The sequence below is a fragment of the Pantherophis guttatus genome, chromosome 2 (assembly GCF_059756535.1).
Source record: "Pantherophis guttatus breed Tessera chromosome 2, ASM5975653v1, whole genome shotgun sequence".
In the NCBI taxonomy this organism is placed as follows: Eukaryota; Metazoa; Chordata; class Lepidosauria; order Squamata; family Colubridae; genus Pantherophis; species Pantherophis guttatus.
This window is the reverse complement of record NC_142064.1, coordinates 267,143,736-267,432,093: the sequence shown is the minus strand read 5'-3', so window position 1 is coordinate 267,432,093 and position 288,358 is coordinate 267,143,736. Positions and strand designations below refer to the sequence as shown.

Genomic DNA, 288,358 nt, shown 5'->3' with positions numbered 1-288,358 from the left:
TATAATGCATTAAGCAATAGCCTTCATACTTTTGTATATACCTGCTTAGTAGGGCTTTCGGGCCCCCCTAAGCGATGTTCTTTTTTATACAAAGTCAGCTTATTGCCCCCACAAACCGGGTCCTCATTTTACCTACCTCGAAAGGATGGAAGGCTGAGTCAACCTTGAGCCTGGTGATATTTGAACTTGTAGTAATTGCAGGCAGCTGGTGCTACTTAACAGTGCTTTAGTCTGCTGCGCCACCAAGGCTCTTGTACTGTTATAAATGCTTGGTATGATTCGTCTGTCGGGTTTCTGACATACTGGTATAACAAAAGTGAGTCCTTAACCGTCGGTTCCAACTCTACACAGGTGGTCCTCAACGTATGACCACAATTGAGACCCCTCCAGGAAGAGCAGGAATCTGGCTTTGCATGCACAACCTCCAAAATGTGCAATCCCCATCTTTAAATTTAAATCTAGCCAGGTTTTCAACACAGTGTGAGAATACCCATCCTGTGAAGACAAGTTTCCTTTGGCTAGAGCAGAGCTCTCCAATCTTTCTAGCCTTGCAGACAAGTGGTGGAGGGGTGGAGAGGGGGTATGATTCTACACGAGCGGCTGGCAAACACAGTGATGTGCACCCATACATATGGGCTCACCCACCGTTTCCGTGGCCTGGTTGCAAACACCTCCCAGCCCACCAGTGGGTCATGGCCCAGAGGTTGGGGACCCCTGGGCTTGAGCTTGTAGTCCTGGAGGATCAAAATGGGAAGTCTGATAACAGACTGTTAAAAATGTGCGCTACTCACAAGCTTTGCCAAAGCCCGGGATTGAACCAGGGACCTTTAGATCTTCAGTCTAACGCTCTCCCAACTGAGCTACTTTGGCTACCCTCTAAAATGTTTGTAGCCCATGTTAAAGTAGCATCATCCAACTTCAAAAGTAGAATTAGGATATAATGGATTAGACAAAATTTTGATGGGACCAGGGAAAAAAGCGTTGGCCAAGCTGTATAATTATTTATTAGATGAAGACAGAGATGAGGATATAATTAGAAACCAATTGAGAGCATGGGAGAGAAATATTGGACACAGTTTGAATTTTAATGAATGGGAAGAAGCCTGGAATAAAAATTATAAATTAACTAGAGCAGCCACATATAAGGAAAATCACTACAAAATGCTTCATAGGTGGCATTTAGCACCTGCAAGACTAGCAAAGATGTTCCCCAATGCACAGCCAAATTGTTGGAAATGTGGCCATGGTCATGGCACCTTCTTTCATACGTGGTGGACATGCCCCGAAGCAAAAAGGTACTGGAGCAAAATTCGGAGATGGTTGAAAGACATACTTAAAGAAGAAATTGATTTGAATCCAGAAATATTTCTCCTGGGAATGGTAAAGAAAGGGTATGGAAAGGAAAAGGTCCACCTCCTAATACACATAACTACAGCTGCCAGACTAGCATACGCTCAATACTGGAAAAAGAAAGACCTACCACCAGATGACCTTATAATTAACAAAATATTAGAGTGTGCAGAGATAAGTAAATTAACTCACGAGATAAATGACGATGAAAATTCTGATTATGATACTGTGTGGGGAAGATGGTACGAATGGATAAATGATAGAATTAAGGAAGGAACAAAAGGTGCAGAAATTAATTAGAAATGTATAGTACAAATGACACCAGACACTTATTCATGTATATATGTATAAACACTGTGAATCCGATGTTAAGCAGAATTGTTACTATATTTTATTTGTGTAAAAAAAAAAAATCAATAAAACTGTATTTTAAAAAAAAATTAAAAAAAATAAATAAAAAATAAAGTAGCATCATCCAACTTCGAAAGTAGCAGCACAAAATTCACTCCTGTTCAGTAAAAGTTTGGCTTTCCAAAGAGCTCTGACCAGCACAGCAGCCCAGAAAGCCACCACCAAAAGAGGTTTCTGTTTTGGTTAGTGACCTACTTTAAGTGTCTCTACCTGATTGTGTTCTGACTGGGCTTCCAAACACGACAAACCCTTTGTAGTTAAATAAATCTGAGGTCTGAGAACTGACTGTTAAAAACACACAGTACTCACAAGCTTTGCCAAAGCCCGAGATTGAACCAGGCACCTTTAGATCTTCAGTCTAACGCTCTCCCAAGTGAGCTACTTTGGCTGCCCTCTAAAAATGTTTGTAGTCCATGTTAAAGTGGCATCATCCAACTTTGAAAATAGCAGCACAAAATTCATTCTTGTTCAGTCAATCCATCAGAATAGAGCTGGAAGGGACCTTGGAGGTCTTCTAGTTCACCCCCGGCTCAAGCAGGGAACCCCCATGCCATTTCAGACAGGTTGGCTGTCCAGTCCCATCTTAAAAAAGCCTCCAGTGATGAAGCACCCACAACCCCTGAAGGCAAACTATTCAGGGGTGGGTTCTAAGTTTTTTTACTACCGGGTTCTGTGGGCGTGGCTTATTTTGTGGGCGTGGCTTGGCAGGGGTAATGTGACTGGGTGGGCATGGCCAACTTTTTTTTTTTTTTTTTACTTTTAAAAGCATTTTTTCTACAGCCTTAAGAGGTTGCAGAAAAAAATGCTTTGAAAAGCCTCTGCCGATCAGGCAACTCAGCTGGGATCGTCAGAGGTTTTTCAAAGCATTTTTTTTAACCACCTCTTCGGCCAAAGAGGTTGTAGAAAAAATGCTTTGAAAAGCCTCTGACGTTCCCAGCTGAGCCACGGGATCATCAGAGGCTTTTTTTTTTACTTTTAAAAGCATTTTTTCGGCCGAAGAGGTTGTAGAAAAAATGCTTTTAGAAGTTTTTTTTAAAAACCCTCTGATGAGGTGGGCGGGGTAAGCGAGCGGCAACCAGGCCGGGAATTGGTTCGGGGGCATGGCCAGCCAATGTTATTACCGGTTCTCGGAACTACTACAAATTTTTACTACCGGTTCTTGCGAACCGGTGCGAATCAGGAGCAACCCACCACTGAAGCCGTTCCAATGGTTTATTGCTCTCACTATTAGGAAAACTGTTAGGAAAACAGTGAGAATTTGATTTTCCAAAGAGCTCTGTCCAGCTCAGCAGCCCAGAAACCCATCCCCAAAAGGGATTTCCATTTTGGTTAGTGACCTGCTTTAAGTGTCTCTACCTGGTTGTGAATAGCAAATCGTTTGCATCAGTGGTGGGATTCAATTTTTTTTACTACCGATTCTGTGGGCGTAGCATGGCTTGGTGGGTGTGGCAGGGGAAGGATACTGTAAAATCTCCATTCCCTCCCCACTCCAGGGGAAGGTTACTGCAAAATCCCCATTTCCTCCTGATCAGCTGGGACTCGGGAGGCAGAGAATAGATGGGGGTGGAGCCAGTCAGAGGTGGTATTTACCGGTTCTCCGAACTACTCAAAAGTTCTGCTACCAGTTCTCCAGAACTGGTCAGAACCTGCTGAATACCACCTCTGCTTTGCATGTTCACGTGAAAGCAATAACCAGCGCAGGCAAAATATTTCTGGTCAAAGTACAGACAGCCCTCTACTTTCAACTGGTCTTTTAGGGATCCCAGTTCTGAGGTTCTGACACCTGCCCCATCCCACGTCATCCCTGATCTCCGTGCTTTCCGCCGTGCAGCGGTGGGTTCCTCCTGGTTCAGTCCGGTTCGGCTGAGCCGGTAGCGGTGACGATATAACATCACCGAACCGGTTCTCCCCTCCCCGCCCTCCCACCCATGTTATTCTTACCTTTTATTTGGTCCCACCCCCAATCTATTGCTGCCTCCTGAGTCCCAGCTGATGACTAGAGGGAAAAAAACTGTTTAAACTCTTGCCGTGGGGCTTCAAAGGGCCGCCCTACAGCTGATCAGTGTTAAAAGTAAACAAATGAGTCGGGTCGTAAGTGCGAGGACCTTCCAGAAATGACTCTGACCAGCTAGCCACGCCCACCTAGTCACATGACCTCCAAGCCACACCCACAAAATAAGCCACGCCCACAGAACCGGTAGTAAAAAAATTAGAACCCACCCCTGCCGCCGTGCCCTCAAAACCCTGATGTTCCAACATATGAACATGTGAATGTTTTTAAAATGTTATCTAATTTTAGGTTCTATTTAATTGGGCCAAACTATGTTATAATAATAATTTTAATTAGCAATTTTATGATGTTTGTGTATCTATATTTTTCTTGACTGTACACCGCCTTGTGTCCTACGGGAGAAAGGCGGTATAGAAATATAATAAATAAATAAATAAATAAATAAATAAATAAATAAATAAATAAATAAATAAATAAATAAATAAATAAATAAATAAATAAATGTGATCACCTGTGAGGCACTTGGCAATCAGCCTACATTTATGGCTGTTTGCCCCATCTCGGAGTCACGTGACTGTGTTTTAGGATAGTGTTGCCAAAACTTGGCATTTATTTCTGATTTCAGCAAAAGTCTATGGGTCATCTCAGTCATCCAGGTCTCATGGCTGTCCCAAAGGTGCTTTTTCAAGAGGCACTTGGATTTTCTGGTGTCTCTTTGAAAGGCATTTTGCTTCTCATCCAAGAAGCTTCTTCAGCTCTGACAGGATAGTGGGGAATGGAAGGAGGCTCAGTGGCTAAGACGCTGAGTTTGTCGATTCGGCAGTTCAGTGGTTCGAATCCCTAGTGCCGCGTAACGGGGTGAGCTCCAGTTACTTGTCCCAGCTTCTGCCAACCTAGCAATTGGAAAGCACGTAAAAAATGCAAGTAGAAAAATAGGGACCACCTTTGGTGGGAAGGGAACAGCGTTCCGTGCCCCTTTGGCGTTGAGTCATGCCCGCCACATGACCACGGAGACATACGTCTTCGGACGGTGCTGGCTCTTTGGCTTTGAAACGGAGATGAGCACCGCCCCCTAGAGTCAGGAACGACTAGCACATATGTGCGAGAGGAACCTTTACCTTTATACTCCTTGCAGATAGCTGGTCATTTGCAGCCTTTTACAGGGTCCTTGAAGCCACTTGGAGATTTATCTGTGTCCTCAGGGTCACCCGAGTAGTGCAAATGGGTGTGGAGCCTTTTTGGAACTGCTGAAAGGGTTCTGTAATTTACAGTTTTTCTGGAAATCTGTTCCTACTCCCGCACCATTTGAGTGTGTTCATCTCCACCAACCAGTCAGAGCTGAAGAAGCTTCTTGGATGAGAAGCGAAACGTCTTCAAGGAAAAACCAGAAAGTCCAGTTGCCTCTTGAAAGAAGCACCTTTGGGTTTCAGCAAAACTGGTCCATCGTAAATGATGGGGGTGCTTTACGACCAAAGTGGTTGCTTAATGACTGCCATAGGATTGGGTCGGTCATGTGGGTGGCCCACTTTACAACCATCGTGACTTATGACTGCGACAAGCAGGCCTACCCATCACAGTATTATAAATCATAAGGTGAGGGTTGCCAGTACACATAATGTAGGTAATGCTTTAAACATGTATCAAAGTAAAAAAAAAAAAAAAGAATAAATATTGACTTTTCCAAATCCCTAGAAATATTTTAAAGGCCCACCTGTGGACGATGCAGAAGAAAATAAATTTGCATTAGAAAAATGAAATAAAAATTAGAAAAATGATATTAGAAAAAAAAAAAGTTTGAATCTTTAGAAAAGAAACTTCCAGTGGTTGAGAGTATTACCTGGATGTCCATGTATGTCTTCTGGTTCTTCTTTAATACCCTGGTCTACTTACCAAAACATCTACTCATCAATAGTTTTACGATAGTTTTACATTTAAATTAACCATAGACTTCTGTAACTGAACAGTGAATTACTAATTTTCTGGGACATATTGAAATGGAAGAGATTCCTCTGGAACATAAAAACATATTTGTAATTATATGGGTAAGCTGCATTAGGTAGACCAGTCAAAGAAATCAGCACCCCCAGAAGGCCAAAACTGCTGTTTTTGAGATTGACTATAATAACAGATATTTGCAAGTCTGATTATGCTGTGACTCCTTTTCCTTCTTACATTTCAGTGAATGAGGAAATGTGAGATGAGCCCCTTTGGAATATTATCTGTTGTGGACTTAAAATTAAGTTTCACGACATTGCTCTTGCAATGGATCTTACTTTGCTCCATCAAGGTCATCTTTGTTATTCTCTAAATATTGACAAGGAAAAGTGATCATGGGGACGCTGTGTTCTGTGAAATTGAGAAAGCCCTGGATCAGATGGACCTGAATGATACAGAACTTTGATAGACCTAATAGAACAGAATATTTGTACTTCAAGGGTTGAATTGTGGGGTCCTTGGTGATGATCTCTGAGGCTGGTTGTTTTCTTGCAGGTGTTTCATTACCAAACTAGCTAACATAATCAGTGTTAGAAGATAGTTGGGTTTGCTTCCTGCTTATATACAAGTGGCTGTGTACTTCTACCACTGGTCTTTTTGTTGTTGTTGGGAGGTCTGTATGGAATCATTTCATCTCCATTTCCTTCATTATCTTCCTACAAGATATGCCGTGTATCAACCAATATATCTGCTTTATGTAGACATTATAGTAGTAACAGCAAAAGTAGCCAGGAGGCTACAGAGCATAATATCCCTGAAATGCACCCATCTCAATCGTGACTTTAAAAAGTAGACAAGCATCTGAGAACATTCTGATAACTGAATATGATTATGGAAGTAGCCGAAGATAATCAGAATCAGCATCCTAATTCTGTTGAATGCTGGAAAGCACTCCCAACAAAATAATCCAAAATGAATTTATGGACTGCTTTTTAAGATGTGGCTTCCTGTGATGTTTTGTCTATTGGATTGCAATTTGGTGTCTTCATTCTGTGGCTAGACTTATCACCCGTTCAATTGGTCTCATTAAACAACATCATGGCAGTCAATGACGATATGGCTTCCCTCCCCTAATTTTTAATTTAGTTCTCGATCCCTTGGCTTCATCTATTGTCAGCCCCCAAATATTAAAGATTTGGTGGCACACAACAAGGCATGCAAATTCCTCAAAGCCGACACTGCTTATTCTTGACAATAATGCAATGAGATTACCAAAGTTTATTGGTAATTTAGTTCCAGCTGGGGAATTCTGGGAATTGAAGTCCATATATTTTAATGTTACTGAGGTTTGAGAAACAGTGCCTTTTTTAAAAAAAGTTTTATATTTAGTTTTAATGTTTTTAACGTTTCATTTCTACACCAGAGTCTCTCTTTAAGAGAGATGGGCTGTTTCTAGATGTGATAAATTAATAAAAATAAGTAAGAATAATGGAGGCTTCAATCTATGGGAAGGACAAGATTAAGTCTTCCCTTCTCAGCTGCTTCCTGAATTCTTATTAATGAGATTTATATGGCTACTTATCTCCCCCACAGAGGGAGTCAGAGTGGCTTACAATAATTCTTCCCATGTTTTTCCATTGGACTTAATGAAAGTTTCTACTGCCACCAAAGGGAACTTTTAAAGCGGGGGGGGGGGTGTGTGTGTAAAACTCAAGGCCCACGGCCCGGATCTGGCCCACAGGGTGCTTACATCTGACCCACGGGCCGCCCTGGAAACAGCGAAGGACCAACCCGTGGTGCCTCTGCGAGCGAAAATGGAGCTTGGAAGGGGCTGCATGCCGGGCTCTGTTTTTACTGGCAGAGGGCTAGCAAAACAAACTAAAAATGAAACAAAAGGAGAAATGTTTCCCGTTTTGCATTTGAGCATCCAAGAAGGGACAGGAAAGGAGAAAAGGAAAGCGGAAAGACAAAGGAAAAGAAGGGGAGAGAGCAAGGAAGGAAAGAAAAAGGAGGGAAGAGGGGAAGGAAGAAGACAGGAGAATGAGGAGTGAGGGGGGGAAGATTATAATGAGGGAGGATGGGTCTGAGGGAAGTCCTGCCTTAGCACTTTGCCACCACAGGTGCCCCTGACATGTGATGTCAAGCTGTCCACACCCACCCCAGCCCCTCTAAGGTCAAACACAACCCTGATGCGGCCTTCAGTGAAATTGAGTTTGACACCCCTGTTCTAAAGGATGCATTCAAACCAGGATAGCAGAGAAGCCACAGGCTGCTCCAGGAAGCTGAGTTTTCCAAGAAATCACCATCTCCCCATATATGGGATAAGCTATGGACAGAAAATCATAAGATGACAATGTCAATCCCATACAAAGAAAACCTATATAAGATATTCTACAGATGGCACCTCCCACCGGCACATTTGGCTATACATCGCCAATGTGCTGGAAATGCAAGTTGCAAAAGGGGTCATACTACCATCTCTGGTGGTCTTGCAGAAAGGCACAACACTACTGGCAAGAAATTAAGAGAATGATTGAAGAAATAACCATGCAAAAAGCTGAAATGAAACCGGAATTTTTTCTATTTGGAATGACTACACCACAATATACTAAGGAGATAAAATACCTTATTATTCACATTTTGACAGCAGCACGCATACTGTATGCCCAAAATTGGAAATCTGAATTACGACCAACAGAAGCAAAAATAATTGCAAAAATAACCGAATGTGCAGAAATGGATAGACTCACTAAAGAGCTTCAAGAGAAGGAAGATACCGATTACTATATAGTTTGGCAAAGATGGTACTCATGGCTGGAGGCAAAGATAGGGCCAGTAAAATAAAATATCAGGAAAACTTAAGTAGGAGTACAGAAAGTGGCACCTGAGGAAAACAGTAGGATGGTAGTTATGAATACTTAGTACGAATTGCAGAGAACTACGCTGAGAAATGCACAAGTATGTTAAGGTACAAATAAGCAGAAATGCAAACTTTTAAATAAAGAAACAATAGGTAAATTAGAAAACAACCACCAATATGATAGCTTCATAGGATAGTTTTTTCTTTTTTCTTCGTGTGTGTATTGTATTGATGTATATGTATGTGTTTTTACATGTATTTATGTTGTACGTTTGTGTTCAAAAATAAAAAATTAAAAAAAGAAAAAAAGAAAAAGAAACACCCGTGGATAAATTAAAGATAATTTTAATGCATTTACAACTACAGAATCACAAACGTTCACGGGAAGCAAGCAGGGCTCGCCCCTCTCCGTGCCTCTCTGTGCGAATAAAGCAGGCATGCATACAGGTCGAGGGGCTACAGGCGGGCGCGAAAGGTGAAGTTTCATCTAAAAAGAAAGCCAGAGGACTGGAGAAAAGGCGGTGGAATCACGAGCATCTCTGAAGGAAACACTGGCTAATCTGGACTTGAAAGAAAGGCAGATTCCGAGACACAGCGGCTTAATCAGGACCATAATTGAACGTTGTTGTTGTTTTCAATCAAAGAAAGGGATTTTTCTTCTAGCTAGATACACACTAAAACAATTTGAATTCTGGGATGCAGGTGGGCTCGACTTGACTGTTCTTCAATCTGGACCACTCCAGCAGCATCAGATTATAACGCTCATCATTGGAGGACACCAGCCTGGCTGGGGATGGCGAGAGCTTCTGCCCAACCTTCTTGAGAGCACCAGGTTGGCAAAGCCCTTGTGTAACTTCTCCTGGACTGGCAAGACCCGTGTTCACATCTTTCCTGCCTCATGAAACAGAACCCCCACATCAGATGGGATGGGACTCAGAGCTATGTGTGTGAGATCTCCATTTTTCCTCCTTGTGAGGAGAGGACAAGCATTGGCGAAAGAACATCCTATGATTACAAGGGGACAGCATGCCTACGCAGTCGTTTATTTATTTAAATTTATTATAGCCACCCAACTAGGAATTTCAAGAGTTCCAAGCAAATACAGAGAATGTTTGCAGAACCTTCTCGCTCTGATATATCTCGAGTGCAAAACTGCCAGTTGAGACTAAAATATGCTCCCTATGAATGAGGCTCAACTCATGCTGGCTTAGTTTGAATGCAGAGTATTCGGACTGAACTTGGGCTCACAGGCCTATCACTGGTTGCGCATAATTTTGGGTCAAAACAATAAAAGAGACAAAGACGGACATCCCAAACCCAACCCATTCTTTTATTGGAATAGTTTACCCAATGATATCAAATCTCCTTCAAGATGGGCTCAGCTCCTGAGGACTTCATGGGCAGGTCTATGCAGTTTTTTTGAGAGGAGTACAGAAGCGCTTTCTGGTTGTTCTCTCAATCTGACGGCCTAGCACGATGGCTAACCTTTTTGCTGTCGCATGCCAAAAGTGGGGGGAGTGCAGGGGGGGTTGCGCGTGCGCGCACACACCCATAATTCAATGCGCCCCACCCCCTGCGTGCAACCCTATGGCATTCCCTCCACTTTTGGCACGTGATGGCATGGTGGGCCCAGTGGGCCCATTTTTTGCCCTCCCCAGGCTCCAGAGGGTTTCTTGGAGTCTGGGGAGGGCAAAACCGGCCTTTTCTCCCCCACCAGAGGCCAGAAACGGCCCATTTCCCGACTGCCAGTGGGACTGGAAGGTGCATTTTTCACCCTCCCCAGGCTCCAGAGGTTTTCTAGGAGCCTGGGGAGGGTGAAAACAGCCTTCCCCACTCCCCTGGAGGCCCTCCGGAGGCCGGAAACAGCCTGTTTGCCGACTTCTGGTGGTCTTGGAAGACCCGAAAATCAGCTGGTCGGCGCACAAATGTGCGCTGGAGCTGACCTAGGGCAATACTCGTGTGCCCGCAGATATGGCTCCGCATGCCATAGGTTCGTCATCACAGGCCTAGCATCTTCTAAAAGTTCCCATCCAAGACTGTTCACGGCTTAGTGGTTCTAAGAACTACCTAGGTTAGCTATGTGTTGTCTTCTATTAGTCAGTCTCCATACTGCCAGAAATCTTTCCTTTCTCAATCCATTTTTTGACCAGGAGAGAGTAACCTCATAGATCCTTAATGTGCCTTCTAGCCTAGCCTAGCCTAGCCGCAGGATTACTGTAAGACAAATTAAGATTCCGACTTCTCAACTCCTATTTAGGTGCCCCGAAATACTAAAATAGGTTACCATTTACGGAGTAGGCCAGTATCAATTTTACTCAGCTATGTTCTGCATGGAACCGTTTTAAGAGTCCATGTTCCCAATTTCTAAATGAACCCAAATCCTTGTAAGCCAGCAGGGAAAGACTGAGAGGAGCTCCAAACCAATGTTTGAATTCTGGGCGTTGAAGTCCACGCGTCTTAAAATTTGCCGAGTTTGATAAACATTGCCCTAAATGATAAAATTGGTGTTAATACAGATCGGAGAAGTGTTACTGAAAAACCTAAGCCAGAAAACCTACTCACTAACTTTCTAAATAGCTTGGTACATTCCTGGCTTTCAGACATTAGGGGCTAGGAAGGAAGAGATGCCAACCTCAACTTCTCTTTTTTCCAAGAATCCTCCGTTTTCAATCTCACTGACCCAAATAGTGGAAGAAACATTTTAGAGTTGCTTCCTCACCTTTGTACTCATTATCTGGAGAGCAAAGGGGGAAAAAGAAAGAACATTAAAAAGGGAACATATGTTATTGCAGCTCTTCTCTGGCTCAAGGCTTGTTTTATACCGTAACACGTAGAGTGGATATAAAAAAAAATCTACACACCCCTGCTAAAACGCCAGGTTTTGCGATATAAAAAAAAAAAGAACTGATCCCCCCCCAAAAAAATCGCTTCTGAATTTTTTCCACCTTTAATGTAACATGCAAGCTGCACAATTCAATTGAACGACTGAAATCTTCTAGAGGGAAAATTAACAATAAAAAATGTACAACATAGTTGCATAAAGATGCACACCCTTAAGCTCAGGGATGGGCTGCTGTGGGTTTACAGGGGTTTGTGAGAACCTCTAGTTAAGATTCTGTGCAGTTCGGAGAACCCCCAAATCCCACTCTTGGCCGGCCCTGCCCACCCCCTCCAAGGACTCCCCATGTGGCCCATTTTGGATGCAGGTAAGTGCAGGCCACGCACAGAGGCTTGGGAAGGGAGAAAAATAGGCCTACCGGAAGTTTGGGAAGGCTGGAAACGGGCCCTCCAGAAGGCCTCTGGAGCCTGAGGAGGCAGTTTTCACCCTCCTAAAGGCTCAAGGAAAACCTCTAGAGCAGTGATGGCTAACCTTTTTGCCATCGCGTGCCAAAAGCATGGGGAGCATGGGGAGGTTGTGCCTGCGTGTGCCCACACCCATAATTCAGTGCCCCCCCGCATCTCCACGCATGCACACGCGATCCTCCCCCCCCCTGCACTACCCCCGCTTTTGGCACATGATGGCAAAAAGGTTAATGGTGGGCCTGGTAGGCCCGTTTTTCGCCCTCCCCAGACTCCAGAGGCTTCCTTGGAGCCTGGGGAGGGTGAAAACAGCCTTCCTCAACCCCCAGAGGCCCTCCGGAGGCCGGAAATGGCCCATTTCCTGACTTCCAGTGGGCCCGGAAGGCCCAAAAATCAGCTGGCCGATGCACACATGCGTGCTGGAGCTGAGCTAGGGCAACACTCACGTGCCCACAGATATGGCTCCGCGTGCCACCTATGGCACCCGTGCCATAGGTTCGCCATCACTGCTCTAGAGCCTGGGGAGTGGTGGTGCAGGAGGCCAATTAGGCCACGCCCACCATGGCTACGTCCACCCAGCAACTGGGAAGAGAACCCCTTGCTAAAATGTTTGAAGCCCACCCCTGCTTAAGCTAATACTTTGTTGATGCACCTCTTGATTTTCTGACAGCATGCAGTCTTTTGGGGAAGGAACCTATCAGCATGGCACACCTTGCCTTGGGAATCTTTGCCCACTCTTCCTTGCAAAAGTGTTCCTACTCTGTTAGATTGTGAGGGCATCTCCTGTGGCCAGTCCTCTTCAAGTTACCCACCCCACATTTTCAATTGGATTCAGGTCTAGGCCATTCCAAAACTTGGATCTTCTAGTGAAGCCATTCTTTTATTGATTTGGAGGAATGCTTTGGATCATTGTGTTGGAAGGTAAAATTTGTCTTCCTCTTTAGTATTTTAGCAGAGGCCTGAAGGTTTTATGCCAAAATATACTGATATTTGGAACTGTACGTAAGAAATGCAGCCCCAAAGCCTAACGCTGCCACCATCATGCGCAGTGCTGTTTTTGCACCAAACTTATTTTTTTGCAATTAATGGCCAAAAGGCTCAACCTTGATCTCATCAGACCATAACACATTTTCCCCACATGATTTTGTCAGACTAATTGTAAGTTTTAGAAAAATATAGTCCAGCTTAGATGTGGGATTTTTTTTTTTATATAAGAAAAGGCTTCCATCTTGCCACCCTACCCAGGCATACGACGAATGCGAGAGATTGTCATGAATGAAAGCAAATACACGTGTCCCAGGATAATATTGGAGGATCCAATCTGAATCAGTCACCGGGACCAGTTTTGTTTTCCATCCAAGGCTTTTAGAGCCCATCTTCAGGGAACTTTTCTCTAGTAGTGTGTGTGCTTTGGACTGTTCTGTGTGTGGTATTTATATGGTGCCTGTTGTATTTGGCTTTTTAGATGTTGACTGGGGTGTTGATAACTGGGGATCGTTTTTCAAAAGTAATGGTTGTTTTCACAACCATGACTTGTCGGAAATTCCTTCAGCTCCTTTAAAGTTGCTGTAGGCCTTTTGGCAGCTTCTCAGATTAGTCTTCTCTTCTCACCAAATTTGAAACATCCAATTCTTGGTAATGACCCTGTTGTTGTACCGTATTTTCTCCACTGTTGATGACTGTCTTCACTGTGTTCCATGGTACGTCCAATGCCTTGAAAACATTTCTGTATTTGTTCCCTGACTGATACCTTCCCAAAAAAGATCCTTTTGATGCTTTGTAAGCTCTTTGCAGACCAAAGCTTTTGCTGTAAAAGGCAATTGAGTAAATGTCCGAAAAAATCCTATTAGAACAGCTTAATGGGCTTGATCAGAGTCCTTTTAATTGATGGCAGGTATGTACTGACTACTATCAGTTTGAATGATTGGTTACTTCCGAACACAGCCACATCCTTACTTATAAAAGGGTGTGAACACTTATACAGCCACATTATTCTAGGTTTTCCCCCCACCCCAAATAATTTTGGTTTGTTTTTCGAATGAATTGTACAGCTTACACGTTATATTAAAGGTAGACAAAAAATTATGAAATGATTTATCTTGGTCTGATTTTTTTTTACATCTCAAAAAGCTGGCATTTTAATAGGGGTGTGCAGAATTTCTATATCCAGTGCATTTTGCCCTTTCCATCATACCTATTTGATACTGACATAAACGCACCCCAGCTTCTTCCTTCCTATTTGTCTATAAGTTCCTTTCTTTCTAATGGATCCAGACCCCTCTCTTCCCTATTTTCTCACATGCATGGGTGAGGGGGACGATACCCCATTATCCAGAACATCAACAGAACACCCCCTGGAGCAGTTCAGACATGCAAACTACATGCTTGCTGGATGCAGGAAGCTTTAAATAAGGATTCCATATGGGTGAAATGGTTCATTTGAGACCAGATGTCATCACCTCGTATCTCATCCAAATCCCCATGTTTTGCAATGAGAATGTTGCTCAAGTCTGCAGCCCACGCATGTGTGAACTGCGTGAGAATGGTTTTTTTCTCTCTCCCCAAAACACAACATACTCCTAAAATTCTCTCTTGCACAAACTTTTTGGCAAGTCTCTCTCTCCTGATTCCCATTTTGTACAGGACTGCCCCATATATATAGGCATATATATATATGGAGAGATGATAAAAATAAAGAAAAGGGACTTTGCGAGTTCACACCATCTATTCCTGCATTCTGCTTCCCATCATCCATTAAACACAGCTTGATGGCATCTCAGTCCGTAAGACCCCAAACATTACAGGACTGTAATCCTGACATGTAAGAGCAGGGGTGGGCAACCCTTTATCAGCCGTGGACTTCAAATCCCAGAATTCCTGAGCCAGCCAGAAGTTCACTGGTCATAAAGGGGCCATAGTTTCCCAGCCCTGCATAAGAGATACAAGAGCAGCCAATTACAAGAGCCCAAGTATCGTAGGAGTATTCCTGATCTGGGCTGTTTACACAACAAACCTAGATTAGGCTACGGTGGGTCTACAAGTAGTCCTCAACATACAACCGGTTGCTTAGCAACCATTCAAAGTTAAGATGGACCTGTCTTGCAATTTATGACCTGAATTCGAAGTTTTGATGGCCGCCCCACTCCAGCAGTCACATGACCAAACCTTGGATGATTGGCAACAAGGCTGCATTTATGGCCATTCGCAGTGTCCCACAGTCATGTGACCGCATTTTACCACAGTTTTGCTGAAAACCATGCCCATAGTAAACTATTGGTTTGCTTAAAGTCCTCAGTGTTTGCTTAATTACCATGTTTGCTTTATTCAAAAAGGCCATAAAACTATTTTACAATTTTCACGATTTATGACGATGAAGGGCAGGCTCCATTATGGTTGTAAGTCAAGGACTACATGTAATCTCTCTTCGTCTTGGAGAGTTGAGTGAACTGGGCCATCTCATTAAGCTATAGTTACTTGTTTAGTGTGTTAGGTGAATAACGTTGAGCAATTGTGCTCTATCAACCTGAAGTTAGGATTTAGCTAACTTTACTTTCTCCATCTTGGCCACTTTTAAGTTGCGTGGACTTCAATTCCCAGAATTCTCCAGCCAGCATCGCCATTGCTAAGAATTCTGGGAGTTGAGGTCCACACACATTAAAGTTGCCAAGATTGAGAACATTGGTTTAGAGGAGGGGTATCAAACTCAAGGCCCGTGGGCCAGATCTGGCTCATGGGGTGCTTAGATCTGGCCTGTGGGGCCACCCTGGAAACAGCGAAGGACTGGCCCTTTTGCTGGGGTGCCTCTGCCAGCGAAAACGGAGCTCAGGACGGCCCTCCCGAGCTCTGTTTTCGCTGGCAGAGGGTTACAGGAGTCCGTCGCAGCTGAAAACTGAGATCGGGAGCCTGTTTTCTCTGGCAGAGCGTTCAGGCCACCATAGGCGCCCCCGACACGAGTGACATCGAGCTGGCCATGCCCACCCTGGCCATGCCCACTCCAGCCCCCCCCCCCCCGAGGTCAAACACAACCCTGATGCGGCCCTCAATGAAATTGAGTTTCACACCCCTGGTTTAGAGTGTTATGTAAACCCAGCCTTGAGGTATTTTCTGCATCTATTCAGGCCACATTTCACAATGGCAGAAAGGGGGAAATCACTGGAGAACGCTTTGCTCAGGGGTGTAAAATATACACAGGTTAAATATTTCCTACATCTTTTACAATTAGCAGCGACTACTCAGGGACCTTTTAGAATTCTCTCTGATAGGGAAAACAGGGAAAAATTCTCTTGATGGCAGGTAGGGAAAAAGACACAAGGTCTGGAAAAATCTCTTCGTTTTCTAATGATCTGTCAAATTTCCCCTCAGCTATTCTCTATCTCATGAATGGGCAACTATTGCTTCTTTACAGCCTGTGGACTTCAGCTCCCAGAATTCCTGAGCCAGCATGGCTGCCTCAGAATTCTGGGAGTTGAAGTCTTACGGGTCCTAAAAGGGCCATAGTTGCCCAACCCTGCTCTATCTTATAGCAAGGCTGGTTCACACTACGAGCTGCTGAGACTGGCAGAGCTGTCATGTGGGACACTGTGAGACAGACCTTTTTTGAGTCAATCCTTTGGCCCCACCGGCTTGGAAAGTATCGTGCATACTTGGCGTTTACATCCATGGACGATCCCTTCTGCCTCTTTCGGAAAGTTGAGAGCACTGTTCACAACCAAGCCAAGCCTGCATCTTTTACATGCTGATGTGCACAGAGATACGTAATGGCCAGAATGCATGTCAGCTGACCTTACCGAGAAAACCAGAAAGTAGATCTTGCAGGAACATCCCTGGGCTTATTTTTTTTTTTTAAAAAAAGAAGTTTTTTAAAACTAATAAACAAACAAAACTTTTCAATGGTACATCGAGGAAATGGAACGGCCTTCAGAGCTACAGATGCTACGCCATCCCGAAGATATAGGATTCCCCGCCAGAGTCACATGGAAGCCAGCCCGGGGCCACATCGGCAATGCTTTGCACTCTATGAACATTTCAAAGGTTCCTCTCCCGTATGGACCCTTTTATGGCTTAGAAGGTGGGAGCTGGAGATAAAGCATTTTCCGCACTCTAAGCATTCGTAGGGTTTCTCCCCTGTGTGGACCCGTTTATGGCTGACGAGACGAGAACTGGAAATGAAACTTTTCCCACACTCGGCGCATTCGAAGGGCTTCTCCCCCGTGTGAGTCCTCTTGTGTGTGATGAGGGAGGCCTTTTGCCTGAAGCTCTTGCCGCAACCTGAGCATATATATGGCTTCTCTCCTGTGTGGATCCGGCTGTGAGCCGTAAGGTTGGAACTCCGGCTGAAGTTCTTCCCGCAGTCGGGGCACTTGTATGGCTTCTCGCCCGTGTGCGTCCGCTTGTGATCCGTCAGGTGGGAGCTGCTGCCAAAACGCTTCCCGCACTCCAGGCACTCATAGGGCTTCTCTCCCGTGTGGACCCGGATGTGGTTGATGATCTGGGAGCAGGCGCTGAAGCTCTTCCCGCAGAGGGTGCACTCGTAGGGCTTCTCGCCCGTGTGTGTCCGCTTGTGCGTGATCAGGGAGGCCTTCTGGTTGAAGTTCTTCCCACAGTAGGAGCAACTGTAGGGCTTCTCCCCCGTGTGGACCCTCTTATGGGTGATGAGCTGGGAGCTGGTGCTGAAGCTCTTCCCGCACTCGGAGCACTCGTATGGCTTCTCCCCTGTGTGGGTCCTCTCGTGGGTGATGAGGGAAGCTTTCTGGTTGAAGCTTTTGCCACAGACGGCGCATTTGTGCGGCTTCTCGGGCATGTGGGTCTCCTCGTGCCGCATCAGCTCGGAGGGATGAGAGAACCACGTCTCGCAGACCGAACACTTGTAGGGCTTCTCTCCGGTGTGGATCCTCTCGTGGATGATGAGGTGAGTTCTCTCGTAGAAACTGGCCCCACAGAATGAGCACTTGTGGGGTTTCTCCATCGGCTGAATTTCCTGAGGGCCAAAACTTTTGCAGGAACTTTCCCCCGAGTCGACGTGCCGGGGAATCCCTTCCTGAAAGGAGCTTTCACGTGCACCCCTGCTGCTTTCCTCAAAGCGTTTGGTCACCTTTCCAGGATGGTTTTCGGAGGGACCTTCGGAGTTCTCGTCTGACTCGGAGCCTTGGAAACCCTTCCCTGTTGCTCTTTCCAGGGATAACCCACCACTAACTTCAGGATGGTTGGGCTGGAAAGATTCCTCCTCCTCTTCCTCTTCCTGCTCGTTCCCTGTGGTGACAAAAACAGATAAAAGTTAGGATAGGTCTCTCTATCTTCACCAAATCTGGAAAGCACAAAAGCTTTGCTCCCTCTTTGGCCTTCAGTAGTACAAGGAGTCCATGGAATCTGTTACGGTCAAGGAGGAACCTTTGACCATCTCTGGTGGACTTGCAACCAAAAAAAAAAAAAAAAATGGAGTAGGATTCACATCTTAATAAAAAGATTCTTAAAGTGAATATAAAGATAAAACCAGATACTTTTCTTTTAGGTTTAAAGGACAAAGATCTTGGGGAAAAAACAGGAACTTTTGTTATATATGCTGACAGCAGCAAATAATGCTCTAGGTATAAAAATGGAAATATATTTTAATTCCACAATGGATGACTGGCTGGAAAAATGGATGGTATTAGCAGAGATGGCTAAGTTAACTTCCCTAATAAAATAAAAAAAATATAGCTAACTGTTAATACTTGGAAACCTCTACTGGACTTTGTACTTGAGGTGGAAGAAAATGAAACTTTGACTTTGGGTTTTGCTGATATGTTTGTTATTATAGAAATGGCTAGGATATATAATTACATAAAAGTAAAAAGTTGAGGCTGTAATGTTATTATCTTAATCTACTGCACTAAAAGCCAGGGAAGGTCTACAGTCTGGCAGTTTGTGTCCTGCCAACATATGGCAGAGTGAGTTCCCATCACTTGCCTCAGCTCTTGTCAACCTACCGTATTTCCCTGAAAATAAGATCGGATCTTATATTCATTTTTGCTTCAAAAGATGCATTAGGGCTTATTTTCAGGTGATGTCTTATTTTTTTTCATGTACAACACTCTACATTTATTCATTTATTTATGTACAAAAATCTACATTTATTCAAATACAGTCATGTCATCTTCTTCTGGAACATCGTCATAACACTCCAAACCCCAAATTCCAGCCTGAATTTCTTGCAACTTCATTTCCTGTAGAACCATTGGCCCCAATCTCTCATGTCCAGCAATAGAGCTCTCCTTAAAGGAGCACTTCTTGTCCATGTAGCCTGCTCGTAGTGCATTGGCAACACAGCTGTCGGTGATTTTATCCCATGAATTCTTCACCCAAGTCACAATCTCTTGCAGGCTAGGCTTCACAAAGCTACCACACTGATTTCTCTCCATTCTATTTTCAATGTAGTCATTGATTTCCATGTGCAAATGGTCCTTGAATGGCTTGTTTATTGCAATATCAAGAGTCTGGAGATAGGTAGTCATTCCAGCGGGAATCATTATTTGATCTATTCTTCTCTCTGCAAGGAAGTTCTTCATGTCTTTAGTGCGGTGAGTGCTGGCTGAATCCCAGACTAGCAGAGCTCTTTGGCCACCTCGCAAAACAAGTGGCAGCATTAAATCGACCCACTTCCTTACAACTGCTTGCGTGCACCAGGCTTTTTCAGTTTCAAGAACATAAACGCCTGAAACATGTTCAATCTTCTCTTTCGTGCCCTTTGTGACGATTAGTGGTGGGGTTTTCTTTCCATCCAGACGAATTGCCAAAATACAGGTAACACGGGCGCTTTCGTAACCAGTGGAGGGAATGTAGATTGACGAGGCACCCCACTGATCAATTGTCATTTGAGATCCTTGGCCCATAAACACTGCAGTTTCATCCATAGCAATCATGTTGGAGAGTTGGTATTTAGAAAAGTCGATGCCATCAACAAAGGACTTGAATGCAAGCGCACGTTTAATAAGTTCAGTATCTTCCAGTTTGAACAGTGTTGTCGATCTTCTTAGAGACAGTTCATATCGCTGAAGGAAGCCGTCCAGCCAACGATTTGATGCTTTGAATTCTTCTGGGGGTATTTCTAGCTGTCGTGTCATTGTAAGGGCAAACGCTTGAATATCAGCCCTGCGTACAACCAAAGCTTTTGCTCTCCTGTCAGCAATCCATTCACAGATGATGTCTTCCAGCTCAGGAAATAATGGCTGCCGACCTGATCCACACTTGCGCTTCTTAGCATTTCCTTCATCCACCTGTTGACTGAGGTTATAGTACTCTGCTCGCCATTTTCGGACCATTCGGAGATCCAACTTCTTCTCTTTGCAGAAAGCCGTAAGATTCTTGCTCTGAGAGTCCTCCACGATTCCTTTCTTGAACTCGACGGAATAGCTCTTTCTTTTTGCACTCATCTTGTCTAGGGGTCAAAATATTATTCCCTTTAAATCTACCATTAAATCAAGTGTTAATTGAAGACTTACGAGACAGGAGTGGCAACAGAAATGATGACAGATAAGAATGATGGTCCACACAAAAGCGACAAAAAAATTGCGGGTATCAAAATTCAGAAAACATTTCTTTATTTCATACAAGTGCATTAAGTACGTCCGTTGTAAAACACGACGTATTGAATTATGAAACATGTCTGTTTGTTATCAAGTGCGCACGTTATTCGTGCATTGTGTCTATACTCTGATTGGCCATTCAGCATTAGTCTTGAGTTCACGTGTTTACATAGGCGTTTATCTCTCGTCCAAAGGTGCCCGCTTGGGTATTTACCAATACTTAATTATAATTTATATTATCATTTATTTTAAGTATTAATGTCAATAATATTTATTTATATATATTTAATTGTATATTAATATCACTATTTTATAATTCAATACATCGGTCGTGTGTTGCAATGGACATACTAAATGCATCCATCTGGCTGATGATCTTAACTGGGGCTTATTTTGGGAGTAGGGCTTATATTAGGAACATCCTGAAAAATATGCTAGGGTTTATTTTCCAGTTAGGTCTTATTTTGGGGGAAATACGATAGCAGTTCAACAGCATGTAAATGTGAGTAGATAAATAGGTACCATTTCAGTGTACGCTGTACACTTCGTGCTGCAGCATGTTGTCAAGCTGACCACATAACCTTGGAAATGTCTGGCTCAACGGCTTAAAGAAATGGAGATGAACACCATCCCCTAAAGTCAGCTACCATTCAGGGAGTAAAATTGCGCTAAAAGGAGTTGGAAGTCATCGCTTTTCTTTTCTTTTCTTCCCTTTTCCCTACCCCTTTTTGTCTTCCCCCTTTCCTCCGCTACTTTCCCACTATTCTCATTTTTCTTTATATTTTGATAAACTAATTTAAAAAAAAAAAACAGAACTTGGGAAGAACTCCTTGGAATCTTCCTGGGCAGATACTTGCTCAGCGTGATGATAGATGCTTTGTTTTGGAAAAGAAAAACTTTGAGGCAAAGCAGGACCACAAAGCAACCAGACCACTTTGATTCCATTGACAAAAGGGGCTTCTTTGTATAGGCTCAGGGACCTATTTTTGTTGAATTAAGTTGGCCGATCCCCACATTGATGCTTTACCGACCCAGAACAACATTCTTTGTTCCAGGAAAAGCGGCAAAGCTCTAAGAGGCTAAGCACCTTGCCAAGGCTGACTGTTGCTCATCCACTTGCTCCTTGCGTCTCTGAAATCCCTGCTACCCAGAATCAGAAGGGACCTTGAGAACTGTGGGTGCTTCAACACCGGAGGTTTTTAAGAAGAGATAGGACAACCAGTTGGTCTGAAACGTTACAGGGCAGTGATGACTAACCTTTTTGCCATTGCGTGCCAAAAGTGGGGGGGGAGCACAGGGGGGTTTGACTGTGCACGTGTCCACACCCATAATTCAATGTGCCCCGCCCCCGTGCATGCACGTGTGACCCCCCCCTGCGCTCCCCTTGCTTTTGGCACGGTGGGCCCGGTAGGCCTGTTTTTGCCCTCCCCAGGCTTCAGAGGCTTCCTAGGAACCTGGGGAGGGCGAAAATGGCCTTCCCTACCCTCCCGGAGGCCAGAAATGGCCCACTTCCCAATTTCTGGTGGGCCCGAAAGGCCTGAAAATCAGCTGGCTGGTGTATGCATGAACGCTGGAGCTAAGCTAGGGCAACGCTCACATGCCCACAGATATGGCTGGGCGTGCCACCTGTGGCACGTGTGCCATAGGTTTGCCATCACGGTTATAGGGTTCCCTGTTTGAGCAGGGGGTTGGACTAGAAGAACTCCGAGGTCCCTTCCAACTCCGTTGTTCTGTTATTAGAGTGTTTAAAGAGGAACGTCGTAAAACCAACCGAGGGAGCTTGCACTCCTGCCTGGGAACTCGGCAGGGACGGTGGAGGAAGGGGAAAAGAGACCACATAGAAACTACAGGCAGAACCCTAACCCTAACATTACCAACAAAACTAAGGGTTCAAGCTGACTTGCCTGACAACGTGGCCTCCCAATCATCCTCCTGCTTCTTTTCCAAAGGGAGCTGCACCTTCAGGACATGAGACGAAGAATGATCCGATTTGGGGGAGCTAAACCCCTGTTCTAAAGTTCCTGACACCTAAATGCAAATACAAAAAAACAAAAACAAAAATGCCTTTGAATATAGTTAGTATTGGAGAAACAGAATGGTCAGAGACCCGTTTGCCGGTCGGCCTCCTAATCAAAATTGTTGACCGTCTCAAAACATTTGGTCATAAAAGATAAACGGCTGCTCTTGGCTATGGAGGCTCTGTATGTTTTAAAACCGAACAAGTGAACGGTGGGGGCTACAGTTCAGGCTAATCTCTGCTGTAGCAACAGCAGAGCCTCCAGATTTTCTGTATCGCTCAGCAGGTATTTAAGCAGAACGACAGATTACAGGTAGTCCTCAATTTACGACCACAATTGAGCTCAACGTTTATGTGACAAATATGTTAAGTGAGTTTTGCCCCATTTTATGACTTTTCTTGCCACAGTTGTTAAGTGAATCATTAAATTAGAAATCATTCAATTAGAAACATGTTTGTTAAGTGAATCTGATTTCCCTATTAACTTTGCTTGTCAGAAGGTCGCAAAAAGTAAAATCACGGGACACTTCAACCGTCATAAATAAGAACCATTTCCCCGAGCACCTAAAAGTTGATCGCATGGCCATGGGGAATGCTACAATGCTACAATGGTCGTAAGGGTGAAAAACAGTCATAAGTCATTTTTTCAGCACTGTTGTAGCTTTGAATAATCAGTAAACAAATGGTTGTAAGCAGGGGTGAAAAGTACTTACCTTTCCTACCGGCTCGCTGATGTGCACACACTGTCTGTGCCATCATCTGCGCATGAGCAGATGGTCAAAACCGGGACGTGTCAAACGTCCCAGTTTGGGGAGGGGGAGCCTCCCACTACTGGCGCTACCAGCTCTCCGAAATACCCGCCGCCGGCGCTACCGGCTCCCGCGAGCCGGATAGAGCCGGCAGCATTTCACCCCTGGTTGTAAGTCAAGGACTACCTGTAATTAAGCAGGGCACACTTTTTAAAGGATCACAACTGCCAACTCCCAACGCCATCACCCTTCTCACCTTTTGCTCCGGCTCTTCGGAGTCTTGTAAGAAACGTTCGGCGAGGGCGACAGCCCGTGTGCAGGTCTCCGGCCCCTGTTCCCGTATCCAGCTTTGCATCTCGGGGGGTAGGACAGTCAGGAACTGCTCCAGGATAAGCAACTCTAGGATCTGCTCCTTCGTGTGGTTCTCTGGCCTGAGCCACTGATGACAGAGCTCCCAGAGCTGGTTACACACCTCCCGCGGCCCTTCGGCTTCCTCGTAGCAGAAAAGACGGAAACGTTGTCGCCGCGCCTCCACGTGGGCGGCATCTTCATCCAGCACCTCTTCCTTTACCTTCACGGGGGAATCCTGGCTACTCCCATAAGGTTTACTGTCACCCAATGTGCTTTCAGATACGCATTCTACTTTGGGCCACTGGTTGTCTTCTTTTCCTCTCTTGAAGGAGCTTGGACAATACTTGGGGTCTTCCCCTAGCATATAGTGAGGGGACCGGGGGTTCCTCCACCCCGAACGGGAAGGTTGCATGGTCTTCAGGAAGTCTTGTAATTGATTCTCCCAGCATTGGTCCTCCGGCTCCTGCTTAAACTGCTGGGGGGGCACAGCCCCCTCCAGCAACTCCCCGGCGGTCCCAATCTGAACCACATGAAGGTCTTGTGCTTTGCCTTCCAAACCCTCCTGTGATTCGGCTCCGGCAGCTTCCTGTTCCTCCATTTGGGTTTCTGAATCCAGCTCCTGCATTCAAAATGAAAAATCAGGTTACCTACGTTACCAAAACCAGACCTCACCTCAAAGCAAACTGCAAGGACAGCTCAAACTAAATTAAGCGTGCAAAAAAAAAAAAAAAGTCCTAGGGGTCCCGACTGGGCTTTTATTAAGTCTCACTTCTCCAGACACGTGAGACGGCAACGTCCAAATTTCCCAATTGGAATACAGTTCCAGGAACTTGCGGTTGCAATACCTCTGGGGAAGACAGAGGTTATCCAAGTTTGTAGACATTCAGGAATTGCAGGCAAGCTAGCAAGCTGAGCCGATGGCAAAATGAGGACAACTGACCCTAAGGTGCTTTTACAGGTAGTCCTCAACTTACGACCACCATTGAGCCCAAAATTTCTGGTCTGTGAAGTGAGACATCTGTTAAAGGGAGTTTTGCCCCATTTGCCCCCACGGTTGTTAAGTGAATCTGGTTTTCCCCCTTGACTTTGCTGGTCAGGAGGTGACAAAAGATGATCACAAGACCTCGGGACACAGCAAAGGTCATAAATATGAACCAGTTGCCAAGCCTCTGAATTTTGATCACATGATCGTGGGGAATGCTACAAAGGTTGTCACTGTGGGAAAAAATGGTCATAAGTCACTTTTTTTCATTGCGATTGTAACTTTGAATGGTCACCGAGTTTGACTTCTATCGTGGAAGCAAACCTTGAAGCGGCCTATGGTTGCCTTCTTCTGAGATGTAATTTTTCCAGCTGGTTTTTCCTGGTGGTCTCCCATCCAATAATTAACCACATCCAACTCTGCTTAGGTTTGGTTGGGAGTGGGATCAGCCAAGTACAGGTAGTCCTCGACTTATGACCCCAATTGAGCCCAACACTTCTGTTGCTGAGTGAGACAGTTGTTGACCCATTTTACAACCTTTCTTGTCACAGTTGTTAAGTGAATCACTACAGTTGTTAAGTCGTTAAGTGAATCTGGCTTCCCTTCTGACTCTGCTTGTCAGAAGGTCACAAAAGGTGATCACAAGACCTCGGGATACTGCAACCGTCATAAATATGAGTCAGTTGCCAAGAGTCTAACCACGCGAGAACAAGTGAGAGAGTTATTAAGTGAATTTTGCTCCATTTTACTACCTTTTTCCTACAGATGTTCAGTTAGTAACATGGTTGTTAAGCGAATCTAGCTTCCCCATTGACTTTGCTTCGCAAAGATGATCACATGATCCCGGGCCATTGCAACCGTTAGTTGTCAAGCGTCTGAATTTTGATCACTTGACCAGGCGGATGCTGCAGCGGTCATCAGTGTGAAAAATATTTGAGTCAGAAGTCACTTTTTTTCTACTGGAGTAGAAAATAAATTATTAGCCAAATTATACTCATACATGCTTGAATATGACAGGGAAGGAGAAATAGTTAAGGATCAGATGATTGCTTGGGGGGAAAATATCGGACACAATATAAATCTAGACGATTGGGAAGAAATCTGGAATAATAACCTCAAATTGACTAGAGCAGTAACATACAAGGAGAACCAGTACAAAATGCTGTATAGGTGGCACTTAGCGCCGGCCAGGATAGCGAAAATATACCCAAATGCAAACCCAATGTGCTGGAAATGTGGTTATCCCCCAAGGTACCTTCTACCATATGTGGTGGACGTGTCCGGAAGCAATGAAATTTTGGAGAACAATTCAAAAATGGATCCAAGAAGTAATAGACGAAAATATCATTTGGGAGCCAGAAATCTACCTCCCGAGAGTACTAAGAAGGGCATATGGGAAGAAGAAGAAATACTTAATAATACACCTCATTACTGCCACCAGATTAGTCTATGCGAAACAATGGAAAGAGAAAGGAGGCCCAACAGAAGAACAGATAATTAGTAAAATGTTAGAATGTGCTGAAATGTGTAGGCTAACTTATATATTAAATGAGAACGAGGATTCGGAATTTTATCCGGTGTGGGAAAGGTGGTATAGGTGGCTGGGAAATAAATGTAATGTTAATTTGAATTAAGAGAAACGGTATCAAACTATTTATGCAACATATATAGGTAAAGTAATAAGATCTACTATAACTGACAATGTAATAACGTATAAACACTGAATATTTAAATTTTAAATTATATAAACTTTATTCGATACCATTTACATAATGTATATAATATGATTGACAAACCGAAAACGTTGAATTGTTATAATCTTGCTTATTCAATAAAAACTCTTAAAAAAAAAAAGTCACTTTTTTTCAGTGCCGTTGTATCTTTGAACCAGAGGTGGTATTCAGCCAGTTCGCACTGGTTTCGGTGAACCGGTAACAGAAATTTTGAGTAGTTCAGAGAACTGGCAAATATCACCTTTGGCTGACCCCGCTCTCCCAGTCCTCCCGTTCCCCATCCTATATTCCCTTGTTTTTTTTACCTCAGCTGATTCGTAGCAGAGCAGATTGCCACACCTCAGCTGAGCTAAACAACAGCTCAGTTCACCAGCGCTGACACCGAGGGCGGTCTCTGAGTGCTGTGCGCAAGGCGCTCTCTCATAGAGCCGGTCGGAAAAGATTTGGAATCCCACCACTGCTTTGAACGGTCACTAAACAAACTGTTGTAAGTTTTTTTTTTTTTTTTATTTGATTTATATGCTGCCCTTCTCCGGAGACTCAGGGCGGCTTACAATGTGCTAAGCAATAGTCTTCATCCTTTTTGTATATTTATACAAAGTCAGCTTATTGCCCCCACAACTGGGTCCTCAATTTTATTTTATTTTTTATTTTTATTTTCAAACTTCTATACCGCCCTTCTCCTTTCGGACTCAGGGCGGTGAACAGCCAAGATAAAAATCATTTATACATAAAGCTAAAAATAGATTTAAAATAATTAAATAAATTTGGCCCGTAATTTAAAACTTATCAATTTAAAAATCCGTATCAAATTTTAAAACCAACCATAAAATCAGGACAGACTAGCTAACTGAAAAAAATAAGATTTTAGGGCCCGACGAAAAGTCCGGAGGTCGGAGATCACTCGTATCTCTGGGGGTAGATTGTTCCAAAGGGTAGGTGCCACCACAGAGAAGGCTCTCCTCCTGGGGGTTGCCAGCCAACATTGTCTGGCCGACGGCACTCTGAGGAGGCCCTCTCTGTGGGAGCAAACTGGCCGGTGGGAGGCTATTGGTGGCAGAAGGCGGTCCCATAAGTACCCCGGTCCTAAGCCATGGAGCGCTACCCTGCGTGGACTACTCTTGCTTTAAGCCCTTTTATCATGCTAGCAGTCTTCCAGTACATAATATGAATCCACTCTTCAAAAAGATGTCACAAAGGGTAGGGGGTGTGAATTAATCCTCCATTGTTCCATACAGGAGACCCTATACCAGGAGTCCCCAACCTGTGTGCCGCGGCCCACTACCGGGTCATGGGCTAATCGCCACTGGGCCCCACTTGCACGACTGTCACCACAAACGTCGCGCATGGACGCGCACACGGGCACATCCGCTTGCTCCCTCTTTCCCTCCTCCCTCCCCTTCGGGCCGCCAACCCATTCATTGCCAGCCATTCCGACGAGTAAACTCAAGGGGGAAATTGGTCGTAAGTCGAGGAACTACCAGTATTGAACTGGGGTTCCGTTATTTTCAGGTTTATGATCTGCTGCCTTTGAAAGACCTTCAGGGGCTACTGCTACAAAAGTGAGAACTTGAAGACCCAGACAAAAATCCCTGTGTGCCTCCCAAAAAGATCATTGTGGATGGAATTTGCTACCAGACTGATACCTATTCTTACGGTGAAGGTGACGCCTATACAATTCTCAGGGTAAGCCCCCTCCTCCCTCCCCAAACTCTTGGCAGAATTTCACTCTGGGAGTTGTTAGAAATGTCAATCATTTTTAGGCTGAGCCACTCCATCCCAAGAGCAAAGAGGTTTTTTTTTTAAAAAAAAATAAATGTATTTAATAAACAAAAGATGAAAATGAGTGAAAATAGGATTGTTTTTTTAAGGAAACATACACCGATTAAACGTTCTGAGGTAATCCCATGGCTGCTCTCTGAGGTGGCATTCCGTTTAGCCCTGAAAAGAGTGAAGAAGAAAAAGTGGATGGATGCTGCAGGGACACGGAGACGTGGCTGGTTAAACATGGGGTGATCACAGAGAAAGTGGATAATTGTTGAAAATGCTTTTTATTTAGGCTGTTAGGGATTAGGGATGTGCGGATCATTATAAATGTAGTTTGTTTTGATCTCCACATTAGAACATAGAATAACAGAGTTGGAAGGTACCTTGGAGGTCATCTAGTCCAACCCCCTGCTCAAGCAGGAGACCCTACCACTCCAGACAAGTGGCTGTCCAAGTCTCTTCTTAAAAGCCTCCGTTGATGAAGCAGCCACAACTTCTGAAGCCAAACGGTTCCACTGGTTAATTGCTGAAAGGAAATATCATGGCAAAGGACAAGTTTTCCAGTCAGCCAAGCTCAGATGGGAAACACCCAAACTACAGCTAAGCCTCAACTTACAATGGCTTGTTTAATGATTATTCGAAGTTACAATGGCACCGAAAAAAAGTGACTTATGACCGTTTTTTTAAGCTTACGACCATTGCAGCATCTCCACGGTCATAGGATCAAAATTTAGACGCTTGGCAATTGACTCACATTTATGTTGGTTGCAATCAGGGGTGAAATCCAGCAGGTTCTGACAGGTTCTTGAGAACCGGTAGAAGAAATTTTGAGCAGTTCGGAGAAGGAGAGGAGGCAAATTCTTTCTAGACCGGGACTCCTTACGCACGGTCACTCATGCCCTCGTCACCTCCCGTCTGGACTATTGTAACGCTCTCCACATGGGGCTCCCCCTGAGGTGCATTCGGAGGCTCCAACTGGCGCAGAGTGCGGCCGCACGGGTGGTGACGGGAGCGACGTGGCGCTCCCATGTAACACCTCTCCTGCACGAGCTGTACTGGCTCCCGGTGGCCTTCCGAGTGTGCTTCAAGGTTTTGGTTATCACCTTTAGAGCGCTCCATGGCTTAGGACCTGGTTATTTACGGGACCGCCTGCTACCACCAATAGCCTCCCACCGATCAGTACGCTCCCATAGAGAGGGGCTCCTCCGGGTGCCGTTGGCCAAACAATGTCGACTGGTGGCCCCCAGGGGGAGAGCCTTCTCTGTGGGGGCACCTACGATCTGGAACGAGCTCCCCCCGGAGATACAGAGGATCCCGGATCTGTGTACCTTCTGTCGCACGCTCAAGACTTTCCTATTTCATCAAGCTGGCCTGACCTAAGTCTTTCCCCTTTTTAAATGGAAATTTTAAATTTGGTTTTAAATTATTGGGGTTTTAAATTTGTTCAGCCAAATTATTTAATTCGTTTTATTCTATTTTAAATTTTGTATTTATATGTTTTATTCTATGGCTGTTCACCGCCCTGAGTCCTTCGGGAGTAGGGCGGTATACAAATTCAATAAAATAAATAAATAAATGCCACCTCTGGCTGGTCCCAGAGTGGGGGGGGAATGGAGATTTTGCAATATCCTTCACCCAGGAGTGGGGTGGGAATGGGGATTTGGCAGTATCCTTCCCCTGGAGTGGAGTGGGAATGGAGATTTTGCAGTATCCTTCCCCTGCCACGCCCACCAAGCCACCCCCACAGAACCGGTAGTAAAAAAAAATTGGATTTCACCACTGGTTGCAATGTCCTGGGGTCATGTGATCATCTTTGCCAAGCAAAGTCAATGGGAAGGTCAGATACACTTAACAACTATGTTTCTCACTATAACAAAAAGGTTGTAAAAATGGGGCAAAATTCACTTAATAACTGTCTCACTTAGCAACAGAAATTTTGGGCTCAAACGTGGTCATAAATCGAGGACTACCTATTTTGTTGAAACTCTCACCTGCCTAGCCCATTCTTTTTGTAATTACTTTTAAAATTCAGTATCTACACCAATCTTTTATATTTTTTTGTCAGGATTTTAAAATCTTAATTTATCTATGCCGGCAATTGCTGCTTCCAAATATTTTTTTAAAAAATAACAGTTGCTTTACTTTAATAAGAGTGGTCAACTCTGAAATTCTATTTTCTTTCAACAACCAGGCCTAAATTAAAACGAGGATTTTAAAGGACGTTAGTCAGATAACTTGTGCAGGATGATCCAAGTAAGTAAGTTTTTTTTTTTTTTTATTAAGCATCCTTAGCATTGCAGAATGTTGGTCTACTCTGTAATGAGTGCCCTGTGCAGATCCCTGGAACAAGCTGGCAGGGTCACATTGGAGCTTTCTCCAAAGAGGAATATTCTGCCAAAGAAGAGTTTGCTTTCTTGCCAAAACAACGCGTGTCATCAGAAATCACATGGACTTAAACTACAAATCTTTGTTTACATGAATCTACACACCCAGGAACTACAGACCGTCTATACGTCCCATTGTAGACCTTCAAAACCTGGCTATTTAATTTCCCCTCCATTGTTTTTTTTTTTTAATCTCTGCAACTGGCATTCGGCCAGGTTTAGAGCAGTGTTTCTCAACCTTGGCCACTTGATGGGACTTCAACTCCCAGAATTCCTCAGCCAGCTAAACATGGCTGGCTGAGGAATTCTGGGAGTCGAAGTCCCCCCATCTTGAAGTACCCCGAGGTTGAGAAATACTGTTTTAGATCCCCCTACGTTGCCTTTTCTGCTGCAAACTTTCGACGGGTCAACTATGCACCCCCAAAATTTAGCGAAATGTTCTGGGGACCCTTCCTTTAAATTCCCTCCCACCTTTGGATCCCTGTCCCGACTATCCTTTTCCTCATGTTGGAGTAAATGAAGAGACCCCCTTAGTCACGCTCCATCTTAAAAGACATCAGCAGGGGAAAGGAAGAACGACAGACCAGAGGCTTGCTTCTCCAGGGAAGTCTCTCCACCGTTACTCATCCCTTAACCTGGAGTCCCAAGGACACCACAACCAACCAACCGAGGCCTTGTGCCCTAGGAGTCCCTTTACAGGCAAAATCTGCGCAAGGAGCTGTGCGCCAAGCCTGAAAAGCGCACCCACCAGCTCAGCCGGTGTACCAGTGTCAGCCTGCAGTCCGGCATTCACAATTCCCAGACCAATGGCAGAGCTGGTTTGTTGCAGCAAAGCAACAGAGCACCTTAAGGACTAGTAGATTTATTACACCAACGTCCTCAATTTATTCCTGTGCCATCTAATGGGTACAGCTAAAGTTTGTCCATGGTCCTGGCACTCGCTTTCCTCCAGCCTCGGTTTCTCCATCTCTTCCCCCTTCCCTAGCACTTGGCTACCCCCTCCTCCATTGCAGGGGGCTTCCCCCCCCTATATATATATATATTTTACCTGCCCAAACTCACCCCCGCCTTGCAGCCTTTGTGTCTGCTGCAGCTCTTTGATGGCTCCCGGATTGGGGACCAAGAAGCGAAAGGCAGTTTCTCATGTCACCAGAGGCAAGAGGCGGGGCGGGAAGGGGAGGAGAAGGAGAGCCCGCCTGCCTGCCTGCCCACCCGCCTCCCTTCCCCGTTGTGAATCAAATCTCCATCGCTTTTCTAGGAAGACAGGACTTGCTCAACTTAACCCTTCAGCAGAGGAGAGGACTTTGCTCCCAGCGACCTCTTCAAGCGAGGTTAGAGACCCAGAAACGGGAGCCAAATTTGTCCATTCCCACTTTTTAAAAGCAGAACAGCCGTCTGGCAGAGGGGCAGGCTGGCCAGGGATGATGGATGTTGTAACCCAGCCTATCTCAGGGGAAGGCAGTGCAGGATGTAGCGAGGAGGGATGGTTAATTTATCTACATTTTCCCGAGCTTGCCCGTAGCTGTACAAGCGGCGAGCAGGCACACGTCGGTTGATGGATGAGACGCCAGAGCATAAAATGCTGTATTGATTCATTTATTCTGTGCCCATGAAATATATATGAGCGTTGAATTTGCCAGTCGAGCGAACCAGGAAAGATAACAAGCAAATCAAAGCACAATGAAAAACTTGATTAAAGACACTTTGATGCCGCTTGAATGTGAAATTTCTTTTTCTTTCTTTCTTTCTTTCTTTTTCTTTCTTCCTTCCTTTCTTTCTTTCTTTTTCTTTCTCTCCCTCTCTCTTTTCCCCTCCCCAACACACACTTTGATGCCCCTTGAATGTGAAATGATATATATTCTCCTTCTTTCTTTCTCTTTCTCTCCCTCTCTCTTTTCCCCTCCCCCAACACACAAAATGCACCATGTGCCCAAATACAAAGTGTAAGCAATTGGATCAGATTGGGAGAATCTACAATGTCTTACAGCCACATCTACCATTGTTGTTGTCATTATCCAAGCACTACCTTTATTTTGGACAACTGAAAAGTTTCCAGTTCCTATGGCCCCCACAAAAAAAACAACCTTGTGAGGTTTCCAAGAGCTTGATTTCAAACCTCAGGGAAGACTAAGCAGCATTTTATCCACACAAGCTCAATCAATCATCCATCCATATTTATTTATTTATTTCTGACCATAAAGATAAAGGTTCCCCTCGCACATATATGCTAGTGGTTCCTGACTCGAGGGCAGTGCTCATCTCTGTTTCAAAGTCGAAGAGCCAGCGCTGTCTGAAGACTCTCCGTGGTCACGTGGCCGACATGACTAAATGCCAAAGGTGCATGGAACGCTGTTACCTTCCCACCAAAGGTGGTCCCTATTTTTCTACTTGCATTTTTTACCTGCTTTCGAACTGCTAGGTTGGCAGAAGCTGGGACAGGTAACGGGAACTCACCCCATTATGCGGCACTACGGATTCGAACCGCTGAACTGCTGACCTTTCGATCGACAGGCTCAGCGTCTTAGCCACTGAGCCACTGCGTCCCTATTTTATGACAATAATTGAGCCCAAAATTTATGTTGCCAAGTGAGACATTTGTTAAGTAAGTTTTGCCCTATTTTATGACTCTTCTTGCCACACTTGTTAAGTGAATCATTGCAGTTGTTAAGTTAATAACCCGGTTGTTAAGTGAATCTGTCTTCTCCATTGACTTTGCTTGTCAGAAGGTCTCAAATGGTGTTCATATGATCCAGGGACACTGCAGCCATCATAAATACGAACCAGTTGCCAAGCATCCAAATCTTCGTCACGTGACTGTGAGGATGCTGCAATAAGTGTGAAAAAGATAGTCATAAGTCACTTTTTTCAGTGACGTCGTAACTTCTAACGGTTACTAAATGAACTGTTGTAAGTCAAGGACTACCTCTATCATTCCTATTGGTGGAGGACAGAGGGATGAATGCACATACATATAGGAAAGGGAAAGATACAAAAAAAAAAAAAAACCTTTACAGGGAGTCCTTGAATTACAACCATAGCAATTTCGAAGTTACAACGGTACTGAAAATAGTGACTTGCAATTGATCCTCACACTTACAACCATCACAGGGCTTGGCAACTGATATATTTACAACGGTTGCAGCATCTGGAGGTCGTGTGATTGCCATTTGCCATCTTCCCAGCCGGCTTCTTACAACCGAAGTGAATGGGGGAAGTCAGATTCGTTTAACGACCACACGGCTCACTTAACTGCAATCATTTGCTTAACCAGGAAAAAAGGAAAGCAATATAATTTGGGTGCCACTCAACAACTGCTGCCATGCTTAGCAATGGAAATTCTGGTCCTAATTCAGGGGTGAAATCCAGCAGGTTCTGACAGGTTCTGGAGAACTGGCAGCGGAAATTTTGAGTAGTTTGGAGAACTGGCAAACACCACTTCTGGCTGGCTCCAGAGTGGGGAGGGAATTTTGCAGTATCCTTCCCCTGGAATGGGATGGGAATGAAAATTTTGCAGTATCCTTCCCCTACCATGCCCACCAAGCCACACCCACCAAACTACGGCCAAAGAACTGGTAATAAAAAAAAATTGGATTTCACCACTGTTCTAATTGTCTTATTACCTGTAATGTTTTCATGTAATAAATGTGGGGAGGGGGGGAGAGAACAATGAGGACAATGCACAACCTGAATCTTCATGAAGGGATCGAGGAGGAGGCTGAAGAAATCTTCAGATCATCTTGCACAAAGGGTTTGTTTAGTCTTTGCTTGGAAATCTCTCATGACTCAGTCTGCAAGTCCCTTGTTTAATAGGGCTTGTGAACAAGGAATTCCCCCTTATTTTGAGTTTGCGTCTCCCCCTTTAAAGCTTCAACCTGTTTTGGGTAACACCCAGCCGGTATTTGCTTACGTGCTCTAATTTGCTGAAGTTTTATTTTTATGTCTTTTAGCTCACTGGATCCGTGTTCTACTTTTTTCCATTGTTTTAACTGTAACGGATTGTTTTAATTATGCAGTGAATTCCCTTGGAGGCTGGAAATAAACAATCCAAAGAAAGAAAGACTCTACCCCATTTCAACCTTAAGCCACCCCACAAATACATTCAAGGGAGGGGAAGATCCCCTGCAAAATCCCCATTCCCTCCCCACTCCTGAGGGAAGGATATTGCAAAATCCCCATTCCCTCCCCACTCCTGAGGGAAGGATATTGCAAAATCCCCATTCCCTCCCCACTCTGGGGCCAGTCAGAGATGACATTTGCCGGTTCTCCGAACTATTCAAAATTTCCGCTACTGGTTCTCCAGAACCTGTCAGAACCTGCTGGATTTCACCCCTGATCCAAATCTGTTTGTGCAAAAGCAAAACCCGATTCTCACACCCGGCTAAAAGCTAAGGCGGCTTAATTAGTAATGCATAAGCTGTCCCACAAGGTGCTTTTTTCAGGAGGCAACTGGACTTTCGTGTTTGTTTTTCTTTGAAGACGTTTCACTTCTCATCCAAGAAGCTTCTTCAGCTCTGATAGGATAGTGGGGAATGGAAGGATTTATATTCCTTGCAGACAGCTGGTCATTTGCATCCTTTTAAAGGGTCCTTTAGAGAAAAGCCTCCAAAGAAAAAAACAAGAAAATCCAATTGCCTCCTCAGGTGCCCAAAAAGCACCTTTGGGACAACCTTGACCTGGATGACTGAGAATCTCTACAGATTAATGCATAAAATGTTTTAAATTAGGTATGATTGGAGCGATATAAAAGCTGAGTGAAATACAGGTAGCCTTCTTCTGAGATGTAATTTGTCCGGCTTATTTTTCCTGGTGGTCTCCCATCCAATAATTAACTAATAATAATCCAACTCTGTTTAGGTTTGGGGGGAGGGGGAATCAACCAGGTACAGATAGTCCTTGACTTATGACCACAAATGAGCCCAACATTTCTGTTGCTGAGTGAGATAGTTGGTAAATGAGTCTTGCCCCATTTTACGACCTTTCTTGGCACACTTCCTAAGTGAATTACTGCAGTTGTTACGTTAGTAACACAACTGAGGGGTCCTTGGTGCTCTCTGAGCTTGCTTGTTTTCTTGCAGACGTTTCATTCAAAAGAGGGCTGTGAAAATATTTACAGACCCCTCACATCCTGGACATAAATTGTTTCAACTCCTACCCTCAAAATGACACTATAGAGCACTGCACACCAAAACAGCTAGACACAAGAACAGTTTTTCCCCGAACACCATCACTGCTAAACAACTAATTCCCTCAACACTGTCAAACTATTTACTAAGTCTGCACTACTATTAATCTTCTCATCGTTCCTATCACCCATCTCCTCCCACTTATGATTGTATGACTGCAACCTTGTTTCTGGTATCCTTACGATTTATATTGACTGTTTCCTAATATGATTTGATTGCTTATTTGTACCCTATGACTATCATTAAATGTTGTACCTTATGATTCTTGGCGAATGTACCTTTTCTTTTATTTACAGAGAACGTATGTACCAAGACAAATTCCTTGTGTGTCCAATCACACTTGGCCAATAAAGACTTGACTTCTCTTCTCTTCTCTTCTCTTCTCTTCTCTTCTCTTCTCTTCTCTTCTCTCTTCTCTTCTCTTCTCTTTTCTCCTCTCCTCTCTTCTCCTCTCCTCTCCTCTCCTTTCCCCTCCCCTCCCCTCCCCTCTCCGCCATTCCATTCCATTCCCCTAACTAGGTAACATCATCAGTGCTAGCATTACCTAGTTAGAGTAATAAAATGTCTGCTAGAAAACAAGTAAGTTCAGAGAGCACCAAGGACCCCTCACGTCAACCCTGAGCTACAAATATTCTCCTTTATTAGTAATACGATTGTAAAGTGAATCTAGCTTCCCCACTGACTTTGCTTGTCAGACGGTCGCAAAAGGGGACCACGCGACCCTGCAGCTATCATAAATACATGCCAGTTGCCAAGCATCCCTTATCACATGACCCTGGGATACTGCAACAGTCGTAAGTGTGTGAAAAACGGTCGTAAGTCACTTTTTTCAGTGCCGCTGTAACTTCGAACGGTCACTAAATGAATGGATGTAAGTCAAGGACCACTTGTAAAGAAATAAAAAGGTTTTTTTTCCAAATGCCCCATGGATTGCAAAATGTATTTTCAGTCCACCAGCCTCAAAATGATGTGTTCTGAAGCACACATAAAGAGTCGTCTTTCAGTATGTGGGTTACCTGTATTTACTGACCAGGTAGTTCTTGACTTACGACCATCCGCTTAGCAACTGTTTGAAGTGACAACAGCACTGAAGAAAGTGACTTAAGAACAGTTCTTGCACTTACAATCATTTTTTTTTAATTAGATTTATATGCTGCCCTTCTCCGGAGACTCAGGGCGGCTTACAATGCGTTAAGCAATAGCCTTCATACTTTTGTATATTTTATACAAAGTCAGCTTATTGCCCCCACAAACCGGGTCCTCAATTTACCCACCTTAGAAAGGATGGAAGGCTGAGTTGACCTTGAGCCTGGTGAGAATTGAACTCACAGTAATTGCAGGCAGCTGGATGTTAAATGCTGCCTTAGGAGGCATTAGCCTCCTACGCCACTCAGGCTCCTCATTGCGATATCCCCGCAGGCAGGTGATCAAAATTCAGGCACTTGGCAACCAGATTGCGTTTATGACGGATGAAACCGCCTGGAGTCACATGATCACCATTTGCGACCTTCCCAGCCGGTTTCTGACAGACAACGCCCACAGAAGCCAGCCTCGTTTTACAACCATGCAATCTGCTTAACAACTGAAGTGATTCACTTAACATCTTGTTTCTCAGCTTCTGGCATTTTGCTTTTTCTGCTCCTTTGCTGGATTTTCCCCAACCCCCCCCCCCCAACTGACTACATCCTGCCTCCTCCTTTTAACTCCAGTCCTTTGCTTTGCTTTGTCTCTTTGTTTTTTGCAGATTTTATTGCTTTATGATTGATTGCTTTAATCTGTTTATTCACCGTTGCTGGCTCCTTTGGTTGGCTGTATAAGAAAAGCCAGGCACAGGACCATTAAATGAGAGAAATAAATACAAGCTAGATTCCCTGCCCATTCGCTGGCCTCTTAGTCACCCACAACCAAATTACCATTCAGCTCGGACTCTTATTTTGTTTTTAACTTTTAATCACATTTGTCTGCTGGTTTCATGAGTGGGCAGCCCTGAAATTAGGTTTATGGCATTTCTGCCCATCACTCAAAAAATGCATCAAATGCTAACAGGAGAGAATGGTGGATCTTTTCCAAAAGCTGATTTTCCCTTCAGCTCAAATTTCATTAATTTACTTGGCAGTTTTTCTAGCCCAGAGACACTGGGCAGCTTAACAAAGTAAGAACATCAAGCAGCATTAAGAAAAACACACATACGCAAAGACACACATACACACACGGCCCAAAATGGAGACGACAAAAAAATTCAACTGGAAGCTCAGCACAATACAAGGGAGCACAGGAGAGAGGTCAAAAAAAGTCAAAATGGCCGCTGTACCAACACACTCCATACTCACCTGGTAATTTTGCTGACAATATTTCTCGATGGAAAGGCTTAAAAAAAAAGGCAATTTTCAGTTCTTGCCGGTTTATCAAGATGAGTTACCAGAAAGTTTAGAATTGTTTTCCATTGTAGAAGTTTAATAAAGATAGGCTATCTCTCTATAAGGATGTAAGCATTAATTAGCACTGATGCCTACGGCTATAATGTTTTCTCTTGGTTCTGGAGTCAATACAGTTTGACAGTCATAATCTATGTAGTTTTCATATTTTAATTATTTTTTTTTACTTATTTTATAACTTACCGTATAAGCCACCCAGAGTCACCTTATTAGGGATAAAAATGTAATAAATAAATCAATCAAAGTCGTATTATGGCAAGATACTGACAATGTCTTAGACAGGAACCTCTGCTGAAAAAGAAGGGAACAAGCCATGGAAAATTCACACTAAACCCCCCAATAAATATTTTCTATTAGAAATGCAGGGCAGCTTGGTACAAACCCCTCCATTATGTCCGATACAATTTTTTTTTAAAAAAAATCAATGCATCTATCCCAAATAGGAAAACAATGGAATATCTCAGCCTTGCCCAATTGACAGGCAGCTCTTCCCACTAGCTCTTATTGCTATGCGCAATGGAGCCCATGCTCCACAGCCAGCCAAGCGTAGACTGCCATCTCGCTACATCACTTGGCCAAGGTTTCTATGCAAAGTCTCCTTCCTCTCCCTCTTTCCTTTCAAAGGAGACTCCAGAATCCAATCATCCTTTTTTTTAAATCTGTCTGAACCTTCAAGATTGTCATTATTTCCTGAGGTTTTAGGCTGCCATATTACCTTTTATAGCAGTCAATCAGTTTCTCTTCACTGGCCATTTTAAACACACTGGCTATATGTCTATCTAGAATAAATCATAAATGCAGAGTCACGGTAAGAACCAATTCTGTTTATATCCTCAAGAGATATAGGAAATGATACGTATGACCCAACCCTCTCTATGGTGGGTCTAAGAAGAGACCCATTTGTTTCCCCCCCACTCCCAACCCCAAGAAATGCAACCGGGGAGATATTTGGATCATCCTAGATTCGTGTACATAAAAATCAAAAGCCATGTGGCTTCGTGCATTCATGTCTGCTGTCCTAATTCTTTATGGCTGTGCTTAACAAAGAGCTGGAGACAGCCTGCTTTTATTAATCTAATAAAAGGACCAACGGAGTAATTGCAATATACAGAGTGCTCTCCAATCAGGCACACTGCGCTCATCGGCCAAACCATCAAAAAGGCCGTCAGAGAACCAAAAGATTGTTTTTTTTAAAATGCTGCTTTCCTCCAGGAAAAAAAAAAATGCCAGAAGCTGTGGGTGCTTCATCCCTGGGGGTTTTTAAGAAGGGACTGGACAGCCACTAGTCTGATATGGTATAGGGCAGGGGTCCCCAACCTGTGGGCCACGGGCTAATCGCCACCGGGTCGTGTGAGTGGCTGGCTAGTGAATGCGCTTTTGCGCGCATGCACAACCCCTCACACACTAGTGTCAGCAGGCGCTCATGGCCCCACTCGCACATCACCGTGAATGTCACATGCACACTTGTGCTTGCCCCTCCCACGAAATCCTCCCCTCCAGGGGTGGGTTCTAATTTTTTTTTACTACCGGTTCTGTGGGTGTGGCTTATTTTGTGGGCATGGCTTGATGGTCATGTGACCATTATTTAGGATTTAGCTGAGGTACTGGTCTACCAGGCTTTTAACTGCTTGCAGAGCTGTACCGATCTACCCATTTATTTTTTGCAGGCACTGATCTACTCACGTATTTTTGCAGGCACTGGTCTACACATTTGGGGTTTTTTTTAGCTGTAGGGCGGCCCTTTGAAGCCATCAGCTGGGACTCAGGAGGCAGCAATAGATTGGGGGTGGGGCCAAATAAAAGGTAAGAATAACACTGGGGGTGGGGGGGCGTGGGGGGTGGGGAGCGGGGGAGCGGGCGGGCAGAACCAGTTCGGTGATGTCATATCGTCACCGCTACCGGCTCGGGAGAACCGGACCGAACCGGGAGGAACCCACCACTGATCCCCTCTTTCCCTCCTCCCCCCATTCCAGGCCACCAATCCGGAAAGGTTGGGGAACTCTGATATAGGGTCTCCTGCTTGAGGAGGAGGGGGTTGGACTAGAAGACTTCCAAGGTCCCCTCCATTCCCTTTTCTTCCCTTTCCTTCCCTCTACTCATGTATGAGCAAGTTTGATTATAGGGATCCTGTGGATTCTACTGGAATATATTGTATTTCCCCGAAAATAAGACCCTGCCTTATATTTTTTTGAACCCTGAAATAAGCGCTTGGCCTTATTTCGGGGAGGCCTTATTATTTTGGGGCATGTGGAGGAACCCAGAGGAAATGGCGGGGACTGATTGCACATGCATTTAAATATTTCATGGAGGGCTTATTTTCAGGGAAGGGCTTATTTTAGAGCATGTGCTCAAAAGCCCGATTGGGTTTATTATCAGGAGATGTCTTATTTTCAGGAAAACAGGGTACCATATTTTTCGGAGTATAAGACGCACATTTTTCCCCCCAAAAAAAGAGGGTGAAAATCTGGGTGCGTCTTATACTCCGAATGGAGCCCCGCCCAGCTTCTCAAACAGAGGTTTCAGAGGCTGAAAAAAGCATCAGAAACGAAGCTTCAGAAAAGAAGCCCCCCAAACAGAGTTTTAGAGGCTTTTTTTCTGAAGCTCTGTTTCGGAGGCTTTCAGAGGCAGAAAAAAAAAGCCAAAAAAAAGCAAGGCACAGAGCTCACAACCAAGGAACCTGTTGCTAAAATTCACCTCTGGGAACAGCTGATTGGGGGTATTCCGGGAGGCCGATCCACCTGCCAATCAGCTTTTTTCTTATTTTCCTCCCCAAAAACTAAGTTGCATCTTATACTCCAGTGCGTCTCCGAAAAATACGGTATCTCTGAATATCAGGCTGGAACAAATAATAAGTAAAAATATACAAGGCCTGAATCAAACTAACAAGTCAAATCCATCTCTCCAGAATTTTTACCTCAGTTAGTAGTGCCAAATTCTATAGGTAAAACAGACAGACTGCTCCTGAACTAGAGTCCTTTCAGGACTATAATATTTTCAGAATAACTCTGTGAGGCAGTTCAGTCTGGAGACATACAGGTAATCCCCGACTTAAAACATTTTCCTTAGTGACTGTTCAAAGTTCCAACGGCACTGAAAAAAGTGAGTGATGACCATTTGTCACCCTTACGACCGTTGCAACATCCCCGTGGTCACGTGATTGTTCATTCAGAAAGCTTCTCAACTGACTCACATTTATGACAATTGTAGTGTTTTGGGGTCACATGATCCTCTTTTGCAAACTTCCGACCAGCCTAGTCAATGGGGAAACCGAATTCACTTAACAACCGTGTTACTAACTGAATAGTTGCAGTGATTCATTTAACAACTATGGCAAGAAAAGTCGTAAAATGGGGCAAAACTCACTGAACCAATTTCTCACTTAGCAACAATGGAAAGTTTGGGCTCAATTGTGGTCGTAAATTGAGGATTACCTGTAGTGAGTTTTATACCTGAGGGAGGATTTGAATCTGGCTGTTGATATTTTTTTTGCAATCACAATGAGTCATTTGAGGGCACACTGCTGCCTGACCTTGCACTCTCCTTTTTTTGGCAGTGCCTTCTCTTCGCTCAAATCACAGTTGCTAAAACTCCAGGAACTGGCTGGGGCGGAGGGAGGAGGAATTGCCCTTTTGAACACCAAAACCCAGAGAGAAACCTAAAATAATTTCAAAAATATAAACAAGCTTTTTGCAAATTTCTCCTAGAATCCCTGGGAGGTAGGAGATATATACATTCCATAAACTATTAATACGAACTCCATTCGTCTATGGAGGTTCTCAGTCATCCAGGACGTGGTTGAAAGCATCTGGTTTAAAGCATCTCCTGGGGAATGGAGAGAACTGTAAAGAAAAAGCTTTGCAAACAGAGAGTTAACCGATCAAAAGTGCATCTAATTAATAACATCCCTGTCTGAAGGGATCTAATAAGAGCTGTAGAGGGTTTTTTGTTTTTGCTTTTCAATCAATCAATCAGAATAGAGCTGGAAGAGACTTTGAAGGTCTTGTTATCCAACCCCCTCCTCAAGCAGAAGACCCTATACCAGGGGTGCCTAGCTCGATTTCATTGAGGGCTGCATCAGGGTTGTATCCAGTGGTGGGATTCAAATTTTTTTACTACCGGTTCTGTGGGCGTGGCTTGGGGGGGGCATGGCATGGCTTGATGTGTCAGGGCGCTGATTAATCCCATTCTGCCTTTGGGATAATCGCACCTTGATTAAGAGGGGTGGATCAAGACCTTTCCTTGCCAGCATACTTTTAAGAAAACAAACCGGAAGATATATCTTCTAAGAAAACTCATATTTATTGTAAAGAAAATAAAACATCTAACTATCTAAAAATTAATTGTTACATTTTTATAAAGTTCGTGCCGGCCACCTCTCTGTGGTTGGACTTCTTGGCAAGAGAAGAAAGAAAAGTGTGAGAAGGAATGTGGGTGGAGGACATGCGCAGTTTAGCTTACTGATAACAAAAGTTGGCAAGCTACGGAAAGTCTGACAGTCCAGAAATGAGAGCTCAGCTGGTAAATAAAAAAACACAGTGACATGATGGGAGTGGCTTCATGGGCGTGGCAGGGGAAGGATACTATAAAATCTCCATTCCCTCCCCACTCCAGGGGAAGGTTACTGCAAAATCCCCATTTCCTCCCGATCAGCTGGGACTTGGGAGGCAGAGAATAGATGGGGCCAGTCAGAGGTGGTATTTGCCGGTGATCCAAACTACTCAAAATTTCCTCTACTGGTTCTCCAGAACTGGTCAGAACCTGCTGAAACCCACCTCTGGTTGTATCGGACCTCGGGGCGGCAGGGGGCGAGGCGGGGGGAGCGTGGCCAGCTTAACATGACTTGTGTCAGGGGTACCTGTGGTGGCCCAAGTGCTCTGCCAGCGAAAACGGGCTCCCAAACTCAGTTTTTGTCTGGGACGGCCTCCTGCAACCCTCTGCCAATAAAAACGGAGCTCAGAAAGGCTGAGTTTTCACTGCCACGGGCACTGCGGGCCAGTCCTTCGCTGTTTCCAGGGCAGCCCCGCGAGCCAGATCTAAGCACCCCGTGGGTGCTTTTCAGACAAGCACCCATTTCAGACAAGTGACTGTCCAGTCTCTTCTTAAAAACCTCCAGTGATGAAGCACCCACGTCTGGAGGCAAGCCATTCCGCTGGTTAATTGTCCTCACTGTCAGGAAGTTCCTCCTCAATTCCGGGTTGTTTCTCTTCTTGAGTAGTTTCCATCCATTGTTTCTTGTCTTGCCTTCTGACGCTTTGGAGAATAAATTGTCCCCCTCTTCTTCGTTTCTTTTCCTTGAAGATGTTTTTGCTTCTCATCCAAGAAGCTTCTTCAGAACTTCCAGAACTGAAGAAATTTCTTGGATGACAAACGAAACGTCTTCAAGGAAAAAAAAAAAAACAAGACTGGCAAAAATGTTTAAAGATAAATCAAACTAAATGTTGGAAATATCAACAGACACGGAGGTGGTATTATCATATGATGCTATTATTATTATTATTATTATTATTATTATTATTATTATTATTATTATTATTATTATTATTATTATTATTATTATTATTATTATTTAATTTATATACCGCCCTTCTCCTATTGGACTCAGGGCAATGCACAGCCAAGAATAAAAAACATACTAATACAAAATTTAAAATCAATTAAAAGAATTATACAGCTTTGGCCCACAATTTAAAACAATCCAATTAAAACCCAATTTACACTTTAAAAGCTAAAAGGCTAAAGAGCTAAAAAAGAGCTAAAAAGGGGGGGGGTTCACGCCAGCCCTGCTTGATGGAAAAGTTTTTAGGGCACGGCGAAAGGCCTGGAGATCTGGTATCCTTCGTATCTCCGGGGGCAAATTGTTCCAGAGGGCAGGAGCTGCCACAGAGAAGGCCCTCCCACTGGGGGTCGCCAGCCGACATTGCCTGGCTGACAGCACCCTGAGGAGTCCCTCTCTGTGGGAGTGTACTGGTCGGTGGGAGGCTATCGGTGGCAGAAGGCAGTCTCACAAATACCCAGGTCCAATGCCATGGAACGCTTTAAAGGTGGTGACCAACACCTTGAAGCGCACCCGGAAGACCACTGGAAGCCAATGCAGTTCGCGCAGGAGAGGCATCACATGGGAGCGCCCTCTTGCTCCCATAATCCCCCGCGCGGTTGCATTCTGCACCAGTTGGAGCCTCCGGGTGCTCAAGGGGAGCCCCATGTAGAGAGCATTGCAGTAGTCCAGGTGAGAAGTGATGAGCACCTGAGTGACTGTGCGTAAGGAGTCCCGATCCAGAAAGGGCCGCAACTGGCAAATGAGGTGGACCTGATAAAAAGCTGCCCTGGCCATATGTGGTGGACATGTGGGGGAAGCAAAAAGATACTAGGCAAAAATTTGTATGTGGCTGGAGAAGATGATGCAACAACATATTGATTTAAAACCGGAATTGTTCCTGTTGGAGATTTTACCGGGAATTTATAGTAAAGAAACTGTATATTTGATTATTCATGTAATAATTGCAAGCTAGAATTGTATTTGCACAAAATTGGAAAAGCGAAGAAATCCCTATAGATGAAAAAGTGATTAAGAAAATATTAGAATGTGCAGAAATGAACAGATTAACACTTGCAATTCAAGAAAAGGAAGAATCAGATTATTATAATATGAAAGCAATGTATTGCAAAATTAGATAAGGAAAGAAGAGAAATATTAGGTTTTTGTTATTTTATCAGTATTATTATTATTTAGTATTAATATAAGAATGAATGTAAGAAATGAATATGGTGGTGAGTTTAGTTGTTAAGACAGAAAAGAATTTTATATGCAGATGACACCCTGTTTAATGTAAGATGGAATGTGTGTATTAAAAGAAAATTTAAAAAATTATAATTTTTTTAAAAAAGCCCCTTTGGAATTAACCCCATTACCCATCACCCACTGCACATCAGTGCCCCATTTCTTGCAACCCTTGTAGCAGATTGTAAGCACCCATTTAAATGAGGCAAAAGCTCTTTTTGAATTCTAGGGCTTAACAGCAGAGACCCACACAACCACTGAAAATTCTACAGCTCTTATTAGATCTCTTCAGGCGGGGATGTTATTCATTAAATGTGCTTCTGATAGCTTAATTCTCTGTTTGCAAAGCTTTCTGTTTACAGTTCTCTCCACTCCCCGGGAGATGCTTTAAACCAGATGTTTTCAAACTTGTTCAGGCTGCCGAACCTGTTAGTTTAAAAAAAAAAAAATCTCGAAAAACTCCGCTTTAAAGCAGTGTTTTTCCACCTTGGGCAACTTTGAAAATGTGTGAATTTCAACTTGCAAAACTCCCCAGCCTGGCTAGGAAATTCTGAGAATTAAAATCCACACTGCTTAAAATTGCCAAGGTTGAAAAAAAACACTGCTTTAAAACCAAGAGAATCCCCTCCCTTGCAAATGTTCTGAAATAGTATTGTCTAAAAAAAAATATGCTACCCACATTCTATAAAAGTCCTTGTAAGTAACAATGGATTCACATGTTGTATGAAGTGTGAATGTGGTTTGTTCGGGCTTAATGAGCATGACTAGCACCCAGCGGTACCCACAGTGCCCAGAATCACTCTCCCAAATTTGATATATAAAATAAATTAGTCCATAAAAATCAAAAGCCTTTGCACGGCTGGTCAAGTCAGGTTTACCTTAATGAGGGGGGGGAGGCAATGAGACCTAGTGGATGGAACCTAAAAAAATAGGTTAATTCAGTCATGAGTTTCCAATGTGATTATTTCAGGAAACTGTGATGATGCAAACCCCAGCAAACCCAATCAATTGTATATTATTCAGTAAACCAACAAAAATAAGTTTTTAGTGTTAAGCAGGAACCCAACCTTTGTATACGTGTGTGTATGAGTGCAAGGCGTGCACACCCACCGATTTCTCTGAAATACATTTTTTTTTTCAGAAAAAAAATTTCTTTTTGCTTCCTTAAAAACTTTTGGTGATTATGATAGACCCCCTTCAAACTGAAGGCAAATATAATTTCACTATGACCACATCACGTGGGAATCTTGATAAACATGAAATTAACTTTTAATGACTATAATGTACTTAATTGCATAATACTTGAGCCACGGTGGTGCAGTAGTTAGAGTGCAGTACTGCAGGCTATTTCTGTTGACTGCTGGCTACCTGCAATTTGGCAGTTCATATCTCACCAGGCTCAAGGTTGACTCAGCCTTCCATCCTTCTGAGGTGGGTAAAAGAAGGACCCAAAAATTGTAAGGGGCAATAGACTGTCTCTGTAAACTGTTTAGAGACGGCTGTAAAGCACTGTGAAGCGGTATATAAGTCTAAGTGCTATTGCTATTTCCAACACTCTACTTGAGTTCAACAAGGCCCAAAGCGTTTTGCTGCTGAACTTCATTTGTACTGCCCCACACATCTCACTGCCATGTGTTCAACAATAATCAGCCAGCATAGATGGACACCAGTTGAGTGATGTGGTGGCCTAGAGATGGTGCTCTCGCCTCACAACCTGGAGGCTGTGAGTTCGATCCTAGGTAGTGGCAGATGTTTCTCTCTCTGGGTGCAATGAGTAATTATCTCAGGAAGGGCATCTGGTCTTTAAACGCTCGAGCTCTGATTGATGGATTTCAGTTGCCCTGATGCCATTTTTCCATTGTGGCAATGCCTTGGGGAAACCGTAAACCATGTTCTTCTCTGACTGCACCTAGATTTTCAAGAAAGAAGTCCAAGTGTGAATGTAGAAAATGAATCTTCGGTGACATCTTGCACATCATGATCATGTATGCTGTAAAAAGTTTGTCAACCAGCTGAATGTAGTTTGTTGCTTTGTAGTTGCCAAGAAAATTCTAAATAACATCCTTGATTGCTTTCCAGGCAATTTTCTCTGGCCCCACTAGCAGATCTTCAAACCGCTTGTCACTGATGACATATCTGGTCTGTGGACCAACAAAAATGCCTTCCTTAATCTTGGCATCAGTTATTCTTGGAAACATCTATTTCAAATAATGAAAACCTTCACCTTCACGAAACTTTCCATCAGTCTGAGTTTTATGTGAAGTAAAGGGAAGAATACCTTTGTCAGGTCAACTAGTGGTTCATATGCTGCTTTTTTCTGCCTGAAACCAAATTCTTTCAGAGTGGCCACTCTTTTGCACTGCTGTCCCATTTGCATGTGTATCAACAGTATTTGGTATATCTGAGCTGTATCCCAAGCAGCAAATCCACTACTTTTAGATCACCACAGGAGGTTTTTGAGAAGAGATTGGACAACCATTTGTCTGAAATGACATAGGTTTTCTTGCCCGAGCAGAGGGTTGGACTAAAACAGCGGTCACCAGTGGTCCGTGAGAAAATTTTGGTGGTCCGCAGAAAAATCTGGACATTATTTGCATTTTTTGTTTTATTATCATGTTTCTCTGCAATTTATTTTCTTTTAGGCTTAAAAATAAGCACTTGGCCTTATTTTTGGGGAGGTCTTATGTTTTTTGAGGTGCAGGAGGCAGTGAGCACGATCACCTCAAGGCTGCTCGGCCCCTCAACCGTGGCCCGTGGATCAGCTGAGCCAGTGAGGGCCAGGAATTCTTACTTCTACCATAAGCACATTCTTTCCACAATTGTCCTTTTCTCAAGCAGCAGCAGCCGGGGGGCGGGGGGCAGGGAGCTGATTCCAACGGGCCGCATGGCTTTCTGCCTCATCGTAGCAGCAGCCTGAGCAACACCCGAGCTCCAGGCCTGGCAGAGCACAAACTTGTGGCCGCCACCTGCTCCAGAGCCACGAAGTCAGCTGAGGAAGAGAGGGGCCCTCGGCTGCAAAGTTGCCTGGCGCTGTGGGCAGGGCTGGGGCTAGCAAGAGTGTGCCAAAAACATCTCCAGGCACCTGGAGAGACAGAACTCCCGGCCCTCGCTGGCTCAGCTGATCCGCGGTCCGCGGTTAAGGGGCCCAGCAGCCATGAGGTGACCGGAGAAGAGAAGGGTTGCCTCCTGTGCTGGCCACACCAACCCCCTTCACTAGGCCTATTATTTTAGTATTTATCTTTTTAAAAAATTCATATTAGTGGTCCGCGGGATTTAAAATTATGAATTTAGTGGTCCCTGAGGTCCGAAAGGTTAACAACCGCTGGACTAGAACTCCAAGCTCCTTTCCAACTCTATTATTCTGTTATTCCAGATGTACTTGATGTACTGCATGTGTTTCAACAACAGTTCCACGTTTCTATGTGTTTCTTTCATGTGCGCCGCTTATCTAACAGGAACAGAAGGCTGTACATTGCCATTATGTTACAAGACAGCTTAACACAGATGAATCAATAAAGAGACGCCATTCTAGGGGGCCGTGCTCACCATCCAAAGCTGTGAACAAACCATCAATGTCAGCACAGAAAACGAGGTTGTCAACCTGTGCGAAGAAATTTGCTAAATCATCTTGGTGGCTTTGGAAGACAGACGTTTTCATATCTTGCAATAGCAAAGCACCATCCTTGCAGACTAGAACCCAGTAGTTCCGTTTCTGATTTTGTCAAACCCAAGTCCTTGACCAGGCCATTTACGTCTGTTCTTTGAGATGAGGTTCACCAAACATACACAGTTAAAATCAGGAACTTTTGTCACTGTTCATGCCTGGCTGGTGCATTGCAGCATCTTCACCTGTTTCGCCTAAGCTCCTCTGCTGGTTACAGTACTGGCAGATCGTCATCATTCGGCATTGGTATCATGGCTGGAGGCAGGTTGGCGTATTTAATTGATTTCTTATTTTTAGCACAGAAACCAGTGACATTAGTTAAGACAGAAGCCATGTGTGAACATTCTGTTTTCGCCATATCATTGGGACAGCAACCAGAATTGACTTCTGGGTTCCTCTGAGCCAAACTCTAAGATTAACAAACACATCGTGCACAACAAATGCGAGCAGCCCAGGCCTTACCTTGATCCCCAACCTTACAATTAAAACGGAGTGCATGCACTTTCTTAACAATTCCAGTCATGGTGCGTCTTTGGGGCTTAAGCATGTACATGCCAGAATGTATAACATCTGTTCAGACATTGGGGAGACATTTCTGCTGTCCCCAATTGTCCTATAACAAATCTAGAACCAGTTTACCAGTTATGTAAATTACACGTACATAAGACAATGCTTTGCCGTGCATCAAAATACATCGAAATTGATATCAACAAAATGACAGCATCTGGGCATGTGAGCCTTTCCAGGCAGCATCCATCCAGCCTAAGCCTGCCTAGGCATGCCCAAAACTGTACCAGTTCCGCAAATGTTATGCAAATATGCCCCAGTGCATGCCTGAACATGCATGAGCTGCACAACGCATCTTACAACACAAGGGAAAATCAGTAAACTTTAAAAATATACGTAAGAAGAAATTACAAAACCAGAAGATTTATATAAAAAGTTAAGCGATAGGTTAAATTTCAGGTTAGTTTCAGGATTAACAGCCAAAAATCTATAATATACACATACACCCAAAAGTGTTCAGGAAGCAAAACCTTTTGTTATCCAGGGCATGAATCTAACCTCTTTACAGTACTCTCTCGTGGGTGTGTAGGTGTGCACCCCTTGGGTCTGTATTATACATATATACTTAGTCTATACTTATTCTACCGCATAGCTCCCTGCGACCGGTAAGATCCCACAGAGTTGGTTTCCTCCAGGTCCTGTCAACTAAACAATGACGGCTGGCGGGCCCGCGGGGGAGGGCCTTCTCTGTGGCTGCCCCAGCTCTCTGGAACCAGTTATCTCCTGAGATCCGGACTACCCCCACCCTATTGGCCTCCCGGAAAGCGGTGAAGACCTGGCTTTATCCGGCAGGCCTGGGGCCGTTGATCTCGCTATTGCGATCTTGTGAGATCTGGCCATGAATGGTGTGCATGGGCTTTTAATGTTTTTAAAATGTTTTTATAACGTGTTTTTTTTAATAATTTTCTATGATTCATTGTTCGCATTATTTTTGCTGTAAGCCGCCCAGAGTCCTTTGGGAGTTGGGCGGCATAGAAATGCGATAAATTAAATTAAATTAAATTAAATTAAATTAAATAATTAAATTAAATTAAATTAAATTAAATTAAATTAAATTAAATTAAATTTATTATTTATTTATTTATTTATTTTGTATTTATTTATTATTTAAATTTGTATACCGCCCTTCTCCCGAAGGACTCAGGGCGGTGAACAGCCAAAATTTAAAACACATACAGTATAAAAATTAAAAAGAATTAAAACAGAATTAAATCAGTTTGGCTTCCCTAAATTTTAAAACCCTTTCCCCATAAAATAACCCATTAAAATTTAATAAAATTATTAAAATTTAATAAAATTAAATTAGTCGTGTATGTATGTGTGGAAGGTGTGCACACCTACACCCACCGATTTTAAAATCACCAAAACAGCCCCCCGGCAGGCAACTTCGAAGGTAGCACAACCCACAACAAGTCTCCTAATATTTAAAGATAAGACCCCGAAGGTCCCTAGAGTCCATGACAGATTTGCAAGATCCCCACGATTTTTACGTTTCCACTGCCGGAGGTGGGAAAGGCTTGGGAAACCAGGAAAAATGGGACAATTTTTTTAAAAAAAAATCTGATAGGAAAAGCCATAGAAACCAACCAAAGTCAAAAAAACGTCGGATTGGAAATCTGATTTTTTTTTGGGGGGGTGGGGGGTAAATTGTTGCTTTTTGTAGCCACAATAAACACATCAGTAGGGAGGGGCGCCCCGGGCAGCCTTCCCTGCCCATTGCCAGAATCTGAGATTGCAATTTTCTTGCCTTGCTCTGTTGTTTTATTTCTACTCTGGCGTTTTCTACCCCGCTTTGCAATTTGGGGTCCCTCTGCACATAAACCCCACCTTCCTCTACTTCTCCCCCGCCCCCAAATCACCGCCTTTCCCCCCCACTTTCCTCTCCCGGCGCCAGGCACTCACCTGCCTTTGCTCGCTCGCCCGCCCGCAAAGCTTAATTCAAAACCTCACTTTTGCTAGAGAGAGAGAGAGAGAGACAGACAGGAAGTGCCGTATTTATTTATGGCATCCAATTCTCTCCCCTTATTCTCCCACCCCACCTCGAAATCTCCTGCCCGTCTAGCCGCGCCAGCTTCATGGTTTCCACCCTTTAGAGCAGGGGTCTCCAACCTTGGTCACTTTAAGATTTGTGGACTTCAACTCCCAGAGTTCCTCAGCCAGCTTTGCTGGCTGAGGAACTCTGGGAGTTGAAGTCCACAAATCTTAAAGTGACCAAGGTTGGAGACCCCTGCTTTAGAGGGCAAACCAGTGGCGAGTTCTGCTTTGGCCGGAGGAATCAATGGAAGAGGGTCTCCCGTTTGAAAGGGGGGCCCACAACGCCCTCTCTCCCCCCCCTACACGTCGCCTCTTAGGGGCCTCCTGAGGGGGGCTGCACCCCCCCAAAGTAGGGAAGCTCCGTTTGTTGAATTGGAATTTATGGCCACACAGATCATATATTCGACGGCTCGGATTCTTAATTCTTTTTTTCCCTAAAATTCAACTGTACTTCTCAACTGGAATCTGGGGTTCTATGTAACAGAATAACGGAATAACAAAAGTTGGAAGGGACCGTGGAGGTCTTCTAGTCCAACCCCCTGCTTAGGCAGGAAAAAACTATACCAGTTCAGACAAAGGGTTGTCCAATCTCTTCTTAAAGACCTCCAGTGATGGAGCATCCACAACTTCTGGAGGCAAGTCGTTCCATTGATTAATTGGTCTAACTGTTAGGAAATTTCTCCTTAGTTCTAGGTTGCTTCTCTCCTCCATTAGCTTCCATCCATTGCTTTTGGTCCTGCCTTCAGGTGCTCTGGAGAATAGGTTGACTCCCCTCTTCTTTGTGGCAGCCCCTTAGAAGACTGCTATCATGTCAGTCCTAGTCCTTCTTTTCACTAGACTAGACAGACCCAAGTCCAGCAACCAATTCCAGAATTCCGTTCTTCATACATTTTAGTCTTTAGTCCCCTAATCATCTTTATTGCTCTTCTCTGCACTTTTTCTAGAGTCTCAACGTATTTTTTTTGTATCGTGGTGACCAAAATTGGATGCAGTATTCTCAGTCTTAACAATTAATTAACACTTCAATTGTTAAAGTGGTATTAACAATTCATGTGATCTTGATTCTATCCCTCTGTTAATGCAGCCTAGAACTGTGTTGGCTTTTTTGGAAGCTGCAGCAAACTCTGGTCCTTATTTAACTGATTGTCCACTAGGACTCCAGATTGACTCTAGCTATTAGTACTATGTCAGGCTTCCAGGGGCCACATATGGAGAGTGGGGGGAGAGACTGAGAGGGTGCAACCGTTCAATTGGACTCATGTCTGTGAAAATTCCCTTCAGCAGAAGACCGGAGAGTATTTCTGCATCCTTTAATTCAATGTTTCGTAAATGAGGTATGTCTAGGGCTAGGCTATCAAAGAGAAGGGTTAAGGGGGACATGACAGCTCCTCTTCCAGTGCACTTGAGGATCTGTCACAAAGAGAGGACTGACTTATTCTCTAGGGCACCAGAGGGTAGGACAAGAAGTAATGGGTGGAAGCTTGTCAAAGAGAGATCCACCCTAGAATAAGGAGAAATTTTCTGATGGTGAGAAGAATTAATCAATGGAATATCTTGCCTCTTGGGAGTTGTGGGTGTTCCATCACTAGAGATTTTCAAAAATAGATTGGACAACCATTTGACAGATGGCATAAGGTTTCCTGCCTTGGGCAAGGAGTTAGACCAGAAAACCTTCTGGGTCCCACAATTCTATATTCTTAGCAATGTAAAGAAGTGGAGACTTCAACTGACAGAGTTCCCCAGTCAGCATAATTTACACTGATCGAGCATTTTTTGATTTCCTCTTCTGCAAAGCTTACATTTCCCAGGTCCTTTCCAGTCTCCAACTTTTCTTTTTTCCCCCTTTCAATTAATAGTTTCAGTAATACAGTTGCATGTAACTTAACTTCTAACCACCTCCCATATAAGAGTTTTATAGCACCCATTCCCAATGCAAGTTCAAAAATGTTACCCCCATCTTCAGATTTAAGACTGCCCCCTCTGACTTTGACTCTAAGCCATAAACCATGATTTTGAAAACATAATGGCTGGGATCACTGCATGCAACATTAAGCTATGATTAAACCATCTTAAGACTGGTATACCTAACTTAAAACAAACTAGCCTTTGTTAAGCTGTCAAAAATGTTTGTTACAGCTAAACTATCAAGCGGAGACACCTCCCTAGAAAATAGGTGAGTATAGAGAAATAGGAGTGGAGTTTTAAGAAGCTATCTTTTGGCTAGCATCAGGTTTTCCTTTGTAATCAGCAAACCAGCTGTTTCATTATTTCCCCCAAAATCAACATGTTGGGATAGACTTTCGGTGAACATGGGAAGTTCTCAATATAGGCAATCCTTGATTTACAACCACAATTGAGCCCAACATTTCCACTGCAGAGCAAACCGATTTGTTTTAAAGAGCTGCAATCTGACCATTTGAGTTTTTGGAAAACTAGGGCTGGCAGACAAGTGAAATCCAAGGCTGGACGTCCTCCGATTTTCTTTTAGGACGACCCCACAACTCTGTCTCAAGAGACCCGGGGAGAATCTATAAAACCTTAGTAAGACCACACCTAGAATACTGCATCCAGTTTTGGTCACCACACTATAAAAAAGACAACGAGACTCTAGAAAGAGTGCAGAGAACAGCAACAAGGATGATTAGGGGACTGGAGACTGGTGACCGGTTGGTGGAATTGGGCATGGGTAGTCTAGTGAAGAGAAGGACCAGAGGAGACATGATAGCTGTGTCCCAATATTTGAAGGGCTGTCACAGAGAGGAGGGGTTCAAGCTATTTGCAAAAGCACCTGAAGGCCAGACAAGGAATAATGGATGGAAACTGATCAAGGAGAGATTCAACCTAGAAATAAGGAGAAATTTTCTGTTTCTGAGTGAGAACAATCAACCAATGGAACAATTTGCCTTCCGATGTTGTGGATGCTTCATCAATGGAGGCTTTCAAGAAGAGACTGGACTGCCATCCGTCAGAAATGATGTAGGGTCTCCTGCTTGGGCACGGGATGGGGGGGAGGGGTTAGACTAACTGACCTCGAAGGTCCCTTCCAACTCTTGTTATTCTGTTAATCCGAGGCTTTGGTGAACATGACAATAGAGTCACGATTCATCGAAAGAAGAGACGTCGCTTGCAACTCAATAGCCCCGATGCTCTTTTTGTCATTTTGTCCCCCACCCCACCCGTGACGCCTCCGCGCCCTCCTTTTATGCCTTTCCCCGCACCTGGATTGCGGAGCTGGGTGCTATGCTTGAACATGGAGGTTCAATTTTCTATAGGAAGGGAGAGCTCCGCAAGGACCAACTGTTGTATCCTCTCCTTTACCAGGAGAGCGTTAAATAGGTGCAGTTTTTTTTTTTTAAAAAAAGAAATTATTTACTCAAGGATAATTTCCCTTTAACCTCCCCCCCCCACTCCCCCTTCCTGGATTTCTTATTTTCTAATTTGATCTTTTTTTGAAAATTTCAAATTTAACTTACCCTTTCCGAACTGTTGAGATTCGCCCAGCAAAATTAAACAACACCACTAAACTAAAAGTTTTATCCAAAGGAGCTGCAGGAAAAGGAAATCAGTAAGAGGACTCTACATTTCTGGATCTACTCTAGCTGCTGAACTTTGTGTTTTTAACCCGTTCATCTTCTTGGAAATTTCTACCAACATGATTGTAAAATGATCTCCCAACCAACCCTGCTTCCTTCTGCAGAATTCATTTTACAGCCCAGATTTAAAGCAACACGAAACAAAAAATGTATTTGCAATCACGATTCCATTTTGGAACAAGGTCTCTTTAGTTAGCCTTTGTTATAACTGTAAACCCAAAAGAGTCTTCAGAACTGGTCCTAAACTGGTTTTGAGAACGTCTGTTAAACTAGATCCAGGTGCAAAGGACTTTCCCAGCAGCATGCATGACAATAAATACAGGTAGACCTCGATTCACAACAGTTCGTTTAATGACCATTCAAAGTTACAATGGCAGTGAAAAAAGTGACTTATGACCGTTTTTTAGCATTGCAGCCTCCCCACGGTCATGTGATCAAAATTCAGATGCTTGGCAACTGACTCAGATTTATGACTGTTGCTGTGTCCAGGGATCCTCTCTTGCAACCTTCTGACAAGCAAAATCAATGGGAAAGCCAGATTCCCTTTACAACCGTGTCACTAGCTTAACAACTGCTGTGATTCACTTAACAACTGAGGCAAGGAAGGTCATAATATGGGGTAAAACTTATTAACAAATGTCTCACTTAACAATGGCAATTTTGGACTCAATTGTGGTTGTAAGTCGAGAACTACCTGTAGGTGCACGTTGTTGATATAAAATTGCTAAACTAGACATGCTCAAATGTCCAGTGTGTTATGGATCCAGTGACTGTATGTAAGGAAACTTCTAAGCTTTTAGGGCAATAGACATGGTAGGCTGGGAATTCTGGGAGTTGAAGTCTACGCACCTTGAAGTGGCCAAATTTGAGAAACCCTGCTCTAAGCTGGCCACTTTGAGGTGGATTCAGGGGTGAAATGCTCCCAGTTCGGACCGGATCACCTGATCCGGTAGCGATGGAGGCGGATGGTTTGGAGAACCAGTAGCAAAAATCCCTGCCCTCCCCATTCCCAGCTGAGCCGCACAATCATCAGAAACTTTTGTTGTCACTTGTCACTTGACAATAGAAATTTTGGATTTAATTGTGATCATACGTCGAGGACTACCTGTATGGAATTTTTGCTGAAAGAAGAAAAAAAGTGTGATAATTTACAAGTTTGAGGATTTAAAAAAAGGTGGACTAAGTGAGGGTGTCAGCGTCCCAGCACTGACATATATAAAGAGAGGAGAAGCTTGAACTTTTGCCTACTAAATCCCTTTGAAGATTCTGTCTCCTCGGAGATGGGAGGGGGGTAGACATTCCTGTGATCTGACGAAGAAGGGATGAGGAAAGTGGCTTGGAAGATAGCCAATGAGAAGCAGAGAATTGGGGATCGGAAAGGGAGGGATTGGGGGGTAAAGGCAGTGGTGGGTTCCTCCCGGTTTGGTCCGGTTCGGCCGAGCCGGTAGTGGTGACGATATGACGTTACCGAACCGGTTCTCCCCCCCGCCCTCCAACCCACGTTATTCTTACCTTTTATTTGGTCCCACCCCCAATCTATTGCTGCCTCCTGAGTCCCAGCTGATGACTAGAGGGAAAAAACTGTTTAAACTCTTGCCGCGGGGCTTCAAAGGGCCGTCCTACAGCTGATCAGTGTTAAAAGCAAACAAATGAGTTGGGTCATAACTGCGAGGACTGGTCGTAAGTGTGAGGACCTTCCAGAAATGACTCTGACCAGCTAGCCACGCCCACCTAGTCACATGACCTCCAAGCCACACCCACAAAATAAGCCACGCCCACAGAACCGGTAGTAAAAAAATTTAGAACCCACCCCTGGGTAAAGGTCAGTACTGACTGCGAAAGAGCCAGGATCAGATCGCTATGCTCAATAAAGAGAAAATTTCCTCAAAGTTCGGCAGTTTGGAAATTCATTTATTTTGAGATAGCATCGAAACCTGACAGACGGGCTGAAGGGATGTCTATAACATTTACGAGGGAGACAGGGTTAAAAGGTTGTAATTATCTGTTGAAGAGAGGTTAGAATTCATTATATTTAATCACTTGGGTGTTCTTTTGCCTTTTATTTTTCTTTAAATTTTTCTTTTATTTTATATAAAATTCTCCATACAAAAAGTCATTGACTTATGACAATTATGGTCACAAGTCAGGGGTCCCCAATAACCAGGCTGCAGCCCATCTCAGGCCTTGAGCTGTTTGGAATCAGGTTATGGAAGTGGTGTGCATGCATACATGTGCACATTCCCACTTGTGTGATCAGCGAGCGAGCACATACTAGGAAGTTTCTCTTTAATTCCAAGTTCCTTCTCTCCTTGATTAGTTCCATCCATTGTTTCTTGTCTGGTCTTCTGGTGCTTTGGAAAGTAAGTTGACCCCCTCTTCATTGTGGCAACCCCTCAAATACTGGAATATTGCTATCATGTCACCGGTAGTCCTCCTTTTCTCTAGACTAGCCATACCCAACTCCTGCAACTGTTCTTCATATGTTTTAGTCTCCAGACCTTTAATCCACTTCATTGCTCTTCTTTGCACTTTTTCCGAAGTCTCAGTATTTGTTTTATAATGTGGTGACCAAGTTTATGCCATGTTGCATCTGGCACAACAGCTTTTGGATTAAAAAAATGTGTCATCATGAAATAGATATCCCAGAGAGGCATACAAGTGGTCCTCGCTTAACTCTGGTAATTGGGACTAGAATTTTCATCACTAAGCAATGCAGGAGTAAAGAGCAAGGGACACAATGACTCAGCAGTTAAAAGTGCTGAGTTTGCCAGCGGAAAGCTGACAGCCTGGGTTTGAGACCTGAGCGCTACGTGACAGGGTGAACTCCAGGGGTAAAATACACTTACCTTCGCTACCGGATCGGAAATGTGAGCGTCCGTGCCTCTTCTGCGCATGCACAGAGGGTCAGCACACAGGACGTGATGATGTCCGAGCGGGTGGGCGGGGTGTCCCACCACTGGCCCTACTGCATCATGTGAGCCGGATAGATCCGGCTGGATTTCACCACTGGTGAACTCCCGTTACTTGCTCCAGCTGCTATCTGTCAACCCTTAAGCTGGCCTGGCATGACAGTGGCCATTTTCTTTCTTGTTGCTTCAATGCTGACACAGCTTGGAGTTGAAAGGTATGGAGGGGGGTAGTAAAGATAGTTGGGGCTGCTGTAGTCAAAATTATTTCCCCTGGGAACCAAGGACATTTGGGCAGGTGTTTGGAAGGAGGAGATTGGGGTCATCTAACCACTGGACTGTGTGCTGATTGGGCCTTGTGACCGATGACTCTGGGGAAGGGACAAAACGTTTACTTTTAATTAGGTGAAAAACAGGACGTTTAGAGCTGGTTTTCACCAGGTTTGTGCCAATATGATATAGCCCAATAAATTGTTCTCTGAGGAAAATGCCTGCCTCAGAGTTCTCATTGTTGTGGATGTATTACTTGAAGTCCTGACACTGTCCACCTAAGAGTTCAAAAGCTTGCAAATGCGAGTAGATAAATAGGTACCACTTTGGTGGGAAAATAACAATGTTCGGTGCACCTCAGCATATAGTCATGTTGGTCACATAACCATGGAAGCACCTTCAGACGACATTGGCTCCCTCGGTTAAGAAACGGAGGTGAGCATCTTCCCCCAGCGTCAGAAATGCCTGAACAGAGGAAACCTTTACTTTTATCGCTAGTAAAGTGAAATACAAGTAGTTCTTGATTTACAACAGTTCGTTTAGTGACTGTTCAAAGTTACAACATCATTGAAAAAGTGACATACAACCGTTTTTCACCCTTACAACCATTACAGCATCCCCATGGTCATGTGATGAAATTCAGATCCTTGGCAACTGACTCATATTCATGACGGTTGGGGTGTCCTGGGGTCTTGTTATCACCTCTTTTAACCTTTTAACAAGCAAAGTCGATGGGGAAGCCAAATTCACTTAACAACCGTGTTACTAATTTAAGAGGTGCAGTAATTTAATTTTAATCAGGCTGTACACCGCCCTGAATCCTCCGGGAAAAGGGCGGTATAGAAATAAAATCAATCAATCAATCAATCAATCAATCAATCAATAATAATAACCTTAACAACTGTGGCAAGAAAAGTCGTAAAATGGGGCAAAACTCACTTAACAAAGTCTCAACAACACAAATGTTGGGTTCAATTGTGGTTGTAAATCGAGGATTACCTGTATCACACTTCGGCAGTTTCAGCACTCCCCGCTACTGTCATTAACTGAGGACTTCATTGCAATTTCTTGCTGGCTTCTAATAAGCAAAGGCAACAAGTAAGTATCAGGAAGTTAAAAGTCCTGGGGAAATTGGCAAACAGGCTGGCAAGTAAATAAGTAGCTACTGTTCTGCAAGCATGGCTGAGCCGGAGTGGTTGCCAATGACTATAGGAGTGTCCACCAGTGCCTGCTGTGGTACCTGCATCATGTGGCTAGGAAGGTAGATATACATTATGGAGTGAGGGCAGAGTGGTGCTGTGGATGCTCCTTAAGAGAGAATGTGAAGGTGTGAGTAACTTTTGACCTTTCCTGTTGGCTTCTTTATTGACCTTGCTTGTGGGAAGTCAGCAGGGAAGATTGCAAGTTGTGATTCCACAACCATGGGAGAAGGATGGGATGGGATGGGATGGGATAGAATTCTTTATTGGCCAAGTATGATTGAACACACAAGGAATTTATCTCTGGTACATAAGCTCTCCGTGTACAAACAAGTAACAAATAATAAATCATTATCATAATCATAAAATACAATTAACATAAATCATAAGATACAACTTTCAGTGATAGTCAATCAATCAGAATAGAGCTGGAAGGGCCTTTGGAAGTCTTCTAGTTCAACCCCCTGCTTAGGCAGGAAACCATTTCAGACAAGGTACAGTCCAGTCTATTCTTAAAACCTCCACTTTTTTAAGAAGCACCCACCCATGAAAACTTCTGAAGGCAAGCTGTTCCACTGATTAATTGTTCTCAGTGTTAGGAAGTTTCTCCTTAATTCCAGGTTGCTTCTCTCCTTGATTAGTTTCCATCCATTGTTTCTTGTCCTGCCCTCAGGTGCTTTGGAAAATAAGTTGACCCCCTCCTCTTTGTGTCAGCCTCTGGAATTCCAGTGAATACTGCTATCATGTCCCCCCACCCAACCCCCCAGTCCTTCTTTTCTCTAAACTAGCAAAACCCAAATCCTGCAACCATTCTTCATACTGTTAAGTTTTAGTCTTCAGGCCTGTAATCATCTTAGTTTAACAAGCAGTAACAAGCAGGCATTTCCAAGAAGAGGAGATCCCAGCAGGAGTTGCTAATAAACCTGGAGATCTTGTGATCAAAGCCACGATCCCTTTTCTCCTCAACTCAGTATTCCTACAGCTCTTCTCCACCAGGTTCATCTGCAAGGCAGAATAGCTTTTCATTTGAAATGTTACACCGCTTTTTTTCATTGGGCCTCGGGCCTACTCCCCACAAGCCCATCACCTATTTCACAGGTAAATTTTCAAGATCTCATGGAAGCAGCCATCATTTTCAGTGCACCCACAATTCCTTAAGGCTTTCTGCACAGTGTTAAGGTAGCGAAACAGAGCAGTTTCTCCCTCTCCTGCATGACAATGACCCAGAAGCAGCCGCCATTTTGGCCCTGAGGCAGTCGTGGCAAAATGGCAGCCACTTCCACAAATCCACTTCAGGGCCCAGGGATGAATCCCAGGCACAGTGAAAATAACGGCTGCTTCCATGAAATAGTCATACAGCCGAGAGATTTGCGTCCTACCCTCCTTCCCCAATATAAGGTTCAGCTGTCTTCAAAAGATAAAGAGGAGGACGCTATGAGGCCTGGTAGTGTTGGAATTCGACCTAAGGACTACAGGGACCCTGTTTTATGAAAGAGGCCTGGGGAGACTCTGGGAGGGAGGGAGATGCCTGGGGAGACCTAAGAGATGGGTTATGGGAGGCCTTTGGAAGGAAAGCCTGAGTCTGCAATTAAGCAAAGCAGTCTTGTTTAACAGCTGCTGCAAGGTGTAATCGTAATTGGTAGGCCCCGTGACAGAATGGCCTAAGGCCTGCAGGGAGCCAGTGGGAGTGGGAAAAGGCCTGGGGAGGGGGCTTCCCCCGAACCGGAGCAAACCGGTAGCATTTCACCCTGCCTTGGGGGAACCAGAGCAATAGGTGTCTTGGGGGGTGGGGGTGGAGGAGGCCTAGGGATGCCTGGGGGGAAGCAGGCAAGCCTGGGCCTGGACTAAGCCTCCGAGAGTTTTCCCGAACACTGAGGTAGCCAGTGTCCTATTTAGCAACTTGCACATTCATTTAATAGCTGCATAACAGACAGCATGGGATGGGGTTAGTTAACCAAAGCACTGTTGCCATTGCTAAATGAATCCATAATAGTTCTCATTACAGTTGTATCTCCAGGATTACTTGTATGCTGGCTGGGAAATTGTGAGGTTCAAAATCTGGAGTTCACCAACATAGAAGGCTGAAACTCCACATGTCGGAATTCCATAAACAAAAAACAAAAAACACCACCCAAAGGCCTGTTTGCAGAAATTCCACGACTTCTGCAAATGCAAACATCCAGAAAATACTGCTGATAATCAGAAACAGGTAGTTAGTCTTTATCAAACTAATATTTTCCATTTTTCTCTCTCCACCTACAGGTCTAATCCTGAGATCTCTTGACAATTTCTCATCTATACTCCAAATGGGAGATCAGAAATGAATTTCAAGCTTTCTCTAAACTGTTCAATATTTGCCTCATGTGCATTTTCTTGTGAGCAATCAGAGATGATTTACGCCTAAAGCATTGTTCACAAGCTGGACATTTGAAAGTTTTCTCTCCTGTGTGTAAAGATTAGACAAAATACTGAAATCTTTCCCACAATCCAGACACTTGTACGGGTTCTCTTCTATGTGAGTCCTCTGGTATATCACCAGGTAGGAATTGAGACTCAAACCTTTCCCACAATCAGGACATTAAAAGGGTTTCTCTCCTGTGTGAGTCCTCTGGTGTATCAGCAGGCTGGAATTCTGACTGAAACTTTTCCCACACTCAGGACATTCAAAGGGTTTCTCTCCTGTGTGAGTCCTCTGGTGTTGAATCAGGGTGGAATTGAGACTGAAACCTTTCCCACAATCAGGACATTCAAAGGGTTTCTCTCCTGTGTGAGTCCTCTGGTGTATCACTAGGTGGTAATTCCGACTGAAACTTTTCCCACATTCAGGACATTCAAAGGGTTTCTCTCCTGTGTGAATTCTCTGGTGTATCACCAGTTGGGAATTTGCAATGAAACTTTTCCCACAATCAGGACATTCAAAGGGTTTCTCGCCTGTATGAGTTCTCCGGTGTAACACCAGGCTGGAATTCCTACGGAAACTTTTCCCACAAACAGGACATTCAAAGGGTTTCTCTCCTGTGTGAGTCTTCTGGTGGATAATGAGGTGGGAACTCTGACTGAAATTTTTTCCACAATCAGAACATTCAAAGGGTTTCTCTCCTGTGTGAGTCCTTTGGTGTATCACTAGGTAGGAATTCTGACTGAAACTTTTCCCACAATCTGGACATTCATAGGGTTTCTCTCCTGTGTGAGTCCTCTGGTGTTTCATCAGGTTGGAATTATCACTAAAGCTTTTCCCACAGATAGGACATTCAAAGGGTTTCTCTCCTGTGTGAATTCTCTGGTGGTTCACAAGGTGAGAACAATAACTGAAACTTTTCCCACACTCTGGACATTCATACGGTTTCTCTTGTGTATGTGTTGCCTTGTGTATCATCAGGTTGAAATTCTCACTGAAACGTTTCCCACAATCAGGACATTCAAAGGGTTTCTCTCCTGTATGAGTCCTCTGGTGTATCACTAGGTGGGAATTCATACGGAAACTTTTCCTACAATCTGGACACTCATATGGTTTCTCTCCTGTGTGAGTCCTCTGGTGGCTCACCAGGTTAGAACGGTAACTAAAATTTTTCCCACAGTCTGGACACTCATATGGTTTCTCTCCTGTGTGAGTCCTTTGGTGGCTCACCAGGTTAGAACGGTAACTGAAACTTTTCTCACAATCTGGACACTTGTGTGGTTTCTCTCCTGTGTGAGTCTTTTGATGTTTCACCAGACTGGAACTGAGACTGAAGTTTTTCCCACAATCAGAACATTCAAAAGGTTTTTCTCCTGTGTGAGTCCTCTGGTGTGCCACCAAAGAGGATTTCTGACTGAAACATTTCACACACTCTGGACACTTGTACGGTTTGTCCCCTGTGTGAATCCTCTGGTGATTCACCAGGTTAAAATGGTAACGGAAATGTTTCCCACAATCTGGACACTCAAACGGTTTCTTTCCTATGTGAGTTCTCTGGTGGTTCTCCAGGCTGGAATTGAGACTGAAACTTTTTCCACAATGTGGACATTGAAAAGGTTTTTCAGTACATTGAAAAGGTTTTTTAGGACATTTAAAGGGTTTCTCTTCTCTGTGAGAGCTCTGTTGTATCACCAGGTGGGAATTTGCAATGAAACTTTCCCCACAATCAGGACATTCAATGGGTTTTTCGCCTGTGTGAGTTCTCTGGTGTAACACCAGGCTGGAATTCCTGTGGAAACTTTTCCCACAATCAGGACATTCAAAGGGTTTCTCTCCTGTGTGAGTCCTCTGGTGGATAATGAGGTGGGAATTCTGACTGAAACTTTTCCCACAATCAGGACATTCAAAGGGTTTCTCTCCTGTGTGAGTCCTCTGGTGTATCACTAGATGGGAATTCTGACTGAAACTTTTCCCACAATCAGGACATTCAAAGGGTTTCTCTCCTGTGTGAGTCCTCTGGTGTATCACTAGGTGGGAATTCATACAGAAACCTTTCCCACAATCAGGACATTCAAAGGGTTTCTCTCCTGTGTGAGTCCTCTGGTGTATCACTAGGTGGGAATTCTTACGGAAACTTTTCCCACAATCAGGACATTCAAAGGGTTTCTCTCCTGTGTGAGTCCTCTGGTGTATCACTAGGTGGGAATTCTGACTGAAACTTTTCCCACAATCAGGACATTCAAAGGGTTTCTCTCCTGTGTGAGTCCTCTGGTGTATTACCAGGTGGGAATTTGCTGTGAAACGTTTCCCACAGTCTGGACACTCATATGGTTTCTCCCTGGTATGAATCCTCTGATGTATCACAAAGTTGCCATGCTTGCAAAAGCATTTACCACATTGGGAGCAGTTGTAGGGCATCTCTACCCAGAGGATCCTTCTATGAATCGCAAGGGAGCTATTCTAAGTAAGGTTTTGCCACATTCTGAGTATTTATATGGCCTTTGTTCAGTGTGGATCCTCTTGTGATTTGAACTCTTTACTTTTCCCACAATAGGCACATCTATGGAGCTTTTCCATCACTGACCTTCTTGAGGAGGTCAAAAATATGTGTGATTCCTTATTTTGTTCGTGCCTGCATTTCTGGATTCCATATGTGACTATCCAATTGACATTTTCTTCCCCACTGGCTTCCAGATATTTCCCTCTTTTTCTGAACAGAAAAATGATCTCCTTTGACCTTTTCGAGTAACGTATTCTTAAATTCTATATAATCTACTTTTTCCAGCTGCAAATCTCTTCATGATTTTCTCTTTTCTGTCTCTTTCCTGCTGATGAAGTAGACGAATTCTGTGGTTTTCTGAAGCAAATTGAAAACATTTTTTTTTCTGCTTCAATTTGCTTTGCTTTTCAGTGTTGCTTGTTATTCTCAGTTGTCCAGTGTGCTTATATTGGCATCATCTTTGTCTGTAAGATTCAAAAGAAAGTGTAAGTTTTATTGTTTATGAAAGGGTTGCAGAAGATGTGAAAAAAAGAAGTACAGGTAATCCTTTAGGTACGACAGACCATTCAACGACTGTTTGAAGTTACAACACTCCCCCAAATTCTAAATACGTATCCGCTCCAAAGTTGAATTTTTGCAGCGCCTCCTACCCCGAGGTCCTTGACTCCTTCACTGCAGAGATGCTGCAGCATACCCACCCACCTATTTCCCTTCCATCTTGCCCAGTCAGTCCTCAGAGGCCCCAGACCCCAGTATGTTGGCCTGCTTTGCAATATACTATGCATTCCTCCCCAACCCCAGTCCCCCATCACCATTCACTTACAAAATTTCTGACGAGTTCAGGAAGTCAGCTGGGCCAAGTGGCATAATAAAGAAGAAGAAATATAAACACTTTTGTTTCCATGGCAATCCTTTCACTCCAGGCAGCATAAATCGTTAGTGATTTACCCTGGCTGAGGAGGAAAGGATTGCCATGGAAGCAAAAGAGATGAGATTTCTTCTTTGCTCTACCAGCACAACACTAATGTAAAGCTAGTGCTAGCAGGGCTAAGAAGAAATCATGCCTATTTTGCTTCCATTGCAATCCTTTTCTTTCCAGTCAGCATAAACTACTATGATTTCTTCTTAGCTACACCAGCACTAGTTTTATGCTGGTGAAGAGATCTAAGAAGATATTGTCGTGGTTTACTCTGTCTGGGGAGGAAAGGATTGTCATTGAAACAAGAGATCAGATGTATTCTTTGCTCTATCAGTGCTAGCTTTACACTAGTCTTACGCTGGTAGAGCAAAGAAGAAATCCCATCTCTTTTGTTTCCATGCCAATGATCCCAAGCTCAACAGCAAATCTACAACAGAATGGCTGAAAAAGAAAAGAATCAAGGTGTTGCAGTAGTAAAGTCCAGACTTCATCCCAATTGAAATGCTGTGGTGTGACCTCTAGAGAGCTGGGCATAAACAAATGGCCACAAACCTCAATGAACTGAAACAATGTTGTAAAGAAGAGTGGGCCAAAATTCCTCCGCAAAAATGCAAGAGGCTGTTTTTGGTCATACAGAAAACAATTCCTTGAAGTTATTGCTGCTAAAAGTGGCTCTATAAGATATTGAATCATAAGGTGTTAGTTTTCACACGTGGCTCCTCCATTTTGGCTTTCCTTTTGTAAAATACATGGTGACCAGTGGTGAGTTGCTACCGGTTCGGCCCAGTTCAGCTGAACCAGTAGTAGCGGTGGTGAGAGGCTCCGCCCACCCGCCCGGACATCATCAAATACACTCTGCGCATGCGCAGAAGTGGTGTGTATGCACGAACCATTAGCAAAGGTAAGTGAAACCCACCATTGATGGTGACGTGATGTAATATGTCATGTGTTGTTGTTCATCTGAAGTTGTATTTACCTACTTTTAAGAGTGTAAAGACCAGATGATTTTTAGTATGTCCTGATATATAAAACCATACCACTCAAAGAGGGTGTACTTTGTTTTTCACATGACTGCATATCTGGAAGCACTGGGGATAGATTATCCAACTGCAGAGAGAATTACATTTACACCTACAAATGTATATATGTGAAAAATCCATGTTTTCAGCCTGAAAAATGTCCCAAAATGGTTACAATTAAACCTTCTGAACCAAGCAACAGGGAGAAAGCAGAACTACTTAACTCATTTTTGCATCTGTCTTTACAGAAAAGGAAAAAACAGTCCAACCTATCAAAAACAGCACCACAAAACACAGATTAGGAACACAAGTTAAAATAGGAAAGAAAATGGTAAATGAACACCTGTCTACCCTAGACGAGTTCAAATCACCAGGACCAGATGGATTACACCCCAAGGTTCTGAAGGAACTGGCAGACGAGATCTCAGAACCACTGAACTATATCTTTCAAAGATCCTGGAGCACAGGGAAACTGCCAGAGGATTGGAAAAGAGCTGATATAGTTCCCATCTTCAAAAAAGAAAAAAAAAACAGATCCAGGAAACCACAGACCTATCAGCCTGACCTCAATACCAGGGAAGATTCTGGAAAAGATAATCAAGCAACGAATTACCAAACACCTAGAGGCAAACAAAGTAATAACCAAAAGCCAACATGGATTTATCAATAACAGATCATGTCAGACTAATCTTATTTCATTCTTTGACAAAGTGACAAAATTAGTGGACCAGAGGAATGATGTCAATATAATTTACTTGGACTTCAGTAAAGCATTTGATAAAGTAGACCATAACCTAATACTAGATAAAGTAGAAAAATGTGTGTTAGACAGCATCACCACCAGATGGATTTGTAACTGGCTGACCAATCACACTCAATGTGTAGTCCTCAATGGAACTGCATCTACATGGAGGGAAGTATGCAGTGGAGTACCCCAAGACTGTGTTTTAGGCCCAGTACTCTTCAACATCTTCATCAATGACTTGGGCGAGGGCATAGATGGAGAACTCATCAAATTTGCAGATGACACCAGGCTGGCAGGAATAGCCAACACTCCAGAAGATAGGCTCAAGATACAGAAGATCTTGACAGACTTGAACATTGGGCGCTATCTAACAAAATGAAATTCAACAGTGAAAGAACTAAGGTTCTACATTTAGGCAAGAAAAACAAAATGCACAGGTACCATACATGTGGTACCTTGCTCAATAGTAGTAACTGTGAGAGGGATCTTGGAGTCCTAATGGACAACCATTTAGATATGAACCAGCAGTGTGCAGCAGCTGCCAAAAAAGCCAACACAGTTCTGGGCTGCATAAACGGAGGGGTAGAATCAAGTTCACATGAAGTGTTAATACCACTTTATAATGCCTTCGTAAGGTCGCACTTGGAATATTGTACTCAGTTTTGGTTGCCGCGATGTAAAAAAGATGTTGAGACTCTAGAAAGAGTGCAGAGAAGAGCAACAAAGATGATCAGGGGACTGGAGGCTAAAACATATGAAGAACGGTTGCAGGAACTGAGTATGTCTAGTTTAATGAAGAGAAGGACTAAGGGAGACATGATAGCAGCGTTCCAATATCTCAGGGGTTGCCACAAAGAAGAAGGAGTCAAACTATTCTCCAAAGGACTGAGGGTAGAACAAGAAGCAATGGGTGGAAACAATCAAGGAGAGAAGCAACTTAGAACTAAAGAGAAATTTCCTGACAAGACAGAACATTTAATAAATGGAACAACTTGCCTGCAGAAGTTGTGAATGCTCCAACACTGGAAATTTTTAAGATGATGTTGGATAACCATTTGTCTGAATTCGTGTAGGGTTTCCTGCCTGGGCAGGGGGTTGCACTAGAAGATCTCCAAGCTCCCTTCCAACTCTGTTATTCTATTCTATTCTAAATATAGAGATGTGGGGGCTTTAACAGATGAAATGATGCCTAAAGCCTCTACAAAATTTGAAACACCAGTTATACCCATGGAAATCCTCAGCTCCATTTAAGGACAGAAAATACTGTCCTACTGTCCACGATCCCCATTCAAGTAGTCCTCACATTTGGGACTGGCATCTGTGTCACTAAGCAGCCCGATCATAAAGCATGATTGACTGCCAACTTACATCTGTTCCTCTGCAGTTGTTAAGCAAACCACTGTGGGTTGTTAAAGGCAATTTCACATGACTGTCACTTGCAATTTCCTGCCGGCATCCTCACTTATTTTGCCTATGAGAAACTAGCTGGGAAGGTCAAAAATGGGAATCATGATGGTGGGATGTTGCGACCATCATAAATGTGCCCCGGTTACAGATATGGTTAGAGGAAATGTTACATAAACCTATAGAATTAAAACCAGAGATTTTTCTATTGGGTATTTTGCCAGAAAGATATAGCAAAGAAGAAGCATACTTAATTATATATTTAATAACAGCAGCAAGAATTGTATTTGCACAAAATAGGAAGACAGAGAAAATTCCGTCAGAAGGTGAAGTAATAAAAACAATTTTAGATTGTGTGGATGTTAGGTTCCGGTGTATAAAGAAAACTCCACACACACAAATGAATGCAACAGCTCCCAGCTGTACTCGCTGTCCAGTCCATTCAGAAAGATTGCTGCCAGGCCAGGAGATGACAAAGAGGCAGGTAAGGAGGGATCTTCACATTGCTTGGTGGCCAGGAGGTGGCCACTGAAGAGCCAGTGTGCCATGGGAGCTGCCTCTCTGCCAGAACCTCCGCACCCATCGGAATGGCAACCCCGACACGCAGCTGTGCGTTGGGGCTGACAGCGGAAATGAACAGATTGACGCTAAGAATAAGAGATAAAGAGGAATTGGTATATTTCAAGACATGGGAAGGATTCTACATATGGATAGAAAGGAAATATGAATAAAAGTTGATAGATGAATGATATAGATAATATAAAGTTAAATGAGGGATAAGATAAAAAAGAAATAGAAATTCAGATGACACCAGAGTAAATGGAAAAGGGGGTTGGGGGAGGGGGAAGAAAGAAGATTATAAATATAAATCTACAATTCTGAAATGATAGATTGGGTAAAATGGGAAAGAAATTGAAAAGAAAGTATAGATTATTAGAAAACTGGAGTTGCTCGGACACCAAATAAGAGAAATATTGCACAACAAAGGAGAAAGAAAGGAAAGAGGAGGAGAGGGAGAGAGAGGAATGGAAGAAAGGGAACAAGAGCAGGAGAGAAGGTGAAAAAGGGGGAAAAGAGGGGAGGAGTGGGGGAGAGGAAAGGGAAGTAGGGGAGGAGAGGAGAGGAAGAGGAAGAAAGTAGAAGAGGAAAGGAGGGAGGGAGGGAGGAGAAAGAAAGGTTTGTTGTGAAAAGAGGGAAAAGAGAGGGTAGAAGAGCAACCACAAATGTGATCAAAATCTTATTTTTATGCTTTCATTAGAAAAAAATACGTATATATATGATCCATTATGGATAAGAGAATGTACATTTACAATATATGTATAAGGAATAAAAATAAAAAACTTTTTTCAAAAATAAATAAATGTGCATCGGTTGCCAGCATCCAAACCAAATAGCCCAACTTGCTTCTGGCCTCTCCTCCAACTTGCCCTCAACTCACCTTCCAGCTGATGCTTCAACTTTTGGAAGAGCCCAAAAGCCGCTCTGCAAGCCACCTTCCACCCATGCGTGATCCGGTACAGGAAGTTCCTCTGGGCTTCTCTTCTTCCTCCATCCTTTCTAGCAATACAGTATTTGATGGTTTTAACTCCTTTAAGGATCAACCACAGATGCAGCTACTGTATTGACGGCTTTGTAGGCGCAGAAGTGACCGCCATCTCCCGACAGGAGGTGAAAAAACACGCTTGTCCCGTCTCTGCCTAAGGTGTTTGCAAGATGTTGTCACTGATTATATGCTATCAAGTTGTTTTAGACTCCTAGCATCCTATCTTTGCAACCGAGCCAAGTAAAAGAGTGAATTGTGAAGCTACTTAAGCTTCTGAAGATGAGCTACATGCTGAGCCCTAAATGTTCATGAAGTTCGGAAGGGACCAACTCTCCAAGCAGGAGAACCGATATCATTCCAGTCAAATGGCTCTCCAGTCTCCTCTTAAAAGCCTCCACTGATGGAACAACCACAGGTTATGTAGGCAATTTGTTCCACCGATTAATTGTTCTCACTGACAATTTCTTCTTAATTGTAGGTTGGATTTTTTAAAAAAATAATTCTCCCTCTGTTACTTTTTGTCCTACATTCAGGCACCTTGGGGAATAGGTCGACCCCCTTTTCTGCGTCAGCCCCTCAACTATTGAAAGAATGCTCAGCGCTCCAAAAATAAATGTGTTAAGAAATGGTGATAAATTTTGAAGATGATGGCACAAAAATGTTATACCCAGATGTACATGGATTGATTAATTAGGTACAGGAATGTTAGAAGAGGTATAATTGTAAAGTAAACAAGAAATTTGAAATGAAGATGTATGTAAATAGAAATCGGGTCTGCTCGAATACCATCTCAGATTGAATTGAAAAAGGAAACAAGGGAGTGGAAAAGGGGTGAGGAGTAGAGAGGGGGAAGGAGGGGAGTTGGGAGGTGGGAAGAGAAGAAAAGAAGAACGGGAAAAGGAGAGGAACAAAGAAGGGGAAAAAAGAGTAGGAGAGAGGGTAAGAAAGGGAGGAAGAAGAGAGGAGAGGGAAAGAGGAGAGGAAGTAGAAAAGGGAAGGAGAGGAGGAATGAGGAAAGTAGAAAGAGACAGAGGAGAAAGAAGGGAAGAGAAAGAGGAAAGGTTGTATTAAAACAAAGGAACGAAATGGTAAAAGAGCAGATTAATTAACTAGCTAATGGAAGTTAAAAGAATAAGATAAATGAATAATGCATAAGGATGGATAAAAAACTGTACATTTAAATATGTTGATGAAAAACAAAAATAAAAAATATTTTCAAAAAAAAAAACCTATTGAAAGACTGCTATCATGTCACCCTTAGCCATTCTCTGCATTAAATTACACATACCCAGTTTCTGCACCCGCTCATCGGATATTTTAGCCTCCGCTCACCTCTACCTTTGTTGCTCTTTTCTGCGCACTTTTCCCCGTGTCTCAAAATCTTTTTTATATCACGGTGACTAAAACTGGATGCAATATTGCAAACGTGGCCTTACTAAGGTTTTATAAAGTGATACTAAAACTTCACGTGATCTTGATTCTATCCCTCTGTTACTGCAGCCCACCACTGCCTTGGCTCTATTGACAGCTGCCACACAACTGCTGGCTCACATTGAAGTGATTGTCCACTCGGATTCCAAGATCCCTCTTGCAATTACTGCTATTGAGAATATTGCTCTTCTATAGCTGTGCAGATGGTAGACACAGAACTGCGACAACACCAAGCCTGTGACTTACAGATAGTCCTCGTCTTACGACCAGCCATTTAGTCATTTATGACCCAGATTTGAACTTCTGAGGACTGGGGGGAGGGGCTCCACCCAGGGTCACAGGACATTTTGGGTGCTTGGCAACTAGCCCTGCAGTTGTGGCCTTTCATAGCATCCTGCAGTCACATGACCATGATGTACATTTTTGCCAGAAACCCATGCTTCTATCCCTAGTGAACAATGGGTTTGCTTAATGATTGTAGCATTCACTTAACAACTGCCGTGTTTGAATGAAATTGAATCAACTGGGTAGGGAATCTATGAGTCACCACAAAAAGGGGAATGCAGAAGTAAACTCAAGTGCCCCACTGACCACTCAGTAACAGTAACAGAGTTGGAAGGGACCCTGGAGGTCATCTAGTCCAACCCCCTGCTCATGCAGGAGATCTATACTAGGGATTTGAACCACCGAGCTGCCGACCTTTCTAATCGACAAGCTCAGTGTTTTAGCCACTGAGCCATCTAGTCAGGCTGTTTGTTTTACAATTGTTGCATGCGCTTAACAACTGCCACCAAATAGGTTGTAGAATTGGGCACATTGTGTGGTGACCCATTAATGACCATCATGATTACGATTGTAATTGCAGGCTAGATTACAGTTGTAAATCGAGGATTACCTGCATTTCCAATGTTGGTTTAATCCTGGTCATTGAAAAGCTACCCAAGTGTTAAGATCTTAACAGTATATCTGGAAAGGAACTAAACTAATACAGGCAGTCCTCCACTTACAAGTTCATTTACTGACTGTTCAAAGTTACGATGATGCTGAAAAAAGTGAGTTATGACCATTTTTCACACTTACAACCTTGGTAGCATCCCTATGAACAGTGATCAAAATCCAGATGCTTGACAACTGGTTCATACTTATGTCCGTTGCTGTTTCTCAAGGTCAGGTGATCCCCTTTTGCAACCATTTGACAAGCAAAATCAATGGGGAAGCCACATTCACTTAACAACTGTATTACTAATTATCAACTGCAATGATTCACTGTGGCAAGGAAGGTCATAAGATGGGGTATAACTCACTTAACAATGCAACTTTTGGGCTCAATTGTGGTCGTAAGTCAAGGACTACCTGAAATTTTGACTGGTGGAAAAAGACTGTGTTTTCCTACAGCAAGAGTCCCTTCTGACACACCTGACAAGGTTTGGGCATTGTGCATTTGCACATCCTTGGTTTAAGGATTGTTGTGTATCAGAACAACTGAGTTTGTCAGTTGGAAAGTTGTCAGCCTGGGTTTGAAACCCGAGCACCACGTGACAGGTTGAGCTCCCGTTACTTGCTCCAGCTCCTGTCCATCTTTTGAAGAGTTCAAAAGCTTGCAAATGCGAGTAGATAAATAGGTACCACTTTGGTGGGAAGGTAGTATTCCGTGCATAACAGCATATAGTCATATTGGCCACAAGGCCACGGAAGCATCTTCAGACAACATTGGCTCCCTCGGCTAAAATACAGAGATGAGCATCATCCCCCAGAGTCAGAAATGACTGAACAGGGGAAACCTTTATCTTTAGTAAAGTGCAATACAGGTAGTACTCAACTATATAATTACCACTACTTCTCTGTGTTGCCTATTCTAAGTTATCCTAAATTTAGGCACTACTTTCTCTCACTGTTAACAAAATATCAATCATAGTTGTGGGAAATTTGAAAATAACTTTCGCAATTGATTATACGTTTAAAACAGACAAAGCAATTCTAAAGTCTAAAGCAGAGAAAAGAAAACTAACTCTGTATTCTTTTAAAAAAAAACAACGTGATACGGTCTCCCCACCCCGACTCCCAAATCAGGTAATGGAAAAGCGAAGGTAACCCTGGGAGGAAATAACAATTTGAAAAGTTTGCTTAATTATAAGCTATTCAGGTATTTTGGAAGTTGAAAAAATATATCTGTGGTTAATTCCAAATTTTAAACGTGAACACGGTTCCTGTAGTCTGCAATTTTTCCTCTGGAAATCCATTCATACTGTTGCCCAATTCTCAAGTCTGTCAAGATCCTTTGAAAGTATTAGCTCTGGTGTCATCAGTAAATTTGATAATTCCCCTTCTATCCCTCATCTAGATCATTTATCAAGATGTTGAACATTATTGGGCCCAAGACTGAGCCTTGAGGTATCCCACTGCATGCTTCCCTTACCAAGAAGTAAATGGTGGTCATCTTGTTAAGGAATTCGCAGAGTAACCCTTGAATAGCAAGGGTGTACACATGAAAGCGATTGAGAGTAGTTACGAATAAACATAGTCAACACACAGATACACTGAGTTGTGTTTACTTTCAGGAAATAATAAGGCACTGTTCAATAAACAGTCCAGGTCATACACATATAAAGCAGGAGATAGCCAAAAAGACAGTCCAGGGATAATCCAATAACAAAGTCTTCTTACCAGTCGTCGTGGTCATTTACAATAAACAGTTCTTCTGGATTTGCAAACAGTAGCATACAGAGATATCAGAGAGCAAGAACAGCAAAGAGAACAAACCATGTTTTTAGCTCCCTCTTAAGGACATTGGCTACAGAGCTAACCAATCAGGACACAGTATGATGCAATACAGCAGTCTTAAAGCTACATTGATGGTTTATATATTGCCAATCCAACAGGTTAGGTAATAGTCATTTACTAACACAACTTTATCAAATGTCTTGCGCTAGGCCTCTTAAGACCTTCCCCCAACCCTAAGGTAGCCAATGTTCCGCTTAACAACTTACACATTCATTTAACGGCTGCTGATTATAATAAGAGGGAGTCAGCTTCTGAGGAAAATCCTACCTTAGTACTTGGCCACCAGCTGCCCTTCTGCCCTTTCGCTATCCCCTTGTCCCCTCCTCCTGACCTCTCCTGGTAATCTCCCTTCCTATTGCTGAGGATGCTTTAGTTATAAAGTTGGGGCTCCTCGCATGGAGAAGGAGTGGCCTTCCCTCTGACACACACACTTTGCCCTCCTGCATACACCATGAGCAACATGCCCAAGGACAGCGAGCATAGCAGCAGCCTTGAGGAGGAGGTAAGCGCAGCCGGGCACCCACTGGGGGAAGCAGGGCTTGGCTGTGGGGTCCCAGTGCAATGGGAGCTTGAGGGCCAGGCTGGGCGCTTACGCTCCAAGGGCTCTGGGCAGCCTGTGCTGTTGCCCGGGGGTCCTTTGTGTGGCCTGAGAGGGATGGAGAGAACAAGGTTTTTGGCACTTACCATTGTCTCGCCTTCCTCTGCTGGAGACAATGGATCTCCCCAGACCTGCCTGGGCCACCACAGGCGCCCCATGACACAAAAGATGTCGAGCTGGCCATGTGACATCACCCCACCACGCCCACCCACAAGATCAACCACAATCCTGATGCGCCCCTCAATCAAATAGTTTGACTCTGCTGGTCTGGACACTCATATGGTTTCTCTCCTGTGTGAGTCCTCTGGTGGATAATGAGGTGGGAATTCTGCCTGAAACGTTTCCCACAATCAGGACATTCAAAAGGCTTTTCTCCTGTGTGAGTCCTCTGGTGGATAATGAGGTGGGAATTCTGACTGAAACTTCTCCCACAATCAGGACATTCAAAGCGTTTTTCTCCTGTGTGAGTCCTCTGGTGGCCAATGAGGTGGGAATCCTGACTGAATCTTTTCCCACAATCAGGACATTCAAAGGGTTTTTCTCCTGTGTGAGTCCTCTGGTGTTTCACCAGGTAGGAATTCTGACTGAAACTTTTCCCACACTCAGGACATTCAAAGGGTTTTTCTCCTGTGTGAGTCCTCTGGTGGCTCACTAGATTGCTGTTCTGACTGAAACTTTTCCCACAATCTGTACACTTGTATGGTTTCCCTCTTGTGTGTGTCCTCTGGTGTATCAGCAGGCTGGAATTGAGAGTGAAGTTTTTCCCACAATCAGGACATTCAAAAGGTTTTTCTCCTGTGTGAATCCTCTGGTGGCCCACCAGGTGGGAATTCCGACTGAAACGTCTCCCACAATCAGGACATTCAAAAGGTTTTTCTCCTGTGTGAATCCTCTGGTGGCTCACCAGGTGGGAATTGTGACTGAAACATTTCCCACACTCAGGACATTCAAAGGGTTTCTCTCCTGTGTGAGTCCTCTGGTGGCTCACCAGGCTGGAATTGTGACTGAAACTTTTCCCACACTCAGGACATTCAAAGGGTTTCTCTCCTGTGTGAATCCTCTGGTGGCTCATCAGGTTAAAACGGTAACTGAAACTTTTCCCACATTCTGGACACTTGTGTGGTTTGTCTCCTGTGTGAATCTTTTGGTGTTTCAGCAGACGGGAATTGAGACTGAAGTTTTTCCCACAATCAGGACATTCAAAGGCTTTCTCTCCTGTGTGAGTCCTCTGGTGTATCACCAGGCTGGAATTCCAACTGAAACTTTTCCCACAATCAGGACATTCAAAGGGTTTCCCTCCTGTGTGAGTCCTCTGGTGTATCACCAGGCTGGAATTGTTTCTGAATCTTTTCCCACAATCAGGACATTCAAAGGGTTTCTCTCCTGTGTGAGTCTTCTGGTGTATCACCAGGCTGGAATTGTTTCTGAATCTTTTCCCACAATCAGGACATTCAAAGGGTTTCTCTCCTGTGTGAGTCTTCTGGTGTTTCACCAGGCTGGAATTGTGACTGAAACTTTTCCCACAATCAGGACATTCAAAGGGTTTCTCTCCTGTGTGAGTCTTCTGGTGTTTCACCAGGCTGGAATTGTGACTGAAACTTTTCCCACAATCAGGACATTCAAAGGGCTTCTCTCCTGTGTGAATCCTCTGGTGTCTTACCAGATGGAAATTTTGACTGAAACTTTTCCCACACTCAGAACATTCAAAGGGTTTCTCTCCTGTGTGAGTCTTCTGGTGTTTCACCAGGCTGCAATTGTGACTGAAACTTTTCCCACACTCAGGACATTCAAAGGGTTTCTCCCCTGTGTGAGTCCTCTGGTGGCTCACCAGGCTGGAATTCTCACTGAAACCTTTCCCACATTCAGGACATTCAAAGGGTTTCTCCCCTGTGTGAGTCCTCTGGTGGCTCACCAGGCTGGAATTCTCACTGAAACCTTTCCCACAATCAGGACATTCAAAGGGTTTCTCCCCTGTGTGAGTCTTCTGGTGGTTCACCAGGTTGGATTTATGACTGAAACTTTTCCCACACTCAGGACATTCAAAGGGTTTCTCTCCTGTGTGAGTCCTCTGGTGTATCACCAGGTGGGAATTTCCTCTGAAATGTTTCCCACAATCTGGACACTCATATGGTTTCTCCCTGGTGTGAGTCCTCTGGTGGATAATGAGGTGGGAATTCTGTCTGAAACTTCTCCCATAATCAGGACATTCAAAGGGTTTCCCTCCTGTGTGAGTCCTCTGGTGTTTCACCAGGTGGGAATTTGCTGTGAAAATTTTCCCACAATCTGGACACTCATATGGTTTCTCTCTGGTGTGAGTCCTCTGATGTATCACAAAGTTGCCATGCTTGCAAAAGCATTTACTACATTGGGAGCAGTTGTAGGGCATCTCTACTATGAGGATCCTTCTATGAATTGCAAGGGAGCTATTCTGACTAAAGTTTTGCCACATTCAGAGTATTTATATGGCTTTTGTTCAGTGTAGTTCCTCTTGTGATTTGAACTCTTTACTTTTCCCACAATAGGCACATCTATGGAGCTTTTCCATCACTGACATTCTTAAGGAGATCAAAAATATGTGTGATTCCTTATTTTGTTGGTGCCTGCTTTTCTGGCTGCCATATGTGACTATCCAATTGATATTTTCTTCCCCACTGGCTTCCAGATATTTCCCTCTTTTTCTGAACGGAAAAATGATCTCCTATAATCCTTTCGAGTAACGTATTTTTAAATTCTATATAATCTACTTTTTCCAGCTGCAAATCTCTTCATGATTTTCTCTTTTCTGTCTCTTACCAGCTGATGAAGTAGCTGAATTCTGCAGCTTTCTGAAGGAAATAGAAAATATTTATTTCTGGTTCAATTTACTTTGCTTTTCAGTGTTGCTTGTTATTCTCAGTTGTCCAGTGTTCTTATATTGGCATCATCTTTGTCTGTAAGATTAAAAAGAAAGTGTAAGTTTTATTCTTTATGAAACGGTTGCAGAAGATGTGAAAAAAAGAAGTACAGGTAATCCTTTAGGTACGACTGGCCATTCAACGACTGTTTAAGTTACAACACTCCCCCAAATGCTAAATACGAATCTGTTTCAAAGTTGAATTTTTGCAGCGCCTCCCACCCCGGGAGTCCTTCCCTTCCATCTTGCCCAGTCAGTCCTCACAATCCCCAGACCCCAGTATGTTGGCCTGCTTTGCAATATACTATGCATTCCTCCCCAACCCCACTCCCCCATCACCATTCACTTACTAAATTTCTGACGAGCTCAGGAAGTCAGCTGGGCCACGTGGCATAATCAAGAAGAAGAAATATAAACTCTTTTCTTTCCATGGCAATCCTTTCACTCCAGCCAGCATTAGTGATTTACCCTGGCTGAGGAGGAAAGGATTGCCATGGAATCAAAAGAGATGAGATTTCTTCTTTGCTCTACCAGCACAACACTAATGTACAGCTAGTGCTAGTGGGGCTAAGAAGAAATCAGGCCTATTTTGCTTCCGTTGCAATCCTTTTCTTTCCAGTTAGCATAAACTACTACGATTTCTTCTTAGCTACACCGGCACTAGTTTTATGCTGGTGAAGAGATCTAAGAAGATTTTGTCGTCATTTACACTGGCTGGGGAGGAAAGGATTGTCATTGAAACAAGAGATCAGATGTCTTCTTTGCTCTATCAGCGCTAGCTTTACGCTAGTCTTACGCTGGTAGAGCAAAGAAGAAATCCCATTTTTTTTGTTTCCATGCCAATGATCCCAAGCTCAACAGCCAGTCTACAACAGAATGGCTGAAAAAGAAAAGAATCAAGGTTTGCAATAGCAAAGTCCAGACTTCACCCGAATTGAAATGCTGTGGTGGGACCTCTCGAGAGGTGGGCATAAATAAATGCCCACAAACCTCAATGAACTGAAACAATGTTGTAAAGAAGAGTGGGCAAAAATTCCTCTGCAACAATGCAAGAGACCGTTTTTGGTCATACAGAAAATAATTAAATAGTATAGGATAGGTCAAAGCTTCTAGAGGTGATATCTAACAAGGTACTTTGGTATAATATTTTTTACTAAACTTCTCCCAACTCCGAATTAAAATATTCCTTATATAGTGCCGAGTGAACCATTTACTTTGGGGGGCATTGTCCTGCCGGAGTGCCGCATGCCAACCTTGTTGCAAATCGTGGCCTTCTATCCTAAGAAGACGCTTGTTGTTTAAAATAATCCATTCTTTAACCCAAACTAGTAAGGCGGCTAAATAATAATTCTCCCAGCATGGTAAACCAAGACCCTCTCTTTCTTTTGTCTCCTGCATCATTTTCTTTTTAATACGGGGTTTTTTCCCTTGCCATACAAATTTGGTTACTACCTGGTTTAGATCTGTAAAAAATTTATTTGATAGATTTGCTGGAGCTGTTTGAAAAAGAAAATTAAATGTTGGTAGAACATAAGATTTTATTGTTGCTACCCTTCCCAAGAGTGATAATTGAATTTTACCCCACTTATCAAGATCTTTCCTTACCTCAGTTAGTATTTTAGTATAATTATCCTCCTGGATGCTCGAGCATCTACATGTTAACCAAATTCCCAGGTACTTGACTTTACTAACTACTCTAAGTCCTTTGCTTCCTCTAGAACCTGCTTGCCTTTCTCTGAGATATTCTTAGTTAAAATATTCATCTTCTTTTTATTAACAGACCTGCTACAGCCCCAAATTCCTCAATTTTTTCCAGTAAGGTGTTGTGGCTCCATTACCTGAGCCTGTATCATCGGCAGGAGAGGACTCCGAGAGTGAAGAAGAGGAGTTGGCAAGGCCTCCCTCTCCAGGACCCTCCTCTCTGGCAATGCCTTCGGTGTCCGCCGAAGGGCAAGAGATAGGGCCGGCCCCAAGCATGTCCACGCAGACACAGATGGACAGTGATGAGGGTAATGAGTCTTTGCTGGATCCACGCCAGCGTCGCAGAGGTAAGCGTGTGCGACAGAAGAAAAGGTGTGCCCGAGATTAGGCTGAGTCACTGGACCACACCCCACAGGATATAAAAAGGAGTGTTGTGGCCAGTCAAACCTTGTGACGAACAAAGCTGAAAGCTTCCACGCCATTCTGCATTGCCGGACTTTTGCTATAAGATTTAGCTGGATTATCTCTGGACTTGATTACCTCCGTAATTATTGAGCTGTTTCTTTTGATGTATCAGAAGTGGGGAGAAGTTATCTCTCCTCTTCGTAAATAATAAACTCTTGGCAGGCAGCCACTAGGTTGTTGCCAAGTTCCGTTATCTTACGGAAAAGGATTTTGCCGGCTGGTTTGGTCTTTAACTCTTGAACGTCTGTTGGTGTGTGTGCATGTGCGTGTGATTGGGGACAGAACATAACGATATGCCTGATTTTAAAGGGTCTTCCAAGATAAAGGCCATATCATCTGCGAAGGCCTGGGTCTTCTATGTCTGATCTCTAATTTTAAGTGGTGCGTGTGCATGAACCGTTAGCAAACCCACCTTTGATGATGACGTGATGTAATATGTCATCTGAAGTTATATTTACCTACTTTTAAGAGTGTACAGACCAGATGATTTTTAGTATGTCCTGATACATAAAACTATACAACTCAAAGAGGGTGTACTCTGTTTTTCACATGACTGAATATCTAGAAGCACTGGGGATAGATTATCCAACTGCAGAGAGAATTACATTTACACCTACAAATGTATGTATGTGAAAAATCCATGTTTTCAGCCTGAAAAATGTCCCAAAATGGTTACAATTAAACCTTCTCAGCTAAATTTAGAGATGTGGGGGCTTTAACTGATGAAATGATGCCTAAAGCCTCTGCAAAATTTAAAACACCAGTTATACCGATGGAAGTCCTCAGCTCCAGATAAGAAAATACTGTCCTCCTGTCCACAATTCCTCCGGTGACATCCCCACATTTGGGACTGGCATCTGTGTCACTAAGCAGTCCGATCATAAAGCATGATGTCACATTAACTGTCAACTTACATCTGTTCCTGTGGAGTTGTAAAGAAAACCACTATGGGTTGTTAAAGGCAATTTCACATGACTGTCACTTGCAATTTCTTGCCGTCATCATCCTCACTAACTTTGCCTATGAGAAACAAGCTGGGAAGGTCAAAAATGGGGATCATGATGGTGGGATGTTGTGACCATCATAAATGTGCATCGGTTGGCAGCATCCAAACCAAATAGCCCAACTTGCTTCTGGCCTCTCCTCCAACTTGCCCTCAACTCACCTTCCAGCTGATGCTTCAACTTTTGGAAGAGCCCAAAAGCCGCTCTGCAAGCCACCTTCCACCCATGAGGGATCCGATACAGGAAGTTCCTCTGGGCTTCTCTTCTTCCTCATTCCTTTCTAGCAATACAGTACTTGATGGTTTTAACTCCTTTAAGGATCAACCACAGATGCAGCTACTGTATTGACGGCTTTGTAGGCGCAGAAGTGACCCCCATCTCCTGACCGGAGGCCAAAAAACACGCTTGTCCCGTCTCTGCCTAAGGCGTTTGCAAGATGTTGTCACTGATTATATGCTATCAAGTTGTTTTAGACTCCCAGCAACCTATCTTTGCAACCGAGCCAAGTAAAAGAGTGAAATGTGAAGCTACTTAAGCTTCTGGAGATTAGCTACATGCTGAGCCATAAATGTTCATGAAGTTCTTACAGAATTACAGAGTAAGAGTTGGAAGGGACCAACTCTCCAAGCAGGAGAACCTATATCATCCCAGTCAAATGGCTCTCCAGTCTCCTCTTAAAAGCCTCCACTGATGGAACAACCACAGGTTGAGAGGCAATTTGTTTCACTGATTAATTGTTGTCACTGACAATTTATTCCTAATTCTAGGTTGGATTTATATATATATATATATATGTGTGTGTATAATTCTCCCTTTTACTTTTTGTCCTACTTTCAGGCACTTTGAGGAATAGATTGACCCCCTTTTCTGCGTCAGCCCCTCAACTATTGAAGGGCTGCTATCATGTCACCCTTAGCCGTTCTCTGCATTAAATTACACATACCCAGTTCCTGCACCCGCTCATCGGATATTTTAGCCTCCTCTCACCTCTATCTTTGTTGCTCTTTTCTGCGCACTTTTTCCTGTGTCTCAAAATCTTTTTTATATCACGGTGACTAAAACTGGATGCAATATTGCAAATGTGGCCTTACTAAGATTTTATAAAGCAATACTAATGCTTCACGTGATCTTGATTCTATCCCTCTGTTACTGCAGCCCACCACTGCCTTGGCTCTATTGACAGCTGCCACACAACTGCTGGCTCACATTGAAGTGATTGTCCACTCGGATTCCAAGATCCCTCTTGCAATTACTGCTATTGAGAATATTGCTCTTCCATAGCTGTGCAGATGGTAGACACAGAACTACGACAACACCAAGTCTGTGACTTACAGATAGTCCTCGCCTTACGACATTTTGGGTGCTTGGCAACCAGCCCTGCAGTTGTGGCCTTTCATAGCATCCTGCAGTCACATGACCACGATTTACATTTTTGCCAGAAACCCATGCTTCTATCCCTAGTGAACAATGGGTTTGCTTAATGATTGTAGCATTCACTTAACAACTGCCGTGTTTGAATGAAATTGAATCAACTGGGTAGGGAATCTATGAGTCACCAGAAAAAGGGGAATGCAGAAGTAAACTCAAGTGCCCCACTGACCACTCAGTAACAGTAACAGAGTTGGAAGGGACCCTGGAGGTCATCTTTTTGCCTTCAGAAGTTGTGGGAGCTTCATCACTGGAAGCTTTCAAGGAGAGACTGGATTGCCATCCATCGGAAATGATACAGGCTCTCCTGTATGAGCAGGGGGTTGGACTAAGAGTAACAGAGTTGGAAGGGACCTTGGAGGTTATCTAGTCCAACCCCCTGCTCCGGCTAAATGACCAGATGACCTCCAAGGTCCCTTCCAACTCCTGTTATTCTGTTAATCCGAGGCTTTGGTGAACTTGACAATAGAGTCACGATTCATCGAAGGAAGAGACGCTGCTTGCAACTCAATAGCCCCGATGCTCTTTTTGTCATTTTGTCCCCCCCACCCATGACGCCTCCGCGCCGTCCTTTTATGCCTTTCCCCGCACCTGGATTGCGGAGCTGGGTGCTATGCTTGAACATGGAGGCTCAATTTTCTATAGGAAGGGAGAGCTCTGCAAGGACCAACTGTTGTATCCTCTCCTTTACCAGGAGAGCGTTAAAAGGTGCAGCTTTTTTTTAAAAAAAGAAATTATTTACTCAAGGAAAATTTCCCTTTAACCTCCCCCCCCTCCCCCTTCCTGGATTTCTTATTTTCTGATCTGATCTTTTTCTGAAAGTTTCAAATTTAACTTACTCTTTCCGAACTGTTGAGATTCGCCCAGCAAAATTCAAGAACGGCAACACCAAACTCAAAGTTTTATCCAAAGGAGCTACAGGAAAAGGAATTCAGTAAGAGGACTCTACATTTCTGGATCTACTCTAGCTGCTGAACTTTCTGCTTTTAACCCGTTCAGCTTCTTGGAAAGTTTGACCAACCTGATTGTGAAATGATCTCCCAACCAACCCTGCTTCCTTCTGCAGAATTCATTTTACAGCCCAGATTTAAAGCAACAGGGAAGAAAAAATGTGTTTGCAATCACGATTCCATTTTGGAACAAGTTCTCTTTAGTTAGCCTTTGTTATAACTGTAAACCCAAAAAAGTCTTCAGAACTGGTCCTAAACTGGTTTTGAGAACGTCTGTTAAACTGGGTCCAGGTGCAAAGGACTTTCCAGCAGTATGCATGACAATAAATACAGGTAGACCTCAACTTACAACAGCTCATTTAGTGACCATTGAAAGTTACAACAGCACTGGAAAAAGTGACTTATCACCGTTTTTCACCGTTAGGACCTTTGCAGCATCTCCATGGTCATGTGATTAAAATTCAGACCCTTGGCAACTGACTCGTATTTATGACTGTTGCTGTGTCCAGGGGTCATGTGATCCCCATTTTGCAACCTTCTGACAGGTAAAGTGAATGGAAAAGCCGAATTCAGTTAAGAACCACACCACAGCCTACAGTCACAAGTCCGTCCGAGGGCAATTGGCAAACAGGCTGGCAAGTAGATAAGTGGCTATTGTTCTGCAAGCATGGCAGAGCCGGAGTGATTGCTGTCGGCTGTAGGAGTGTCCACCAGCGTCTGCTGTGGTACCACCAGCACATGGCTAGGCAGGTAGATATGCAATATGCAGTGAGGGCAGAGCAGAGGGCAGATATCCCACCCCCAGTCCTTCTTTTCTCTAGACTAGCCAAACCCAAATCCTGCAACCATTCTTCACTCATACGTTTTAGTCTCCACAGGCCTTTAATCATCTTAGTTGCTCTTCTTTGCACTTTTTCCAAAGTCTCAACATCTTTTTTGTAACGTGGTGACCAAAACTGGATGCTGTATTGCAGGTTTGGCCTTAATTAGGCTTTATAAAGCGGTACTAATTCTTCATCTGATTGTGATTCTATGCCTCTGTATATACCACCAAGACTGTATTAGCTTTTTTGGCTGCTGCCGCACACTGCTGGCTCATATTAGGGTACTAAATAAGTAATCACCATAAATCATAAGAGGATGAACGGATTGCCATATGTTGGATTGCAATCAGGTGTTCAGGGGATTCTGGGATGGTTGGTTGGAACTTTGAGGACTGGTCATAAATTTCTTTCATTCAGTGCCACCAGGGGTCATTAACTAAGCACTACCTCCATGTACTGCCTATTCTAAGTTATCCTAAATTTAGGCACTACTTTCACATCATCACAGCCACAGAGTGGCCGGACTGATGTACGATTGAAAATTTATATTTACACTGAAGAGGGAAGGGAAGCTGAGGAAGACAGAATGGTATTTAGCGATGCGGAATGTACAAGAGACAGAGTACAAGTAGGTTGACAACTGGAGTGCTTTAAAAACCTACTATATGTGTGGAGACCTTACAAGTCAGCAACAGTTACCTTTTTATTATTAAATTTATTTATTAATAAACTTATTTGCTGCCCATCTAGCAATTTGAGGCGAGTAAGCATCTCGCCTTACCCTAATAACAATACCGACACTACCCATTTTTTCCTTGTCAAAATTATTCTTCTTACACAATGCATTTTTTTTAAAGATGAAACATTTTCCACTGTACATTTTTTTCTTACATTGCCACCACCAAGGGGGATGCAACAAATACGTCAGCAATATGGTGCTGCTATTGCCCAGCAGCCATCAAAGGCACCTCCAAGAAAAGGAGTTCACAGCAGGAGTTGCTAATAAGCCTGGAGATCTTGTGATCAAAGCCACGATCCCTTTTCTCCTCAACTCAATATTCCTACAGCTCTTCTCCATCAGGCTGACCTGCAATGTAGAACCGCCTTTCCATGGGAAATTTTACATTGCTTTTTTCCTTGGGACTACTACCCATAAGCCCTTCACCCATCACAGAGGGAGGCAGCCGCCATTTTCAGTGCACCCACAATTCATTAATGCGGTCTGCAGGGTTAGGGTGCAGTTTCTCCCTCTCCCACATAACAATGTCTCAGAAGCATCCGCCAATTTGTCCCTGAGGCAGTCCTGCCAAAATGGCAGCCACTTCCACAATTCCACCACATGGCCCAGGGATGAATAACAGGCAACTGCAAATAATGGCTGCTTCCATGACACAGTCATGCAGTCCTACCCTCCTTCCCCAACATAAGGTTCAGAGATTTTTAAACGACCCAGAGGAGGAGGCTATGATGCGTGGTGGGTCGGACTTAGACCTAAGGACTACAGGGACCCTGTTTTAGGAAGGAGAGGCCAAAGAGATGGGTAATGGGAGGCCTTTGGAAGGAAAGCCTGGGCCTGCGCTAGGCCTCTAAGACCTTCCCCCAACCCTGAGGTAGCCAGGGTTCCGCTTAACAACTTGCACCTTCATTTAACGGCTGCATCAGAGACAGTGGGGGGAAATTAAGCAAAGCAGTCTCGCTTAACGGCCTTTGCAAGGTGTAATTGGTAGGCCCCATGACAGTTATATCTTGAGAACTAATTGTACATTGGCTGGGAAATTCAGCAGGTTCTGACAGTTTCTGGAGAAACCGTAGCGGAAATTTTGAGTATTTCGGAGAACCGGCAAATACCACTTCCGGCTGGCCCCAGAGTGGGGTGGGAATGGAGATTTTGCAATATCTTTCCCCCAGAGTGGGGAGGGAATGGAGATTTTAATTTAATTTAATTTAATTAATCATATTTCTATGCCGCCCAACTCCCAAGGGACTCTGGGCAGCTTACAACAGAAATAATACAAACAGTGACATAAATTTTAAAAAAAAACATTATAAAAGCATTTTAAAAACATTAAAAACACATGCACACCATCCATGGCCGGATCTTGCAAGATTGAACAGCAAGAGTTCAAAACAGCAAGCATTTTGCAGTATCCTTCCCCTGGAGTGGGGTGGGAATGGAGATTTTGCAGTATCGTTTCCCTGCCACGCCCACCAAGCCACGCCCACCAAGCCACACCCGCAGAACTGGTAGTAAAAAAAATTGGATTTCACCACTGATCTGGAGTTCACCAAGATAGAAGGCTGAAACTCCACATGTGGGAATTCCATAATCAATATACAAAAAATACCACCTTGTTAGAAATGCATTACTGTTAATATGAGGGGAAATTAAGGAAAGATCTTATATGAAAATACCAGTCTGGCTCTCCACGATGGAGGCACTGATACATCCGAATGTGATTAACATGGAAAAAATTGTAAGGTATAAGGACATTTTAATTATAAAGGGGAACTTAAATCTAAACAAGAACTGACTAATCAAGGGATTGATTTAGCATGATGGCCACATGTGCAAATACAATCAAGATATGAGAAAGATGCAAGAAATGTATGGTTTCTATAAAGAGCCAGCAGAACTAAACCAGCTATTACTAGGAACAGGCGAAAAATCAATTTTAAAAATGTATAGCTACTTACTGAATATTAAAATGGATGAAGAGCAAGTGAAAGAAACAATGATAAGATGGGCTAAAACTTCGGTTATTCAATAGAATTAATTAAACGGCAGATATTGTGGGATAGAAATTGTAAACTAACAATGTTGTTGGAAGAAATGTCCATCTGGGTTCAGTTCCAAGTGGGAGAAAAACACTGAAAACATGGATGCTGTTTGGAAAGATGGTTTAATGGTGGACAGGACCACATGGTTTGAGGTCCTGGGCAATTGAGCACCTGGGTGAGAGAGAGAGAGAGATTTATACCCTCTCTTGGGTTTTGAACTTGCTTCCTTTTCCAGTGAAAGAAATGTATCCTATTGGTTGTCAGACTCCCTGAGGGTGGTGGGCTGTCTGTGTCCCAGGCTTGGTTGAATCTTGCTGGGTGATGATGTAATGAAGAGGATTGTGTTCTGAAAGGGTGTTGGGAAATTCCTATTACGGCTTAATGGCCTGGTTTGGATCTTGTGTGATGGCTACTACTATCACCCTGGAGGTGAAGGTCTTTTGTTTTGTAGATAAGCTGGCCCAGTCTTTGGTCTTGTAGAGAGGTTGGCTTGGCACCAAAATAACTGCTGGGAGGGCAGGGGGCTGAGGCTCTGAGTTTATGTCTTTAGAAACATGTTTCTCCTTTAGGGAAAATATAATATTCTGCCTTTTTAATATTTCATAGAATATTTCATTCTTTGAGGAGAAGGGTGGGTTCTAACTTACTAGAATGTCAACGGCCTATAAGGAAAACTCATACAAAATATTTTATAGGTGGCATTTACAACCAGAGAGGTTAGCAAAGATGTTTGAAAATTTATCAGCTAAATGTTGGAAGTGTAATCAGATACCAGGTTCATATTATCATATGTGGTGGACATGTCCAAAGACAAAAACATATTGGATTAAAATACATACTTGGTTAGAAAAAAAATGATAAAGCAACATATAGATTTGAAACCAGAAATATTCCTGCTGGGTATATTACCAGAACAGTATAATAAAGGGAATACGTACTTAATTTTGCATGTAGTAAAAGCAGCAAGTATAGTGTTTGCACAATAATGGAAAAATGATGAGGTCCCAACAAATGAAAGTGTAATAAAAAGAATATTAGAATGTGCTAAGATAGATAGCCTGACATTTAAGATAAAAGAAAAGGAAGAAACAGAATATTTTTTAACATGGGATTTATTTTACCAATGGTTAACTGACAGAAACAGGTTAGAAACTGAACAGATTTTTAAAAGATAATAAAAATTTGTATTGAAAATTTTGCAAGATGGATAAACTAATTGTATTATTATTCTGTGATTAATATTGATATGTTTAAGATTACTAGTATGATTGTGGTTATTGTTGTATCTTTACTTAAAATTGTGCCCAGACAACACGCTGTTAACCCAAGACGGACAGGTCATAGCCGAGAGCTCTGATAAAACGTGATCCACTGGAGAAGGAAATGGCAACCCACTCCAGTATCTCTGCCATGAAAACCCCATGGAGAGGACCAAAAGGCAAAAAGATATGACGCTGGAAGATGAGCCCCTTAGGTCGGAAGTTGTCCAATATGCTACTGGGGAAGAGCAGAGGGCGAGTACTAGAAGCACCAGAAAGAGTAAAGCAACTGGGCCAAAGCCGAAAGGATGTTCAGCTGTGGATGTATCTGGTGGTGAAAGGAAAGTCTGATGCTGTAAAGATGTATTCTCCATAGGAACCTGGAATGTAAAATCCATGAATCAAGGCAAGCTGGACGTGGTCAAACAAGAGATGACAAGACTGAACATCGACATCTTAGGAATCAGCGAACTATAATGGACAGGAATGGGTGAATTTAATTCAGATGACCATCAGGTATACTACAGCAGGCAAGAATCCCTCAGAAGAAATGGAGTAGCCTTCATAGTCAACTAGCTGATAACCTGATGTTGGCAGGGTATTTATTTATCCCAATCCTGTATTAGACGTGAAAAGCCATCACTCACTGTGGTGAGAATTAGAGACCTAATTGCCCTGGCAACAGCCTGGGAAAAGTTCTACAGGTGATTATATGTATTAGTAGGCACCTCCCCGGACAACTTGCCCTGTTTGCTTGAAGCTGAGGGCCTAGGGCAGTGGTTCTCAACCTTCCTAATGCCGCGACCCTTTAATACAGTTCCTCATGTTGTGGTGACCCCCAATCAGGAGTGGGTTCTAAATTTTTTTTACTACCGGTTTTGTGGGCGTGGCTTATTTTGTGGGTGTGGCTTGGAGGTCATGTGACTGGGTGGGCATGGCTAGCTGGTCATGTGACCAGGTGGCCATGGCTATGTGTATAGGGACTACTCAGAGGGCTGAAAAAAGTCATTTCTGACAGGTCCTCGCACTTTTGACTGGTCCTCACACTTATGACCATCCTCACATTTATGCCTGTGCAGCATTCTTAACAACCATGTCACTCATTTCACAACTGCTTTTCTTCAACATGGTATAATATAGGGCAAAAAACGTAAAATGTGAGGACAGTCGTAAATTCGAGGACTGGTCAAAAGTGCGAGGACCAGTCAAAAATAACTTTTTCAGCCCTCTGAGTAGTCCCTGTGCACAAAAGGACTACCCAGAGGGCTGAAAAATGTGATTTCTGACAGGTCCTCGCACTTTTGACCGGTCTTCGCAGTTATGACTGGTCATCATTTATGCCCATTGTACCATTCTTAACAACCGTGTCACTCATTTCACAACTGCTTCTCTTCACCATGGTGACAAGATAGGGCAAAAACATAAATTGTGAGGACAGTCGTAAGTTCGAGGACTGGTCAAAAGTGCGAGGACCAGTCAAAAATAACTTTTTCAGCCCTCTGAGTAGTCCATATGCATAAAAGGATACATAAAAGGATACAGCAATAGAGGAGGTGGTAGGTTTGAGGAGAAAGATTGCTGTACAATAAAAAAGATGAAAGGGAAGAAAGCCAACCCCAAACAAATATAAAGATATTAAGATAAAGAATGAATTGTTAAACTTTAAAGAATAAAAGAGAACAAATAGCAATAAATAGCAATAATTAGAAACACACATACAAACATACAACGTATTTTCTTTGAACAGAGTATTTGGCCGGTCCACAAATTTAAACAGTTGTAGGAGGTTAGCACCCACCCATTTCCTAGAAGAATGAAATATTTTGGGAAATATTAAAAAGGCAGAATATTATATTTCCCTGGATGAGAAATGGAGAAGCATATTTTACAGACAAAGCAGCTCCCACCTTCCTGCCCCCCACCCTTTGTTAATGGGCCAGAGGCAGAAAGTCAATCCACCAAATTTTGCCCATTTATTCTAGCCCTGCTCAACTCCTGCTTTTGCCTTATTTTGTCCCAGCAGGGGGAGAGCAAAAGGAGAGAGGGGAAGGTTGGCTTCAGTTCCACTAACCTGGCCACTTGCATCATAGCTGCCATCACTACCCCGATAACATCCCAACAGCCCCGCCAGATCATTGTGTTGCAGGGTAAGGACACTGGAGTGGATGTTTGTGATCTCTGCCAAGCAGTGGCCTGCCACCTGAGCCCTGCCCAAGTGTCTGGGGTGTGTGGGGTTGTCAAAGTGCACGGTTTCTTTCAACTCACTTGCCTAATTCAGATTTGATCATTCAGGTCCGCCCCTTTATATTACATATTCATGTCAGCCTTTGGGAGCGCGACCTGCTCAGTAAATTGGGGGCCACCCTCACTTTGGAGGATTGAGACTACTGCCCTCCCGTTGACTTGGCTGGTTAAAGAGCCGGTGTGGATTGATCAATGGCCCATGTCACACGACAAATTGACGGCTCTCCACCAGTTGGTAAAAGATCAGCTGTTTGCTGGTCATGTTGTGCCGTTCACTAGCCCCTGTGTTTGTGATAAAAAAGAAAAGTGGCAAGTGGCGTTCTTTGCATGATCTCCGTGCAGTTAATGCCTGTATTCAACCTATGGGCCCCTTGCAGTGCGGAATGCCCAATCCTAATTTGATTCCCCAAGACCATGAAGTGATGGTAATTGATTTAAAGGATTGTTTCTTTTCCATTCCTCTATGCCCCCCTAATCAGAAAAAGTTTGCATTTACCGTGCCTGCGGTGAATCATTCAGAACCTAATAAACGTTATCACTGGATAGTTTTACCACAGGGAATTTATTTATTTATTTATTGTTAAATTTGTATATCGCCCTTCTCCCTGAGGACTCAGGGCGGTGAACAGCCAAGTAAAAGCATAAATTACAAACATTAAAATACAATTAAAAAGATATATATAAATTTGGCCCCATGATTAAAAACAATAACAAACAATTAAAAACATTTTTAAAATTGTTAGGTCAGCCCGGCTTGCTGGAAAAAGGTTTTAAGGGCACGGCGGAAGGCACCGAGGTCTTGGATTCTCCTTATCTCTGGGGGCAGCTGATTCCAGAGGGTAGGTGCCCCCACAGAGAAGGCCCTCCCCCTGGGGGTCACCAGCCTACATTGTTTGGCTGATGGCACACCGAGGAGGCCCTCTCTGTGGGAGCGCACAGGTCGATGGGAGGCCATCGGTAGCAGCAGGCGGTCTCGAAGATAACTAGGTCCTATGCCATGGAGCGCTTTAAAGGTGATAACCAACAGCTTGAAGCGCACCCGGAAGACCACTGGGAGCCAGTGCAGCTCACACAGGAGAGGTGTTGTATGGGAGCGCCATGCGGCTCCCGTGACTACCCGCGCGGCCGCATTCTGGACCAGTTGGAGCCTCCGGGTGCTCTTCAAGGGGAGCCCCATGTAGAGAGTGTTGCAGTAGTCCAGGCGAGAGGTGACAAGGGCATGAGTGACTGTGCACAGGGAATCCTGATCAAGAAAGGGCCGCAACTGGCGAATCAGGCGAACCTGACAGAAGGTCCCCCTGGCTACAGCCGTCAGATGTTCCTCCAAGGACAGCTGCGTATCCAGGACTCTCAGATTGCGTGCCCTCTCCGTGGGGGCCATGTTGAATAGTCCCACATTATGTCAACTTCATGTTGCTGCGGCATTAGCCCCTTTTTGCAAACATCATCCATTGGTTTTGATATATCATTTTATGGATGACATATTAATTGGAGACCCAAAAATACAATCTAACTGGCTTTCCAAAATACAAAATGATTTATGTGTCTATGGATTGCAAATTGCCCTGGAAAAAATACAGCTGCACTCTCCTTATTTTTATTTAGGACATAAAATGTTGCAATCTTATTCTGCTCCGGCTTTTCCTCGCTTGAGCTTACCCAAAGTTATTTCCTTGGTTAATTTGCAACAATTGCTGGGCACCCTCAATTGGGTCTACCCATATTTTTCCCTGCCTACACATTTACTTAGTCCATAGACTTATTGACCAAAGGAAAACAGCCTGGAGACCTCATTATAATTCCACCTGCAGCACTTGCTACAGTCGAGCAACTTAATGACATCTTGAGTACTCAGTTTGTGGATCGTATTCCTCATAAAGATTGTCAGTTAGCTCTTTTGATATTCCCTACTAGTAAGCTGCCTACGGGAGTATTGGCACAAAAAATATATTGTATTGAATGGCTTTATTTACCCCATACACCATCCCAAAACGTTTTACCATTTATCCAAGCCATTGCTGAAATTATAACCTTGGGGCGCACTCAAGCTTGTCGTAGAAATGGGACCGATTTCATGAATGTTGTTCTTCCTATCTCGAAAACTGATTTTCACTTTTATTTTCAGAATATCTTATCTCTTCAGTGTGCTTTAACTATGTGGGTTGTATTGCATATCATTTGCCTAATGTTTAATGACTTCCTCCTTTCCTGTTCGCCCACGGCTTTCTCCCTTTCCATTGTCGCAAGTTCTTACTGTTTTTTCCGATGGAGGGCGAATGAGAGGAGCGATTGCTTATAAGGATCCTCATGATGATACCTGGAAAGTGTCCTACACTGCAGTGCAATCCTCGCCACAACACTCAGAATTGTCTGCTGTTATCTTGGCTTTCCACACTTTTTCCCAACAGCCTTTTAATTTGATCTCTGACTCGCAGTATGTGTGTCAACTTATTTTTAATCTTCCAGGTGCTTATATCACGCCCAGGATTGACCCCAATCTTATGGCCCTTTTTCTCACTTTGCAGCAACTGCTACAAGACCGGAAACATTTGTACTTTGTCTCTCACATACGCAGTCACTCTCCCCTTCCTGGCCCTCTTTCTGAAGGCAATAGTCACGCTGATGCTGCTGTTCATGTTTTACCTACTTTGTTCACAGATCCTTTTTCTAGTCATTCTTTTTTCCATCAAAATGCCAGGGGGCTGGCACAAGCTTGCCATATTCCACTCGATCAAGCCAAGCAAATTGTTTCATCCTGTCCCCAATGTTCTGGGGCATTCCCCTCGGGGGACATGGGAGTTAATCTCCTGGTTTCACCTCTAATCAACTATGGCAAATGGATGTTACCCATGTTCCCTCTTTGGCTCCCTGGAAATATATTCATTTATCTATTGATACCTATTCCGGAGCGCTTTGGGAGTGGGGGACGCGGGGGGGGGGCAGAACCATTTCTGTGACGTCATATCGTCACCGCTACCAGCTCGGGAGAACCGGGCCGAACCGAGAGGAACCCACCACTGGTGAGTGTGTGTTTATGTGTGTGGAGGGGGGTGGAGGTGGAGGTGTCTCACTCACTTGCACTCACTCACTTGCAGCCTACAAGCTCATTGTAGGCTGAAAGATAACAAAAGCTAAAAACCATGCTGAAGCAATGATGGGAGAGGGGTCAATATGGGAAGCCTTTGTTGGGAGCCTCTTGGCAGCTTAAAAAAAGAAAGGAAAGGAAAGCGGGAAGGGAGGGAGGGAGGAGGGAGTGGCAACTTTATTAGCAATCCAAGTTAACATTGGTATTCTTGAATTGTGAGCTCGCAGGAAAGTATCCCCTCCTTGTGTGTTGCAAACAGCCATTTCCAGTGGGGAAAACAGGAAAAAGCCGAGTGGGGAGAATATTTTCCTTTGTTATGTTTCCAGTCTGAATTAGACCATGGGAGGCTCCCTACAGGACAGCCCTTTTAAGGATTATGTATTAATAGAAAAGCAACTAATTTATCTCTGTTCCTAAAGGCTAAGGCTGTTGTACTGAAGGGAAACAGTAATGAGGATATAATAAATAATACTAGAATATGATATACTCAGTGGTGGGATTCAGCCAGTTTGCACCACTTCAGGAGAACAGGTTGTTAACTTTCTGAGCAGTTTGGCAAACTGGTTGTTGGAAGAAATCATTAGGGCAGAGAACCGGTTGTTAAATTACTTGAATCCCACCACTGGATATACTGGTATACGAGAATTAGTAGAAACTTGTTATTCTGTAACCATTAGGTTCCTGTAATACACATATGGCCTTTTGTATTTGTATAACACACATATATTGTACCTTTATATCTGTAACACAAATATGCCTTTGTATTTGTATCACATATATTATATGCCTTTATATTTGTATCTCCTGTAACAAACATATGCTGTTATTAGGCCTCTGTAAGGTATCTGGTATTTGTCAAACATATGTTCCTGCCATTTGACATGAACCCATATCAATCTTCTTCCTGTTTTTCTTATGCCATCTAAGAGCATGGTACTTATCTCAGTTGGAACTGCAGACATCATCCGAGGGATAATTTTACACTTCAGCTCTAACTTACACCTTTGATTATACAGATCAATTTATTCCTTGGATGATGCAGAACCAGGAGCCAAATGGCCAATTGAGAGAACAAAGGAATGCTCAAGGAAGAGATAACGCTAATTGGGAAACTTCTATTCCTTTGCAGGGCAACAAGGAATACACAAACCTGAACTAGGAGGCCAGAATTGGGTACTAAACTGATGTCTCTGGGGGTATAAAAAGGACGCCTTACCTTCCCCAAGGTGTGGCTATCTCCTCACATGCATTGTATCTGTATGTTCTGGATATAGTCCCACCCAGTATTTTGTTTTTGGCCATAAATAAAATCTGCCTCTTTTTGCAAGCCTCGTCTTGAGTCTCTCTTTTTGGCATTCTGGTGACTCAAGTACATTTTGGGACCTTACAGTACATAAAAAACAGAGGAGTTCTGATCAACTATCACAACCAACATTTTGACAAGTTTTGCTGTTGTCTGTGGACTCTCCCACTAGATGCAAGCACCGGATAAACTGAGCCTGGTTTGTTTTCAGTCTTTGGCCACAAAAGGAAGGAAGGAAGGAAGGAAGGAAGGAAGGAAGGAAGGAAGGAAGGAAGGAAGGAAGGAAGGAAGGAAGGAAGGAAGGAAGGAAGGAAGGAAGGAAGGAAGGAAGGAAGGAAGGATTGATTATAATAAGAGGGAATCAGATTCTGAGGAAAGTCCTACCTTAGTATTTGGCCACCAGCTGCCCTTCTGCCCTTTCGCTATCCCCTTGTCCCCTCCTCCTGACTCTCCTGGTAGTCTCCCATCCTATTGCTGAGGATGCTTTAGTTACAAAGTTGGGGCTCCTCGCATGGAGGAGTGGCCCTCCCTCTGACACACACACTTTGCCCTCCTGCATACACCATGAGCAACGTGCCCAAGGACAGCGAGCATAGCAGCAGCCTTGAGGAGGAGGTAAACACAGCCGGGGACCCACTGGGGGAAGCAGGGCTGGGCTGTGGGGTCCCAGTGCAACGGGAGCTTGAGGGCCAGGCTGGGCGCTATGAGGAGAACAAGGGTTTTGGCGCTTAACATTGTCTCACCTTCCTCTGCTGGAGACAATGGATCCCCCCAGACCTGCCTGAGCCACCACAGGCGCCCCACGACACAAGAGATGTCGAGCTGGCCATGTGACATCACCCCACCATGCCCACCCACAAGATCAACCACAATCCTGATGCGGCCCTCAATCAAATTGTTTGACTCTGCTGGTCTGGACACTCATATGGTTTCTCTCCTGTGTGAGTCTTCTGGTGGTTCACCAGGGAAGAACAGTAACTGAAACATTTCCCACAATCTGGACACTTGCGTGGTTTGTCTCCTGTGTGAGTCTTTTGATGTTTCACCAGACTGGAATTGAGACTGAAACCTCTCCCACACTCAGGACATTCAAAGGGTTTCTCTCCTGTGTGAGTCCTCTGGTGGATCACCAGGTCAGAACGGTAACTGAAACTTTTCCCACAATCTGCACACTTGTGTGGTTTGTCTCCTGTGTGAGTCTTTTGGTGTTTCACCAGAGAGGAACTGAGACTGAAGTTTTTCCCACAATCAGGACATTCAAAGGGTTTCTCTCCTGTGTGAGTCCTCTGGTGGATCACCAGGTCAGAACGGTAACTGAAACTTTTCCCACAATCTGCACACTTGTGTGGTTTGTCTCCTGTGTGAGTACTCTGGTGTTTCACCAGGCTGGAATTCTGACTGAAACTTTTCCCACAATCAGGACATTCAAAGGGTTTCTCCCCTGTGTGAGTCCTCTGGTGTTTCACCAGGCTGGAATTCTCACTGAAACTTTTCCCACAATCAGGACATTCAAAGGGTTTCTCCCCTGTGTGAGTCCTCTGGTGTTTCACCAGGCTGGAATTGTCACTGAAACCTTTCCCACAATCAGGACATTCAAAGGGTTTCTCCCCTGTGTGAGTCCTCTGGTGTTTCACCAGGCTGGAATTGTCACTGAAACCTTTCCCACAATCAGGACATTCAAAGGGTTTCTCCCCTGTGTGAGTCCTCTGGTGGTTCACCAGGCTGGAATTGTCACTGAAACCTTTCCCACAATCAGGACATTCAAAGGGTTTCTCCCCTGTGTGAGTCCTCTGGTGTCTCACCAAACTGGATTTATGACTGAAACTTTTCCCACACTCAGGACATTCAAAGGGTTTCTCTCCTGTGTGAATCCTCTGGTGTTTCACCAGGTAGGAATTCTGACTGAAACTTTTCCCACACTCAGGACATTCAAAGGGTTTCTCCCTGGTGTGAGTCCTCTGGTGTATAATGAGGTGGGAATTCTGTCTGAAACTTTTCCCATAATCAGGACATTCAAAGGGTTTTTCTCCTGTGTGAGTCCTCTGGTGTTTCACCAGGTAGGAATTCTGACTGAAACTTTTCCCACACTCAGGACATTCAAAGGGTTTCTCTCCTGTGTGAGTCCTCTGGTGTTTCACCAGGTGGGAATTCTGTCTGAAACTTTTCCCACACTCAGGACATTCAAAAAGTTTTTCTCCTGTGTGAATCCTCTGGTGGCTCACCAGGCTGGAATTCTCACTGAAACATTTCCCACAATCTGGACATTCATATGGTTTCTCTCCTGTGTGAGTCCTCTGGTGTATCAACAGGTTGGAATTGACAGCGAAGTTTTTCCCACAATCAGGACATTCGAAGGGTTTCTCTCCTGTGTGAATCCTCTGGTGGCTAAGCAGGCTGGAATTTTGACTGAAACTTTTCCCACACTCAGGACATTCAAAGGGTTTCTCTCCTGAGTGAGTCCTCTGGTGGCTCAGCAGACTGGAATTTGCTCTGAAACTTTTCCCACACTCAGGACATTCAAAGGGTTTCTCTCCTGTGTGAGTCCTCTGGTGGTTCTCCAGGCTGGAATTGAGACTGAAACTTTTCCCACAAAACTTTTCCAGGCTGGACATTGAAAAGATTTTTCAGGACATTGAAAATTTTTTTTAGGACATTCAAAGGGTTTCTCTTCTGTGTGAGTCCTCTGGTGTATCACCAGGTGGGAATTTGCTGTGAAACTTTTCCCACAATCTGGACACTCATATGGTTTCTCCCTGGTGTGAGTCCTCTGATGTATCACAAAGTTGCCATGCTTGCAAAAGCATTTACCACATTGGGAGCAGTTGTAGGTTATCTCTACTATGAGGATCCTTCTATGAATCGCAAGGGAGTTATTCTGACTAAAGTTTTCTTAAATTCTATATAATCTACTTTTTCCAGCTGCAAATCTCTTCATGATTTTCTCTTTTCTGTCTCTTATCTGCTGATGAAGTAGACGAATTCTGTGGTTTTCTGAAGGAAATAGAAAATATTTTTTATTTCTGCTTCAATTTGCTTTGCTTTTCAGTGTTGCTTGTTATTCTCAGTTGTCCAGTGTGCTTATGTTGGCATCCTCTTTGTCTGTAAGATTCAAAAGAAAGTGTAAGTTTTATAGTTTATGAAAGGGTTTATTTATTTATTTATTTTATTTATTTTATTGAATTTCTATACCGCCCTACTCCCGAAGGACTCAGGGCGGGGAACAGCCACGAAATAAAACACATACATATAAAAATTTAAAATCGAATAAAATGAATTAAATAAATTTGGCTGAATTAATACCCATAATTTAAAATACCCATATTTTAAAACACATTAAAATTTAAAATTTGCACTTAAAAGGAAGAAGATTTAGGCGAGGCCAGCTTGATGAAATAAAAGAGTCTTCAGCTCGTGGCGGAAGGTGCGCAGATCCGGGATCCTCCGTATCTCTGGGGGGAGCTCGTTCCAGATCGTCGGTGCCCCCACAGAGAAGGCTCTCCCCCTAGGGGCTGACAGCCGACATTGTTTGGCCGACGGCACCTGGAGGAGCCCCTCTCTGTGGGAGCATACTGGTTGGTGGGAGGCTATTGATGGTAGTAGGTGGTCCCGTAAATAACCAGGTCCTAAGCCATGGAGCGCTTTAAAGGTGGTAACAAGAACCTTGAAGCGCACCCGGAAGACCACCGGGAGCCAGTGCAGCTCGCGCAGGAGAGGTGTTACATGGGAGCTCCACGCCGCTCCCATAACCACCCGCGCGGCCGCACTCTGCGCCAGTCGGAGCCTCCGAGTGCACCTCAAGGGGAGCCCCATGTAGAGAGCGTTACAATAGTCCAGACGAGAGGTGACGAGGGCATGAGTGACTGTGCATAGTGAGTCCCGATCTAGAAAGGGACGCAACTGGCGAATCAAGCGAACCTGATGAAAAATCCTCCCGGTCACGGCCGTCAAGTGCTCTTCTAAAGACAGCCGTGAATCCAGGAGGACGCCCAAGTTATGAGCCCTTTCCGTGGGGGCCAATGATTCGCCCCCAATCGACAGCGATGGCGCCAGCTGACTATATCGGGACGTCGGAAACCACAGCCACTCGGTCTTGGATGGGTTGAGCCTGAGCCCGTTTCTCCCCATCCAGATCCATACGGCCTCCAGGCACTGGGACATCACTTCAAGGGCATTGTTGGGGTGGTCCGGGGTGGAGATGTACAGCTGGGTGTCGTCAGCGTACTGATGGTACTTCACTCCGAAACCAGGGATGATCTCGCCCAGCGGCTTTACATAAATGTTGAACAAAAGGGGCGAGAGAACCGATCCCTGCGGCACCCCACATATAAGGGGCCTCGGGGTCGCTCTCTGCCCCCCTGTCAACACAGACTGCGACCGGTCAGAGAGAAAGGAGGAGAACCACCATAAAACGGTGCTTCCCACCCGCAACCCTTCCAGCCGGTGCAGCATGATACCATGGTCGATGGTATCAAAAGCCGCTGAGAGATCTAACAGGACCAGGACAGAGGAACAACCCCTGTCCCGAGCCCTCCAGAGATCATCCACCAACGCAACCAATGCCGTTTCCGTGCTGTACCCAGGCCTGAAGCCCGACTGGAACGGATCCAGATACGATGCTTCATCCAGGTACTGGGGAAGCTGTCGCGCAACCACACTCTCAACAACCTTCGTAACGAAGCAAAGGTTGGAGACTGGACGATAATTAGCCAATGCTGCCGGGTCCAGGGAAAGCTTCTTGAGGAGGGGCCTTACCACCGCCTCTTTCAGGGCGGCGGGGAAGACACCCTCACCCAATGAAGCATTTATAATCCCCTGGAGCCAGCCTCGCGTCACCTCCCGGGAATCCAGCACTAACCAGGAGGGGCACGGGTCCAACAAACATGTGGTCGTGTTCAATCTACCCAGAATCCTGTCATCTGGGGTCACAGGATCAAACTCATCCCAGATAACAGTCTCAAGACCTGCCTCCGTCACCCTCGCTGGATCTATCCAGTCGGAGTCCAGACCTGCCCGAATCTGAGTGATTTTCTCATGCAGATACTGAACAAAATCCTCGGCTCTTCCCTCCAAGGGGTCCTCCCGCGCTTCCTGGTGGAGCAGGGAGCGGGTCACCCTAAACAGAGTGGCCGGGCGATTATCTGATGACGCAATAAGAGCAGCAAAATGAGTGCATTTTGCTGCTTTTATCGCCACTAGGTAACTCCTAATATGAGATCTTACCAGTGTTCGGTCGGATTCAGAAAGACTAGCCCTCCAACAGCTCTCTAGGCATCTTTTCCGGCGCTTCATGTCCCTCAGCTCCTCGGTAAACCAAGGAGCCAGGCGAGATCGGCGCCGGGTCAGAGGCCGCAAAGGCACGACTCGGTCCAGGGCTCCAGCAGCCGCCCTATCCCAGGCGGCCACTAGGTCTCCAGTCGAGGCGTGAGCCAGAACCTCCGGGATTGGCCCAAGCTCCATCTGTAACTTATCTGGTTCCATCAGGCGCCTGGAGCGGTACCATCTTATCAGTTCCGCCTCCCTGCAGCGGGGTGCCGCGGTTCGAAGGTCAAGGCGAAGGAGAGAGTGATCTGACCATGACAAGGGCTCGATGACTATATCCCCTATCTCAAGATCACTCAACCACTGTCCAGAGACAAAAACCAAGTCCAGTGTGTTTCCCCCAGTGTGCGTAGGGCCGTGAATTAGTTGGGTCAGGTCCATGGCCGTCATGGAAGCCATGAACTCCCGAGCCACCTCAGACGCCTCACCGGATGAAGGTTGGCAGGTTGAAATCCCCCATGACCATAAGTCTGGGGGTATCAACCGCCACCGCGGCGATAACGTTGAGTAGCTCGGGCAGGGCTGCCGCCACGTGGCAGGGAGCCAGGTACGTGATCAGCAAACCCATCTGAACCCCGTGGCCCCACTTCACAAGGAGGGACTCACAACTGGCCGTCTGAGGAACAGTGGTCTCCCTCGGCCTAAGGCCTTCTCTAATAATAACCGCTACTCCCCCGCCCCTCCCCTGTGACCTCGACTGATGGAAGGCGTGGAAACCCTGGTGGGTTGCAGAAGATGTGAAAAAAAGAAGTACAGGTAATCCTTTAGGTACGACAGGACATTCAACACTCTCCCAATTACTAAATACGAATCTGCTTCAAAGTTGAATTTTTGCAGCGCCTCCCACCCCGGGAGTCCTTGACTCCTTAACTGCAGACATGCTGCAGCATACCCACCCATCTATTTCCCTTCCATCTTGCCCAGTCAGTCCTCACAATCCCCAGACCCCAGTATGTTGGCCTGCTTTGCAATATACTGTGCATTCCTCCCCAACCGCACTCCCCCATTACCATTCACTTACTAAATTTCTGACGAGCTGAGGAAGTCAGCTGGGCCACATGGTGTAATCAAGAAGAAGAAAGATAAACTCTTTTGTTTCGATGGCAATCCTTTCACTCCAGCCAGCATTAGTGATTTACCCTGGCTGAGGAGGAAAGGATTGCCATGGAAGCAAAAGAGATGAGATTTTTTCTTTGCTCTACCAGCACAACACTAATGTAAAGGTAGTGCTAGTGGGGCTAAGAAGAAATCATGCCTTTTGCTTCCGTTGTAATCCTTTTCTTTCCAGTTAGCATAAACTACTACGATTTCTTCTTAGCTACTGGCTTTTCTTTTGTAAAATACATGGTGACCAGTGCTGGATTGGTACCGGTTCGGCCCGGTTCGGCTGAACCAGTATTAGCGGTGGCAGGAGGCTTCGCCCACCCGCCCGGACCTCATCAAATATGCTCTGTGCATGCGCAGAAGTGGTGCATGTGCATGAACCATTAGCAAAGGTAAGGGAAACACACCATTGATGATGATGTGATGTAATATGTCATGTGTTGTTTATTTTTATTTTTATTTTATTTTATTTTGAATTTGTATACTGCCCTTCTCCCTGAGGACTCAGGGCGGTGAACAGCCAAGTAAAAACATCAAGTACAAATATTAAAATACAATTAAAAGATATATATGAATTTGGCCCCATTAATTAAAAACGATAAACAAAACAATTAAAAACACGTAAAAAAATAGGCCAGCCCGGATTGCTGGAAAAAGAAGGTTTTATTGGCACGGCGGAAGGCATTGAGGTCTTGGATTCTCCTTATCTCTGGGGGCAACTGATTCCAGAGGGTAGGTGCCCCCACAGAGAAGGCCCTCCCCCTGGGGGTCACCAGCCTGAACTGTTTGGCTGATGGCACCCTGAGGAGGCCCTCTGTGTGGGAGCGCACGGGTCGATGGGAGGTCATCGGTGGCAGCAGGCGGTCTCGAAGATAGCTAGGCCCTATGCCATGGAGCGCTTTAAAGGTGATAACCAACATCTTGAAGCGCACCCGGAAGACCACTGGGAGCCAGTGCAGCTCATGCAGGAGCGGTGTTACATGGGAGCGCCATGCTGCTCCCGTCACTACCCGCGCTGCTGCGTTCTGGACCAGTTGGAGCCTCTGGGTGCTCTTCAAGGGGAGCCCCATATAGAGAGCGTTGCAGTAGTCAAGGAGAGAGGTGACGAGGGCATGAGTGACTGTGCACAGGGAATCCCGATCAAGAAAGGGCCGCAACTGGCGAATCAGGCGAACCTGACAAAAGGTCCCCCTGGTTACAGCCGTCAGATGTTCCTCCAAGGACAGCTGCGTATCCAGGAGGACTCCCAGATTGCGAGCCCACTCTGTGGGGGCCAACGACTCGCCCCCAATAGTCAGTGATGGGGTCAACTGACTATATCGGGATGCCGGGAGCCACAGCCACTCAGTCTTGGAAGGGTTGAGCTTGAGCCTGTTCCTCCCCATCCAGATCCGCACAGCCTCCAGGCACTGGGACATCACTTCAAGGGCATCGTTGGGGTGGCCTGGGGTGGAGATGTACAGCTGGGTGTCATCAGCGTACTGGTGGTATCTCACCCCGAAGCCACGGATGATCTTGCCCAGCGGCTTCACATAAATGTTGAACAGGAGGGGCGAGAGGACCGACCCCTGAGGCACTCCACATATAAGAGGCCTCGAGGTCGACCTCTGCCCCCCTGCCAACATGAACTGCGACCCGTCGGAGAGAAAGGAGAAGAACCACCGTAACACGGTGCCCCCCATCCCCAACTCTTCCAACCAGTGCAGCATGATACCATGGTCGATGGTATCAAAAGCCGCTGAGAGATCTAACAGGACCAGAACAGAGGAGCAACCCCTGTCCCGAGCTCTCCAGAGATCATCAACCAACGCGACCAATGCTGTTTCCGTGCTGTGCCCGGGCCTGAAACCCGACTGGAACAGATCTAGATAGGATGTTTCCTCCAGGAATTGCGGGAACTGTCGCGCGACCACACTCTCAACAACCTTCGCCAGTTATACCGATGGAAATCCTCAGCTCCAAATAAGAAAATACTGTCCTCCTGTCCACAATTCCTCTGGTGACATCCCCTTTCAAGGAGTCCTCACATTTGGGACTGGGATCTGTGTCACTAAGCAGCCCGATCATGAAACATGATGTCACATAACTGCCAACTTACATCTGTTCCTCTGGAGTTGTTAAGCAAACCACTGTGGGTTGTTAAAGGCAATTTCACATGACTGTCACTTGCAATTTCTTGCCATCCTCACTAACTTTGCCTATGAGAAACAAGCTGGGAAGGTCAAAAATGGGGATCATGATGGTGGGATGTTGTGACCATCATAAATGTGCATCGGTTGGCAGCATCCAAACCAAATAGCCCAACTTGCTTCTGGCCTCTCCTCCAACTTGCCCTCAACTCACCTTCCAGCTGATGCTTCAACTTTTGGAAGAGCACAAAAGCCGCTCTGCAAGCCACCTTCCACCCATGAGGGATCCGGTACAGGAAGTTCCTCTGTGCTTCTCTTCTTCCTCATTCCTTTCTAGCAATACAGTACTTGATGGTTTTAACTCCTTTAAGGATCAACCACAGATGCAGCTACTGTATTGACGGCTTTGTAGGCGCAGAAGTGACCGCCATCTCCCGACAGGAGGCGAAAAACACACTTGTCCCGTCTCTGCCTAAGGCGTTGGCAAGATATTGTCACTGATTATATGCTATCAAGTTGTTTTAAACTCCTAGCAACCTATCTTTGCAACAGAGCCAAGTAAAAGAGTGAAATGTGAAGCTACTTAAGCTTCTGAAGATGAGCTACATGCTGAGCCCTAAATGTTCATGAAGTTCTTACAGAATTACAGAGTAAGAGTTGGAAGGGACCAACTCTCCAAGCAGGAGAACCTATATCATCCCAGTCAAATGGCTCTCCAGTCTCCTCTTAAAAGCCTCCACTGATGGAACAACCACAGGTTGAGAGGCAATTTGTTCCACTGATTGTTGTCACTGACAATTTCTTCCTAATTCTATATAATTCTCCCTCTGTTACTTTTTGTCCTACTTTCAGGCACTTTGGGGAATAGGTTGACCCCCTTTTCTGCGTCAGCCCCTCAACTACTGAAAGACTGCTATAATGAGACTTCCGGTGGCTCCGCGAAACGCCGACGGAGCTCCTTTTAGGAGCTCCAGCCCCATGACTCCGTATAGCCGCTAGAACAGCGAAAATCAGCTGTCTAGTGGCTTTAAAACTCTCCTCCAGGGAAAAGGGGGAGAGAAGAGTAAAAGGGTCTGGGTAGAGCTCCCCTAGACCCCCAGGCTTTTTTTTTTTAAGCCTGGGGTTTCCATGGTGAGAGCTCCCTGAAAGCCCTTGAAAGCTCTGGAGCCGGGACGCGTCTGCTTAAAGCAGACTGAAGCGTCGCGACCACACCAGCAAGTAACTAAAAGGATTATAAAGAATTTGGATTTTGGATTTTGGATTTTGGATGCTGGCAGAGTTAATCCAGGAGACTAAAAATGCAAGTATTGTACGTTAACTCCGTTTAAAAAAAGATGGCGCCTTAGGGTTTGAAAATGAAACTTATAAGTGAAAATCCTTGTTAACATCAGTAACATTGTTAAAGCTATCGGGTTATTCAAGAAAAAGATTTAAAGTGGAAGTGGAATGGAAAAGACTGTGGTATTGATTTTAACTAACTTATATCTCTAATTTGCTTGGAAATAACTGGAGTTAATGACCTGATAGCCGAATTAATACAAACATAAAGAGACAATTGAAAAATGGCCGAAATTAAAGATGGATTATATGAGTCAGCAAATTTACAAGTAGTGACTGCGAAGGACTTAAAAGAGTTTTTAAAATCTTTTACTGCTGAGATAAGACAGATAATTAAAAGAACTATTCAAGATTTTAAATTGGGGAATAATAATGACTTGCTGGCTGGAAAAGAGGAAGAAATTAATCAGGACAATGCGCCTTTGGAGGATAGAAGAGACATTGCTGGGGCTAAAATGGAGGTTATTATATCGAAAACACAGGTTTCCATTCAATTAACTGAGTGTGGGAAGAGGCTTCCATTCAAATAACTGAGAAAAAGCAAGAAGACTCTTTACTGCAGGTTGATAAATATTTTGACAAGTTTTGGCTCTACAGACAGAATCAATATATAAGGAACAAACTGATGGATTACAAATGCAGGAAGAGTTGAAATGGGGGCTTCAAATTAAAGGAAACAATCCCAAGAAGAGAACGAATTCCTAAGACATACCAACTACAATTTCAAACCCAAAAATTTTTGAAAATAAAAGCAGGGGGAGGAGCAGTGCTGAAGAAGAAAGTATTATTGAAGAAGGACTGGAAAAAATATAGAAAGAAAGAAAGACTGGTCATATTTTGGAGATTGTCTCATGATGTTAAAAGATTTAATTAAAGTTGGATAACTTTTGAATTTTATGGTAGTTTTAAAGTATTGAAGTTTAAAGGTGGATAACTTAAAATTTAATGGATAATTTTTTGAAATTTTTGAAACTTATATTTTGGAGAATGTTCTGCTAATGTATTAAGAGATTTTAAAACATTTAAAATAAGATTATGGTTTTTGTTTTTTTTACAAATGTGAAATGTGATAAGAGAATTTATAAAAGGAAGGTTGAAGTATAATTTTTAAAAGGGGAGTTAACAAGTGTGAGAGAGTTTTGAATTCTGTAATAGTTAGCAAATTTTAGCTTATGTTTGTTAAATGCTATATCCTGTTTTTGCTCTGGGAAGTCGGGAGGGGGAATTGGGGAGTGGGGGTTGGGTGGGGATAAAATGATGTATGATAATGTTTGGTTGTTTGAATATAAAAAATAAAAAACTTTTGTTAAAAAAGAAAGAAAAAAGAAAGACTGCTATCATGTCACCCTTAGCCGTTCTCTGCATTAAATTACACATACCCAGTTCCTGCACCCGCTCATCGGATATTTTAGCCTCCGCTCACCTCTATCTTTCTTGCTCTTTTCTGTGCACGATGTCTCAAAATCTTTTTTATATCACGGTGACTAAAACTGGATGCAATATTGCAAATGTGGCCTTACTAAGGTTTTATAAAGCGATACTAATACTTCACGTGATCTTGATTCTATCCCTCTGTTACTGCAGCCCACCACTGCCTTGGCTCTATTGACAGCTGCCACACAACTGCTGGCTCACATTGAAGTGATTGTCCACTCGGATTCCAAGATCCCTCTTGCAATTACTGCTATTGAGAATATTGCTCTTCTATAGCTGTGCAGATGGTAGACACAGAACTACGACAACACCAAGCCTGTGACTTACAGATAGTCCTTGCCTTACAACCAGCCATTTAGCAACCATTCAAAAAACAACTTATGACCCAGATTTGAACTTCTGAGGACTGGGGGGGGGAAGGGCTCCACCCAGGGTCACATGACATTTCGGGTGCTTGGCAACCAGCCTGCAGTTGTGGCCTTTCATAGCATCCTGCAGTCACATGACCATGATTTACATTTTTGCCAGAAACCCATGCTTATATCCCTAGTGAACAATGGGTTTGCTTAATGATTGTAGCATTCACTTAACAACTGCCGTGTTTGAATGAAATTGAATCAACTGGGTAGGAAATCTATGAGTCACCAGAAAAAGGGGAATGCAGAAGTAAACTCAAGTGCCCCACTGACCACTCAGTAACAGTAACAGAGTTGGAAGGGACCCTGGAGGTCATCTGGACAGTTTCCCTTCAGAAGTTGTGGGAGCTTCATCACTGGAAGCTTTCAAGGAGAGACTGGATTGCCATCCATCGGAAATGATACAGGCTCTCCTGTATGAGCAGGGGGTTGGACTAAGAGTAACAGAGTTGGAAGGGACCTTGGAGGCTATCTAGTCCAACCCCCTGCTCCGGCTAAATGACCAGATGACCTCCAAGGTCCCTTCCAACTCCTGTTATTCTGTTAATCCGAGGCTTTGGTGAACATGACAAGAGAGTCACGATTCATCGAAGGAAGAGACGCCACTTGCAACTCAATAGCCCCGATGCTCTTTTTGTCATTTTGTTCTCCCCCGCCCGTGACGCCTCCACGCCCTCCTTTTATGCCTTTCCCCGCACCTGGATTGCGGAGCTGTGTGCTATGCTTGAACATGGAGGCTCAATTTTCTGTAGGAAGAGAGAGCTCTGCAAGGACCAACTGTTGTATCCTCTCCTTTACCAGGAGAGCGTTAAATAGGTGCAGTTTTTTTTAAAAGAAATTATTTACTCGAGGATAATTTCCCTTTAACCTCCCCCCCCCCACTCCCCCTTCCTGGATTTCTTATTTTCTGATCTGATCTTTTTCTGAAAGTTTCAAATTTAACTTACTCTTTCCGAACTGTTGAGATTCGCCCAGCAAAATTCAAGAACGGCAACACCAAACTCAAAGTTTTATCCAAAGGAGCTACAGGAAAAGGAATTCAGTAAGAGGACTCTACATTTCTGGATCTACTCTAGCTGCTGAACTTTCTGCTTTTAACCCGTTCAGCTTCTTGGAAAGTTTGACCAACCTGAGTGTAAAATGATCTCCCAACCAACCCTGCTTCCTTCTGCAGAATTCATTTTACAGCCCAGATTTAAAGCAACACGGAACAAAAAATGTATTTGCAATCACGATTCCATTTTGGAACAAGTTCTCTTTAGTAAGCCTTTGTTATAACTGTAAACCCAAAAAAGTCTTCAGAACTGGTCCTAAACTGGTTTTGAGGAAGTGTGTTTAAACTAGGTCCAGGTGCAAAGGACATTCCAGCAGTATGCATGACAATAAATACAGGTAGACCTCGATTTACAACAGTTCGTTTAATGACCATTCAAAGTTACAATGGCAGTGAAAAAAGTGACTTATGACCGTTTTTTAGCATTGCAGCCTCCCCACGGTCATGTGATCAAAATTCAGATGCTTGGCAACTGACTCAGATTTATGACTGTTGCTGTGTCCAGGGATCCTCTCTTGCAACCTTCTGACAAGCAAAATCAATGGGAAAGCCAGATTCCCTTTACAACCGTGTCACTAGCTTAACAACTGCTGTGATTCACTTAACAACTGAGGCAAGGAAGGTCATAATATGGGGTAAAACTTATTAACAAATGTCTCACTTAACAATGGCAATTTTGGACTCAATTGTGGTTCTAAGTTGAGAACTACCTGTAGGTGCACGTTGTTGATATAAAATTGCTAAACTAGACATGCTCAAATGTCCAGTGTGTTATGGATCCAGTGACTGTATGTAAGGAAACTTCTAAGCTTTTAGGGCAATAGACATGGTAGGCTGGGAATTCTGGGAGTTGAAGTCTACGCACCTTGAAGTGGCCAAATTTGAGAAACCCTGCTCTAAGCTGGCCACTTTGAGGTGGATTCAGGGGTGAAATGCTCCCAGTTCGGACCGGATCACCTGATCCGGTAGCGATGGAGGCGGATGGTTTGGAGAACCAGTAGCAAAAATCCCTGCCCTCCCCATGCCCAGCTGAGCCGCACAATCATCAGAAACTTTTGTTGTCACTTGTCACTTAACAATAGAAATTTTGGATTTAATTGTGATCATACGTCGAGGACTACCTGTATGGAATTTTTGCTGAAAGAAGAAAAAAAGTGTGATAATTTACAAGTTTGAGGATTTAAAAAAAGGTGGACTAAGTGAGGGTGTCAGCGTCCCAGCACTGACATATATGAAGAGAGGAGAAGCTTGAACTTTTGCCTACTAAATCCCTTTGAAGATTCTGTCTCCTCGGAGATGGGAGGGGGGTAGACATTCCTGTGATCTGATGAAGAAGGGATGAGGAAAGTGGCTTGGAAGATAGCCAATGAGAAGCAGAGAATTGGGGATCGGAAAGGGTGGGATTGGGGGGTAAAGGCAGTGATGGGTTCCTCCCGGTTTGGTCCGGTTCGGCCGAGCCGGTAGTGGTGACGATATGACGTTACCGAACCGGTTCTCCCCCCCGCCCTCCCACCCACGTTATTCTTACCTTTTATTTGGTCCCACCCCCAATCTATTGCTGCCTCCTGAGTCCCAGCTGATGACTAGAGGGAAAAAACTGTTTAAACTCTTGCCGCGGGGCTTCAAAGGGCCGTCCTACAGCTGATCAGTGTTAAAAGCAAACAAATGAGTCGGGTCATAACTGCGAGGAGTGGTCGTAAGTGTGAGGACCTTCCAGAAATGACTCTGACCAGCTAGCCACGCCCACCTAGTCACATGACCTCCAAGCCACACCCACAAAATAAGCCACACCCACAGAACCCGTAGTAAAAAAATTTAGAACCCACCCCTGGGTAAAGGTCAGTACTGACCGCGAAAGAGCCAGGATCAGATCGCTATGCTCAATAAAGAGAAAATTTCCTCAAAGATCGGCAGTTTGGAAATTCATTTATTTTGAGATAGCATCGAAACCTGACAGAGGGGCTGAAGGGATGTCTATAACATTTACGAGGGAGACAGGATTAAAAGGTTGTAATTATCTGTTGAAGAGAGGTTAGAATTCATTATATTTAATCACTTGGGTGTTCTTTTGCCTTTTATTTTTCTTTAAATTTTTCTTTTATTTTATATAAAATTCTCCATACAAAAAGTCATTGACTTATGACAATTATGGTCACAAGTCAGGGGTCCCCAATAATCAGGCTGCAGCCCATCTCAGGCCTTGAGCTGTTTGGAATCAGGTTATGGAAGTGGTGTGCATGCACACATGTGCACATCCCCACTTGTGTGAACAGCGAGCGAGCACATACTAGGAAGTTTCTCTTTAATTCCAAGTTCCTTCTCTCCTTGATTAGTTCCATCCATTGTTTCTTGTCTGGTCTTCTGGTGCTTTGGAAAGTAAGTTGACCCCCTCTTCATTGTGGCAACCCCTCAAATACTGGAATATTGCTATCATGTCACCGGTAGTCCTCCTTTTCTCTAGACTAGCCATACCCAACTCCTGCAACTGTTCTTCATATGTTTTAGTCTCCAGACCTTTAATCCACTTCATTGCTCTTCTTTGCACTTTTTCCGAAGTCTCAGTATTTGTTTTATAATGTGGTGACCAAGTTTGTGCCATGTTGCATCTGGCACAACAGCTTCTGGATTTAAAAATGTGTCATCATGAAATAGATATCCCAGAGAGGCATACAAGTGGTCCTCGCTTAACTGTGGTAATTGGGACTAGAATTTTCATCATTAAGCAATGCAGGAGTAAAGAGCAAGGGACACAATGACTCAGCAGTTAAAAGTGCTGAGTTTGCCAGCGGAAAGCTGACAGCCTGGGTTTGAGACCTGAGCGCTACGTGACAGGGTGAACTCCAGGGGTAAAATACACTTACCTTCGCTACCGGATCGGAAATGTGAGCGTCCGTGCCTCTTCTGCGCATGCACAGAGGGTCAGCACACAGGACGTGATGATGTCCGAGCGGGTGGGCGGGGTGTCCCACCACTGGCCCTACTGCATCATGTGAGCCGGATAGATCCAGCTGGATTTCACCACTGGTGAACTGCCGTTACTTGCTCCAGCTGCTATCTGTCAACCCTTAAGCTGGCCTGGCCTGGCGTGACTGTGGCCATTTTCTTTCTTGTTGCTTCAATGCTGACACAGCTTGGAGTTGAAAGGTATGGAGGGGGGTAGTAAAGATAGTTGGGGCTGCTGTAGTCAAAATTATTTCCCCTGGGAACCAAGGACATTTGGGCAGGTGTTTGGAAGGAGGAGATTGGGGTCATCTAACCACTGGACTGTGTGCTGATTGGGCCTTGTGACCGATGACTCTGGGGAAGGGACAAAACGTTTACTTTTAATTACGTGAAAAACAGGACGTTTAGAGCTGGTTTTCGCCAGGTTTGTGCCAATATGATATAGCCTAATAAATTGTTCTCTGAGGAAAACGCCTGCCTCAGAGTTCTCATTGTTGTGGATGTATTACTTGAAGTCCTGACACTGTCCACCTAAGAGTTCAAAAGCTTGCAAATGCGAGTAGATAAATAGGTACCACTTTGGTGGGAAAATAACAATGTTCGGTGCACCTCAGCATATAGTCATGTTGGTCACATAACCATGGAAGCACCTTCAGACGACATTGGCTCCCTCGGCTAAGAAACGGAGGTGAGCATCTTCCCCCAGAGTCAGAAATGCCTGAACAGAGGAAACCTTTACTTTTATCGCTAGTAAAGTGAAATACAAGTAGTTCTCGATTTACAACAGTTCGTTTAGTGACTGTTCAAAGTTACAACGTCATTGAAAAAGTGACATACAACCGTTTTTCACCCTTACAACCATTACAGCATCCCCATGGTCATGTGATGAAATTCAGATCCTTGGCAACTGACTCATATTCATGACGGTTGGAGTGTCCTGGGGTCTTGTTATCACCTCTTTTAACCTTTTAACAAGCAAAGTCAATGGGGAAGCCAAATTCACTTAACAACCGTGTTACTAATTTAAGAGGTGCAGTAATTTAATTTTAATCAGGCTGTACACCGCCCTGAATCCTCCGGGAAAAGGGCGGTATAGAAATAAAATAAACAAATAAATAAATAAATAAATAAATAAATAAATAATAATAAACTTAACAACTGTGGCAAGAAAAGTCGTAAAATGGGGCAAAACTCACTTAACAAAGTCTCAACAACACAAATGTTGGGTTTAATTGTGGTTGTAAATCGAGGATTACCTGTATCACACTTTGGCAGTTTCAGCACTCCCCGCTACTGTCATTAACTGAGGACTTCATTGCAATTTCTTGCTGGCTTCTAATAAGCAAAGGCAACAAGTAAGTATCAGGAAGTTAAAAGTCCTGGGGAAATTGGCAAACAGGCTGACAAGTAAATAAGTGGCTACTGTTCTGCAAGCATGGCTGAGCCGGAGTGGTTGCCAATGACTATAGGAGTGTCCACCAGTGCCTGCTGTGGTACCTGCATCATGTGGCTAGGAAGGTAGATATACATTATGGAGTGAGGGCAGAGTGGTGCTGTGGATGCTCCTTAAGAGAGAATGTGAAGGTGTGAGTAACTTTTGACCTTTCCTGTTGGCTTCTTTATTGACCTTGCTTGTGGGAAGTCAGCAGGGAAGATTGCAAGTTGTGATTCCACAACCATGGGAGAAGGATGGGATGGGATGGGATGGGATAGAATTCTTTATTGGCCACGTATGATTGAACACACAAGGAATTTATCTCTGGTACATAAGCTCTCCGTGTGCAAACAAGTAACAAATAATAAATCATTATCATAATCATAAAATACAATTAACATAAATCATAAGATACAACTTTCAGTGATAGTCAATCAATCAGAATAGAGCTGAAAGGGCCTTTGGAAGTCTTCTAGTGCAACCCCCTGCTCAGGCAGGAAACCATTTCAGACAAGGTACAGTCCAGTCTATTCTTAAAACCTCCAGTTTTTAAGAAGCACCCACCCATGAAGCACCCATGACTTCTGAAGGCAAGCTGTTCCACTGATTAATTGTTCTCAGTGTTAGGAAGCTTCTCCTTAATTCCAGGTTGCTTCTCTCCTTGATTAGTTTCCATCCATTGTTTCTTGTCCTGCCCTCAGGTGCTTTGGAAAATAAGTTGACCCCCCCCCCTCCTCTTTGTGTCAGCCTCTGGAATTCCAGTGAATACTGCTATCATGTCCCCCCACCCAACCCCCCAGTCCTTCTTTTCTCTAAACTAGCAAAACCCAAATCCTGCAACCATTCTTCATACTGTTACGTTTTAGTCTTCAAGCCTGTAATCATCTTAGTTGTTCTTCTTGGCCCTGAGGCAGCCGTGGCAAAATGGCAGCCGCTTCCAAAAATCCACCTCAGAGCCCAGGGATGAATCCCAGGCACAGTGAAAATGACGGCTGCTTCCATGAAATAGTCTAACAGCCGAGAGATTTGCGTCCTACCCTCCTTCCCCAATATAAGGTTCAGATGTCTTCAAAAGATACAGAGGAGGACGCTATGAGGTCTTGTAGGGTTGGACTTCGAATTAAGGACTACAGGGGACCCTGTTTTAGGAAGGAGAGGCCTGGAGAGACTCTGTGAGGGAAGGAAAGTCCTGGGGAGACCTAAGAGATGGGTTACAGGAAGCCTTGGGAAGGAAAGCCTAAGTCTGCAATTAAGCAAAGCAGTCTCGTTGGTGTAATCATAATTGGTAGGCCCCGTGACAAAATGGCCTAAAGCCTGCAGGGAGCCAGTGGGAGTGGGAAAGGGCCTGGGGGGGCGGGGGTTACTCTGTGGGAAGCCCTGGGGGGGGGGCTTCCCCCGAACCGGAGCAAATCGGTAGCATTTCACCCCTGCCTTGGGGGAACCATCGGTTGGGAACCAGAGCAATAGGTGTCTTGGGGGGGGGAGGTGGAGGAGGCCTAGGGATGCCTGGGGGGAAGCGGCCAAGCCTGGGCCTGGGCTAAGTCTCTGAGAGTTTTCCCGAACACTGAGGTAGCCAGTGTCCTATTTAGCAACTTGCACATTCATTTAATAGCTGCATAACAGACAGCATGGGATGGGGTTAGTTAACCAAAGCATTGTCGCCATTGCTAAATGCATCCATAATAGTTAGTTCTCATCACAGTTGTATCTCTAGGATTACTTGTATGCTCTCTGGGAAATTGTGAGGTTCAAAATCTGGAGTTCACCAAGACAGAAGGCTGAAACTCCACATGTCGGAATTCCATAATCAAAATACAAAAAACACCACCCAAAGGCCTGTTTGCGGAAATTCCACGACTTCTGCAAATGCAAACATCCAGAAAGTACTGCTGATAATCAGAAACAGGTAGTTAGTCTTTATCAAGCTAATATTTTCCATTTTTCTCTCTCCACCTACAGGTCTAATCCTGAGATCTCTTGACTAAAAAGAATCAGGCCAGAATTTAAATAATCAATTTCTCATCTATATTCTGAATGGAAGATCAGAAATGAATGTCAAGTTCTGTAAACTGTTCAATATTTGCCTCATGTGCATTTTCTTGTGAACAATCAGAGATTATTTACACCTAAAGCATTGTTCACAAGCTGGACAATTGAAAGGTTTCTCTCCTGTGTGTAAAGGTTAGACGAAATACTGAAATCTTTCCCACAATCCGGACACTCGTACGGCTTTTCTTCTGTGCGAGTCCTCTGGTGTATCAGCAGGCTGGAATTCTGACTGAAACCTTTCCCACAATCAGGACATTCAAAGGGTTTCTCGCCTGTGTGAGTCCTCTGGTGTATCAGCAGGCTGGAATTCTGACTGAAACCTTTCCCACAAACAGGACATTCAAAGGGTTTCTCTCCTGTGTGAGTCCTCTGGTGTATCACTAGGTGGGAATTCTGACTGAAACCTTTCCCACAATCAGGACATTCAAAGGGTTTCTCTCCTGTGTGAGTCCTCTGGTGTATCACTAGGTGGGAATTCATACAGAAACCTTTCCCACAATCAGGACATTCAAAGGGTTTCTCTCCTGTGTGAATTCTCTGGTGTAACACCAGGCTGGAATTCCTATGGAAACTTTTCCCACAAACAGCACATTCAAAGGGTTTCTCGCCTGTGTGAGTCCTCTGGTGTATCAGCAGGCTGGAATTCTGACTGAAACTTTTCCCACAATCAGGACATTCAAAGGGTTTCTCGCCTGTGTGAGTCCTCTGGTGTATCACTAGGTGGGAATTCTGACTGAAACTTTTCCCACAATCAGGACATTCAAAGGGTTTCTCTCCTGTGTGAGTCCTCTGGTGTAACACCAAGCTGGAATTCCTATGGAAACTTTTCCCACAAAGAGCACATTCAAAGGGTTTCTCGCCTGTGTGAATCCTCTGGTGTATCAGCAGGCTGGAATTCTGACTGAAACTTTTCCCACAATCAGGACATTCATACGGTTTCTCTTGTGTATGTGTTGCCTTGTGTATCATCAGGTTGTAATTCTCACTGAAACGTTTCCCACAATCAGAACATTCAAAGGGTTTCTCTCCTGTATGAGTCCTCTGGTGTATCACTAGGTGGGAATTCATACGGAAACTTTTCCCACAATCAGGACATTCATACGGTTTCTCTTGTGTATGTGTTGCCTTGTGTATCATCAGGTTGTAATTCTCACTGAAACGTTTCCCACAATCAGAACATTCAAAGGGTTTCTCTCCTGTATGAGTCCTCTGGTGGCTCACCAGGTTAGAACGGTAACAGAAATTTTTCCCACAATCTGGACACTCATTTGGTTTCTCTCCTGTATGAGTCCTCTGGTGGTTCACCAGGTTAGAACGGTAACTGAAACTTTTCTCACAATCTGGACACTCATTTGGTTTCTCTCCTGTGTGAGTCCTTTGGTGGTTCACCAGGTTAGAACGGTAACTGAAACTTTTCTCACAATCTGGACACTTGTGTGGTTTCTCTCCTGTGTGAGTCTTTTGATGTTTCACCAGACTGGAATTGAGACTGAAGTTTTTCCCACAATCAGGACATTCAAAAGGTTTTTCTCCTGTGTGAGTCCTCTGGTGTGCCACCAAAGAGGATTTCTGACTGAAACATTTCACACACTCTGGACACTTGCACGGTTTGTCCCGTGTGAATCCTCTAGTGATTCACCAGATTAAAATGGTAACGGAAATGTTTCCCACAATCTGGATACTCGAACAGTTTTTTTTATTGTGGGGGTCCTCTGATGGTTCTCTAGGCTGGAATTGAAACTGAAACTTTTCCCACTATGTGGACATTGAAAAGGTTTTTCAGGACATTTAAAGGATTTCCCTTCTGTTTGAGAGCTCTGGTGTATCACCAGGTGGGAATTTTGCAATGAAACTTTCCCCACAATCAGGACATTCAAAGGGTTTCTCTCCTGTGTGAGTCCTCTGGTGGATAATGAGGTGGGAATTCTAACTGAAATTTTTCCCACAATCAGGACATTCAAAGGGTTTCTCTCCTGTGTGAGTCCTCTGGTGTATCACTAGGTGGGAATTCTGACTGAAACTTTTCCCACAATCAGGACATTCAAAGGGTTTCTCTCCTGTGTGAGTCCTCTGGTGTATCACTAGGTGGGAATTCTGACTGAAACTTTTCCCACAATCAGGACATTCAAAGGGTTTCTCTCCTGTGTGAGTCCTCTGGTGTATCACTAGGTGGGAATTCATACAGAAACCTTTCCCACAATCAGGACATTCAAAGGGTTTCCCTCCTGTGTGAGTCCTCTGGTGTATCACTAGGTGGGAATTCATACAGAAACTTTTCCCACAATCAGGACATTCAAAGGGTTTCTCTCCTGTGTGAGTCCTCTGGTGTATCACCAGGTGGGAATTTGCTGTGAAACGTTTCCCACAGTCTGAACACTCATATGGTTTCTCCCTTGTATGAATCCTCTGATGTATCACAAAGTTGCCATGTTTGCAAAAGCATTTACCACATTGGGAGCAGTTTTAGGGCATCTCTACTATGAGGAACCTTCTATGAATCGCAAGGGAGCTATTCTGACTAAAGTTTTGCCACATTCAGAGTATTTATATGGCTTTTGTTCAGTGTGGATCCTCTTCTGATTTGAACTTTTTACTTTTCCCACAATAGGCACATCTATGGAGCTTTTCCATCACTGACATTCTTGAGGTCGTCAAAAATATATTTCCCTCTTTTTCTGAACGGAAAAATGATCTCCTTTGACCTTTTCCAGTAACGTATTCTTAAATTCTATATAATCTACTTTTTCCAGCTGCAAATCTCTTCATGATTTTCTCTTTTCTGTCTCTTAGCTGCTGATGAAGTAGAGGAATTCTGCAGCTTTCTGAAGGAAATAGAACATATTTTTATTTCTTATTCAATTTGCTTTGCTTTTCAGTGTTTCTTGTTATTCTCAGTTGTCCAGTGTGCTTATGTTGGCATCATCTTTGTCTGTAAGATTCAAAAGTAAGTGTAAGTTTTATTATTTATGAAAGGGTTGCAGAAGATGTGAAAAAAAGAAGTACAGGTAATCCTTTAGCTACAACAAAATTCAACGACTGTTTGAAGTTACAACACTCCCCCAAATGCTAAATACGAATCCGCTTCAGTTGAATTTTTGCAGCGCCTCCCACCCCGAGGTCCTTGACTCACTGCAGAGATGCTGCAGCATACCCACCCATCTATTTCCCTTCCATCTTGCCCAGTCAGTCCTCAGAGGCCCCAGACCCCAGTATGTTGGCCTGCTTTGAAATATACTATGCATTCCTCCCCAACCCCAGTCCCCCATCACCATTCACTTACTAAATTTCTGACGAGCTCAGGAAGTCAGCTGGGCCACGTGGCATAATCAAGAAGAAGAAATATAAACTCTTTTGTTTCCATGGCAATCCTTTCACTCCAGCCAGCATAAATCGTTAGTGATTTACCCTGGCTGAGGAGGAAAGGATTGCCATGGAAGCAAAAGAGATAAGATTTCTTCTTTGCTCTGATACCAACTAGATACTGTTGAAAAAGCGGAAGAATTTTATCAAAAATTTTTGAAAATGAACTTAACATCTTTAGGCACAATACAGGATAAGCAGAAGGAGTTGGAAATAAAGGGAAAACATCGAATTACAGAGGTTGTGGCAGACAAATTGCCTTTGGATTCTCTAGATACACCAGCTGGATTATCTACAACTATGAGAGAAGCGGCATCTGACTTCAACGTGATGATTCACCAAGTCAAAGACAAGTATGGAAATCAATTAGCTGACATACAATTGGCAAAAAAGAAATATGAGATACAAAAACAAAACCAACAAGATCAACTTATAAAGCAGAACGAAAACCGATCAGTTGATATACAACTTGTAGAAAGGAAAACAGGATGGAAATTAAACCCACAAAAAGAAAAGAAAAAAAGAAATAGGTCTCACAAAAACAGAAATTTCTAAATTAAGCAACAGTGAAGCCAGTGATTTTTTAAAAAAATGAATGAATATGTGAAAAGATAGTCGAGGCGAAGTATTGGTTAATATCATCCTGAGGACAGTGACAGACCTCTGCAATGCCGTAATTCTGGGATGTGAAAAGAGCCTTAAACTGTTGGATTTGAATTATCTACTTTGGATTTCTTTTTTGTATTGATAAATATATTATAACTATCCTGAGCTACAAGGCAAGAGAGTTACGTTGGGGCATGCAGAAGATCTGGTTGTTACCCATTAGGATGATGGGAATTTATAATCCTGATGAAAGCCACAATTACAACTATATGGAATATAATTATAATGTCACTCGGGTGGTTGTTTTTACTTTTATATATATATGAGGATATTCATTACTGATGGGGGCAGATGATGACTGAAGACTTTGAACAAACTGTTGCACCAGGATGCTATGTTACCCAATTATGGATGAGGGATTCAACAATCCAGTGGAAAGACATCAAAGAAGATATTATATGGATTATAAACTTAAAGTTATTGTCTTTTTTTTTAAATAACGGAATATATACATATACATATATATATATATACATATATATATATATATATACATATATATATATATATATACATATATATATATATACATATATATATATATATATATATATATATATATATATATATATATATATATATATATATATATATATATATATATATATTTAGCAGAGTGGGCAGTGGATTAAAGATATTAAGAATTGTTGTGTATGGCAATTTTGTAGGAAAGTGGGTGGAAACATGTTAGTTTACTGATTGATTAGTTTAAGAAAAGGGATGTTTAAGTGATATATTTAGGGGAGTGGAGGAAATGGATAGAGTTGAATAAATGTTAAATTAGGATTTATGGGGAAGGCTGCTTTGAAATGTTATATTAATATACATAAAGAATAAATGTTAAAGTAGGATTTATTATATAGTCTTAAAGTGGAAGGTTGTTTTGAAATGTTGTAATAATATATAGATATAAGTTTGGGGGAGGAGAAAAAGGGCAGATTATTGCTAAATTGGGAGTTATAATAATATTATGCTAAACTAGAAGTTATCATACAATGTTATAGTAGACTGCTTTTTTTTGAAATGTATGGTAAAAGGGGAAAGTAACAATATCAATAATATTTTTAGTAAGTAAGGGTCAGTATATAGAGGAGGGAGTAAGGAGATGGTAAAATATTATGTAATCTGTTATGAATTAGGTTTTTGTTGTGAAGAAGTCACATGGGGGGATGGGCGGCGAGGGGGGGCTAGGGAGGAGGGGGGAAAGAAAAAAGGGGGAAAATTTGTATTTGAAAACTTTTTCAATAAAAAAAAAAGATTTCTTCTTTGCTCTACCAGCACAACAAAATGTAAAGCTACTGCTAGCGGGGCTAAGAATAAATCATGCCTATTTTGCTTCCATTGCAATCCTTTTCTTTCCAGACAGCATAAACTACTATGATTTCTTCTTAGCTACACCGGCACTAGTTTCATGCTGGCGAAGAGATCTAAGAAGATATTGTTGTGGTTTACCCTGGCTGGGGAAGAAAGGATTGCCATGGAAACAAGAGATCAGATGTCTTCTTTGCTCTATCAGCACTAGCTTTACAGTAGTCTTACGCTGGTAGAGCAAAGAAGAAATCCCATCTCAAGGTTTGCAATAGCAAAGTCCAGACTTCACCCCAATTGAAATGCTGTGGTGGGACCTCTCGAGAGGTGGACATAAACAAATGCCCACAAACCTCAATGAACTGAAACAATGTTGTAAAGAAGGGTGGGCCAAAATTCCTCCACAAGAATGCAGGAAACTATTTTTGGTCATACAGAAAACAATTCAAGAGCCTTGATAGCACAGGGGTTTAGTGCACCCTGTAATTAACACAGCTGCCTGCAATTTCTGCTGGTTCGAATCTCTCCAAGGCTCAAGGTTGACTCAGCCTTCCATCCTTTCTAAGGTAGGTGAAATGAGGACCCAGTTTGTGGGGGCAATAAGCTGACTTTGTATAAAACATACAAAAGAATGAAGGCTATTGCTTAATGCATTGTAAGCCGCCCTGAGTCTCCGGAGAAGGGCGGCATATAAATCAAATTAAAAAAAAAAATTCCTTGAAGTTATTGCTGCTAAAGGTGGCTCTATAAGATATTGAATCATAAGGTGTTAGTTTTCACACGTGGCTCCTCCATTTTGGCTTTCCTTTTGTAAAATACATGGTGACCAGTGGTGGGTTGCTACCGGTTCAGCCTGGTTCGGGTGAATCGGTAGTAGCGGTGATGGGAGGCTCCGCCCACCCGCCCGGACATCATCAAATATGCTCTGTGCATGCGCAGAAGTGGTGCGCGTGTGCAAACCAGTAGCAAATATAAGTGAAACCCACCACTGATGGTTACGTGATGTAATATGTCATGTGTTGTTGTTCATCTGAAGTTGTATTTACCTACTTTTAAGAGTGTAAAGACCAGATGATTTTTACTATGTCCTGATATATAAAACCATACCACTCAAAGAGGGTGTACTTTGTTTTTCACATGACTGCATATCTGGAAGCACTGGGGATAGATTATCCAACTGCAGAGAGAATGACATTTACACCTACAAATGTATATATGTGAAAAATCCATGTTTTCAGCCTGAAAAATGTCCCAAAATGGTTACAGTTAAACCTTCTAAACCAAGCAAAGGGGGGGAAAGCAGAACTACTTAACTCATTAACTACTTAATAGATTTGAACACAAGTTAAAATAGGGAAGAAAATGGTAAATGAACACCTGTCTACTCTAGACGAATTCAAATCACCAGGACCAGATGGATTACACCCCAAGGTTCTGAAGGAACTGGCAGACAAGAACCACTGAACTATACAGCACAGGGGAACTGCCAGAGGACTGGAAAAGAGCTGATGTAGTTCCCATCTTTAAAAAGGAAAAAAAAAAACAGATCCAGGAAACAATAGACCTATCAGCCTGATCTCAATACCATGAAAGATTCTGGAAAAGATAATCAAGCAATGAATCATAGAACACCTAGAAGCAAACAAAGTAATAAAAGCCAACATGGATTTGTCAAAAACAGATCATGTCAGTCTAATCTTATTTCATTCTTTGACAAAGTGACAAAATTAGTGGACCAGAGGAATGCTGTCGATATAATTTTTTTGGACTTCAGTAAAGCATTTGATAAAGTAGACCATAACCTACTTCTAGATAAAGTAGAAAAATGTGTGTTAGACAGCATCACTACCAGATGGATTTATAACTGGCTGACCAATCACACTCAACGTGTAATCCTCAATGGAACTGCATCTACATGGAGGGAAGTATGCAGTGGAGTACCCCAAGACTCTGTTTTAGGCCCAGTACTCTTCAACATCTTCATCAATGACTTGGACGAGGGGATAGATGGGGAACTCATCCAATTTGCAGATGACACCAGGCTGGCAGGAATAGCCAACACTCCAGAAGATAGGCTCAAGATACAGAAGGATCTTGACAGACTTTAACATTGAGCGCTTTCTAACAAAATGAAATTCAACAGTGAAAGAAGTAAGGTTCTGCATTTAGGGAAGAAAAACAAAATGCACAGGTACCATACATGTGGTACCTTGCTCAATAGTAGTAACTGTGAGAGGGATCTTGCAGTCCTAGTGGACAACCATTTAGATATGAGCCAGCAGTGTGCAGCAGCTGCCAAAAGAGCCAACACAGTTGTGGGCTGCATAAACAGAGGATAGAATCAAGATCACATGAAGTGTTAACACCACTTTATAATGCCTTGGTAAGGCCACACTTGGAATACTGCATTCAGTCGCCACGATGTAAAAAAGATGTTGAGACTCTAGAAAGAGTGCAGAGAAGAGCAATAAAGATGATCAGGGGACTGGAGGCTAAAACATACGAAGAACGGTTGCAGGATCTGTTTATATCTAGTTTAATGAAAAGAAGGACTAGGGGAGACATGATAGCAGTGTTCCAATATCTCAGGGGTTGCCACAAAGAACAGGGAGTCAAACTATTCTCCAAAGCACCTGAGGGTAGGAGAAGAAGCAATGGATGGAAACTAATCAAGGAGAGAAGCAACTTAGAACTAATGAGAAATTTCCTGATAGTTAGAACAATTAATCAGTGGAACAACTTCCCTGCAGAAGTTGTGAATGCTCCAACACTGGAAATTTTTAAGATGATGTTGGATAACCATTTGTCTGAAGTGGTGTAGTGTTTCCTGACTGGGCAGGGGGTTGGACTTGAAGACCTCCAAGGTCCCTTCCAACTCTGTTATTCTATTCTAAATTTAGAGATGTGGGGGCTTCAACAGATGAAATGATGCCTAAAGCCTCTGCAAAATTTAAAACACCAGTTATACCCATGGAAGTTCCAAATAAGGACAGAAAAAACTATCCTACTCTCCACGATCCCTCTGGTGACATCCCCATTCAAGTAGTCCTCACATTTGGGACTGGCATTTGTGTCACTAAGCAGCCCGATCATAAAGCATGATGTCACATCACTGTCACTTGCAATTTCCTGCCGGCATCCTCACTTACTTTGCCTATGAGAAACTAGCTGGGAAGGTCAAAAATGGGGATCATGATGGTGGGATGTTGCGACCATCATAAATGTGCCCCCGTTACAAATATGGTTAGAGGAAATGTTACATAAACCTATAGAATTAAAACCAGAGATTTTTCTATTGGGTATTTTGCCAGAAAGATATAGCAAAGAAGCAGCATACTTAATTATATATTTAATAACAGCAGCAAGAATTGTATTTGCACAAAATTGGAGGACAGAGAAAATTCCGTCAGAAGGTGAAGTAATAAAAAAGATTTTAGACTGTGCGGAAATGAACAGATTGATGCTAAGAATAAAAGATAAAAAGGAATCGGTGTATTTCAAGACATGGGAAAGATTCTACGTATAGATAGAAAAGAAATATGAATAAAAGTTGATAGATAAATGATATAGATAATAAAAAGTTAAATGAGGGATAAGATAAAAAAGAAATAGAAACTCAGATGACACCAGAGTAAATGGAAAAGGGGGATGGGGGGAGAGAAAGAAGATTATAAATATAAACGTACAATTCTGAAATGATAGATTGGGTAAAATGGGAAAGAAATTGAAAAGAAAGTATAGATTATTAGAATATTGGAGTTGCTTGGATACCAAATAAGAGAAATATTGCACAACAAAGGAGAAAGAAAGGAAAGAGGAGGAGAGGGGGAGGAGGAGAGGGGGAGAGAGAGGAATGGAAGAAAGGGGAAGGAGAGGAAGAAAGGATAGGGAACAAGAGCAGGAGAGAAGGTGAGAAAGGGGGAAAAGAGGGGAGGAGTGGGGGAGAGGAAGGGGAAGTAGGGGAGGAGAGGAGAGGAAGAGGAAGAAAGTAGAAGAAGAGAGGAGGGAGGGAGGGGAAAGAAAGGTTTGTTGTGAAAAGAGGGAAAAGAGAGGGTAGAAGAGCAACCACAAATGTGATTAAAATCTTATTTTTATGCTTTCATTAGAAAAAAATACGTATATATATATATATATATGATCCATTATGGATAAGAGAATGTACATTTACAATATGTGTATAAGGAATAAAAATAAAAAACTTTTTTCAAAAAAAATAAATAAATGTGCATCGGTTGGCAGCATCCAAACCAAATAGCCCAACTTGCTTCTGGCCTCTCCTCCAACTTGCCCTCAACTCACCTTCCAGCTGATGCTTCAACTTTTAGAAGAGCCCAAAAGCTGCTCTGCAAGCCACCTTCCACCCATGAGGGATCCGGTACAGGAAGTTACTCTGGGCTTTTCTTCTTCCTCATTCCTGTCTAGCAATACAGTACTTGATGGTTTTAACTCCTTTAAGGATCAACCACAGATGCAGCTACTGTATTGACGGCTTTGTAGGCGCAGAAGTGACTGCCATCTCCCGACAGGAGGTGAAAAAACACACTTGTCCCGTCTCTGCCTAAGGCGTTTGCAAGATGTTGTCACCGATTATATGCTATCAAGTTGTTTTAGACTCCCAGCAACCTATCTTTGCAACAGAGCCAAGTAAAATAGTGAAATGTGAAGCTACTTAAGCTTCTGAAGATGAGCTACATGCTGAGCACTAAATGTTCATGAAGTTCTTACAGAATTACAGAGTAAGAGTTGGAAGGGACCAACGTGGTGCTCCCATGTGACCCCCATCCTGCGTGAGCTGCACTGGCTCCCGGAGGTCTTCCGGGTGCGCTTCAAGGTCTTGGTTACCACCTTTAGAGCTCTCCATGGCATCGGACCGGGGTATTTACGAGACCGCCTTCTGCTACCAATAGCCTCTCAGTGACCAGTACGCTCCCATAGAGAGGGGCTCCTCAGGGTGCCGTCGGCCAGTGTCAACTGGCGGCCCCCAGGGGAAGAGCCTTCTCTGTGGGGGCACCTACCATCTGGAACGAGCTCCCCCCAGAGATACGGAGGATCCCGGACCTGCGCACGTTTAGTCGTGCTCTCAAAACTTTTTTATTTCAGCAGGCTGGCCTGGTCTAACTCTCCTCTTTTAAATTTTTAATTCGTGATTTTATAAATTGGGTGTTTTAATCTGTGTTTCGGCCAAAATATTTAATAATTTTAAGGGATTTTTAATATTTGTATTATCTGTATTTTATCTTGGCTGTTCACCGCCCTGAGTCCTTCGGGAGTAGGGCGGTATAGAAATTTGATTAATAAATAAATAAATAAATAAATAATAACTCTCCAAGCAGGAGAACCTATATCATTCCAGTCAAATGGCTCTCCAGTCTCCTCTTAAAAGCCTCCACTGATGGAACAACCACAAGTTATGTAGGCAATTTGTTCCACTGATCAATTGTTCTCACTGACAATTTCTTCTTAATTCTAGGTTGGATTTTTTTAAAAAATAATTCTCCCTGTTACTTTTTGTTCTACTTTCAGGCACTTTGGGGAATAGGTCGACCCCCTTTTCTGCGTCAGCCCCTCAACTATTGAAAGAATGCTCAGCGCTCCAAAAATAAATGTGTTAAGAAATGGTGATAAATTTTGAAGATGATGGCACAAAAATGTTATACCCAGATGATACATGGATTGATTAATAAGGTACAGGAATGTTAGAAGAGGTATAATTGTAAAGTAAACAAGAAATTTGAAATGAAGATGTATGTAAATAGAAATCGGGTCTGCTCGAATACCATCTCAGATTGAATTGAAAAAGGAAACAAGGGAGTGGAAAAGGGGTGAGGAGTAGAGAGGGGGAAGGAGGGGAGTTGGGAGGTGGGAAGAGAAGAAAAGAAGAACGGGAAAAGGAGAGGAACAAAGAAGGGGAAAGAAGAGTAGGAGAGAGGGTAAGAAAGGGAGGAAGAAGAGAGGAGAGGGGAAAGAGGAGAGGAAGTAGAAAAGGGAAGGAGAGGATGAATGAGGAAAGTAGAAAGAGATAGAAGAGGAGAAAGAAGGGAAGAGAAAGAGGAAAGGTATTAAAACAAAGGAACGAAATGGTAAAAGAGCAGACCTGAACAATTAATTAACTAGCTAATGGAAGTTAAAAGAATAAGATAAATGAATAATGCATAAGGATGGATAAAAGACTGTACATTTAAATATGTTGATGAAAAACAAAAATAAAAAATCTTTTCAAAAAAAAAAAACCTATTGAAAGATTGCTATCATGTCACCCTTAGCCGTTCTCTGCATTAAATTACACATACCCAGTTTCTGCACCCGCTCATCGGATATTTTAGCCTCTGGTCCCCTCTATCTTTCTTGCTCTTTTCTGTGCACGATGTCTCAAAATCTTTTTTATATCACGGTGACTAAAACTGGATGCAATATTGCAAACGTGGCCTTACTAAGGTTTTATAAAGCGATACTAATACTTCACGTGATCTTGATTCTATCCCTCTGTTACTGCAGCCCACCACTGCCTTGGCTCTATTGACAGCTGCCACACAACTGCTGGCTCACATTGAAGTGATTGTCCATTCGGATTCCAAGATCCCTCTTGCAATTACTGATTATTGACAATATTGCTCTTCTATAGCTGTGCAGATGATAGACACAGAACTTCGACAAGACCAAGTCTGTGAATTACAGATAGTCCTTGTCTTACGACCAGCCATTTAGCAACCATTCAAAAAACAACTTATGACCCAGATTTGAACTTCTGAGGACTGGGGGGGAGGGGCTCCACCCAGGGTCACATGACATTTTGGGTGCTTGGCAACCAGCCTGCAGTTTTGGCCTTTCATAGCATCCTGCAGTCACATGACCATGATTTACATTTTTGCCAGAAACCCATGCTTATATCCCTAGTGAACAATGGGTTTGCTTAATGATTGTAGCATTCACTTAACAACTGCCGTGTTTGAATGAAATTGAATCAACTGGGTAGGGAATCTATGAGTCACCAGAAAAAGGGGGATGCAGAAGTAAACTCAAGTGCCCCACTGACCACTCAGTAACAGTAACAGAGTTGGAAGGGACCCTGGAGGTCATCTAGTCCAACCCCCTGCTCATGCAGGAGATCTATACTAGGGATTTGAACCACCGAGCTGCCGACCTTTCTAATCGACAAGCTCAGTGTTTTAGCCACTGAGCCATCTAGTCAGGCTGTTTGTTTTACAATTGTTGCATGCGCTTAACAACTGCCACCAAATAGGTTGTAGAATTGGGCACATTGTGTGGTGACCCATTAATGACCATCATGATTACGATTGTAATTGCAGGCTAGATTACAGTTGTAAATCGAGGATTACCTGCATTTCCAATGTTGGTTTAATCCTGGTCATTGAAAAGCTACCCAAGTGTTAAGATCTTAACAGTATATCTGGAAAGGAACTAAACTAATACAGGCAGTCCTCCACTTACAAGTTCATTTACTGACTGTTCAAAGTTACGATGATGCTGAAAAAAGTGAGTTATGACCATTTTTCACACTTACAACCTTGGTAGCATCCCTATGAACATTGATCAAAATCCAGATGCTTGACAACTGGTTCATACTTATGTCCGTTGCTGTTTCCCAAGGTCAGGTGATCCCCTTTTGCAACCATTTGACAAGCAAAATCAATGGGGAAGCCACATTCACTTAACAACTGTATTACTAATTATCAACTGCAATGATTCACTGTGGCAAGGAAGGTCATAAGATGGGGTATAACTCACTTAACAATGCAACTTTTGGGCTCAATTGTGGTCGTAAGTCAAGGACTACCTGAAATTTTGACTGGTGGAAAAAGACTGTGTTTTCCTACAGCAAGAGTCCCTTCTGACACACCTGACAAGGTTTGGGCATTGTGTATTTGCACATCCTTGGTTTAAGGATTGTTGTGTATCACAACAACTGAGTTTGTCAGTTGGAAAGTTGTCAGCCTGGGTTTGAAATCCAAGCACCACATGACAGGTTGAGCTCCTGTTACTTGCTCCAGCTCCTGTCCATCTTTTGAAGAGTTCAAAAGCTTGCAAATGTGAGTAGATAAATAGGTACCACTTTGGTGGGAAGGTAGTATTCCGTGCATAACAGCATATAGTCATACTGGCCACAAGGCCACGGAAGCATCTTCAGACAACATTGGCTCCCTCGGCTAAAATACAGAGATGAGCATCATCCCCCAGAGTCAGAAATGACTGAACAAGGGAAACCTTTATCTTTAGTAAAGTGCAATACAGGTAGTACTCAACTATATAATTACCACTACTTCTCTGTGTTGCCTATTCTAAGTTATCCTAAATTTAGGCACTACTTTCTCTCACTGTTAACAAAATATCAATCATAGTTGTGGGAAATTTGAAAATAACTTTCGCAATTGATTATACGTTTAAAACAGACAAAGCAATTCTAAAGTCTAAAGCAGAGAAAAGAAAACTAACTCTGTATTCTTTTAAAAAAAAACAACGTGATACGGTCTCCCCACCCCGACTCCCAAATCAGGTAATGGAAAAACGAAGGTAACCCTGGGAGGAAATAACAATTTGAAAAGTTTGCTTAATTATAAGCTATTCAGGTATTTTGGAAGTTGAAAAAATATATCTGTGGTTAATTCCAAATTTTAAACGTGAACACGGTTCCTGTAGTCTGCAATTTTTCCTCTGGAAATCCATTCATACTGTTGCCCAATTCTCAAGTCTGTCAAGATCCTTTGAAAGTATTAGCTCTGGTGTCATCAGTAAATTTGATAATTCCCCTTCTATCCCTCATCTAGATCATTTATCAAGATGTTGAACATTATTGGGCCCAAGACTGAGCCTTGAGGTATCCCACTGCATGCTTCCCTTACCAAGAAGTAAATGGTGGTCATCTTGTTAAGGAATTCGCAGAGTAACCCTTGAATAGCAAGGGTGTACACATGAAAGCGATTGAGAGTAGTTACGAATAAACATAGTCAACACACAGATACACTGAGTTGTGTTTACTTTCAGGAAATAATAAGGCACAGTTCAATAAACAGTCCAGGTCATACACATATAAAGCAGGAGATAGCCAAAAAGACAGTCCAGGGATAATCCAATAACAAAGTCTTCTTACCAGTCGTCGTGGTCATTTACAATAAACAGTTCTTCTGGATTTGCAAACAGTAGCATACAGAGATATCAGAGAGCAAGAACAGCAAAGAGAACAAACCATGTTTTTAGCTCCCTCTTAAGGACATTGGCTACAGAGCTAACCAATCAGGACACAGTATGATGCAATACAGCAGTCTTAAAGCTACATTGATGGTTTATATATTGCCAACCCAACAGGTTAGGTAATAGTCATTTCCTAACACAACTTTATCAAATATCCTGCGCTAGGCCTCTTAAGACCTTCCCCCAACCCTGAGGTAGCCAATGTTCCGCTTAACAACTTACACATTCATTTAACGGCTGCTGATTATAATAAGAGGGAGTCAGCTTCTGAGGAAAATCCTACCTTAGTACTTGGCCACCAGCTGCCCTTCTGCCCTTTCGCTATCCCCTTGTCCCCTCCTCCTGACCTCTCCTGGTAACCTCCCTTCCTATTGCTGAGGATGCTTTAGTTATAAAGTTGGGGCTCCTCGCATGGAGAAGGAGTGGCCTTCCCTCTGACACACACACTTTGCCCTCCTGCATACACCATGAGCAACATGCCCAAGGACAGCGAGCATAGCAGCAGCCTTGAGGAGGAGGTAAGCGCAGCCGGGCACCCACTGGGGGAAGCAGGGCTTGGCTGTGGGGTCCCAGTGCAATGGGAGCTTGAGGGCCAGGCTGGGCGCTTACGCTCCAAGGGCTCTGGGCAGCCTGTGCTGTTGCCCGGGGGTCCTTTGTGTGGCCTGAGAGGGATGGAGAGAACAAGGTTTTTGGCACTTACCATTGTCTCGCCTTCCTCTGCTGGAGACAATGGATCTCCCCAGACCTGCCTGGGCCACCACAGGCGCCCCATGACACAAAAGATGTCGAGCTGGCCATGTGACATCACCCCACCAGGCCCACCCACAAGATCAACCACAATCCTGATGCGCCCCTCAATCAAATAGTTTGACTCTGCTGGTCTGGACACTCATATGGTTTCTCTCCTGTGTGAGTCCTCTGGTGGATAATGAGGTGGGAATTCTGTCTGAAACTTTTCCCACACTCAGGACATTCAAAGGGTTTTTCTCCTGTGTGAGTCCTCTGGTGGATAATGAGGTGGGAATTCTGACTGAAACTTTTCCCACACTCAGGACATTCAAAGGGTTTTTCTCCTGTGTGAGTCCTCTGGTGGCTCACTAGATTGCTGTTCTGACTGAAACTTTTCCCACAATCTGTACACTTGTATGGTTTCCCTCTTGTGTGTGTCCTCTGGTGTATCAGCAGGTTGGAATTGAGAGTGAATTTTTTCCCACAATCAGGACATTCAAAAGGTTTTTCTCCTGTGTGAATCCTCTGGTGGCCCACCAGGTGGGAATTCCGACTGAAACGTCTCCCACAATCAGGACATTCAAAAGGTTTTTCTCCTGTGTGAATCCTCTGGTGGCTCACCAGGTGGGAATTGTGACTGAAACATTTCCCACACTCAGGACATTCAAAGGGTTTCTCTCCTGTGTGAGTCCTCTGGTGGCTCACCAGGCTGGAATTGTGACTGAAACTTTTCCCACACTCAGGACATTCAAAGGGTTTCTCTCCTGTGTGAATCCTCTGGTGGCTCATCAGGTTAAAACGGTAACTGAAACTTTTCCCACATTCTGGACACTTGTGTGGTTTGTCTCCTGTGTGAATCTTTTGGTGTTTCAGCAGACGGGAATTGAGACTGAAGTTTTTCCCACAATCAGGACATTCAAAGGCTTTCTCTCCTGTGTGAGTCCTCTGGTGTATCACCAGGCTGGAATTGCAACTGAAACTTTTCCCACAATCAGGACATTCAAAGGGTTTCTCTCCTATGTGAGTCCTCTGGTGTATCACCAGGCTGGAATTCCAACTGAATCTTTTCCCACAATCAGGACATTCAAAGGGTTTCTCTCCTGTGTGAGTCTTCTGGTGTATCACCAGGCTGGAACTGTTTCTGAATCTTTTCCCACAATCAGGACATTCAAAGGGTTTCTCTCCTGTGTGAGTCTTCTGGTGGTTCACCAGGCTGGAATTGTGACTGAAACTTTTCCCACAATCAGGACATTCAAAGGGTTTCTCTCCTGTGTGAGTCTTCTGGTGGTTCACCAGGTTGGATTTATGACTGAAACTTTTCCCACACTCAGGACATTCAAAGGGTTTCTCCCCTGTGTGAGTCCTCTGGTGTATCACCAGGCTGGAATTCTCACTGAAACCTTTCCCACAATCAGGACATTCAAAGGGTTTCTCCCCTGTGTGAGTCCTCTGGTGGTTCACCAGACTGGAATTAAGACTGAAACCTTTCCCACAATCAGGACATTCAAAGGGTTTCTCCCCTGTGTGAGTCTTCTGGTGGTTCACCAGGTTGGATTTATGACTGAAACTTTTCCCACACTCAGGACATTCAAAGGGTTTCTCTCCTGTGTGAGTCCTCTGGTGTATCACCAGGTGGGAATTTCCTCTGAAATGTTTCCCACAATCTGGACACTCATATGGTTTCTCCCTGGTGTGAGTCCTCTGGTGGATAATGAGGTGGGAATTCTGTCTGAAACTTCTCCCATAATCAGGACATTCAAAGGGTTTCTCTCCTGTGTGAGTCCTCTGGTGTTTCACCAGGTGGGAATCTGCTGTGAAACTTTTCCCACAATCTGGACACTCATATGGTTTCTCTCTGGTGTGAGTCCTCTGATGTATCACAAAGTTGCCATACTTGCAAAAGCATTTACCACATTGGGAGCAGTTGTAGGGCATCTCTACTATGAGGATCCTTCTATGAATTGCAAGGGAGCTATTCTGACTAAAGTTTTGCCATATTCAGAGTATTTATATGGCTTTTGTTCAGTGTGGATCCTCTTGTGATTTGAACTCTTTACTTTTCCCACAATAGGCACATCTATGGATCTTTTTCATCACTGACATTCTTGAGGAGGTCAAAAATATGTGTGATTCCTTATTTTGTTGGTGCCTGCATTACTGGCTGCCATATGTGACTATCCAATTGATATTTTCTTCCTCATTGGCTTCCAGATATTTCCCTCTTTTTCTGAACGGAAAAATGATCTCCTATAACCTTTTCGAGTAACGTATTCTTAAATTCTATATAATCTACTTTTTCCAGCTGCAAATCTTTTCATGATTTTCTCTTTTCTGTTTCTTACCAGCTGATGAAGTAGATGAATTCTGCAGCTTTCTGAAGGAAATAGAAAATATTTATTTCTGCTTCAATTTACTTTGCTTTTCAGTGTTGCTTGTTATTCTCAGTTGTCCAGTGTGCTTATATTGGCATCATCTTTGTCTGTAAGATTAAAAAGAAAGTGTAAGTTTTATTCTTTATGAAAAGGTTGCAGAAGATGTGAAAAAAAGAAGTACAGGTAATCCTTTAGGTACGACTGGCCATTCAACGAATTTCTGAAGTTACAACACTCCCCCAAATGCTAAATACGAATCTGCTCCAAAGTTTAATTATTGCAGCGCCTCCCACCCCGGGAGTCCTTGACTCCTTCACTGCAGAGATGCTGCAGCATACCCACCCATCTATTTCCCTTCCATCTTGCCCAGTCAGTCCTCACAATCCCCAGACCCCAGTATGTTGGCCTGCTTTGCAATATACTATGCATTCCTCCCCAACCCCACTCCCCCATCACCATTCACTTAGGAAATTTCTGACGAGCTCAGGAAGTCAGCTGGGCCACGTGGCACAATCAAGAAGAAGAAAGATAAACTCTTTTCTTTCCATGGCAATCCTTTCACTCCAGCCAGCATTAGTGATTTACCCTGGCTGAGGAGGAAAGGATTGCCATGGAAGCAAAAGAGATGAGATTTCTTCTTTGCTCTACCAGCACAACACTAATGTACAGCTAGTGCTAGTGGGGCTAAGAAGAAATCAGGCCTATTTTGCTTTCGTTGCAATCCTTTTCTTTCCAATCAGCATAAACTACTATGATTTCTTCTTAGCTACACCGGCACTAGTTTTATGCTGGTGAAGAGATCTAAGAAGATTTTGTCGTCATTTACACTGGCTGGGGACGAAAGGATTGTCATTGAAACAAGAGATCAGATGTCTTCTTTGCTCTATCAGCACTAGCTTTACGCTAGTCTTACGCTGGTAGAGCAAAGAAGAAATCCCATTTTTTTTGTTTCCATGCCAATGATCCCAAGCTCAACAGCCAGTCTACAACAGAATGGCTGAAAAAGAAAAGAATCAAGGTTTGCAATAGCAAAGTCCAGACTTCACCCCAATTGAAATGCTGTGGTGGGACCTCTCGAGAGGTGGGCATAAATAAATGCCCACAAACCTCAATGAACTGAAACAATGTTGTAAAGAAGAGTGGGCAAAAATTCCTCTGCAACAATGCAAGAGACCGTTTTTGGTCATACAGAAAATAATTAAATAGTATAGGATAGGTCAAAGCTTCTAGAGGTGATATCTAACAAGGTACTTTGGTATAATATTTTTTACTAAACTTCTCCCAACTCCGAATTAAAATATTCCTTATATAGTGCCGAGTGAACCATTTACTTTGGGGGGCATTGTCCTGCTGGAGTGCCGCATGCCAACCTTGTTGCAAATCGTGGCCTTCTATCCTAAGAAGACGCTTGTTGTTTAAAATAATCCATTCTTTAACCCAAACTAGTAAGGCGGCTAAATAATAATTCTCCCAGCATGGTAAACCAAGACCCTCTCTTTCTTTTGTCTCCTCATCATTTTCTTTTTAATACGGGGTTTTTTCCCTTGCCATACAAATTTGGTTACTACCTGGTTTAGATCTGTAAAAAATTTATTTGACAGATTCGCTGGAGCTGTTTGAAAAAGAAAATTAAATGTTGGTAGAACATAAGATTTTATTGTTGCTACCCTTCCCAAGAGTGATAATTGAATTTTACCCCACTTATCAAGATCTTTCCTTACCTGAGTTAGTATTTTAGTATAATTATCCTCCTGGATGCTCGAGCATCTACATGTTAACCAAATTCCCAGGTACTTGACTTTACTAACTACTCTAAGTCCTGTTGCTTCCTCTAGAACCTGCTTGCCTTTCTCTGAGATATTCTTAGTTAAAATATTCATCTTCTTTTTATTGATTAACAGACCTGCTACAGCCCCAAATTCCTCAATTTTTTCCAGTAAGGTGTTGTGGCTCCATTACCTGAGCCTGTATCATCGGCAGGAGAGGACTCCGAGAGTGAAGAAGAGGAGTTGGCAAGGCCTCCCTCTCCAGGACCCTCCTCTCTGGCAATGCCTTCGGTGTCCGCCGAAGGGCAAGAGATAGGGCCGGCCCCAAGCACGTCCACGCAGCCACAGATGGACAGTGATGAGGGTAATGAGTCTTTGCTGGATCCACGCCAGCGTCGCAGAGATAAGCGTGCGCGACAGAAGAAAAGGTGTGCCCGAGATTAGGCTGAGTCACTGGACCACACCCCACAGGATATAAAAAGGAGTGTTGTGGCCAGTCAAACCTTGTGACGAACAAAGCTGAAAGCTTCCACGCCATTCTGCATTGTCGGACTTTTGCTATAAGATTTAGCTGGATTATCTCTGGACTTGATTACCTCCGTAATTATTGAGCTGTTTCTTTTGATGTATCAGAAGTGGGGAGAAGTTATCTCTCCTCTTCGTAAATAATAAACTCTTGGCAGGCAGCCACTAGGTTGTTGCCAAGTTCCGTTATCTTACGGAAAAGGATTTTGCCGGCTGGTTTGGTCTTTAACTCTTGAACGTCTGTTGGTGTGTGTGCATGTGCGTGTGATTGGGGACAGAACATAAGGATATGCCTGATTTTAAAGGGTCTTCCAAGATAAAGGCCATATCATCTGCGAAGGCCTGGGTCTTCTATGTCTGATCTCTAATTTTAAGTGGTGCGTGTGCATGAACCGTTAGCAAACCCACCTTTGATGATGACGTGATGTAATATGTCATCTGAAGTTATATTTACCTACTTTTAAGAGTGTACAGACCAGATGATTTTTAGTATGTCCTGATACATAAAACCATACAACTCAAAGAGGGTGTACTCTGTTTTTCACATGACTGAATATCTAGAAGCACTGGGGATAGATTATCCAACTGCAGAGAGAATTACATTTACACCTACAAATGTATGTATGTGAAAAATCCATGTTTTCAGCCTGAAAAATGTCCCAAAATGGTTACAATTAAACCTTCTCAGCTAAATTTAGAGATGTGGGGGCTTTAACTGATGAAATGATGCCTAAAGCCTCTGCAAAATTTAAAACACCAGTTATACCGATGGAAGTCCTCAGCTCCAGATAAGAAAATACTGTCCTCCTGTCCACAATTCCTCGGGTGACATCCCCACATTTGGGACTGGCATCTGTGTCACTAAGCAGTCCGATCATAAAGCATGATGTCACATTAACTGCCAACTTACATCTGTTCCTGTGGAGTTGTAAAGAAAACCACTGTGGGTTGTTAAAGGCAATTTCACATGACTGTCACTTGCAATTTCTTGCCGTCATCATCCTCACTAACTTTGCCTATGAGAAACAAGCTGGGAAGGTCAAAAATGGGGATCATGATGGTGGGATGTTGTGACCATCATAAATGTGCATCGGTTGGCAGCATCCAAACCAAATAGCCCAACTTGCTTCTGGCCTCTCCTCCAACTTGCCCTCAACTCACCTTCCAGCTGATGCTTCAACTTTTGGAAGAGCCCAAAAGCCGCTCTGCAAGCCACCTTCCACCCATGAGGGATCCGGTACAGGAAGTTCCTCTGTGCTTCTCTTCTTCCTCATTCCTTTCTAGCAATACAGTACTTGATGGTTTTAACTCCTTTAAGGATCAAGCGCAGATGCAGCTACTGTATTGATGGCTTTGTAGGCGCAGAAGTGACCCCCATCTCCTGACCGGAGGCCAAAAAACACGCTTGTCCCGTCTCTGCCTAAGGCGTTGGCAAGATGTTGTCACTGATTATATGCTATCAAGTCGTTTTAGACTCCCAGCAACCTATCTTTGCAACAGAGCCAAGTAAAAGAGTGAAATGTGAAGCTACTTAAGCTTCTGGAGATTAGCTACATGCTGAGCCCTAAATGTTCATGAAGTTCTTACAGAATTACAGAGTAAGAGTTGGAAGGGACCAACTCTCCAAGCAGGAGAACCTATATCATCCCAGTCAAATGGCTCTCCAATCTCCTCTTAAAAGCCTCCACTGATGGAACAACCACAGGTTATGGAGGCAATTTGTTTCACTGATTAATTGTTGTCACTGACAATTTCTTCCTAATTCTAGGTTGGATTTATATATATATATATATATATATATATATCCAACCTAGAATCCGCTCATCGGATATTTTAGCCTCCGCTCACCTCTATCTTTGTTGCTCTTTTCTGTGCATCTTTCCCAGTGTCTCAAAATCTTTTTTATATCACGGTGACTAAAACTGGATGCAATATTGCAAATGTGGCCTTACTAAGATTTTATAAAGCGATACTAATGCTTCACGTGATCTTGATTCTATCCCTCTGTTACTGCAGCCCACCACTGCCTTGGCTCTATTGACAGCTGCCACACAACTGCTGGCTCACATTGAAGTGATTGTCCACTCGGATTCCAAGATCCCTCTTGCAATTACTGCTATTGAGAATATTGCTCTTCTATAGCTGTGCAGATGGTAGACACAGAACTGTGACAACACCAAGTCTGTGACTGACAGATAGTCCTCGTCTTACGACCAGCCATTTAGCCATTTATGACCCAGATTTGAACTTCTGAGGACTGGGGGGGGGAAGGGCTCCACCCAGGGTCACATGACATTTCTGGTGCTTGGCAACCAGCCTGCAGTTGTGGCCTTTCATAGCATCCTGCAGTCACATGACCATGATTTACATTTTTGCCAGAAACCCATGCTTCTATCCCTAGTGAACAATGGGTTTGCTTAATGATTGTAGCATTCACTTAACAACTGCCGTGTTTGAATGAAATTGAATCAACTGGGTAGGGAATCTATGAGTCACCAGAAAAAGGGGAATGCAGAAGTAAACTCAAGTGCCCCACTGACCACTCAGTAACAGTAACAGAGTTGGAAGGGACCCTGGAGGTCATCTGGACAGTTTGCCTTCAGAAGTTGAGGGAGCTTCATCACTGGAAGCTTTCAAGGAGAGACTGGATTGCCATCCATCGGAAATGATACAGGCTCTCCTGTATGAGCAGGGGGTTGGACTAAGAGTAACAGAGTTGGAAGGGACCTTGGAGGTTATCTAGTCCAACCCCCTGCTCCGGCTAAATGACCAGATGACCTCCAAGGTCTCTTCCAACTCCTGTTATTCTGTTAATCCGAGGCTTTGGTGAACATGACAAGAGAGTCACGATTCATCGAAGAAAGAGACGCCGCTTGCAACTCAATAGCCCCGATGCTCTTTTTGTCATTTTGTTCTCCCCACCCGTGACGCCTCCACGCCCTCCTTTTATGCCTTTCCCCGCACCTGGATTGCGGAGCTGTGTGCTCTGCTTGAACATGGAGGTTCAATTTTCTATAGGAAGAGAGAGCTCTGCAAGGACCAACTGTTGTGTCCTCTCCTTTACCAGGAGAGCGTTAAATAGGTGCAGATTTTTTTTAAAAAATAAATTATTTACTCAAGGATAATTTCCCTTTAACTCCCCCCCCCACTCCCCCTTCCTGGATTTCTTATTCTCTGATCTGATCATTTTCTGAAAGTTTCAAATTTAACTTACTCTTTCCGAACTGTTGAGATTCGCCCAGCAAAATTCAAGAACGGCAATACCAAACTCAAAGTTTTCTCCAAAGAAGCTCCAGGAAAAGGAATTCACTAAGAGGACTCTACATTTCTGGATCTACTCTAGCTGCTGAACTTTCTGCTTTTAACCCGTTCAGCTTCTTGGAAAGTTTGACCAACCTGATTGTGAAATGATCTCCCAACCAACCCTGCTTCCTTCTGCAGAATTCATTTTACAGCCCAGATTTAAAGCAACACGGAACAAAAAATGTATTTGCAATCACGATTCCATTTTGGAACAAGTTCTCTTTAGTTAGCCTTTGTTATAACTGTAAACCCAAAAAAGTCTTCAGAACTGGTCCTAAACTGGTTTTGAGAACGTCTGTTAAACTGGGTCCAGGTGCAAAGGACTTTCCAGCAGTATGCATGACAATAAATACAGGTAGACCTCGACTTACAACAGCTCATTTAGTGACCACTGAAAGTTACAACGGCACTGGAAAAAGTGACTTATGACCGTTTTTCACCGTTAGGACCTTTGCAGCATCTCCATGGTCATGTGATTAAAATTCAGACCCTTGGCAACTGACTCGTATTTATGACTGTTGCTGTGTCCAGGGGTCATGTGATCCCCATTTTGCAACCTTCTGACAGGTAAAGTGAATGGAAAAGCCGAATTCAGTTAAGAACCACACCTCAGCCTACAGTCATATTGGCCACCAGGCCACAGAAGCATTTTTGGACAACATTGGCTCCCTCGGCTAAGAAACGGAGATGCGCATCGTCCCCCAGAGTCAGAAATGACTGAACTGGGAAAACCTTTACCTTTATCATTAGTAAAGTGCAATTCAGGTAGTCCTCAACTTACAACAGTTCATTTAGTGAATGTTCGAAGTTACAACTGCACTGAAAAAGTGACTTACCACCGTTTTTCACCCTTACAACCATTACAGCATCCCCATGGTCATGTGATCGAAATTCAGATCTTGGCGACTGACTCATATTTATGATGGTTGCAGTGTCCTGGAGTCATGTGATCCCCTTTTGTACCCTTCTCAAAGGCAAAGTCACTTAGCAACAGAAATGTTGGACTCAGTTGTGGTCGTAAGTTGAGGACTAGCTGTATCACATGACTTAGGCAATTTCAATAGTCCTTGCTGCTGTCATTAAGCAAGGACTTCACTGCAACTCCCTGCTGGCTTCTAATAAGCAAAATGAACAAGTAAGTCTCAGGAAGTCACAAGTCCGACAAGGAGCAATTGGCAAACAGGCTGGCAAGTAGATAAGTGGCTATTGTTCTGCAAGCATGGCAGAGCCGGAGTGATTGCTGCCGGCTGTAGGAGTGTCCACCAGTGTCTGCTGTGGTACCACCAGCACATGGCTAGGCAGGTAGATATGCAATATGGAGTGAGGGCAGAGCAGAGGGCAGATATCCCACCCCCAGTCCTTCTTTTCTCTAGACGAGCCAAACCCAAATCCTGCAGCCATTCTTCACTCACACGTTTTAGTCTCCACAGGCCTTTAATCATCTTAGTTGCTCTTCTTTGCACTTTTTCCAAAGTCTCAACATCTTTTTTGTAATGTGGTGACCAAAACTGGATGCAGTATTCCAGGTGTGGCCTTAATTAGGCTTTATAAAGCGGTACTAATACTTCATCTGATTTTGATTCTATGCGTCTTTATATACCACCAAGGACTGTATTAGCTTTTTTGGCTGCTGCCGCACACTGCTGGCTTTTATTAGGGTACTAAATAAGCAATCAAGATAAATCATAACATACAAACAATAAAGTTCTAGTCATAAGATGCTAAGGGAATAGATGATAGGAAAGATGAGAAGAATAGTAATAAAGACCTTCTATGTGATTTGACATCTGAGGGCATAAGAGAGTGTTGTGGGAATGAATTGTTTACCAGAGTGATGGCATGGGGGAAATTCTGTCCTTGTGTCTAGTTGTTTTGTCGTATGAACGGACCGCCATATGTTGGATTGCAATGAGGTGTTCAGGGGATTCTGGGATGGTTGGAACTTTGAGGACTGATCATAAATCCCCCTCATTCAGTGCCACCAGGGGTCATTAACTAAGCACTACCTCTCTGTGCTGCCTATTCTAAATTATCCTAAATTTAGGCACTACTTTCTCCCACTATTAACAAAATATCAATTATAGTTGTGGAAAATTTGAACGTAACTTTCTCAGTTGATTATACTGTTAAAACAGAAAAAGCAATTTTAAAGACTAAAGCAGAAAAAAGAAAACTCTGTATTCTTTATTTAAAAATCATATTATGGTCTCCACCCACCCACCCCAAATCAGACAATGGAAAGTAACCCTGGGAGGATGTAACAAGTTGGAAAGTTGGAAAAGGTTCTTTTGTATATGCTTAAATATAAGCTATTCAGACATTTTGGAAGTTGAAAAAATGTATCTGTGGTTAATTCCAAACGTTAAAGGTGAACATGGTTCCTGTAGTCTGCAATTTTTCCTCTGGAATATCTATGAACATGAAATTTTACCTTTAGCCATTAATTCCTATACATTATCCCATAGTCCTTTTTTGATAAAATGTTGATGACACACCCTTGGAAAATAAGTAATGAGGATCAATGCTAATCTGGCTAATCTTTTGAGTCACCTATTTATATCATTAAAAAAAACCATTAAAATTAAAAAAAACAAAAGTTGGGATATTTCGGACATGTGATGCGACATCCAGAAAAAGAGGGCACATTTCATTTAATCCTCCAGGGAAGGATTGAAGGCAAACGAGCTCCAGGCAGAAGAAGAACATCATGGCTTCAGAATCTAAGGGACTGGTTTGGACAAAATTCAGCAGCACTTTTTCATGCGGCTATTGATAAAAATAGGATCGCCAACATGATCGCCAACGGCTTATGACAGATATGGCACAAGAAGAAGAAGATTTATATCATATCAAATGTTTCAAAAACTTCCCGTCCTTGTAATGGTAGTGAGAGTAGTTTGAAGCCATTTTTAAAAATGTATCTCTCCTTTCTGCAAGTCAGACAAGAAGAAAGAGCTGTAAAATGCCAGAACCAGTAAAGTTCTGAAAGGGAAACAATAATAAGGATATAATAAATAATACTAGAATATGATATACTGGTATACTAGATTCTGTAACCATTAGGTTCCTGTAATACATATATGCCTTTGCATTTGTATCATACATATTATTCCTTTCTATTTGTATCTCCTGTTACAAACATATTGTTATTAGGCCTCTGTAATGTATCTGGTATTTATCAAACATATGTCCCTGCCATTTGACCTGAAGTCATATCAATCTATCTAAAAGCATGGTAGTATCTCAGTTGAAACTACAGCCATCAACAAAGGGATAATTTATACCTCAGCCCTAATTTATGTTTGATCTGGATAAACTCCTGCTTTCCAGAGCCAGGGGGCCAAAGTGGCCAATTGAGTAAACAAAGAAATGCTCAAGGATGACTATTTGGGAAGTTTCTATTCCCCCTTGCAGGGCAACAAGGAATACACAAACCTAAATTAGGAGGCCAGAATTGGGTACTAAACTGACGTCTCTGAGGGTATAAAAGGACGCCATACCTTTCCCAAGGTGTGGCTATTTCCTCACATGCATTGTATCTGTATGTTCTGGATATAGTTCTACCCAGTATTTTGTTTTTGGCCATAAATAAAATCTGCTTTTTTGCAAGCCTCATCTTGAGTCTCTCTCTTTGGCATTCTGGTGACTCAAGTGTGTTTTGGGACCTTACATTTCTGGCGCCTGAAGTGGGACTTGAAGGCAAAGTTTCTTCAAGGTGGCCGCATTCAGCTTCCCACAAACTGAGCCGCTTTGAGGCTTGGTGGCCTTCATTAAAGGCAGACGGAAGAAACCAGCTTGGACCAGTACCGAAGTCAAGAGCGCTCCTGGAAAAATTTATCCAGTGACTTTGATCTGGTCATTTGCTGGCAGGCTCCGATTCTGCCTGTCCTCAATGCCTAACAAAGAGGCTTCCACTGTGGGGGGTTATGGAACTCAGCTCTTCTGGGCGAGTAGAATTTTTTTTTTCTCTTGGGAAGGGGAGTGTTGCTTTGTGAGTGTGTGAATGAGACGAGGGAAATTCCTCAGAGGTTTGGCCTCAAAGCGATGTGCGGAGATCCAATCTGCGTTTCTGATTATCCGAGAGGAGATCAGCCAGAGACGATCGCTTTGAAAGGAGTGTGACTGTTGGAATAAGAATCTGTAGTGCAGGAGAGGGCTCTGACTAAACTTCGGCCCCGCAGGGGAGGTCTGGGAAATCTCTTAGGGAAAAAGAGAGGGTTTGGTTAGGCTTCGCACCGACGGAAAGGTGTGGGAAATCTCCTCAGGAAGAAAGAGAGTCTAGTCAGGCTTCGAGCTGACAGAAAGGAATCCCCTGGGAAAAATGGGCAACCATGCTGGTAGCCTGTTTGGAACAAATAACCTAGTAACAAGAATTGGGCCGTGTTCTCCATTTAGCTATGTTAGCCCACTGGAACACGTTACAAACAAGTGAAAAAAGAAAACAAAAAAAAGAGTATAAAAAAAATGAATGAAAAAATGTGGCAGTAAAAGTTGTCTGTAAAAAGAAAAGTGGAGTTCAAACTTGCTCATGAGAGCCCTGGCTAAATGCAAACGATGTGTGAACATAGGTCTCTATACCTCTTATACATCTTGTTCTTTAAAATGGGCCAGCGATTGCTGGGCGATCCAAGTTAGAATGAGAACACACAGAACACCCCCAGGGCAGAGGCACGTAGTAACAATCTAGTGCCTAAAGAGAGATCTATGGGTGGCAAAGAAATATTACAGTGTTATAAAGATCTTGATAATTTACCATTCTTGAAAGAGCCAGAGAAGTCTGACAGAACTAAGAATAAAGAAGAAATTGTTTATTGTTCTTCCCACCTGGGCTTTAGCAGGTAATAAAAAAAAAATGTAAAACCTGCCTAAATGGGAAGACTCATACAATTTGACTTGATCAATTTGGTGTGATTTCTGTTACAAAATTCCTGGATATGCATCTATAATAATAGCATGTAGAATTGATTGTGATATGTCTGGCCAGCCTGCAAATTAAGTAAACATCTCGGCTTTGAGCTGTGGGAAACAGAAAGTAGTTAGGGCCCACAATCATATTTATGATTTAAACTGCTCTCTGAGTTTTCCCACTGCTTTAAAAATAAGCTATAGGTTGCCCAAGGAAATAAAATTAAAACAAAAAACAACCTCCACAGGTCTGGAAATGTTTGATGGTATGTGTGTGTATGTGTATGTATGTAATCATTTCCAAACCTGCAGGAAGGATGAGACCCTCTAACAACAGTACACAAAAAGTTATTTAGAAAATGGAGCTCATTGGCTTGTGAAAAAGCTCCCTGAAATAATTATGATTGGTTTGCATGGAGGAAGCATTAAATGAAATTTTTGTATGTGAAATTGGTTTATACAAAAAGTCTGATTGCAGTACAAATGTGAATGTGTGTGTGTGTGAGATGTCCCGAAGCTCATAAAGAGTGATAAGGCGAAGTGATCCTGAGACCTGTGAATGCCTGTGTGTTGAGGATGTGAGAGATAAATTTGTGGAAAACGTCTGTGAGTTGTTGAGGCTAGAGAGAAATGCAGAGGGTTGTTTTGTTGAAAGGATGCTGAGAGGCAAAAGGAGGTGAGAATTCTATGTAGTTTAAACATTTTTCCTCCCTGTATTTCCCCTCCTGAAAGAGCTGGAAAATGCCAGAATCAGTAACCTTCATTATTACCATAGTAAAAATAAAAAAAGGAGAGACCTTATGGATAAGGAAGTGCACCCCTCATAATAATATTAATTTTTTTAAAAAACCCTTGAAATCTGTCTAGTGATACTTGAAAAATGCCACAAAGAATGGCTGGACTGGTGTAGAATTGAAATTGGAAACTTAAATTTACATTGAGGAGGGAAGGGAAGCTGAGGAAGACAGATCGGCCGTAGAGATACAGAATGCACAAGAAGAACAATGGTAGTTTGTTAGAAACTACTATATGTGTGGAGACCTTGCAACTGAGCAAAAGTTGATAAAAGATGTTTATCTTACCTTTTTATTATTACATTTATTGATTAATAAATTTATTCGCTACCCATCTCACAGTTTGAGGCAAGTCTGAGCATCTTCTGTTACCCAACTGTTCATAGCAATACTGACACTCCCCATTTTTTCCTTCTCAAAAGTATTGTTCTTACACAATGCATTTTTAAAAATGAAACGTTTTCCATTGTACATTTTCCCCCCTCATATCACCAACTCAAAGGGGGATGCCACACGTACATCAGCAATATGGTGCTGGTGTCACTCAGAAGCCATCAAAGTGTAACAAGCAGGTTACACGAGGCTGGCTCCAGGGTGTTATCAATGCTTCGCTGAGTGAGGGCCACTTCCCCGCTGCCTTGAAAGAGGCGGTGGTGAGGCCTCTCCTCAAGAAGCCGTCCCTGGATCCGGCAATATTGGCCAACTACCGTCCTGTCTCCAACTGTCTTCGCTTCATGGCGAAGGTTGTTGAGAGTGTGGTCGCGCGACAGTTCCCACAATTCCTGGAGGAAACATCTAGATCCGTTCCAGTCGGGTTTCAAGTCTGGGCACAGCACAGAAACGGCATTGGTCGCGTTGGTTGATGATCTCTGGAGGGCTTGGGACAGGGGCTGCTCCTCTGTTCTGGTCCTGTTAGATCTCTCAGCGGCTTTTGATACCATCGACCATGGTATCATGTTGCACCGGCTGGAAGAATTGGGGGTGGGAGGCACCGTGTTGCGGTGGTTCTCCTCCTTTCTCTCCGACCGGTCGCAGTTTGTGTTGGCAGGGGGGCAGAGGTCGACCTCGAGGCCTCTCATCTGTGGAGTGCCGCAGGGATCGGTCCTCTCGCCCCTTCTGTTCAATCTTTATGTAAAGCCGCTGGGCGAGATCATCCGTGGCTTCGGGGTGAGATACCACCAGTACGCTGATGACACCCAGCTGTACATCTCCACCCTAGGCCACCCCAATGATGCCCTTGAAGTGATGTCCCAGTGCCTGGAGGCTGTGCGGATCTGGATGGGGAGGAACAGGCTCAAGCTCAACCCTTCCAAGACTGAGTGACTGTGGCTCCCGGCATCCCGATATAGTCAGTTGACTCCATCACTGACTATTGGGGGCGAGTCTTTGGCCCCCAAAGAAAGGGCTCGCAATCTGGGAGTCCTCCTGGATATGCAGCTGTCCTTGGAGGAACATCCGACAGCTGTAACTAGGGGGACCTTTTGTCAGGTTCGCCTGATTCGCCAGTTGCGGCCCTTTCTTGATCGGAATTCCCTGTGCACAGTCACTCATGCCCGCGTCACCTCTCGCCTTGACTACTGCAACGCTCTCTACATGGGGCTCCCCTTGAAGAGCACCCGGAGGCTCCAACTGGTCCAGAATGCAGTAGCGCGGGTAGTGATGGGAGCAGCATGGCGCTCCCATGTAACACCGCTCCTGCGCGAGCTGCACTGGCTCCCTGTGGTCTTCCAGGTGCGCTTCAAGGTGTTGGTTATCACCTTTAAAGCACTCCATGGCATCGGGCCGAGCTATCTTAGAGACCGCCTGCTGCCACCGACGACCTCCCATCGTCCCGTGCGCTCCCACAGAGAGGGCCTCCTCAGGGTGCCATCAGCCAATCAATGTAGGCTGGTGACTCCCAGGGGGAGGGCCTTCTCTGTGGGGGCACCTACCCTCTGGAATCAGTTGCCCCCAGAGATAAGGAGAATCCAAGACCTTAGTGCCTTCCGCCGTGCCCTTAAAACCCACTTTTTCCAGCAAGCCGGGCTGGCTTAAGAAGAAATTTTAAATGTTTTAATTGGTTTGTATTTTTAATTTTGGGCTAAATTTATATATATTTTAATTGTTTTTAATATTTGTATTTCATGTTTTTTAATTCTGGCTGTACACCGCCCTGAGTCCTCAGGGAGAAGGGCGGTATATAAATTTAAAAATAAATAAATAAATAAATAAATTTCCAAGAAGAGGAGGTTTATTAGCAGGAGTTGCTAATAAACCTGGAGATCTTGTGATCAAAGCCACGATCCCTTTTCTCCTCAACTCAATATTCCTACAGCTTTTCTCCACCAGGTTCATCTGCAAGGCAAAAAAGCTTTTCATTTGAAATGTTACACTGCTTTTTTTCACTGGGCCTCGGGCCTACTCCCCACAAGCCCATCACCTTTTTCACAGGTAAATTTTCAAGATCTCATGAAAGCAGCCATCATTTTCAGTGCACCCACAATTCCTTAAGGTGGTCTGCACAGTGTTAAGGTAGCGAAACAGAGCAGTTTCTTCCTCTCCTGTTGTGAAATGAAAGGACCAAGCAACATTCCTAGGTCAGCCAGAGACAGTTTTCTTTCGCAAGGTTCAGAGCCAGTTTTTACCTGAAGCTTTGAACAAGAGAAGAACCCTGATACAACTGGTTTTATACATTTCTAAGACAAAGGATTCAGTGAGATCATACATTTTCCATATATGTTTAGCATGAGATCATACATCCGATTTTCCCTATTATTTCTTTTATCTACATTACTCCTGCATGACAATGACCCAGAAGCAGCCGCCATTTTGGTCCTGAGGCAGTCGTGGCAAAATGGCAGCCACTTCCACAAATCCACTTCAGGGCCCAGCGATGAATCCCAGACACAGTGAAAATAATGGCTGCTTCCATGAAATAGTCATACAGCTGAGAGATTTCCGTCCTACCCTCCTTCCCCAATATAAGGTTCAGATGTCTTCAAAAGATAAAGAGGAGGACGGTATGAGGCCTGGTAGGGTTGGAATTCGACCTAAGGACTACCGGGACCCTGTTTTAGGAAGGAGAGGCCTGGAGAGGCTCTGTGAGGGAAGGAAAGTCCTGGGGAGACCTAAGAGATGGGTTACGGGTGGCTTTTGGAAGGAAAGCCTAAGTCTGCAATTAAGCAGGCCTAAGACCTGCAGGGAGCCAGTGGGAGTGGGAAAAGGCCTAGGGCAGTGGTTCTCAACCTTCCTAATGCCGCGACCCTTTAATACAGTTCCTCATGTTGTGGTGACCCCCAACCAGAGGTGGGTTCTAAATTTTTTTTACTACCAGTTCTGTGGGCGTGGCTTATTTTGTGGGCGTGGCTTGGAGGTCATGTGACCGGGTGGGTGTGGCTAGCTGGTCATGTGACTGGGTGGCCATGGCTATGTGTATAGGGACTACTCAGAGGGCTGAAAAAAGTCATTTCTGACAGGTTCTCACACTTTTGAGGGGTCCTCACACTTATGACCATCCTCACATTTATGCCCGTGCAGCATTCTTAACAACCATGTCACTCATTTCACAACTGCTTCTCTTCACCATGGTGACAAGATAGGGCAAAAACGTAAAATGTGAGGACAGTCGTAAGTTCGAGGACTGGTCAAAAGTGCAAGGACCAGTCAAAAATAACTTTTTCAGCCCTCTGAGTAGTCCCTGTGCACAAAAGGACTACCCAGAGGGCTGAAAAAAGTGATTTCTGACAGGTCTTCGCACTTTTGACCTGTCTTCGCACTTATGACTGGTCATCATTTATGCCCATTGTAGCATTCTTAACAATGTGTCACTCATTTCACAACTGCTTCTCTTCACCATGGTGACAAGATAGGGCAAAAACGTAAAATGTGAGGACAGTCATAAGTTCGAAGACTGGTCAAAAGTGCGAGGACCAGTCAGAAATAATTTTTTCAGCCCTCTGAGTAGTCCATATGCATAAAAGGATACAGCAATAGAGAGGGATGAAGGAAGGGAAGGGAAATTAGAGTAGGAGTGAGGGTAAGAGAGGGAAGAAGAGAGGAGGAGAAGGAGAAAGGAAGAGGAAGTAGGGAGGAGAAGAAGAGGGGGAGGAAGAGAAAGTAAGAAGGAAAGAAAAGAGAGAGGTGGTAGGTTTGAGGAGAAAGATTGCTGTACAATAAAAAAGATGAAAGGGAAGAAAGCCAACCCCAAACAAATATAAAGATATTAAGATAAAGAATGAATTGTTAAACTTTAAAGAATAAAAGAGAACAAATATGAATAAATAACAATAATTAGAAACACACATACAAACATACAATGTATTTTCTTTGAACAGAGTATTTGGCCGGTTCATAAATTTAAACAGTGTTTAGTCATTTCAATTAAATTTACAATTTCTATATTTCCTTTTTGCCATATTTATTCCTCATCTATTTTTGTAAAAAACCAATATTACCCTTCATCCTCATCTCTAATCTTAATCAAATTCAATTTTTCCCTTCTATTCTATATTATACCCCTTCCTATTGTCATCTATTTTTATATCCATCCTCACATTGGTTAATTATGTAATATTACAGTTGTTTAATATGAATTCAACATTTTAATATAAATCAATTAGTTATATAACTACCTTTTTTGTATATTAATCAATATGAACATGAATATTCCAATTATTTCCATGCAATCCAATTTCTTACAAATCAATTAATTATATTTACCAATAATAATAAACCAAATAATTTCCCCTATATATTCCTCCAAACCACAACTTAACCATTTCTGCTTTCAACACAATATACAATTAATAGTATCTCAATTATTACAATTCCCTAGTTAAATAGAACTTTTTTTCTTTTGTGTTTTAAAATCTCCTCTTTTTCCCTAAATTTCCCGTTGTTTGCACCTACCTTTTTTGGTGAGGAAAAAGAAAAGAAATCTGCCTCCCTAATTTTCCAATTTGCAAAGCCAACAGCCTGCTTTACTTTCTCTTTCGTTTTTCAGTATAGCTAGGGGGAAAAAAATCTGCACTCTTTCCTAGCAAGCAGCAGAGCTCTGAGCAAAACAGCTGAGAGCAAATCAGCTGGGGGTCGGGAGCCGATCTAAGCAAGGGCTAATTAGCCTATGCTGAAGCTCCACGGGCCAATAAAATTACAAAAAAACACCGAACCATTTGTTAAATTGCTGGCTCCCCCGCCCCTCGCCCACCACTATTTATTGGCAATAAATAGTGGTGCGGAGGGGCGGGGCAAGCCAGCAATTTAACAAACGGTTCGGCTGCACCACTGGCTATAGGGCGGCCCTTTGAAGCCCCGCGGCGAGAATTTAAACAGGTTTTTTCCTCTAGTCATCGGAGGCAGCAATAGATTGGGAGTGGGCGGGGTAAACGAATGGCCGGCGATCCAACAGAGCAGAGAGTGAGGGTGAGTGAAGGCATGGGGGGGGAGAGAGGGCTTTGGCGACCCCTGTGAAATGGCCGTTCGACTCCCAAAGGGGTTGCGACCCCCAGGTTGAGAACCGCTGGCCTAGGGGGTTACTCTGTGGGAAGGCTTGTGGAGGGGGGGCTTCCCCCGAACCGGAGCAAACCGGTAGCATTTCACCCCTATATTGGGGGAACCAAGAGTTGGGAACCAGAGCAATAGGTGTCTTGGGGGGTGGGGGTGGAGGCGGCCTAGGGATGCCTTGGGGAAACCAGGGTTGGGAACCAGAGTAATAGGTGTCTTGGGGGGGTGGTGGAGGAGGCCTAGGGATGCCTTGGAGGAACCAAGGGTTGGGAACCAGACCAATAGATGGTCTTTGTGGTGGGGGTGGATGAGGCCTAGGGATGCCTGGGGGGAAGCAGGCAAGCCTGGGCCTGGGCTAAGCCTCCGAGAGTTTTCCCGAACACTGAGGTAGCCAGTGTCCTATTTAGCAACTTGCACATTCATTTAATAGCTGCATAATAGGCAGCATGGGATGGGGTTAGTTAACCAAAGTACTGTCGCCATTGCTAAATGCATCCATAATAGTTAGTTCTCATCACAGTTGTATCTCGAGGATTACTTGTATGCTGGCTGGGAAATTGTGAGGTTCAAAATCTGGAGTTCACCAACATAGAAGGCTGAAACTCCACATGTCGGAATTCCATAATCAAAATACAAAAAACACCACCCAAAGGCCTGTTTGCAGAAATTCCACGACTTCTGCAAATGCAAACATCCAGAAAGTACTGCTGATAATCAGAAACAGGTAATTAGCCTTTATCAAACTAATATTTTCCATTTTTCTCTCTCCACCTACAGGTCTAATCCTGAGATCTCTTGACAATTTCTCATCTATACTCCAAATGGGAGATCAGAAATGAATTTCAAGCTTTCTCTAAACTGTTCAATATTTGCCTCATGTGCATTTTCTTGTGAGCAATCAGAGATGATTTACGCCTAAAGCATTGTTCACAAGCTGGACATTTGAAAGTTTTCTCTCCTGTGTGTAAAGATTAGACAAAATACTGAAATCTTTCCCACAATCCAGACACTTGTACGGCTTCTCTTCTGTGTGAGTCCTCTGGTATATCACCAGGTAGGAATTGAGACTCAAACCTTTCCCACAATCAGGACATTAAAAGGGTTTCTCTCCTGTGTGAGTCCTCTGGTGTTTCACCAGGCTGGAATTGTCACTGAAACTTTTCCCACAATCAGGACATTCAAAGGGTTTCTCTCCTGTGTGAGTCCTCTGGTGTTGAATCAGGGTGGAATTGAGACTGAAACCTTTCCCACAATCAGGACATTCAAAGGGTTTCTCGCCTGTATGAGTCCTCTGGTGTATCACCAGGCTGGAATTGAGACTGAAACTTTTCCCACATTCAGGACATTCAAAGGGTTTCTCTCCTGTGTGAGTCCTCTGGTGGATCACCAGGTCATAACGGTAACTGAAACTTTTCCCACAATCTGCACACTTGTGTGGTTTGTCTCCTGTGTGAGTCTTTTGGTGTTTCACCAGAGAGGAACTGAGACTGAAGTTTTTCCCACAATCAGGACATTCAAAGGGTTTCTCCCCTGTGTGATTCCTCTGGTGGTTCACCAGGCTGGAATTCCGACTGAAACTTTTCCCACAATCAGGACATTCAAAGGGTTTCTCTCCTGTGTGAGTCCTCTGGTGTTTCACCAGGCTGGAATTGTCACTGAAACTTTTCCCACAATCAGGACATTCAAAGGGTTTCTCGCCTGTGTGAGTCCTCTGGTGTATCACCAGGCTGGAATTGAGACTGAAACTTTTCCCACAATCAGGACACACATATAGTTTCTCTCCTGTGTGAGTCCTCTGGTGGATCACCAGGTCATAAGGGTAACTGAAACTTTTCCCACAATCTGCACACTTGTGTCGTTTGTCTCCTGTGTGAGTCTTTTGGTGTTTCACCAGAGAGGAATTGAGACTGAAGTTTTTCCCACAATCAGGACATTCAAAGGGTTTCTCCCCTGTGTGAGTCCTCTGGTGGTTCACCAGGCTGGAATTCCGACTGAAACTTTTCCCACACTCAGGACATTCAAAGGGTTTCTCTCCTGTGTGAGTCGTCTGGTGTTTCACCAGACTGGAATTAAGACTGAAACTTTTCCCACACTCAGGACATTCAAAGGGTTTCTCTCCTGTGTGAGTCCTCTGGTGTATCACCAGGCTGGAATTCTGACTGAAACTTTTCCCACACTCAGGACATTCAAAGGGTTTCTCTCCTGTGTGAGTCCTCTGGTGTTGAATCAGGGTGGAATTGAGACTGAAACCTTTCCCACAAACAGGACATTCAAAGGGTTTCTCCCCTGTGTGATTCCTCTGGTGTATCACTAGGTAGTAATTCTGACTGAAACGTTTCCCACAATCAGGACATTCAAAGGGTTTCTCTCCTGTGTGAGTCCTCTGGTGTCTTACCAGGTGGGAATTTGCAATGAAACTTTTCCCACAATCTGGACACTCATATGGTTTCTCCCTGGTGTGAGTCCTCTGATGTATCACAAAGTTGCCATGCTTGCAAAAGCATTTACCACATTGGGAGCAGTTGTAGGGCATCTCTACTATGAGGATCCTTCTATGAATTGCAAGGGAGCTATTCTGACTAAAGTTTTGCCACATTCAGAGTATTTATATGGCTTTTGTTCAGTGTAGATCCTCTTGTGATTTGAACTCTTTACTTTTCCCACAATAGGCACATTTATTGAGCTTTTCCATCACTGACATTCTTGAGGAGGTCAAAAATATTTGTGATTCCTTATTTTGTTGGTGCCTGCATTACTGGCTGCCATATGTGACTATCCAATTAACATTTTCTTCCCCACTGGCTTCCAGATATTTCCCTCTTTTTCTGAACGGAAAAATGATCTCCTTTGACCTTTTCAAGTAACGTATTCTTAAATTCTATATAATCTACTTTTTCCAGCTGCAAATCTCTTCATGATTTTCTCTTTTCTGTCTCTTAGCTGATGATGAAGTAGACGAATTCTGCAGCTTTCTGAAGGAAATAGAACATATTTTTATTTCTGCTTCAATTTGCTTTGCTTTTCAATGTTGCTTGTTATTCTCAGTTGCCCAGTGTGTTTGTGTTAGCATCATCTTTGTCTGTAAGATTCAAAAGAAAGTGTAAGTTTTATTGTTTATGAAAGTGTTGCAGAAGATGTGAAAAAAAGAAGTACAGGTAATCCTTTAGGTATGACTGGCCATTCAACGAATTTCTGAAGTTACAACACTCCCCCAAATGCTAAATACTAATCTGCTCCAAAGTTGAATTTCTGCAGCGCCTCCCACCCCGGGAGTCCTTGACTTCTTCACTGCAGAGATGCTGCAGCATACCCACCCATCTATCTCCCTTCCATCTTGCCCAGTCAGTCCTCACAATCCCCAGACCCCAGTATGTTGGCCTGCTTTGCAATATACTATGCATTCCTCCCCAACCCCAGTCCCCCATCACCATTCACTTACTAAATTTCTGACGAGCTCAGGAAGTCAGCTGGGCCACATGGTGTAATCAAGAAGAAGAAAGATAAACTCTTTTGTTTCGATGGCAATCCTTTCACTCCAGCCAGCATTAGTGATTTACCCTGGCTGAGGAGGAAAGGATTGCCATGGAAGCAAAAGAGATGAGATTTTTTCTTTGCTCTACCAGCACAACACTAATGTAAAGGTAGTGCTAGTGGGGCTAAGAAGAAATCATGCCTTTTGCTTCCGTTGTAATCCTTTTCTTTCCAGTTAGCATAAACTACTACGATTTCTTCTTAGCTACTGGCTTTTCTTTTGTAAAATACATGGTGACCAGTGCTGGATTGGTACCGGTTCGGCCCGGTTCGGCTGAACCAGTATTAGCGGTGGCAGGAGGCTTCGCCCACCCGCCCGGACCTCATCAAATATGCTCTGTGCATGCGCAGAAGTGGTGCATGTGCATGAACCATTAGCAAAGGTAAGGGAAACACACCATTGATGATGATGTGATGTAATATGTCATGTGTTGTTTATTTTTATTTTTATTTTATTTTATTTTGAATTTGTATACTGCCCTTCTCCCTGAGGACTCAGGGCGGTGAACAGCCAAGTAAAAACATCAAGTACAAATATTAAAATACAATTAAAAGATATATATGAATTTGGCCCCATTAATTAAAAACGATAAACAAAACAATTAAAAACACGTAAAAAAATAGGCCAGCCCGGATTGCTGGAAAAAGAAGGTTTTATTGGCACGGCGGAAGGCATTGAGGTCTTGGATTCTCCTTATCTCTGGGGGCAACTGATTCCAGAGGGTAGGTGCCCCCACAGAGAAGGCCCTCCCCCTGGGGGTCACCAGCCTGAACTGTTTGGCTGATGGCACCCTGAGGAGGCCCTCTGTGTGGGAGCGCACGGGTCGATGGGAGGTCATCGGTGGCAGCAGGCGGTCTCGAAGATAGCTAGGCCCTATGCCATGGAGCGCTTTAAAGGTGATAACCAACATCTTGAAGCGCACCCGGAAGACCACTGGGAGCCAGTGCAGCTCATGCAGGAGCGGTGTTACATGGGAGCGCCATGCTGCTCCCGTCACTACCCGCGCTGCTGCGTTCTGGACCAGTTGGAGCCTCTGGGTGCTCTTCAAGGGGAGCCCCATATAGAGAGCGTTGCAGTAGTCAAGGAGAGAGGTGACGAGGGCATGAGTGACTGTGCACAGGGAATCCCGATCAAGAAAGGGCCGCAACTGGCGAATCAGGCGAACCTGACAAAAGGTCCCCCTGGTTACAGCCGTCAGATGTTCCTCCAAGGACAGCTGCGTATCCAGGAGGACTCCCAGATTGCGAGCCCACTCTGTGGGGGCCAACGACTCGCCCCCAATAGTCAGTGATGGGGTCAACTGACTATATCGGGATGCCGGGAGCCACAGCCACTCAGTCTTGGAAGGGTTGAGCTTGAGCCTGTTCCTCCCCATCCAGATCCGCACAGCCTCCAGGCACTGGGACATCACTTCAAGGGCATCGTTGGGGTGGCCTGGGGTGGAGATGTACAGCTGGGTGTCATCAGCGTACTGGTGGTATCTCACCCCGAAGCCACGGATGATCTTGCCCAGCGGCTTCACATAAATGTTGAACAGGAGGGGCGAGAGGACCGACCCCTGAGGCACTCCACATATAAGAGGCCTCGAGGTCGACCTCTGCCCCCCTGCCAACATGAACTGCGACCCGTCGGAGAGAAAGGAGAAGAACCACCGTAACACGGTGCCCCCCATCCCCAACTCTTCCAACCAGTGCAGCATGATACCATGGTCGATGGTATCAAAAGCCGCTGAGAGATCTAACAGGACCAGAACAGAGGAGCAACCCCTGTCCCGAGCTCTCCAGAGATCATCAACCAACGCGACCAATGCTGTTTCCGTGCTGTGCCCGGGCCTGAAACCCGACTGGAACAGATCTAGATAGGATGTTTCCTCCAGGAATTGCGGGAACTGTCGCGCGACCACACTCTCAACAACCTTCGCCAGTTATACCGATGGAAATCCTCAGCTCCAAATAAGAAAATACTGTCCTCCTGTCCACAATTCCTCTGGTGACATCCCCTTTCAAGGAGTCCTCACATTTGGGACTGGGATCTGTGTCACTAAGCAGCCCGATCATGAAACATGATGTCACATAACTGCCAACTTACATCTGTTCCTCTGGAGTTGTTAAGCAAACCACTGTGGGTTGTTAAAGGCAATTTCACATGACTGTCACTTGCAATTTCTTGCCATCCTCACTAACTTTGCCTATGAGAAACAAGCTGGGAAGGTCAAAAATGGGGATCATGATGGTGGGATGTTGTGACCATCATAAATGTGCATCGGTTGGCAGCATCCAAACCAAATAGCCCAACTTGCTTCTGGCCTCTCCTCCAACTTGCCCTCAACTCACCTTCCAGCTGATGCTTCAACTTTAAGAAGAGCCCAAAAGCCGCTCTGCAAGCCACCTTCCACCCATGAGGGATCCGGTACAGGAAGTTCCTCTGTGCTTCTCTTCTTCCTCATTCCTTTCTAGCAATACAGTACTTGATGGTTTTAACTCCTTTAAGGATCAACCACAGATGCAGCTACTGTATTGATGGCTTTGTAGGCGCAGAAGTGACCCCCATCTCCTGACCGGAGGCAAAAAAACACGCTTGTCCCGTCTCTGCCTAAGGCGTTGGCAAGATGTTGTCACTGATTATATGCTATCAAGTTGTTTTAAACTCCTAGCAACCTATCTTTGCAACAGAGCCAAGTAAAAGAATGAATTGTGAAGCTACTTAAGCTTCTGAAGATGAGCTACATGCTGAGCCCTAAATGTTCATGAAGTTCTTACAGAATTACAGAGTAAGAGTTGGAAGGGACCAACTCTCCAAGCAGGAGAACCTATATCATCCCAGTCAAATGGCTCTCCAGTCTCCTCTTAAAAGCCTCCACTGATGGAACAACCACAGGTTGAGAGGCAATTTGTTCCACTGATTGTTGTCACTGACAATTTCTTCCTAATTCTATATAATTCTCCCTCTATTACTTTTTGTCCTACTTTCAGGCACTTTGGGGAATAGGTTGACCCCCTTTTCTGCGTCAGCCCCTCAACTACTGAAAGACTGCTATCATGAGACTTCCGGTGGCTCCGCGAAACGCCAACGGAGCTCCTTTTAGGAGCTCCAGCACCATGACTCCGTATAGCCGCTAGAACAGCGAAAATCAGCTGTCTAGTGGCTTTAAAACTCTCCTCCAGGGAAAAGGGGGAGAGAAGAGTAAAAGGGTCTGGATAGAGCTCCCCTAGACCCCCAGGCTTTTTTTTTTTTAAGCCTGGGGTTTCCAGGGTGAGAGCTCCCTGAAAGCCCTTCAAAGCTCTGGAGCCGGGACGCGTCTGCTTAAAGCAGACTGAAGCGTCGCGACCACACCAGCAAGTAACTAAAAGGATTATAAAGAATTTGGATTTTGGATTTTGGATGCTGGCAGAGTTAATCGAGGAGACTAAAAATGCAAGTATTGTACGTTAACTCTGTTTAAAAAAAGATGGCGCCTTAGGGTTTGAAAATGAAACTTATAAGTGAAAGTCCTTGTTAACATCAGTAACATTGTTAAAGCTATCGGGTTATTCAAGAAAAAGATTTAAAGTGGAAGTGGAATGGAAAAGACTGTGGTATTGATTTTAACTAACTTATATCTCTAATTTGCTTGGAAATAACTGGATTTAATGACCTGATAGCCGAATTAATACAAACATAAAGAGACAATTGAAAAATGGCCAAAATTAAAGATGGATTATATGAGTCAGCAAACTTACAAGTAGTGACTGCGAAGGACTTAAAAGAGTTTTTAAAATCTTTTACTGCTGAGATAAGACAGATAATTAAAAGAACTATTCAAGATTTTAAATTGGGGAATAATAATGACTTGCTGGCTGGAAAAGAGGAAGAAATTAATCAGGACAATGCGCCTTTGGAGGATAGAAGAGACATTGCTGGGGCTAAAATGGAGGTTATTATATCGAAAACACAGGTTTCCATTCAATTAACTGAGTGTGGGAAGAGGCTTCCATTCAATTAACCGAGAAGCAGCAAGAAGACTCTTTCCTGCAGGTTGATAAATATTTTGACAAGTTTTGGCTCTACAGACAGAATCAATATATAAGGAACAAACTGATGGATTACAAATGCAGGAAGAGTCGAAATGGGGGCTTCAAATTAAAGGAAACAATCCCAAGAAGAGAACGAATTCCTAAGACATACCAACTACAATTTCAAACCCAAAAATTTTTGAAAATAAAAGCAGGGGGAGGAGCAGTGCTGAAGAAGAAAGTATTATTGAAGAAGGACTGGAAAAAATATAGAAAGAAAGAAAGACTGGTCATATTTTGGAGATTGTCTCATGATGTTAAAAGATTTAATTAAAGTTGGATAACTTTTGAATTTTATGGTAGTTTTAAAGTATTGAAGTTTAAAGGTGGATAACTTAAAATTTAATGGATAATTTTTTGAAATTTTTGAAACTTATATTTTGGAGAATGTTCTGCTAATGTATTGAGAGATTTTAAAACATTTAAAATAAGATTATGTTTTTTTTTTTTTTTTACAAATGTGAAATGTGATAAGAGAATTTATAAAAGGAAGGTTGAAGTATAATTTTTAAAAGGGGAGTTAACAAGTGTGAGAGAGTTTTGAATTCTGTAATAGTTAGCATATTTTAGCTTATTTTTGTTAAATGCTATATCCTGTTTTTGCTCTGGGAAGTCAGGGGGGGGGATTGGGGAGGGGGGGTTGGGTGGGGATAAAATGATGTATGATAATGTTTGGTTGTTTGAATATAAAAAATAAAAAACTTTTGTTTAAAAAAAAAAAGAAAAAAGAAAGACTGCTATCATGTCACCCTTAGCCGTTCTCTGCATTAAATTACACATACCCAGTTCCTGCACCCGCTCATTGGATATTTTAGCCTCCTCTCACCTCTATCTTTGTTGCTCTTTTCTGCGCACTTTTTCCTGTGTGTCAAAATCTTTTTTATATCACGGTGACTAAAACTGGATGCAATATTGCAAATGTGGCCTTACTAAGGTTTTATAAAGCGATACTAATGCTTCACGTGATCTTGATTCTATCCCTCTGTTACTGCAGCCCACCACTGCCTTGGCTCTATTGACAGCTGCCACACAACTGCTGGCTCACATTGAAGTGATTGTCCACTCGGATTCCAAGATCCCTCTTGCAATTACTGTTATTGAGAATATTGCTCTTCTATAGCTGTGCAGATGGTAGACACAGAACTACGACAACACCAAGTCTGTGACTTACAGATAGTCCTCGCCTTACGACCAGCCATTAAGCAACCATTCAAAAAACAACTTATGACCCAGATTTGAACTTCTGAGGACTGGGGGGGAGGGCTCCACCCAGGGTCACATGACATTTAGGGTGCTTGGCAACCAGCCCTGCAGTTGTGGCCTTTCATAGCATCCTGCAGTCACATGACCATGATTTACATTTTTGCCAGAAACCCATGCTTCTATCCCTAGTGAACAATGGGTTTGCTTAATGATGGTAGCATTCACTTAACAACTGCCGTGTTTGAATGAAATTGAATCAACTGGGTAGGGAATCTATGAGTCACCAGAAAAAGGGGGATGCAGAAGTAAACTCAAGTGCCCCACTGACCACTCAGTAACAGTAACAGAGTTGGAAGGGACCCTGGAGGTCATCTGGACAGTTTGCCTTCAGAAGTTGTGGGAGCTTCATCACTGGAAGCTTTCAAGGGGAGACTGGATTGCCATCCATCGGAAATGATACAGGCTCTCCTGTATGAGCAGGGGGTTGGACTAAGAGTAACAGAGTTGGAAGGGACCTTGGAGGCTATCTAGTCCAACCCCCTGCTCCGGCTAAATGACCAGATGACCTCCAAGGTCTCTTCCAACTCCTGTTATTCTGTTAATCCGAGGCTTTGGTGAACATGACAAGAGAGTCTCGATTCATCGAAGGAAGAGACGCCGCTTGCAACTCAATAGCCCCGATGCTCTTTTTGTCATTTTGTCCCCCCCACCCATGACGCCTCCGCGCCCTCCTTTTATGCCTTTCCCCGCACCTGGATTGCGGAGCTGTGTGCTCTGCTTGAACATGGAGGCTCAATTTTCTATAGGAAGAGAGAGCTCCGCAAGGACCAACTGTTGTATCCTCTCCTTTACCAGGAGAGCATTAAAAGAGCATTTTTTTAAAAGAAATTATTTACTCGAGGATAATTTCCCTTTAACCTCCCCCCCCCACTCCCCCTTCCTGGATTTCTTATTCTCTGATCTGATCTTTTGCTGAAAGTTTCAAATTTAACTTACTCTTTCCGAACTGTTGAGATTCGCCCAGCAAAATTCAAGAACGGCAACACCAAACTCAAAGTTTTCTCCAAAGGAGCTACAGGAAAAGGAATTCAGTAAGAGGACTCTACATTTCTGGATCTACTCTAGCTGCTGAACTTTCTGCTTTTAACCCGTTCAGCTTCTTGGAAAGTTTGACCAACCTGAGTGTAAAATGATCTCCCAACCAACCCTGCTTCCTTCTGAAGAATTCAGCGGCCAGAACAGCCCAGATTTAAAGCAACACGGAACAAAAAATGTATTTGCAATCACGATTCCATTTTGGAACAAGTTCTCTTTAGTTAGCCTTTGTTATAACTGGAACTAGAAGAGTGTTCAGAACTGGTCCTAAACTGGTTTTGAGAACGTCTGTTAAACTGGATCCAGGTGCAAAGGACTTTCCAGCAGTATGCATGACAATAAATACAGGTAGACCTCGATTCACAACAGTTCGTTTAATGACCATTCAAAGTTACAATGGCAGTGAAAAAAGTGACTTATGACCGTTTTTTAGCATTGCAGCCTCCCCACAGTCATGTGATCAAAATTCAGATGCTTGGCAACTGACTCATATTTATGACTGTTGCTGTGTCCAGGGATCCTCTCTTGCAACCTTCTGACAAGCAAAATCAATGGGAAAGCCAGATTCCCTTTACAACCGTGTCACTAGCTTAACAACTGCTGTGATTCACTTAACAACTGAGGCAAGGAAGGTCATAATATGGGGTAAAACTTATTAACAAATGTCTCACTTAACAATGGCAATTTTGGACTCAATTGTGGTTGTAAGTCGAGAACTACCTGTAGGTGCACGTTGTTGATATAAAATTGCTAAACTAGACATGCTCAAATGTCCAGTGTGTTATGGATCCAGTGACTGTATGTAAGGAAACTTCTAAGCTTTTAGGGCAATAGACATGGTAGGCTGGGAATTCTGGGAGTTGAAGTCTACACACCTTGAAGTGGCCAAATTTGAGAAACCCTGCTCTAAGCTGGCCACTTTGAGGTGGATTCAGGGGTGAAATGCTCCCAGTTCGGACCGGATCACCTGATCCGGTAGCGATGGAGGTGGATTGTTTGGAGAACCAGTAGCAAAAATCCCTGCCCTCCCCATGCCCAGCTGAGCCGCACAATCATCAAAAACTTTTTTTTTACTTTTAAAAGCATTTTTTCTACAACCTCTTCAGCTGAAAAAATGCTTTAAAAAAAAAAAACCTCTGATGATCGCACAGCCCAGCTGGGATCGTCAAAGATCCCAGCTGAGTTGCCTGATCGGCAGAGGCTTTTTTTTCTTTTAAATGCCTCTGATGATCCAAGCTGAGTTGCCTGAACGTCAGAGGCATTTAAAAGAAAAGAAGCCTCTGACAATCAGACAACTCAGGTGGGATCATCAGAGCCTTTTGAAAGCATTTTTTAATAACCTCTTTGCCGAAGAGGTTGTAGAAAAAAAGGTTTTAAAAGTTTAAAAAAAAAATTGGCCACGTTCACCCAGTCACATTAACCTCCACCAAGCCACGCCCACAGAACCGGTAATAACAAATTTTAGATTTCACCACTGGGTGGATCATGGGAACTCTGTAACAATGTGTGCCAAATAATTTCATTTTTCTAAACGAAAAGCCAATTCTCAGTGGTCTTTGCTGGAAAATGAAGGAAGAACAAAATATGGTAAGAGATATTTGTCAAAGTAACATTAAAGGAGGAGCTCAGAGAAAAATACAATAACAAAAACATTCATGAAAGACTGCAAACTTTATACAGGTAGTCCTCAACTTGCAACAATCCAGTTTCATTTAACAACTGTGTTACAAACAGCTGCAGTGATTCACTTAACAACAGTGGCAAGAAAGGTTGCAAAATAGGGCAAAACTCCCTTGACAAATGTCTCACTTGACAATAGAAATGTTGGGTTTAATTGTGATCATACGTCGAGGACTACCTGTATGGAATTTTTGCTGAAAGAAGAAAAAAAGTGTGATAATTTACAAGTTTGAGGATTTAAAAAAAGGTGGACTAAGTGAGGGTGTCAGCGTCCCAGCACTGACATATATAAAGAGAGAAGCTTGAACTTTTGCCTACTAAATCCCTTTGAAGATTCTGTCTCCTCGGAGATGGGAGGGGGGTAGACATTCCTGTGATCTGACGAAGAAGGGATGAGGAAAGTGGCTTGGAAGATAGCCAATGAGAAGCAGAGAATTGGGGATCGGAAAGGGAGGGATTGGGGGGTAAAGGCAGTGGTGGGTTCCTCCCGGTTTGGTCCGGTTCGGCCGAGCCAGTAGTGGTGACGATATGACGTTACCGAACCGGTTCTCCCCCCCGCCCTCCCACCCACGTTATTCTTACCTTTTATTTGGTCCCACCCCCAATCTATTGCTGCCTCCTGAGTCCCAGCTGATGACTAGAGGGAAAAAACTGTTTAAACTCTTGCCGTGGGGCTTCAAAGGGCCGTCCTACAGCTGATCAGTGTTAAAAGCAAACAAATGAGTCGGGTCGTAACTCCGAGGACTGGTCGTAAGTGTGAGGACCTTCCAGAAATGACTCTGACCAGCTAGCCACGCCCACCTAGTCACATGACCTCCAAGCCACACCCACAAAATAAGCCACGCCCACAGAACCGGTAGTAAAAAAATTTAGAACCCACCCCTGGGTAAAGGTCAGTACTGACCGCGAAAGAGCCAGGATCAGATCGCTATGCTCAATAAAGAGAAAATTTCCTCAAAGATCGGCAGTTTGGAAATTCATTTATTTTGAGATAGCATCGAAACCTGACAGAGGGGCTGAAGGGATGTCTATAACATTTACGAGGGAGACAGGATTAAAAGGTTGTAATTATCTGTTGAAGAGAGGTTAGAATTCATTATATTTAATCACTTGGGTGTTCTTTTGCCTTTTATTTTTCTTTAAATTTTTCTTTTATTTTATATAAAATTCTCCATACAAAAAGTCATTGACTTATGACAATTATGGTCACAAGTCAGGGGTCCCCAATAACCAGGCTGCAGCCCATCTCAGGCCTTGAGCTGTTTGGAATCAGGTTATGGAAGTGGTGTGCATGCACACATGTGCACATCCCCACTTGTGTGATCAGCGAGCGAGCACATACTAGGAAGTTTCTCTTTAATTCCAAGTTCCTTCTCTCCTTGATTAGTTCCATCCATTGTTTCTTGTCTGGTCTTCTGGTGCTTTGGAAAGTAAGTTGACCCCCTCTTCATTGTGGCAACCCCTCAAATACTGGAATATTGCTATCATGTCACCCGTAGTCCTCCTTTTCTCTAGACTAGCCATACCCAACTCCTGCAACTGTTCTTCATATGTTTTAGTCTCCAGACCTTTAATCCACTTCATTGCTCTTCTTTGCACTTTTTCCGAAGTCTCAGTATTTGTTTTATAATGTGGTGACCAAGTTTGTGCCATGTTGCATCTGGCACAACAGCTTTTGGATTAAAAAAATGTGTCATCATGAAATAGATATCCCAGAGAGGCATACAAGTGGTCCTCGCTTAACTGTGGTAATTGGGACTAGAATTTTCATCACTAAGCAATGCAGGAGTAAAGAGCAAGGGACACAATGACTCAGCAGTTAAAAGTGCTGAGTTTGCCAGCGGAAAGCTGACAGCCTGGGTTTGAGACCTGAGCGCTATGTGACAGGGTGAACTCCAGGGGTAAAATACACTTACCTTCGCTACCCGATCGGAAATGTGAGCATCCGTGCCTCTTCTGCGCATGCACAGAGGGTCAGCGCACAGGACGTGATGATGTCCGAGCGGGTGGGCGGGGTGTCCCACCACTGGCCCTACTGCATCATGTGAGCCGGATAGATCCGGCTGGATTTCACCACTGGTGAACTCCCGTTACTTGCTCCAGCTGCTATCTGTCAACCCTTAAGCTGGCCTGGCATGACAGTGGCCATTTTTTTTCTTGTTGCTTCAATGCTGACACAGCTTGGAGTTGAAAGGTATGGAGGGGGGTAGTAAAGATAGTTGGGGCTGCTGTAGTCAAAATTATTTCCCCTGGGAACCAAGGACATTTGGGCAGGTGTTTGGAAGGAGGAGATTGGGGTCATCTAACCACTGGACTGTGTGCTGATTGGGCCTTGTGACCGATGACTCTGGGGAAGGGACAAAACGTTTACTTTTAATTAGGTGAAAAACAGGACGTTTAGAGCTGGTTTTCGCCAGGTTTGTGCCAATATGATATAGCCCAATAAATTGTTCTCTGAGGAAAATGCCTGCCTCAGAGTTCTCATTGTTGTGGATGTATTACTTGAAGTCCTGACACTGTCCACCTAAGAGTTCAAAAGCTTGCAAATGCGAGTAGATAAATAGGTACCACTTTGGTGGGAAAATAACAATGTTCGGTGCACCTCAGCATATAGTCATGTTGGTCACATAACCATGGAAGCACCTTCAGACGACATTGGCTCCCTCGGCTAAGAAACGGAGGTGAGCATCTTCCCCCAGAGTCAGAAATGCCTGAACAGAGGAAACCTTTACTTTTATCACTAGTAAAGTGAAATACAAGTAGTTCTCGATTTACAACAGTTCGTTTAGTGACTGTTCAAAGTTACAACGTCATTGAAAAAGTGACATACAACCGTTTTTCACCCTTACAACCATTACAGCATCCCCATGGTCATGTGATGAAATTCAGATCCTTGGCAACTGACTCATATTCATGACGGTTGGAGTGTCCTGGGGTCTTGTTATCACCTCTTTTAACCTTTTAACAAGCAAAGTCGATGGGGAAGCCAAATTCACTTAACAACCGGGTTACTAATTTAACAAGTGCAGTAATTAACTTAACAACTGTGGCAAGAAAAGTCGTAAAATGGGGCAAAACTCACTTAACAAAGTCTCAGAAACAGAAATGTTGGGTTCAATTGTGGTTGTAAATCGAGGATTACCTGTATCACACTTCGGCAGTTTCAGCACTCCCTGTTACTGTCATTAAGCAAGGACTTCACTGCAATTTCCTGCTGGCTTCTAATAAGCAAAGGCAACAAGGACTGGACTCTGACTGGGTAGATCCAGCGAGGGTGACGGAGGCAGGTCTTGAGACTGTTATCTGGGATGAGTTTGATCCTGTGACCCCAGATGACGCGGACAGGATTCTGGGTAGATTGAATGCGACCACATGTTTGTTGGACCCGTGTCCCTCCTGGTTAGTGCTGGCTTCCCGGGAGGTGACGCGAGGCTGGCTCCAGGGGATTATAAATGCTTCACTGGGCGAGGGTGTCTTCCCCGCCGCCCTGAAGGAGGCGGTGGTGAGGCCCCTCCTCAAGAAGCCTTCCCTGGACCCAGCAGTATTGGCCAATTATCGTCCAGTCTCCAACCTTCGTTTTGTAGCGAAGGTTGTTGAGAGTGTGGTTGCGGGACAACTTCCCCAGTACCTGGATGAAGCGTTGTATCTGGATCCGTTCCAGTCGGGTTTCAGGCCTGGGTACAGCACGGAAACGTCGTAGGTCGTGTTGGTTGATGATCAATGGAGGGCTCGGGACAGGGGTTGCTCCTCTGTCCTGGTCCCGTTAAATCTCTCAGCGGCTTTTGATACCATCGACCATGGTATCATGCTGCACCGGTTGGAAGAGTTGGGGGTGGGAGGCACCGTACTAAGGTGGTTCTCCTCCTTTCTCTCTGACCAGTCGCAGTCTGTGTTGACAGGGGGGCAGAGATCGACCCCAAGGCCCTTTATATGTGGGGTGCCGCAGGGATCGGTCCTCTCGCCCCTTTTGTTCAACATTTATGTAAAGCCGCTGGGCGAGATCAACCATGGTTTCGGGGTGAAGTACCATCAGTACGCTGACGACACCCAGCTGTACATCTCCACCCCGGACCACCCCAACGATGCCCTTGAAGTGATGTCCCAGTGCCTGGAGGCTGTACTGATCTGGATGGGGAGAAACAGGCTCAGGCTCAACCCATCCAAGACCGAGTGGCTGTGGTTTCCAACGTCCCGATATAGTCAGCTGGTGCCATCGTTGACTGTTGGGGGCGAATCATTGGCCCCCACGGATAGGGCTCGCAACTTGGGCGTCCTCCTGGATTCATGGCTGTCTTTAGAAGAGCACTTGACGGCCGTGACCGGGAGGATTTTTCATCAGGTTCGCCTGATTCGCCAGTTGCGTCCCTTTCTAGATCGGGACTCCCTACGCACAGTCACTCATGCCCTCGTCACCTCTCGTCTGGACGATTGCAACGCTCTCTACATGGGGCTCCCCTTGAGGTGCACTCGGAGGCTCCAACTGGCGTAGAGTGCGTCTGCGCGGGTGGTTATGGGAGCGACGTGGAGCTCCCATGTAACACCTGTCCTGCGTGAGCTGCACTGGCTCCCGGTGGTCTTCTGGGTGCGCTTCAAGGTTCTGGTCATCACCTTTAAAGCGCTCCATGGCTTAGGACCTGGTTATTTACAGGACTGCCTACTACCACCAATAGCCTCCCACCGGCCAGTACGCTCCCATAGAGAGGGGCTCCTCCAGGTGCCATCGGCCAAACAGTGTCCGCTGTTGGCCCCTAGGGGGAGAGCCTTCTCTGTGGGGGCACCTACGATCTGGAACAAACTCCTCCTGGAGATACGGAGGATCCCGGATCTGCGCACCTTCCGCCGCGCGCTCAAGACTCTTCTTTTTCATCAAGCTGGCCTGACCTAAATCTTCTCCCTTTTAAGTGAAAATTTTAAATTTGTTTTAATTATTGGGTATTTTAAATTCAGCCAAATTATTTAATTCATTTAATTCGATTTTAAATGTTTTGTATTTATGTGTTTTACTTCGTGGCTGTTCACCGCCCTGAGTCCTTCAGGAGTAGGGCGGTATAGAAATTTAATAAATAAATAAATAAATAAATAAATAAATAAATAAATAAGTAAGTAAGTAAGTAAGTAAGTAAGTAAGTAAGTATCAGGAAGTTAAAAGTTCTGGGGAAATTGGCAAACAGGCTGACAAGTAAATAAGTGGCTACTGTTCTGCAAGCATGGCTGAGCCGGAGTGGTTGCCAATGACTATAGGAGTGTCCACCAGTGCCTGCTGTGGTACCTGCATCATGTGGCTAGGAAGGTAGATATACATTATGGAGTGAGGGCAGAGTGGTGCTGTGGATGCTCCTTAAGAGAGAATGTGAAGGTGTGAGTAACTTTTGACCTTTCCTGTTGGCTTCTTTATTGACCTTGCTTGTGGGAAGTCAGCAGGGAAGATTGCAAGTTGTGATTCCACAACCATGGGAGAAGGATGGGATGGGATGGGATAGGATAGAATTCTTTATTGGCCAAGTATGATTGAACACACAAGGAATTTGTCTCTGGTACATAAGCTCTCTGTGTACAAACAAGTAACAAATAATAAATCATTATCATAATCATAAAATACAATTAACATAAATCATAAGATACAACTTTCAGTGATAGTCAATCAATCAGAATAGAGCTGGAAGGGGCTTTGGAGGTCTTCTAGTTCAACCCCCTGCTCAGGCAGGAAACCATTTCAGACAAGGTACAGTCCAGTCTATTCTTAAAACCTCCAGTTTTTAAGAAGCACCCACCCATGAAGCACCCATGACTTCTGAAGGCAAGCTGTTCCACTGATTAATTGTTCTCACTGTTAGGAAGTTTCTCCTTAATTCCAGGTTGCTTCTCTCCTTGATTAGTTTCCATCCATTGTTTCTTGTCCTGCCCTCAGGTGCTTTGGAAAATAAGTTGACCCCCCCTCCTCCTCTTTGTGTCAGCCTCTGGAATTCCAGTGAATACTGCTATCATGTCCCCCCACCCAACCCCCCAGTCCTTCTTTTCTCTAAACTAGCAAAACCCAAATCCTGCAACCATTCTTCATACTGTTAAGTTTTAGTCTTCAGGCCTGTAATCATCTTAGTTTAACAAGCAGTAACAAGCAGGCATTTCCAAGAAGAGGAGATCCCAGCAGGAGTTGCTAATAAACATGGAGTTCTTGTGATCAAAGCCACGATCCCTTTTCTCCTCAACTCAGTATTCCTACAGCTCTTCTCCACCAGGTTCATCTGCAAGGCAGAATAGCTTTTCATTTGAAATGTTACACTGCTTTTTTTCACTGGGCCTCGGGCCTACTCCCCACAAGCCCATCACCTATTTCACAGGTAAATTTTCAAGATCTCATGGAAGCAGCCATCATTTTCCGTGCACCCACAATTCCTTAAGGTGGTCTGCACAGTGTTAAGGTAGCGAAACAGAGCAGTTTCTCCCTCTCCTGCATGACAATGACCCAGAAGCAGCCGCCATTTCGGGCCTGAGGCAGTCGTGGCAAAATGGCAGCCACTTCCACAAATCCACTTCAGGGCCCAGCGATGAATCCCAGGCACAGTGAAAATAACGGCTGCTTCCATGAAATAGTCATACAGCCGAGAGATTTGCGTCCTACCCTCCTTCCCCAATATAAGGTTCAGATGTCTTCAAAAGATAAAGAGGAGGACATTATGAGGCCTGGTAGGGTTGGAATTCGACCTAAGGACTCGAGGGACCCTGTTTTATGAAAGAGGCCTGGGGATACTCTGGGAGGGAGGGAGAGGCCTGGGGAGACCTAAGGGATGGGTTATGGGAGGCTTTTGGAAGGAAAGCCTAAGTCTGCAATTAAGCAAAGCAGTCTTGTTTAACAGCTGCTGCAAGGTGTAATCGTAATTGGTAGGTTCCGTGACAGAATGGCCTAAGGCCTGCAGGGAGCCAGTGGGAGTGGGAAAAGGCCTGGGGAGGGGGCTTCCCCCGAACCAGAGCAAAACGGTAGCATTTCACCCTGCCTTGGGGGAACCAGAGCAATAGGTGTCTTGGGGGGTGGGGATGGAGGAGGCCAAGGGATGCCTTTGGGGAATCAAGGGTTGGGAACCAGAGCAATAGGTGTCTGGTGGGGAGTGGAGGAGTCCTAGGGTTGCCTGGGGGGAAGCGGGGAAGCCTGGGCCTGGACTAAGCCTCCGAGAGTTTTCCCGAACACTGAGGTAGCCAGTGTCCTATTTAGCAACTTGCACATTCATTTAATAGCTGCATAACAGACAGCATGGGATGGGGTTAGTTAACCAAAGCACTGTTGCCATTGCTAAATGAATCCATAATAGTTCTCATTACAGTTGTATCTCCAGGATTACTTGTATGCTGGCTGGGAAATTGTGAGGTTCAAAATCTGGAGTTCACCAACATAGAAGGCTGAAACTCCACATGTCGGAATTCCATAAACAAAAAACAAAAAACACCACCCAAAGGCCTGTTTGCAGAAATTCCACGACTTCTGCAAATGCAAACATCCAGAAAATACTGCTGATAATCAGAAACAGGTAGTTAGTCTTTATCAAACTAATATTTTCCATTTTTCTCTCTCCACCTACAGGTCTAATCCTGAGATCTCTTGACAATTTCTCATCTATACTCCAAATGGGAGATCAGAAATGAATTTCAAGCTTTCTCTAAACTATTCAATATTTGCCTCATGTGCATTTTCTTGTGAGCAATCAGAGATGATTTACGCCTAAAGCATTGTTCACAAGCTGGACATTTGAAAGTTTTCTCTCCTGTGTGTAAAGATTAGACAAAATACTGAAATCTTTCCCGCAATCCAGACACTTGTACGGGTTCTCTTCTATGTGAGTCCTCTGGTATATCACCAGGTAGGAATTGAGACTCAAACCTTTCCCACAATCAGAACATTAAAAGGGTTTCTCTCCTGTGTGAGTCCTCTGGTGTATCAGCAGGCTGGAATTCTGACTGAAACTTTTCCCACACTCAGGACATTCAAAGGGTTTCTCTCCTGTGTGAGTCCTCTGGTGTTGAATCAGGGTGGAATTGAGACTGAAACCTTTCCCACAATCAGGACATTCAAAGGGTTTCTCTCCTGTGTGAGTCCTCTGGTGTATCACTAGGTGGTAATTCCGACTGAAACTTTTCCCACATTCAGGACATTCAAAGGGTTTCTCTCCTGTGTGAATTCTCTGGTGTATCACCAGGTGGGAATTTGCAATGAAACTTTTCCCACAATCAGGACATTCAAAGGGTTTCTCGCCTGTATGAGTTCTCCGGTGTAACACCAGGCTGGAATTCCTACGGAAACTTTTCCCACAAACAGGACATTCAAAGGGTTTCTCTCCTGTGTGAGTCTTCTGGTGGATAATGAGGTGGGAACTCTGACTGAAATTTTTTCCACAATCAGAACATTCAAAGGGTTTCTCTCCTGTGTGAGTCCTTTGGTGTATCACTAGGTAGGAATTCTGACTGAAACTTTTCCCACAATCTGGACATTCATAGGGTTTCTCTCCTGTGTGAGTCCTCTGGTGTTTCATCAGGTTGGAATTATCACTAAAGCTTTTCCCACAGATAGGACATTCAAAGGGTTTCTCTCCTGTGTGAATTCTCTGGTGGTTCACAAGGTGAGAACAATAACTGAAACTTTTCCCACACTCTGGACATTCATACGGTTTCTCTTGTGTATGTGTTGCCTTGTGTATCATCAGGTTGAAATTCTCACTGAAACGTTTCCCACAATCAGGACATTCAAAGGGTTTCTCTCCTGTATGAGTCCTCTGGTGTATCACTAGGTGGGAATTCATACGGAAACTTTTCCTACAATCTGGACACTCATATGGTTTCTCTCCTGTGTGAGTCCTCTGGTGGCTCACCAGGTTAGAACGGTAACTGAAATTTTTCCCACAGTCTGGACACTCATATGGTTTCTCTCCTGTGTGAGTCCTTTGGTGGCTCACCAGGTTAGAACGGTAACTGAAACTTTTCTCACAATCTGGACACTTGTGTGGTTTCTCTCCTGTGTGAGTCTTTTGATGTTTCACCAGACTGGAACTGAGACTGAAGTTTTTCCCACAATCAGAACATTCAAAAGGTTTTTCTCCTGTGTGAGTCCTCTGGTGTGCCACCAAAGAGGATTTCTGACTGAAACATTTCACACACTCTGGACACTTGTACGGTTTGTCCCCTGTGTGAATCCTCTGGTGATTCACCAGGTTAAAATGGTAACGGAAATGTTTCCCACAATCTGGACACTCAAACGGTTTCTTTCCTATGTGAGTTCTCTGGTGGTTCTCCAGGCTGGAATTGAGACTGAAACTTTTTCCACAATGTGGACATTGAAAAGGTTTTTCAGTACATTGAAAAGGTTTTTTAGGACATTTAAAGGGTTTCTCTTCTCTGTGAGAGCTCTGTTGTATCACCAGGTGGGAATTTGCAATGAAACTTTCCCCACAATCAGGACATTCAATGGGTTTTACGCCTGTGTGAGTTCTCTGGTGTAACACCAGGCTGGAATTCCTGTGGAAACTTTTCCCACAATCAGGACATTCAAAGGGTTTCTCTCCTGTGTGAGTCCTCTGGTGGATAATGAGGTGGGAATTCTGACTGAAACTTTTCCCACAATCAGGACATTCAAAGGGTTTCTCTCCTGTGTGAGTCCTCTGGTGTATCACTAGATGGGAATTCTGACTGAAACTTTTCCCACAATCAGGACATTCAAAGGGTTTCTCTCCTGTGTGAGTCCTCTGGTGTATCACTAGGTGGGAATTCATACAGAAACCTTTCCCACAATCAGGACATTCAAAGGGTTTCTCTCCTGTGTGAGTCCTCTGGTGTATCACTAGGTGGGAATTCTTACGGAAACTTTTCCCACAATCAGGACATTCAAAGGGTTTCTCTCCTGTGTGAGTCCTCTGGTGTATTACCAGGTGGGAATTTGCTGTGAAACGTTTCCCACAGTCTGGACACTCATATGGTTTCTCCCTGGTATGAATCCTCTGATGTATCACAAAGTTGCCATGCTTGCAAAAGCATTTACCACATTGGGAGCAGTTGTAGGGCATCTCTACCCAGAGGATCCTTCTATGAATCGCAAGGGAGCTATTCTAAGTAAGGTTTTGCCACATTCAGAGTATTTATATGGCCTTTGTTCAGTGTGGATCCTCTTGTGATTTGAACTCTTTACTTTTCCCACAATAGGCACATCTATGGAGCTTTTCCATCACTGACATTCTTGAGGAGGTCAAAAATATGTGTGATTCCTTATTTTGTTCGTGCCTGCATTTCTGGATTCCATATGTGACTATCCAATTGACATTTTCTTCCCCACTGGCTTCCAGATATTTCCCTCTTTTTCTGAACAGAAAAATGATTTCCTTTGACCTTTTCGAGTAACGTATTCTTAAATTCTATATAATCTACTTTTTCCAGCTGCAAATCTCTTCATGATTTTCTCTTTTCTGTCTCTTTCCTGCTGATGAAGTAGACGAATTCTGTGGTTTTCTGAAGCAAATTGAAAATATTTTTTTTTCTGCTTCAATTTGCTTTGCTTTTCAGTGTTGCTTGTTATTCTCAGTTGTCCAGTGTGCTTATATTGGCATCATCTTTGTCTGTAAGATTCAAAAGAAAGTGTAAGTTTTATTGTTTATGAAAGGGTTGCAGAAGATGTGAAAAAAAGAAGTACAGGTAATCCTTTAGGTACGACAGACCATTCAACGACTGTTTGAAGTTACAACACTCCTCCAAATTCTAAATACGTATCCGCTCCAAAGTTGAATTTTTGCAGCGCCTCCTACCCCGAGGTCCTTGACTCCTTCACTGCAGAGATGCTGCAGCATACCCACCCACCTATTTCCCTTCCATCTTGCCCAGTCAGTCCTCAGAGGCCCCAGACCCCAGTATGTTGGCCTGCTTTGCAATATACTATGCATTCCTCCCCAACCCCAGTCCCCCATCACCATTCACTTACAAAATTTCTGACGAGTTCAGGAAGTCAGCTGGGCCAAGTGGCATAATAAAGAAGAAGAAATATAAACACTTTTGTTTCCATGGCAATCCTTTCACTCCAGGCAGCATAAATCGTTAGTGATTTACCCTGGCTGAGGAGGAAAGGATTGCCATGGAAGCAAAAGAGATGAGATTTCTTCTTTGCTCTACCAGCACAACACTAATGTAAAGCTAGTGCTAGCAGGGCTAAGAAGAAATCATGCCTATTTTGCTTCCATTGCAATCCTTTTCTTTCCAGTCAGCATAAACTACTATGATTTCTTCTTAGCTACACCGGCACTAGTTTTATGCTGGTGAAGAGATCTAAGAAGATATTGTCGTGGTTTACTCTGGCTGGGGAGGAAAGGATTGTCATTGAAACAAGAGATCAGATGTATTCTTTGCTCTATCAGTGCTAGCTTTACACTAGTCTTACGCTGGTAGAGCAAAGAAGAAATCCCATCTCTTTTGTTTCCATGCCAATGATCCCAAGCTCAACAGCAAATCTACAACAGAATGGCTGAAAAAGAAAAGAATCAAGGTGTTGCAGTAGTAAAGTCCAGACTTCATCCCAATTGAAATGCTGTGGTGTGACCTCTAGAGAGCTGGGCATAAACAAATGCCCACAAACCTCAATGAACTGAAACAATGTTGTAAAGAAGAGTGGGCCAAAATTCCTCCGCAAAAATGCAAGAGGCTGTTTTTGGTCATACAGAAAACAATTCCTTGAAGTTATTGCTGCTAAAAGTGGCTCTATAAGATATTGAATCATAAGGTGTTAGTTTTCACACGTGGCTCCTCCATTTTGGCTTTCCTTTTGTAAAATACATGGTGACCAGTGGTGCGTTGCTACCGGTTCGGCCCAGTTCAGCTGAACCAGTAGTAGCGGTGGTGAGAGGCTCCGCCCACCCGCCCGGACATCATCAAATACACTCTGCGCATGCGCAGAAGTGGTGTGCGTGCACGAACCATTAGCAAAGGTAAGTGAAACCCACCATTGATGGTGACGTGATGTAATATGTCATGTGTTGTTGTTCATCTGAAGTTGTATTTACCTACTTTTAAGAGTGTAAAGACCAGATGATTTTTAGTATGTCCTGATATATAAAACCATACCACTCAAAGAGGGTGTACTTTGTTTTTCACATGACTGCATATCTGGAAGCACTGGGGATAGATTATCCAACTGCAGAGAGAATTACATTTACACCTACAAATGTATATATGTGAAAAATCCATGTTTTCAGCCTGAAAAATGTCCCAAAATGGTTACAATTAAACCTTCTGAACCAAGCAACAGGGAGAAAGCAGAACTACTTAACTCATTTTTGCATCTGTCTTTACAGAAAAGGAAAAAACAGTCCAACCTATCAAAAACAGCACCACAAAACACAGATTAGGAACACAAGTTAAAATAGGAAAGAAAATGGTAAATGAACACCTGTCTACCCTAGACGAGTTCAAATCACCAGGACCAGATGGATTACACCCCAAGGTTCTGAAGGAACTGGCAGACGAGATCTCAGAACCACTGAACTATATCTTTCAAAGATCCTGGAGCACAGGGAAACTGCCAGAGGATTGGAAAAGAGCTGATATAGTTCCCATCTTCAAAAAAGAAAAAAAAAACAGATCCAGGAAACTACAGACCTATCAGCCTGACCTCAATACCAGGGAAGATTCTGGAAAAGATAATCAAGCAACGAATTACCAAATACCTAGAGGCAAACAAAGTAATAACCAAAAGCCAACATGGATTTATCAATAACAGATCATGTCAGACTAATCTTATTTCATTCTTTGACAAAGTGACAAAATTAGTGGACCAGAGGAATGATGTCAATATAATTTACTTGGACTTCAGTAAAGCATTTGATAAAGTAGACCATAACCTACTTCTAGATAAAGTAGAAAAATGTGTGTTAGACAGCATCACCACCAGATGGATTTGTAACTGGCTGACCAATCACACTCAATGTGTAGTCCTCAATGGAACTGCATCTACATGGAGGGAAGTATGCAGTGGAGTACCCCAAGACTGTGTTTTAGGCCCAGTACTCTTCAACATCTTCATCAATGACTTGGGCGAGGGGATAGATGGGGAACTCATCCAATCTGCAGATGACACCAGGCTGGCAGGAATAGCCAACACTCCAGAAGATAGGCTCAAGATACAGAAGATCTTGACAGACTTGAACATTGGGCGCTATCTAACAAAATGAAATTCAACAGTGAAAGAAGTAAGGTTCTACATTTAGGCAAGAAAAACAAAATGCACAGGTACCATACATGTGGTACCTTGCTCAATAGTAGTAACTGTGAGAGGGATCTTGGAGTCCGAGTTGACAACCATTTAGATATGAGCCAGCAGTGTGCAGAAACAGAGGGATAGAATCAAGATCACATGAAGTGTTAACACCACTTTACAATGCCTTGGTAAGGCCACACTTGGAATACTGCATTCAGTTTGGGTCGCCACGATGTAAAAAAGATGTTGAGACTCTAGAAAGAGTGCAGAGAAGAGCAATAAAGATGATTTATTTACTGGAGGCTAAAACATACGAAGAATGGTTGCAGGATCTGTTTATGTCTAGTTTAATGAAAAGAAGGGGAGACATGATAGCAGTGTTCCAATATCTCAGGGGTTCCCACAAAGAACAGGGAGTCAAACTATTCTCCAAAGCACCTGAGGGTAGGAGAAGAAGCAATGGGTGGAAACTAATCAAGGAGAGAAGCAACTTAGAACTAATGAGAAATTTCCTGATAGTTAGAACAATTAATCAGTGGAACAACTTCCCTGCAGAAGTTGTGAATGCTCCAACACTGGAAATTTTTAAGAAGATGTTGGATAACCATTTGTCTGAAGTGGTGTAGTGTTTCCTGACTGGGCAGGGGGTTGGACTTGAAGACCTCCAAGGTCCCTTCCAACTCTGTTATTCTATTCTAAATTTAGAGATGTGGGGGCTTCAACAGATGAAATGATGCCTAAAGCCTCTGCAAAATTTAAAACACCAGTTATACCCATGGAAGTTCCAAATAAGGACAGAAAATACTGTCCTACTGTCCACGATCCCTCTGGTGACATCCCCATTCAAGTAGTCCTCACATTTGGGACTGGCATTTGTGTCACTAAGCAGCCCGATTATAAAGCATGATGTCACATCACTGTCACTTGCAATTTCCTGCCGGCATCCTCACTTACTTTGCCTATGAGAAACTAGCTGGGAAGGTCAAAAATGGGGATCATGATGGTGGGATGTTGCGACCATCATAAATGTGCCCCCGTTACAGATATGGTTAGAGGAAATGTTACATAAACCTATAGAATTAAAACCAGAGATTTTTCTTTTCGGTATTTTGCCAGAAAGATATAGCAAAGAAGCAGCATACTTAATTATACATTTAATAACAGCAGCAAGAATTGTATTTGCACAAAATTGGAGGACAGAGAAAATTCCGTCAGAAGGTGAAGTAATAAAAAAGATTTTAGACTGTGCGGAAATGAACAGATTGATGCTAAGAATAAAAGATAAAAAGGAATCGGTGTATTTCAAGATATGGGAAAGATTCTACGTATGGATAGAAAAGAAATATGAATAAAAGTTGATAGATAAATGATATAGATAATAAAAAGTTAAATGAGGGATAAGATGAAAAAGAAATAGAAACTCAGATGACACCAGAGTAAATGGAAAAGGGGGATGGGGGGGGGAGAAAGAAGATTATAAATATAAACGTACAATTCTGAAATGATAGATTGGGTAAAATGGGAAAGAAATTGAAAAGAAAGTATAGATTATTAGAATATTGCAGTTGCTCAGATACCAAATAAGAGAAATATTGCACAACAAAGGAGAAAGAAAGGAAAGAGGAGGAGAGGGAGAGAAGGAGAGGGAGAGAGAGGAATGGACCTATAAACCTATAGAATTAAAACCAGAGATTTTTCTATTGGGTATTTTGCCAGAAAGATATAGCAAAGAAGAAGCATACTTAATTATATATTTAATAACAGCAGCAAGAATTGTATTTGCACAAAATTGGAAGACAGAGAAAATTCCGTCAGAAGGTGAAGTAATAAAAATAATTTTAGATTGTGTGGATGTTAGGTTCCGGTGTATAAAGAAAACTCCACACACACAAATGAATGCAACAGCTCCCAGCTGTACTCGCTGTCCAGTCCATTCAGAAAGATTGCTGCCAGGCCAGGAGATGACAAAGAGGCAGGTAAGGAGGGATCTTCACATTGCTTGGTGGCCAGGAGGTGGCCACTGAAGAGCCAGTGTGCCATGGGAGCTGCCTCTCTGCCAGAACCTCCGCACCCATCGGAATGGCAACCCCGACACGCAGCTGTGCGTTGGGGCTGACAGCGGAAATGAACAGATTGACGCTAAGAATAAGAGATAAAGAGGAATTGGTGTATTTCAAGACATGGGAAGGATTCTACATATGGATAGAAAGGAAATATGAATAAAAGTTGATAGATGAATGATATAGATAATATAAAGTTAAATGAGGGATAAGATAAAAAAGAAATAGAAACTCAGATGACACCAGAGTAAATGGAAAAGGGGGTTGGGGGAGGGGGAAGAAAGAAGATTATAAATATAAATCTACAATTCTGAAATGATAGATTGGGTAAAATGGGAAAGAAATTGAAAAGAAAGTATAGATTATTAGAAAACTGGAGTTGCTCGGACACCAAATAAGAGAAATATTGCACAACAAAGGAGAAAGAAAGGAAAGAGGAGGAGAGGGAGAGAGAGGAATGGAAGAAAGGGAACAAGAGCAGGAGAGAAGGTGAAAAAGGGGGAAAAGAGGGGAGGAGTGGGGGAGAGGAAGGGGAAGTAGGGGAGGAGAGGAGAGGAAGAGGAAGAAAGTAGAAGAGGAAAGGAGGGAGGGAGGGAGGAGAAAGAAAGGTTTGTTGTGAAAAGAGGGAAAAGAGAGGGTAGAAGAGCAACCACAAATGTGATCAAAATCTTATTTTTATGCTTTCATTAGAAAAAAATACGTATATATATGATCCATTATGGATAAGAGAATGTACATTTACAATATGTGTATAAGGAATAAAAATAAAAAACTTTTTTCAAAAATAAATAAATATATGTGCATCGGTTGGCAGCATCCAAACCAAATAGCCCAACTGGCTTCTGGCCTCTCCTCCAACTTGCCCTCAACTCACCTTCCAGCTGCTGCTTCAACTTTTGGAAGAGCACAAAAGCTGCTCTGCAAGCCACCTTCCACCCATGAGGGATCCGGTACAGGAAGTTCCTCTGTGATTCTCTTCTTCCTCAATCCTTTCTAGCAATACAGTACTTGATGGTTTTAACTCCTTTAAGGATCAACCACAGATGCAGCTACTCTATTGACGGCTTTGTAGGCGCAGAAGTGACCGCCATCTCCCGACAGGAGGCGAAAAAACACGCTTGTCCCGTCTCTGCCTAAGGTGTTTGCAAGATGTTGTCACTGATTATATGCTATCAAGTTGTTTTAGACTCCTAGCATCCTATCTTTGCAACAGAGCCAAGTAAAAGAGTGAAATGTGAAGCTACTTAAGCTTCTGAAGATGAGCTACATGCTGAGCCCTAAATGTTCATGAAGTTCTTACAGAATTACAGAGTAAGAGTTGGAAGGGACCAACTCTCCAAGCAGGAGAACCGATATCATCCCAGTCAAATGGCTCTCCAGTCTCCTCTTAAAAGCCTCCACTGATGGAACAACCACAGGTTGAGAGGCAATTTGTTCCACCGATTAATTGTTCTCACTGACAATTTCTTCATAATTGTAGGTTGGATTTTTTAAAAAAATAATTCTCCCTCTGTTACTTTTTGTCCTACATTCAGGCCCTTTGGGGAATAGGTCGACCCCATTTTCTGCGTCAGCCCCTCAACTATTGAAAGACTGCTCAGCGCTCCAAAAATAAATGTGTTAAGAAATGGTGATAAATTTTGAAGATGATGGCACAAAAATGTTATACCCAGATGCTACATGGATTGATTAATAAGGTACAGGAATGTTAGAAGAGGTATAATTGTAAAGTAAACAAGAAATTTGAAATGAAGATGTATGTAAATAGAAATCCGGTCTGCTCGAATACCATCTCAGATTGAATTGAAAAAGGAAACAAGGGAGTGGAAAAGGGGTGAGGAGTAGAGAGGGGGAAGGAGGGGAGTTGGGAGGTGGGAAGAGAAGAAAAGAAGAACGGGAAAAGGAGAGGAACAAAGAAGGGGAAAAAAGAGTAGGAGAGAGGGTAAGAAAGGGAGGAAGAAGAGAGGAGAGGGAAAGAGGAGAGGAAGTAGAAAAGGGAAGGAGAGGAGGAATGAGGAAAGTAGAAAGAGACAGAGGAGAAAGAAGGGAAGAGAAAGAGGAAAGGTATTAAAACAAAGGAACGAAATGGTAAAAGAGCAGATTAATTAACTAGCTAATGGAAGTTAAAAGAATAAGATAAATGAATAATGCATAAGGATGGATAAAAAACTGTACATTTAAATATGTTGATGAAAAACAAAAATAAAAAATCTTTTCAAAAAAAAAAACCTATTGAAAGACTGCTATCATGTCACCCTTAGCTGTTCTCTGCATTAAATTACACATACCCAGTTTCTGCACCCGCTCATCGGATATTTTAGCCTCCGGTCCCCTCTATCTTTCTTGCTCTTTTCTGTGCACGATGTCTCAAAATCTTTTTTATATCACGGTGACTAAAACTGGATGCAATATTGCAAACGTGGCCTTACTAAGGTTTTATAAAGCGATACTAATGCTTCACGTGATCTTGATTCTATTCCTCTGTTACTGCAGCCCACCACTGCCTTGGCTCTATTGACAGCTGCCACACAACTGCTGGCTCACATTGAAGTGATTGTCCACTCGGATTCCAAGATCCCTCTTGCAATTACTGCAATTGAGAATATTGCTCTTCTATAGCTGTGCAGATGGTAGACACAGAACTGCGACAAGACCAAGCCTGTGACTTACAGATAGTCCTCGCCTTACGACCAGCCATTTAGCCATTTATGACCCAGATTTGAACTTCTGAGGACTGGGGGGGGAGGGGCCTCCACCCAGGGTCACAGGACATTTTGGGTGCTTGGCAACCAGCCAGCAGTTGTGGCCTTTCATAGCATCCTGCAGTCACATGACCATGATTTACATTTTTGCCAGAAACCCATGCTTCTATCCCTAGTGAACAATGGGTTTGCTTAATGATTGTAGCATTCACTTAACAACTGCCGTGTTTGAATGAAATTGAATCAACTGGGTAGGGAATCTATGAGTCACCACAAAAAGGGGAATGCAGAAGTAAACTCAAGTGCCCCACTGACCACTCAGTAACAGTAACAGAGTTGGAAGGGACCCTGGAGGTCATCTAGTCCAACCCCCTGCTCATGCAGGAGATCTATACTAGGGATTTGAACCACCGAGCTGCCGACCTTTCTAATCGACAAGCTCAGTGTTTTAGCCACTGAGCCATCTAGTCAGGCTGTTTGTTTTACAATTGTTGCATGCGCTTAACAACTGCCACCAAATAGGTTGTAGAATTGGGCACATTGTGTGGTGACCCATTAATGACCATCATGATTACGATTGTAATTGCAGGCTAGATTACAGTTGTAAATCGAGGATTACCTGCATTTCCAATGTTGGTTTAATCCTGGTCATTGAAAAGCTACCCAGGTGTTAAGATCTTAACAGTATATCTGGAAAGGAACTAAACTAATACAGGCAGTCCTCCACTTACAAGTTCATTTACTGACTGTTCAAAGTTACGATGATGCTGAAAAAAGTGAGTTATGACCATTTTTCACACTTACAACCTTGGTAGCATCCCTATGAACAGTGATCAAAATCCAGATGCTTGACAACTGGTTCATACTTATGTCCGTTGCTGTTTCCCAAGGTCAGGTGATCCCCTTTTGCAACCATTTGACAAGCAAAATCAATGGGGAAGCCACATTCACTTAACAACTGTATTACTAATTATCAACTGCAATGATTCACTGTGGCAAGGAAGGTCATAAGATGGGGTATAACTCACTTAACAATGCAACTTTTGGGCTCAATTGTGGTCGTAAGTCAAGGACTACCTGAAATTTTGACTGGTGGAAAAAGACTGTGTTTTCCTACAGCAAGAGTCCCTTCTGACACACCTGACAAGGTTTGGGCATTGTGTATTTGCACATCCTTGGTTTAAGGATTGTTGTGTATCACAACAACTGAGTTTGTCAGTTGGAAAGTTGTCAGCCTGGGTTTGAAACCCGAGCACCACGTGACAGGTTGAGCTCCCGTTACTTGCTCCAGCTCCTGTCCATCTTTTGAAGAGTTCAAAAGCTTGCAAATGCGAGTAGATAAATAGGTACCACTTTGGTGGGAAGGTAGTATTCCGTGCATAACAGCATATAGTCATACTGGCCACAAGGCCACGGAAGCATCTTCAGACAACGTTGGCTCCCTCGGCTAAAATACAGAGATGAGCATCATCCCCCAGAGTCAGAAATGACTGAACAGGGGAAACCTTTATCTTTAGTAAAGTGCAATACAGGTAGTACTCAACTATATAATTACCACTACTTCTCTGTGCTGCCTATTCTAAGTTATCCTAAATTTAGGCACTACTTTCTCTCACTGTTAACAAAATATCAATCATAGTTGTGGGAAATTTGAAAATAACTTTCGCAATTGATTATACGTTTAAAACAGACAAAGCAATTCTAAAGTCTAAAGCAGAGAAAAGAAAACTAACTCTGTATTCTTTTAAAAAAAAACAACGTGATACGGTCTCCCCACCCTGACTCCCAAATCAGGTAATGGAAAAGCGAAGGTAACCCTGGGAGGAAATAACAATTTGAAAAGTTTGCTTAATTATAAGCTATTCAGGTATTTTGGAAGTTGAAAAAATATATCTGTGGTTAATTCCAAATTTTAAACGTGAACACGGTTCCTGTAGTCTGCAATTTTTCCTCTGGAAATCCATTCATACTGTTGCCCAATTCTCAAGTCTGTCAAGATCCTTTGAAAGTATTACCTCTGGTGTCATCAGTAAATTTGATAATTCCCCTTCTATCCCTCATCTAGATCATTTATCAAGATGTTGAACATTATTGGGCCCAAGACTGAGCCTTGAGGTATCCCACTGCATGCTTCCCTTACCAAGAAGTAAATGGTGGTCATCTTGTTAAGGAATTCGCAGAGTAACCCTTGAATAGCAAGGGTGTACACATGAAAGCGATTGAGAGTAGTTACGAATAAACATAGTCAACACACAGATACACTGAGTTGTGTTTACTTTCAGGAAATAATAAGGCACAGTTCAATAAACAGTCCAGGTCATACACATATAAAGCAGGAGATAGCCAAAAAGACAGTCCAGGGATAATCCAATAACAAAGTCTTCTTACCAGTCGTCGTGGTCATTTACAATAAACAGTTCTTCTGGATTTGCAAACAGTAGCATACAGAGATATCAGAGAGCAAGAACAGCAAAGAGAACAAACCATGTTTTTAGCTCCCTCTTAAGGACATTGGCTACAGAGCTAACCAATCAGGACACAGTATGATGCAATACAGCAGTCTTAAAGCTACATTGATGGTTTATATATTGCCAACCCAACAGGTTAGGTAATAGTCATTTCCTAACACAACTTTATCAAATGTCCTGCGCTAGGCCTCTTAAGACCTTCCCCCAACCCTGAGGTAGCCAATGTTCCGCTTAACAACTTACACATTCATTTAACGGCTGCTGATTATAATAAGAGGGAGTCAGCTTCTGAGGAAAATCCTACCTTAGTACTTGGCCACCAGCTGCCCTTCTGCCCTTTCGCTATCCCCTTGTCCCCTCCTCCTGACCTCTCCTGGTAATCTCCCTTCCTATTGCTGAGGATGCTTTAGTTACAAAGCTGGGGCTCCTCGCATGGAGAAGGAGTGGCCTTCCCTCTGACACACACACTTTGCCCTCCTGCATACACCATGAGCAACATGCCCAAGGACAGCGAGCATAGCAGCAGCCTTGAGGAGGAGGTAAGCGCAGCCGGGCACCCACTGGGGGAAGCAGGGCTTGGCTGTGGGGTCCCAGTGCAATGGGAGCTTGAGGGCCAGGCTGGGCGCTTACGCTCCAAGGGCTCTGGGCAGCCTGTGCTGTTGCCCGGGGGTCCTTTGTGTGGCCTGAGAGGGATGGAGAGAACAAGGTTTTTGGCACTTACCATTGTCTCGCCTTCCTCTGCTGGAGACAATGGATCTCCCCAGACCTGCCTGGGCCACCACAGGCGCCCCATGACACAAAAAATGTCGAGCTGGCCATGTGACATCACCCCACCACGCCCACCCACAAGATCAACCACAATCCTGATGCGCCCCTCAATCAAATAGTTTGACTCTGCTGGTCTGGACACTCATATGGTTTCTCTCCTGTGTGAGTCCTCTGGTGGATAATGAGGTGGGAATTCTGACTGAAACTTCTCCCACAATCAGGACATTCAAAGCGTTTTTCTCCTGTGTGAGTCCTCTGGTGGCCAATGAGGTGGGAATCCTGACTGAATCTTTTCCCACAATCAGGACATTCAAAGGGTTTTTCTCCTGTGTGAGTCCTCTGGTGTTTCACCAGGTAGGAATTCTGACTGAAACTTTTCCCACACTCAGGACATTCAAAGGGTTTTTCTCCTGTGTGAGTCCTCTGGTGGCTCACTAGATTGCTGTTCTGACTGAAACTTTTCCCACAATCTGTACACTTGTATGGTTTCCCTCTTGTGTGTGTCCTCTGGTGTATCAGCAGGCTGGAATTGAGAGTGAAGTTTTTCCCACAATCAGGACATTCAAAAGGTTTTTCTCCTGTGTGAATCCTCTGGTGGCCCACCAGGTGGGAATTCCGACTGAAACGTCTCCCACAATCAGGACATTCAAAAGGTTTTTCTCCTGTGTGAATCCTCTGGTGGCTCACCAGGTGGGAATTGTGACTGAAACATTTCCCACACTCAGGACATTCAAAGGGTTTTTCTCCTGTGTGAATCCTCTGGTGGCTCACCAGGCTGGAATTGTGACTGAAACTTTTCCCACACTCAGGACATTCAAAGGGTTTCTCTCCTGTGTGAATCCTCTGGTGGCTCATCAGGTTAAAACGGTAACTGAAACTTTTCCCACATTCTGGACACTTGTGTGGTTTGTCTCCTGTGTGAATCTTTTGGTGTTTCAGCAGACGGGAATTGAGACTGAAGTTTTTCCCACAATCAGGACATTCAAAGGCTTTCTCTCCTGTGTGAGTCCTCTGGTGTATCACCAGGCTGGAATTCCAACTGAAACTTTTCCCACAATCAGGACATTCAAAGGGTTTCTCTCCTGTGTGAGTCCTCTGGTGTATCACCAGGCTGGAATTGTTTCTGAATCTTTTCCCACAATCAGGACATTCAAAGGGTTTCTCTCCTGTGTGAGTCTTCTGGTGTATCACCAGGCTGGAATTGTTTCTGAATCTTTTCCCACAATCAGGACATTCAAAGGGTTTCTCTCCTGTGTGAGTCTTCTGGTGTTTCACCAGGCTGGAATTGTGACTGAAACTTTTCCCACAATCAGGACATTCAAAGGGTTTCTCTCCTGTGTGAGTCTTCTGGTGTTTCACCAGGCTGGAATTCTGACTGAAACTTTTCCCACAATCAGGACATTCAAAGGGCTTCTCTCCTGTGTGAATCCTCTGGTGTCTTACCAGATGGAAATTTTGACTGAAACTTTTCCCACACTCAGAACATTCAAAGGGTTTCTCTCCTGTGTGAGTCTTCTGGTGGTTCACCAGGCTGCAATTGTGACTGAAACTTTTCCCACACTCAGGACATTCAAAGGGTTTCTCCCCTGTGTGAGTCCTCTGGTGGCTCACCAGGCTGGAATTCTCACTGAAACCTTTCCCACATTCAGGACATTCAAAGGGTTTCTCCCCTGTGTGAGTCCTCTGGTGGCTCACCAGGCTGGAATTCTCACTGAAACCTTTCCCACAATCAGGACATTCAAAGGGTTTCTCCCCTGTGTGAGTCTTCTGGTGGTTCACCAAGTTGGACTTATGACTGAAACTTTTCCCACACTCAGGACATTCAAAGGGTTTCTCTCCTGTGTGAATCCTCTGGTGTATCACCAGGTGGGAATTTCCTCTGAAATGTTTCCCACAATCTAGACACTCATATGGTTTCTCCCTGGTGTGAGTCCTCTGGTGGACAATGAGGTGGGAATTCTGTCTGAAACTTCTCCCATAATCAGAACATTCAAAGGGTTTCTCTCCTGTGTGAGTCCTCTGGTGTTTCACCAGGTGGGAATTTGCTGTGAAACTTTTCCCATAATCTGGACACTCATATGGTTTCTCTCTGTTGTGAGTCCTCTGATGTATCACAAAGTTGCCATGCTTGCAAAAGCATTTACTACATTGGGAGCAGTTGTAGGGCATCTCTACTATGAGGATCCTTCTATGAATTGCAAGGGAGCTATTCTGACTAAAGTTTTGCCACATTCAGAGTATTTATATGGCTTTTGTTCAGTGTAGATCCTCTTGTGATTTGAACTCTTTACTTTTCCCACAATAGGCACATCTATGGAGCTTTTCCATCACTGACATTCTTAAGGAGGTCAAAAATATGTGTGATTCCCTATTTTGTTGGTGCCTGCATTACTGGCTGCCATATGTGACTATCCAATTGATATTTTCTTCCCCACTGGCTTCCAGATATTTCCCTCTTTTTCTGAACGGAAAAATGGTCTCCTATAATCCTTTCGAGTAACATATTCTTAAATTCTATATAATCTACTTTTTCCAGCTGCAAATCTCTTCATGATTTTCTCTTTTCTGTCTCTTACCAGCTGATGAAGTAGATGAATTCTGCAGCTTTCTGAAGGAAATAGAAGATATTTATTTCTGCTTCAATTTACCTTGCTTTTCAGTGTTGCTTGTTATTCTCAGTTGTCCAGTGTGCTTATGTTGGCATCATCTTTGTCTGTAAGATTCAAAAGAAAGTGTAAGTTTTATTCTTTATGAAAGGGTTGCAGAAGATGTGAAAAAAAGAAGTACAGGTAATCCTTTAGGTACGACTGGCCATTCAACGACTGTTTGAAGTTACAACACTCCCCCAAATGCTAAATACTAATCTGTTTCAAAGTTGAATTTTTGCAGCGCCTCCCACCCCAGGAGTCCTTGACTCCTTCACTGCAGAGATGCTGCAGCATACCCACCCATCTATTTCCCTTCCATCTTGCCCAGTCAGTCCTCACAATCCCCAGACCCCAGTATGTTGGCCTGCTTTGCAATATACTATGCATTCCTCCCCAACCCCACTCCCCCATCACCATTCACTTAGGAAATTTCTGATGAGCTGAGGAAGTCAGCTGGGCCACGTGGCATCATCAAGAAGAAGAAATATAAACTCTTTTCTTTCCATGGCAATCCTTTCACTCCAGCCAGCATTAGTGATTTACCCTGGCTGAGGAGAAAAGGATTGCCATGGAAGCAAAAGAGATGAGATTTCTTCTTTGCTCTACCAGCACAACATTAATGTACAGCTAGTGCTAGTGGGGCTAAGAAGAAATCAGGCCTATTTTGCTTTCGTTGCAATCCTTTTCTTTCCAATCAGCATAAACTACTATGATTTCTTCTTAGCTACACCGGCACTAGTTTTATGCTGGTGAAGAGATCTAAGAAGATTTTGTCGTCATTTACACTGGCTAGGGAGGAAAGGATTGTCATTGAAACAAGAGATCAGATGTCTTCTTTGCTCTATCAGCACTAGCTTTACGCTAGTCTTACGCTGGTAGAGCAAAGAAGAAATCCCATTTTTTTTGTTTCCATGCCAATGATCCCAAGCTCAACAGCCAGTCTACAACAGAATGGCTGAAAAAGAAAAGAATCAAGGTTTGCAATAGCAAAGTCCAGACTTCACCCGAATTGAAATGCTGTGGTGGGACCTCTCGAGAGGTGGGCATAAATAAATGTCCACAAACCTCAATGAACTGAAACAATGTTGTAAAGAAGAGTGGGCAAAAATTCCTCTGCAACAATGCAAGAGACCGTTTTTGGTCATACAGAAAATAATTAAATAGTATAGGATAGGTCAAAGATTCTAGAGGTGATATCTAACAAGGTACTTTGGTATAATATTTTTTACTAAACTTCTCCCAACTCCGAATTAAAATATTCCTTATATAGTGCCGAGTGAACCATTTACTTTGGGGGGCATTGTCCTGCCGGAGTGCCGCATGCCAACCTTGTTGCAAATCGTGGCCTTCTATCCTAAGAAGACGCTTGTTGTTTAAAATAATCCATTCTTTAACCCAAACTAGTAAGGCGGCTAAATAATAATTCTCCAAGCATGGTAAACCAAGACCCTCTCTTTCTTTTGTCTCCTGCATCATTTTCTTTTTAATATGGGGTTTTTTCCCTTGCCATACAAATTTGGTTACTACCTGGTTTAGATCTGTAAAAAATTTATTTGATAGATTCGCTGGAGCTGTTTGAAAAAGAAAATTAAATGTTGGTAGAACATAAGATTTTATTGTTGCTACCCTTCCCAAGAGTGATAATTGAATTTTACCCCACTTATCAAGATCTTTCCTTACCTGAGTTAGTATTTTAGTATAATTATCCTCCTGGATGCTCGAGCATCTACATGTTAACCAAATTCCCAGGTACTTGACTTTACTAACTACTCTAAGTCCTGTTGCTTCCTCTAGATCCTGCTTGCCTTTCTCTGAGATATTCTTAGTTAAAATATTCATCTTCTTTTTATTGATTAACAGACCTGCTACAGCCCCAAATTCCTCAATTTTTTCCAGTAAGGTGTTGTGGCTCCATTACCTGAGCCTGTATCATCGGCAGGAGAGGACTCCGAGAGTGAAGAAGAGGAGTTGGCAAGGCCTTCCTCTCCAGGACCCTCCTCTCTGGCAATGCCTTCGGTGTCCCCCGAAGGGCAAGAGATAGGGCCGGCCCCAAGCACGTCCACGCAGCCACAGATGGACAGTGATGAGGGTAATGAGTCTTTGCTGGATCCACGCCAGCGTCGCAGAGATAAGCGTGCGCGACAGAAGAAAAGGTGTGCCCGAGATTAGGTTGAGTCACTGGACCACACCCCACAGGATATAAAAAGGAGTGTTGTGGCCAGTCAAACCTTGTGACGAACAAAGCTGAAAGCTTCCACGCCATTCTGCATTGTCGGACTTTTGCTATAAGATTTAGCTGGATTATCTCTGGACTTGATTACCTCCGTAATTATTGAGCTGTTTCTTTTGATGTATCAGAAGTGGGGAGAAGTTATCTCTCCTCTTCGTAAATAATAAACTCTTGGCAGGCAGCCACTAGGTTGTTGCCAAGTTCCGTTATCTTACGGAAAAGGATTTTGCCGGCTGGTTTGGTCTTTAACTCTTGAACGTCTGTTGGTGTGTGTGCATGTGCGTGTGATTGGGGACAGAACATAAGGATATGCCTGATTTTAAAGGGTCTTCCAAGATAAAGGCCATATCATCTGCGAAGGCCTGGGTCTTCTATGTCTGATCTCTAATTTTAAGTGGTGCGTGTGCATGAACCGTTAGCAAACCCACCTTTGATGATGACGTGATGTAATATGTCATCTGAAGTTATATTTACCTACTTTTAAGAGTGTACAGACCAGATGATTTTTAGTATGTCCTGATACATAAAACCATACAACTCAAAGAGGGTGTACTCTGTTTTTCACATGACTGAATATCTAGAAGCACTGGGGATAGATTATCCAACTGCAGAGAGAATTACATTTACACCTACAAATGTATGTATGTGAAAAATCCATGTTTTCAGCCTGAAAAATGTCCCAAAATGGTTACAATTAAACCTTCTCAGCTAAATTTAGAGATGTGGGGGCTTTAACTGATGAAATGATGCCTAAAGCCTCTGCAAAATTTAAAACACCAGTTATACCGATGGAAGTCCTCAGCTCCAGATAAGAAAATACTGTCCTCCTGTCCACAATTCCTCGGGTGACATCCCCACATTTGGGACTGGCATCTGTGTCACTAAGCAGTCCGATCATAAAGCATGATGTCACATTAACTGCCAACTTACATCTGTTCCTGTGGAGTTGTAAAGAAAACCACTGTGGGTTGTTAAAGGCAATTTCACATGACTGTCACTTGCAATTTCTTGCCGTCATCATCCTCACTAACTTTGCCTATGAGAAACAAGCTGGGAAGGTCAAAAATGGGGATCATGATGGTGGGATGTTGTGACCATCATAAATGTGCATCGGTTGGCAGCATCCAAACCAAATAGCCCAACTTGCTTCTGGCCTCTCCTCCAACTTGCCCTCAACTCACCTTCCAGCTGATGCTTCAACTTTTGGAAGAGCACAAAAGCCGCTCTGCAAGCCACCTTCCACCCATGAGGGATCCGGTACAGGAAGTTCCTCTGTGCTTCTCTTCTTCCTCATTCCTTTCTAGCAATACAGTACTTGATGGTTTTAACTCCTTTAAGGATCAACCGCAGATGCAGCTACTGTATTGACGGCTTTGTAGGCACAGAAGTGACCGCCATCTCCTGACAGGAGGCGAAAAAACACACTTGTCCCGTCTCTGCCTAAGGCGTTTGCAAGATGTTGTCACCGATTATATGCTATCAAGTTGTTTTAGACTCCTAGCAACCTATCTTTGCAACAGAGCCAAGTAAAAGAGTGAAATGTGAAGCTACTTAAGCTTCTGGAGATTAGCTACATGCTGAGCCCTGAATGTTCATGAAGTTCTTACAGAATTACAGAGTAAGAGTTGGAAGGGACCAACTCTTCAAGCAGGAGAACCTATATCATCCCAGTCAAATGGGTCTCCAGTCTCCTCTTAAAAGCCTCCACTGATGGAACACACACAGGTTGAGAGGCAATTTGTTCCACCGATTAATTGTTCTCACTGACAATTTCTTCTTAATTGTAGGTTGGATTTATATATATATATATATATATATATATATATATATATATATATATATATATATATATATATATATATATATATATATATATATATATATATATATATATATATATATATATAAATATATATATATATATTATATTATATATAATATATATATATATATATATATTATATATATATATATATAATTATATATATATATATATAATTCTCCCTTTTACTTTTTGTCCTACTTTCAGGCACTTTGAGGAATAGATTGACCCCCTTTTCTGCGTCAGCCCCTCAACTATTGAAGGACTGCTATCATGTCACCCTTAGCCGTTCTCTGCATTAAATTACACATACCCAGTTCCTGCACCCGCTCATCGGATATTTTAGCCTCCGGTCCCCTATATCTTTCTTGCTCTTTTCTGCGCACGATGTCTCAAAATCTTTTTTATATCACGGTGACTAAAACTGGATGCAATATTGCAAATGTGGTCTTACTAAGGTTTTATAAAGTGATACTATAAACTTCACGTGATCTTGATTCTATCCCTCTGTTACTGCAGCCCACCACTGCCTTGGCTCTATTGACAGCTGCCACACAACTGCTGGCTCACATTGAAGTGATTGTCCACTCGGATTCCAAGATCCCTCTTGCAATTACTGCTATTGAGAATATTGCTCTTCTATAGCTGTGCAGATGGTAGACACAGAACTGCGACAAGACCAATCCTGTGACTTACAGATAGTCCTCGCCTTACGACCAGCCATTTAGCCATTTATGACCCAGATTTGAACTTCTGAGGACTGGGGGGGGAGGGGCCTCCACCCAGGGTCACATGACATTTTGGGTGCTTGGCAACCAGCCAGCAGTTGTGGCCTTTCATAGCATCCTGCAGTCACATGACCATGATTTACATTTTTGCCAGAAACCCATGCTTATATCCCTAGTGATCAATGGGTTTGCTTAATGATTGTAGCATTCACTTAACAACTGCCGTGTTTGAATGAAATTGAATCAACTGGGTAGGGAATCTATGAGTCACCACAAAAAGGGGAATGCAGAAGTAAACTCAAGTGCCCCACTGACCACTCAGTAACAGTAACAGAGTTGGAAGGGACCCTGGAGGTCATCTGGACAGTTTGCCTTCAGAAGTTGTGGGAGCTTCATCACTGGAAGCTTTCAAGGGGAGACTGGATTGCCATCCATCGGAAATGATACAGGCTCTCCTGTTTGAGCAGGGGGTTGGACTAAGAGTAACAGAGTTGGAAGGGACCTTGGAGGCTATCTAGTCCAACCCCCTGCTCCGGCTAAATGACCAGATGACCTCCAAGGTCTCTTCCAACTCCTGTTATTCTGTTAATCCGAGGCTTTGGTGAACATGACAAGAGAGTCACGATTCATCGAAGGAAGAGACGCCGCTTGCAACTCAATAGCCCCGATGCTCTTTTTGTCATTTTGTCCCTCCCGCCCGTGACGCCTCCGCGCCCTCCTTTTATGCCTTTCCCGCACTTGGATTGCGGAGCTGTGTGCTATGCTTGAACATGGAGGCTCAATTTTCTGTAGGAAGAGAGAGCTCTGCAAGGACCAACTGTTGTATCCTCTCCTCTACCAGGAGAGCGTTAAATAGGTGCAGCTTTTTTTAAAAAAAGAAATTATTTACTCAAGGATAATTTCCCTTTAACTCCCCCCCCCACTCCCCCTTCCTGGATTTCTTATTTTCTGATCTGATCTTTTTCTGAAAGTTTCAAATTTAACTTACTCTTTCCGAACTGTTGAGATTCGCCCAGCAAAATTCAAGAACGGCAACACCAAACTCAAAGTTTTCTCCAAAGGAGCTGCAGGAAAAGGAATTCAGTAAGAGGAGTCTACATTTCTGGATCTACTCTAGCTGCTGAACTTTCTGCTTTTAACCCGTTCAGCTTCTTGGAAAGTTTGACCAACCTGAGTGTGAAATGATCTCCCAACCAACCCTGCTTCCTTCTGCAGAATTCATTTTACAGCCCAGATTTAAAGCAACAGGGAAGAAAAAATGTGTTTGCAATCACGATTCCATTTTGGAACAAGTTCTCTTTAGTTAGCCTTTGTTATAACTGTAAACCCAAAAAAGTCTTCAGAACTGGTCCTAAACTGGTTTTGAGAACGTCTGTTAAACTGGGTCCAGGTGCAAAGGACTTTCCAGCAGTATGCATGACAATAAATACAGGTAGACCTCGACTTACAACAGCTCATTTAGTGTAAGGTGACCAGATTTTAACATTGGTAAAGAGGGACATTGTGGGCGTGGCTTATTTTGTGGACGTGGCTAGCTGGTCATGTGACTGGGTGGCCATGGCTATGTGTATAGAGTAAGGTGAACAGATTTTAACATTGGTAAGAAGGACACCATTGTGGGCGTGGCTTATTGTGTGGGCGTGGCTTGGAGGCCATGTGACTGGGGGGCGTGGCTAGCTGGTCATGTGACCGGGTGGCCATGGCTATGTGTATAGGGACTACTCAGAGGGCTGAAAAGTCATTTCTGACAGGTCCTCACACTTTTGACTGGTCCTCACACTTATGACCATCCTCACATTTATGCCCGTGCAGCATTCTTAACAACCATGTCACTCATTTCACAACTGCTTCTCTTCACCATGATGACAAGATAGGGCAAAAATGTAAAATGTGAGGATAGTCGTAAATTCGAGGACTGGTCAAAAGTGTGAGGACCAGTCAAAAATAACTTTTTCAGCCCTCCGAGTAGTCCATATGCACAAAAGGACTAACCAGAGGGCTGAAAAAAGTCATTTCTGACAGGTCCTCGCACTTTTGACTGGTCCTCACACTTATGACCATCCTCATATTTATGCCTGTGCAGCATTCTTAACAACCATGTCACTCATTTCACAACTGCTTCTCTTCACCATGATGACAAGATAGGTCAAAAATGTAAAATGTGAGGACAGTCGTAAGTTCGAGGACTGGTCAAAAGTGTGAGGACCAGTCAAAAATAACTTTTTCAGCCCTCTGAGTAGTCCATATGCATTAAAGGATAGAGCAATAGAGAGGGATGAAGGAAGAGAAATTAGAGTAGGAGTGAGGGTAAGAGAGGGAGGAAGAGAGGAGGAGGAGGAGAAAGGAAGAGGAAGTAGGGAGGAGAAAAAGAGGGTGGGGGGAAGAGAAAGTAAGAAGGAAAGAAAAGAGAGAGGTGGTAGGTTTGAGGAGAAAGATTGCTGTACAATAAAAAAGATGAACGGGAAGAAAGCCAACCCCAAACAAATATAAAGATATTAAGATAAAGAATGAATTGTTAAACTTTAAAGAATAAAAGAGAACAAATATGAATAAATAGCAGTAATTAGAAACACACATACAAACATACAATGTATTTTCTTTGAACAGAATATTTGGCTGGTTCACAAATTTAAACAGCATTTAGTCATTTCAATTAAATTTACAATTTCTATATTTCCTTTTTGCCATATTTATTCCTCATCTATTTTTTTAAAAAACCCAATATTACCCTTCATCCTCATCTCTAATCTTAATCAAATTCAATTTTTCCCTTCTATTCTATATTATACCCCTTCCCATTGTCATCTATTTTTATATCCATCCTCACATTGGTTAATTATGTAATTATGTAATACAGTTGTTTAATACAAATTCAACATTTTAATATAAATCAATTAGTTATATAACTATCTTTTTTGTATATTAATCAATATGAACATGAATATTCCGATTATTTCCATGCAATCCAATTTCTTACAAATCAATTAATTATATCTATCAATAATAATAAACCAAATAATTTCCCCCATATATACCTCCAAACCACAACTTAATTGCTGGGTCGCCCGCCCCTCCTCCCATCCGCGTGGCATCAGCCTACCCTAGCCCAGGGCTGGGCAATTGTGGCTCTTTTACAATGTTTGGACTTCAACTCCCGCCGAGCCCATTCTGGGGAATTGTGGAGAATTCTGGGAGTTGAAGTCCACAAGTCTTAAAGCTGCCAAGGTGGGAGACATCAAGCATGAGGCTGGCCAAGTATCCTCCTTGAGAGACAACAGTTGAACATCAGGAGAGCTGTAAGAGGGCAGGGCTACATTTGGAAATTTTCGCATTTTTGCAGGTGGTGCATTACGATCTGGTGTCTGCAATGGAGAGCAAAATACGGCTTCTTCTCTCCGCTGTAAGGGCGGCATCAGGATTCCACCTTGGTATATTTGCAGCACAAGGCAGCCCTCCTCTCCTGTCGCTTGGGACTCGGAGCGGTAAACAGCGTCTGGTTCGGGGAGCAGCCGGATTTTGCTCTCCATTGCTCTCTCGGCCCCCTGCAAGCTCTCGTCTCTCGAGGAACACTCCCTGAAATGGCGCGGGAAACTTTGGTTGGGCTTCTCGACAGATGAGAGCTTGCAGGGGACCGAGAGAGCAATGGAGAGCAAAATCCGGCTGCTCCCTGAACCAGACGCTGTTTACCGCTCCGAGTCGGCAGGAAACGAGGGCTGCCTTGCGCCGCAAATATACCAAGGTTTTTTTTTTTTAACACTGATCAGCTGTAGGTCGGCCCTTTGAAGCCCCGCGGCAAGAGTTCAAACAGTTTTTTTTCCCTCTAGCCATCAGCGGGGACTCAGGAGGCAGAATGAAAAATCGGGACTTTTTTAAAACGCCGCGGGACGCGGGACAAATTGCTCAAAAGCGGGACTGTCCCGCCAAAAGCGGGACGTCTGGTCACCTTAATTTAGTGACCACTGAAAGTTACAACAGCACTGGAAAAAGTGACTTATGACCGTTTTTCACCGTTAGGACCTTTGCAGCATCTCCATGGTCATGTGATTAAAATTCAGACCCTTGGCAACTGACTCGTATTTATGACTGTTGCTGTGTCCAGGGGTCATGTGATCCCCATTTTGCAACCTTCTGACAGGTAAAGTGAATGGAAAAGCCGAATTCACTTAAGAACCACACCTCAGCCTATAGTCATATTGGCGACCAGGCCACAGAAGCATTTTCGGACAACATTGGCTCCCTCGGCTAAGAAACGGAGATGAGCATCGTCCCCTAGAGTCAGAAATGACTGAACAGGGAAAACCTTTACCTTTATCATTAGTAAAGTGCAATTCAGGTAGTCCTCAACTTACAACAGTTCATTTAGTGAATGTTCGAAGTTACAACTGCACTGAAAAAGTGACTTACCACCGTTTTTCACCCTTACAACCATTACAGCATCCCCATGGTCATGTGATCGAAATTCAGATCTTGGCGACTGACTCATATTTATGATGGTTGCAGTGTCCTGGAGTCATGTGATCCCCTTTTGTACCCTTCTCAAAGGCAAAGTCACTTAGCAACAGAAATGTTGGACTCAGTTGTGGTCGTAAGTTGAGGACTAGCTGTATCACATGACTTAGGCAATTTCAATAGTCCTTGCTGCTGTCATTAAGCAAGGACTTCACTGCAACTCCCTGCTGGCTTCTAATAAGCAAAGTCAACAAGTAAGTCTCAGGAAGTCACAAGTCCGACCGAAGGAGTGTCCACCAGCGTCTGCTGTGGTACCACCAGCACATGGCTAGGCAGGTAGATGTGCAATATGCAGTGAGGGCAGAGCAGAGGGCAGATATCCCACCCCCAGTCCTTCTTTTCTCTAGACGAGCCAAACCCAAATCCTGCAACCATTCTTCACTCGTACGTTTTAGTCTCCAGGCCTTTAATCATCTTAGTTGCTCTTCTTTGAACTTTTTCCAAAGTCTCAACATCTTTTTTGTAATGTGGTGACCAAAACTGGATGCAGTATTCCAGGTGTGGCCTTACTTAGGCTTTATAAAGCGGTACTAATACTTCATCTGATTTTGATTCTATGCGTCTTTATATACCACCAAGGATTGTATTAGCTTTTTTGGCTGCTGCCGCACACTACTGGCTCATATTAGGGTACTAAATAAGTAATCAACATAAATCATAATAGGATATTAAATAAAAGCAATCAACATAAATCATAACATACAAACAATAAAGTTCTAGTCATAAGATGCTAAGGGAATAGATCATAGGAAAGATGAGAAGGATAATAGTAATACAGACCTTCTATGTGATTTGACATCCGAGGGCATAAGAGAGTGTTGTGGGAATGAATTCTTTAGCAGAGTAATGGCATGGGGGAAATTCTGTCCTTGTGTCTAGTTGTTTTGTTGTATGAATGGACCGCCATATGTTGGATTGCAATCAGGTGTTCAGGGGATTCTGGGATGGTTGGAACTTTGAGGACTGATCATAAATCCCCCTCATTCAGTGCCACCAGGGGTCATTAACAAAGCACTACCTCCATGTACTGCCTATTCTAAGTTATCCTAAATTTAGGCACTACTTTCTCCCACTATTAACAAAATATCAATTATAGTTGTGGAAAATTTGAACGTAACTTTCTCGGTTATTATACTGTTAAAACAGAAAAAGCAATTTTAAAGACTAAAGCAGAAAAAAGAAAACTCTGTATTCTTTATTTAAAAATCATATTATGGTCTACCCCCACCCACCCCAAATCAGACAATGGAAAGTAACCCTGGGAGGACGTAACAAGTTGGAAAGTTGGAAAAGGCTCTTTTGTATATGCTTAAATATAAGCTATTCAGACATTTTGGAAGTTGAAAAAATGTATCTGTGGTTAATTCCAAATGTTAAAGGTGAACATGGTTCCTGTAGTCTGCAATTTTTCCTCTGGAATATCTATGAACATGAAATTTTAGCTTTAGCCATTAATTCCTATACATTATCCCATAGTCCTTTTTTGATAAAATGTTGATGACACACCCTTGGAAAATAAGTAATGAGGATCAATGCTAATCTGGCTAATCTTTTGAGTCACCTATTTATATCATTAAAAAAACCATTAAAATTTAAAAAAACAAAAGTTGGGATATTTCGGACATGTGATGCGACATCCAGAAAAAGAGGGCACATTTCATTTAATCCTCCAGGGAAGGATTGAAGGCAAATGAGCTCCAGGCAGAAGAAGAACATCATGGCTTCAGAATCTAAGGGACTGGTTTGGACAAAATTCAGCAGCACTTTTTCGTGCGGCTATTGATAAAAATAGGATCGCCAACATGATCGCCAACGGCTTATGACGGATATGGCACAAGAAGAAGAAGATTTATATCATATCAAATGTTTCAAAAACTTCCCGTCCTTGTAATGGTAGTGAAAGTAGTTTGAAGCCATTTTTAAAAATGTATCTCTCCTTTCTGCAAGTCAGACAAGAAGAAAGAGCTGTAAAATGCCAGAACCAGTAAAGTTCTGAAAGGGAAACAATAATAAGAATATAATAAATAATACTAGAATATGATATACTGGTATACTAGATTCTGTAACCATTAGGTTCCTGTAATACATATATGCCTTTGCATTTGTATCATACATATTATTCCTTTCTATTTGTATCTCCTGTTACAAACATATTGTTATTAGGCCTCTGTAATGTATCTGCCATTTGACCTGAACTCATATCAATCTATCTAAAAGCATGGTAGTATCTCAGTTGAAACTACAGCCATCAACAAAGGGATAATTTACACCTCAGCCCTAATTTATGTTTGATCTGGATAAACTCCTGCTTTCCAGAGCCAGGGGGCCAAAGTGGCCAATTGAGTAAACAAAGAAATGCTCAAGGATGACTAATTGGGAAGTTTCTATTCCCCCTTGCAGGGCAACAAGGAATACACAAACCTAAATTAGGAGGCCAGAATTGGGTACTAAGCTGACGTCTCTTAGGGTATAAAAGGACGCCATACCTTTCCCAAGGTGTGGCTATTTCCTCGCATGCATTGTATCTGTATGTTCTGGATATAGTTCCAGCCAGTATTTTGTTTTTGGCCATAAATAAAATCTGCTTTTTTGCAAGCCTCGTCTTGAGTCTCTCTCTTTGGCATTCTGGTGACTCAAGTGTGTTTTGGGACCTTACATTTCTGGCGCCTGAAGTGGGACTTGAAGGCAAAGTTTCTTCAAGGTGGCCGCATTCAGCTTCCCACAAACTGAGCCGCTTTGAGGCTTGGTGGCCTTCATTGAAGGTAGACGGAAGAAACCAGCTTGGACCAGTACCGAAGTCAAGAGCGCTCCTGGAAAAATTTATCCAGTGACTTTGATCTGGTCATTTGCTGGCAGGCTCCCATTCTGCCTGCCCTGAATGCCTAACAAAGAGGCTTGCACTGTGGGGGGTTATGGAACTCAGCTCTTCTGGGCGAGTAGACTTTTTTTTTTCTCTTGGGAAGGGGAGTGTTGCTTTGTGAGTGTGTGAATGAGACGAGGGAAATTCCTCAGAGGTTTGGCCTCAAAGCGATGTGCGGAGATCCAATCTGCGTTTCTGATTATCCGAGAGGAGATCAGCCAGAGACGATCGCTTTGAAAGGAGTGTGACTGTTGGAATAAGAATCTGTAGTGCAGGAGAGGGCTCTGACCAAACTTTGGACCCGCAGGGGAGGTCTGGGAAATCTCTTAGGGAAAAAGAGAGGGTTTGGTTAGGCTTCGCACCGACGGAAAGGTGTGGGAAATCTCCTCAGGAAGAAAGAGAGTCTAGTCAGGCTTCGAGCTGACAGAAAGGAATCCCCTGGGAAAAATGGGCAACCATGCTGGTAGCCTGTTTGGAACAAATAACCTAGTAACAAGAATTGGGCCGTGTTCTCCATTTGGCTCTGTTAGCCCACTGGAACACGTTACAAACAAGTGAAAAAAGAAAACAAAAAAAAGAGTATAAAAAAAATGAATGAAAAAATGTGGCAGTAAAAGTTGTCTGTAAAAAGAAAAGTGGAGTTCAAACTTGCTCATGAGAGCCCTGGCTAAATGCAAACGATGTGTGAACATAGGTCTCTATACCTCTTATACATCTTGATCTTTAAAATGGGCCAGCGATTGCTGGGCGATCCAAGTTAGAATGAGAACACACAGAACACCCCCAGGGCAGAGGCACGTAGTAACAATCTAGTGCCTAAAGAGAGATCTATGGGTGGCAAAGAAATATTACAGTGTTATAAAGATCTTGATAATTTACCATTCTCGAAAGAGCCAGAGAAGTCTGACAGAACTAAGAATAAAGAAGAAATTGTTTATTGTTCTTCCCACCTGGGCTTTAGCAGGTAATAAAAAAAAATGTAAAACCTGCCTAAATGGGAAGACTCATATAATTTGACTTGATCAATTTGGTGTGATTTCTGTTACAAAATTCCTGGATATACATCTATAATAATAGCATGAAGAATTGATTGTGATATGTCTGGCCAGCCTGCAAATTAAGTAAACATCTTGGCTTGGAGCTGTGGGAAACGGAAAGTAGTTAGGACCCACAATCATATTTATGATTTAAACTGCTCTCTGAGTTTTCCCACTGCTTTAAGAATAAGCTATAGGTTGCCCAAGGAAATAAAATTAAAACAAAAAACAACCTCCACAGGTCTGGAAATGTTTGATGGTATGTGTGTGTATGTGTATGTATGTAATCATTTCCAAACCTGCAGGAAGGATGAGACCCTCTAACAACAGTACACAAAAAGTTATTTAGAAAATGGAGCTCATTGGCTTGTGAAAAAGCTCCCTGAAATAATTATGATTGGAGGAAGCATTAAATGAAATTTTTGTATGTGAAATTGGTTTATACAAAAAGTCTGATTGCAGTACAAATGTGAATGTGTGTGTGAGAGATGTCCCGAAGCTCATAAGGAGTGATAAGGCGAAGTGATCCTGAGACCTGTGAATGCCTGTGTGTTGAGGATGTGAGAGATAAATTTGTGGGAAATGTCTGTCAGTTGTTGAGGCTAGAGAGAAATCCTTTGTTGAAAGGATGCTGAGAGGCAAAAGGAGGTGAGAATTCTATGTAGTTTAAACATTTTTTCTCCCTATATTTCCCCTCCTGAAAAAGCTGGAAAATGCCAGAATCAGTAACCTTCATTATTACCATAGTAAAAATAAAAAAAGCAGAGACCTTATGGATAAGGAAGTGCACCCCTCATAATAATATTAATTAAAAAAAAACCCTTGAAATCTGTCTAGTGATACTTGAAAAATGCCACAAAGAATGGCTGGACTGGTGTACTATTGAAATTGGAAACTTAAATTTACATTGAGGAGGGAAGGGAAGCTGAGGAAGACAGATCGGTCGTAGAGATACAGAATGCACAAGAAGAACAATGGTAGTTTGTTAGAAACTACTATATGCGTGGAGACCTTGCAATTGAGCAAAAGTTGATAAAAGATGTTTATCTTACCTTTTTATTATTAAATTTATTGATTAATAAATTTATTCGCTACCCATCTCACAGTTTGAGGCAAGTCTGAGCATCTTGCCTTACCAAACTGTTCATAGCAATACTGACACTACCCATTTTTTCCTTGTCAAAAGTCTTGTTCTTACACAATGCATTTGTTAAAATGAAACATTTTCCATTGTACATTTTTCCCCTCATATCACCAACTCAAAGGGGGATGCCACACGTACGTCAGCAATATGGTGCTGGTGTCACTCAGCAGCCATCAAAGGGTAACAAGCAGGCATTTCCAAGAAGAGGAGATCACAGCAGCAGTTGCTAATAAACCTGGAGATCTTGTGATCAAAGCCACGATCCCTTTTCTCCTCAATTCAATATTCCTACAGCTCTTCACCAGGTTCATCTGCAAGGCGAAAAGCTTTTCATTTGAAATGTTACACTGCATTTTTTCACTGGGCCTCGGGCCTACTCCCCACAAGCCCATCACCTATTTCACAGGTAAATTTTCAAGATCTCATGGAAGCAGCCATCATTTTCAGTGCACCCACAATTCCTTAAGGTGGTCTGCATAGTGTTAAGGTAGCGAAACAGAGCAGTTTCTCCCTCTCCTGTTGTGGAATGAAAGGACCAAGCAACATTCCTAGGTCAGCCAGAGACAGTTTTATTGTGCAAGGTTCAGAGCCAGTTTTTACCTGAAGCTTTGAACAAAAGCTTATCTAGATCCGTTCCAGTCGGGCTTCAGGCCCGGGTACAGCACGGAGACGGCATTGGTCGCATTGGTTGATGATCTCTGGAGGGCTCGGGACAGGGGTTGCTCCTCTGTCCTGGTCCTATTAGACCTCTCAGCGGCTTTTGATACCAGCGACCATGGTATCATGCTGCACGGTTGGAAGGGTTGGGGGGCACTGTTTTACAGTGGTTCTCCTCCTTTCTCTCCGACCGGTCGCAGTCTGTGTTGACAGGGGGGCAGAGGTCGGCCCCGAGGCCCCTTGTATGTGGGGTGCCACAAGGATCGGTCCTCTCGCCCCTTCTGTTCAACATTTATGTGAAGCCGCTGGGTGAGATCATCCGTGGTTTTGGAGTGAAGTACCATCAGTACGCTGATGACACCCAGCTGTACATCTCCACCCCAGACCACCCCAATGATGCCCCCGAGGTGATGTCCCGGTGCTTGGAGGCCGTACGGATCTGGATGGGGAGGAACAGACTCAGGCTCAACCCATCCAAGACCGAGTGGCTGTGGTTTCCGACGTCCCGATATAGTCAGTTGGTGCCAACTCTGACTATTGGGGGCAAGTTGTTGGCCCCCACAGATGGGGTTCGCAACTTGGGCGTCCTCTTGGACTCACGGCTGTCTTTAGAAGAGCATATGGCGGCCGTGGCCAGGAGGACTTTTTATCAGGTTCACCTGATTCGCCAGTTGCGTCCCTTTCTGGATCGGGACTTGTTACGCACGGTCACTCACGCCCTTGTCACCTTACGCCTGGATTATTGCAATGCCCTCTACATGGGGCTCCCCTTGAGGAGCACCCGGAGGCTCCAACTGGTCCAGAATGCGGCCGCGCAGGTGGTGATGGGAGCAATGTGGCGCTCCCATATGACCCCCCTCCTCTGCGAGCTGCACTGGCTCCCAGTGGTCTTCCGGGTGCACTTCAAGGTTTTGGTTACCTTCTTTAGAGCGCTCCATGGCTCAGGACCAGGGTACTTACGAGACCGCCTTCTGCCACCAGTAGCCTCTCACCGACCAGTTCGCTCCCATAGAGAGGGGCTCCTCAGGGTGCCGTCAGCCAAACAATGTCGACTGGCGGCCCCCAGGGGGAGAGCCTTCTCTGTGGGGGCACCTGCCATCTGGAACGAGCTCCCCCCGGAGATACGGAGGATCCAAGACTTACGCATCTTCCGCCGCGCCCTAAAAACGTTTTTATTCCAACAGGCTGGTCTGACCTAACTCTCCCTGTTAAATTGGGTTTTAAATGTTTTTAGATAAATTGGATGTCTTAAATTTGTTTTTTGAGCCTAAATTATTTAATCTGTTTTTAATAGTCTTTTAACTTTTGTATGTCTTTGTATTTTATCTTGGCTGTTCACCGCCCTGAGTCCTTCGGGAGTAGGGCGGTATACAAATATGATTAAATAAAATAAAATAAATAAAATAAAGAGAAGAACCCTGATACAACTGGTTTTATACATTTCTAAGACAAAGGATTCAGTGAGATCATACATTTTCCATATATGTTTAGCATGAGATCATACATCCGATTTTCCCTATATGGTTACATACATTGGATGTGTTCATCTAATTACTTAAACCATTAATTTTAGTTTATAATATTATCTTAGCCACACAACTTTTCTTAAGTGCTTGTAGTTGTTAATGGGAGAGTTATTACTGTCCTTGGGTAAATTTATTGGATTAAGTAACTCTGTAACATATAGGTCTTTGTGTCATTCACAGTGAGGTCACTCAGATGTTTTCCATATGGCGGTCCTTTCGTGACATCTAGGTCTCAGAAGATATATTACCACTTAATGAGGTTTAACTGTTTGTTAATGTAATTTCCAACAAGCACTTTCCTCTCTTATAATAATGAGAATAGAGAGGTTCATGTATCTAAGCACGTCTTCCCCTTATAATAATGTGAAAAGAGAGGGTCCTCCAGAGCCCATATATCTGACTCTGTATGATTCCTTTTTTTATTCACATTATTTCTTTTATCTACATGATTCCCCACTTTGAAAATTTTTCCACGCAGAAACTTTCACGATTCCTTACATGTTCAACTCTTTAGTAAATATTATTCCATTCCTTTGGATAAACAAAGCTAACATATAATATCTAACAAAATATGACTAATCTAGGCAAGAGATAGGTATTTCTTGATCTTCACTCTATTAATCCTTGGAGGTACTCCCTCCAGTCTTTTCCAGACTCCATTTCTACATATGTATCTGTTTCAGAGTTTCTATCTTCAAGAAAGCGCTCTATCAAAACTAATTCCCTCTCAGTCTATATCTCTTTCATTGCTCTGATAGATAGCTGTTTCAGCACAGGGATTGCACAAGGAATAAAAGCTAGGCCTGCCACAGCCATATCAACAAGAATAACATTTGTTTAATCCAGCCGGATCCAGGCAACCAAGAAAACCAGCTGTCAGTTGTTTGTAACCTCTGACTTATCTTGGATGCCCTATCCTGCAATTCCTTGGCAATTTCTCTGACTGCACCTGATTTATTCATATAGAAACAAGAGTCTTCTCCCAGAAACACACACACACCTCCTCTCTCTGCGGTTAGGAGGTCTAAGGCACGTCGATTTTGTAGGACCAGTGCTGCCAATGAATCTATCTGGTCTTGGACTTCTACCAGGGTTCCAGCAATTTGGTTCAGGCTTTCTTGGAGTTCCTCTGATAATTGCTGAAACTGTATTACTGAGTGTGTTACCCCACCTATACCTGTTCCCACAGCAGTTCCTATTCCCATGATTACTAATAGAGGGACTAGGATTGGTACCCGTTTCTGAACATGCCCCATGAGAGGAACAGGGATGGTATGTTCTCCACTGACAACACCTATTTTAGGAAAAAGTTGTACTAGTGTGCATGTTCCGGTCCAATTTGTTGGCAAACATAAATACACATCCTTCCCGCAGAAGAAGAAAACTCCTTTTTCCCTTACACGTACGCCTATGTTCATGGAGAAAGCATGGGTCCGATGGTTCTTTTCATTAGTCCAGACCCTAGGGATGCCTTGGGGGAAGCAAGGGTTGGGAACCAGAGCAATAGGTGTCTTCGGGGGTGGGGGTGGAGGAGGCCTAGGAATGCCTTGGGGGAAGCAAGGATGGGAACCAGAGCAATAGGCGTCTTCGGGGGTGGGGGTGGAGGAGGCCTAGGGATGCCTTGGGGGAAGCAAGGGTGGGAACAAGAGCAATAGGTGTCTTGGGGGGGTGGGTGGAGGCGGCCTAGGGATGCCTGGGGGGAAGCAGGCAAGCCTGGGCCTGGGCTAAGCCTCCGAGAGTTTTCCCGAACGCTGAGGTAGCCAGTGTCCTATTTAGCAATTTGCACATTCATTTAATAGCTGCATAACAGACAGCATGGGATGGGGTTAGTTAACCAAAGTACTGACGCCATTGCTAAATGAATCCATAATAGTTAGTTCTCATCACAGTTGTATCTCGAGGATTCCTTGTATGCTGGCTGGGAAATTTTGAGGTTCAAAATCTGGAGTTCACCAAGATAGAAGGCTGAAACTCCACATGTCGGAATTCCATAATCAAAATACAAAAAACACCACCCAAAGGCCTGTTTGCAGAAATTCCACGACTTCTGCAAATGCAAACATCCAAAAAGTACTGCTGATAATCAGAAACAGGTAGTTAGCCTTTATCAAACTAATATTTTCTATTTTTCTCTCTCCACCTCCTGAGATCTCTTGACTAAAAAGAATCAGGCCAAAATTTAAATAATCAATTTCTCATCTATACTCCGAATGGGAGAACAGAAATGAATTTCAAGCTTTCTCTAAACTGTTCAATATTTCCCTCATGTGCATTTTTTGTGAGCAATCAGAGGTGATTTATGCCTAAAGCATTGTTCACAAGATGAACATTGAAAAGGTTTCTCTCCTGTGTGTAAAGATTAGACGAAATACTGAAATCTTTCCCACAATCCAGACACTCGTATGGTTTTCTTCTGTGTGAGTCCTCTGGTGTATCAGCAGGTGGGAATTGACACTGAAACCTTTCCTACAATCAGGACATTAAAAGGGTTTCTCTCCTGTGTGAGTTCTCTGGTGTATCAGCAGGTGGGAATTGACCCTGAAAGCTTTCCCACACTCAGGACATTCAAAAGGTTTCTCTCCTGTGTGAGTTCTCTGGTGTTTCACCAGGCTGGAATTGACACTGAAACCTTTCCCACAATCAGGACATTCAAAGGGCTTCTCTCCTGTGTGAGTTCTCTGGTGTATCAGCAGGTGGGAATTGACCCTGAAAGCTTTCCCACAATCAGGACATTCAAAGGGTTTCTCTCCTGTGTGAGTTCTCTGGTGTATCAGCAGGCTGGAATTGACCCTGAAAGCTTTCCCACAATCAGGACATTCAAAGGGTTTCTCTCCTGTGTGAGTTCTCTGGTGTTTCACCAGACTGGAATTGACACTGAAACCTTTCCCACAATCAGGACATTCAAAGGGCTTCTCTCCTGTGTGAGTTCTCTGGTGTATCAGCAGGTGGGAATTGACCCTGAAAACTTTCCCACAATCAGGACATTCAAAGGGCTTCTCTCCTGTGTGAGTTCTCTGGTGTATCAGCAGGTTGGAATTGACACTGAAACCTTTCCCACAATCAGGACATTCAAAGGGTTTCTCTCCTGTGTGAGTTCTCTGGTGTATCACCAGGTAGGAATTCTGACTGAAAGTTTTCCCACACTCAGGACATTCAAAGGGTTTCTCTCCTGTGTGAGTTCTCTGGTGTATCACCAGGCTGGAATTGACACTGAAACATTTCCCACAATCAGGACATTCAAAGGGTTTCTCTCCTGTGTGAATCCTCTGGTGTTTCACCAGGTTGGAATTCAGACTGAAACATTTCCCACACTGAAGACATTCAAACTGTTTCTCTCCTGTGTGAGTGCTCTGGTGTATCAGCAGGCTGGAATTTTGACTGAAGCTTTTCCCACATTCAGGACATTCAAAGGGTTTCTCTCCTGTGTGAGTCCTCTGGTGTTTCACCAGGCTGGAATTTTGACTGAAGCTTTTCCCACATTCAGGACATTCAAAGGGTTTCTCTCCTGTGTGAGTCCTCTGGTGTTTCACCAGGCTGGAATTTTGACTGAAGCTTTTCCCACATTCAGGACATTCAAAAGGTTTCTCTCCTGTGTGAGTCCTCTGGTGTTTCACCAGGCTGCAACTGAGAGTGAAGCTTTTCCCACAATCAGGACATTCAAAGGATTTCTCTCCTGTGTGAGTCCTCTGGTGTTTCACCAGGTTGGAATTCAGACTGAAACGTTTCCCACAATGAGGACATTCAAACTGTTTCTCTCCTGTGTGAGTCCTCTGGTGTCTCAGCAGGCTGGAATTTTGACTGAAGCTTTTCCCACAGTCAGGACATTCAAAGGGTTTCTCTCCTGTGTGAGTCCTCTGGTGTTTCACCAGGTTGGAATTCAGACTGAAACGTTTCCCACAATGAAGACATTCAAACTGTTTCTCTCCTGTGTGAGTCCTCTGGTGTCTCAGCAGGCTGGAATTTTGACTGAAGCTTTTCCCACAGTCAGGACATTCAAAGGGTTTCTCTCCTGTGTGAGTCCTCTGGTGTATCACCAGGCTGGAATTGAGACTGAAGCTTTTCCCACAATGAAGACATTCAAACTGTTTCTCTCCTGTGTGAGTCCTCTGGTGTATCAGCAGGCTGGAATTTTGACTGAAGCTTTTCCCACATTCAGGACATTCAAAGGGTTTCTCTCCTGTGTGAGTCCTCTGGTGTATCAGCAGGTTGGAATTTGCTCTGAAACGTTTCCCACAATCTGGACACTCATATGGTTTCTCCCTGGTGTGAGTCCTCTGATGTATCACAAAGTTGCCATGCTTGCAAAAGCATTTACCACATTGGGAGCAGTTGTAGGGCATCTCTACTATGAGGATCCTTCTATGAATTGCAAGGGAGCTATTCTGACTAAAGTTTTGCCACATTCAGAGTATTTATATGGCTTTTGTTCAGTGTAGATCCTCTTGTGATTTGAACTCTTTACTTTTCCCACAATAGGCACATCTATGGAGCTTTTCCATCACTGACATTCTTGAGGAGGTCAAAAATATGTGTGATTCCTTATTTTGTTGGTGCCTGCATTACTGGCTGCCATATGTGACTATCCAATTGACATTTTCTTCCACACTGGCTTCCAGGTATTTTCCTCTTTTTCTGAACGAAAAATGATCTCCTTTGACCTTTTCGAGTAACGTATTCTTAAATTCTATATAATCTACTTTTTCCAGCTGCAAATCTCTTCATGATTTTCTCTTTTCTGTCTCTTAGCTGCTGATGAAGTAGATGAATTCTGCAGCTTTCTGAAGGAAATAGAAAATATTTTTTATTTCTGCTTCAATTTGCTTTGCTTTTCAATGTTCCTTGTTATTCTCAGTTGTCCAGTGTGCTTATGTTGGCATCATCTTTGTCTGTTAGATTCAAAAGAAAGTGTAAGTTTTATTGTTTATGAAAGGGTTGCAGAAGATGTGAAAAAAAAGAAGTACAGGTAATCCTTTAGGTACGACAGGCCATTCAACGACTGTTTGAAGTTACAACACTCCCCCAAATGCTAAATACGAATCTGCTCCAAAGTTGAATTTTTGCAGCGCCTCCCACCCCGGGAGTCCTTGACTTCTTCACTGCAGAGATGCTGCAGCATACCCACCCACCTATTTTTTTTAAAATTTGATTTATATGCCACCCTTCTCCGGAGACTCAGGGCGGCTTACAATGCATTAAGCAATAGCCTTCATACTTTTGTATATTTATACAAAGTCAGCTTATTGCCCCCACAAACTGGGTCCTCATTTTACCTACCTTAGAAAGGATGGAAAGCTGAGTCAACCTTGAGCCTGGTGAGATTTGAGCTTACAGTAATTGCAGACAGCTGGTGTTAATCACAATGCTTTTAGTCTGCTGAGCCACCAGGCCCTGGCAAGATGGAATTTCCCTTCCATCTTGCCCAGTCAGTCCTCACAATCCCCAGACCCCAGTATGTTGGCCTGCTTTGCAATATACTATGCATTCCTCCCCAACCCCACTCCCCCATCACCATTCACTTAGGAAATTTCTGATGAGCTCAGGAAGTCAGCTGGGCCACGTGGCATAATCAAGAAGAAGAAATATAACCTCTTTTGTTTCCATGGCAATCCTTTCACTCCAGGCAGCATAAAACGTTAGTGATTTACCCTGGCTGAGGAGAAAAGGATTGCCATGGAAGCAAAAGAGATGAGATTTCTTCTTTGCTCTACCAGCACAACACTAATGTAAAGCTAGTGCTAGCAGGGCTAAGAAGAAATCATGCCTTTTTTGCTTCCGTTGTAATCCTTTTCTTTCCAGTTAGCATAAACTACTACGATTTCTTCTTAGCTACACCGGCACTAGTTTTATGCTGGTGAAGAGATCTAAGAAGATTTTGTCGTCATTTACACTGGCTGGGGAGGAAAGGATTGTCATTGAAACAAGAGATCAGATGTCTTTTTTGCTTTATCAGCGCTAGCTTTACACTAGTCTTACGCTGGTAGAGCAAAGAAGAAATCCCATCTCAAGGTTTGCAATAACAAACCCCAATTGAAATGCTGTGGTGGGACCTCTTGAGAGGTGGGCATAAACAAATGCCCACAAACCTCAATGAACTGAAACAATGTTGTAAAGAAGAGTGGGCCAAAATTCCTCTGCAACAATGAAGGAGACTGTTTTTGGTCATACAGAAAACAATTCCTTGAAGTTATTGCTGCTAAAGGTGGCTCTATGAGATATTGAATCATAAGGTGTTAGTTTTCACACGTGGCTCCTCCATTTTGGCTTTCCTTTTGTAAAATACATGGTGACCAGTGGTGGGTTGCTACCGGTTCAGCTGAACCGGTAGTAGCGGTGGCAGGAGGCTTCGCCCACTCGCCCAAACCTCATCAAATATGCTCTGTGCATACGCAGAAGTGGTGAGTGTGCATGAACCGTTAGCAAAGGTAAGTGAAACCCACCGATGGTTACGTGATGTAATATGTCATGTGTTGTTGTTCATCTGAAGTTGTATTCACCTATTTTTAAGAGTGTACAGACGAGATGATTTTTAATATGTCTGATACATAAAACCATACAATTCAAAGAGGGTGTACTTTGCTTTTCACATGAAAGCATATCTAGAAGCACTGGGGATAGATTATCCAACTGCAATTATCCAACTGCAGAGAGAATTACATTTACACCTACAAATGTATATATGTGAAAAATCCATGTTTTCAGCCTGAAAAATGTCCCAAAATGGTTACAATTAAACCTTCTCAGCTAAATTTAGAGATGTGGGGGCTTTAACTGATGAAATGATGCCTAAAGCCTCTGCAAAATTTAAAACACCAGTTATACCGATGGAAGTCCTCAGCTCCAGATTAGAAAATACTGTCCTCCTGTGCACAATTCCTCTGGTGACATCCCCTTTCAAGGAGTCCTCACATTTGGGACTGGGATCTGTGTCACTAAGCAGCCCGATCATGAAGCATGATGTCACATAACTGCCAACTTACATCTGTTCCTCTGGAGTTGTTAAGCAAACCACTGTGGGTTGTTAAAGGCAGTTTCACATGACTGTCACTTGCAATTTCTTGCCGTCATCATCCTCACTAACTTTGCCTATGAGAAACAAGCTGGGATGGTCAAAAATGGGGATCATGATGGTGGGATGTTGTGACCATCATAAATGTGCATCGGTTGGCAGCATCCAAACCAAATAGCCCAACTTGCTTCTGGCCTCTCCTCCAACTTGCCCTCAACTCACCTTCCAGCTGATGCTTCAACTTTTGGAAGAGCACAAAAGCCGCTCTGCAAGCCACCTTCCACCCATGAGGGATCCGGTACAGGAAGTTCCTCTGTGCTTCTCTTCTTACTCAATCCTTTCTAGCAATACAGTACTTGATGGTTTTAACTCCTTTAAGGATCAACCACAGATGCAGCTACTGTATTGACGGCTTTGTAGGCGCAGAAGTGACCGCCATCTCCTGACTGGAGGCGAAAAAACACGCTTGTCCCGTCTCTGCTTAAGGCGTTTGCAAGATGTTGTCACTGATTATATGCTATCAAGTTGTTTTAGACTCCCAGCAACCTATCTTTGCAACAGAGCCAAGTAAAAGAGTGAAATGTGAAGCTACTTAAGCTTCTGGAGATTAGCTACATGCTGAGCCCTAAATGTTCATGAAGTTCTTACAGAATTACAGAGTAAGAGTTGGAAGGGACCAACTCTCCAAGCAGGAGAACCTATATCATTCCAGTCAAATGGGTCTCCTCTTTTTGTCCTACTTTCAGGCACTTTGGGGAATAGATTGACCCCCTTTTCTGCGTCAGCCCCTCAACTATTGAAGGACTGCTATCATGTCACCCTTAGCCGTTCTCTGCATTAAATTACACATACCCAGTTCCTGGACCCGCTCATCGGATATTTTAGCCTCCGGTCCCCTCTATCTTTCTTGCTCTTTTCTGCGCACGATGTCTCAAAATCTTTTTTATATCACGGTGACTAAAACTGGATGCAATATTGCAAACGTGGCCTTACTAAGGTTTTATAAAGTGATACTAATACTTCACGTGATCTTGAGTCTATTCCTCTGTTACTGCAGCCCACCACTGCCTTGGCTCTATTAACAGCTGCCACACAACTGCTGGCTCACATTGAAGTGATTGTCCACTCGGATTCCAGGATCCCTCTTGCAATTACTGCTATTGAGAATATTGCTGTTCTATAGCTGTGCAGATGGTAGACACAGAACTGCGACAACACCAAGCCTGTGACTTACAGATAGTCCTCGTCTTACGACCAGCCATTTAGCCATTTATGACCCAGATTTGAACTTCTGAGGACTGGGGGGGAGGGGCTCCACCCAGGGTCACAGGACATTTCGGGTGCTTGGCAACCAGCCTGCAGTTGTGGCCTTTCATAGCATCCTGCAGTCACATGACCATGATTTACATTTTTGCCAGAAACCCATGCTTACATCCCTAGTGAACAATGGGTTTGCTTAATGATTGTAGCATTCACTTAACAACTGCCGTGTTTGAATGAAATTGAATCAACTGGGTAGGGAATCTATGAGTCACCAGAAAAAGGGGAATGCAGAAGTAAACTCAAGTGTCCCACTGACCACTCAGTAACAGTAACAGAGTTGGAAGGGACCCTGGAGGTCATCTGGACAGTTTGCCTTCAGAAGTTGTGGGAGCTTCATCACTGGAAGCTTTCAAGGAGAGACTGGATTGCCATCCATCGGAAATGATACAGGCTCTCCTGTATGAGCAGGGGGTTGGACTAAGAGTAACAGAGTTGGAAGGGACCTTGGAGGCTATCTAGTCCAACCCCCTGCTCCGGCTAAATGACCAGATGACCTCCAAGGTCCTTTCCAACTCCTGTTATTCTGTTAATCCGAGGCTTTGGTGAACTTGACAATAGAGTCACGATTCATCGAAGGAAGAGACGCCGCTTGCAACTCAATAGCCCCGATGCTCTTTTTGTCATTTTGTCCCTCCCGCCCGTGACGCCTCCGCGCCCTCCTTTTATGCCTTTCCCCGCACCTGGATTGCGGAGCTGTGTGCTATGCTTGAACATGGAGGCTCAATTTTCTATAGGAAGGGAGAGCTCTGCAAGGACCAACTGTTGTATCCTCTCCTTTACCAGGAGAGCGTTAAATAGGTGCAGTTTCTTTTTAAAAAAAGAAATTATTTACTCGAGGATAATTTCCCTTTAACTCCCCCCCCACTCCCCCTTCCTGGATTTCTTATTCTCTGATCTGATCTTTTTCTGAAAGTTTCAAATTTAACTTACTCTTTCCGAACTGTTGAGATTCGCCCAGCAAAATTCAAGAACGGCAACACCAAACTCAAAGTTTTCTCCAAAGGAGCTCCAGGAAAAGGAATTCAGTAAGAGGAGTCTACATTTCTGGATCTACTCTAGCTGCTGAACTTTCTGCTTTTAACCCGTTCAGCTTCTTGGAAAGTTTGACCAACCTGATTGTGAAATGATCTCCCAACCAACCCTGCTTCCTTCTGCAGAATTCATTTTACAGCCCAGATTTAAAGAAACACGGAACAAAAAATGTATTTGCAATCACGATTCCATTTTGGAACAAGTTCTCTTTAGTTAGCCTTTGTTATAACTGTAAACCCAAAAAAGTCTTCAGAACTGGTCCTAAACTGGTTTTGAGAACGTCTGTTAAACTGGGTCCAGGTGCAAAGGACTTTCCAGCAGTATGCATGACAATAAATACAGGTAGACCTCGACTTACAACAGCTCATTTAGTGACCATTGAAAGTTACAACAGCACTGGAAAAAGTGACTTATGACCGTTTTTCACCGTTAGGACCTTTGCAGCATCTCCATGGTCATGTGATTAAAATTCAGACCCTTGGCAACTGACTCCTATTTATGACTGTTGCTGTGTCCAGGGGTCATGTGATCTCCATTTTGCAACCTTCTGACAGGTAAAGTGAATGGAAAAGCCGAATTCACTTAAGAACCACACCTCAGCCTACAGTCATATTGGCCACAAGGCCACAGAAGCATTTTCGGACAACATTGGCTCCCTCGGCTAAGAAACGGAGATGAGCATCGTCCCCTAGAGTCAGAAATGACTGAACAGGGAAAACCTTTACCTTTATCATTAGTAAAGTGCAATTCAGGTAGTCCTCAACTTACAACAGTTCATTTAGTGAATGTTTGAAGTTACAACTGCACTGAAAAAGTGACTTACCACCGTTTTTCACCCTTACAACCATTACAGCATCCCCATGGTCATGTGATCGAAATTCAGATCTTGGCGACTGACTCATATTTATGATGGTTGCAGTGTCCTGGAGTCATGTGATCCCCTTTTGTACCCTTCTCAAAGGCAAAGTCACTTAGCAACAGAAATGTTGGACTCAGTTGTGGTCGTAAGTTGAGGACTAGCTGTATCACATGACTTAGGCAATTTCAATAGTCCTTGCTGCTGTCATTAAGCAAGGACTTCACTGCAACTCCCTGCTGGCGTCTAATAAGCAAAGTCAACAAGTAAGTCTCAGGAAGTCACAAGTCCGACAAGGGGCAATTGGCAAACAGGCTGGCAAGTAGATAAGTGGCTATTGTTCTGCGAGCATGGCAGAGCCGGAGTGATTGCTGCCGGCTGTAGGAGTGTCCACCAGCGTCTGCTGTGGTACCACCAGCACATGGCTAGGCAGGTAGATGTGCAATATGGAGTGAGGGCAGAGCAGAGGGCAGATATCCCACCCCCAGTCCTTCTTTTCTCTAGACGAGCCAAACCCAAATCCTGCAACCATTCTTCACTCGTACGTTTTAGTCTCCACAGGCCTTTAATCATCTTAGTTGCTCTTCTTTGCACTTTTTCCAAAGTCTCAACATCTTTTTTGTAACGTGGTGACCAAAACTGGATGCTGTATTGCAGGTGTGGCCTTAATTAGGCTTTATAAAGTGGTACTAATTCTTCATCTGATTTTGATTCTATGCCTCTGTATATACCACCAAGGATTGTATTAGCTTTTTTGGCTGCTGCCACACACTACTGGGTCATATTAGGGTACTAAATAAGTAATCAACATAAATCATAAGATACAAACAACAAAGTTCTAGTCATAAGATGCTAAGGGAATAGATCATAGGAAAGATGAGAAGGATAATAATAATACAGACCTTCTATGTGATTTGACATCCGAGGGCATAAGAGAGTGTTGTGGGAATGAATTGTTTACCAGAGTGATGGCATGGGGGAAATTCTGTCCTTGTGTCTAGTTGTTTTGTCGTATGAACGGATTGCCATATGTTGGATTGCAATGAGGTGTTCAGGGGATTCTGGGATGGTTGGAACTTTGAGGACTGGTCATAAATTTCTTTCATTCAGTGCCACCAGGGGTCATTAACTAAGCACTACCTCCATGTACTGCCTATTCTAAGTTATCCTAAATTTAGGCACTACTTTCACATCATCACAGCCACAGAGTGGCTTTTTTCCTTGGGACTACTACCCATAAGCCCTTCACCCATCACAGAGGGAGGCAGCCGCCATTTTCAGTGCACCTACAATTCATTAATGCGGTCTGCAGGGTTAAGGTGCAGTTTCTCCCTCTCCCACATAACAATGTCTCAGAAGCATCCGCCACTTTGTCCCTGAGGCAGTCCTGGCAAAATGGCAGCCACTTCCACAATTCCACCACATGGCCCAGGGATGAATAACAGGCAACTGCAAATAATGGCTGCTTCCATGACACAGTCATGCAGTCCTACCCTCCTTCCCCAACATAAGGTTCAGAGATCTTTAAACGACCCAGAGGAGGAGGCTATGATGCGTGGTGGGTCGGACTGAGACCTAAGGACTACAGGGACCCTGTTTTAGGAAGGAGAGGCCAAAGAGATGGGTTATGGGAGGCGTTTGGAAGGAAAGCCTGGGCCTGCGCTAGGCCTCTAAGACCTTCCCCCAACCCTGAGGTAGCCAGGGTTCCACTTAACAACTTGCACCTTCATTTAACGGCTGCATCAGAGAGAGTGGGGGGAAATTAAGCAAAGCAGTCTCGCTTAACGGCCTTTGCAAGGTGTAATTGGTAGGCCCCGTGACAGTTTTATCTTGAGAACTAATTGTACATTGGCTGGGAAATTCTGAGGTTCAAAATCTGGAGCAGGGGTGCTATTCAGCAGGTTCTGACAGTTTCTGGAGAACCCGTAGCGGAAATTTTGAGCAGTTCGGAGAACCGGCAAATACCACTTCCGGATGGCCCCAGAGTGGGGTGGGAATGGGGATTTTGCAATATCTTTCCCCCAGGAGTGGGGAGGGAATGGAGATTTTAATTTAATTTAATTTAATTAATCATATTTCTATGCCGCCCAACTCCCAAGGGACTCTGGGAGGTTTAGAACAGAAATAATACAAACAGTGACATAATTTTTTTAAAAAAAAACATTATAAAAGCATTTTTAAAACATTAAAAACACATGTACACCATCCATGGCCGGATCTTGCAAGATTGAACAGCAAGAGTTCAAAACAGCAAGCATTTTGCAGTATCCTTCCCCTGGAGTAGGGTGGGAATGGAGATTTTGCAGTATCGTTTCCCTGCCACACCCACCAGGCCACGCCCACCAAGCCACACCCACAGAACTGGTAGTAAAAAAATTGGATTTCACCACTGATCTGGAGTTCACCAAGATAGAAGGCTGAAACTCCACATGTGGAATTCCATAATCAATATACAAAAATACTACCTTCTTAGAAATGCATTACTGTTAGTATGAGGGGAAATTAAGGAAAGACCTTATATGAAAATACCAGTCTGGCTCTCCACGATGGAGGCACTGATACATCCGAATGTGATTAACATGGAAAAAATTGTAAGGTATAAGGACATTTTAATTATAAAGGGGAACTTAAATCTAAACAAGAACTGACTAATCAAGGGATTGATTTAGCATGGTGGCCACATGTGCAAATACAATCAAGATATGAGAAAGATGCAAGAAATGTATGGTTTCTATAAAGAGCCAGCAGAACTGAACCAGCTATTACTAGGAACAGGCGAAAAATCAATTTTAAAAATGTATAGCTACTTACTGAATATTAAAATGGATGAAGAGCAAGTGAAAGAAACAATGATAAGATGGGCTAAAACTTCGGTTATTCAATAGAATTAAATAAATGGCAGATATTGTGGGATAGAAATTGTAAACTAACAATGTTGTTGGAAGAAATGTCCATCTGGGTTCAGTTCCAAGTGGGAGAAAAACACTGAAAACATGGATGCTGTTTGGAAAGATGGTTTAATGGTGGACAGGACCACATGGTTTGAGGTCCTGGGCAATTGAGCACATGGGTGAGAGAGAGAGAGAGATTTATACCCTCTCTTGGGTTTTGAACTTGCTTCCTTTTCCAGTGAAAGAAATGTATCCTATTGGTTGTCAGACTTCCTGAGGGTGGGGGTCTTAGCTAATTTTGTAGGCTGTCTGTGTCCCAGGCTTGGTTGAATCTTGTTGGGTGATGATGTAATGAAGAGGATTGTGTTCTGAAAGGGTGTTGGGAAATTCCTATTACGGCTTAATGGCCTGGTTTGGATCTTGTGTGATGGCTACTACTATCACCCTGGAGGTGAAGGTCTTTTGTTTTGTAGATAAGCTGGCCCAGTCTTTGGTCTTGTAGATAGGTTGGCTTGGCACTAAAATAACTGGACGCTGGAAGATGAGCCCCTTAGGTTGGAAGGTGTCCAATATGCTACTGGGGAAGAGCAGAGGGCGAGTACTAGTAGCACCAGAAAGAGTAAAGCAACTGGGCCAAAGCCGAAAGGATGTTCAGCTGTGGATGTATCTGGGGGTGAAAGGAAAGTCTGATGCTGTAAAGATGTATCATGCTGCACCGGCTGGAAGAGTTGGGGGTGGGAGGCACTGTGTTGCGGTGGTTCTCCTCCTTTCTCTCCGACCGGTCGCAGTTTGTGTTGGCAGGGGGGCAGAGGTCGACCTTGAGGCCTCTCATTTGTGGAGTGCCGCAGGGATCGGTCCTCTCGCCCCTTCTCTTCAACATTTATGTGAAGCCGCTGGGCGAGATCATCCGTGGCTTTGGGGTGAGATACCACCAGTACGCTGATGACACCCAGCTGTACATCTCCACCCCAGGCCACCCCAACGATGCCCCTGAATTGATGTCCCAGTGCCTGGAGGCTGTGCGGATCTGGATAGGGAGGAACAGGCTCAGGCTCAACCCTTCCAAGACTGAGTGGCTGTGGCTCCCGGCATCCCGATATAGTCAGTTGACTCCATCACTGACTATTGGGGGCGAGTCCTCGGCCCCCACAGAAAGGGCTCGCAATCTGGGAGTCCTCCTGGATATGCAGCTGTCCTTGGAGGAACATCTGATGGCTGTAACCAGGGGGACCTTTTATAAGGTTCGCCTGGTGCGCCAGTTGTGCCCCTTTCTGGATCGAGACACCCTACGCACGGTCACTCACACCCTCGTCATGTCCCGTCTGGATTACTGTAACGCTCTCTACATGGAGCTCCCCTTGAAGAGCACTCGGAGGCTCCAACTGGTCCGGAATGCGGCCACGTGGGTGATTATGGGTGCGACTAGGCGCACCCATGTGACACCTCTCCTGCGCGAGCTGCACTGGCTCCCGGTGGTCTTCCGGGTGCGCTTCAAGGTGTTGGTTATCACCTTTAAAGCGCTCCATGGCATAGGGCCTAGCTATCTCCGAGACCGCCTGCTGCTACCGATGACCTCCCATCGACCCGTGCGCTCCCACAGAGAGGGCCTCCTCAGGGTGCCATCAGCCAAACAATGTAGGCTGGTGGCCCCCAGGGGGAGGGCCTTCTCTGTGGGGGCTCCCACCCTCTGGAATCAGTTGCCCCCGGAGATAAGAAGAATCCAGGACCTCAATGCCTTCCGTCGTTCCCTGAAAACCTATCTTTTTCAGCAAGCCGGGTTGGCTTAAGAAGAAATTTTTAAAAAATTTTAAATTCTTTTAATTAGTCTGTGATTCTTAACTTTTGGGCCAAAATTTATATATATTTTTAAATGTTTTAATATTTGTATTCTATGTTTTTTATCTTGGCTGTACAGCGCCGTGAGTCCTCAGGGAGAAGGGCGGTATATAAATTGGAAATTATTTATTATTATTATTATTATTATGTATTCTCCATAGGAACCTGGAATGTAAAATCCATGAATCAAGGCAAGCTGGACGTGATCAAACAAGAGATGACAAGACTGAACATCGACATCTTAGGAATCAGCGAACTATAATGGACAGGAATGGGTGAATTTAATTCAGATGACCATCAGGTATACTACAGCAGGCAAGAATCCCTCAGAAGAAATGGAGTAGCCTTCATAGTCAACTAGCTGATAACCTGACGTTGGCAGGGTATTTATTTATCCCGATCCTGTATTAGACGTGAAAAGCCATCACTCACTGTGGTGAGAATTAGTGACCTAATTGCCCTGGCAACAGCCTGGGAAAAGTTCTACAGGTGATTATATGTATTAGTAGGCACCTCCCCCGACAACTTGCCCTGTTTGCTTGAAGCTGAGGGCCTAGGGCAGTGGTTCTCAACCTTCCTAATGCCGCGACCCTTTAATACAGTTCCTCATGTTGTGGTGACCCCCAATCAGGGGTGGGTTCTAAATTTTTTTTACTACCGGTTTTGTGGGCGTGGCTTATTTTGTGGGTGTGGCTTGGAGGTCATGTGACTGGGTGGGCATGGCTAGCTGGTCATGTGGCCAGGTGGCCATGGCTATGTGTATAGGGACTACTCAGAGGGCTGAAAAAAGTCATTTCTGACAGGTCCTCGCACTTTTGACTGGTCCTCACACTTATGACCATCCTCACATTTATGCCTGTGCAGCATTCTTAACAACCATGTCACTCATTTCACAACTGCTTTTCTTCAACATGGTATAAGATAGGGCAAAACACGTAAAATGTGAGGACAGTCGTAAATTCGAGGACTGGTCAAAAGTGCGAGGACCAGTCAAAAATAACTTTTTCAGCCCTCTGAGTAGTCCCTGTGCACAAAAGGACTACCGAGAGGGCTGAAAAATGTGGTTTCTGACAGGTCCTCGCACTTTTGACCGGTCTTCGCAGTTATGACTGGTCATCATTTATGCCCATTGTACCATTCTTAACAACCGTGTCACTCATTTCACAACTGCTTCTCTTCACCATGGTGACAAGATAGGGCAAAAACATAAATTGTGAGGACAGTCGTAAGTTTGAGGACTGGTCAAAAGTGCGAGGACCAGTCAAAAATAACTTTTTCAGCCCTCTGAGTAGTCCATATGCATAAAAGGATACATAAAAGGATACAGCAATAGAGGAGGTGGTAGGTTTGAGGAGAAAGATTGCTGTACAGTAAAAAAGATGAAAGGGAAGAAAGCCAACCCCAAACAAATATAAAGATATTAAGATAAAGAATGAATTGTTAAACTTTAAAGAATAAAAGAGAACAAATAGCAATAAATAGCAATAATTAGAAACACATACAAACATACAATGTATTTTCTTTGAACAGAGTATTTCGCCGGTCCACAAATTTAAACAGTTGTAGGAGGTTAGCACCCACCCCTTTCCTAGAAGAATGAAATATTTTGGGAAATATTAAAAAGGCAGAATATTATATTTCCCTGGATGAGAAATGGAGAAGCATATTTTACAGACAAAGCAGCTCCCACCTTCCTGCCCCCCACCCTTTGTTAATGGGTCAGAGGCAGAAAGTCCATCCTTTGTCAAAGGACATTTGCAACACAATAGCAACAGAAACTAACACAATGGGCCCCATCGAGCCATGTGATCCTGTCCACCATTAAAACATCTTTCCAAACAGTCTCCATGTTTCCAGTGTCTTTTTCCCCACTTGGACCAGAACTCAGAAGGATATTTCTTCCAACACAGTATTTAGTCATTTCAATTAAATTTACAATTTCTATATTTCCTTTTTACCATATTTATTCCTAATCTATTTTTAAAAAAAACCAATATTACCCTTCATCCTCATCTCTAATCTTAATCAAATTCAATTTTTCCCTTCTATTCTATATTATACCCCTTCGCATTGTCATCTATTTTCATATCCATCCTCACATTGGTTAATTATGTAATACAGTTGTTTAATACAAATTCAACATTTTAATATAAATCAATTAGTTATATAACTATCTTTTTTTGTATATTAATCAATATGAACATGAATATTCCAATTATTTCCATGCAATCCAATTTCTTACAAATCAATTAATTATATTTATCAATAATAATAAACCAAATAATTTCCCCCATATATTCCTCCAAACCACAACTTAACCATTTCTGCTTTCAACACAATATACAATTAATAGTATCTCAATTATTACAATTCCCTAGTTAAATAGAGCTTTTTTTCTTTTGTGTTTTAAAATCTTGAACCTCCTCTTGCCCTAAATTTCCCATTGTTTGCAGTTTTGTACCTACCTGTTTTGGTGAGGAAAAAGAAAAAGAAATCTCTCTGCCTCATTTTGTCACGTTGCAGCTAAGACCCTGCTTTCGCTTTCTCTTTTCAGCATAGCTAGGGGGAAAAAAACTTGCTCCAGGAATTTACCTCTTTGCAGGTAGCTCTTTGAAGCCCCGTGGCAAGAATCTAAAGTTTTTTTCCCCTCTAGCTATCAGCTGGGACTCCGGAGGCAGCAATAGATTGGGAGTGGGCGGGGTAAGCGAACGGCGACCGGGCGATCCAACAGAGGCAGAGGGTGAGGGTGAGTGAAGGCGTGGGGAGGGTGGCGAAAGAGGGCTTTGGCGACCCCTGTGAAATGGCCGTTCGACCCCCAAAGGGGTCGCGATCCCCAGGTTGAGAACCGCTGGCCTAGGGGTTTATTTTTTGTTTGTTTGTTTATTTAAGAATCAATTCCCCTTACCAGAGGGAGCCCCCTTGTGGAGTACTGTGAAGCTGTTACCATGGCAACTCCATTGTGATGTACATTAGAAGCCATTTTAAGACACAACAGGCTGAATCTTAACAGAACTTGAATACAAAATGCACACTATCATTGTCAAAAGTACTGTCATTTGACACTATAGATATAATTCATTCCTTTTCATTTCAGCAGCCCAGGCATTCCACAGTTATGTTGGAACACAGCCACACACCCACACCCTGAGGGGTGTTAGGAGTAACTTACCCCCACAGTATTTTTTTCCAGAGAGTAAGACATCTGTGTATCAAGTTGGGTTAAAATTGCTTGAGGTGTTCCAGAGTTATGCTGGAACACACAGACACAGACACAGACACGCGCACACACTCCAAGGGGTGTTAGGGGGGTCTTAGTCCCACAGTATTTTTTTCCAGAGAATAAGTCATCTGTGTACCAAGTCTGGTTGAAATTGCTCCTAACAAAAAATTATGTAGGGCTTGTCCTTCTGCAGTCAAGCATGGGCAAAAATGGTATTTTTGTCATTCCTGGAGTGATAGATTCGGACTACACCGGGATTATTTATATTCAATAGTGGACCAATTTGCACCAAATTTTGCCCATTTATTCTAGCCCTGCTCAACTCCGGCTTTTGCCTTATTTTGTCCCAGCAGGGGGAGAGCAAAAGGAGAGAGGGGAAGGTTGGCTTCAGTTCCACTAACCTGGCCACTTGCATCATAGCTGCCATCACTACCCCGATAACATCCCAACAGCCCCGCCAGATCATTGTGTTGCAGGGTAAGGACACTGGAGTGGATGTTTGTGATCTCTGCCAAGCAGTGGCCTGCCACCTGAGCCCTGCCCAAGTGTCTGGGGTGCGTGGGGTTGTCAAAGTGCATGATTTCTTTCAACTCACTTGCCTAATTCAGATTTGATCATTCAGGTCCGCCCCTTTATATTACATATTCATGTCAGCCTTTGGGAGCGCGACCTGCTCAGTAAATTGGGGGCCACCCTCACTTTGGAGGATTGAGACTACTGCCCTCCCGTTGACTTGGCTGGTTAAAGAGCCGGTGCGGATTGATCAATGGCCCATGTCACACGACAAATTGACGGCTCTCCACCAGTTGGTAAAAGATCAGCTGTTTGCTGGTCATGTTGTGCCGTTCACTAGCCCCTGTGTTTGTGATAAAAAAGAAAAGTGGCAACTGGCGTTCTTTGCATGATCTCTGTGCAGTTAATGCCTGTATTCAACCTATGGGCCCCTTGCAGTGCGGAACGGCCAATCCTAATTTGATTCCCCAAGACCATGAAGTGATGGTAATTGATTTAAAGGATTGTTTCTTTTCCATTCCTCTATGCCCCACTAATCAGGAAAAGTTTGCATTTACCGTGCCTGCGGTGAATCATTCAGAACCTAATCAACGTTATCACTGGATAGTTTTACCACAGGGAATTTCTTTCTTTCTTTCTTTCTTGTTAAATTTGTATATCGCCCTTCTCCCTGAGGACTCAGGGCGGTGAACAGCCAAGTAAAAGCATAAATTACAAACATTAAAATACAATTAAAAAGATATATATAAATTTGGCCCCATGATTAAAAACAATAACAAACAATTAAAAACATGTTAAAAATTGTTAGGTCAGCCCGGCTTGCTGGAAAAGAAGGTTTTAAGGGCACGGCAGAAGGCACCGAGGTCTTGGATTCTCCTTATCTCTGGGGGCAGCTGATTCCAGAGGGCAGGTGCCCCCACAGAGAAGGCCCTCCCCCTGGGGGTCACCAGCCTACATTGTTTGGCTGATGGCACACCGAGGAGGCCCTCTCTGTGGGAGCGCACAGGTCGATGGGAGGCCGTCGGTAGCAGCAGGCGGTCTCGAAGATAACTAGGTCCTATGCCATGGAGCGCTTTAAAGGTGATAACCAACACCTTGAAGCGCACCCGGAAGACCACTGGGAGCCAGTGCAGCTCACACAGGAGAGGTGTTGTATGGGAGCGCCATGTGACTCCCGTGACTACACGCGCGGCCGCATTCTGGACCAGTTGGAGCCTCTGGGTGCTCTTAAAGGGGAGCCCCATGTACAGAGCGTTGAGTAGTCCAGGCGAGAGGTGACAAGGGCATGAATGACTGTGCACAGGGAATCCTGATCAAGAAAGGGCCGCAACTGGCGAATCAGGCGAACCTGACAGAAGGTCCCCCTGGCTACAGCCGTCAGATGTTCCTCCAAGGACAGCTGCGTATCCAGGACTCCCAGATTGTGCGCCCTCTCTGTGGGGGCCATGTTGAATAGCCCCACATTATGTCAACTTCATGTTGCTGCGGCATTAGCCCCTTTTTGCAAACATCATCCATTGGTTTTGATATATCATTTTATGGATGACATATTAATTGAAGACCCAAAAATACAATCTAACTGGCTTTCCAAAATACAAAATGATTTATGTGTCTATGGATTGCAAATTGCCCTGGAAAAAATACAGCTGCACTCTCCTTATTTTTATTTAGGACATAAAATGTTGCAATCTTATTCTGCTCCGGCTTTTCCTCGCTTGAGCTTACCCAAAGTTATTTCCTTGGTTAATTTGCAACAATTGCTGGGCACCCTCAATTGGGTCTACCCATATTTTTCCCTGCCTACACATTTACTTAGTCCATAGACTTATTGACCAAAGGAAAACAGCCTGGAGACCTCATTATAATTCCACCTGCAGCACTTGCTACAGTCGAGCAACTTAATGACATCTTGAGTACTCAGTTTGTGGATCGTATTCCTCATAAAGATTGTCAGTTAGCTCTTTTGATATTCCCTACTAGTAAGCTGCCTACGGGAGTATTGGCACAAAAAATATATTGTATTGAATGGCTTTATTTACCCCATACACCATCCCAAAACGTTTTACCATTTATCCAAGCCATTGCTGAAATTATAACCTTGGGGCGCACTCAAGCTTGTCGTAGAAATGGGACCGATTTAATGAATGTTGTTCTTCCTATCTCGAAAACTGATTTTCACTTTTATTTTCAGAATAACTTATCTCTAAAGTGTGCTTTAACTATGGGGGTTGTATTGCATATCATTTGCCTAAAGATCCTCGGCTTACTTGTTTAATGACTTCCTCCTTTCCTGTTTGCCCGCGGCTTTCTCCCTTTCCATTGTCGCAAGTTCTTACTGTTTTTTCCGATGGAGGGCGAATGAGAGGAGCGATTGCTTATAAGGATCCTCATGATGATACCTGGAAAGTGTCCTACACTGCAGTGCAATCCTCGCCACAACACTCAGAATTGTCTGCTGCTATCTTGGCTTTCCACACTTTTTCCCAACAGCCTTTTAATTTGATCTCTGACTCGCAGTAAGTGTGTCAATTTATTTTTAATCTTCCAGGTGCTTATATCACGCCCAGGATTGACCCCAATCTTATGGCCCTTTTTCTCACTTTGCAGCAACTGCTACAAGACCGGAAACATTTGTACTTTGTCTCCCACATACGCAGTCACTCGCCCCTTCCTGGCCCTCTTTCTGAAGGCAATAGTCACGCTGATGCTGCTGTTCATGTTTTACCTACTTTGTTCACAGATCCTTTTTCTAGTCATTCTTTTTTCCATCAAAATGCTAGGGGGCTGGCACAAGCTTGCCATATTCCACTCGATCAAGCCAAGCAAATTGTTTCATCCTGTCCCCAATGTTCTGGGGCATTCCCCTCGGCGGACATGGGAGTTAATCTCCTGGTTTCACCTCTAATCAACTATGGCAAATGGATGTTACCCATGTTCCCTCTTTGGCTCCCTGGAAATATATTCATTTATCTATTGATACCTATTCCGGAGCGCTTTGGGAGTGGGGGACGTGGGGGGGGGCAGAACCATTTCTGTGACGTCATATCGTCACCGCTACCAGCTCGGGAGAACCGGGCCGAACCGAGAGGAACCCACCACTGGTGAGTGTGTGTTTATGTGGGTGGAGGGGGGTGGAGGTGGAGGTGTCTCACTCACTTGCACTCACTCACTTGCAGCCTACAAGCTCATTGTAGGCTGAAAGCTAACAAAAGCTGTTTTTTTGCAATGCTTGTTTCTTTCTCTCAACCCCCAGCCTTTCCCAATCTTTTCCTCTCCAATATCACAGCACTGGCTGGGCTGCAAGGGGCACAAAGACACACACACACACACACACACACAAACATATACGTGCATGAGTCTGGGAGAAGTGAGCTAAAAACCATGCTGAAGCGATGGGGGAGGGGTCAGTATGGGAAGCCTTTGTCGGGAGCCTCTTGGCAGCTTAAAAAAAGAAAGGAAAGGAAAGCGGGAAGGGAGGGAGGGAGGAGTGAGTGGCAACTTTATTAGCAATCCAAGTTAACATTGGTATTCTTGAATTGTGAGCTCGCAGGAAAGTATCCCCTCCTTGTGTGTTGCAAACAGCCATTTCCAGTGGGGAAAACAGGACAAAGCCGAGTGGGGAGAATATTTTCCTTTGTTATGTTTCCAGTCTGAATTAGACCATGGTTGGCTCCCTACAGGACAGCCCTTTTAAGGATTATGTATTAATAGAAAAGCAACTAATTTATTTCTGTTCCTAAACGCTAAGGCTGTTGTACTGAAGGGAAACAGTAATGAGGATATAATAAATAATACTAGAATATGATATACTCAGTGGTGGGATTCAGCCAGTTCGCACCACTTCAGGAGAACAGGTTGTTAACTTTCTGAGCAGTTTGGCAAACTGGTTGTTGGAAGAAATCATTAGGGCAGAGAACCGGTTGTTAAATTACTTGAATCCCACCACTGGATATACTGGTATACGAGAATTAGTAGGAACTTGTTATTCTGTAACCATTAGGTTCCTGTAATACACATATGGCCTTTTGTATTTGTATAACACACATATATTGTACCTTTATATCTGTAACACAAATATGCCTTTGTATTTGTATCACATATATTATATGCCTTTGTATTTGTATCTCCTGTAACAAACATATGCTGTTATTAGGCCTCTGTAAGGTATCTGATATTTGTCAAACATATGTTCCTGCCATTTGATCTGAACCCATATCAATCTTCTTCCTGTTTTTCTTATGCCATCTAAGAGCATGGTACGTATCTCAGTTGGAACTGCAGACATCATCCGAGGGATAATTTTACACTTCAGCTCTAACTTACACCTTTGATTATACAGATCAATTTATTCCTTGGATGATGCAGAACCAGGAGCCAAATGGCCAATTGAGAGAACAAAGGAATGCTCAAGGAAGAGATAACGCTAATTGGGAAACTTCTATTCCTTTGCAGGGCAACAAGGAATACACAAACCTGAACTAGGAGGCCAGAATTGGGTACTAAGCTGATGTCTCTGAGGGTATAAAAAGGATGCCTTACCTTCCCCAAGGTGTGGCTATCTCCTCACATGCATTGTATCTGTATGTTCTGGATATAGTCCCACCCAGTATTTTGTTTTTGGCCATAAATAAAATCTGCCTCTTTTTGCAAGCCTCGTCTTGAGTCTCTCTTTTTGGCATTCTGGTGATTCAAGTACATTTTGGGACCTTACAGTACATAAAAAACAGAGGAGTTCTGATCAACTATCACAACCAACATTTTGACAAGTTTTGCTGTTGTCTGTGCACTCTCCCACTAGATGCAAGCACCGGATAAACTGAGCCTGGTTTGTTTTCAGTCTTTGGCCACAAAAGGCAGGAAGGAAGGAAGGAAGGAAGGAAGGAAGGAAGGAAGGAAGGAAGGAAGGAAGGAAGGAAGGAAGGAAGGAAGGAAGGAAGGAAGGAAGGAAGGAAGGAAGGAAGGATTGATTATAATAAGAGGGAATCAGATTCTGAGGAAAGTCCTACCTTAGTATTTGGCCACCAGCTGCCCTTCTGCCCTTTCGCTATCCCCTTGTCCCCTCCTCCTGACTCTCCTGGTAGTCTCCCATCCTATTGCTGAGGATGCTTTAGTTACAAAGTTGGGGCTCCTCGCATGGAGAGGGAGTGGCCCTCCCTCTGACACACACACTTTGCCCTCCTGCATACACCATGAGCAACGTGCCCAAGGACAGCGAGCATAGCAGCAGCCTTGAGGAGGAGGTAAACACAGCCGGGCACACACTGGGGGAAGCAGGGCTGGGCTGTGGGGTCCCAGTGCAATGGGAGCTTGAGGGCCAGGCTGGGCGCTATGAGGAGAACAAGGGTTTTGGCGCTTAACATTGTCTCGCCTTCCTCTGCTGGAGACAATGGATCCCCCCAGACCTGCCTGAGCCACCACAGGCGCCCCACGACACAAGAGATGTCGAGCTGGCCATGTGACATCACCCCACCATGCCCACCCACAAGATCAACCACAATCCTGATGCGGCCCTCAATCAAATTGTTTGACTCTGCTGGTCTGGACACTCATATGGTTTCTCTCCTGTGTGAGTCTTCTGGTGGTTCACCAGGGAAGAACGGTAACTGAAACATTTCCCACAATCTGGACACTTGCGTGGTTTGTCTCCTGTGTGAGTCTTTTGATGTTTCACCAGACTGGAATTGAGACTGAAACCTCTCCCACACTCAGGACATTCAAAGGGTTTCTCTCCTGTGTGAGTCCTCTGGTGGATCACCAGGTCAGAACGGTAACTGAAACTTTTCCCACAATCTGCACACTTGTGTGGTTTGTCTCCTGTGTGAGTCTTTTGGTGTTTCACCAGAGAGGAACTGAGACTGAAGTTTTTCCCACAATCAGGACATTCAAAGGGTTTCTCCCCTGTGTGAGTCCTCTGGTGTTTCAGCAGGCTGGAGTTCTGACTGAAACTTTTCCCACAATCAGGACATTCAAAGGGTTTCTCCCCTGTGTGAGTCCTCTGGTGTTTCACCAGGCTGGAATTCTCACTGAAACTTTTCCCACAATCAGGACATTCAAAGGGTTTCTCCCCTGTGTGAGTCCTCTGGTGTTTCACCAGGCTGGAATTGTCACTGAAACCTTTCCCACAAGCAAGACATTCAAAGGGTTTCTCCCCTGTGTGAGTCCTCTGGTGTTTCACCAGGTTGGAATTCGCACTGAAACCTTTCCCACAATCAGGACATTCAAAGGGTTTCTCCCCTGTGTGAGTCCTCTGGTGGTTCACCAGGCTGGAATTGTCACTGAAACCTTTCCCACAATCAGGACATTCAAAGGGTTTCTCCCCTGTGTGAGTCCTCTGGTGGTTCACCAGGTTGGATTTATGACTGAAACTTTTCCCACACTCAGGACATTCAAAGGGTTTCTCTCCTGTGTGAGTCCTCTGGTGGCTCACCAGGTGGAAATTTGTTCTGAAACGTTTCCCACAATCTGGACACTCATATGGTTTCTCCCTGGTGTGAATCCTCTGGTGGATAATGAGGTGGGAATTCTGTCTGAAACTTTTTCCATAATCAGGACATTCAAAGGGTTTTTCTCCTGTGTGAGTCCTCTGGTGTTTCACCAGGTAGGAATTCTGACTGAAACTTTTCCCACACTCAGGACATTCAAAGGGTTTCTCTCCTGTGTGAGTCCTCTGGTGTTTCACCAGGTGGGAATTCTGTCTGAAACTTTTCCCACACTCAGGACATTCAAAGGGTTTTTCTCCTGTGTGAATCCTCTGGTGGCTCACCAGGCTGGAATTTCCTGTGAAACTTTTCCCACAATCTGGACATTCATATGGTTTCTCTCCTGTGTGAGTCCTCTGGTGTATCAGCAGGTTGGAATTGAGAGCGAAGTTTTTCCCACAATCAGGACATTCAAAGGGTTTCTCTCCTGTGTGAATCCTCTGGTGGCTAAGCAGGCTGGAATTTTGACTGAAACTTTTCCCACACTCAGGACATTCAAAGGGTTTCTCTCCTGAGTGAGTCCTCTGGTGGCTCAGCAGGCTGGAATTTGCTCTGAAACTTTTCCCACACTCAGGACATTCAAATGGTTTCTCTCCTGTGTGAGTCCTCTGGTGGATCACCAGGTCAGAACGGTAACTGAAACTTTTCCCACAATCTGCACACTTGTGTGGTTTGTCTCCTGTGTGAATCTTTTGGTGTCTCACCAGATAGGAATTGAGACTGAAGTTTTTCCCACAATCAGGACATTCAAAAGGTTTGTCTCCTGTGTGAATCCTCTGGTGGTTTACCAGGTGACAAGGGTAATGGAAATGTTTCCCACAATCTGGACACTCGAACGGTTTCTTTCCTGTGTGAGTCCTCTGGTGGGTCTCCAGGCTGGAATTGAGACTGAAACTTTTCCCACAAAACTTTTCCAGGCTGGACATTGAAAAGATTTTTCAGGACATTGAAAAATTTTTTTAGGACATTCAAAGGGTTTCTCTTCTATGTGAGTCCTCTGGTGTATCACCAGGTGGGAATTTGCTGTGAAACGTTTCCCACAATTTGGACACTCATATGGTTTCTCTCTGGTGTGAGTCCTCTGATGTACCACAAAGTTGCCATGCTTGCAAAAGCATTTACCACATTGCAAGCAGTTGTAGGTTATCTCTACTATGAGGAACCTTCTATGAATTGCAAGGGAGCTATTCTGAACAAAGTTTTGCCACATTTAGAGTATTTATATGGCTTTTGTTCAGTGTGGATCCTCTTGTGATTTGAACTCTTTACTTTTCCCACAATAGGCAAATCTATGAAGCTTTTCCATCACTGACATTCTTGAGGAGGTCAAAAATATGTGTGATTCCTTATTTTGTTGGTGCCTGCTTTTCTGGCTGCCATATGTGACTATGCAATTGATATTTTCTTCCCCACCGGTTTCCAAATATTTTCCTCTTTTTCTGAAAGGAAAAATGATCTCCTTCGACCTTTTCGAGTAACGTATTCTTAAATTCTATATAATCTACTTTTTCCAGCTGCAAATCTCTTCATGATTTTCTCTTTTCTGTCTCTTATCTGCTGATGAAGTAGACGAATTCTGTGGTTTTCTGAAGGAAATAGAAAATATTTTTTATTTCTGCTTCAATTTGCTTTGCTTTTCAGTGTTGCTTGTTATTCTCAGTTGTCCAGTGTGCTTATGTTGGCATCACTTTGTCTGTAAGATTCAAAAGAAAGTGTAAGTTTTATAGTTTATGAAAGGGTTTATTTATTTATTTATTTTATTTATTTTATTGAATTTCTATACTGCCCTAATCCCGAAGGACTCAGGGCAGTGAACAGCCACGAAATAAAACACATACATATAAAAATTTAAAATCGAATAAAATGAATTAAATAAATTTGGCTGAATTAATACCCATAATTTAAAATACCCATATTTTAAAACACATTAAAATTTAAAATTTGCACTTAAAAGGGAGAAGATTTAGGCGAAGCCAGCTTGATGAAATAAACGAGTCTTCAGCTTGCGGCGGAAGGTGCGCAGATCCGGGATCCTCCGTATCTCTGGGGGGAGCTCGTTCCAGATCGTCGGTGCCCCCACAGAGAAGGCTCTCCCCCAAGGGGCTGACAGCCGACATTGTTTGGCCGACGGCACCTGGAGGAGCCCCTCTCTGTGGCAGCGTACTGGTTGGTGGGAGGCTATTGATGGTAGTAGGCGGTCCCGTAAATAACCAGGTTCTAAGCCATGGAGCGCTTTAAAGGTAGTAACCAGAACCTTGAAGCGCACCCGGAAGACCACCGGGAGCCAGTGCAGCTCGCACAGGAGAGGTGTTACATGGGAGCTCCACGCCGCTCCCATAACCACCCGCGCGGCCGCACTCTGCGCCAGTCGGAGCCTCCGAGTGCACCTCAAGGGGAGCCCCATGTAGAGAGCGTTACAATAGTCCAGACGAGAGGTGACGAGGGCATGAGTGACTGTGCGTAGTGAGTCCCGATCTAGAAAGGGACGCAACTGGCGAATCAGGCGAACCTGATGAAAAATCCTCCCGGTCACGGCCGTCAAGTGCTCTTCTAAAGACAGCTGTGAATCCAGGAGGGATGGGTTGAGCCTGAGCCCATTTCTCCCCATCCAAATCCGTACGGCCTCCAGGCACTGGGACATCACTTCAAGGGCATTGTTGGGGTGGTCCAGGGTGGAGATGTACAGCTGGGTGTCGTCAGCGTACTGATGGTACTTCACCCCAAAACCACGGATGATCTCGCCCAGCGGCTTTACATAAATGTTGAACAAAAGGGGCGAGAGAACCGATCCCTGTGGCACCCCACATATAAGGGGCCTCGGGGTCGATCTCTGCCCCCCTGTCAACACAGACTGCGACCAGTCAGAGAGAAAGGAAGAGAACCACCGTAAAACGGTGCCTCCCACCCGCAACCCTTCCAACCGGTGCAGCATGATACCATGGTCGATGGTATCCGCTCTCCAGAGATTATCAACCAACGCGACCAATGCCGTTTCCGTGCTGTACCCAGGCCTGAAGCCCGACTGGAATGGATTCAGATACGATGCTTCATCCAGGTACTGGGGAAGCTGTCGCGCAACCACACTCTCAACAACCTTCGCCATGAAGCGAAGGTTGGAGACTGGACGGTAGTTGGCCAATATTGCCGGATCCAGGGACGGCTTCTTGAGGAGAGGCCTCACCACCGCCTCTTTCAAGGTGGCGGGGAAGTGACCCTCACTCAACAAAGCGTTGATAACACCCTGGAGCCAGCCTCGTGTAACCTCCCGGGAGGCCAGTACCAACCAGGAGGGACACGGGTCCAGTAAACATGTCGCCGCACTAAGTCTCCCCAAAATCCTGTCCACATCATCGGGAGTCACAGCATCAAACTCCTCCCAGGTAACATTCTCAAGACTATTCCTCGTCACCCTGCCCTGATCTACCCAGTCAGAGTCCACATCCCCCCGGATCTGAGCGATTTTGTCATACAGGTATTGTCCGAAATCCTCCGTCCTGCCTTCCAAGGGATCCTCCCGCGCTCCCGGATGGAGCAGGGAGCGGGTTACCCTGAACAGGGCAGCCGGACGATTCCCTGATGACGCAATAGAGGCGGAAAAGTAATTAAACTTTGCCGTCTTTATCGCCACTAGGTAGGTCTTAATATGCGACCTTACCAGTGTTCGGTCAGATTCAGCGAGACTGGCCCTCCAACCGCTCTCTAGGCGTCTTGTTGTTCATCTGAAGTTGTATTTACCTACTTTTAAGAGTGTAAAGACCAGATGATTTTTAGTATGTCCTGATACATAAAACTATACCACTCAAAGAGGGTGTACATTGTTTTTCACATAACTGAATATCTAGAAGCACTGGGGATAGATTATCCAACTGCAGATTATCCAACTGCAGAGAGAATTACATTTACACCTACAAATGTATATATGTGAAAAATCCATGTTTTCAGCCTGAAAAATGTCCCAAAATGGTTACAATTAAACCTTCTCAGCTAAATTTAGAGATGTGGGGGCTTTAACTGATGAAATGATGCCTAAAGCCTTTGCAAAATTTGAAACACCAGTTATAACGATGGAAATCCTCGGCTCCAAATAAGAAAATACTGTCCTTCTGTCCACAATTCCTCTGGTGACATCCCCTTTCAAGGAGTCCTCACATTTGGGACTGGGATCTGTGTCACTAAGCAGCCCGATCATGAAGCATGATGTCACATAACTGCCAACTTACATCTGTTCCTCAGGAGTTGTTAAGCAAACCACTGTGGGTTGTTAAAGGCAATTTCACATGACTGTCACTTGCAATTTCTTGCCATCCTCACTAACTTTGCCTATGAGAAACAAGCTGGGAAGGTCAAAAATGGGGATCATGATGGTGGGATGTTGTGACCATCATAAATGTGCATCGGTTGGCAGCATCCAAACCAAATAGCCCAACTTTCTTCTGGCCTCTCCTCCAACTTGCCCTCAACTCACCTTCCAGCTGATGCTTCAACTTTTAGAAGAGCACAAAAGCCGCTCTGCAAGCCACCTTCCACCCATGAGGGATCCGGTACAGGAAGTTCCTCTGGGCTTCTCTTCTTCCTCATTCCTTTCTAGCAATACAGTACTTGATGGTTTTAACTCCTTTAAGGATCAACCACAGATGCAGCTACTGTATTGACGGCTTTGTAGGCGCAGAAGTGACCCCCATCTCCTGACCGGAGGCAAAAAAACACGCTTGTCCCGTCTCTGCCTAAGGCGTTGGCAAGATGTTGTCACTGATTATATGCTATCAAGTTGTTTTAGACTCCTAGCATCCTATCTTTGCAACAGAGCCAAGTAAAAGAGTGAAATGTGAAGCTACTTAAGCTTCTGAAGATGAGCTACATGCTGAGCCCTAAATGTTCATGAAGTTCTTACAGAATTACAGAGTAAGAGTTGGAAGGGACCAACTCTCCAAGCAGGAGAACCTATATCATCCCAGTCAAATGGCTCTCCAGTCTCCTCTTAAAAGCCTCCACTGATGGAACAACCACAGGTTGAGAGGCAATTTGTTCCACTGATTGTTGTCACTGACAATTTCTTCCTAATTCTAGGTTGGATATATATATATATATGTTTTGTCAGGTTTTCGCGGGTGTTTGTATGTAGGTCTTTGGTTATTCGGGTCTTCTCCCACGTAAAATTGGAAGTGTCTTGGTGACGTTTCGACGAAGTCTCATTCGTCATCTTCAGGCTGGTGTTCTTGGCTTCGTGCTTTGCTCCTGGAAGCACGAAGCCGAGAACACCAGCCTGAAGATGACGAATGAGACTTTGTCGAAACGTCACCAAGACACTTCCAATTTTACGTGGGAGAAGACCCGAATAACCAAAGACCTACATATATATATATATATATATATATATATATATATATATACATACATATATAAAATTCTCCCTCTGTTACTTTTTGTCCTACTTTCAGGCACTTTGGGGAATAGGTCGACCCCCTTTTCTGCGTCAGCCCCTCAGCCCCATGATTCCGTATAGCCGCTAGAACAGCGAAAATCAGTTGTCTAGTGGCTTTAAAACTCTCCCCCAGGGAAAAGGGGGAGAGAAGAGTAGAAGGGTCTGGGTAGAGCTCCCCCAGACCCCCAGGCTTTTTTTTTTTTAAGCCTGGGGTTTCCATGGTGAGAGCTCCCTGAAAGCCCTTCAAAGCTCTGGAGCCGGGACACGTCTGCTTAAAGCAGACTGAAGCGTCGCGACCACACCAGCAAGTAACTAAAAGGATTATAAAGAATTTGGATTTTGAATTTTGGATGCTGGCAGAGTTAATCGAGGAGACTAAAAATGCAAGTATTGTACGTTAACTCTGTTTAAAAAAAGATGGCGCCTTAGGGTTTGAAAATGAAACTTATAAGTGAAAGTCCTTGTTAACATCAGTAACATTGTTAAAGCTATCGGGTTATTCAAGAAAAAGATTTAAAGTGGAAGTGGAATGAAAAAGACTGTGGTATTGATTTTAACTAACATATCTCTAATTTGCTTGGAAATAACTGGATTTAATGACCTGATAGCCGAATTAATACAAACATAAAGAGACAATTGAAAAATGGCCAAAATTAAAGATGGATTATATGAGTCAGCAAACTTACAAGTAGTGACTGCGAAGGACTTAAAAGAGTTTTTAAAATCTTTTACTGCTGAGATAAGACAGATAATTAAAAGAACTATTCAAGATTTTAAATTGGGGAATAATAATGACTTGCTGGCTGGAAAAGAGGAAGAAATTAATCAGGACAATGCGCCTTTTAAGGATAGAAGAGACATTGCTGGGGCTAAAATGGAGGTTATTATATCGAAAACACAGGTTTCTATTCAATTAACTGAGTGTGGGAAGAGGCTTCCATTCAATTAACCGAGAAGCAGCAAGAAGACTCTTTCCTGCAGGTTGATAAATATTTTGACAAGTTTTGGCTCTACAGACAGAATCAATATATAAGGAACGAACTGATGGATTACAAATGCAGGAAGAGTCGAAATGGGGGCTTCAAATTAAAGGAAACAATCCCAAGAAGAGAACGAATTCCTAAGACATACCAACTACAATTTCAAACCCCAAAATTTTTGAAAATAAAAGCAGGGGGAGGAGCAATGCTGAAGAAGAAAGTATTGTTGAAGAAGGACTGGAAAAAATATAGAAAGAAAGAAAGACTGGTCATATTTTGGAGATTGTCTCATGATGTTAAAAGATTTAATTAAAGTTGGATAACTTGAATTTTATGGTAGTTTTAAAGTATTGAAGTTTAAAGGTAAAAAAATATAAAAAGAAAGAAAGACTGGTCATATTTTGGAGATTGTCTCATGATAAAAGATTTAATTAAAGTTGGATAACTTTTGAATTTTATGGTAGTTTTAAAGTATTGAAGTTTAAAGGTGGATAACTTAAAATTTAATGGATAATTTTTTGAAATTTTTGAAACTTATATTTTGGAGAATGTTCTGCTAATGTATTAAGAGATTTTAAAATATTTAAAATAAGATTATGTTTTTGTTTTTTTTTACAAATGTGAAATGTGATAAGAGAATTTATAAAAGGAAGGTTGAAGTATAATTTTTAAAAGGGGAGTTAACAAGTGTGAGAGAGTTTTGAATTCTGTAATAGTTAGCATGTTTTAGCTTATGTTTGTTAAATGCTATATCCTGTTTTTGCTCTGGGAAGTCAGGGGGGGGTTGGGGAGGGGGGGTTGGGTGGGGATAAAATGATGTATGATAATGTTTGGTTGTTTGAATATAAAAAATAAAAAACTTTTGTTAAAAAAAAAAAGAAAAAAGAAAGACTGCTATCATGTCACCCTTAGACGTTCTCTGCATTAAATTACACATACCCAGTTCCTGCACCCGCTCATCGGATATTTTAGCCTCCTCTCACCTCTATCTTTGTTGCTCTTTTCTGCGCACTTTTTCCTGTGTCTCAAAATCTTTTTTATATCACGGTGACTAAAACTGGATGCAATATTGCAAATGTGGCCTTACTAAGATTTTATAAAGCGATACTAATGCTTCACGTGATCTTGATTCTATCCCTCTGTTACTGCAGCCCACCACTGCCTTGGCTCTATTGACAGCTGCCACACAACTGCTGGCTCACATTGAAGTGATTGTCCACTCGGATTCCAAGATCCCTCTTGCAATTACTGCTATTGAGAATATTGCTCTTCTATAGCTGTGCAGATGGTAGACACAGAACTACGACAACACCAAGTCTGTGACTTACAGATAGTCCTCGCCTTACGACATTTTGGGTGCTTGGCAACCAGCCCTGCAGTTGTGGCCTTTCATAGCATCCTGCAGTCACATGACCACGATTTACATTTTTGCCAGAAACCCATGCTTCTATCCCTAGTGAACAATGGGTTTGCTTAATGATTGTAGCATTCACTTAACAACTGCCGTGTTTGAATGAAATTGAATCAACTGGGTAGGGAATCTATGAGTCACCACAAAAAGGGGAATGCAGAAGTAAACTCAAGTGCCCCACTGACCACTCAGTAACAGTAACAGAGTTGGAAGGGACCCTGGAGGTCATCTGGACAGTTTGCCTTCAGAAGTTGTGGGAGCTTCATCACTGGAAGCTTTCAAGGAGAGACTGGATTGCCATCCATCGGAAATGATACAGGCTCTCCTGTATGAGCAGGGGGTTGGACTAAGAGTAACAGAGTTGGAAGGGACCTTGGAGGCTATCTAGTCCAACCCCCTGCTCCGGCTAAATGACCAGATGACCTCCAAGGTCCCTTCCAACTCCTGTTATTCTGTTAATCCGAGGCTTTGGTGAACATGACAAGAGAGTCACGATTCATCGAAGGAAGAGACGCCACTTGCAACTCAATAGCCCCGATGCTCTTTTTGTCATTTTGTCCCCCCCGCCCATGACGCCTCCGCGCCCTCCTTTTATGCCTTTCCCCGCACCTGGATTGCGGAGCTGTGTGCTCTGCTTGAACATGGAGGCTCAATTTTCTATAGGAAGAGAGAGCTCTGCAAGGACCAACTGTTGTATCCTCTCCTTTACCAGGAGAGCGTTAAATAGGTGCAGTTTTTTTTTTAAAAAAGAAATTATTTACTCAAGGAAAATTTCCCTTTAACCTCCCCCCACTCCCCCTTCCTGGATTTCTTATTTTCTGATCTGATCTTTTTCTGAAAGTTTCAAATTTAACTTACTCTTTCCGAACTGTTGAGATTCGCCCAGCAAAATTCAAGAACGGCAACACCAAACTCAAAGTTTTCTCCAAAGGAGCTACAGGAAAAGGAATTCAGTAAGAGGACTCTACATTTGTGGATCTACTCTAGCTGCTGAACTTTCTGCTTTTAACCCGTTCAGCTTCTTGGAAAGTTTGACCAACCTGATTGTGAAATGATCTCCCAACCAACCCTGCTTCCTTCTGCAGAATTCATTTTACAGCCCAGATTTAAAGCAACAGGGAACAAAAAATGTGTTTGCAATCACGATTCCATTTTGGAACAAGTTCTCTTTAGTTAGCCTTTGTTATAACTGTAAACCCAAAAAAGTCTTCAGAACTGGTCCTAAACTGGTTTTGAGAACGTCTGTTAAACTGGGTCCAGGTGCAAAGGACTTTCCAGCAGTATGCATGACAATAAATACAGGTAGACCTCGACTTACAACAGCTCATTTAGTGACCACTGAAAGTTACAACAGCACTGGAAAAAGTGACTTATGACCGTTTTTCACCGTTAGGACCTTTGCAGCATCTCCATGGTCATGTGATTAAAATTCAGACCCTTGGCAACTGACTCGTATTTATGACTCTTGCTGTGTCCAGGGGTCATGTGATCCCCATTTTGCAACCTTCTGACAGGTAAAGTGAATGGAAAAGCCGAATTCAGTTAAGAACCACACCACAGCCTACAGTCACAAGTCCGTCCGAGGGCAATTGGCAAACAGGTTGGCAAGTAGATAAGTGGCTATTGTTCTGCAAGCATGGCAGAGCCGGAGTGATTGCTGCCGGCTGTAGGAGTGTCCACCAGCGTCTGCTGTGGTACCACCAGCACATGGCTAGGCAGGTAGATATGCAATATGCAGTGAGGGCAGAGCAGAGGGCAGATATCCCACCCCAAGTCCTTCTTTTCTCTAGACTAGCCAAACCCAAATCCTGCAACCATTCTTCACTCATACGTTTTAGTCTCCACAGGCCTTTAATCATCTTAGTTGCTCTTCTTTGCACTTTTTCCAAAGTCTCAACATCTTTTTTGTAACGTGGTGACCAAAACTGGATGCTGTATTGCAGGTTTGGCCTTAATTAGGCTTTATAAAGCAGTACTAATTCTTCATCTGATTGTGATTCTATGCCTCTGTATATACCACCAAGACTGTATTAGCTTTTTTGGCTGCTGCCGCACACTGCTGGCTCATATTAGGGTACTAAATAAGTAATCACCATAAATCATAAGAGGATGAACGGATTGCCATATGTTGGATTGCAATCAGGTGTTCAGGGGATTCTGGGATGGTTGGTTGGAACTTTGAGGACTGGTCATAAATTTCTTTCATTCAGTGCCACCAGGGGTCATTAACTAAGCACTACCTCCATGTACTGCCTATTCTAAGTTATCCTAAATTTAGGCACTACTTTCACATCATCACAGCCACAGAGTGGCCAGACTGATGTACGATTGAAAATTTATATTTACACTGAAGAGGGAAGGGAAGCTGAGGAAGTCAGATTGGTATTTAGCGATGCGGAATGCACAAGAGACAGAGTACAAGTAGGTTGACAATTGGAGTGCTTTAAAAACCTACTATATGTGTGGAGACCTTACAACTCAGCAACAGTTACCTTTTTATTATTAAATTTATTTATTAATAAACTTATTTACTGCCCATCTAGCAATTTGAGGCGAGTAAGCATCTCACCTTACCCTAATAACAATACCGACACTACCCATTTTTTCCTTGTCAAAATTATTCTTCTTACACAATGCATTTTTTTAAAGATGAAACATTTTCCACTGTACATTTTTTTCTTACATTGCCACCACCAAGGGGGATGCAACAAATACGTCAGCAATATGGTGCTGCTATTGCCCAGCAGCCATCAAAGGCACCTCCAAGAAAAGGAGTTCACAGCAGGAGTTGCTAATAAGCCTGGAGATCTTGTGATCAAAGCCACAATCCCTTTTCTCCTCAACTCAATGTTCCTACAGCTCTTCTCCATCAGGCTGACCTGCAAGGTAGAACAGCCTTTCCATGGGAAATTTTACATTGCTTTTTTCCTTGGGACTACTACCCATAAGCCCTTCACCCATCACAGAGGGAGGCAGCCGCCATTTTCAGTGCACCTACAATTCATTAATGCGGTCTGCAGGGTTAAGGTGCAGTTTCTCCCTCTCCCACATAACAATGTCTCAGAAGTATCCGCCAATTTGTCCCTGAGGCAGTCCTGGCAAAATGGCAGCCACTTCCACAATTCCACCACATGGCCCAGGGATGAATAACAGGCAACTGCAAATAATGGCTGCTTCCATGACACAGTCATGCAGTCCTACCCTCCTTCCCCAACATAAGGTTCAGAGATTTTTAAACGACCCAGAGGAGGAGGCTATGATGCGTGGTGGGTCAGACTTAGACCTAAGGACTACAGGGACCCTGTTTTAGGAAGGAGAGGCCAAAGAGATGGGTAATGGGAGGCCTTTGGAAGGAAAGCCTGGGCCTGCGCTAGGCCTCTAAGACCTTCCCCCAACCCTGAGGTAGCCAGGGTTCCGCTTAACAACTTGCACCTTCATTTAACGGCTGCATCAGAGAGAGTGGGGGGAAATTTAGCAAAGCAGTCTCGCTTAACGGCCTTTGCAAGGTGTAATTGGTAGGCCCCGTGACAGTTGTATCTTGAGAACTAATTGTACATTGGCTGGGAAATTCTGAGGTTCAAAATCTGGAGCAGGGGTGCTATTCAGCAGGTTCTGACAGTTTCTGGAGAACCCGTAGCGGAAATTTTGAGCAGTTCGGAGAACCGGCAAATACCACTTCCGGATGGCCCCAGAGTGGGGTGGGAATGGGGATTTTGCAATATCTTTCCCCCAGGAGTGGGGAGGGAATGGAGATTTTAATTTAATTTAATTTAATTAATCATATTTCTATGCCGCCCAACTCCCAAGGGACTCTGGGAGGTTTAGAACAGAAATAATACAAACAGTGACGTAATTTTTTTAAAAAAAAAACATTATAAAAGCACTTTTAAAACATTAAAAACACATGCACACCATCCATGGCCAGATCTTGCAAGATTGAACAGAAAGAGTTCAAAACAGCAAGCATTTTGCAGTATCCTTCCCGTGGAGTAGGGTGGGAATGGAGATTTTGCAGTATCGTTTCCCTGCCACACCCACCAGGCCACGCCCACCAAGCCACACCCGCAGAACTGGTAGTAAAAAAAATTGGATTTCACCACTGATCTGGAGTTCACCAAGATAGAAGGCTGAAACTCCACATGTGGAATTCCATAATCAATATACAAAAATACTACCTTCTTAGAAATGCATTACTGTTAGTATGAGGGGAAATTAAGGAAAGACCTTATATGAAAATACCACTCTGGCTCTCCACGATGGAGGCACTGATACAACCGAATGTGATTAACATGGAAAAAATTGTAAGGTATAAGGACATTTTAATTATAAAGGGGAACTTAAATCTAAACAAGAACTGACTAATCAAGGGATTGATTTAGCATGGTGGCCACATGTGCAAATACAATCAAGATATGAGAAAGATGCAAGAAATGTATGGTTTCTATAAAGAGCCAGCAGAACTAAACCAGCTATTACTAGGAACAGGGGAAAAATCAATTTTAAAAATGTATAGCTACTTACTGAATATTAAAATGGATGAAGAGCAAGTGAAAGAAACAATGATAAGATGGGCTAAAACTTGGGTTATTCAATAGAATTAAATAAATGGCAGATATTGTGGGATAGAAATTGTAAACTAACAATGTTGTTGGAAGAAATGTCCATCTGGGTTCAGTTCCAAGTGGGAGAAAAACACTGAAAACATGGATGCTGTTTGGAAAGATGGTTTAATGGTGGACAGGACCACATGGTTTGAGGTCCTGGGCAATTGAGCACATGGGTGAGAGAGAGAGAGAGATTTATACCCTCTCTTGGGTTTTGAACTTGCTTCCTTTTCCAGTGAAAGAAATGTATCCTATTGGTTGTCAGACTCCCTGAGGGTGGTGGGCTGTCTGTGTCCCAGGCTTGGTTGAATCTTGCTGGGTGATGATGTAATGAAGAGGATTGTGTTCTGAAAGGGTGTTGGGAAATTCCTATTACGGCTTAATGGCCTGGTTTGGATCTTGTGTGATGGCTAGTACTATCACCCTGGAGGTGAAGGTCTTTTGTTTTGTAGATAAGCTGGCCCAGTCTTTGGTCTTGTAGATAGGTTGGCTTGGCACTAAAATAACTGGACGCTGGAAGATGAGCCCCTTAGGTCGGAAGGTGTCCAATATGCTACTGGGGAAGAGCAGAGGGCGAGTACTAGTAGCACCAGAAAGAGTAAAGCAACTGGGCCAAAGCCGAAAGGATGTTCAGCTGTGGATGTATCTGGTGGTGAAAGGAAAGTCTGATGCTGTAAAGATGTATTCTCCATAGGAACCTGGAATGTAAAATCCATGAATCAAGGCAAGCTGGACGTGATCAAACAAGAGATGACAAGACAGAACATCGACATCTTAGGAATCAGCGAACTATAATGGACAGGAATGGGTGAATTTAATTCAGATGACCATCAGGTATACTACAGCAGGCAAGAATCCCTCAGAAGAAATGGAGTAGCCTTCATAGTCAACTAGCTGATAACCTGACGTTGGCAGGGTATTTATTTATCCCAATCCTGTATTAGATGTGAAAAGCCATCACTCACTGTGGTGAGAATTAGAGACCTAATTGCCCTGGCAACAGCCTGGGAAAAGTTCTACAGGTGATTATATGTATTAGTAGGCACCTCCCCCGAAAACTTGCCCTGTTTGCTTGAAGCTGAGGGCCTAGGGCAGTGGTTCTCAACCTTCCTAATGCCGCGACCCTTCAATACAGTTCCTCATGTTGTGGTGACCCCCAATCAGGGATGGGTTCTAAAATTTTTTTACTACCGGTTTTGTGGGCGTGGCTTATTTTGTGGGTGTGGCTTGGAGGTCATGTGACTGGGTGGGCATGGCTAGCTGGTCATGTGGCCAGGTGGCCATGGCTATGTGTATAGGGACTACTCAAAGGGCTGAAAAAAGTCATTTCTGACAGGTCCTCGCACTTTTGACTGGTCCTCACACTTATGACCATCCTCACATTTATGCCTGTGCAGCATTCTTAACAACCATGTCACTCATTTCATAACTGCTTTTCTTCAACATGGTATAAGATAGGGCAAAAAATGTAAAATGTCAGGACAGTCGTAAATTCGAGGACTGGTCAAAAGTGCGAGGACCAGTCAAAAATAACTTTTTCAGCCCTCTGAGTAGTCCCTGTGCACAAAAGGACTACCCAGAGGGCTGAAAAATGTGATTTCTGACAGGTCCTCGCACTTTTGACCGGTCTTCGCAGTTATGACTGGTCATCATTTATGCCCATTGTACCATTCTTAACAACCGTGTCACTCATTTCACAACTGCTTCTCTTCACCATGGTGACAAGATAGGGCAAAAACATAAATTGTGAGGACAGTCGTAAGTTCGAGGACTGGTCAAAAGTGCGAGGACCAGTCAAAAATAACTTTTTCAGCCCTCTGAGTAGTCCATATGCATAAAAGGATACATAAAAGGATACAGCAATAGAGGAGGTGGTAGGTTTGAGGAGAAAGATTGCTGTACAATAAAAAAGATGAAAGGGAAGAACGCCAACCCCACACAAATATAAAGATATTAAGATAAAGAATGAATTGTTAAACTTTAAAGAATAAAAGAGAACAAATAGGAATAAATAGCAATAATTAGAAACACATACAAACATACAACGTATTTTCTTTGAACAGAGTATTTGGCCGGTCCACAAATTTAAACAGTTGTAGGAGGTTAGCACCCACCCCTTTCCTAGAAGAATGAAATATTTTGGGAAATATTAAAAAGGCAGAATATTATATTTCCCTGGATGAGAAATGGAGAAGCATATTTTACAGACAAAGCAGCTCCCACCTTCCTGCCCCCCACCCTTTGTTAGTGGGTCAGAGGCAGAAAGTCCATCCTTTGTCAAAGGACATTTGCAACACAATAGCAACAGAAACTAACACAATGGGCCCCATCGAGCCATGTGATCCTGTCCACCATTAAAACATCTTTCCAAGCAGTCTCCATGTTTCCAGTGTCTTTTTCCCCACTTGGAGCAGAACCCAGAAGGATATTTCTTCCAACACAGTATTTAGTCATTTCAATTAAATTTACAATTTCTATATTTCCTTTTTACTATATTTATTCCTCATCTATTTTTAAAAAAAACCAACATTACCCTTCATCCTCATCTCTAATCTTAATCAAATTCAATTTTTCCCTTCTATTCTATATTATACCCCTTCGCATTGTCATCTATTTTCATATCCATCCTCACATTGGTTAATTATGTAATACAGTTGTTTAATACAAATTCAACATTTTAATATAAATCAATTAGTTATATAACTATCTTTTTTTGTATATTAATCAATATGAACATGAATATTCCAATTATTTCCAAGCAATCCAATTTCTTACAAATCAATTAATTATATTTATCAATAATAATAAACCAAATAATTTCCCCCATATATTCCTCCAAACCACAACTTAACCATTTCTGCTTTCAACACAATATACAATTAATAGTATCTCAATTATTACAATTCCCTAGTTAAATAGAGCTTTTTTTCTTTTGTGTTTTAAAATCTTGAACCTCCTCTTGCCCTAAATTTCCCATTGTTTGCAGTTTTGTACCTATCTGTTTTGGTGAGGAAAAAGAAAAAGAAATCTCTCTGCCTCATTTTGTCACATTGCAGCTAAGACCCTGCTTTTGCTTTCTCTTTTCAGCATAGCTAGGGGGGAAAAAACTTGCTCCAGGAATTTACCTCTTTGCAGGTAGCTCTTTGAAGCCCCGTGGCAAGAATTTAAAGTTTTTTTTCCCTCTAGCTATCAGCTGGGACTCCGGAGGCAGCAATAGATTGGGAGTGGGCGGGGTAAGCGAACGGCGACCGGGCGATCCAACAGAGGCAGAGGGTGAGGGTGAGTGAAGGCGTGGGGAGGGTGGCGAAAGAGGGCTTTGGCGACCCCTGTGAAATGGCCGTTCGACCCCCAAAGGGGTCGCGACCCCCAGGTTGAGAACCGCTGGCCTAGGGGTTTATTTTTTGTTTGTTTGTTTATTTAAGAATCAATTCCCCTTACCAGAGGGAGCCCCCTTGTGGAGTACTGTGAAGCTGTTACCATGGCAACTCCATTGTGATGTACATTAGAAGCCATTTTAAGACACAACAGGCTGAATCTTAACAGAACTTGAATACAAAATGCACACTATCACTGTCAAAAGTACTGTCATTTGACACTATAGATATAATTCATTCCTTTTCATTTCAGCAGCCCAGGCATTCCATAGTTATGTTGGAACACAGCCACACACCCACACCCTGAGGGGTGTTAGGAGTAACTTACCCCCACAGTATTTTTTTCCAGAGAGTAAGACATCTGTGTATCAAGTTGGGTTAAAATTGCTTGAGGTGTTCCAGAGTTATGCTGGAACACACAGACACAGACACGTGCACACACTCCAAGGGGTGTTAGGGGGGTCTTACTCCCACAGTATTTTTTTCCAGAGAATAAGTCATCTGTGTACCAAGTCTGGTTGAAATTGCTCCTAACAAAAAATTACGTAGGGCTTGTCCTTCTGCAGTCAAGCATGGGTAAAAATGGTATTTTTGTCATTCCTGGAGTGATAGATTCGGACTACACCGGGGTTATTTATATTCAATAGTGGACCAATTTGCACCAAATTTTGCCCATTTATTCTAGCCCTGCTCAACTCCTGCTTTTGCCTTATTTTGTCCCAGCAGGGGGAGAGCAAAAGGAGAGAGGGAAAGGTGGCTTCAGTTCCACTAACCTGGCCACTTGCATCATAGCTGCCATCACTACCCCGATAACATCCCAACAGCCCCGCCAGATCATTGTGTTGCAGGGTAAGGACACTGGAGTGGATGTTTGTGATCTCTGCCAAGCAGTGGCCTGCCACCTGAGCCCTGCCCAAGTGTGTGGGGTGTGTGGGGTTGTCAAAGTGCACGGTTTCTTTCAACTCACTTGCCTAATTCAGATTTGATCATTCAGGTCCGCCCCTTTATATTACATATTCATGTCAGCCTTTGGGAGCGCGACCTGCTCAGTAAATTGGGGGCCACCCTCACTTTGGAGGATTGAGACTACTGCCCTCCCGTTGACTTGGCTGGTTAAAGAGCCGGTGCGGATTGATCAATGGCCCATGTCACACGACAAATTGACGGCTCTCCACCAGTTGGTAAAAGATCAGCTGTTTGCTGGTCATGTTGTGCCGTTCACTAGCCCCTGTGTTTGTGATAAAAAAGAAAAGTGGCAACTGGCGTTCTTTGCATGATCTCCGTGCAGTTAATGCCTGTATTCAACCTATGGGCCCCTTGCAGTGCGGAATGCCCAATCCTAATTTGATTCTCCAAGACCATGAAGTGATGGTAATTGATTTAAAGGATTGTTTCTTTTCCATTCCTCTATGCCCCCCTAATCAGGAAAAGTTTGCATTTACCGTGCCTGCGGTGAATCATTCAGAACCTAATAAACATTATCACTGGATAGTTTTACCACAGGGAATTTATTTCTTTATTTCTTTATTGTTAAATTTGTATATCGCCCTTCTCCCTGAGGATTCAGGGTGGTGAACAGCCAAGTAAAAACATAAACTGCAAACATTAAAATACGATTAAAATATATATATTTTAACAATGGATCCCCCCAGACCTGCCTGGGCCACCACAGGCGCCCCACGACACAAGAGATGTCGAGCTGGCCATGTGACATCACCCCACCACACCCACCCACAAGATGAACCACAATCCTGATGTGGCCCTCAATCAAATTGTTTGACTCTGCTGCTCTGGTTTCTCTCCTGTGTGAGTCCTCTGGTGGTTCATCAAGGAAGAACGGTAACTGAAACATTTCCCACAATCTGGACACTTGCGTAGTTTCTCTCCTGTGTGAGTCTTTTGATGTTTCACCAGACTGGAATTGAGACTGAAGTTTTTCCCACATTCAGGACATTCAAAAGGTTTCTCTCCTGTGTGAGTCGTCTGGTGTATCACCAGGCTGGCATTCTGACTGAAACATTTCCCACACTCAGGACATTCAAAGGGTTTCTCTCCTGTGTGAGTCCTCTGGTGTTTCACCAGGTTGGAATTGTGACTGAAACTTTTCCCACACTCAGAACATTCAAAGGGTTTCTCTCCTGTGTGAGTCCTCTGGTGTATCAGCAGGCTGGAAATAACACTGAAACCTTTCCCACAATCAGGACATTCGAAGGGTTTCTCTCCTGTGTGAGTCCTTTGATGGATCACCAGACTGGAATTGTGACTGAAACTTTTCCCACAATCAGGACATTCAAAGGGTTTCTCTCCTGTGTGAGTCCTCTGGTGTATCACCAGGTGGGAATTCTGACTGAAACTTTTCCCACAATCAGGACATTCAAAGGGTTTCTCTCCTGTGTGAGTCCTCTGGTGTTTCACCAGGCTGGAATTCTGACTGAAACGTTTCCCACAATCAGGACATTCAAAGGGTTTCTCTCCTGTGTGAGTCTTTTGATGTTTCACCAGACTGGAATTGAGACTGAAGTTTTTCCCACATTCAGGACATTCAAAAGGTTTTTCTCCTGTGTGAGTTCTCTGGTGTATCAACAGGCTGGAATTGACACTGAAACCTTTCCCACAATCAGGACATTTGAAGGGTTTCTCTCCTGTGTGAGTCCTCTGGTGTTTCACCAGGTTGGAATTGTGACTGAAACTTTTCCCACACTGAGAACATTCAAACGGTTTCTCTCCTGTGTGAGTACTCTGGTGTATCAGCAGGCTGGAATTGACACTGAAACCTTTCCCACAATCAGGACATTTGAAGGGTTTCTCTCCTGTGTGAGTCCTCTGGTGTTTCACCAGGCTGGAATTGTGACTGAAATTTTTCCCACAATCAGGACATTCAAAGGGCTTCTCCCCTGTGTGAGTCCTCTGATGTTTCACCAGGCTGGAATTCTCACTGAAACTTTTCCCACAATCAGGACATTCAAAGGGTTTCTCTCCTGTGTGAGTCCTCTGGTGTCTTACCAGGTGGGAATTTGCAATGAAACTTTTCCCACAATGTGGACACTCATATGGTTTCTCCCTGGTGTGAGTCCTCTGATGTATCAGAAAGTTGCCATGCTTGCAAAAGCATTTACCACATTGGGAGCAGTTGTAGGGCATCTCTACTATGAGGATCTTTCTATGAATCGCAAGGGAGCTATTCTGACTAAAGTTTTCCCACATTCAGAGTATTTATATGGCTTTTGTTCAGTGTAGATCCTCTTGTGATTTGAACTCTTTACTTTTCCCACAATAGGCACATCTATGGAGCTTTTCCATCACTGACATTCTTGAGGAGGTCAAAAATATGTGTGATTCCTTATTTTGTTGGTGCCTGCATTACTGGCTGCCATATGTGACTATCCAATTGAAATTTTCTTCCCCACTGGCTTCCAGATATTTCCCTCTTTTTCTGAACGGAAAAATGATCTCCTTCGACCTTTTCGAGTAACGTATTCTTAAATTCTATATAATCTACTTTTTCCAGCTGCAAATCTCTTCATGATTTTCTCTTTTCTGTCTCTTAGCTGCTGATGAAGTAGACGAATTCTGCAGCTTTCTGAAGGAAATAGAACATATTTTTATTTCTGCTTCAATTTGCTTTGCTTTTCAATGTTGCTTGTTATTCTCAGTTGTCCAGTGTGCTTATGTTGGCATCATCTTTGTCTGTAAGATTCAAAAGAAAGTGTAAGTTTTATTCTTTATGAAAGGGTTGCAGAAGATGTGAAAAAAAGAAGTACAGGTAATCCTTTAGGTATGACTGGCCATTGAACAAATTTCTGAAGTTACAACACTCCCCCAAATGCTAAAAACGAATCTGCTCCAAAGTTGAATTTCTGCAGCGCCTCTCACCCCGGGAGTCCTTGACTCCTTCACTGCAGAGATGCTGCAGCATACCCACCCATCTATTTCCCTTCCATCTTGCCCAGTCAGTCCTCACAATCCCCAGACCCCAGTATGTTGGCCTGTTTTGCAATATACTATGTATTCCTCCCCAACCCCAGTCCCCCATCACCATTCACTTAGGAAATTTCTGATGAGCTCAGGAAGTCAGCTGGGCCACGTGGCATAATCAAGAAAAAGAAATATAAACTCTTTTCTTTCCATGGCAATTCTTTCACTCCAGCCAGCATAAATCGTTAGTGATTTACCCTGGCTGAGGAGGAAAGGATTGCCATGGAAGCAAAAGAGATGAGATTTCTTCTTTGCTCTACCAGCACAACACTAATGTAAAGCTAGTGCTAGTGGGGCTAAGAAGAAATCATGCCTATTTTGCTTCTGTTGCAATCCTTTTCTTTCCAGTTAGCATAAACTACTACGATTTCTTCTTAGCTACTGGCTTTTCTTTTGTAAAATACATGGTGACCAGTGCTGGATTGGTACCGGTTCGGCCCGGTTCGGCTGAACCAGTATTAGCGGTGGCAGGAGGCTTCGCCCACCCGCCCGGACCTCATCAAATATGCTCTGTGCATGCGCAGAAGTGGTGCATGTGCATGAACCATTAGCAAAGGTAAGGGAAACACACCATTGATGATGACGTGATGTAATATGTCATGTGTTGTTTATTTTGATTTTGATTTTATTTTATTTTGAATTTGCATACTGCCCTTCTCCCTGAGGACTCAGGGCGGTGAACACCCAAGTAAAAATATCAAGTACAAATATTAAAATACAATTAAAAGATATATATGAATTTGGCCCCATTAATTAAAAACGATAAACAAAACAATTAAAAACACGTAAAAAATTATGCCAGCCTGGTTTGCTGGAAAAAGAAGGTTTTAAGGGCACGGCGGAAGGCTCTGAGGTCTTGGATTCTCCTTATCTCTGGGGGCAACTGATTCCAGAGGGTAGGTGCCCCCACAGAGAAGGCCCTCCCCCTGGGGGTCACCAGCCTGCACTGTTTGGCTGATGGCACCCCGAGGAGGCCCTCTCTGTGGGAGCGCACGGGTCGATGGGAGGTCGTTGGTGGCAGCAGGCGGTCTCGAAGATAGCTAGGCCCTATGCCATGGAGCACTTTAAAGGTGATAACCAACATTTTTTTTTTATTGAAAAAGTTTTCAAATACAAATTCCCCCCCCTTTTTTTTCCCCTCTCCCTCCCCCTCCCTAACCCCCCCTCCCCACCCATCCCCCCCTGTGACTTCTTCATAACAAAAAAAAACCCTAATTCATAACAGATTACTTACTCCCTCCTCTAGATATTGACCTTTACTTACTAAAAATATTATTAATATTATAACATCCCCCTTTATCCATACATATCAAAAAAGAGAAAAGAAAGGAAAAAAAAAAGACATTATACTATGACATTATAAAATAACTTCTCCACTTTAAAACTATACGATAAGTCCTACTTTAACATTTAATCTTCTATATATATTACTATAACATTCCAAAGCGGCCTTCCCCATAAAATCTAGTTTAACATTTATTCCACTCTATCCATTTCCTCCACTCCCCTAAATATAACACTTAAAAATCCCTTTTCTTAGACTAATCAATCTACTAAATAGCTTATTCACCCACTATCATACAAAATTGCCATAGACAACATTTCTTAACATCTTTGATTCACTGCCCACACTTCTTAAAAATATATGTCTATATTTTCCATTATATCTAAATAAAAAAAAAGAAAAGACAATGACTTTAAATTTATAATCCATATAGTATCTTCTTTGAGGTCTTTCCACTGGATTGGTAGAACCAACATCCATAATCGGGTAACATAGCTTACTGGTGCAACAGTTTATTCAGGATCTTCAATCATATCTGCCCCCATCAGTAGTAAATATCTTCTTATATGTATAAAAGTAAAAACAACCACCCGAGTGACATTATAATTATATTCCATATAGTAATAATTGTGGGTTTCATCAGGATTATTAATTCCCATCATCGTAGTGGGTAACAACCCGATCTTCTGCATGCCCCAGCATAATTCTCTTGCCTTGTGATTCAAGATAATATAATATGTTTATCAACACAAAAAGAAATTCCAAAATGGATAATTCGAATCCATCAGTTTAAGGCTCGTTTCACGTCCCCAGATTACGGCCATGCAGAGATCTGCCACAAACCTCAGGATGATATTAACCAATACGTCGCCTCTTCTGTGTTTACACATAATCGTTCATATTTTAAAATCACTGGCTTCACTGTTGCCTGATTAGAAATTTCTGTTTTTATGCCACCTATTTCTTTTTTTCTTTTCTTTTTGTGGGTTTGGTTTCCATCCTGGTTCCCTTTCTGTAAAGTGTGTATCATCTGGTCGGTTTTTATTCTGCTTTGTAGATTGGTCTTGTTGGTTTTGCTTTTGTATCTCATATTTCTTTTTTATCCCTTGTATATCCCCTAATTGGTTTCCATGTTTATCCTTGCCTTGATAAGTCATCACATTAAGATTAGATGCCTCTTCTCTCAAATTTGTAGATAGTCCAGCTGGGGTATCCAATAAATCCAAAGGCAATTCATCTGGTACAGTCTCTGTAATTCGATATTTTACCTTTATTTCCGGCTCCTTCTGCTTATCCTGTATTATACCTGGAGATGTTAAGTTCATTTTCAACCTATTTTGATAAAATTCTTCCGCTCTTTCAACAGTATTTAGCTGATATCTTTCTCCTTGGTATCTAAATATAATACCCACTGGGGCGTCCCACCTGTAGGAGATATTTCTCTTTTTTAACTCATTCACCAGAAAACCAAATTTCTTCCTTTCCATCAATATCTTAGGTGGGAGTTCCTTGTAAATCCAAATCTTTCTTCCATACAATTGCAAATTAGAATTGAAGGAGTTTTGAACGATATTATTCCTAATCTCCTTATCTGTAAAATAAATCACCACATCTCTAGGCCATTGCCTTTGCTTAGCAATCCAGGAGTTGATTCGATAAACTCTGTCGATCCTACAAAACACTTCGTCAGGTTGAACCTTTAGAATCCCAGCTAGAAATTCAGAAGATATTTTCCTTAAATCATCTCTATTATTTTCCTGCAAACCTCTTAATCTTATCGCATATTCTGTAAAATTATATTGTACCATTAACATCTCTTTTTCAATCTTCTGTTGCAGATTTTCTGCATTACCATACTTTTGATCAGCATCCATTTTAGGTTTTTCTTCTAAGCTATTATCCTGAGTGTTTGTCAAATCATTTTCAATTTTTTGAATTCTATTGTCCAATTTATCTTGAATTTCTTCCATTTTAGACTCTAGTACAATAGTATTTGTGTCCAACTGTTTCATAAATCCTGTAAAACCATTAACCACTTTTGAGAGTTTTTTCTCCAAAAAATCAAACTTAGATTTCACCAGTTCTTTAATTTCCTGCTTAAATTTTTCAAATTGCTGATTCACAATCTCCTCCCTTCTTTCAATCTCCTCTATAAAAAATTCTATTATATTAAAGTCAGGTTTCTGAGACTGAAGAATTAAGACTTGTTCCTTTAAGTTGTTGGTGGGGGGATCCCCCCCCCTTCTTGTTTATCTGACTTTATGAGTCTCAGTGCCATGTTTCAGCCCAGGCAGGCTTTGTTAAAAAAAAAGCAAAAAAAAAGCAAGAAAAAAAAAAAGGGACTTCTTTCCAATCAACAACAATATCAGGTCTCCAAGGGAAAAAAAAAGAGAAAAAGACACAGGAGCAAAGTTTTGTCTACAAATGTAGCCAGTGGTATTTATTCCGCTACATTGTAGTAATAGAAAACGGAAAGACTTCCCTTTCAGCCTCTCCTCCAGCCAACGCCATTTTAAAAGGCTTCTTTTTTTTCCCCCTCTTTCTTTTCCTCCTCTCTCTTAAGTAATTTTTTTTTTTAAAAAAAAATCAGTAAAATACTTGCAGTTCAATATTACAGGTCCAGCTCACATTTTCTTTGAGTAGTCTGTTAAATTTGCAGGCTTGCTTTTGACGCCTGGCTCTGCATCAGCAGAGGTCTCCCAAAGCCCGGAGCGGCGGCTGGGGATACGGGGCATCTCATCCGCTCCGTCCCAAAAGTAAAAAAAAAACTTTTGGGACTCCGCAGAGAGTTCTACCCACCCCTGCCGGCTCTATCTCCGTTTCCTCATGGAAACGGAGTTTTTTCGAGCCGCCATTCCGTTGTGAAGGCGGCTCTAACAGGCGATGGAAGCTGACGATCCCAAAGGAACGTCTGGCAGCGGCAAACAGCAACCCGGAAGTCGTGATAACCAACATCTTGAAGCGCAGCCGGAAGACCACCAGGAGCCAGTGCAGCTCATGCAGGAGCGGTGTTACATGGGAGCGCCATGCTGCTCCCGTCACTACCCGCGCTGCTGCATTCTGGACCAGTTGGAGCCTCCGGGTACACTTCAAGGGGAGCCCCATGTAGAGACCGTTGCAGTAGTCACGGCGAGAGGTGACGAGGGCATGAGTGACTGTGCACAGGGAATCCCGATCAAGAAAGGGTCGCAACTGGCGAATCAGGCGAACCTGACAAAAGGTCCCCCTGGTTACAGCCGTCAGATGTTCCTCCAAGGACAGCTGCATATCCAGGAGGACTCCCAGATTGCGAGCCCTCTCTGTGGGGGCCAACGACTTGCCCCCAATAGTCAGTGATGGAGTCAACTGACTATATCGGGATGCCGGGAGCCACAGCCACTCAGTCTTGGAAGGGTTGAGCTTGAGCCTGTTCCTCCCCGTCCAGATCCGCACAGCCTCCAGGCACTGGGACATCTGGGTGTCATCAGCGTACTGGTGGTATCTCACCCCGAAGCCACGGATGATCTTGCCCAGCGGCTTCACATAAATGTTGAACAGGAGGGGCGAGAGGACCGACCCCTGAGGCACTCCACATATAAGACGCCTCGAGGTCGACCTCTGCCCCCCTGCCAACACGAACTGCGACCGGTCGGAGAGAAAGGAGGAGAACCACTGTAACACGGTGCCCCCCATCCCCAACTCTTCTAACCGGTGCAGCATGATACCATGGTCGATGGTATCAAAAGCCACTGAGAGATCTAACAGGACCAGAACAGAGGAGCAACCCCTGTCCCGAGCTCTCCAGAGATCATCAACCAACACGACCAATGCCGTTTCCGTGCTGTGCCTGGGCCTGAAACCCGACTGGAACAGATCTAGATAGGATGTTTCCTCCAGGAATTGCGGGAACTGTCGCACGACCACACTCTCAACAACCTTCGCCATGAAGCGAAGGTTGGAGACAGGACGGTAGTTGGCCAATATTGCCGGATCCAGGGACGGCTTCTTGAGGAGAGGCCTCACCACCGCCTTTTTCAAGGCGGCGGGGAAGTGACCCTCACTCAACGAAGCGTTGATAACACCCTGGAGCCAGCCTCGTGTAACCTCCCGGGAGGCCAGTACCAACCAGGAGGGACACGGGTCCAGTAAACATGTCGCCGCACTAAGTCTCCCCAAAATCCTGTCCACATCATCGGGAGTCACAGCATCAAACTCCTCCCAGGTAACATTCTCAAGACTATTCCTTGTCACCCTGCCCTGATCTACCCAGTCAGAGTCCACATCCCCCCGGATCTGAGCGATTTTGTCATACAGGTATTGTCCGAAATCCTCCGTCCTGCCTTCCAAGGGATCCTCCCGCGCTCCCGGATGGAGCAGGGAGCGGGTTACCCTGAACAGGGCAGCCGGACGATTCCCTGATGACGCAATAGAGGCGGAAAAGTAATTAAACTTTGCCGTCTTTATCGCCACTAGGTAGGTCTTAATATGCGACCTTACCAGTGTTCGGTCAGATTCAGCGAGACTGGCCCTCCAACCGCTCTCTAGGCGTCTTGTTGTTCATCTGAAGTTGTATTTACCTACTTTTAAGAGTGTAAAGACCAGATGATTTGTAGTATGTCCTGATACATAAAACTGTACCACTCAAAGAGGGTGAACATTGTTTTTCACATAACTGAATATCTAGAAGCACTGGGGATAGATTATTCAACTGCAGATTATCCAACTGCAGAGAGACTTACATTTACACCTACAAATGTATATATGTGAAAAATCCATGTTTTCAGCCTAAAAAATGTCCCAAAATGGTTACAATTAAACCTTCTCAGCTAAATTTAGAGATGTGGGGGCTTTAACTGATGAAATGATGCGTAAAGCCTTTGCAAAATTTGAACCACCAGTTATACCGATGGAAGTCCTCAGCTCCAAATAAGAAAATACTGTCCTCCTGTCCACAATTCCTCTGGTGACATCCCCTTTCAAGGAGTCCTCACATTTGGGACTGGGATCTGTGTCACTAAGCAGCCCGATCATGAAGCATGATGTCACATAACTGCCAACTTACATCTGTTCCTCTGGAGTTGTTAAGCAAACCACTGTGGGTTGTTAAAGGCAATTTCACATGACTGTCACTTGCAATTTCTTGCCATCCTCACTAACTTTGCCTATGAGAAACAAGCTGGGAAGGTCAAAAATGGGGATCATGATGGTGGGATGTTGCGACCATCTTAAATGTGCATCGGTTGGCAGCATCCAAACCAAATAGCCCAACTTGCTTCTGGCCTCTCCTCCAACTTGCCCTCAACTCACCTTCCAGCTGATGCTTCAACTTTTAGAAGAGCACAAAAGCTGCTCTGCAAGTCACCTTCCACCCATGAGTGATCTGGTACAGGAAATTCGTCTGTGCTTCTCTTCTTCCTCATTCCTTTCTAGCAATACAGTACTTGATGGTTTTAACTCCTTTAAGGATGAACCACAGATGCAGCTACTGTATTGATGGCTTTGTAGGCGCAGAAGTGACCGCCATCTCCTGACCGGAGGCAAAAAAACACGCTTGTCCCGTTTCTGCCTAAGGCGTTGGCAAGATGTTGTCACTGATTATATGCTATCAAGTTGTTTTAAACTCCTAGCAACCTATCTTTGCAACAGAGCCAAGTAAAAGAGTGAAATGTGAAGCTACTTAAGCTTCTGAAGATGAGCTACATGCTGAGCCCTAAATGTTCATGAAGTTCTTACAGAATTACAGAGTAAGAGTTGGAAGGGACCAACTCTCCAAGCAGGAGAACCTATATCATCCCAGTCAAATGGCTCTCCAGTCTCCTCTTAAAAGCCTCCACCGATGGAACAACCACAGGTTGAGAGGCAATTTGTTCCACTGATTGTTGTCACTGACAACATTTCTTCCTAATTCTATAAAATTCTCCCTCTGTTACTTTTTGTCCTACTTTCAGGCACTTTGGGGAATAGGTCGACCCCCTTTTCTGCGTCAGCCCCTCAACTACTGAAAGACTGCTATCATGAGACTTCCGGTGGCTCCGCGAAACGCCGACGGAGCTCCTTTTAGGAGCTCCAGCCCCATGACTCCGTATAGCCGCTAGAACAGCGAAAATCAGCTGTCTAGTGGCTTTAAAACTCTCCCCCAGGGAAAAGGGGGAGAGAAGAGTAGAAGGGTCTGGGTAGAGCTCCCCTAGACCCCCAGGCTTTTTTTTTTTAAGCCTGGGGTTTCCAGGGTGAGAGCTCCCTGAAAGCCCTTCAAAGCTCTGGAGCCGGGACGCGTCTGCTTAAAGCAGACTGAAGCGTCGCGACCACACCAGCAAGTAACTAAAAGGATTATAAAGAATTTGGATTTTGGATTTTGGATGCTGGCAGAGTTAATCCAGGAGACTAAAAATGCAAGTATTGTACGTTAACTCTGTTTAAAAAAAGATGGCGCCTTAGGGTTTGAAAATGAAACTTATAAGTAAAAGTCCTTGTTAACATCAGTAACATTGTTAAAGCTATCGGGTTATTCAAGAAAAAGATTTAAAGTGGAAGTGGAATGGAAAAGACTGTGGTATTGATTTTAACTAACTTATATCTCTAATTTGCTTGGAAATAACTGGAGTTAATGACCTGATAGCCGAATTAATACAAACATAAAGAGACAATTGAAAAATGGCCAAAATTAAAGATGGATTATATGAGTCAGCAAACTTACAAGTAGTGACTGCGAAGGACTTAAAAGAGTTTTTAAAATCTTTTACTGCTGAGATAAGACAGATAATTAAAAGAACTATTCAAGATTTTAAATTGGGGAATAATAATGACTTGCTGGCTGGAAAAGAGGAAGAAATTAATCAGGACAATGCGCCTTTGGAGGATAGAAGAGACATGGCTGGGGCTAAAATGGAGGTTATTATATCGAAAACACAGGTTTCCATTCAATTAACTGAGTGTGGGAAGAGGCTTTCATTCAATTAACCGAGAAGCAGCAAGAAGACTCTTTCCTGCAGGTTGATAAATATTTTGACAAGTTTTGGCTCTACAGACAGAATCAATATATAAGGAACGAACTGATGGATTACAAATGCACGAAGAGTTGAAATGGGGGCTTCAAATTAAAGGAAACAATCCCAAGAAGAGAACGAATTCCTAAGACATACCAACTACAATTTCAAACCCAAAAATTTTTGAAAATAAAAGCAGGGGGAGGAGCAATGCTGAAGAAGAAAGTATTGTTGAAGAAGGACTGGAAAAAATATAGAAAGAAAGAAAGACTGGAGACTTCCGGTTTCCCTGTCTTCGGCGACGGCGGTGCCTTTTGAAGCTCCGCCAGCCCCACCGCCTGTAGAGCCGCTTCGCGACCCAGAAGCGGCTCGAAAACTTCAAAATCCTCAGGATTGCTGAAGCAGAGATCGCAGGGCACAGGTCGAGCCCCTGTAACCCCCCAGGGAATTGTTTCTGGGGAGAGAACAGGCGCGGCTCCCTCCCAACCTGTTGAAACTCCGGGCGACGTGGGACGATTCTCCTTTTGCAGAACAAGCCGGCTGCAGGAAACTCAAAGCGAAAAGAACCAGCTTTAATAAACAGCGAAACTATCTGAACCCTGAAACTTGGAAACGCAAGTATTAGCGCTTTATTGACTTTTTAATCTGAGAAAAATGCGAATGAGTGAAAGTGCTTTGAAAAAACATGGCGCTCAGCCTTAGAGTTAACGAGCCAGCGAGTGTGGATTGGTGAAGTTATCTTGCTTTGTTACAAAGTTTCCAAGTTGCTACAAAGTTGCCTTGTTTGTAATAAGAGAAACAAGTGAAAAATTTCTCCCTTTTCAATACTTGACTTTGCTTTACTTCAGCTTTTACCTGATCAAATCTGGGGGACTTTTTTAGAAGTCTTTGTGCAGGAGGGAAAGGAAAAGGAACTTCCCTCTTTAGAAAAACTAGACTACGTGGCAGGATGGCTTCAAAGAAGCAGGAAGGGAAGGCAACGGGGGGGGGGATCCCCCACACACAAACATGAAACGCAGCTTCCCCCTGCTCAACAGCTACAGACTCAGAAAAAAGAATTTGATGTGGGAGATTTAAAAGAATTTATTTCTAAAACTTTGGATGATAAATTTCAAAAATCTCAACAGGAGATAGATGATAAACTTCAAAAATCACATCAGGAATTTATGCAGGAAATTAATGAAGTTAAAGATATGGTGAAACAGAACCAAAACAAGGTGACCAAAAAAATATCAGAAGTGGCATCTGGCCTGGCAGAATTTATCGGGAAAGTTGATTTTAAAGTTGAAGAACTTAAATCAGAAGTTAATGTTAAGATGAAAGACAATGATTATAAAATTGCTGATGTTGACAATAAAATGCAAAGAGTTGAAAACGAGATTGTCATGATACAATTCAGGGCAATGGAGTTTGCTATACGGCTTCGAGGAATTCGAGAGGAGGAAAGACAGGATCTGAGACAAGTTTGTTCTGAGGCCCTGGCCAAGATTATACAAGTTAATCCTGATGTGGTTTTTCACAAAATAGACAAAATTTACAGAGTGAATTCTTGGGTGGCCAGACAAAGACAATTACCTAGAGATGTGGTCATATATTTTACAGATAGAGAAATAAGAAACGATATCCTGCAAAAATCCTTTTATACTTCTGTGCAAGTGGGGGGCTCACGAATTGGAATTTATAAAGAATTACCTCCTAAAATGCTGAAAGCTAGAAAAGAATTTGGCTTTCTTGTTAAGGAATTGCAAAATTTACAGATACCTTTCCGGTGAGACGCCCCAGTTGGTATAATTTTCAGATATAAGGGAGAAAGATATCATTTGAATACCGTGGAGAAGGCACAGCACTTCTACACTACTATTCTTAAGGAAAGAACACCATCTCCACGTACATCTATAGTTTTGGAGATTAAGGAGAGTGAAGAGAAGCAACCTCAACGAGAATTGCAAGAACAGTCTAAGCAGGAATTAGAGGAAATGCAAGGTGCAGAAGGAGGTTTTCTGGATGAGCCTTTGCTGGAATCTTCTCCAATTTTGGACCCGACTCGGATGATTGAAGTTAAGGACCAACGTATAACTCGAGCTCAATCTAAGTTACTTAAACAAAAGCAACAACAACAACAGGAAAGACAAGACAAGGAGGCAGTTAAGAGTACTGCACAAGAGATTGGAGCCATGGGGGGAGCGAGATCGAAGCTTTCGGATGATCTTCAATTATTCTGCTCTTTGCTCCAGAAAGAGGGAGATGATGTTTAAGTGTTTATCTTGGAATGTTAATGGGTTGAATTCAGCACAGAAAAGGAAGAAACTATTTACATATTTGAAACAATTTAATAATGATATAATTTGTTTACAAGAAACGCATATCACAACTCAAGATCAAAAATATTTGATAAACTCCAAACTAGGAACACATTTTATATCTTCAACTTCGCCAAAAAAGAATGGTGTGGTTATTTATGTAAATAAAAAGTTAACAGCTAAAGTTATAGAAGCAGATGAAGATGGTAGGTTTGTAGCAATTGAATTGCTTACAGCAAATGGCCAAATTCTTCTGATTGGAATTTATGCTCCCAATCAACAACAGGACCATTTCTATAAGATGTTACATACTAAAATACTGCAATGGGATTACAGATCTATTTTAATTATGGGAGACTGGAATGGAGTAATTGATTCTAAATTAGATAAAAAGAGTTTGGCAAAGTCTAGGATCAGATTACCACAGACCTTTTTTGACATGAAAGAAGATATGGAACTAAAAGATGTTTGGAGAATACATAATCCAAAAGAATTGGACTACACTTTTTTAACTATATGCCAAAGAGGAGGTGCAGAATGGACTTATAGAAAAATATTTAAATGATAAAAGAGTTACAAAAATTACTGATCAACAAAAGGAAAGAATGAATTATCCTATAACAGAGGAGGAGATAATAGTAGCAATTAAACAGTTAAAAATAGCCAAAGCTCCTGGCACGGATGGTTTGACCGCAGTGTATTACAAAACTTTGCAAGCTGAAATGGTGGGACAACTCAGAGATTTATTTTGCAATATTCAACAAGGGGGTAAAATACCCCCATCATGGACAACTGCTTATATATCTTTGATACCAAAAGAACAAGTCGGTCCTAAAAAACCAGAGAATTATAGACCAATATCTCTTTTGAATACAGATTATAAAATCTATGCGAAAGTATTAGCCAACAGGTTGATGCCAGTAATCCAAAAGGTGATTCATGATGATCAAGCGGGATTTATCGAGGGCAGACACATGAAGGATAATGTAAGGCAAGTAATAGATTTATTGGAATATCTTGAGAAGAATAAACAGATTCCTGCAGTGCTGGTCTTTCTGGATGCTGAGAAGGCCTTTGATAGAGTGGATTGGAATTTTCTATTAAAGACTTTAAAAAAGATGGATTTTGGGGATCAATTTATACAGGTGATTTCAGCAATTTACCAAGAGCAAAAGGCACAGATCATCATTAATGGAAGTTTAACAACAGAGTTTAAAATTGAAAAAGGAACAAGACAGGGATGTCCGTTGTCCCCACTTTTATTTATTCTAACACTAGAAGTCTTGCTAAACACAATACGGGACTCTAATATCTTGAAAGGTATAATGATTAGGCAAGAGGATTACAGAATAAAGGCATTTGCAGATGATCTGGTTGTTACCCTATCACAACCAATGGAATCAATAATCCTGATGAAGGACATTATACATGACTATGGTAAAGTTTCAGGTTTTAGACTGAATCCAAAAAAGACTAAAATGATAGCTAAAAACATGACACAAGATCGTAAACATGCGCTTGAAAGAAGGGCAGGTTTTGAGACTGTACCTAAGGTAAAATATCTAGGAGTTCAGGTTGCAGAATCAAACATGAAATTGTTTCAAAATAACTATGAGGTGTTGTGGCGAGAGGTGCAGAAAGACATGGAGACTTGGAAAAAACTGCAGCTGTCTCTACTTGGAAGAATAGCGGCAGTTAAGATGAACATTTTGCCAAGATTTCTTTTTTTGTTTCAAATGATTCCGGTGCTTAAAAGTGATAAACAATTGAAAGTCTGGCAAACTGGACTCAATAAGTTTGTTTGGAATGAGAAAAAGCCGAGAGTGAAATTGAAAATTATGCAAGATGTTCCAGAAAGAGGAGGTCTTAAACTTCCAAACCTACAGTTATATTATGATGCAGCAGCTTTAACTTTAACAAGTGATTGGTTTGGAAGTAAAAAGGCTGGAATATTGAATGCAGAAAGTTTTGATCTTGAATTTGGATGGCATGCTTACTTATTTTATGATGACAAAGTTGATAAAGTATTTAAAAGTCATATACTTAGAGACTCTTTGATGAGAGTTTGGAAGAAGCATCGACTCAAATGGGATTATAAAATACCGCTATGGCTGGATCTTGGCCATACTTTGTGGAATACAAATATAATGTCACTCGGGGGGGTTTTATACAAAGAGGTTCTTTTTACAGATGCGGGCAGATGGCAGCTGAAGACATTGCAGACACTGTTGGACGAAGGGATTAATTTAACTTGGTTACAATATAATCAATTACAATTGAGATGGAAAGAGGACCAAAAAACTGGTATTATGTTGCACGAGGAAGAATTGGTTAGACATATAAGAGAGAAAGGTCCAATGCATATCAAAAGGCTTTATAATGTTTTGCTAGAAAGGGACTCAGAAACTGAATTAGTTAAAAACTGTATGATTAAGTGGGCACAAAATTTTGAAGAACCAGTGATGTTGGAAACATGGGAAAAAATTTGGGTTCAGAATGTTAAATTTACACAGTCGCAGAACCTGAGGGAAAATTTCTATAAAATGTTTTATAGATGGCATTTAGATCCCAAAAAGTTGTCATGTATGTACCCTAATGTTCAGCCAAAATGTTGGAGATGTGAATGTTTGGATGCTACGTATTATCATGTTTGGTGGACCTGTAGGAAAGTTAAGGCTTTTTGGATAAAAATTTGGTGGGTCATGCAGAATGTTTTGAAGAAAAAAATTCAATTTTCTCCACAACTGTTTTTATTGGGTATAGTTAAGGGTTTTACATTGGGTGAAACAAAATTGATATTGTATATGATAACAGCAGCAAGATTGTTGATAGGTAAATACTGGAAGAATGAAGCTTTGCCCACTATCGAGGAATGGACCTTGAAAATGGCCAGTTTTGCAGAGATGGCGAAGATTTCAGCATACTTAAAAGATTGTTCACAAGAGACTTATGAATGGGAATGGAAAAGGTGGATAGAATATGTTCAGAACAAATATCAAACTAGAAAGTATCAAATAGCTTTTATTTGAAAATAATGTATTAGAAATATTTTAATGTAATGAGGTAAAGAGAAAAATTATACAGGGGAGGGAGGGGTTCAAGTTTACATATAAGTGTTATATTATGGGGTTGTTGTTTTTTTGTTGTGTTTTCTTTTTACCAGTTATGAGTATATTATAGGGAAGTCTGGGGGGAGGGGAGGGTTAGGGAGGGTTAGGGAGGATGGGAAGTTTGGGGGGGGGGAGGTGGGGGGGGAAAAGGGGTGAAAATGTAATTGTAAAACTTTTGCAATAAAAAAAAGAAAGAAAGAAAGACTGGTCATATTTTGGAGATTGTCTCATGATGTTAAAAGATTTAATTAAAGTTGGAAAACTTGAATTTTATGGTAGTTTTAAAGTATTGAAGTTTAAAGGTAAAAAAATATAAAAAGAAAGAAAGACTGGTCATATTTTGGAGATTGTCTCATGATGTTAAAAGATTTAATTAAAGTTGGATAACTTTTGAATTTTATGGTAGTTTTAAAGTATTGAAGTTTAAAGGTGGATAACTTAAAATTTAATGGATAATTTTTTGAAATTTTTGAAACTTATATTTTGGAGAATGTTCTGCTAATGTATTAAGAGATTTTAAAACATTTAAAATAAGATTATGTTTTTGTTTTTTTTTACAAATGTGAAATGTGATAAGAGAATTTATAAAAGGAAGGTTGAAGTATAATTTTTAAAAGGGGAGTTAACAAGTGTGAGAGAGTTTTGAATTCTGTAATAGTTAGCATGTTTTAGCTTATTTTTGTTAAATGCTATATCCTGTTTTTGCTCTGGGAAGTCAGGGGGGGATTGGGGGGGGTTGGGGGGGGATAAAATGATGTATGATAATGTTTGGTTGTTTGAATATAAAAAATAAAAAACTTTTGTTTAAAAAAAAAAGAAAAAAGAAAGACTGCTATCATGTCACCCTTAGACGGTCTCTGCATTAAATTACACATACCCAGTTCCTGCACCCGCTCATCGGATATTTTAGCCTCCTCTCACCTCTATCTTTGTTGCTCTTTTCTGCGCACTTTTTCCTGTGTCTCAAAATCTTTTTTATATCACGGTGACTAAAACTGGATGCAATATTGCAAATGTGGCCTTACTAAGATTTTATAAAGCGATACTAATGCTTCACGTGATCTTGATTCTATCCCTCTGTTACTGCAGCCCACCACTGCCTTGGCTCTATTGACAGCTGCCACACAACTGCTGGCTCACATTGAAGTGATTGTCCACTCGGATTCCAAGATCCCTCTTGCAATTACTGCTATTGAGAATATTGCTCTTCTATAGCTGTGCAGATGGTAGACACAGAACTACGACAACACCAAGCCTGTGACTTACAGATAGTCCTCGTCTTACGACATTTTGGGTGCTTGGCAACCAGCCCTGCAGTTGTGGCCTTTCATAGCATCCTGCAGTCACATGACCATGATTTACATTTTTGCCAGAAACCCATGCTTCTATCCCTAGTGAACAATGGGTTTGCTTAATGATTGTAGCATTCACTTAACAATTGCCGTGTTTGAATGAAATTGAATCAACTGGGTAGGGAATCTATGAGTCACCACAAAAAGGGGAATGCAGAAGTAAACTCAAGTGCCCCACTGACCACTCAGTAACAGTAACAGAGTTGGAAGGGACCCTGGAGGTCATCTGGACAGTTTGCCTTCAGAAGTTGTGGGAGCTTCATCACTGGAAGCTTTCAAGGAGAGACTGGATTGCCATCCATCGGAAATGATACAGGCTTTCCTGTATGAGCAGGGGGTTGGACTAAGAGTAACAGAATTGGAAAGGACCTTGGAGGTTATCTAGTCCAACCCCCTGCTCTGGCTAAATGACCAGATGACCTCCAAGGTCCTTTCCAACTCCTGTTATTCTGTTAATCCGAGGCTTTGGTGAACATGACAATAGAGTCACGATTCATCAAAGGAAGAGACGCCGCTTGCAACTCAATAGCCCCGATGCTCTTTTTGTCATTTTGTTCTCCCCACCTGTGACGCCTCCGCACCGTCCTTTTATTTTATTTATTTTTTTATTTTTATTTTTTTTAATTTGATTTATATGCCGCCCTTCTCCGAAGACTCAGTGCGGCTTACAAGGTGCTCAGCAATAGCCTTCATCCTTTTGTATATTTATACAAAGTCAGCTTATTGCCCCCACAAACTGGGTCCTCATTTCACCTACCTTAGAAAGGATGGAAGGCTGAGTCAACCTTGAGCCTTGGCGAGATTCGAACCCTGCAGTAATTGCAGGCAGCTGGTCTTAATAACCAGCTTAATAACAGGGTGCCTTAAACCCCTGTACTACCAAGGCTCTTATGCCTTTCCCCGCACCTGGATTGCGGAGCTGTGTGCTCTGCTTGAACATGGAGGCTCAATTTTCTATAGGAAGAGAGAGCTCTGCAAGGACCAACTGTTGTATCCTCTCCTTTACCAGGAGAGCGTTAAATAGGTGCAGCTTTTTTTTTAAAAAAAAGAAATTATTTACTCAAGGATAATTTCCCTTTAACTCCCCCCCTCCCCCTTCCTGGATTTATTCTCTGATCTGATCATTTTCTGAAAGTTTCAAATTTAACTTACTCTTTCCGAACTGTTGAGATTCGCCCAGCAAAATTCAAGAACGGCAACACCAAACTCAAAGTTTTCTCCAAAGGAGCTACAGGAAAAGGAATTCAGTAAGAGGAGTCTACATTTCTGGATCTATTCTAGCTGCTGAACTTTCTGCTTTTAACCCGTTCAGCTTCTTGGAAAGTTTGACCAACCTGAGTGTAAAATGATCTCCCAACCAACCCTGCTTCCTTCTGCAGAATTCATTTTACAGCCCAGATTTAAAGAAACACGGAAGAAAAAATGTATTTGCAATCACGATTCCATTTTGGAACAAGTTCTCTTTAGTTAGCCTTTGTTATAACTGTAAACCCAAAAAAGTCTTCAGAACTGGTCCTAAACTGGTTTTGAGAACGTCTGTTAAACTGGGTCCAGGTGCAAAGGACTTTCCAGCAGTATGCATGACAATAAATACAGGTAGACCTCGACTTACAACAGCTCATTTAGTGACCATTGAAAGTTACAACAGCACTGGAAAAAGTGACTTATGACCGTTTTTCACCGTTAGGACCTTTGCAGCATCTCCATGGTCATGTGATTAAAATTCAGACCCTTGGCAACTGACTCGTATTTATGACTGTTGCTGTGTCCAGGGGTCATGTGATCCCCATTTTGCAACCTTCTGACAGGTAAAGTGAATGGAAAAGCCGAATTCACTTAAGAACCACACCTCAGCCTACAGTCATATTGGCCACCAGGCCACAGAAGCATTTTCGGACAACATTGGCTCCCTCGGCTAAGAAACGGAGATGAGCATCGTCCCCTAGAGTCAGAAATGACTGAACTGGGAAAACCTTTACCTTTATCATTAGTAAAGTGCAATTCAGGTAGTCCTCAACTTACAACAGTTCATTTAGTGAATGTTTGAAGTTACAACTGCACTGAAAAAGTGACTTACCACCGTTTTTCACCCTTACAACCATTACAGCATCCCCATGGTCATGTGATCGAAATTCAGATCTTGGCGACTGACTCATATTTATGATGGTTGCAGTGTCCTGGAGTCATGTGATCCCCTTTTGTACCCTTCTCAAAGGCAAAGTCACTTAGCAACAGAAATGTTGGACTCAGTTGTGGTCGTAAGTTGAGGACTAGCTGTATCACATGACTTAGGCAATTTCAATAGTCCTTGCTGCTGTCATTAAGCAAGGACTTCACTGCAATTCCCTGCTGGCTTCTAATAAGCAAAGTCAACAAGTAAGTCTCAGGAAGTCACAAGTCCGACAAGGGGCAATTGGCAAACAGGCTGGCAAGTAGATAAGTGGCTATTGTTCTGTTAGCATGGCAGAGCCGGAGTGATTGCTGCCGGCTGTAGGAGTGTCCACCAGCGTCTGCTGTGGTATCACCAGCACATGGCTAGGCAGGTAGATGTGCAATATGGAGTGAGGGCAGAGCAGAGGGCAGATATCCCACCCCCAGTCCTTCTTTTCTCTAGACGAGCCAAACCCAAATCCTGCAACCATTCTTCACTCACACATTTTAGTCTCCACAGGCCTTTAATTTATTTATTTATTTATTTTATTTCTATACCGCCCTTCTCCTGTGGGACTCAGGGCGGTGTACAGCCGAGATAAAACATTGCATATAAAATTTAAAAACAGTTTAAAAAACAATTAAATAATTTCGGCCCAAGATTTAAAAACAACCCAATTAAAACCGAATTCAATTAAAACTGAGAGGATGGGATCAAGCCAGCCCGGCTAGATGGAATAGGTGTGTTTTCAGGGCCCGACGAAAAGTCCGGAGGTCTGATATCGTGCATATCTCTGGGGGAAGGTCATTCCAGAGGGCAGGTGCTGCCACAGAGAAGGCTCTCCCCCTGGGAGTCGCCATCCGGCACTGTCTGGCCGACGGCACCCTGAAGAGGCCCTCTCTGTGCGAGCGAACCGGTCAGTGGGAGGCTATTGGGGGCAGAAGGCGGTCTCGCAGATACCCCGGCCTAAGCCATGGAGCGCTTTAAAGGTGGTCACCAACACCTTGAAGCGCACCCGGAAGACCACAGGAAGCCAGTGCAGCTCGTGCAAGAGAGGTGTCATATGTGAGCGCCCCGTCGCTCCCATAATCCCCCGCACGGCCGCATTCTGGACTAACTGTAGCCTCCGGGTGCACCCCAAGGGGAGCCCCATGTAGAGAGCATTGCAGTAGTCCAGGCGGGAAGTGACGAGTGCTTGAGTGACCGTGCGTAGGGAGTCCCGATCCAGAAAGGGACGCAACTGGCGTATCAGGCGAACCTGATAAAAAGCCCCCCTGGCCACGGCCGTCATATGCTCTTCTAAAGACAGCCGTGCTTCCAGAAGGAAGCCCAAGTTGCGAGCCCTCTCCGTGGGGGCCAATGACTCGCCCCCAATAGCCAGCGATGGCACCAGCTGGCTATATCGGGACGCCGGCATCCACAGCCTTTGTGGATTCCAGCGCGTTGCGTTCACCCAGCCAAGGATATCGTGGCACCAGCCCCCGAATCCGGTCCCAGAGATGGGAAAGGTGACTCTACAGACGGCACAGCGACCAATTCGATCCCGTCATGCCAGTCGTCCAGTGACATGGGGAGACGTGAAGAATTTGACCACAAAAGCACAGGCAGTGCTGGAGCAGCAACAAGTAGAACAAACCCCTGAAAATTTGTGCGCTGTCATTTTTGCAGTTTTAACTGCAAATTCCTTAGCCATAATTTGTTTGTTCTTGATTGTTAATAGCTGTACTTTGACAACAGCAGCTGTCATCCCATCCAAACATTCGCTCGAACAACGAATGAAACAAAACCTATGGATGCAGCTAGCAAACATCACAAAAAATGATGCCTTTTACTTGTCTGAAGCCTATGATATGGAAAATTTGCTTTCTACATGTTTAATCCCTGTCTGTACCCCTGCTGCTGTAATTCAAAACTTTACTGGCTTGAGCGGGTTTTTATTACAAGAGAACTTTAACTATAAGACTAGATCTAGTTGGGGGGTGGCTGCATATTATCCTAACGCAATTGGTTTGCATACCCCAGTGGTAGCGATCCCTGAAAATATAACATGTGTAAGGGTAGTTAATTGTACTTCTTCAAGCAAAAACCCTCACTGTCTTTGCATTAGTTCACTTGTCTTAAACTGTACAGCTTTTGAAGAGGCCTCCTTTAATTATGCCCATGTTTGGCTACTGCTTCGCCTTCTTGCGCCCCACTCGAGCCAAGAGAAGCAGGATGCAAGACGCTCAGCTCTGCTGAGCCGGAGCCGGGGTGAGGGGCTTGCCCATATAAGTTTGCTGGTGCCACTGCCTCTTTGCTGGCACAAACAGCCTTCCGCCGCTGCCTCTTTGCCAGCAAAGTTATGTAGGCAAGCCCTGCACCCCACCAGCACAGACGATGCTGGAAATTGCCTTACCGGCTCCAACAGGTTTCTCCAGTCACTGGCACCATGGATGTTTCTCCCCCCAGGACCTTTCTCCCCGCCACCCCCCCCCCCCGGTAAGGCAAACCTTGAGATTTATGGTGAGGCTGGCAGAGGGAGGAGGAGCCGCCGCTGTCTCTGCAAAGAGAATCCCCCCCAGGACTTTTTCTCCCCCCCCCCCCCCCGTAAGGCAAACCCAGAGATTTATGGTGAGGCTGGCAGGAGGAGGAGCTGCCTCTGCAAAGAGGATTCCTCCCCAACCAGGACCTTTCTCCACCCCCTCCCTGTAATGCAAACCCCAAGTTTTACGGTGAGGCTCGCAGAGGGAGGAGGAGCCGCCAGTTTTTGGATTTGGAGAAGAAAGATTTTCAGGCACAGCACTGAGATTTCCTCCTCACCTTCTCTTTCTACCTGGCTAGATCCGCCGCCTGAAACGCAATGCACTTTTTTGATTTGGGGAGAGGATCGCAGCACTGCCTCCCAAAAATCCTTTCCTCTCCAAATACAAAAATGGGGCATGCGGAGGCCAAAAAAGTGCATTGCATTTCAGGCCTCTGGGGGAGGGATTGAAGCCTGCCACCGGCTACTCCTGCCACTGAGTGAGAAGCAGTAGCATGAGAAGCGCCGGCGGTGATAGGGTGGCAGCGGAAAGGATGGGTGTGCTGGGGCTTCAATCCCCACCCAACCCCCACTGGCCTGGGTCCACGCCAGAAGCCTGCTCATGCGGGGAGACAGGGAAGCTCCGGCTCGTCCATCCTTGCAGCCACCACCCCATTGCCCCTGGGAGCAGCGGTTCTCATGTTGCTGCAGGGGGCTTGCCGGGAAGCCCAGCACCCAGTGGGGAGGAGCCCAATTAAGGCTGTGTGTTCGGAGCTTCCCCAGCTGGCACATGGCGGGGCCGAGAGCGCTACAGCTGGCCAGGGAACGGCTGTCTCGCCAGGGAACAGTTCGGTATCTGGTTGTCCTCTGGTAAGAGACGCGCTGGCCCCCTTGAAAAAAGTGGGGGCGCATGTGCAGGAGGGTGCATACGCAGTGCAGGGCGCATGTGTGGGGGGAGTGTCATGTGCGCATGCGCGAATGGGGTGCATATTGCATTATGGTTGCTGGCACGCGCGAGCACGATAGTGCGAATGTGCTCTGACTTTTGGCACGCAACGCCAAAAAGGTTTGCCATCATTGGACTATGCTAAACCTTTGATTGTGTGGATCACAACAAATTGTGGCAAGTCCTTAAAGAGATCGGAGTACCAGACAAATGTCTCTTGAGAAAACTATATGTAGGTCAAGAAGCAACAGTGAGAACTGGACACAGAACCACTGATTGGTTCAAAATTGGGAAAGGAGTCCGGCAAGGCTGTATACTGTTGTCCTGCCTATTTAACTTACATGCAGAGCACATCATGAGAAAGGCAGGCCTAGATAAATCAAAAGTTGGAATTAAGATTGCCAGGAGAAATATCAACAAGCTCAGATATGCAGATGATACCACTCTAATGGCAGAAAGTGAAGAGGAACTAAAGAGCCTCTTAATGCAGGTGAAGAAGTAGAGTGTTGAGAGCTGGCTTGAAACTCAATATTAAGAAACCTAAGATCATGGCATCCGGCCCTCTCAATTCCTGGCAAATAGCTGGGGAAGAAATGGAGGTAGTGACAGATTTTATTTTCCTGGGCTCCAAGATCACTGCAGATGGAGACTCTAGCCAAGAAATGAAAAGAGGCTTGCTCCTGGGGAGGAAAACTATGGCAAATCTAGACAGCATTCTAAAAAGCAAAGACATCACCTTGCCAACAAAAGTGCTTATAGTCAAGTTACTTTGCAACTAACAACAACAACAACACGCTGTTCAGATAGACATGGAATTTTTAATGATTTTTTTTAAAATGTACCAATAAAACATATATTCAAAAAAACCACAACCCTGACCCTTTTCCCACAATCTGGATGAGGGATGTCAAAGTCAAGGCCTGTGGGCCGAATCTGGCCTGCAAGGTGGTTAGATCTGGCCTGTGGGTCTGCCCTGGAAACATTAAAGGACCGGCCTGTGGCGCCTTGGCCAGGCCCAAGCTGACCGGGTGCTGATTTGCCACCTGGTGGAAGCCATTTGGGCCGGACCACGGCCAGCCTTAGATATGTGGCACCGCCTCGGCCCTGCCCCCTGGGTGTGTGCACAGGGTCGGCGAGCGCACAGGGCCTGGCATTCCTAGGGACAGAGCACTGCCCTTCGCCCAGGACACCAGCCCTCTCATGCTCGGAGCCAGGGGCAGGACCAAGGCGCCACCACAGATCTAAGGCTGGTCACGGTCCGGCTTGGATGGCTGCTGCCAGGTGGCAAATCAGTGCTGCAACTGTGCCGGCACCTCCATGCTCCGCTCGCTGGCCTTTCCCTGGGACTGCCTTGCTCCACGTGGGAAAGCCACGCTGCCAATCTCTCCCCCTCCCCTTGCCCCTTGTGCGTGGAGGTGGGAAGGAGAGGGCATCGGACTCTGGCCGCTTTTGCCTGCCAGCATGCCATGGACGGTAAGAGGTTGCACAGGGTCTGGGGTGGGGGGATGTGGAAGGCGAACGACGGTTTGCCATCAGGCATGGAGGCTACGGAGGGGAGGGTGGACAAAAAGGGAAGCTCTGAATTTTGATCCCTTCCCTTGTTGTTGCCTCTGTGCCTGATGGATCTCTGTGTGACTCTCAGCTCACCTCTCCGACCCGTGCACGTGCGTGCATGAGCACGTAAGGTCTCCCCCCTTGCAACCCGGTGCTGTGACAATAGAGAGGAAAAGATCAGGAGAGTCTGGGCACTGAGAAAAAGAAACCTTTTTATCACCTTTAAAGCGCTCCATGGCATGGGACCTAGTTATCTTCGAGACCGCCTGCTGCTACCGACGGCCTCCCATTGACCTGTGCGCTCCCACAAAGAGGGCTTCCTCGGTGTGCCATCAGCCAAACAATGTAGGCTGGTGACCCCCAGGGGGAGGGCCTTCTCTGTGGGGGCACCTACCCTCTGGAATCAGCTGCCCCCAGAGATAAGGAGAATCCAAGACCTCGGTGACTTCTGCCGTGCCCTTAAAACCTTCTTTTTCCAGCAAGCCGGGCTGACCTAACACTTTTTAAAATGTTTTTAATTGTTTGTTATTGTTTTTAATCATGGAGCCAAATTTATATATATCTTTTTAATTGTATTTTAATGTTTGTAGTTTATGTTTTTATTTGGCTGTTTACTGCCCTGAGTCCTCAGGGAGAAGGGCGGTATACAAATTTAAAAATAAATAAATAAATAAACAAGCGTTACAAAAAAACAGCTTTTGTTAGCTTGCACTTTGCATCCTACCATCACAGAAGTTTGTTTGAGTGAGTGTCAGGGGTGGGTTGTAAAATTTTTGTACTACCGGTTCTGTGGGCGTGGCTTATTTTGTGGATGTGGCTTGATGGTCATGGGACAATTATTTAGGATTTAGCAGAGATACTGGTCTACCAAGCTTTTAACTGCTTGCAGAGCTTTACTGATCTACCCATTTATTTTTTGCAGGCACCGGTCTACTCATTTGTTTTCTTTTACCACTGATCAGCTGTAGGGCAGCCCTTTGAAGCCCCTCGGCAACAGTTTAAACAGTTTTTTTCTCTCTAGCCATCAGCTGGGACTCAGGAGGCAGCAATAGATTGGGGGTGGGGCGAAATAAAAGGTAAGAATAACGCGGGGGGGGGGCGCCGCGGGGGGCAGAACCGGTTTGGTGACATCATATCATCACCACTACCAGCTTGGGAGAAACTGGTTGAACCGGGAGGAACCCACCACTGGTGAGTGTGTGTTTATGTGTGGAGGGGGGTGGGGCAGGTGGAGGTGTCTCACTCACTTGCAGCCTTCAAGCTCATGGTAGGCTGAAAGCTAACAAAAGCTGTTTTTTTGCAATGCTTGTTTCTTTCTCTCAACCCCCAGCCTTTCCCGATCTTTTACTCTCCAATATCACAGCACTGGCTGGGCTGCAAGGGGCGCGCGCGCACACACACACACACACACACACACACACACACACAAACATACACGTGCACGAGTCTGGGAGCTGGGAGCTAAAAACCATGCTGAAGCAATGATGGGGGAGGGGTCAGTATGGGAAGCCTTTGTCGGGAGCCTCTTGGCAGCTTAAAAAAAGAAAGGAAAGGAAAGCGGGAAGGGAGGGAGGGAGGAGTGAGTGGCAACTTTATTAGCAATCCAAGTTAACATTGGTATTCTTGAATTGTGAGCTCGCAGGAAAGTATCCCCTCCTTGTGTGTTGCAAACAGCCATTTCCAGTGGGGAAAACAGGACAAAGCCGAGTGGGGAGAATATTTTCCTTTGTTATGTTTCCAGTCTGAATTAGACCATGGGAGGCTCCCTACAGGAGAGCCCTTTTAAGGATTATGTATTAATAGAAAAGCAACTAATTTATCTCTATTCCTAAACGCTAAGGCTGCTGTACTGAAGGGAAACAGTAATGAGGATATAATAAATAATACTAGAATAAGATATATTCAGTGGTGGGATTCAGCCAGTTCGCACCACTTCAGGAGAACCGGTTGTTAACTTTCTGAGCAGTTTGGCAAACTGGTTGTTGGAAGAAATCATTAGGGCAGAGAACCGGTTGTTAAATTACTTGAATCCCACCACTGGATATACTGGTATACTAGAATTAGTAGGAACTTGTTGTTCTGTAACCATTAGGTTCCTGTAATGCACATATGGCCTTTTGTATTTGTATAACACACATATATTGTACCTTTATATCTGTAACACAAATATGCCTTTGTATTTGTATCACATATATTATATGCCTTTATATTTGTATCTCCTGTAACAAACATATGCTGTTATTAGGCCTCTGTAAGGTATCTGGTATTTGTCAAACATATGTTCCTGCCATTTGATCTGAACCCATATCAATCTTCTTCCTGTTTTTCTTATGCCATCTAAGAGCATGGTACGTATCTCAGTTGGAACTGCAGACATCATCCGAGGGATAATTTTACACTTCAGCTCTAACTTACACCTTTGATTATACAGATCAATTTATTCCTTGGATGATGCAGAACCAGGAGCCAAATGGCCAATTGAGAGAACAAAGGAATGCTCAAAGAAGAGATAACGCTAATTGGGAAACTTCTATTCCTTTGCAGGGCAACAAGGAATACACAAACCTGAACTAGGAGGCCAGAATTGGGTACTAAACTGATGTCTCTGAGGGTATAAAAAGGACGCCTTACCTTCCCCAAGGTGTGGCTATCTCCTCACATGCATTGTTCTGGATGTATGTTCTGGATGTTCTGGATATAGTCCCACCCAGTATTTTGTTTTTGGCCATAAATAAAATCTGCCTCTTTTTGCAAGCCTCGTCTTGAGTCTCTCTTTTTGGCATTCTGGTGACTCAAGTACATTTTGGGACCTTACAATACATAAAAAACAGAGGAGTTCTGATCAACTATCACAACCAACATTTTGACAAGTTTTGCTGTTGTCTGTGGACTCTCCCACTAGATGCAAGCACCGGATAAACTGAGCCTGGTTTGTTTTCCAGTCTTTGGCCACAAAAGGAAGGAAGGAAGGAAGGAAGGAAGGAAGGAAGGAAGGAAGGAAGGAAGGAAGGAAGGAAGGAAGGAAGGAAGGAAGGAAGGAAGGAAGGAAGGATTATAATAAGAGGGAATCAGATTCTGAGGAAAGTCCTACCTTAGTATTTGGCCACCAGCTGCCCTTCTGCCCTTTCGCTATCCCCTTGTCCGCTCCTCCTGACTCTCCTGGTAGTCTCCCATCCTATTGCTGAGGATGCTTTAGTTACAAAGTTGGGGCTCCTCGCATGGAGAGGGAGTGGCCCTCCCTCTGACACACACACTTTGCCCTCCTGAATACACCATGAGCAACGTGCCCAAGGACAGCGAGCATAGCAGCAGCCTTGAGGAGGAGGTAAACACAGCCGGGGACCCACTGGGGGAAGCAGGGCTGGGCTGTGGGGTCCCAGTGCAACGGGAGCTTGAGGGCCAGGCTGGGCGCTTATGCTCCTAGACTCTGGTCAGCCTGCACTACTGCCCAGGGGTCCTTTGCATGGCCTGAGAGGGATGAGGAGAACAAGGGTTTTGGTGCTTAACATTGTCTCGCTGGAGAAAATGGATCCCCCCAGATCTGCCTGGGCCACCACAGGTGCCCCACAACACAAGAGATGTGGAGCTGGCCATGTGACATCACCCCACCACGCCCACCCACAAGATCAACCACAATCCTGATCTCAGAATCCTCAGGCGCAACAAGGACAAACCACCAAGAACAACGTTGGAATGTAATGCTGGTTTAATCTTGTCCGTCCCGAAAACGCTGCAGTCGTAACGATGTAAAATTGGCGCTACATGCATACGGCATGTAGCGCTTAAATCCATCCCGCGCCCGCCAGCTGTGAGGCGGAGCCCGGAACAACGCCCCGCCAGTGGCGAATCAGCAGGCTGGAAACGGGCGGGGCGGTGATAGGAGCCAGCTGCTGCATGTCAGAAACTTCCTGAGCAAAAGCTACCCGACCCTGTGAAGCTCTAGCCCCGACGCTTCCACCCCCCCCACCGAGGCGCCTCCGTGCATCCCCCCCACGTGTAAATGTGCGCGTGTCCCGCCGAAACTAGGAAGTGTGTCGGAGGGGCGGGCGCAGCCCCATGCTATCCCACACCTGTGTTGCCGCGCGGGCGAGCGGAGCCAGGTGAGTTGTCGAGTGGTTCGGCGCCCAGCGGGATGATAGGGCTCGACACCTGATATGGCCCTCAATCAAATAGTTTGACTCTGTTGCTCTGCACACTCATATGTTTTCTCTCCTGTGTGAGTCCTCTGGTGGTTCACAAGGGAAGAACGGTAACTGAAACATTTCCCACAATCTGGACACTTGCGTGGTTTCTCTCCTGTGTGAGTTTTTTGATGTTTCACCAGACTGGAATTGACACTGAAACCTTTCCCACACTCAGGACATTCAAAGGGTTTCGCTCCTGTGTGAATCCTCTGGTGTATCACCAGGCTGGCATTCTGACTGAAACATTTCCCACACTCAGGACATTCAAAGGGTTTCTCTCCTGTGTGAGTCCTCTGGTGTTTCACCAGGTTGGAATTGTGACTGAAACTTTTCCCACACTCAGGACATTCAAAGGGTTTCTCCCCTGTGTGAGTCCTCTGGTGTTTCACCAGGCTGGAATTCTCACTGAAACTTTTCCCACACTCAGAACATTCAAAGGGTTTCTCCCCTGTGTGAGTCCTCTGGTGTTTCACCAGGCTGGAATTCTCACTGAAACCTTTCCCACAATCAGGACATTCAAAGGGTTTCTCCCCTGTATGAGTCCTCTGGTGTTTCACCAGGCTGGAATTGTCACTGAAACCTTTCCCACAATCAGGACATTCAAAGGGTTTCTCCCCTGTGTGAGTCCTCTGGTGGTTCACCAGGTTGTATTTATGACTGAAACTTTTCCCACACTCAGGACATTCAAAGGGTTTCTCTCCTGTGTGAGTCCTCTGATGTATCACCAGCTGGCAATTTGCTCTGAAACATTTCCCACAATCTGGACACTCATATGGTTTCTCCCTGGTGTGAGTCTTCTGGTGGATAATGAGGTGGGAATTCTGTCTGAAACTTCTCCCATAATCAGGACATTCAAAGGGTTTTTCTCCTGTGTGAGTCCTCTGGTGTTTCACCAGGTAGGAATTCTGACTGAAACTTTTCCCACACTCAGAACATTCAAAGGGTTTCTCTCCTGTGTGAGTCCTCTGGTGTTTCACCAGGTGGGAATTCTGTCTGAAACTTTTCCCACACTCAGGACATTCAAAGGGTTTTTCTCCTGTGTGAATCCTCTGGTGGCTCACCAGGTTGGAATTTCCTGTGAAACTTTTCCCACAATCTGGACACTCATATGGTTTCTCTCCTGTGTGAGTCCTCTGGTGTATCAGCAGGTTGGAATTGAGAGTGAAGTTTTTCCCACAATCAGGACATTCAAAGGGTTTCTCCCCTGTGTGAGTCCTTTGGTGGTTCACCAGGCTGGAATTCTCACTGAAACTTTTCCCACACTCAGGACATTCAAAGGGTTTCTCTCCTGAGTGAGTCCTCTGGTGGCTCAGCAGGCTGGAATTATGACTGAAACTTTTCCCACACTCAGGACATTCAAAGGGTTTCTCTCCTGTGTGAGTCCTCTGGTGGTTCACCAGGGAAGAACGGTAACTGAAACTTTTCCCACAATCTGCACACTTGTGTGGTTTGTCTCCTGTGTGAGTCTTTTGGTGTCTCACCAGAGAGGAATTGAGACTGAAGTTTTTCCCACAATCAGGACATTCAAAATGTTTGTCCCCTGTGTGAATCCTCTGGTGGTTTACCAGGTGACAATGGTAATGGAAATGTTTCCCACAATCTGGACACTCGAACGGTTTCTTTCCTGTGTGAGTCCTCTGGTGGTTCTCCATGCTGGAATTGAGACTGAAACTTTTCCCACAAAACTTTTCCATCACTGACATTCTTGAGGAGGTCAAAGATATGTGTGATTCCTTATTTTGTTGGTGCCTGCTTTTCTGGCTGCCATATGTGACTATCCAATTGATATTTTCTTCCCCACTGGCTTCCAAATATTTTCCTCTTCTTCTGAAAGGAAAAATGATCTCCTTCGACCTTTTCGAGTAACATATTCTTAAATTCTATATAATCTACTTTTTCCAGCTGCAAATCTCTTCATGATTTTCTCTTTTCTGTCTCTTATCTGCTGATGAAGTAGACGAATTCTGTGGTTTTCTGAAGGAAATAGAAAATATTTTTTATTTCTGCTTCAATTTGCTTTGCTTTTCAGTGTTGCTTGTTATTCTCAGTTGTCCAGTGTGCTTATGTTGGCATCACTTTGTCTGTAAGATTCAAAAGAAAGTGTAAGTTTTATAGTTTATGAAAGGGTTTATTTATTTATTTATTTTATTTATTTTATTGAATTTCTATACCGCCCTACTCCCGAAGGACTCAGGGCGGTGAACAGCCACGAAATAAAACACATACATATAAAAATTTAAAATCGAATAAAATGAATTAAATAAATTTGGCTGAATTAATACCCATAATTTAAAATACCCATATTTTAAAACACATTAAAATTTAAAATTTGCACTTAAAAGGGAGAAGATTTAGGCGAGACAAGCTTGATGAAATAAAAGAGTCTTCAGCTCGCGGCGGAAGGTGCGCAGATCCGGGATCCTCCGTATCTCTGGGGGGAGCTCGTTCCAGATCGTCGGTGCCCCCATAGAGAAGGCTCTCCTCCTAGGGGCTGACAGCCGACATTGTTTGGCCGACGGCACCTGGAGGAGCCCCTCTCTGTGGGAGCGTACTGATTGGTGGGAGGCTATTGATGGTAGTAGGCGGTCCCGTAAATAACCAGGTCCTAAGCCATGGAGCGCTTTAAAGGTGGTAACCAGAACCTTAAAGCGCACCCAGAAGACCACCGGGAGCCAGTGCAGCTCACGCAGGAGAGGTGTTACATGGGAGCTCCAAGCCGCTCCCATAACCACCCGCGCGGCCGCACTCTGCGCCAGTTGGAGCCTCCGAGTGCACCTCAAGGGGAGCCCCATATAGAGAGCATTACAATAGTCCAGACAAGAGGTGACGAGGGCATGAGTGACTGTGCGTAGTGAGTCCCGATCTAGAAAGGGACGCAACTGGCGAATCAGGCGAACCTGATGAAAAATCCTCCTGGTCATGGCCGTCAAGTGCTCTTCTAAAGACAGCCGTGAATCCAGGAGGACGCCCAAGTTACGAGCCCTTTCCGTGGGGGCCAATGATTTGCCCCCAATAGCCAGCGATGGCGCCAGCTGACTATATCGGGACGTCGGAAAGCACAGCCACTCGATCTTGGATGGGTTGAGCCTGAGCCCGTTTCTCCCCATCCAGATCCGTACGGCCTCCAGGCACTGGGACATCACTTCAAGGGCATTGTTAGGGTGGTCCGGGGTGGAGATGTACAGCTGGGTGTCATCAGCGTACTGATGGTACTCCACCCCGAAACCACAGATGATCTCGCCCAGCGGCTTTACATAAATGTTGAACAAAAGGGGCGAGAGAACCGATCCCTGCGGCACCCCACATATAAGGGGCCTCGGGGTCGATCTCTGCCCCTCTGTCAACACAGACTGCGACCGGTCAGAGAGAAAGGAGGAGAACCACTGTAAAACGGTGCCTCCCACCCCCAATCCTTCCAGCCGGTGCAGCATGATACCATGGTCGATGGTATCAAAAGCCACTGAGAGATCTAACAGGACCAGGACAGAGGAACAACCCCTGTCCCGAGCCCTCCAGAGATCATCAACCAACGCGACCAATGCCGTTTCCATGCTGTACCCAGGCCTGAAGCCCGACTGGAACGGATCCAGATACGACGCTTCATCCAGGAATTGCGGGAACTGTCGCGCGACCACACTCTCAACAACCTTCGCAACGAAGCAAAGGTTTGACGGGACAATAATTAGCCAATACTGCCGGGTCCAGGGAAGGCTTCTTGAGGAGGGGCCTTACCACCACCTCTTTCAGGGCGGCGGGGAAGACACCCTCACCCAATGAAGCATTTATAATCCCCTGGAGCCAGCCTCGCATCACCTCCCGGGAATCCAGCACTAACCAGGAGGGGCACGGGTCCAACAAACATGTGGTCACGTTCAATCTACCCAGAATCCTGTCCACGTCATCTGGGGTCACAGGATCAAACTCATTGTCGAGCCTTGGTTGGGTCTCGCCATCACTAGGGAGGACGACGAGGAGGGGGCAAGCTGTTGGACTCTCCGGGGGCGTGTCATCAGCTGTTTGAGAAGTCTTTACCACCCGCACACAAAATGAAGCAAACTCTTTCATCGGAGATGGGGGGGGCATGGTGTTTGCAGATGACGCTGCCTTGTGCTGTAACAGAGGCGCGCTCCTCCTACAGGCCAGCTTGAGGAAGGAGGGATGATGTTGACTGTTTGATTGTTAATTGATTTATTGTGCTCCTCCTTCAGGCCAGCTAGGGGAAGGAGGGGTGATGTTAACTGTTTAATTGCCACTTGATTTATTGCTGTGTATATAAAAGGCGCTACACTGCGATTGCGTGTAGCGCTAACTTTAAACCTTGTTTCCGGCTTGTGCCTTTCTCCTGCCTGTGTTTGCTGTGCTGAACCTAATTAAAGGATTGCAACTGCTTTATTCCGTTCTGGTGTTGGCTTGTTTCCAGTGCAGTTGGGTGGACTGGCCGAGACTCATCCCAGATAACAGTCTCAAGACCTGCCTCCGTCAACCCTCGCTGGATCTATCCAGTCGGAGTCCAGACCTGCCCGAATCTGAGTGATTTTGTCATGCAGATACTGAACAAAATCCTCGGCTCTTCTCTCCAAGGGGTCCTCCCGCGCTTCCTGGTGGAGCAGGGAGTGGGTCACCCTAAACAGGGCGGCCGGGCGATTATCTGATGATGCAATAAGAGCAGCAAAATGAGTGCATTTTGCTGCTTTTATCGCCACTAGGTAACTCCTAATATGAGATCTTACTAGTGTTCGGTTGGATTCAGAAAGACTAGCCCTCCAACAGCTCTCTAGGCATCTTTTCCGGTGCTTCATCTCCCTCAGCTCCTCAGTAAACCAAGGAGCCAGGCGAGATCGGCGCCAGGTCAGAGGCTGCAAAGGCACGACTCGGTCCAGGGCTCCAGCAGCCGCCCTATCCCAGGTGGCCACTAGGTCTCCAGTCGAGGTGTGAGCCAGAACCTCCGGGATTGGCCCAAGCTCCATCTGGAACCTATCTGGTTCCATCAGGCACCTGGGGCGGTACCATCTTATCAGTTCCGCCTCCCTGCAGCGGGGTGCCGCGATTCGAAGGTCAAGGCGAAGGAGAGAGTGATCTGACCATGACAAGGGCTCGATGACTATATCCCCTATCTCAAGATCACTCAACCACTGTCCAGAGACAAAAACCAAGTCCAGTGTGTTTCCCCCAGTGTGCGTAGGGCCATGAATTAGTTGGGTCAGGTCCATGGCTGTCATGGAAGCCATGAACTCCCGAGCCACCTCAGATGCCTCACCCACAGATGGCAGGTTGAAATCCCCCATGACCATAAGTCTGGGGGTATCAACCGCCACCGCGGCGATAACGTTGAGTAGCTCGGGCAGGGCTGCCGCCACGTGGCAGGGAGCCAGGTACGTGATCAGCAAACCCATCTGAACCCCGTGGCCCCACTTCACAAGGAGGGACTCACAACTGGCCGTCTGAGGAACAGTGGTCTCCCTCGGCCTAAGGCCTTCTCTAATAATAACCGCTACTCCCCTGCCCCTCCCCTGTGACCTCGACTGATGGAATGCGTGGAAACCCTGGTGGGTTGCAGAAGATGTGAAAAAAAGAAGTACAGGTAATCCTTTAGGTACAACAGGCCATTCAACGACTGTTTAAGTTACAACACTCTCCCAATTGCTAAATACGAATCTGCTTCAAAGTTGAATTTTTGCAGCGCCTCCCACCCCGGGAGTCCTTGACTCCTTAACTGCAGACATGCTGCAGCATACCCACCCATCTATTTCCCTTCCATCTTGCCCAGTCAGTCCTCACAATCCCCAGACCCCAGTATGTTGGCCTGCTTTGCAATATACTATGCATTCCTCCCCAACCGCACTCCCCCATCACCATTCACTTACTAAATTTCTGACGAGCTGAGGAAGTCAGCTGGGCCACATGGTGTAATCAAGAAGAAGAAAGATAAACTCTTTTGTTTCGATGGCAATCCTTTCACTCCAGCCAGCATTAGTGATTTACCCTGGCTGAGGAGGAAAGGATTGCCATGGAAGCAAAAGAGATGAGATTTCTTCTTTGCTCTACCAGCACAACACTAATGTAAAGCTAGTGCTAGTGGGGCTAAGAAGAAATCAGGCCTATTTTGCTTCCGTTGCAATCCTTTTCTTTCCAATCAGCATAAACTACTATGATTTCTTCTTAGCGACACCGGCACTAGTTTTATGCTGGCGAAGAGATCTAAGAAGATTTTGTCATCGTTTACACTGGCTGGGGAGGAAAGGATTGTCATTGAAACAAGAGATCAGATGTCTTCTTTGCTCTATCAGCGCTAACTTTACGCTAGTCTTACGCTGGTAGAGCAAAGAAGAAATCCCATCTCTTTTGTTTCCATGCCAATGATCCCAAGCTCAACAGCAAATCTACAGCAGAATGGCTGAAAAAGAAAAGAATCAAGGTTTGCAATAGCAAAGTCCAGACTTCACCCCAATTGAAATGCTGTGGTGGGACCTCTAAAGAGCTGGGCATAAACAAATGCCCACAAACCTCAATGAACTGAAACAATGTTGTAAAGAAGAGTGGGCAAAAATTCCTCCACAAGAATGCAAGAGACTGTTTTTGGTCATACAGAAAACAATTAAATAGTATAGGATAGGTCAAAGCTTCTAGAGGCGATATCCAACAAGGTATTTTGGTATAATATTTTTTACTAAACCTCTCCCAACTCCGAATTAAAATATTCCTTATATAGTGCCGAGTGAACCATTTACTTTGGGGGGCATTGTCCTGCCGGAGTGCCGCATGCCAACCTTGTTGCAAGTCGTGGCCTTCTATCCTAAGAAGACGCTTGTTTAAAATAATCCATTCTTTAACCCAAACTAGTAAGGCGGCTAAATAATAATTCTCCCAGCACGGTAAACCAAGACCCCCTCTTTCTTTTGTCTCCTGCATCATTTTCTTTTTAATACGGGATTTTTTCCCTTGCCATACAAATTTGGTTACTACCTGGTTTAGATCTGTAAAAAATTTATTTGATAGATTCGCTGGAGCTGTTTGAAAAAGAAAATTAAATTTTGGTAGAACATAAGGTTTTATTGTTGCTACCCTTCCCAAGAGTGATAATTGAATTTTACCCCACTTATCAAGATCTTTCCTTACCTGAATTAGTATTTTAGTATAATTATCCTCCTGGATGCTCGAGCATCTACATGTTAACCAAATTCCCAGGTACTTGACTTTACTAACTACTCTAAGTCCTTTGCTTCCTCTAGATCCTGCTTGCCTTTCTCTGAGATATTCTTAGTTAAAATATTCATCTTCTTTTTATTAATTAACAGACCTGCTACAGCCCCAAATTCCTCAATTTTTTCCAGTAAGGATATGCCTGATTTTAAAGGGTCTTCCAAGATAAAGGCCATATCATCTGCGAAGGCCTGGGTCTTCTATGTCTGATCTCTAATTTTAAGTGGTGTGTGTGCATAAACCGTTAGCAAACCCACCTTTGATGATGACGTGATGTAATATGTCATGTGTTGTTGTTCGTCTGAAGTTGTATTCACCTACTTTTAAGAGTGTACAGACCAGATGATTTTTAGTATGTCCTGATACATAAAACCATACAACTCAAAGAGGGTGTACTTTGTTTTTCACATGACTGAATATCTAGAAGCACTGGGGATAGATTATCCAACTGCAGAGAGAATTACATGTACACCTACAAATGTATATATGTGAAAAATCCATGTTTTCAGCCTGAAAAATGTCCCAAAATGGTTACAATTAAACCTTCTCAGCTAAATTTAGAGATGTGGGGGCTTTAACTGATGAAATGATGCCTAAAGCCTCTGCAAAATTTAAAACACCAGTTATACCGATGGAAGTCCTCAGCTCCAGATAAGAAAATACTGTCCTCCTGTCCACAATTCCTCTGGTGACATCCCCTTTCAAGGAGTCCTCACATTTGGGACTGGGATCTGTGTCACTAAGCAGCCCGATCATGAAGCATGATGTCACATAACTGCCAACTTACATCTGTTCCTGTGGAGTTGTTAAGCAAACCACTGTGGGTTGTTAAAGGCAATTTCACATGACTGTCACTTGCAATTTCTTGCCATCATCATCCTCACTAACTTTGCCTATGAGAAACAAGCTGGGAAGGTCAAAAATGGGGATCATGATGGTGGGATGTTGCGACCATCATAAATGTGCATCGGTTGGCAGCATCCAAACCAAATAGCCCAACTTGCTTCTGGCCTCTCCTCCAACTTGCCCTCAACTCACCTTCCAGCTGATGCTTCAACTTTTAGAAGAGCCCAAAAGCCGCTTTGCAAGCCACCTTCCACCCATGAGGGATCCGATACAGGAAGTTCCTCTGTGCTTCTCTTCTTCCTCATTCCTTTCTAGCAATACAGTACTTGATGGTTTTAACTCCTTTAAGGATCAACCACAGATGCAGCTACTGTATTGATGGCTTTGTAGGCGCAGAAGTGATCGCCATCTCCTGACCGGAGGCGAAAAACACGCTTGTCCCGTCTCTGCTTAAGGCGTTTGCAAGATGTTGTCACTGATTATATGCTATCAAGTTGTTTTAGACTCCCAGCAACCTATCTTTGCAACCGAGCCAAGTAAAAGAGTGAAATGTGAAGCTACTTAAGCTTCTGAAGATTACATGCTGAGCCCTAAATGTTTTTTTTTATTGAAAAGTTTTAAAATGTTTTACAAACAAATTCCCCACCTTTCCCCCCTTCTCCTAGTATACAACTGCCCATACTGAAACCAGGTTTGAATTTTCCTTTCTTCCTTTAATACCTCTAAAGACTTCAATTGCAATATACCTCTTTCCAAAATAAGAAGCTCTTTATAAGTAATCACATCTTGTTTCTGCTCCACACTTATATTTTCTATCATATGTCTAGGTATTGTCCAAACCGGTAATTTATTATTTAATTTATATTGATACTTTTTCCATACACGGAATAATGCATTTCTTAATATATGACTTTTAAAATTCTTATCCACCTTTTATCATATAGTAAATATGCATGCCATCCATATAACAAATCATACCCTTCAATATTCAATATTCTCTCTTCTGTTAAATTAATCCAATCACTAATTGCTGAGAGCACAGCTGCCTCGTAATACAATCTTAAATTAGGCATTTTGAGACCTCCTCTTTCACGTATATCTTGCATTATTTTCCATTTTATCCTTGGTCTCTTTCCTGCCCACACAAAATTAGTAATACCCTTCTGCCATTCGTTCAAATTTCCATCTTTTTTCAGTATTGGTATCATTTGGAAAAGAAATAAGAACTTTGGCAAAATATTCATCTTTACTGCAGCTATCCTTCCCAGCAATGATAATTGCAATTTTTTCCAACTTTCCATCTCTTTCTGGATTTTTTGCCACAATAATTCATAATTACACTTATATAGTTTCGCATTTGATGTTGTAATATAAACCCCTAAATGCTTATCCTTCTTAACTGATTCAAATCCTGTTATTCTTTCAATTTCTTCCTTTTGACTTGTAACCATATTTTTAATTATTATCTTCGTTTTCCCTGTGTTAATTTTAAGTCCAGAGAATTGATTAATTATATCCATTAAACCTATAACCAAATTTATTGGTTGGGGCAAAGTCACAACCAGGTCATCTGCGAATGCTCGTACCCTGTAATCCTCATTCCTAATTTTAATTCCCCTTATTTTATCTGAACCACGTATTTTATTTAACAAAATTTCCAAAGTCAAAATAAACAATAATGGAGATAAAGGACATCCTTGTCTTGTTCCCTTTTCTATATTAAAGGTTTCCGTTAAACTATCATTAATTATTACTTGTGCTGTTTGTTGCTGATATATTGCCTTAATAGATTGTATAAAGTACTCTCCAAATTGCATCTTTTCAATTATTTTCAACAAAAATTTCCAGTTCAGTCGATCAAACGCTTTTTCGCATCTAAAAATATAAGCACCGCAGGGACCTGGTTGTTTTTTCCCAAATACTCCAATATATTAACTATTTGTCTTACATTACTCTTCATATATCGCCTATTAATGAAACCAGTTTGGTCATTGTGAATCATTTGTTGCATAACTGGCATCAACCTATTTGCCAATATTTTAGTAAAGATCTTGTAATCTATATTTAACAATGATATAGGCCTATAGTTTTTTGGCTGAGTATGATCTTGGTCTTCCTTTGGGATCAGGGAAATAAATGCTGTTCTCCAAGAAGGAGGCACTTGTCCTCCAGTTTGTATTTTATTAAATAATTCTTTAAGTGGTTCCACCATTTCTGCCTGCAAATTTTTATAATAAACCGCTGTCAACCCATCCGTCCCAAGGGCTTTTCCCACCTTCAATTGTTTAATTGCTAAAATAATTTCCTCAACAGTTATCAATTGATTCAAACCTTCCCTTTGTTCTTCTGAAATTATAGAGATATTCCCCCTCGGTAAATATTTATCTATATCTATACCTTGAATTTTGTCACTAGTATACAACTTCGTATTGAATTCTGAAAATGCTTTTTAAATCATATTTTGCTGGTACACCTCTTTATCCTTCTATTCTATTTTCTCTATAGTACGTAGCTTTTGTTTTTTCCTAAGCAAATATGCCAACCATTTGCCTGGTTTATTTGCATTACAAAAGGAGTTATGTTTGGCATATTGCAAATTAGTTGCTACCTGATCTGCCATCAACATATTAAATTGTCCTCGCAATAAATTAATTGCTTCTTTTGTTTTCTTGTCAGTTGGGTTTAAAATTAATACTTGCTCTTTATTTTTTATTTCTTCTTCTAACTCCTTCCGTTTCCTTTCCCGTTTACGTCTATGTTTATTATTCAAATAAATTAAAATACCTCTCATATATGCCTTACTTGCATCCCAAACCGTCTCCATAGGTGTACCTTTATGCAAATTCATAACAAGAAATTCTTTCATAAATTGTTTACATTCTTTCACATTTTCCTCATATCTAAACAAATTTTCATTCAGCCTCCAGGACTTCCTGGGTGCCTTTTCATATTCTAATTCCATCCAAACCGGACTATGATCTGTTAATGTTCTTGGACATATTTTCGTTTTCTTCACCCTAGAAAAAAATTCATTAGAAATTAATATAAAATCAATCCTGGAAAATGACTGAAGTCTATCAGAAAAAAAGGTAAAATCTTTCTCTTCTCCGTTCCTCTCATGCCAAATATCTCTCAACTCCATATCCTCCATCATATCAAAAAAAGATTTAGGCAATCTAGCACGTGATTGAATATTTTGTAGAGATCTTTTTTTATCCTTTTTAATATCCAAAACTCCATTCCAGTCTCCCATCATTATATGTGTTTTATAATTCCACTGTATTCATTTAGCATGTAAAGTCTTATAAAAACTTTCTTGTTGCTGATTTGTTGCATATAATCCAATCAATAATGTTTTTTCCCCTTCTATTAAGATTTCAATTGCAATATATCTTCCTTGTGGATCTGCTTCAATTAATTTAGCAAATAAGTCTTTTTTTAGGTATATAACTATACCATTTTTCTTCTCCGGTGCAGATGCTCTAAAATGTGTCCCCAATCTTGCATTTGTTAAATATTTTTGATCTTGCATTCTAATATGTGTCTCTTGTAGGCATATAATATCATTTTTGTACTGCTTCAGATAATGAAATATTTTCCTCCTCTTTTGCAGTGAATTTAATCCATTGACATTCCAAGTTAGAAATTTACTTGCCATTTTTGGCACTTTGAAGCTTTTCAAGCATCAGCTGAAGGTCATCTTTCACTTTGATCTTCGGCCTAGCTCCTCCCACTGCCTCTGATTTTGTGGTTTCTTGTGCTTTGATCTGAGCTTGCTGCACCTTTAATTCCTCTTGGCGTTTCTTTGCTGCTCGAGTCTGCCTTTGATCTCTCGGCTCCTCTACTTTGCCAAATAACTCCACATCTTTGGCAGAGCTCGTAAATTGTAATAAATCTTCTTCAACAATCGAAACCCCTCCTTGAGCCTCTGCCAGAGCCTGGGTAATTTCTTTCACTCCCATTCTTGTTTCCTCTATTTCCTTTCTTCTTCTGGTTTCTGGGGAAGAGGAACCCCAGAAGCCTTCAATACATTAAAGTAGAAATCCCTTGCTTTCCATAATGTATTAAGACGAAATCTCTGTCCTGAATAATCCACCACCAATCCAGTTGGAATCTGCCATCTATACTGTATCTGACGTTTTCTGAGTTCATCCACCACAAAAGCATAGTCCTTCCTTGCTCTTAACATTTTGGGAGGAATTTCTTTTAGTGTTAGAACTTCTTGCCCTGCCACTTGAAGTTTATTTTTGTAGGAAGCCTGCAATATCATATTTCTTAGCCTTCTTGTTGTAAAGTAAATTACAATATCTCTTGGTAAATTTCTCTGCCTGGCCACCCATGAATTAACGCATAAATTTTATCCATTTGCCAATCCAGATCCTCCTTTCTTTCTTGAATTATCTGTGCAAAGGCTTCTGCAAAGATCTCTCTCAAATTCTCTTGGGTATTTTCTTTCAGGCCTCTTACTCTTACAGCAAATTCCATCGCTCTGTATTGTATCATCATCACCTCTGGGTCTGCTTTTTCTATCTGAGTCTGAACTTCTCCCATTTTATACTCCAAATTCACATTTGATTGATTAACCTCCTCTAGTCTTTCATCTAACCGTTCAATATGACTTGCCAAACCTTTAAATGCAAAATAATTGCCTTATTGCGAGCTTGAATCTCATCCTTAATTTCTGTCACTTCTAGAGTTACTTCATCCATTTTATCAGTCACCACTTTTATTTTTTCATCAAGAACAGAAGTAAATTTTTCTTCTAAAGAGAAGGCTTGCAGCTTTAAGGCTTGCTGCAAGGCTTCCAGGGTTAAAACTTGTGGTTCTGCTGGAGCTGTCAAAGATTGCGGTTTGGGTGATGGAATAGGGGAGCTCACAGTAATTTTAGCCCCAGCAATCTTTATTTGCTTAGAAGCCATTTTCAAATTTTCAGTTCCAAATTAAAACTTTTACAGCAACCACTCCCAGACGTTAACTCAATTTCCAATTAATTTCAGTCCTCAGTAAATTTAAATTTCTTTACAGTCCAATTTAATTCTTCTTTCTTTTGAGACCAGTCTCGTTTATTAGCAGCAGAAACTGTCAGCGCAGATGAGTACTTTGAAGTTAACTTTCACTACCACACCCAATTAAGACTCGGCGTCATTTCCTTTCACTTTCTTCCCACAGCAATCAAGAAGGAAGTATTCAATACACAGGAGTTAAAGTTTAATACTTGCAATTGGAGTTCCTCCTGTCTTTGCTCTGCCTGCTTTGTATCCAAAATAGTGTTAAAATGTTGCAGGGATGGTCGCGGGGTCTTGTTCTGCTAAATGCAGAAGCGTCCCGGGTCCGGAGCTTGTGTCAGGCTTCTAGGGAGCTCTCACCCTTCGTGCCCCAGAATTGTTCCTGGGACTCTTGGGGAGCTCAACCCAAGCCTGGCTGCTCTCTTTCCCCTCTTTTCCCAAGGGGAAAATTTTCAAACCGCTAAACAGCTGTTTTTCGCTATTTTAGAGGCTTTAACAGATCTGCAGGGCTAGCACCCCGAAAGGAGGTGCTATCAACGACGCGTTGCCACCAGAAGTCCAATTTTATTAAATATTTTTGATCTTGCATTCTAATAGGTGTCTCGTGTAGGCATATAATGTCATTTTTATACTGTTTCAAATAGTGAAATATTTTCCTCCTCTTTTGCGGTGAATTTAATCCATTGACATTCCAAGTTAGAAATTTACTTGCCATTTTTGGCAATTTGAAGCTTTTCAAGCATTAGCTGAAGGTCATCTTTCACTTTGATCTTCGGCCTTGCCCCTCCCACTGCTTCTGATTTTGTAGTTTCTTGTGCTTTCATCTGGGCTTGCTGTACCTTTAATTCCTCTTGGCGTTTCTTTACTGCTCGAGTCTGTCTTTGATCCCTTGGCTCCTCTGTTTTGCCAAATAACTCCATAACTTGGGCAGAGCTCATAAGTTGTAATAAATCTTCTTCAACAATCGAAGCCCCTCCTTGAGCCTCTGTCTGAGCCTGGGTAATTTCTTTCACTCCCATTCTTGCTTCCTCTATTTCCTTTCTTAAGCTTCTGAAGATGAACTACATGCTGAGCCCTAAATGTTCATGAAGTTCTTGGAGAATTACAGAGTAAGAGTTGGAAGGAACCAACTCTCCAAGCAGAACTATATCATTCCAGTCAAATGGCTCTCCAGTCTCCTCTTAAAAGCCTCCACTGATGAACCTTGCACAAGTTGCAGAGGCAATTTGTTCCACTGATTAATTGTTCTCACTGACAATTTCTTCTTAATTCTAGGTTGGATTTTTATGTATACATAATTCTCCCCTGTTGCTTTTTGTCCTACTTTCAGGCATTTTGGGGAATAGGTCGACCCCCTTTTCTGCATCAGCCCCTCAATTATTGAAAGACTGCTATCATGTCACCCTTAACCAACTACTGTTTGTATGGTAAGAAGATTGTTGTATCACTGGACTGATTTAACTGGCAAAGACTTGGATTGATTTAAAGACTATGAGATTGTTTTTCACTATAAAGTAAACTTTTGATAAACCAGTTTGCACATCTCTTATTCATTGCTCTCAGCAACGTTTCTCTGTGCTCTACACTCTGCTGGTTGGTAACACAATAACAATATCCTCAACATTGGTTATGGGCCCAGAGCCAACCAGAACTAACTAGGATTGTTAAGAGCTAAACTGAGAGTTAATGTGAATAGTACAAACTGTGTTTGTGATATACAATCCAAGTGAAGATGGCACTAGAACAAGCAGCAAATTTTTCCATGATAACCCGGCTGGATGGAACAAACTATGTATCCTGGTCTACAAAATGTAATCTACTTTTGCGTAGAGAAGGACTGTGGGACATAGTTAATAATCCACCGGATGTAACAGCATGGGATCCTGCTGATGAGGAAGATGTGAAGAAATTAGCCAAGTTTAACAGAGACAATGAACGAGCTCTTTGCATTATTGGACTAACACTGGGTGACCAGCAGCTTGTCCTTATTTGTGGTGAAGAGTCTGCTGCTGCTGTCTATTAGGGACAATACTAGACCCAAGAAGGGTTGTAATTTAGCTATATCCAGTTCAACTACTGATGTTAACCAGGATTGTTGGGTTGTTGACAGTGGTGCTTCTAAATCTATTTCTAGAAATAGAAAATTTTTTGTTAAAATGGAGAAGAGTAACCAACATGTTATACTAGCAAATGGCTGGAAGGTTAAGGTAGCTGGAGAGGGTGTTGCTCGTTGGTCATTTAGTAATGAACCATTGCCTATGTTATATATTCTTGGGTTAAAATTCAATTTATTATTTGTTAAATCATTATTGCAATTTGGGTTTACAGTAACATTTAAAAATGATAAGTGTTTTATTGAGAAAGATGGCAGGGTTGTTACTGCAAGTTTAGAAAATGATTTATTTATTTTAAGGGATAACCCAGTATTGGTGGCTAAGTCTAAGTCTGTTTATAAGAATGTTAAACCACATGATGAATGTATTCATCTGTTACACCGGAGACTTGGCATTTAAATTTCAGGACGTTAAAGAAAACAGTTCAGTTATCTGAAGGTATAAAACTACAAGCATGTAGTAAAAATCTGAATTGCAATGCCTGTAGTCAGCAAAAAAGTAGGGTAACACCAGCAAACCATGTTAATGGTTTTAAAACCAAAAAGCCATTAGAGGTAGTGTTTGTAGACCTAATTGGACCCAAAAAACCCAGCATAGGAGGTGCCTGCTATATTCTAAGCATGGCAGACCAGTATTCAAGATACGGATTCTGTTATCTTATGAAAACAAAAAGTGAAACATTCCAGCATATTAACAACTGGCTATGTTTTGTGGAAAGGAAACAGAAATTTAAGGTTAAATGCTTATTTACTGATAATGGTACAGAATTTACCAACCAAAGGTTGGAAAAGTTTTTGCAGGATGCAGGGATCCAGCATAAATGGTCTGCTCCGTACAGACGACAACACAATTCGTATATCGAGAGAAGAGGTCAAACATTACAAGCCATGACTAGAACTATGTTGGCAGATTCTGGTTTGCCTGAAAATTTATGAGGTGAGACTGTTATGTGTGCTAACCATGTGTTAAACAACGTGGTTCATTCCTCTACGGGTGAAATACCATTCACCTTATGGCATGGGAGGAAACCAAATCTTAGTTACTTACACACATTTGGAGCCCCAGCTTGGGTACATATTCCATCTAGTTTAAGGAGAAAGGATCAACAGAGAGCCAGAAAAATGTTTTTCGTTGGCTATGAATCAAATCATAGGTCTTTTAGATTTTGGGCACAGGGAACTACTAGTGTTTACTGTAGTGCAAGTGCTAAATTTCTAGAGCACGAAGGATGGGATAAACTAGAGCATGCAGATTATAGACATGATAATAATACTGTTAGTATAGAGCATCATATTCCTGATGATATTCCTGAGGATTTAGATGATGTAGAATCCTCTATCAAGGATGAAGAACAGGAAGTAGGTTTAGAGGAGGTAGTTTTAGGGGAGGAGTCAGATGAACCATCTGCAGTAAGTCCTGTATTACCTAGGAGATCTACTAGGGAAAGGCATCCACCTGATCGATATAAAGCAACCGTAGTTTGCCAGGTTAACATAGAACCTTCAAGTTATGAGGATATCAAGCTTTATCCTGAAAAGGAGCAGAATGCTTGGAAGGAGGCAATGAGTAAGGAAATTAATTCTTTAACTACGTTAGGTGTTTACGAAACTGTGAAATTGCCACCCGGTGAAAAATTAATAGGTTGTAGATGGGTTTACAAAATTAAGAAAAGCATAGATGGGACAGTAACCCATAAAGCTGGCCTTGGAGCTCAAGGTTTTTCTCAGACCGAAAAAGATTTTGATGAGGTTTTTGCTCCTAGTTTATGTGCTAGTACTTTAAGAACAATGCTAGTGTGGGCGGCTAAGTATAAATATAGTATTAACCATATAGATGTAGAGACAGCATACTTGCATGCTCCATTGAGACACACCATCTATATGAGGAAGCCTTTAGGGGTTGAAACACAAAACCACACTGATTGTTGGAAGTTAAATAAAAGCCTTTATGGTTTGAGACAATCAGGGTTTGAGTGGAACCAATGTATAGTTAAAGAGCTAAATAAGATCGGTTTTCATGAAGGTGTAGCGGATAAGTGTCTC

The 288,358-nt window shown here is 43.5% G+C and overlaps 7 protein-coding genes, 2 long non-coding RNA genes, 2 other non-coding genes and 1 pseudogene across 16 annotated transcripts; 2 read left to right on the top strand and 10 right to left on the bottom strand.

The window, feature by feature from the left end:
- Positions 1-797: 797 nt before the first annotated feature.
- TRNAF-GAA (transfer RNA phenylalanine (anticodon GAA)) lies at positions 798-870 on the bottom strand. The gene has a single exon. It is a non-coding gene; the product is annotated as a tRNA-Phe (tRNA).
- Positions 871-2,076: 1,206 nt separating this feature from the next.
- Positions 2,077-2,149, bottom strand: TRNAF-GAA (transfer RNA phenylalanine (anticodon GAA)). The gene has a single exon. It is a non-coding gene; the product is annotated as a tRNA-Phe (tRNA).
- A 57,135-nt stretch (positions 2,150-59,284) lies between these two features.
- Positions 59,285-82,868, bottom strand: LOC132711729 (uncharacterized). The gene is given in 4 exon segments (XM_087885250.1): positions 59,285-63,898; positions 74,374-74,426; positions 74,625-77,308; positions 82,709-82,868. Coding segments are annotated over 3 exon segments (4,731 nt in total). The 5' UTR covers positions 76,828-77,308; positions 82,709-82,868; the 3' UTR covers positions 59,285-61,423.
- Positions 82,869-93,164: 10,296 nt separating this feature from the next.
- On the bottom strand, positions 93,165-107,304 carry LOC132711720 (uncharacterized). 2 transcript variants are annotated; one of them, XM_060691334.2, is made up of 3 exons: positions 107,000-107,304; positions 103,079-103,336; positions 93,165-97,411 (listed from the first exon to the last, which is right to left on the bottom strand). In XM_060691334.2, the coding sequence occupies exon 3, from the start codon at positions 96,922-96,924 to the stop codon at positions 95,203-95,205; it is 1,722 nt and encodes a 573-aa protein (XP_060547317.2). In that variant the 5' UTR covers positions 96,925-97,411; positions 103,079-103,336; positions 107,000-107,304; the 3' UTR covers positions 93,165-95,202. The 2 variants fall into 2 exon arrangements, with proteins under 2 accessions (XP_060547317.2, XP_060547316.2); XM_060691333.2 differs by lacking the exon at positions 103,079-103,336.
- A 4,450-nt stretch (positions 107,305-111,754) lies between these two features.
- Positions 111,755-134,779, bottom strand: LOC132711692 (uncharacterized; annotated as a pseudogene). The gene is made up of 4 exons (XR_015731773.1): positions 134,628-134,779; positions 128,964-131,282; positions 115,405-115,925; positions 111,755-114,474 (listed from the first exon to the last, which is right to left on the bottom strand). The product of XR_015731773.1 is annotated as an uncharacterized LOC132711692 (transcript).
- Positions 134,780-146,752: 11,973 nt separating this feature from the next.
- On the bottom strand, positions 146,753-157,892 carry LOC117658408 (uncharacterized). 2 transcript variants are annotated; one of them, XM_087884371.1, is made up of 2 exons: positions 157,733-157,892; positions 146,753-151,028 (listed from the first exon to the last, which is right to left on the bottom strand). In XM_087884371.1, exon 2 carries the CDS (start codon positions 150,543-150,545, stop codon positions 149,043-149,045), a length of 1,503 nt encoding a protein of 500 aa, XP_087740497.1. In that variant the 5' UTR covers positions 150,546-151,028; positions 157,733-157,892; the 3' UTR covers positions 146,753-149,042. The 2 variants fall into 2 exon arrangements, with proteins under 2 accessions (XP_087740497.1, XP_087740498.1); XM_087884372.1 differs by lacking the exon at positions 157,733-157,892 and adding an exon at positions 153,815-154,142.
- Positions 157,893-166,113: 8,221 nt separating this feature from the next.
- LOC148115806 (uncharacterized) lies at positions 166,114-167,417 on the top strand. Its single transcript, XR_015731782.1, has 2 exons — positions 166,114-166,195; positions 167,085-167,417. It is a non-coding gene; the product is annotated as an uncharacterized LOC148115806 (long non-coding RNA).
- Positions 167,418-167,737: 320 nt separating this feature from the next.
- On the bottom strand, positions 167,738-187,089 carry LOC132711732 (uncharacterized). The gene is given in 4 exon segments (XM_087885249.1): positions 167,738-167,791; positions 168,367-169,556; positions 180,863-183,435; positions 186,782-187,089. Coding segments are annotated over 3 exon segments (3,336 nt in total). The 5' UTR covers positions 182,955-183,435; positions 186,782-187,089.
- A 12,685-nt stretch (positions 187,090-199,774) lies between these two features.
- On the bottom strand, positions 199,775-209,349 carry LOC148115805 (uncharacterized). 2 transcript variants are annotated; one of them, XM_087884277.1, is made up of 2 exons: positions 209,143-209,349; positions 199,775-204,769 (listed from the first exon to the last, which is right to left on the bottom strand). In XM_087884277.1, exon 2 carries the CDS (start codon positions 204,284-204,286, stop codon positions 202,364-202,366), a length of 1,923 nt encoding a protein of 640 aa, XP_087740403.1. In that variant the 5' UTR covers positions 204,287-204,769; positions 209,143-209,349; the 3' UTR covers positions 199,775-202,363. The 2 variants fall into 2 exon arrangements, with proteins under 2 accessions (XP_087740403.1, XP_087740402.1); XM_087884276.1 differs by lacking the exon at positions 209,143-209,349 and adding an exon at positions 207,112-208,089.
- A 9,815-nt stretch (positions 209,350-219,164) lies between these two features.
- Positions 219,165-233,859, bottom strand: LOC132711730 (uncharacterized). Of its 2 annotated transcripts, none has more exons than XM_087884284.1 (2): positions 233,711-233,859; positions 219,165-226,732 (listed from the first exon to the last, which is right to left on the bottom strand). In XM_087884284.1, the coding sequence occupies exon 2, from the start codon at positions 225,963-225,965 to the stop codon at positions 224,076-224,078; it is 1,890 nt and encodes a 629-aa protein (XP_087740410.1). In that variant the 5' UTR covers positions 225,966-226,732; positions 233,711-233,859; the 3' UTR covers positions 219,165-224,075. The 2 variants fall into 2 exon arrangements, with proteins under 2 accessions (XP_087740410.1, XP_087740411.1); XM_087884285.1 differs by lacking the exon at positions 233,711-233,859 and adding an exon at positions 229,505-230,101.
- Positions 233,860-242,319: 8,460 nt separating this feature from the next.
- Positions 242,320-279,591, bottom strand: LOC132711721 (uncharacterized). Its single transcript, XM_087884483.1, has 4 exons — positions 279,389-279,591; positions 271,372-273,231; positions 263,725-263,729; positions 242,320-243,828 (listed from the first exon to the last, which is right to left on the bottom strand). Exons 2-4 carry the CDS (start codon positions 272,851-272,853, stop codon positions 242,598-242,600), a joined length of 2,718 nt encoding a protein of 905 aa, XP_087740609.1. The 5' UTR covers positions 272,854-273,231; positions 279,389-279,591; the 3' UTR covers positions 242,320-242,597.
- LOC148115804 (uncharacterized) lies at positions 264,981-269,720 on the top strand. Its single transcript, XR_015731785.1, has 2 exons — positions 264,981-265,336; positions 269,511-269,720. It is a non-coding gene; the product is annotated as an uncharacterized LOC148115804 (long non-coding RNA).
- Positions 279,592-288,358: the final 8,767 nt, after the last annotated feature.

Bases quoted from the DNA above. Each gene is read 5' to 3' on its own strand.
- LOC132711720 (XM_060691334.2), bottom strand. From the start codon at position 96,924: ATGTCCAGCCTGGAAAAGTTTTGTGGGAAAAGTTTCAGTCTCAATTCC.
- LOC117658408 (XM_087884371.1), bottom strand. From the start codon at position 150,545: ATGTGGCAAAACTTTAGTCAGAATAGCTCCCTTGCAATTCATAGAAGG.
- LOC148115805 (XM_087884277.1), bottom strand. From the start codon at position 204,286: ATGTGGCAAAACTTTAGTCAGAATAGCTCCCTTGCAATTCATAGAAGG.
- LOC132711730 (XM_087884284.1), bottom strand. From the start codon at position 225,965: ATGTCCAGCCTGGAAAAGTTTTGTGGGAAAAGTTTCAGTCTCAATTCC.
- LOC132711721 (XM_087884483.1), bottom strand. From the start codon at position 272,853: ATGTCAGTGATGGAAAAGTTTTGTGGGAAAAGTTTCAGTCTCAATTCC.